Genomic DNA, 288,358 nt, shown 5'->3' on the forward strand with positions numbered 1-288,358 from the left:
TAAGAATTTTAGAAATGTATCATGCAGTTGGAGAGAGCACTGTGGATCTGGGGAAGGATCAGGTGGCGAGCTGTGTACTTTGAGGAGTGTGGGTAGGAGAAGGTTCCAAGTAAGCGAGGTCGGGGAGGCTGGAAGCCCTCAGGAGAAGTGGCTGATCTTTCTGTGTAGGCCTTTCAAGCGTGAGGAGATTTTGTTTATGACTGCAAGTGTTTCAAAGTGCGGGGTTTTCACAACATCACGCCTTGCAAGGCTTTCTGCAGCTGGATGCGTTCTGGAATGCGGCCTTGAGCCAGTGGCCCTGTTCGGTTCTCAGCTGCAGGGCTACCACCCACAGCTCTTCTGATAGCCTTGTTCTTAATTGCCATGGCCTGTTGGATCAAAGCCTCTGAGTTTGATGCAAGTTCAAACTCATTTCCTTCAAGGATTAACTCATCTTTCTGGGCTTGGGGTGCTGCGCAAGCAACATCTGGTGGGGCCTGCAGAGGGATTTTTCACCCAAGGAGTTTCAGATTTCGACATGTGAGCCATCCCGCTGGATAGCATCCTCTGCCAGAACCAGCACACTCTTGGAGACCTTATCTCGGAATGAGAGTGCCGCGGAACACCCCTGTGGTCATGTTTTGCCCTTGACTGTAATAAATGGTGCACACTGTAACAGGTTCCTCATCACTTCCTTCTCTGCCAGGGACTGAATTCCAGCCCCCAGGGTTGAGATCCTCTGGGGATTTTTTTTTTTCTGGGGCTGATCCACGGCCCATCTTGCGTGCTAATAGCACCCTCTCCAGGCAGGAGCCAGCCCTGAAGCTGACATTTGAATGTAGACTCAGATCCATCTGCCACTTCCCTGTCTGCCTAAGCCTCCTGGAAAATCCTCGGAATCATCTCTGTGCCTCTTGGTAAGTCCTGCTTTATTTCTCCATGCGGTATCTTGGGTATTCTCAGCTCTGCCCTCTGCATTCTATGGTTGAATCCCACCACACTTAGATCTTTCTGGGGTCAAGATTTTACCATGTTTTTAAAAGCCAATATGCTAGGAAATCATAACAGCATTATGACTATCACCTGTGATTTATTGGTAAGAAAAATGAGGCCTGGAGTTTAAGTGAACTGCTCAAATACAAGATAAACTCATGGCTGTTTCTCTCCCAAGACTGTGCTCATTTAAAGGGTTAAGTCTAGAGACCCTAGTGGTTGAAGTCCTCACCTTGCACACACTGGGATCCTATATGGGTGCTGGTTCTAATCTCAGCAGCCCCACTTCCCATCCAGCTCCCTGCTTGTGGCCTGGGAAAGCAGTTGAGGACGGCCCAAGGCCTAGGGACCCTGCACCTGTGTGGGAGACCCAGAGTAAACCCTAGGCTCCTGGTTTTGGATTGGCTCAGCTCCGGCCATTCTGGCCACTTGGGGAATGAATTAATGGATGGAAGATCTTCCTCTTTGTCTTTTTTTCTCTGCATATATGACTTTCCAATAAAAATAAAATAGATCTTTAAAAAAAAGTATGGAGACCCGACTTTATGACTCAGCAGGTTAAGTCTGCCTGAGACACCAGCATCCCACATGAGCCCCCAGTTCAAGTCCTGGCTGCTCCACTTCCAATCCAGCTCCCTGCTAATATGTCTGCGAAAGTAATGGAAAGATGGTCCAAATTCTTGGGTCCTTGTGCCCACATGGGGGAAGCAAATACCATTCCAGACTCCTGATTTTGGCCTGGTCTAGTCATGGTCATTATGCCCATTGGGATCCCAGTCATTGGTTAAAGAGAGAGAGAGAGAGAGAAGGGAATAGAAACAAGAAGTGAGGAAAACCCAGAGCAATAATTCTGAATTTCAAAGAGAATTAAGAGACATGGTCAGCTGTGGCTAAAGCCAGAAAAGCTTAAATATTAAAGTGATGGCATGAAGGAGGCCTTAGCTAAGTGTTTCAAAGGGAAACTTCATTAGGGGATCTGGAAGCAGTTGTTAGGAAGTGACTGAAGAATACTTAAAAGGAAAGAGCGCTGGACAGATGGAGGAATAAAGTAGGAGGGCTGTTCTGTGTCCACTAAACTTGAAACTCTGGATGGGCCCGGGAATGGTGTCTGACCAAGCTCGCCCATGGATTCCCACATGCCTGCAGTTCGTGGACCTTTGCTTTGACACGTTTAGGGGTCACCAGGTTTGTCTCCAGGATTCTACTGTACAGCCATGCTTGAAAACCACTATTCCGGAGAGCAAACCCAGGCGAGGGTGTGACACTGAGCAGGACCGGAAGGCACAGAGAGAGTGATTCAATGCAGAGCCCTGGCTGTGACAGGCACAGTGCTGGGGCCAAGTTCCACAAGTGTAGTGGGCATAAGGCTCCCCCAGCAAGCTCTACAGTGCTTTGACCACTCTCTAGAGCAAATGCCATCATTATCCCCATTATACAGATGAGGAGACTGAGGCTCCGAGAAGTTAGCCGAATTGCCAGAGGCATCATAGCAAGGAAGTAATGGTGCTGACAAGCAGGTCTTATTTATGTACAAAGTTCTTTTTCCATGTGGCAAAATGCAGATATCATAAAATGCACCACTTCAATCATTTTTATCTGTATGTTTCAGTGGCATTCATAATGTTGTGCAAGGATCACCACTGTCCATTTCAAGAGCTTCTCATCACTCCAAACAGAAATCCTTCCCTTAAACAATAACTCCATTTCCCTCCTCCTAGTCCTTGGCCTCTTGTATTGTGCATTATGTTTCTATCAATCCAAGTGCTCATTCTCTTCTTAAAGTTATTTATTTATTCAAGAGATAGAGACATAGAAAGACCTCCTGTCCACTGGCCCATCTTCCAGATGCCTTCTAACAGTTAGGGGACTGGAGCCTAGAACCAAGAACTCAATCCATGTCTCCCATGTGAATGGCTGAAACCCAATTTCTGGAGCTTTCGCTGTTGCCTCCAGGGGTCCACATGACCAGGCAGCTGGAATCAAGAGACAGCGCCAAGGCCCACCCCATGTTCTCTGACATAGGATGAAGGGTCCCTATCACTGTCTTAATTGATAGAACACTTGTTCCAGAAGCATTTGTTCTGAATCACTACATTTTAAGATGGATTCCAAGAAGAAACAGAGGTGCTGAGCTTGATCTAACCAGTTGGTATGAGTTGATGATACCTACTGATCAAAACCAGCCCTGCCCGACCTGTGAGGCTAAAACACAGAAGATGTGTCATTCCCCCAGACAGCATCTGCCTTTGCTTCTGTGCCAGCCCCTGCCAGCCCTTCCAAAAGGTGTATCTTTTCCCATCGGACCTTATTCAGCAAATTCCCTCTACCCTGAGTCTCCCACCAGACGTAAAATCATCCATGGCGATGTGAATCAAATGGTTCAGCTAGTGTGGTCGCCACAGATCTGGGCTTCAAATAGACTTCATTTCTGATCCCTTAGGCATTTTGTTATAAATCTGGGGATACAGATTCAGTAAGTCTGGTTCTGGGCCTGCCACTAAGCTCTGCATTTCTTTTTCTTTAAGAAGAAATGTTTGTTTACTTATGTGAAAGGCAAGGTTACAGAGAGGGATGAAGGAAGGGACAGCTGCGTATCTGTTGGGTCATTCTGCGAATGGTGGCAGTTGCAGAGCCTGGAACTCTCAGGGGGTGGCAGGCACTCATGCGCTTGGGCCCATCTTGTTGCTTTCCCAGGTGCATCAGCAGGGAGCTGGAGAGGAAGTGCAGCAGTCAGGGTTTGAACCGGTGCTCATCTAGGATGTCAGCATTGCAGGCAGTGGTTAAACCCACTCTACTACAAAGCATGCCCCAGATTCTGAATTTTTAGAAAGCTCCCAGGGGACACCTATGTGGTTAGCGAGGTCACACAGTACAATGCTTGTTCCATGAGACCTTACACTACAGTGATTCCTTGGTGGGGGGAAGGGGCTGCATAGTTGTGTCTCAGTGGGTTAAGCCACTAACAGCATCACAGGTGAGTGCTGGTGTTCGAGTCCCAACTGCTTTGCTTCCATTCCAGCTCTTTGCTAATGTGCCTTGGAAAGCAGAAGAGGATGGCCCGAGTCCTGGGGAGCCATGCCATTTATGTGAGAGAACGTAGTGGGGTTCCAGGCTCCTGGCCTCAGTCTGGTTCAGCCTTGGCCATTGTGGCCATTTAGGGAGTGGTTTACAAGATCTCTATTTCCTTCTCTGTGGAGAAGGCCTTTCAAAGAAATAAATCTTAAAAAAGAAAAAAAATTCCTTGACTGTTTTTCCACTCCACTGTAGATATCTGAAGGGCAGAAATCCATCTCAGCCATCAATACCTTTCCAGAAGCTAGCACTGAGCATCATCCTGAGTAATACTCAATAAATGCTGAATGGAAAAATAGGCAGATAAGCCTCCAGACCGGAGAGAGAACAGGCAGCAGACCATGGATGATCTCTTAACCCATGCTAAGACATCTGAAATTTCTTACGGAATTGTGGGCAGCCCTTGAAGGATCTTTGGGGAAAGGGTGATCCGCCAAAGGGGTGTGTGTGTGTGTGTGTGTGTGTACACGTGTGTAGCAAAGTACCAAGACGGCAGGCAAGGACAGTTACGCGCTGCTACACAAGTCCAGCCAGCCCTGGGGAAAGGCAGCACTGAGCCTCGAGGGTGGGAGCTGGGAAAGAGAAAGGAGGTGTGTGTGTACACGTGTGTAGCAAAGTACCAAGACGGCAGGCAAGGACAGTTACGCGCTGCTACACAAGTCCAGCCAGCACTGGGGAAAGGCAGCACTGAGCCTCGAGGGTGGGAGCTGGGAAAGAGAAAGGAGGTGTGTGTGTACACGTGTGTAGCAAAGTACCAAGACGGCAGGCAAGGACAGTTACACGCTGCTACACAAGTCCAGCCAGCCCTGGGGAAAGGCAGCACTGAGCCTCGAAGGTGGGAGCTGGGAAAGAGAAAGGAGGTGTTGAAACCCACACTTCCATCGGCATCGGACAGTGCAGGCCGAGTGTCACTCTTCGGAATGTACCTTTCTCTGCACCGTCCGCGCATCCACCCAACCCCGGCGGGGCTGTCCAAAAGGCACCTGGTCTGAGCCTTGCTTCTCGCCGTTTTCTCAGCTTCAGATCGCTGCTCTGACTGCTGCAAACCACCAAACCCTTGTGATTCATTGGATCACAGTCGACAGTGGTCACTTCGAGTCACTCCAGAAATGGAGCACATCAAGGGTTGGATCATTGAGAACGAAGAAGGAATGCCAGAATGTTCTACCTCATTTGTAAACCTGGTGACCAAAGATCCACCCCCCCAGCATGTCAACAGCCAGGTAATTATTTAATAAACCTGCAGACCTACCTTCGCTGTCTCTGTTGGCCGGAGACCCAGGTTTTTCCCAGTTTCACCTTCAAGGTGGTTCATGTGGAAGAGTTCCACATGCGGTCAAGTGGAAGGAGAAACTCACTCGCCAGAGCCACTTGAGGGGGCTTTCAAACAAAACTGTGTGTGTGGTTTTTTTCTAAGTATTAAGAGGAAATGAAAGGTTGAGCTAAGCCCAGCATCCATGTTAATATATGTGTTAAAGGTTATGTTAGCAGCTGTCAAAAGGCTGGCCAATTCTGAAAACATCACTCCTCACCTTCTATTGGATGGCTCGGGAGGTGCCTGGAACTTGTGACTCCAGGCTGACCCTACCCAAAGGATCCTTACAGAAGGTGTCGTTTGTCTGTGAGGCTTTCTAATTACGTGTACTAATATTAGCTTGATGAGCAAGAGACTAGGAGAGCTGGGCTCCAGGGTGCCAAGTCCTCCACCTCTTTCTTCCGCCTGCTCCCTCAGGCTCCGAGAAGACTAAATTTTATCCTGGGGCAGTCTGCTCTCAACCTCATGCTCTGACAGGTGTAAACGTTGAAAAAAACAGTCGTCCCAAGTCAAAGATGAGCAAAGGATTTCAAAAGATATTTCAAAAGACACTCAAAGGGCCAGTAAGAAAAAAAAATGCCTCAAAATCACCAAGTATTAAGGGACTGCAAATAAAATTACAAAACCAAAGTAAGATACAACCTCCTAGCCAATAGTATGGCAATTATCAAGAAGAAATGAAAGGGGCAGGGAGGGGGGGCCCGGCCCTGTAGCACAGCAGGTGAAGCCATGGCAGGCAGTGCTGGCAATTTCATATGGACCCACCTGCTGCACTGACCCAGCGCCTTGCTAATGCACTTGGGAAAGCAGGGAAAAATGGCTCAAGTCCCCGGGTCTCTGCATTCACATGAGACACCTTACAGAAACTACTGGCTCCTGGCCTCGGCCTGGACAAGCCCAAGCCCAGGCTAGTGAGGCCCTCTGGGGAGTGAACCAACAGATCAAAGATCTTTCCTGCCATCTCTGTTGCTGGCTCTGTAATTTTACCTTTCAAATAAATTTTTTTTTAATTTAATGCTTAAAATAATATCTTGTGCATGTTTTTAACCACAATTTAAACAGGTAAAATACATTGTTATAAAAGCAAACTCTTGTTTTCCCCAGATCCAGGGGCAGCTAAAATAATCTCTCCCAGATTGCACTGGGACTTCTCCCTGGGGAGGCCCAGCACAGGGAAGTCTTTTCAAGGCCAAGGCAGCGCCCAGCTTTCTCACCACACTAACCAGCAACAATGTGAGAGCCCTCAGACACCAAACCTCACACACTCCAGAGCCTTAGCAGTCCTGAAGTCCCCAGCCCCTGTCCTCCAGCTCCACTGGCCTGCGGGATCCTTGCTGTTTCAGGGCTCCTTCTTAGGGCCCAAGGGTGCAGGAGAACAACTTTCAAACCCCCATGGGGAGAAGGAAGGATTGTGTCACTCAAAATCACTGTTTCTACTCTCTCCTATTACTTGCTCCCTAAGTCTTAGCTGTCCAGTGTGTGCAACCAAGACCTGTCCTTACGGAGGCACAACCAGATATTTCTTTTTTTTTAAGGTCTAATTTATTTTTATTGAAAGGCAGATTTGCAGAGAGAAGGACAGACAGAGATCATCCCTGCACTGGTTCACTCCTCCACAATGGCCGGAGCTGAGCCCATCTGAACCTAGGAGCCAGGAGCTCTTTTCAGGAGGTGCAGGGTCCCCCAAGGCTTTGGGCCATCCTCTACTTCTTCCCAGGCCATAAGCAGGGAGGTGGATGGGGAAGTGGAGCAGCCGGGATACAAACTGGTGCTTGGAGGTGAAGGATTGCCCAGCTGAGTCATTGCACCAGCCGCACTACCCAGATGTTTCACATATTTTCTAGTGGGCAGTAACAGGCCTGCAAAGAGGCACCAGAGAGAGAACATACAGACTCATCATTAACTCTGTTTGCTCCGTACTTACTCTCACTTCCTCTACCTCTTGTCCTTTTTCACCCCTTTTAAGGATTATGCTAGCGAATCTTAACTTGACATATATAAATATATACAGTATATGACATGATACACATTATATATACACACACATACATATATATGTATATAGTTCCTTGAGTAACAAAGCGATAGAGAGAGGCAAAACAGACCTCCCGCCTGCTGATTTATTCCTCAAATGTCTGTGATGACTGGAGCTGGGTTAGGTCTCTCCTGTGAATGGCAGGACCACAGTGGCTTGAGCCATCACTCCCACCTCTCAGCACACGCTTTAGCTGGAAGCTGGAGTCATGGACCCGAGGCTGGTACTGAAGCGGATGTCCCCACGTGGGATGCAGGCATCTCCCGCGGCGCGTTACCAGCTCCCCACTCAGAAGCCCATGTGTGATGTTTTGGTTTCTGCAGACAACAGGTTAAGGTTACAGAAATAGCCATAAGGACGTTTATGTAACTGTATCTCTGTACTCACACTGGTAAAAACTGAAAAACAAGTGTAGTATTTTCTCAGCTAGCGCTAGCACACTGACGTCAATAATTTTGAGAGCTATGACTCAAATTTTACTTTTTAGCTGGAATATCAAAGTGTTACCCAAAAGGTTTTCTATGCAGAAGCTTCCCTAAAACCTCAACCACTTGGCTCACATTAACCTTTGTGTTTAAAAAAAAATTAAATCTTTTTTTCAGGTAGGTGATAGTGGCAGCAAGCGTGTAGTCTAGGACTGAGACCTGCAGCCTTGATCCTTGCGCCTACACATGGTTCCAGGTAGCTGCTGATGCAGATGCTGTAAGGCAGAGGTGAGGACTCAGGTGCCTGCATCTCTGTCACCCACGGGAGATCCGGATGGAGTCCCTGGGTCCCCGCTTCCGCATAGCCCAGACCTAGTGGGAAGTGAACCAGTGGAGGGAACACTCTCAAATGGAAAATCTTTTTTTTTTTTTTTTCCAGAAAAAATTATGCTTAAGTTGGCGATGAGAAAGGAGGAAGTGGGTAGAAAAGGGAAAAGATTACAAGAGCTGTGCTGACAGGGCCAGGTCACAAAGGGAAACCCAAGTGTACTCAAGACACTCTGAAGTGGAAGTCGGGGACAGGAGGTAGGGCAGTCAAGAGCTGGGCTGTCCCCAGAGAGGAGGGCCAACAGCCTTTCCCACCTGCCCTCTTATGCTAGTGAACCCTAAGTGTAGGGGCTTAAAGGTGATGGAAAACAGAGGGGGCTGTTAGTAGAGGGCTGGTGGTCAGGTTCACAGGCCTCTGTCCCATACCACACTCCACAGAACCCACAGCCCTGCCCGACCTAGACCTCAGGTACTCTGGTGCAGTGTCCAGAGTTGAGTGGATGTGCAGTGTCCCTGGTTGGAAAGGAAGTGTGTACAGCTCATTGGGTGATTTCCAGAAGGAGCGTTCACGTGAAAAGGTTGTAATGGCAAGATGACCACATCTGTCACGTTCCAGCTGCCACGTGCCCCACATCCCACCCACAGAATTCCTCGGAGAGCTATCTATCCCTGCACATGTGCAAAACAATGGCTGCACGCACCAGTTACCTGGAATTGTAGAAGTTTGGAGATAGAAGTTTTGGAGTAGAAGTTTGGAGAAGACTTTCTGAAGTATATGATGACATAGCCATACAGTGAAATATGGGTACTGGCGTAAGACTTAATGTGAAAGAAAAGAATCTATGAGCCTGGAAAGGAAGGAAGGAATGCGGGAAGGAAGGGAGGGAGGGAGAGAGAGGCAGATAAGAAAGGGTGAGACATCTCCAAGACATGTAGCTGAACTTTACAATCATATAGGGTAATACTTAAAAGGAAAACATTTAAAAATATTTGTCTTATCTTCTCATAAAAATGGGTATGTATAAGGGTATGAGTGGGGCAAATGGCAGAAGGAAACAAAGAGTCTTTTCATTGTATGCCTTTTAGTTATTTTAACTTTTGAATGGGGATTACTCATTCAAACATTTTAAAACAACAGTAAATGGTTCAGGCAGCACAGGCTGTGAGGGAGGCAGCTGAGTCCCATTTACCTGGAGATTATCTTCCTGCCCTGAACCAGGACTGCAGCTGATAGCAATTCACTGTTTTTACCTTTTGGGAAAATAGGTGTCCAGTTTGTGGGGAGGGGGAACGGGACAGAGGAGGAGGAGGGAGAAGTTGTGGCACAGCAGATAGGCCCAGGCATGTGGGGTGCCTGGTTTCAGTCCTGGCTGCTTGACTTCTCTGGCCCAGCTTCTTGCTGCTGCATTTAGGGAGGCACTGGAAGATGACCTGAGCTATGGGCTCCTACCACCCAAACGGGAGACCCTCCCCTCCCCTCCCCTCCCCTCCCCTCCTCCCTCCTCTCTTCCTCTCCTTTCCCCTTGCCTCCCCTCCCTTCCTCTCTGCTTCGCCCTCCCCTCCCCTCCCCTCGCCTCCCTTCCCTTTCTCCCTCCCCTCTCCTCCCTTTCCACTACTGAAACTTTAGGCTCTCCAGGCTCTGACACCAAGTGCCTGTCCTTTTCCAAGCACAGACTTTGGAGGCCGCCAGCACCACCCTGAAAGGAGCGCAGCTGCTGCCCTTCCCTGCGGGAGACAGGCCTGCTGGGGAGGCGGGGAGCAGTGCCAGAAGCTTCTCCCCAGGGCTGGATGCTGTGGTTGTTCTCTTGTGCAACAGCCACAACACAGACGCATGACATTCTGGCCTTGAGAATGCCGGGCATCCGGAGCCAGACCAAGAGTATGTGAGTGGGGAGCCGGCTGGGCTTGCTGGCGTGCCAGGAGGAGGGGGTGGGAGAGCATGGGAGACCACTTACGCCCTCCCACTCCCCTTTCCCCATTCCAGGCCCAAACACCACGCCAAGATGTCTCCAACTGAGTCAAATAATGGGAACATGGGACCACGCCACATGTAAGAGATGTTAGGAAACCCAAACACACACAACACTGATGTACTTAATTTGGTTTATGAAATGCAGTTTGCAATTTCTGTGGGATACTTTCTGTTAGTGTTAAAAAAAAAAAAAAACAGAAGAAGGAAAAAAAGGCTATTTGATGAGGAATCAAGCAAAGAGCCCCCCAGGCTGGAACCCGAGCCTGCTGGCGGGAAAGTGCTTGCAGGTCGCTGAAGCTCTCAGACCAGTGTCTCACCCGAGATAGCCAGCTGTTTGACCAGCCCTGGGAGGTTCAGTAAAACACAAGAACCTCAAAAAACGTGAACAGAACTTGGAGGTTAGCAGAAGGCATCTGTGTTAGCTAAAAGGTTTACCTCTGCTTTTCGATCTGAAAGAACTGTAAGTGCAAGGAATTTCCTCAGGTGAGGAAGGTGCAGACTGGGTTCCTGGGGGATGGGCGCCTGTTCGGTTGGTCCAAGCTCCAGTGCATTCCCCCCTTTTTCCCGAAACCCAACTTTCACCTGCCACCAGCCCAGGAGTTTGGGTGCCGTTGACCCCTGCTTGCTCCTGAGGTGGACATGTTACTTGGGTCTGACCAATCGGAACAACACTCCTCCCTAGGCACGTGACTCAAGCCAACCCATCAGAGACAGGGATTTTCAAAGCTGAGTTTTTGCTGGAAACATTGAGGAGCTTTCTCTTTTCACTGAATGGATTGTGGGCTGGAAGGTTCCAGGAGCCCTCTCACTCTCACTTCAGGCCTGCGAATGCGCCAGCGCCAGCGGAAAGCAGAACTGAGCCTAGAGGGGGCGTGCAGGGAGGCTGTGCTCACACTCTCTGATTCAGGTGTCCCGACGCCAGCCCTGGGTGGACTTCTCAGGGACTTGAATCAATGAGCTGCCTTTTTCCTCCTTCGGCAGTTGCATTTCAGACACTCATAACTCTAAGGGTCTTGAAGGACAGGAACTTCTGAAACTCATGTTTGAGAATCTGCACAAAGGCAACCCAGTCAGGCCCGCGTGCAGGACCACGGTAGACAGGAGGCTAAAAGGAACCTTTACGCCGCCTCTCAGATGTGTACACTGTAGTAACCCCCAGGCGGCATTTTAAAATTTCACAGAGACACAAATTACTAAAATAAATATTTCCTTTTATTTTACTCTTCCACCCATGAGGTCCAAGGAAATACAAATTCATGGGAAGCAAAAATAATACCAAAAGGTGATTTTTGGCCAGCTTTACAAGTTGCATGGAGTGAGCAGAATGAGACAGTCTGGCTTTTGCCCTTCTCAGTTCGCCCAGGCAGGTGTGCCGTCCAGTCCATGTAACTCTGTGTAACTTGTCCACACTGACGAGAGTTGTCATTGGAGCGCGAGGAGGCCCAAACAGATGCAATGTTCAGTATACAAAAACAAAACGGTCAGCAGGGCTCACACACAGACCGCTGATCATCCAACTGGTCAACCCCGGTAAGCCTCACAGGCAGTACTCCTGACAGTCGTTCAGAGGTTTATGCATGTGTTCACACACGTAGGCAATGAATATTTATTAAGCACCTATGGGATGCAAGGAGGCACTGTGTGAAACACTGGGTTTACAAAGGTCACTTCGTCTGCCCACAGGGGCTTCCGGTCTAACTACAGCAAGGGATGTGCAAACATGGTCACGTGACAGTTTAATGCTGACAGGTAACATCTGCTCCAGGCCAGACACACGCATGAACTCACTCCACTGCAGGTTCCACGGACAAGGGACGTGGCATTTTCTCTTTCGGCGGATCAAGGCTTGACACAGCATCGGTCAGTGTCTTTGGGTTTCACTGTGACAACGGGGAACTGCAGCATCACGAGTCACAGCGCACCAGGGTGTGTTTAGTGGCTTCCCACCATGCGACACTCAGGGGAGGCCGGGCGGGCCATGGCACAAGTGGCTGAGCAGCCAGTCTCATCCCTGCGCTCTTTCAGCACCAATGTGCCCCGCACGGGTTTGTGGTCTGGGGTGGTGTTTGGCTTTTCCACCTGTCGCTGGTGACTTGGGTGAACAGTGTGGTCTGGAGGCTGGGCTGGTCCCAAGGGCCTGGCTCGGAGGTCCCACGCTGCTCCGGGGCGTGCAGCCACAGGCACTCAGCGGAGGAGCGAATCCGTTGCACCTGCTCCCAGAAGTTCTGGCCACGGCTCTCAGGGGCGTGCGCACTGGCCTGGCGTGGCAGCCGTACACCAGGAACCAGAGAGGAAGGACCTGCGGCTCCCAGTCCGCCTTGCCAGGTGACTCAGCTGGACTTGCCTCCACCACGCACTGCCAACTCGTGGTCCTGGGCACACTGAGCAACGAGGCGGCGGGACGTGAAGACGTGGCCTCCCACGGTGCCAGAGAGAGAAGGTGCGTGGGCAGTGGTGCAGGAAGGCCTCCGCGTGGGCCTCTGTTGCTCAGCTCAACTAAAAGCCAGCATAGTGTTCCGTTATTGAAAAAAATCTGTGTGATTTGGCTGTATGACCGCTCTAAGTAGAATTTTACAAATGCTCTCGTGATTAAAAAAAAAAATCCTATACTACATTTTCTATAAATACAATGTAAAAATAAGCCATCAACACTACGTAAGCACCTTAGAGTACTCAGAGACAAAAGCCTGTAAACTCAGTACAAAAAGAGGATCTTTGCATTTCCTGTAACATCTTCTCTCTCGTGTGTACAAATGTCGATATCAAAGAGTGTCTACCTAGAAAGGCATCCATACATTGCTCCAAGTGTCAGGTGCATCCTGCCTTCTCCAGGGAAACGTACCTTTGGGGACAGAACCACTACGGGGAATTCTTAATGGCATTCAAGTCCTGGACCAGCCTCAGGGCGGAGTCCAAACCCTGCCGTCTTCTGCACCACTTCTCAAACTTGTCTGGGACATTCCCTCAGGGAGACAGAACTCTTCTTTCTTCAAACATCACCATTGATCTCTGTAGATATCTTTAGGGTGACACTCTATTTAAAAGGGGAAGGGAAGAAAAAAAAAAAAAAAAAGATTAGGGGAGATTCCAGTCCAGGGCTGCCGGATGACAGCTCCAACAGCTTTGTGCCAGCGCAGGAACCACCCCACCGTGCCTTGGGTCCACCTGAGCCAGGCCCTACAGGACTGTCCCGGCTTCCTAGAACCTGGCAAGCTTTTCTCCAAATGTAGGATTTTTTCTTTTGTAGTCAAATCTGGTAGGTCCCACTTTCTCTGTGCCTTGGGAATATTTTTCAAGTTTTTTTATGTTTTTTTTCAGTTGTTTTAGAAGACACATTTTCGATGATTTGGAATTAGTGAAGACTTCCCCAGCAGGAAAACAACGAGGATGACACGTGACAATTAGCATCAAAGGGCAGAGGACAAATGAGCATTTCATTGCTTGGCAAAGCTGTTAAGATGCTTCCCTTTGGGAACAAGCTAATAAACTAAGTTGCACAACACACATTTTTACCCCCAAGCAAATTAAGAGTAAAAAGAAAGCGCTCTTTTTAAAACAGTTGTTTTTTGTTTTTTTACTTATTCTAGTTGTTGACAAATACTAACATTTGAATGAATAAATACTTACCTGGAAATCTTGGATGAATGTGAGGAAGTAAAAGATAAAACCGAAGGCCACGGTCCACTCGCAGATGGCACTAACCACATGGTACATATAATCCTGACAGCAACGACAAAGAAATAGGATTTAGCCTAAAACTCACTCTAGCCTACACCTCAAGCATGGCTTTGAGCAATACCAGGGCACTTTCAGAAGTTCATGGAAAACGAAGTTAAAAGATTCATTTATGGAGCTGAAAAACAATTGAAATCCATGAATACTGTTCATAACATGCATTTTCATTAATCTTTGCAGCCCGTCCTTTCCCCTGTGTGCATGAATTTTTAAAAAATTGCACCAAAATAAACTCATCTATCAATCCCTTTTTCCTATAAGCTTTTGGAAGAGCCCTCCTCTAGTAAGGCAGGCCGTGGACAGAACAGAAATGCAATTATTTCGAAGCTTTTTCTGGATCATAGCCTGGTTCTAAAACTTAGTCTACTAGTTTCAAAAAGCAGGATAAGGCCCACACAAGAGCTGAGTGCATGAAGCAAAGAATCTTCCATGCAAGCGAGTTCTGAAGTTGAAGCACAGGCCCAACAGGCAACTGTTCCCAGGGCAGACAGAGAGCTCGCACAGTGAGCACGGGGCTCGGGATGCAACGGGCTGCGTGGATTCCCCGATGAGGACTCGCAGCCCCTGTGACTACAGAAGACATCAGGGCCACGAAGGAGCGGGAACTAGTCCCTCCTGGCACGATGGGGTGGGGGGTGGGGGGCGGGCAGCACAGGAAAGGCCGGCAAGGAACAAATGCCAACCTTGCGGCCTTTTGCTGACAGCAACGTGACAATGGAAGTCAAGGATCGAATGGCCCTAACCAGAGGTTCACAACCCAGTTGCCTAAGAAGGCAAGAACATCCTTTAAAATAAATGGAATTGATGGTTGCCAAAGCAGAGAGAGAGGGGACCAGGGAACTTTGCCTCATCAACTCAATTCTGTGTTCAGAAAGGAAACAATGAAAACACCACTCGGGGTGTGTGTGTGTGTGTGTGTGAGAGAGAGAGAGACAGAAAATATGTATAGGAAAGCTATGTAAAAGCATCTTTAAATTCCAAGTCCCAAATGCACACCTACATTCTGACTGGTGCACATCTCAAATTTGGCCTGAAGACTCAGTCTCCTCCTTCCCCTCCACCACACTCTTCCTCTTTCTGCTCTGCCATGGGTGACAAAGAATGAGCACGCCAATGTTCTATTGCAAGTTTTGGGGTTCCGTTTTTTCATCCAAAAAGACACAAAGGAGGGATGTCCCAATCCCATATCCAACGCTCTTCACTCTCCCCGGGACCGTCACTTCGGCCTGTTGTTCTCATCCCAAGTCATCCTGGGGAGACGCCGAGCAGCCCATACCAGAGCGAACAGCACAGCTTCCTTGTTTTGGTGCCAGCAACAGAATGCCTGCCTTATTACAGGTCGTGCCTGGACAACGAAGGCAGGACAACTGGGGGCAGGTGGCAGGTAGCCTACTATTAATGAAGTTGCTTTGAACCAGGATTCCTGACAACTTGGACGCACCTGTGTGCAGGCTGGCGCAGCTCCAGCTCTCTGCTGTGTGAATTGAGACCCTGAGAGTGTCTCACCCTCCCTAACAAGCCAGCCAGTGCACAGACAGCAACATGCTGCGCAGAAAGTTGGGGGAGGCCTTACACCATTGCCTGAGGAACTCACATCAGGGGTTTTGCTTGCAGACACTGATCCCAGGGATGGAGGGTAAGACAAGAATAGTGTCAGTTATGGAGTAAATAAGAGACCATGTACTGTACTTTTCACACTTTCAGGATAGAAAGTGGAATGTAACATTTTAACTGCCTGGGAAAATACACTGATTTGTATTCGATTCGCGGTAGAGGCCCTCCCCCTTGTGGTAACAGAGTGAACTACACGCGGCACGGCGCTGAAAAGTCTCAGATAAAGGTTATCACCCAAGGCAAGAAGAGACTGATACCAAGAGCGGGAGAGACCACACAGGACGCAAGTGTAGGGTGGGAGCAGGAGTCTGTATTAGGCTAGCTCGACGATGGCAGCTCTCGCTACACTCCCGGAGCCACCGAACTGCACGAGAAAGGCAGGGGGCTTTTAAGCTACCATTGGTGCACAACAGCCACTGATTCCCCCCCCGCCCCCAGACCATTTAATAATTTTAGGTGATCCAACCCATTTAGATCCAGGCCACACCTTAAGCCAATCAGCTAGCAAGCGTGTTTACAGCAGCAGATGGCTGCGGTTTTGTTTAGCTATGCTTGAAACTAAGTTAAGGAGAAGCGAAGTCTTCCTACTGGTATGGGGTGGCATCACCTGGCTGTACCCCATCATAAAACCAGCCCCTACAAATGGGGCTAATTTCCCAAACTTCAGATAAAAAAAAATACTTTCTTCCTGTGTCTGACCTATTCACCAACTTGTTCATTTTAAAGTTACCTTCAAAGGAAACACTTTTCAAATTCTCGGCTGGATCCTCGCTCACATTACGGCCCAGCTCCCCCTCTGTCCAGTCCCCACCACCTTCCTGTCTCAAGAACCCTTTGATGCCCATCCCATCTCCAAGCTCTTTCTCCCTCCCTCTCATCTCCGGCCCAGACGTGTGGCCGACAGGTGACTGACTAAGCCATTTCTCCAAACCCAGCCTGATGACCAGCCGTGGCTCCCTTCTGCCCACCCTCAGCGCTCTCTGTCCTACACACTGTGTGGCTGCATTTGCCACAGCTAATCCCTTCCCTTCCCTTGGCTTCCGGGGTGCCTCCTCAGGTCCCACAGTGAGCTTCCGGTGTGAACGCACTGGCGTCTTCACAACATGCTATGTACACTTCAATTCAGCATTTCTTTTATCTTTTAAAGTGTTACACTTAGCACTCAACAAATGGAGGCACATTCCGCTAGCAATGACTGCAAGCTACCACCTTCCTTGGCCACCCTTCCTCTGGGGCCCAAGGGCTCAGAAGCTCCATCTGGGTTTCCGTAGGGCCGGACTCAGATCTGGCTGCTGCTCTGTTGGAGTATTCTGCTTTTGTACTTCTTCATGACCCCACTGTTGATGTTAAATATAACATCATGACAGTGGCACGTGCGAGCCATAGGCTGGACAGTCCCCGGGATCTCTTTAATGGTTCCAGAAAGTCCCGTGACTGAAGACGGCTCGTCCATTTGTGAAGCAGTGTTGACAATCTCTTCAGCTGTGAATGCTCCCCTGTGCTCAGGGTTTTTGCAGCTTTCTCTGGGTGGCTCCTGGGAGACGGTGATGGCCAGGGCTGGGACAGCTCGCACGACCTCTGTGTATGCCTGTGTGTTCTCAGCGCTCGCTTTGCGATCCTCATTCCTCTCCAGCCACCAGCTGCCCCAGCGATGTCATCACCAAGCTTTCTGCAGACACACCATGGGGCTGATATTGGGGGCTAGAGCCCCTGATATGCCAACCCTGCCACGGCTTAGGGACACGACTTGCATCTCATTCGGGTCAAACGTGGGTGGGAGTGGTGGAGGCTGCTGGGGTCAGACGAACCCCGACTTGAGACAACCAAAGGAGCATTGTGACCTTGGCCACCTCCAAGCTGAGAACGGAGAGGATGGAAGCCCAGTCCACGTCACAGCTCTCACCGGACGGTCCACCTTGACGTCTTAACGAGGGACTTGGCATCAGTAATGCAAAGACCACACTTGTCCATGTCTGCCTGTGAAATCACTTGGCCCTGTTGCAGGCACTCTTTCTCTGGTCCCCGGCAACACGCTGTCTGGCTCACCCAAGATGAAATCTTGGCAGTCATCTTGGACTCAACTTGTGCCTTCTTGCTTGTCTGTGTCACTTGTCAGTGCCCATCAAACACGTCTCCCCTGTCACTTCCAATCTTAGCTCCTCTGGATTGGAAATCTGAAGCGACAGAACTAGCCTCTTCCTGTGGCCTAACGCTGAGTTCTCTTCACGCCACACCACGTGTCGCTTCTGCCTCATGCTTATCCCGCAATTCTTGCAGTTTTCTTGCTGGGCGGAAGTCTCCGGAGGCGTGCTCTGATCACCTCAGTCAAGCTCGAGCCTCCCTGCCTGCCTTGAAAGGCCACTCCTCCCCGGGGGAGCGGTGCCTGGCCACAGTTGTCTTTGCTCTCCATCTCCTCCTCCGCTGTCCTTGGCATTCACACCCTCCCCTTCCCATACACACTTTCACATACTTCATTCACCTGCCCTGAAATGCCCACGTTCTTACCAAGCTTAGTTTTAAAAAGAATCCACATTGAAAAGAGTCCCTGAAACCAGTTGGGATCAGGCTGTGCTGGGAGCTCAGAAAACCACACTGCTAAGACTGGTGTTGAGACCTGCGTGTGGCCTTGGAACCATCACATCCCTTTGGCCTGCCTACGGGTCTCCCCTTCCCAGAGCAAGGCGAGGGCTCCTGCAAGGTGCCCTCATCCTCTGGAGACTGCGCCCGCTGAAGCAGCCACCAGCTCGGGCCCCTTCCCTGCGCTCTCATCCACTGAATTCACTGCAGGAGGAAAAGTGACAACCATGAATACACCAGGACTTCTTCTGGTCACTGTCCTCCCCTTCAGCCCCACAGGAAGCCATTGCCAAGCCACCGTCCATTGCACGGGCCATGGAGATGTCCCCCAGCCATCTGTACATCCTGCAAGCCCAACAGGTTCTAAATCTCACTCACTCGTCCCTCGATAATCTGTATTCTCCTTGTCCCCGTTTCCTGTAGGGAAAGCGGGCATGTAGGTTTCTGGATAATTTTGTATCAATGGGAATCTCATTCCTGTGTCTCCCTGTGCTGTGATTTCCCTGTCCCCATATGCATGTTAACAAATTCCTATATCTGCTCCCTTGTTTAATCTTTGCCAGGGTATTCCAACAAACATTCAGGGAGTGAACGGGAAATATCCCTTCGCCTGACATCTGGTAGCGAATTGCAACACACGCAATACAAAATAGCCAAACAGCAAACTGATAATATAAGAGACAAAGATCCTTCAAACGCCTCAGGGGAAAAACCTGTCATGAAAAACCTTTGCATGGATTTCATACTTTTGCACCCAAAGAAGCCCATCTTTTCATTCCATTTCCCAGGAATTTGTTGGAGCACGGGACTTTCTCTAGGAAACGCCAGAGCTGTTGCACGGGCTCTGCCAGCAGCGGGCTCGTGCGGGCAGGCTTGCCAGTCGCCCTATGAACAACCGGAAGGTTATTACCTTTTCTTTCGGGTTCCATTCCAGCTTGGTTATGGAAATTAGTGAGGCACAGGCAATCACTGAGGAAAAGAACATGATTAAGGAAACTAGGGCAGAAAACAGGTCCTCGTAGGCGCGGACTAGGTGGTTCTACTACAAGCGCCATCAAGACAGGTTAACACTATTAACGAACATTTCTATGGTCCAGTTAGTTGCCTTCACTTCTGGCAATGTTAAACCTTAACACTCAATTACGAAAATGGTTTGAATCATGACAGGAAAACATCATCATGCCTCGGATATGTTATTTTTTTTTTAATTCTTTTCTTTAAATATTTCTTTTTTAAAAAGTAGAATGATACATACGGAGAAGTCTCCTATCTACTCATTCATTCCTCAAATGTCCTTAATAGCCAGAACTGGGCCCAGCCAAAGCCAGGAGCCCAGAGCCCCAGCTGGGTCTCCCTCAGGGGTGGCAGAGGCCCACGTAGTTGAGCAAGATGTCTTTGCTGCTTCCCAGGATGCTGGGTCAGGACCACAGGAGTCAGAGCTCAAACTGACTCTTCGTATGGATGCAGGCGCTGCGCACGTTGGCTCACCTGGCTGCACCACAACGCTGGCGTGACCTGGCAGGACCTAGTCCCAGCTTCACTGCTTGTTCAAGCCAGCTTCCTGCTACTGCGCCTGGGAAGGCAGCAGCACATGGCCTCAGTATTTGGGCCTCTGCCACTCACGTGGCAAACCTGGATGAAGCGTCTGTCATCTGACTTCAGCCTCGCCAAACCTGCTTGCTACGAGCATACAGGGAGTGAATCAGCAGACGGAAGATCTCTTTCCCTCCGTATGTTTCAAATAAAATTCACAATATAAATAAAATTTCTAATAGCCACGTTTCTAAAACTTGAAAGGAACTAAGTGAAATAAAATGACAGGTGGGGGACGTGACCGCTCAGGGGCTACATCTTTGCCTTGCATGCACCAGAATCCCAGACGAGTGCAAGTTTCTGTCCTGGCTGCTCCACTTCCCATCCAGCTGCCTGCTTGCAGCCTGAGAAAACAGCAGAGGATGGCCCAAAGCCTTCGGAGACCTGGAAGAAGCTCCTGGCTCCTGGTTCCTGGCTCCTGGCTTTGGATCAGCTCAGCTCCAGCTGTTGTGGCCACTAGGGGAGTGAACCAGCAGATGGAAGATCTTTTTCCCTGCATCTTCTTCTCTCTGTAAATCTGCCTCTCCAATAGAAATGAAAATAAATCTCAGGAAACAAGTGGGGATGGGGAAGGTCAAAACACTTCAATGAAGACTTGGAGGGAGTGACAGTAGCTGAGTCTATGTTGAGACTGAACAGAATTCCCCATCCTCGGCCCAGCTCCTCTCACTGTCTCCCAAAGTGTGAGATGAATTCTGATCGCATATCTTATTTAACCAAAGAATTATTGTCAATCTAATAACAGCAACATTGTATCTTTTATATTGATAACTATAATTAATCAAATGGTATTATCATTGGTAATATTGTTCCAGTGTATAATAATATAACTATTCATGAGATATTTTTTTTAAAAAGTTTTTCTTTACTACATCTTTGAGACTGGGATTCTGTGTGAGAGTTGCGACAAGCACATTTCAAGTGTGCAGAGTTCAGGCAGGGCTACTGCATTGGACCAGCACTACAGCTCTAGAGAGGCCAAGGGGAGGAGGCACAGCCACAGGGAACAGTAAGGACGCAAAGAAACAAGCCCAGGGCTGGAAGGACTGGGTCTCGGCTCAGGCAGCTCATGCCAAGCAACCTGGTAGTGATGCTAGCCATGGCTTTGGGTGAGCTTTGGAAGCCAGAGTAACAAGTATGTTAAAAGCAAAGGTGGGAAGCACCCCTGCTTCACCCAGTGTCCGTGTTTTTTTTTTTAACGATCAGATGACACCATTTCACAGAAGCATGACAGTAAGGAAAAAGAAGGCTGTGATAAAGATGCTTTAAACGCCTTTTAAAGGGGCCTGGCGTGATGGCTTGATTGGCTGATCCTCCTCCTTCAAGCCACGGAGTGGGGGGCTGGGGGATCCTGTACGGATGCTGGTTCGTGTCCCGGCTGCTCCACTTCCATCCAATTCCCTCCTTGGGACCTGCACCCATGTGGGAGACCCGGAAGAGGCTCCTGGCTCCAGATCAGCTCTGCTTCTGCCATTGTGGTCATTTGGGAGAAATGAACCAGTGGGTGAAGATCTTTCTCTTTGTCTTTCCTTCTTTCTGGAAAACTGTCTTTCCAATAAAAGTAAATGAATCTTTAAAATAAATAAATTCCTTTTAAGGAAACGGTAATACTGTGCTCAAGTTAAAGTCTAGTGATCTGTTCACATGGATAAATCAATTCAGGCTAATTTGATATGGGGCATAATCCATGTTTGGGGCTGTCACCTCTTATCCTGGCTCAAAGTAAGAATCTTCTGGAAACAGAAATTATTACTATGTGAAATCCTGCTTCCCTCAAAGACCACAGTTCTCCTCTGTGTTGATAACTTATTCAAAGAGAAGACAAAGGCAGAGAGGAAATAAAGAACTTTCTTTGGGGTGGATGTTGTGGTAGTTCCCGCTTGGACACCTGAGCCCCATGGTGGAGTACCTGGTTTAAGTCTCAGTTTCCAGCCCATCCTGGAAGGTAGAAGAAGGTGACCCAAGTACTGAGGCCCTTGCCACCCAAATAGGAAACCCAGCTGGAGTTCCAGGCTCCTGGCTTCAGTTAGTCCTAGGCTCAGCTGTTGAAAACTTTCGGGCAATGGAGATGTTGATCCATCTCTCTTCCTCTGCCTTTCAAATCCATAAATCTTTGTCCTTTTCTGTGAATCAAAATATACAAACATAAGTAATCTTTTTCCTTCTGACACTGTTGAGTTAGAAAATGAAGTGAATTTCATTTTGAAAATCAATGATTGTAAGAAGAAAGGCTAAATGCATTTTAATGGCCTTGTTGGTATTAAGTGATGTAGAGCTTTTTAAAACCTCTTAATATGGTTAAGTGGACCAAACTGTCTTGCCACCGATATGCAGAGGAGAGTCGAGCCCCTCGGGACATCATGGTCCCATTGCGTTAAGAACAATATCAATATTTGGCATCTTTAGACGAGCACTAGAAAGAAAACTAAATATTTTCACGTGGCTCGTGAAACTGAACTTGAGGGAAGGAAAGTAAACAGAGACTCAAGCGTTCCTACATTTTTCCTTCCTCCTCCTTTCCTATCATTCTTTCCCCCGATGACTCTTTTGATGTGACCAAGCCAGGCTGAGATATTTCTTTATTAAAGATTTATTTTTTTGTGTTATTATTTGAAAAGTAGAGATAAAGAGAGGAAGAAGAGGAGTGGGGGAGAAAGAGATGGATCTTCCACCTGCTGGTTCATTGCCCAAATGACTGCAACAGTCAGACTGGACCAGGCCAAAGCCACGAGCCAGGAGCTTCATCGGGTTTCCCATATGGGTAGTGGGGGTCCAAGGACTTGGGTCATCTTCTCTTGCTTCTTCCAGGCCATTATCAGGGAGTTGGATCAGAAAAGGAGCAGCTGCAACTCAAAACAGTATCTATATAGGATGCCAGCGCTGCGGGAAGAAGCTTAATTCACTATGCCACAGCATCAGCCCTGTGATACAGTCTTCATAATTGACATTTTTGCCCTCGCTGTACTTCTGAAAAATGTGGAAACTTTACTTTCATCACATCTTTCTGTTTACCTGGACACTGCAACAGAGTCTTTGCTTCGCCAAACTTGAGTCAGAATCCTCAATCCTTAGTCCGTCTGTGCCCTTTTTATAAAGCCCAGTTTTAGCAAGAAACCCCTCATCCTCAAAAGCTGATGAGCCTTCCTCGCTCATCGGATTCCTCATCTTCCACATCCTCCAGCTGACGTCTTATCACCCTGCCGCGTGTTCAGCTAGAATCCTACTGGGTCGGTTTTGCTAAAACATTCTCCTACCCCTGATGTTTCCTCTGAGTAATTTTCCACCCTCTGGTCCCCGCCCCGGTCCTTGGCTGTAGTGCCTGCTTGACTGGGCTGTGTTTGGAGTTGAGCCCCCAGCCCTGCTCCTCACTGCAAGCCTCTGCAGTAGTCCCACACCTGCCCCTCACGGCCCTAAATTTAGTCTTCCTTTTCAGGCTTTGATGAGGTCATTGACATTCCCCCCATCCCCCGCCCTCAACAACTGACCGATGTGAAAAGGATACTGGGGATGACAGCTACGCAGGAAACAGCAGAGATGACCATCCGTACGTGGCAGGTCCAGAGGCTGTTCCACTGTGGACACGATTTGTAAGAGATGATGGACTGCAAAACTGTGTAGATGACACCGCAGACAAAAGCCAGGAGGGCGCCCCCATCGTGGACCACTGGCACAGCCAGCTCCTGCAAAGAATGTCACAAATGCGCCGTGAGGCCTCTGCCAATGTCAAGGGAAGCACGTGCACACACCGTGCGGCTCCATGCCCTTGGTCCTCTCAGGGGCACCTGCCTTGAAACGTGAGGCTGCATACAGAAGACCAACGCAGCCTTCCACTGCTGGAAAAGACACTGCCAGGAGAGGGCTTTGTTCTGCTGCAAATTTGCATACGTGGGATAAGCAAAGAATGAGACATCTGCCTTAGTGTCTGGCACGCTTGGCTCAGAAATCCCATCATTGAGGGATCAGCGTGATGACTCAACTGTATAATTCTTCACCTGCAAGAATGTGCTTTTAGTGCTTTTCAGGTCTCTGCTCTCTATGGAGTTGGTTAGTCCCTGCAGAGCTGTCCCACCTGAACACCCCATCTAAGTTAAAATCCCTGCTCTCACCATGCAAAGGCAGCTCCCAGACTGACGCCCCAGACCCCTACTTTCCCACGAGCCAATGTTCTTAATCAGTCCTCTCAAGAGTAATCTGAGGGGCTTGGCGGTGTGGCCTAGTGGCTAAGGTCCTCGCCTTGATCCCATATGGCCGCTGGTTCTAATCCCGGCAGCTCCACTTCCTCTCTGTCTCTCCTCTCAGTATATCTGACTTTGTAATAAAAATAAAATAAATCTTTAAAAAAAAAAAAAAGAGTAATCTGAGTATTCCAGTATTTTCCACTTTCTTCTCATGCTAAGAGTTTACATATCTTCCACTGATCAAGGAATTTGCTGCCTCAGTCCCGGCCATTTCAATGATCCTTTATCCTTTGGGATGCTCATGTGTGAACTGCATGAGCCAGGCTGAGAACTCTGACAGCAGTAGACTTACAGAGCCCCGCTTTCCACGCCAGGGGCTTATACTGTGGCTTGCAGTGTGGAGTGCATCCTGTGCTGATCGAAACATACTATCCTTACAAAAGACACAAGTCTCCAATCTGACCAGGGCTTGGGATGTTGGAGAACATGAACTCCTGGCACATCAGCCCCGCCCCTTTTCAGAAATCTACCCCCTCTTTGGTCTGTTAGTTAGGACTCCCACATTCCATGTTGGAGTGCCTGGCCTGGGTGCCTGGCTCAGCCCCAGAGTCCAGCTGTTGGTTTATGCAGAGTTTGTTTATGCTTGGTTATATGTTGACATTGTAGAATGATTAAATCAAGATCACTTGTATATGGGCCTGGTGCGATAGCATAATGGTTAAGGTCCTCGCCTTGCACGCCCGGGATTCCATATGGGCGCCAGTTCTAATCCCGGCAGCTCCACTTCCCATCCAGCTCCCTGCTTGCGGCCTGGGAGAGCAGTCAAGGATGGCCCAAAGTCCTGGGACCCTGCACCCGCATGGGAGACCTGGAAAGAAGTTCCTGGCTCCTGGCTTCGGATCAGCGCAGCACCGGCTGTTGCAGCCACTTGAGGAGTGAATCATCAGATGGAAGATCTTCCTCTCTGTCTCTCCTCCTCTCTGTACATCTCCCTTTCCGATAAAATAAATAAAATCTTAAAAAAACAAACTAAATGCATTGCTTGATTGTTATTATTACTCATACCGAGTATTAATAAGAATGAGTCATCCATCATCGTGCCGCACAGCAGCTCCCCAGTTCTTCATCCTAACTTGGCCTTTGGACAGCATCTCCCGCTCCCCTGCTCCCTGCCCTCCACCTCACGCTCACTCCAGCAGCCCTCAGTGTGGTCTCGACTGTAAGTTGAATTTCTTTAGATTCTAGGTATTACGTGATGATTAGACGGCGTGTGTCTTTCTCTTATCTGCCTTATTGTACTTAACATAATGTCCCCAGGTCCAACCTGCGATGTCTCAGTAGCAGGATTTGAACAGAAAACTTTTTGAGGGGAAACAGAACATGCACAGAAATTCATGAAGGCACACCAAAATGTGGTCGTCCCACCCCCTCATGAGGAGAAGACAGCTGTCCGTGAACTTCTCATAAATGTCATGTTTGTGACTAAGAAAACCACCAGATACCGTCACGCCCCCTTCTTGACCCTTCAAGCTGGCTGGCTCGGGCCATGTTGAAAATGAATTACAGGATATCAAACAAGGAAGTTGTAAAGATATGCTTATGGGAACAGTGCGAAAGTAAGCACTTGGCTCCCAGGGAAGTTAAAGAGGGTTCCCCTTGGCGGTGTCTGTAAAGCTTCCACTGCTTCATGAAAGGTTTATAGAACACCAAGCAGCCACTTCTCCAACCGTCTGCTTTCTTCCTGAAGTTAAAGGCAGGCTTCCGGGGCTTAGAACAATGACATCTGTATGCTGGGTGGACCAGAGGACCCAGTGTTAGATACAGTATCTGCTAGTCCCACTGAACCACTCGTAGCCATACTGTTCTGGATAAATCCATCATGATGCCCGTATTGTCCGTGTTCTCATGACAGGTCGTAACTGTAGAGCTGTCAGCTGGAGTTACTCCTTGGTATCTCTAGGGAGGAAGGGGTATCGGGCTTTGCACACATTTCTTATATAAAAATGGCTTTGCAGCTGCATCTAACCCACACACATCCTCCAATGATGTAAGTGCTATGCTACATAGTCACTACATTGTGTTGTTCAGGGAACAATGATGAGAGTGTGCACACTCAGCACGGCAGCCATCGCTTTCCCTACCGTCCCCCGCTGTGCCAGTGGCATGCAGGCCTGTGGACCCCGCGCTGGCAGAGCGCCCAGATTGGCTCCCTCCTGGCATTGAGGATGTCTCTCTCCTGCAGGACCAACACAGCCTATCTCACCTCGAAGCCCACCCTCACTGTGCACCAACAATCTCCCTAAGGTGGGAGAAATGGCTGTCCTTGTGTTATAAGGATTTTATTAGAGCGAAATCTCTAAACATATTGTCACATAGAAAAACGCAAATGGATGTTTGCTGTTATGGAAAATAGAATGCATATTGTTGTGCCATACAAAGAAATGCCCGTGGGAGCCCCGGCCACCTGGCAAAGGGCTCGGCTCACTGCGACTCTCTATGGTTGTCCTGTTTCTCAGTTTGGGGACTAGGAAGACAGGAAAGTAAACTGGAGCCAGCAGCAAATGTAGCTCACAAAATCTACCCCCAACACACACACACACACACACACACACACACACACTCAGGAGAAACACAAAGCCCTGGACACCAGCTACAGGAGGCCACAGATTTGGTTCTCATCTCTCTGGCTTCTGTTGCTAACAGGGAAACAGGAATAATCACAGCATTTATCACACTAAGACTGGTTGGCTCTTAGACGTAAGAGTTCATCTTTGGGGTATGGTACAGTAGCCTAGTGGCTAATGTTCTCACTTTGCATGCGCCAGGGTCCCCTATAGGCACTGGTTTGTATCCTGGCTACTCCACTCTCCACTTCCAATTCAGTTCCCTGCTTGTGGCCTGGGAAAGCAGTTGAGGACAGCCCAAAGCCGTGGGACCCTGCACCCGCGTGGGAGACCCAGAAGACACTCCTGGCTCCTAGCTTCAGATTGGTTCAGCTCCAGCTATTGTGACCACTTGGGGAGTGAAACAGTGGACAGAAGATCTTTCTCTCTGTCTCTTCTTCTCTCTGTAGATTTGCTTTTCCAATAAAAAGATATAAATCTTTTTTAAAAAAAGAATTCATCTTTATTGCTTCTCAGCCTTTTGGCTAAGATCAAATGTAAAAAAGAGTTCATCTTTGCCCTGTGAATCTTCTTGTTGATGCTATAAAAAATAAGGAAGTGTGCTTTCCCTTGATCAGCATGAGCATTCTGGGGCCCTTCATTATAGTATCCTCCCACCCTCATCAGCAGAGAGCAGGCCCAAGGCCACATGGTGTAGACCAGGCAGAGGGCTCTGACAATGCTCAGCTTCATGCTCGAGCTAGAGAATGGAGAGATGACAGATTCTCCGAGCGGAGGGCTGCGGTTCTTCACATATGGACATGAGTCCATAGCAGTGAAAGCTGCTCTCTGCGAGAATAAACAACACACAAAACCATCCCACCTCACATGGGAGGCAAGCCAAAGAAATACCTCTGGGCAGATGTGAAAGATACCCTGAGCCAACTGTTCTGTTGTCACATGGAGACAGGAGGAGGCACAGCAGGGCTCCTTCTAGCCCATAGTGATGAACTGACAATGACGTGACAGTGACGCAGTACAGAGTTCTGGCTGCTGCCCGTCACCTCACTGAATTATTTCAACACTCCCATAAGGTGGACATTGTGTTTGTTAGCATTACTCTGAAATTCAGCAGCTAGGATGTTTTCCTGAAAGAGATCTAGAACTGAACAGGAATCCACAAACTAGAATGATGCTTTTCTTAAACATCTGACACAGAATGAATTTATACAACAGTTTCTGCAATGGTCACTAGATGAGTTGGTTTACTCTAGCGGTCATATAGTTTAGCTCTGTAATGAGTTAGATGAATAACCCCAACAACTTACTTAGCCTCCATAAACCTCTAGTCTCACCTTGAAAAGGAAGAGGGAAGATGCCACTAGTTAAACCCCAGAGGACCAAAGGGCAGAAATGGTAAGAATCAACACACACACACACATGTTCTCACACTCAAAGCAAAATAATTACAAGGGCTGAAGAAAACTACCCCCAACAAATCACACAACATCAGTAACAGCACACAATAACAAGGTCCAAGGCATCTTACGAAGCACGCAGCCCTTCCAACTTGGGCAAACATACACCCATCTCTCCCAAATACCATGCAATGCTGACATTCAAATAGGAAAGGTTTAAACCCATCAGTCATCTGAAGGCAGCCTGGGCACAAGTAGCTGAGTTCTCAGACACGTGGATATCATCGTGGTAGTCCCAAAGCTGCTCATGCCGTACCTGGAAATTGGCTACAATGCCCATTCCAATACATCCCACCAGTCCGACGGCTAACGACACCAAGTTAAAAACAGGTGTGCTGAAGTAGGAAGTTTGGTTTTGCTTCTCTACGATTTTATATCGTGTGTACATCGTGGCTGCACCTGAAAGAGAAAGGTACATTGATATACCTTCACTGTATGATTTTCCTTTAAAAGGACATAGATTCATGCTGCTTTCTAAAAATGTCCTGACCGGGGACTGCCAAAGTGGCACAGTGAGTTAATCCTCTGCCTGCGGTGCCTGCATCCTATATGGATGCTAGTTCATGTCTAGGTCGCTCCACTTCCAATCTAGTTCCCTGCACGTGGCCTGGGAAAGCAGCAGAGGATGGCCCAAAGCCTTGGCCGCTGCACCCATGGGGGGATCTGGAGTTTCTTCTTTTGACTCCTGGCTTAGAACTGGCTCAGCTCTAGTCACTGTGGGCATTTGTGGAATGAACCAGCGCATGGAAGATCTCTCTGTTCCTCCTCTCTGTAAGTCTGCCTTTCAAATAAATACAAAATACTCCCACGTAGGCATTGCTGTCCTTCCCTACTACCTCCTCCCCTCTGTCCAGTTTAGACCCACATATACCCACCCATTCACATACAGAGACATTATCTAGGCTGTTATCATCATGTGTTTATAATAATGTATGCTTACCAAGAAATGCAGAGAAGTTGATCATAAATCCAAAAATTCCACTCTCTGGAGGTGTTGTTCCTGTATCACTGAGAAAGAGACATAGCCCAATTACTAAACAGAAATTCAGACCTCTGCCTGGAAGAGTTACAAAGAAAGGAGAGAGAGAGAGAGAGAGAGAGAGAGAGAGAGAGAGAACGCAAGCTCTTCCATCTATTGGAACAGATGGCTGCAACAGCCAGAGTTTGACAGTCTAAAACAGGTACCAGGTGCTTCTTCCAGGCCTCCCACATGGATGCAGGGACCCAAGGACTTGAGCCACCTTCTACTGCTTTCCCGTTACAGGAAGCTGGATGGGCACTGCAGCAGCCTGGGTTAGAACTGGTGCCCATAGTGCATGCTAGTGCCTGCAGGTGGAGGGTTAGCATGTTGAACCACAGTGCCAGCTCCAAACCTAAAAAAACTTTATTATATGTTCACTCTCAATGAATTAAGCCTGACTGCTTTGGGAAAAAACAGCCTGATCTAAAGCCACATTTGAAAATTGTATAATTGAAATATTAAATACATAAAAATATGTTACTTTAATTTTAAAATAATTGGATGGTTGTACAAGATTTTAGACTGCCCAAAACATAGTGATAAGAGGCTGGGCATTATAGCAAATAGTACACCTCATAGAAAGATGGCATATTAATTGTAGCAAATTATTGTAATAAAAATATATGAAAGCATTTTTCAAGTATAGCCATTTACTTAAATGGATTGGAAAAGAGTCAGCTTAAAATTATTACTTGTTCACATAGCAACTTTTCCAGTTTAGAACCAATGGCAGGGTGTGGTAGCCTTGTGGGTAAAGTCCTTGCCTTGCATGCATGGGGATCCCATACGGGCACTGGTTCTAATCCCAGCAGCCCCACATCCCATTCAGCTCCCTGCTTGTGGCCAGGAGAGCAGTAGAGGACGACCCAAAGCCTTGGGACCCTGCACCTGAGTAGAAGCCTCTGGGCTCCTAGCTACAGATCAGCTCAGCTCCAGACATTGAGGCCGCTTGGGGAGTAAACCAATGGATGGAAGCTCTTCCTCTCTGTCTCTTCTCCTCTCTGTATATCTGACTTTCCAATAAAAATAAAATAAATCTTAAAAAAAAATGGCAAAAGACGTTTCCAACGTGAAACAACTTGTACCCAGTTAGAGTACTTCCACATTGAAAGCAGCATCTCAACTCAAATATTGAAAAACTGATGCAAAAACCAGACATTAAAGTATGAAGAATTCCACAAGAAATCTGTGTGCATGTGCAGAGCAGGAGCACTGACGTCTCATGGACACTCAATGCTGAAACATGGCCTCTTTGTGCTGCGCATGTCTTTATTGTCAATTACTTCCACTGTCAGATCCTGAAAGGATATGAAATCCAACAAGGGCAGCTTTTCTACAACATCCATTTTCACACTAAAGGAAGACTGCAATGAGGAAGGTTACTTAATGTGTGAAATCCCCTTTTGGCACCTGATGCTGAGTAGACAACAAGAACTGGGTGGGAACCAGCAAGAGAAAAAAGGCAGAGCTATTTCACAACCGTGGCCAGCACTTCTGCCAGACGATGAGAAGGAAGGAAATGGAAGAGTTAGGGAGATACTTAGGAAGACAGGAGTTGGGGGCATGAAGCTTCTCTAAGACAGGACGGGCATCACGGCTCAGTTGGCTGATTCTCCGTATGGACACTGGTTTGTGTCCCCGCTGTTCCACTTCCCATCCAGCTCTCTGCTTGTGGACTGAGAAAGCAGCAGAGGATGACCCAAAGCCTCAGGATCCGGCACTCGCATAGGAGGCCTGGAAGAAGCTCCTGGCTCCTGGCTTCGGATGAGTCTGTTCCAGCCATTGTGTCCATTTGAGGAGTGAACCAGCAGATGGAAGATCTTTGTGTCTCTCCTCTCTATAAATCTAACTTTCCAATAAAAATAAATAAATGTATTTTTTAAAAACCATAAATAAATCTTTTTTTTTTTTTCAGTTCTCTAACAGGAGATGAGAGGACAACCAAACTCAGGGGTTGACTCTGTTGCTGGCCAACCAAGACCTACATCAAAAGCCCAGACTTACATGTGACATCAAAGATGGAATCTGAAAACTCAGAATTTCAGGGTGGTGTTTTGTTCTTGTCACTTTGGATATCGAGAAACTATACAGGGAGAACCACAAGCGTTTTTCAAATAGTCATTCCATGTGTATGTGTTGGACGAGCAAGTGACTATCAGTAAGTACTGGGGGAAAACTGACCTAACGGGTCCCACTTACTAAGCATGAACAAAGTTCCAGGCCCTGTTACATGCTTACTGTGCATGAACTCATTTCATCTTCAGAGCTTTGGGGGAAGGGGCCCTAGGCTGGGTACTAGCAAGGTCACATAATATATTCAAAGTCCCATGACTACATAGAGGACTCTGTACCCTAATCCAGAAATCTAACTCCAGACTTCTTTGCCTCTAAGCTCCAACAGCAGACAAAGTGCAGAGTGATGAGGAGAATGGTTGGGGGCAGGGAGCAAACACGGACACTCTGGTCAATATTTAAGAGCCAGGTCTTGGAGCCACCTGAAGTGCAAACATTTGTCTGTTTGCATGGTGAAAATACTTCTGACACATCGCAATTCAGACTGTCAAATTACAGGTCAGGAGAAATGGGGTTGGGAACAAGGACTGCTCACAGTGGACTCTTGGCTGCACACAGCAGGTGGCTCTAGGCACCCACACGAGCCATCGTGGTACAGAGAAGGGATCCCATGGCTTGCTTGGATACCAGGAATTTGTAAACTAGGCAAGACCTTACAGCTTCTCAAATACCATGTTTTAATTGTAAAACTTCCATGACAAATATTACCATGGTAAATCTGAATTTCTTTCAGGATTACTGAGTTGATAAAATGGACCTGTATTCCGCACACTTTGTCACCGCAAACACAGGGAATTTCACTACAACAATCATTAGGGGAGACGGCAATGTACTGAATTCAGAATCGGTTGTTGGATTCAGCCACCACCATTCCAAAATTTGAGATTCAGCTCTACAATTAAGGACAAGATTTATTCACTTACCAACAAAATATCTGTGAAACACAATCATCATTCATTAACAAAATATTTATTAGTCACAAATTCTCAAATCATGTAGGAAGTGTTGGAGTTTGTGATTTAGATGCACTAAGTAGCAAAATGGTACCTAATTAAAACAGCTGAAATTTCTAAAAAATATTTCATGAGGAATACCCAAACAAAAATGAAAACATGGACACTTCCAAGAATGATCAAGAACATGGGCTGGTGTCCTGGTGTAAGAGGCTCATCCTCCACCGGTAATACTAGAATCCCACCTGGGCACTGGTTGGTGTCCCAGCTGCTTCACTTCCCATCCAGTTCTTTGCCTATGGCTTGGGAAAGTGATGGAGAATGATTTAAGTCCTGGGGTCCCAGCACCCACATGCGGGTCCTAGAGGGAACTCCTGGCTCTGGATTGGCTCACCTCCAGCCATTGTAGTCATTTGGGTAATGAACCAGTGGATGGAAGAGCTTTTTCTTTGTCTTTCCTTCTCTCTGTGAATCTATCTTTCCAATAAAAACAAATAAGCCACTTTAAAAAAAAAGTGAACTCAAGTTCACTCTTTCACATTTTGTTTATTTATTTGAGAGGCGGAGAGAAAGAAAGAGATTGCTCGATCCGTCGGCTCAATTCCTAACAGCAACATGAATGGAACCCTAGCTTGGTTCAAAGCCATGGGCCTGGACACAAGCGTAGAAACACAATCACTTCCAGTACCACTGCTGCTTCTCAGGAACTGCGTGACCCAGAACCTGGAGATAGAGTTGGGTATTGAACCCATGCTTCCCAACAGGTTATGTGGGCATCTCAACTCATGTACCAACTGCCAGACCTACAGATGATTTAAAAGTATGAGAGAGAATGGGAATAAATTATATACAAACACTATGTCACATTATTCAAGGAACTTAAGCAACTACTGATTTCTATATCTGTAGGCGATCCTAGAATCAATCATGTGGACTGTATTCAAACATTGGAGAAGGAGTGAGAGGCAGAACACTTGCTTCCCAGCCTGACAGTTGTCGTCTCTTCACCCAACTTCCACCACACATTTGTGCACAGGTGGTTTCGGCAGGGTGCTTGACTTCACCCAAGTCCTGGTCATGACCTTCCAAGACCTCCTTGTGCAGGTGGCATTTCCTGGAAACTGACAGCTATGTGTTCATTTGCATGTGGTTTAGAAGCTATTGAGGCTGTTGGATTTCCATAGTTGTTTTAAACCATGTTGTGCTTAGGAAATCGATTTGTGTCCACATTTCCATATTTCCATTTCCTTTTCCAACCTAATTTGAAATGAGAAGCCAATGCATAATGACTTGATGCCCAGGGAATGAAAACAGGACCAAAAAACGTCCAGGATAACAAAATACTTCCCCAACCTTGGTCAACTGCAGTTCTTTAGATCATTCTATATCTGTGAGTCTATTACCCTCCAAGGATTGGAGTTAGTTTTTTTGGAGGATTTAGATGCTAAGAGTATGCAACATAATCTGTGTCTGACCTGGGGCTTATTAAGATTGCCCTGAAATGGTTGATCTGTACTCAGAAGATAGAAGAGGACTTGAAACATAAAGTCACATAGTACCAGTAAAAGGAGACCATTATTGTCTATACATTATTTGAAAGGAGTAATGCGGTAATAAAGTAATTCTACATTTTATTAGATGGTTTTAATGATTAGGGTTAACTTTGTAGGGGATGATATTCTATAGCCTGAAGCACCAGAGTATAGTCACATTGACCCAGTTTTCCTTCTTTTCATCAATTAGAGTTCCCTTTTTTTTTATTCACCCAACGACAGCAACAATAATTATTTAAGTTAGAGTTACAAAGAAAAGGGGGAGAGACAGAGTGCGTGACAGACAGAAATATTCTCCATCTGCTGGTTCACTGCCCAGATAATTGTAGCAGCCAGGGGTGAGCCAGGTCAAAACCGGAAGTTTCATCCTGATCTCCCACACAGTGGCCCAATCTCCTGTTGTTTTTCCGAGGCCATTAGCAGGGAGTTAGATGGGCAGTGGAACAACCAGGACATGAAGTGGGGCCAGTATTGTGGCACAGCGAGTTAAGACACTGCCTGTGATGCCAGCATCTCATTTAAGCGCCAGTGTTGGACATAGCTCCCTACTAATCATCTGGGGAAAACAATGAAAGATGCCCCATATCACTCCTTCATCTTCTGGCTCTGGCCTGTCCTATCTCCAGCCATTGTAGCCATTTGAGAAGAGAACCAATAGATGGAAGATTCTCTCTCCCCCTTCTTTTTTCCCTCCCTTTCTTGAGTCAGACTTTTAAAAAATTAATAATTCATCCAAAAAAATCATAAAAATTAAGAACTTGTTAAGTGCCTCCAATGTGTCAGAAACTGTGCTAGGTGATGGGATATCTTCAAAAAGCTTAGGATGTAGCAGAAATCAAAGCTTTTTTGTTCGGCCCATGAACACTGACTTCCTTGCCTCTTATAAAATGGACAATTTTGCAAGAACGATGAGTGTAGAGGTGAAAACAGAAAAACCCCCTCCTCTCTGGAATTTATTTTTATAGAGGCAATAAAGATTAATAATCCAGGAATGATGAATGCTGTGAGGGAAGGGAAAGATGGATGAGAAGTCAGAGAAAGGTGAGCTGCCTAATTGTGACAGGGTAATCGGAGAGGGTGACACTGAAGACGGCAAGCATTCAAGCATCTAGGCCATAAATATTCCAATCACAGGGAACAGCCATGTGCCAAGGCCCTGGGGTGGCAGCGTGTTAGGGAAATTGCAGCTAAGTGGTTCTGGCTGCAGGTCCATTACAATGAGGACATGTGGCTGCATGTGTCACGTGGAGCAGGGGTGTCAAGATCATGGCCAGGACTTGGGGGCTCTACCTTAAACATGATGGGAAGCCGTAGAGAGCTGAGAGCAGCCAAGTGACGTGTTCAGTGATGTTTTTAAAGGACCTTGTCCAGGGCAGGTGCGCTCAGTGAGCCTTCAGAAGGTCCTTCAGTAGATTACCAAGAGAAGACAATAGCTCACACCAGCACCATGAGAGAGGCACAGGTGACAAGCGGGCAGGCCAGAAACCCTTAGTTGAGGGAAGACACTAGAAATCTTCCCTGCTTTGGGCCACAATATTACCACAGACAAAGAAAAAAAAGCAATGAACATTTTCTCAGCACTTGGACTCTGCCAGGCACATCTTTTTTTATCTTCATAACATCATAAGCAAAATACTTAACAGTGAGGGAACAGTCGCACGCAAGTAAAGGCAAGGACCTTGCTGGGGGGTCACTCACACAATGAGAAAGTCCAAGTGGGCATCTAAAATTCATTTCAAAGGTCACGATTTAGAAACTCTGCCATGCTGTTTTGCATTTCTTTAAATGTGCTAGCACGCGCAGGTGAGCTTACAAAACCAAGTCAGGTGGCACCCACTATCCCTTCGGGATCCATCAGTAAGGTGTTCTTAGTCTGCAAAAACTCTTCAGTGCAGGTTCTTAATGGACTGCAACGCAATCACTGTCAGGTAAACTGGAGGACCGTAACATGCAGCACTGTAAAGTTTAGACTGAAAACAAGTCCAATAGTTGCCAGCCTTGTAGCAACTGAAATTTGAACAATATCCTAATGCCTTTAAAAACAGATTTATTTGAAAGTTATGGAGAGAGAATAAGACAGAAGAATAAGCACAGAAACAGAAAAAAAAAAAAGTAATCCACTCGCTGGTTCACTCCCCATATGGCTACAATGGCCTGGGCTGGACCAGGCTGGACAGGAGCTGAATACTTCCTCCAGGTCTCCTACATGAGTGGCAGTGGCACAAACACTTGAGCCACCCTTTGCTGCTTTTCCCAGGTGTATTAGCAGGGAGTTGGATTGGACATGGAGCATTCAGGACACGAACCGGTGCTCAGATGGGATGCTGCTGTTGAAGGCCGCAACATTATCCAGTACACTAAAATGCTGCCTCCAATACTTTTTTAAAAGTGGGAAGAAGGAAAAAAAAGTGGGAAAAATGACAAAAATATTCACATTTTTATACTCGGTGTGTTCAATGTCTTGAAATGAAAGTGGAAAATTTCAACCAAACAGAAGAGGAAGCACGTATTTATAATTGACTCAGAGGTCAAACGACATTGCATGCCAGCACCTTGATTAATTTTCAGGAAGTGAAGGTTTGGGGTCTCCAGTTTTCTTATTACATTTTTGTTAGAATTGAATACACTGGGTCATGTTTCCTTGAATAAAGTAGTCAATTATGAATTACCATTTCAAGGCTGACACTTCTCTATCTAGACATTTTAGATGGCGAGCCTGTGTTTTCATCCTTATTAAACTATGGTTGAGACCTTCTATGGGATAATAGTCCCAGCAGAGTAGATGGAAGTTCTATTACCACCATGTCAGAAAAGCGGATTCTGTGCACAGACCGCATTACCCGGTCCCTACTGGGATGGCTGGAAAGGGAAGGAAGTCACAACTTCCTGAAATTCTACGTAATCTTTGTAATTAAAAAAAAAAAAAAAGCCTTGGATTTTTGGGCTCCAGCTTTCACACTGTCCTGGTCCCAGACTGCAATGGGCTTTTGGAAAGTAAACCAGTGGATGGAAGGACTCTTTCTTTGTCTTCCTGCCTCTCAATTTTTAAATTTAGTTTTTATGAAAGCTTATTTAAGCAAAAGTCATCAAAAACGGCATGGGCATACATACATTGTTTTTTATCTAAGAGCACTGAAGGATATATGGACGAAGGCCACTGGAGTTTAGGCTTAGCCCCTCCTGGCACGCAGCTCCCGCTGGTGAGCATGGCAGCCAGTGTTGGGGGCTGGCCAGACTGGTCAAGGTGGCAGCACCTGTCAGCATACATGTGGGCCAGGTCTGCAGGTGGAGCGGGCTGAGCTAAGCTGCTGCACCAATGGGTATACACGAGAGCCAGAGATGCAAGACAGATCAGGTTAGGCCACAGCACACGCTGGCACACAAAAACCAGAGCTAGGGGTGGGCCTGGTGGGAGTTATGTGCGGTTGTCTCAACCGGGCTGTGGTACACACTGGTGTGCATGAAGACAGGGCCTGTGGTGTCCTGGGTTAGGTCGCAGCACCCATCACTTCATGTGAGGGATGGGGCTGGTGGTAGAACTGACCAGGCAGGTGCACCAACTGTATGTGCATCGCCTGATTCAGGTAACAGACTGCACCTAATCCTGCACTGGCTGGTGCACACAAGAGTCAAGTCTGAGGTCACCCCAGGTGAGGTTTTTAGGGAACTCCTCAGCTAGACTGTTGAACTCAAACCCTAGCCACAAGCAAAATCATAATACATGTGGTCCAACCTTAGAGTCCATGTATCAGGACTGAGTTTCCTCAGTTGTTATTGCCTGTGCAGTGGACAACATGCCCAGATACACATAAAAGACATGATGGCCAGCTCAGCTAGACCAGCAGAGGACACTGAGTGCCTCAACATATGATGTGAAACAGAAGTTGGACAACTCTCCTTGCAAAGATTTGTAACATGTTCCTGGGCCTGGGGATACAGTAAGGTAGACCTGGTCAACCAATAGGCCTTGGAAAGATATTCTCAACCCTGGAGCAGTGAAACAAACAACTTCTCAGAACGAACCAAAACTATTCAAGTAACACCCTTAGAACACTTATCCCCACATCAGAATCTCAGGAATAATCTAAAGACCGTTCTCTGTCCCCAGTGCTGATGTAGTTTGACAGCAAGGAGTGGCTCCTCCCCTCCGCTCCCTGCAGATACAGGAGAAAAAAAAACATGGAAACATTTGTCCCACCCACCTTCCTCCATACCTTGGCCCTCCCTACCCTAAAAGAAGACCCACAAGGGCGTGCATCTCTCTCAACTATGTAATAATATTAAAAGTAAAATAAAACATTTTTTAAAAATCTACTCTGAATCACCCCATTTTCAGTTTCATTTTCTTTAAAGTGGAAGGAAGTCCTGGAGACACTTTAGCAGTCATTTGAGTACAGAATCAATTTTCTCTTCTGTAATTTCTGAGTTTTCACAGTAGTCTTCATTACCAAATGGACTGTTTTTTTTTTTTTTTTCAATCTGGCATTTTTGAACCCAAAGCATCCAACCAGATTGTTTCAGAAACTCCTTCTCTTTCGTGTTCATGGGTCAACACTTGAAATACAACAGCTCCCACGATCATAAAGAATGGGATGACATAAATGTAAATACCACTTGAAAATAAAAATAATGGGCATTTCACAAGAATACAAAGGAATAGGGGAGCAAGCAGCCAGAGGGGCCACCACTGGGTGAGGCCCTCCAGAGAAGGAAGTGGTCAATTAACTCAGAAAGTTCATTAAGACAATGTTGGAGGAGAGTTCCTGACATCACAACTACAAATAAACAGATGGCTTCTAAGTTAGTCCCTAATTTCACATCCTGTCCTGTTAATACCAGTATCTATCCAGAAAATGTAGAGTGGTCTCTTGGTATCAGGAAACTCACTATGTTCTTGGGCTAAGGTGTCAATGAGCTCTGAGAGTGTTATCTATTAGTCTATGAAACAGGTGCAGGTGTTAAGCCATCAGAAGCAGAGGAAGTCAAGCAACTTGCCCAGACTCCTAGAGCTCAACTGCCTAGCAGAGGTCTTCAAAAAAGTTCTGGAAAAATGCATACGATGAAAATAAGTGAGGCATGTTTGCAGCAAAATAAGCCATTTAATTCTGTTTTTCCCATTAACTTTGTAAAGTAACTGAATTATATAGCCTGGCCTATCTTCTCTAAAGCTGTTGATCTTAGCCTCCGCTCTGTTCCTTCCCAAGAGGATTAGCAAATTGTGAGAATACCGAGTAATACAAGGTGAAATGACTACTGAGTGAGGTCACAAGTCTTAACAGAACCTGGGGGATTTCATGAAGGTAGCAGTGATGATGGATAACCTAGGAAATCATACTCAAGCCACTGAATGATGAGGTGCTTGCACAACCAGTTAACAACTGAACTGACAGTAGAATAAAATCAGCCCATCTGGCATGAATTATCTCTGTCTTCATTCAACCAATATCTACCTACAACATGTCAGGACCTGTCGTAAATGCCAGAGGTGAGCATACGCCACGTCTGCCCTCTTGGAAGGGCAGATGTCTCTCACATTGTGTGAGAGACAGTTATTCAGGCCCAGAACGATAGCATAGCAGCTAAAGTCCTCACCTTGAATGCGCCAGGATCCCATATGGGCACCGGTTCTAACCCCAGCAGCCCCACTTCCCATCCAGCTCCCTGCTTGTGGCCTGGGAAAGCAGTTGAGGATGGCCCAAAGCTTTGGGACCCTGCACCCGCGTGGGAGACCCGGAAGAGGTTCCTGGTTCCCGGCATCGGATCGGCGCGCACCGGCCTGTTGCGGCTCACTTGGGGAGTGAAACATCGGATGGAAGATCTTCCTCTCTGTCTCTCCTCCTCTCTGTATATCCAGCTTTCCAATAATAATAAAATCTTCAAAAAAAAAATACCTACGGACCACCAAGCTGAACTGTAGACCCCGGTCTCCCAAGGGTTAACTCCACAGCTTAGCTTGTTTCTAAGGGATAACAGGATGGGCAATCTTGGCCTGATACATTTAGCCCCTGGCTTGACAGCAAATTCCCTCTTCCCTGCTTCCCCTTTCTTAAGATGCCCCCAGGGGAGCTTAGGAGTTGCTTGAGCATTGGGATAATACTGGGAGGAACTAGGAAGACTATAAAAGAGGCAGGCCAGCTTCCAATAAATGGCATTCTCTTTACAAGAATGACCCATTGTGTGTTGTCTTTTTTGTAACCCTAGTCCCTCCACTAGGCTCGGGGTACGTGGTGATGGTGACACGGAGGTTACTGAATGGCCTCACCATGCTTTCCCCAGGGGATCCACCCTGCCCTGGGGAGAACAGAAAGTGTCCAAGAAATATTCACTCAGCAACTATCCCCGAGGGGCTTCATGGAGCTGGCACTGCAGTGGAAGAAGACGGATACAACATGTAAGCAAAGTCACTTAATCTGGGAGGAGGTGGTAGGTACTGTGGAGGGACAGAAAGACTGGGAATGGGGCATCACCAGGTACAGTAGGGTCTGACTTGAAACAGAGCGATCAGGGCAAGTCTTACCCAAGCGGTAACACATCAACACAGGAGTAAAGGACAAAGTGAAGCTGAATTTGGCAGAAGGAACTTCTTCTGGCACTTCTTCCATCACTTCCTGAGTGGATCTAGTTCTTATCTACCTCTGGTTTCCAGAAGGATAAGGGGAAATCCAGTGTTCCTGCTCCTCGCATAAGCTGAGTGCAAACAACTGGCAAGTGCATGCCTCCAACAGCATGCATGGGCTGTATGCCAGCCAACGGCTCCCAGCAACAGGCAGACTAGTCTCATAACTTCTCCTGTAATTCCACTTCTCCTGAACACTTTTCTTTGTCTAACTTTAATAGTTTATCTATTTTAACACTATTTGAAAGATGGAGAAAGAGAGAGATAGCAAGAGAGACAGAGTTTCTACCTGCTGGTCCACTTCCAAAATACCCTACATAGCCAAGGTTGGGCCAGACAGAAGCTCAAAGCTGGAAACTCAATGCAGGTTTCCTGAATGGGTGGGGGGACCACAGCCCATGAGCCATCCTCTGCTGCCTGCTGGGGTGTGCAGTTAGCTGGAAGCTGGAGACAGCAGCAAAGCCAGAACTGGAGCCCAAGTGCTCTGAGAAGGGCTGCCAGTGTTCCAAGCAGCATCTTAACCTCTGAGTGAACGCCTGGCTCTCCTTGGAGTGTGCCTTGAATATCCCACAGGTGGTGCACCCTACCGAGGCTTATTGGTGCAAGGCTCTATCTACCATCTCAGGTTCACTGTGAAGGTTAGGTGAGTCACAACTCCACAAGACACTGTGGCAGAAATTCCAGTCTTGTCCCTATCAACCAGTGCCTACGGCTTCCTATCCAACTCTGACCTTCAATCTGGAACACAGCACTACTTTTCCAAGAAAAAGTGATGCAGGAAGAGCAGTTCTTTCTCTTCATCCAGGTCGAGGATCGATCTCGCTTTGGAAACCAGAGAACCAAACCAGTGCCACTTGGGACAGAGATGTGTCGTGAGAAGCCAAGCCCAGGGGCATTGGACCAGAGGGGAAACTAGAGAATACCCCTTCTTGCATGGGCAAACCCACCACTGCCAATGCCCATTTGCTTCTAGGCATTACCACATCGGTTGCGCTCTTCATTGCCTCTTGGGAATTTAGCCTCCTCTTGCCTCCCTTTCCTTTCCATTTCCTCCTCTCCCCCACTCCAACGCCCCCCCCCCCCAGAACTCTAGAGAATGAATGCTGGAAGCCACACACAAAGGACCAAGCCATTTGTCCCTGGCACTGATGACATGACTTTCACTCAGAAAGGTGGGGTCCAAACACGTGACAAACGAAGCAAGGATGATATGTCACAAGTTGGGGACAAGTTTAGGGCTCTGAATTGGGGTGCCCAGTGCCCTCAGTTCTCCAAGAGAACTTGGGCTAGACTCCCAGGGACCTGGAGGTGACACGCCATGCATCACTTTTGGCACGGGGCAGATTTGGGTGCGAATTCTGCTTCTCCCGTTTACTTGCACTGCCAAGCCCTCCATGACAGCGGATCATTGGTATTGCTCCCCGTTCCCTCCCCCCGCCCCCGCAGACAGCATGAGCCTGCACAGCTACTTCTAGAGGGGGACGGGGAGGGGGTTTCATATGGCCTCTGCTCCTTGGCCCATACCTGGAATCATCCCCCCACACCCTGCCACCTCCCAGGGCAAGTGACCCTGACCCACGCCCGCTCCGTCAAAGTTATTCCTCCCTCCTGACCTCCTGCTTGGGTTCTGGGATCCAGGCAGAAGAACACCGACCGAGGCTGTGAGGACCCCCTCCCTCCCCTCTCCCCGTCCCGCGGGCTCTCACCTGATGTAGGGGAGGAAGGGGTTGACGTGCCCAGACAGCACGGCCACCACGTAGGAGATGATGAAGGCGGCAGACGACCAGGTAACCAGCAGGAAGGGGACGAAAGCCATTCCCTTTAGGAAGCAAAACATCTCGCTAATGCCGCCGAGAGGGCGCTGCGTGCGGTCGGATCGGACGCCGGCTAGCTGCGGGCTGCCTGGAGGCGGCGGCAACCCCGGCGCGGACAGACACGGAGGGACGGAGCGGCGCGGGAGGAAGGGCGAGCGCGAAGAGCCAAGCGAGACGGCGAGCGGCTGGGCGGCTGGGCCGGGGTGGGTGGGGCGCGGGCGGCCCCGGCTTGTTGCGAAACCCGTGAAGTCACAAAGCGGTGGCCGGACCGAAGCCGGAGCGCGTGGCCACCTCTTCTTCACCCCCCACCCCACCCCGCCCACAGACGCGGAGGACGCGGACCCTCGGCCCGGCCCGGTGCTCAAGTCACTCTCTCCAGGGGATGTGACTTCTGTCCCTTCCCCCTCTAGACTTCCGGAGTCCCGGCCTCGCGCTCCTGCCCACCTCCCGCTGTGGCTGTCCTTTCGTGATGCCGGGACCCAGGAAGAGGTATGCGCTGCGACTTTGGCCAGGTCGTGCGCAGGACACCGCAGTGTTTCCATCTGCCTGGTGCTCACCTGGAACCCAGGAGGAGCAGCGGGGGCAGGTGCCCTGGGGCTGGGCGCCGCCCACCGCTCTGAGCTTGCCAAGCACGACTGAAAGCATTCGCTTGCTCCATGCCCCATTCTCTCTCACACGGATCTGAGCCTAGGGATGAATACTTTCCCTAAATGAGTCATGGTGACTGTTTCAAACCCCACGGAAGAGCTGTGAGCTTGCAAGGTCGGTGATGTCGATTCTGAGCCCTCGGATGTGGCCCAGGTCACCAGGTCATCGTGAGCGTGGATTCATTTTGGTCACAGATACTGTCTGCGGTGGCACATTGTGGTAGGAAATGGGCTACGAAGTTTAAACAAAGTGTAGTTATTAGGACATCAAAAGAACAAGTTATATCGAAAGAAACAGAAAGAAAGAGAAAGAAAAGAAAGGAAAAGAAAAGAAAAAAGAAAGGAAAGAGGAAGAAAGAGAGAAAAAAAGAACAACGAGAGAAAGAACAGTGAGACAGACCAGGGCTGGCGGTGCACCCGGCCAGGGTCACACTAAGGCCCAGGCAAATTTGCTGCTGATCGACATCAGAGGTTTCTAAAGGAAACCTTAGCCCACGAGGAACAGAAAAGGGATCAGAGCATTCCAAGGAAACAACAGGTGGGAATGCTGAGCCAGAAGGGGCTTGTTTGGCTGGAACTGGGAAAGCCCTTAAGTGTGGGGCAGGCCGTGGAGAGGGGTGCAGAGGCCAAGTCCTCAGAGCCCTCCAGACACTCTCGGATGGACTGAGTGGTAAGAACACATGTGAGAGACCACGTGGCTGTGGGGTGAATGCCCTTCACACCAAACAGAACAGAAGCTCTCAACCAAGACTTTCAGAATCACAAACTCTGTGCTCCAAGGTCCTCTCTCTGCGTACCTTTCCTGAGGTTTCTCTGTTCTGAAAACCCCCATACTCTGTCTCCTTCCCCAATTCCGGTCCCTTGTTTTTCTCCTTTTCTGCTCTACCACTTACAGATTCATTGGTTTTCCTAAAAGAAAGGGGAGAAAAAGTAAAACTCTGCCTCAGGCAGAGGAATTGTCACATCAAAAGGAAGTCACCTGGTCGTGATAGCCTTTTGTTGCTTACCTGACTCGAATCCACTAGTCCCTTTTCGTGCAAAGAGGAATCCAGTTGTCCAAGGACAGTAGTAACATATTTTGCCGTTTAAAATGATTCTGTATGTGGTGAGGTGTTGTGCTACCACGGGGGGTGGGGGTGGGGAGCTGCTGCTTGAGACCCCCTGCCCGTCCTATACCAGAGCGCCTGGCTTCAGTACTGGGTACCCGACTTCTGATCCAGCTTCCTGCTGATATGCCTGAGAGGCAGTGCCTGGTGGGCCAAGTGCTGGGTTCTCTCCGTCCATGTGGGAGATCTGGGCCAAGTTCCTGGCTGCTAGTGTTCAGTCTGGCCGAGGCCTGGCTATTGTAAGCATTTGAGAAGTGAACTAGCAAGTGGAAGATTCTTTAATAAATAAATGTTCCAAAAATGAAAATAAATTGGCAAGGGCGAACAGTAGTTGACCTAACAGCTAAGATACTGCTTGGGATACTGGGTTCCAGTCCCAGTTTCATGCCTGTGTTTAGCTTCCTGCTGAAGCACGCCCTGGAAGGCAGCAGGTGGGAGCTCCGTCACAGGGTCCCTGACACCTGCATGGGAGAGCCGGATTGGATTCCAAGCTCCCAGCTTCAGTCTGGCCCAGATGCAGCTGTTGCGAGCATTCGGGGAGTGAACCAGTGACTAGGAAGTATCTTTCTTTCCTCTCCCTGTTTCTTTCTCTCTGCCTTCCAAAGACATTACAACGATTTTTTAAAGTGAAGGTTATTTTCATGCAAGGATTTTTGAAATTCATTCATAGTTCTTATTAGTAGGCATTTTCCATAGACATGTTGAAGTACACTCCTAAGTGTACATATGGGTGGCATCAAGTTTCCCTGAGGAGCACAACACTACGTTCCCCTGTAAAAGCTCCCAGCTCCACCGACCCAGAAACACCCTCTCCTTGAACAGTGAAGCACACGACGGTAAGAAAAATGTGAGTCCTGGGAAACCACCTGGCTGGGTACCTTTAGGATACATAACAATAATAAAAAATAATGTCTCTCTGCCTGACTCCTGACTTTCTCTCTGGCCAAAGAGCAAAACTGACTCAGGGGAAGGATAGGATGGAATGGCTTTTTCCGAGGTGGCCCCCATTTACTGAGAGGCTGGGTGCTCCCTGCTCCACGTAACCCTCACAGTAGCTCTGTGTCATTAAACGGAGCCTCAGGGCCACACAGATGTCAAGTCCAGGTCCATGTGACTCTGAAGCCCACGGCCCATGCTGGAGGAGCAGGCCCATGCCTCCCATTCTTCAAGCTCCAGAACTGCAGAAAGGAAGCATCCCAAAGCATACAGAGTCCTCTCTGCAAATCTGATATGCTTTTCCAATCAAAATAAATTAGTCTTAAAAATAAAAGTCTGCTGTTAGCTGTCCTACAGTGATGTGCTTGGTGCACGGAGACAATAATGACACACGTGGACGGAGACTGATGGTCAACAGTCGAAGTTTATTAGTGGCATCAGACTTTTATAGACGGAAGGTTACATAGGATAAGTGAGGAGGTATTGAACTTATCTACGGAACCATTGTTTCCACACCCTTGTTTGGAGCTCTTTTATTTTGTATATCCCACCAAGTGTTCTCAATCACATGCTGTCCACAGTTGTTCTCATACAAATGATATCTAATCAGTTGTAATCCTGTGCTCGCTGACCTTCTAGGTCACAATGTCCTTCTACAGTCTCTTCTTTTTATCAGGTCCCCCAATTTTCGCAAACTCAAACTGCATTCCATCTATTTCCTTATTGTATTTTTGCTTTTCTCATTACTGGAATTTCCACTTTAAGGTACCATGTTATTGTTGATTGAATGCCAACATCCTTTTTCAAAAATTAATTTCCGGGGCCTGGCAGCGTGGCCTAGCGGCTAAAGTCCTCGCCTTGAACGCCCCAGGATCCCATATGGGCGCCGGTTCTAATCCTGGCTGCTCCACTTCCCATCCAGCTCCCTGCTTGTGGCCTGGGAAAGCAGTCGAGGACGGCCCAAAGCCTTGGGACCCTGCACCGATGTGGGAGACCTGGAGGAGGTTCCTGGATCCTGATCGGTTCAGCTCTAGCCATGGCAGCCACTTGGGGAGTGAATCAGTGCATGGAAGATCTCCTCTCTGTCTCTCCTCCTCTCTGTATATCTGACTTTCCAGTAAAAATAAATCGTTAAAAAAAAAAAGAATGCTTTTATAGTTCCCCAGATTTCTCAGTTGTGTGAATCTGGTTCACTATTACTAGAAACAGAGTGAAGTCACTCAGCTGCTAACACCAGATGACTGGCAATTCTACCTCCCCCAGCAAGCCTGCACGTGCGATGTTTTTATTCACAGGAAGGAAGATGGCAAACTAGTTCTCCATTTTAAAAGTTGCAGTATTCTTTCCCCGGAGAGCCAACTAGACTCAGTGACTTGGCTTCTGAAGACTAGAGTATGCAAAATGGAAAAAAAAACTTATCTTCACAGAGGAGAAATCTGCCAGACACCCTCTTGCCAGCCAGTTAGAGCTAACAGCACACACACAAATTCTCTTGGTTAGATGAGATACAATCAAACGGCATGATAAACAGCTCCTTTCTCTTTGATACTTCTCCAAACCCACAACCTCCGTCTAATCATAAGAAAACATCAGAGAAATCTAACTTGAGGATGATTCTACCTTCACAAGTGTCAGGGTGATGGAAAACAAAGACTGGGAAATTGTCACAGCCTGCAATGGGCTCTGGAGACACAATGACCACGCAGTGTGGTATCCCAGCTTGTATCCTGGAACACGAAGAGGGCATAGTGGGGAAAACGGTAAAATCTGAATTAAATGTGTCAGTTAGTGGCAATGTGTGAGGTTAAATGTCTGAGATTCGAGAAACACATTCGTCGTCGTGTTTGAGGAAGCTGGGTGCAAAAGGGCTCTGCGTTTTTTCAACTTTTCTAAAAATCGAAAATATTCTAAAATTAAAAGTTTCTTTAAAAAAAGTGCTACTGTTATTTCTTCACCACAAACTCAATGTTAAGTTCTCATGTTTAAAATCTCATACTTGGGCTGAATGTTGGGCACGGCGGTTCAGCTGCTGCGTGGCTGCACCCAGCTTCCTCCGCTTGCAATGCCAGCTTCCTGCTGATGGGCAAACGTGGGGGCAGCACATGAGGCTCAAGAACTTGGGTCCCTGCTACCCATGTGAGAAATTCGAATTCCCAGGTTTCTGGCTTCATCCTGATCCAGTCCCAACTACTTCAAACATCTGGAAAATCTATCAGCACTGCCATATGCAGGCTTTCTTGCATCTGACTCTCTGTCTTTTACATAAAATGAAAATAAATAAATGAACATAAAATTTTACACATATAAACAAATACTTATTCCCAACCAGTGTTCCAAACAAAAGGGTATACATGGGCCCGGCGGCGTGGCCTGGCGGCTGGGGTCCTCGCCTTGAAAGCCCCGGGATCCCATGTGGGCGCCGGTTCTGGTCCCGGCGGCTCCACTTCCCATCCAGCTCCCTGCTTGTGGCCTGGGAGAGCAGTTGAGGACGGCCCAATGCATTGGGACCCTGCACCCGTGTGGGAGACCCGGAAGAGGTTCCAGGTTCCCGGCTTCGGATCGGCGCGCACCGGCCTGTTGCGGCTCACTTGGGGAGTGAATCATCGGACGGAGGTTCTTCCTCTCTGTCTCTCCTCCTGTGTATATCTGGCTGTAATAAAATGAATAAATCTTTAAAAAAAAAAAAAAAAAAAAAAAAGGGTATACATGTAAGTGTGAACCATCTCTGTAAAACATACCACACTTGCCCACAGGGGCCTGTGTTGCGCCGATCCAGAGCCAGGAGCCAGGAACTTCCTCCAGGTCTCCCACATCGGTGCAGGGTCCCAAGGCTTTGGGCCATTCTTGACTGCTTCCCAGGCCACAAGCAGGGAGCTGGATGGGAAGTGGGGCTGCCAGGATTATAACCAGTGCCCATATGGGATCCAGGCGCATTCAGGCCGAGGACTTTAGCTGCTAGGCCACGCTGCCAGGCCCTAAAATTCTTGGAGGAAGGGATTGAGTTGAGTCTACGGCTTGCAGCCTTGAAACAATGGGGAAGCCAAGACTAGGACCAGGCAGAGCAGTGTCAATAATCACCGTGTAAATGGCTCATGGTGTGTGTGTGTACCCATGTGCACATGTGTGTCTTTCTCATGTCAGGGCCCCTGAGCTGTGAATGGATTCTGAGCCCTATTCCCAGCGAAGAAGGGCAGTCACTTGTCTTTATTCACAAAGTCAGGAAATGTCAACACATTCTCAACATGCTTTAAATAAAGACTATACTATGAGATCCACTCATGGTGTAGCTCCATCTGCTTTTCTGGTATCTAAGCCTTGCTGCCTATCATTAACCTCTAAATATATGCTGTGTGCTTCTTTTTAAGCTGTTCGTCTAGCAAACTGCTCTTTCTGCGATTCATTCTCCTAGAAGGTAGATGTCACACACGCAGCAGTATTTTTCCACTTTGTTCACTCCTGGTGTCCCAGACTTGCTTGACAGAGGAACTTGACATTTGTTAAATGTATTCCTTCCACCAGGCTCCTCTTCAAGAAGTCTTCTCCGACACACCCCACCCCCAACGTCTGCCATTCTGGGGACACTTCCATTATACATTTCACAATTGCTGCTCATTAGCCTAGCCACTAGACTGAGTCTTTTGTAAGCAGGAAGTCAGCCTCTTCTGATCGAACCTCCAGTGTCAAGTGCTGGCACAACATGGGTGGTTAGTTTAAGTCTATCATGGGAATATGCACAAATGAATACTTGGCACTGGTTTAATTTCATTACTTAAAGAACTGAGTACTGTACAAGTGCACACACAAGCAGCACACAGAATCTCATAAGAGGTATTCAGTCAGTCACATGTGAGTACAGAAATTGGAAAGCAGCAGTGATAAGTCTGGAAAGTTCAGTTACTCCAAGGGAATAAAATGACTGTCATGAAGATAAGCTGACTCTCACAAGTTATGACACATTTGGGAGACAGCATCAGATACTTCATTTTCATAATTTTCAGCAATTGCATTCATACTGTGAGAAGGGAGAAAAAACTTTTGAGAAATTTGGGAATTTCCATTATGACAAGTGTATTTCTTGTAAGTTTTAAGAGGTCAGTTTTTTTCCATTCCTTTTATGAAGTTTCCAGACTAACTCACAAATATAGGAATTCACATGATCTGACTTTTTCAGTTCAGCTAATCTTAAATCTCTCTTCATTTCAACAATCATTTCCTGCAGGGAACAATTCATGCCTTACTTGTCGTATCTATGAAATAACTGGAGGATGATGTACTCTTTGGCCAAGATCTCATGAATGCATTTCTGCACCTACTAAAGACATCACAGAATGGGAGTACCGCTTGGTCGACTGTTCCTCTTTTGATAGTTTGAACCTGATTTGGATAAGATTTGAAAATGGTTTGAATAATAAATGTCAGGATGTTAGGCAATTTCCTTGCCTTTCCTCTCCAAAACAAACAAACAAACAAACAAAAACAAAAAACACCACGAACTTGACAGGGAGTCCATTCTTGGGAGTGTGTGCCTGCTTTCAGTTAGACTTTGCGCATGAATCTTTTCCTATGCTGGTTTTGGTATCCTTGTAGAATAGAACCAGTTCTGCTTCCCGGGAGTCCTCTCAATGATTAAGCCCAGGGACACACTTGGACACCTCTACAGAGCCCGCTCTCCCTACAAGGCTCCTCTGTTATCTCCACGTCCGATGGGAAACATCTGCTGCACCAGGCTGCCCAATCCTCTTCCTTATGCTTCACCCTCAGAGGAAGGTCCCACCCCACAAGATCAAAATCCTAAGATTCTTCCACGTCACCTAATTTAGCCACTCCAGTGTGCTACGACAGGTGTCTCCTGCATGTGTTAAAGTGCTCCGGATCCTTGTCCAAGTGATTATTTATCATTTAAAAATATTTATTCATCACTTATTTGAAAGAGGTATAGAGATAGAGCTGGGTAAGAACTGGAACAGCAGAACATGAACACGCCATAAGGATGCTGGCATTGCAGGCAGAAGTTTTATCACCTGTGCCACAATGTCAGCCTCCCCCCCAGATGACTGATTCTAAGTCTATCACATATTTTCCAATATGCACTGGGTATACCTTGGTCAATACTATTCTCTAGGAATGATGCGTAAGATCCCATCTCGTTTATTTTTATAGTCAATTTATATTGTCTAATTACTGATCAATAAGATAATGGAAAAACATTTTTCTAAGGGGGGAATTGTGGGATTTATTGCATAATTATTCTACTTAATGTTTTATTGAGAAAGCAACAATCTAGTTTGGGTAATTCATTCAACAAACATGTATTTAGGATTTACAATACGCTGACATTAAACTTTGCAAAAAGGGTATAAAAAAAGAACATTTCAGCATCTGACATCAGGGTCACAGGGTCAGCTGAACCTAATCTGTCCAAGAGATGATAAGTGGCCCAGTGTGGCTGGAAAACATGAAGGTAAAGTTGAGGAGATTGGTGGTGATGATGCTGTAGAGGCTCTGGTATTACATGCCAAGGAAGCAACAATGGATGTTCACAATGTGGTATAATCATCATGAGACATCTGTGCCCTTTATGTATGAACTGAGAGTTAACATCAGGGTGTGATCTGGTGGGTTCTTTGAAGAGATGCTAAAGGGGCCAGGCATGATGACCTACCAGCTAAAGTCCTCGCCTTGAATGCACCAGGATCCCATACAGGCGTAGTTTTAATCCTGGCAGCCCCACTTCCCATCCAGCTCCCTGCTTGTGGCCTGGGAAAGCAGTCAAGAACGGCCCAAAGCCTTGGGACCCTGCACCCGCATGGGAGACCTGGAGGAAGTTCCTGGTTCCTGGCTCTGGATCGGCGCAGCACCGGCCCTTGTGGCCACTTGGGGAGTGAATCATCGCAGGAAGATCTTCCTCTCTGTCTCTCTACCTCTCTATATACATCTGACTTTGCAATAAAAATAAATCTTTCAAAAAAAAGAGAGATGCTAAAGGCCTAATCTAAGGCAATGGAAGAAAAGTTTTTGGCGGCAAATTTGAGAAGTGGAGTAAGAAAATAGGATAGAATAAGAGGCCAAGCTGGTATGTAGCTTGAGAGGCTTGGGGGACACTGCTCATTATCTGAGCCAGGTCACAGGAGTACGGAAGATCAGGAGTTTGGTTTTAGAGAAACAACATTTGGGAGAATCTGCAGTACACCTAGGTGACTACGACAGCTAGGGTGCTGGCCATGGACGTGAAGAGCATCAGTTGAGAGAGTCCGGTGCTTCATCAGAACTGGGGAGCTCACTGAGGGACAAAGGCTGCCATGAAATGAAGCACGGGGCAGTAACACAGCCTTGGCCAACCTTTACAAGCATTTCTGTGGAGTGACACAAACAGAAGCTGTGTTGCATTGAACCGAGGTATGAGGCAGTAAGCTCTCTATATGAGAGCGGTTGCAGAACAGCAGTGCAGGAAAACAAAATGGGGAAATACAGATGTGGTTTGGACAGAATCCCATCTGAGGGAGAATGTGAAGGCTCAGCAGAGGAAGTAAGTGATTAAGTGAGGTCAGAGAAGCAGGAATGAAGAGAAAGAGGTGCGTGGTTTTCAGAATTTTTCACATTTATCCATCTCTGCCAGGTCAGTTGTATACCTGGGCTTAGAATCGGCCTATGGTGCAGAGGTTCTTGCCATTCTGGCTCACTTTAATGAAGTCTGAAAGCCCAGAGTGTTGCATAACAGCACGGTGGTAAACTCCAATTTCAGCAATGGCTGAACATGTGACCTGTGACTAACGTCCTGCTGCCACATGTATGGACAAGATACCGTATGAATATTTCCAGGAAAACCATAGATCTACAGGGCAGTTCTAGAGGTTGTTGGGTCCTTTGCATTAACACCAAAAGAAACTATAACACAAAAGGAGTAATTGTCCAAACACAAATAATACACAGTGGCAGAGCCACTGAAGTGAAAGTCAAAGCTGAGCTTCCATGGTTGTGTCCAGTACCTTTGGCTTTATGTTAGTTCGGTCGAAACACTGAAAGAAGAGATAGCTTTTGAAGACTGACTCGAAGTACTCATCAGCAGACCAAAATAGGAGGTAGTATGTAGGGTAGATATCTGGCTTGAAAGAAATCATTTGAGACACTCGTTTTCAACATCAGAGTGCCTTCTTCCTGACTATGCAACCCTGAGAGGCACAACAGCAAATGTGACCCCAAGAGTGATGGTTCAAGTGGTTGTGCCAAATCACCCATATGGGACACCTGGGTGCTGTTGTGGGCATTTGGGAATAAACCAGTGGGTGGAGGAGCATTCTCTTAAATTACTTTAAATATTTATATATTATATCTTATTACAAACATAATAGTGAAAATTATAGCTTTACAATTTTCTATATATATGTATTAAAGATTTATTTTTATTGATAAGTCAGATATACAGAGAGGAGATACAGAGAGGAAGATCTTACATCTACTGATTCACTCCCCAAGTGATTGCAATGGCCAGAGCTGAGCCAATCCAAAGCCAAGAGCCTGGAGCTTCTTCTGGGTCTCCCATGTGGGTGCAGGGTCCCAAAGCTTTGACCATCCTCGACTGCTTTCCCAGGCCACAAGCAGGGAGCTGGATGGGAAGTGGGGCTGTAAGGATACGAACTAGCAACCATATGGGATCCCAATGCGTGCAAGATATGGAATTAGCCACTAGGCCACAGCGTTGGGCCCCCTGGAAAGAATTTCCAAAGCCCAATGACAGTATGCTCCAAGGTTTAGGGGCTGCGTCTCTTTCACTCCTGTGCTGGTGCCTAGCAGAGTCCCTGGGTCATGGCAAACTCCCAGTCCACCAGGACTGAGTGAGTCAGTGACGCTACATCTACAGAGCTCATTGCAGAACAGTACATATAATACGCCTTTCAAAAGGCAAAGGAATGATCTCTGCAAGCTGGTTAATAACACACACTTAGAAAGCACGGACTGACAAATGGCAGTTGGTATAGACCGGATTTATGTGAGAAGACAAATGAGGCAAAGTGGTGGGTACAGGAGTGCGTCACTGTACAATGCACGCACAAGAGGCTGTGTGTGTGTGTGTGTGTGTGTGTGTGTGTGTGTGTGGTTAGGATGGGAGAGATTTTACAGGATTTCTCAGCAGGGGGCTCTACTGTCATTCCGCGTGGAACTAAGTTCAGTCACGTGAGAATGTATTGGGCATTCCGAAGCGGTCATTCCGTGAATCTTTGCTCTCAAGGACTGGCAGATTGTTCTGTCTGGTGTGACAACCAAAAATGCCAACCCACACACCCGATGCCCAAGTGTGAGCTGGCATTCACAGGACACTGGCAATAATGCTTACCTCTTTGGGGTTTTTTGGTAGGCATGGGGTGTGGTGTGGTGGGTGAAGTAAGAGACAAGAATATCGCCTGTATTGCAATTTTACTAAAAAATTAAAACATTATTTACACAATTAAATCTCTTGAAAATAACTAGCTAGAAGAGTATCAGCTTTTTGGAAGATTTACTCCTCAGAAATGAGAGTTCTTAACATTCTGCTATACACACCTTTTAGCACTTTTATTCTTATGAGCATGAACTATATTGAGAGAACAAAAATTTTAAGACCATTTTGCAAAAGGAAAACAGCAAAGTGAAATACTTTTCCTCAAGAGGAGTTTCAGAAAACTTGGTGTCTTATTACCTGCTCAATACTAAGAAAATGCTGCTTTCATAATAATAAAATGAAATGAAACCTTATTTTTAGAATTAAAAGACAGAAGAAAATCCAAAACATAAGGAAAAGAATAGTAAAATTCATATCAATATTGAATTAGAATAAACATTGACTATTAGCATTTGGGCTCTTTTGTTTTATAGGCCTATATATACTTCGGCATAAAGCATTCTGAACAAATAGTAATGGTAATTTTCACTGGGAAGAGAAGAGCTTGACCAACTGGTTCCCAGCATACGCCCATCACTATGTTCAGTGAGGTCCCGGTGATGGCTTTGCTAGTCCTGGACCATCTGAGAGTCATCATTGTGGATGCTGCCACTTAGTGGTGAAAGCTGTTAACTATTTGCTGCAAAATTCTGTGGTTTGGACAGTGTGTTCAGGCAAGTTTTAGTTTATTTACTTCTTTTTGAAATGTTTGCTGAGTCCCTAGTTTAATAGAGCACCTTTGGGTACCACAAGGATCTACAGAAACATGAAGCATAAATCACATTTAAAAGATAAGTACTTTCATGTTAAGTACCAATAAAGCTGTGGATTCTTGGGGCCTTACAGTGTGGCACAGTGGGTGAAGCTACTGCTTGACCCATGGGTGGTTTTACTTGGCTTCTGCCCGGCCTCTGGTTTTAACCAATGGATGGCACTAGCGGGAGACTGAGAAGAGGGCGACAGGTGAAGTGCGGGGGACTTCTCTCCCTACCTCGCTGCAGCTGCTTCACAGCCCCCGCATCCCTCTGCAGCTGCAGCCCCTCTCGGATGAGCTCCCCAGGCTCAGCTAACACTAATCCCTTGGAGAAATGAGCAAATATCTCACGGCCTTCTAGAAATTCCCTCACCGACATCATAGTATTCCACGCAATAAAAGAGGAGTAAAGCAGAGGGCCAGGTCCACTCCGTGTGGCCTGGATCACCAAGACAGGTCAGGAGGATGGGCTGGCATTCTGGCACAGCAGGTGAGGGCACCACCTACACCGCCAGCATCCCATACGAGTGCTGGTTCAAGTCCTGGCTATTCCATTTCCAATCCAGCTCCCTGATAACGGCTTGGGAAATCACGAGAGGATGGCCCAAGTGTTTGAACCCCTTTTGCAGCCATTGCAAATGGAAGATTCCCTCCTCCACTCCCAACTCTGTGTTTTAAATAAACAACAACAAAAAAATTTAAATGTTTAAGAGCAGAAGCAGGACTGCGATTCAAAGCTGTTATTGAGAAGAATTAGGAAGTACTCAGTCCCAGGCAGTTGAGTAAGATGACATTTCAACAAGGGGTTACTGAAGGCATGATCAAGTACTGTGCAGTAGGCTAAGCTGCCGCTTGCAATGCTGGCATCCCTACAGAAGTTCGAGTTCATACAGAACAGGCCTCACAAAAACCATCAGCAGTGGATGGATACACAGAACATGTTAAATATACAATGTTCCTTGACAATGACAAGGCATGCGCTAAGGACATAAGCAACAACACAGATGATCTCAAAAGCACTATGCTAAGTGCAACGATAGAATCACAAAAGACTAGCTACTGTAGCTGTTCTCTAATTTCATTTAGATAAAATGTCTGGAAAAAAAACCAAATCTAGAGACAGGAGTTAGATCTGTGTGTAGTTGGTAGGAAGGGTGGTGAGTGTTAGAAATACTATAAAACCGGGCTGGGATGACTCAGCAACAACTGAGTGCTGAGTCAACTGCTCCACTTCTTTTTTTATTTTAAAGATTTATTTTATATTTTTATTGCAAAGTCAGATAAACAGAGAGGAAAGGAGACAGAGAAGGAATTTTTTCCGTCCGATGATTCACTCCCCAAGTGGCTGCAACGGCCAGAACTGTGCTGATCCGAAACCAGGAACCTGGAACCTCTTCCAGGACTCTCATGTGGGTGCAGGGTCCCAAGGCTTTGTGCTGTCTTCGACTGCCTTCCCAGGCCACAAGCAGGGAGCTGGATGGGAAGCAGGGCTGCCAGGATTAGAACTGGTGCCCACATGGGATCCTGGTGCGACAAGGCAAGAACTTTAGCCACTAGGCCACTGCACCGGTCAGGAATATTATTAAAGTCAGAAACCTGCCACAGTAGCAAGGAGGGAGACTCCAAGGAGGCCAACCCCCAAAATCTGATCTAAGTGGAGTCTTTAAAGTAGAATGTTTGAGGAAAACTAGAGCAGTGGCTAACAATGCAGGGGTGGTGGAAAACTCATCAAGTTGTAATTTGATTACAGAATTGTAATCCGGTATATTTTGCTCAACACAGAAAGTCAGCAGAACGGTGTGATTGGTAATCTTTTTTTCTCATGATAAGTCAAGTTTCAGAAAGGCGGAACCGCTGCCTCCTTGCTTGTCCCACGGTAAGAGACTCGGGAGTGGACTGCTTCTGGGCAGAGGCGAGCAGCTCGTACACTTGTGAAGATCCCAACAGCGACCTGATCCTAACTGCCCGTCCTTCTGACGGTCACGACCGGCCCACGCGGGGAAGACCCACGCGGAGTTCCAGCCTCCTGCCTTCCACTTGGCTTCTCATCCGGAGAGTGAACCAGGAGATGGAAGAGTTCTCTCCTGCCTTGCCTCTTTCTCTGCCTCTGAAATGGACATATGAGCCTGAGGGAAGGCAGGACGGCCTCCGGCTTGGCGGTGAGCCCGTCTGGGGGGCTCGCATGCCACCGCAGAGTACCGGACTCGGTGTCTCATGGCAACTCCCTGCTCACGGCGACGCTGGAGGACCCTGACTGTGCTTCCGGCTGGGCCTCTGCCGTCCAAGGGGGAGACTGGGTTGGAGTCCCCGGATCCGATCACCCTGATTGTCGTGGGCAGTTGGGCAGCACGCCAGCAGGAGGAGACACCTCTGGTCACTCTCCTTCATCCGACCTCCTTGCTTCTCAAAAGACTAGATAATTAATCTTACTTGACAGGAATTTGTTTTAATATAAGAATATGCTTCCAGGGGATGGCATAATGGCGCAGTTGGCTAAATCCTCACCTTGCATGTGCCAAGATCCCATATGGCATCGGTTTGTATCCCGGCTGCTCCACTTCCCATCCAGCTCCCTGCTTGTGGCCTGGGAAAGCAGTTGAGGGCGGCCCAAAGCCTTGGGACCCTGCACCCACAGAGAAGACTCAGGATAAGCCCCTGGCTCCTGGCTTCGGATTGGCCCAGCTCTGGCCTTTGAGGCCATTTGGGGAGTAAATTAATGAAGATCTTTCCCTCTGACTTTCTCTCTGTAAATCTGCCTTTTCAATTAAAAGAAATCCTTTTTCTTTTTTAAAAAAAGAATGTGCTTGCAGAGAACTACTAAATTAATTAGCAGTAAGTTTGTCCATTGTAAAGTGAAAATAAACCTAAGGAGAAGGGCTTTCCGTACTGAACCGACTTCAATATGAACTGAGATGCGGAACAAGGGAACAACTTCTACCTTGGCGTAACTGCAGTTTTAATGCTGTCACTTTAAATAAAGAACTCCGACGGTCCCTACGGACTGTCCACGCTGGGGAGAACACACAAGGCAGCTCTTAGCATCTTCCTGTTTCCCATGCACTTCACATATGGGATCCCGGCGCGTGCAAGGTGAGGACTTTGACCACTATGCTATCATGTTGGGCCCACTTCTGATTTTCTAATAAAAAATAAAACATCTCAAAAAAACCCAACATATTCTGTTTCTCTCCTCCTTCCCTTTCTCTGTTTTCTCATAAATAAGAAACTATCAACTCAAGTTCTTTTAAGAGACTCATTAAAAATATAACCCGTGCGCCACTTTAAGCAGAAAAGACTTTAAGTTGGTTTACCAATGGTAGGCTAAGGTTGAATTTGTAGGATCAGTTCCTTTTAAAAACCTCACCCGACGGTAGCCAGCTGGGCTCAGGGCCTGGTTCCGGTTCTGCCTCCAGCTTCCTGCTCTTCTGGCATATCCAGGGGGGACAGCACGGACAGCTTTGACACTCTGTCTCTCTGCCTTTGGGACAAATAAAAATAAATTAAAAAAAAAAAGTATGAAAGAGCCCCACCACCTCTGCCTCAACTTCCTCTGCCTCAACTTTCCGTGGTGAAGCTAGGTACTCTGTACTGCCCTCCTCTCTCGCTTTCTCTCTCTCCAAGTGTGTGTGGACGTGGAGGTGTGTAACTCATGCTCAGGAGCAAACCTGTGGACGCATCTCACTTGGAGACCCCACTCACACGTGGGCGCTTATTCCGAAGGAAGTACCGTGTCCAGGTCGGCCTCTGCACACGCATCCTCCCCCAGCCCGGCAACGATGAACTGGGCTCTGCAGTTCCCCTTTTCCACGAGTGTGATGCCAGGAGTCACCAGCAGAGGGAGGCAGAGGGCCACGGCGGGAGGCAGGGAGCGCTCATCCCAGTTGCAGCGCGTGGTTTTTGCTTTCATTTCTCCTGCCGCACAGTGGATCAGCACAGCACCCAGGGAGGACAGCAAGGGTGCTGCACCCCAGCCCTGCACGGCCGGACAGCGTGGTGCCTGGCTCTGACGACCCCTTTGGCATAGCTTCCTGTGATGGGGACACTGGCACCCCCAGCAGCACCCCAGCTTCCTGGTACACACCTGCATTCCGTGTCAATGTTTATAGGGTGCAAAAAATAGTCGTTGAAGGTAAAATAATAGTTGAACAGATTTACAAGTAACAGAGTTAGGGCAAGGACTGTGCTGCGGCCATGTCGCTGGGATTCTGCCATCCCACGGCATCCTCCAGACTTCTGATTCGGCCTCCTGCTAGTGTGCCTGGGAGGCAACAGATAAGGCTTCAGTGCTTAGGGTCCTGCCACCATGTGGGAGACCCCAGACGGAGTTTCTGGCTCCAATGTGGCTAGCCCTGGCTGAGGCGAATCTTTGGGACTGGAACTAGCAGATGGAAGATATTCTCTTCCTCTGCTCAGCGGCACCCTCTCTCTTGGTTACTGTGCCTTGAAAAAGAATGAGGGCCCGGTGCAGTAGCCTAGTGGCTAAAGTCCTCGCCTTGCACGCCCGGGATCCCGTATGGGTGCTGGTTTGCATCCCAGCTGCTCCACTTTCCCATGAGCTCCCTGCTTGTGGCCTGGGAAAGCAGTCAAGGACAGCTTAACACGATGAGCCACAATGACCCCCCAAAGTGCTACCTTTTGCCCCAAAGAAATTTTTACCTTAATGGTGGCTATATTTCAGCATATGAAACATACAAAAATAATTATTAAAATAAAATATGATCACACTTATGTGAAAATTATGTATCTAAACACTTACACATGATGTAGCCAAACTGTCAAAAAAAATTAGCAGTCAGCATGTTCAATTGTTCTATTTGGGCTCTAAAATTTTTTTTTCCTGTGTTGTTTTGTTTCTTTTTGTTTTTTGGGGGGGCTCTGAAATTCTATCAGAAACAATTGCTTAATAATTTGTCTTATTCACATTTTTCAAAACTTAGAAGCTAGAGGGCCCGGCAGCGTGGCCTAGCGGCTAAAGTCCTCGCCTTGAGAGCCCCGGGATCCCATATGGGCGCCGGTTCTAGTCCCGGCAGCTCCACTTCCCATCCAGCTCCCTGCTTGTGGCCTGGGAAAGCAGTTGAGGACGGCCCAGTGCATTGGGACCCTGCACCCACGTGGGAGACCCGGAAGAGGTTCCAGGTTCCCGGCTTCGGATTGGTGCGCACCGGCCCGTTGCGGCTCACTTGGGGAGTGAATCATCGGACGGAAGATCTTCCTCTCTGTCTCTCCTCCTCTGTGTATATCTGGCTGTAATAAAATGAATAAATCTTTATTAAAAAAAAAAAGAATAAAGAGCCGAGGTCACTTGAAACAACTTAGATGTGGACTAAGTACACAATCTTGGGACGGAGATAAAAGCAAAAAGCGCTTCCTGGAAGACAGCAGTGTTCAAGCAGCAAAGCACTGCACGACATGAACATCTTATCTGCTTCCCTTGAGTAAAAAGCAAGGACTGAGCTGCACACAGGCTTAGCAGGAGTTATTTCAACTTTGACTACGCAGATGGTTAAAGCTGTTTAAGGTCAATATTCTTATCAGCTCGAGGCAAGGCCTTGCATACACACTATCTTTATATGCGAAATCTATGTGGATTCTTCTTTGTACAGGCTTGTTTACTTTGGTTATTCATTTTTCATCAAGGCTGAACAAGAGATGCAGGAATGGTGGCTGTTTCAGGGCCTAAAACAAGATGCCTGCGGGTTCCTGAAATTTGAACCATTGGAAAGAATCATGCAGCAGAGAGAAGCATGGTGGTCGGCTTCCGTTAGTTACTCACGTTTTTAAAGATTTGTTTAGTTTTATTGGAAAGGCAGATTTACATTGAGACGGAGAGAAAGAAAGATCTTCCATTGTTAATTTACTCCCCACATGGCCGCCATGGCAGGGGATGAGCAGATTAAAGCCAGGAGCCAGGAGCTTCCTCTGGGTCTTCCATGTGTGTGCAGGGTCCCAAGGCTTTGGGCCGTCCTCAACTGCTTTCCCAGAACACAAGCAGGGAGCTGGATGGGAAGTGGGGCTGCCGGGATTAGAACTGGCCCCCATATGGGATCCAGCGCTTGCCCGCAAGGGTTAGCCAGTGAAGCCATCATGCTGGCCTCAGTTTCAGTTTTTATAAAATTCATTGGAGAGCACTACTTTACCTCTGTTGACAAGAGGGACATCAATAATTCATTCCCAACTAAAATAGACTTCGCAGGCCCTGGCTCAGACCCAGGGGTAGGTACTCTCAGGCATAGCCAAGAGTGGCTCAGATCATCCGCAGCAAATAAATAAAGAGGAGGCTCCCTAAACGGGGACTTCATAAAAAAAAATTATTTTTAGCATAGTATAATTATGTTCCAAATATTGAAGAGAATATACTTATGCTAAAAATATTGGGCAGTGTTTATTCAAAATCCAAATTTCATGGCAGGTGTTTCGAACACTATTTGGCAACTGCAATACTTCTGATTTCACATCCAACACCCTTTTTCACACCACAGATACGGTGTTGCTTAAAAGCCGTTAACTGTGTCATTTCTTGGATTTCATTAAAATGTGTCACTGCCTGTTGGATAAAGTCCCTTATTTTCGAGATGGCCTTCCGAGCTGTGCCAACCCTTCCCACGCCTTCTCCTTGGACCCCTTGAATGAGGGGCCAGCCCTGCCTGGAATATTCTCTGCCCTGGTTTCCAGCACCACTTTCTCCAGGAAGTCATCCAGGACTACTTCGATATTTATTTGTGCTTCAGGGAAGCAGGTGCCTGGGGGGATCACTCGAAGGGCTGTGCTAAAATGCCGGAGGCTCCACTGAACTGCTGAATGGACAGACACCAAACAGGTCCTGAACTCCCTGGGACACAGGATCCTACAGGGCTGGGAGCCTCTCCCGTGCTCACTGCAGCTGTCTGCTCTTGCTCTCACCCTAGTTTGAAGAAGTTACTTGTTTCTAAAGCAGCGGCAGTTTAAATTCCTGCTGAAGTTTTCCCCTCTTCAAGATCAAGGTGTTAACGGTCACTTCTTGCCTGCGGGGAGGGCAGGGAAAGGAGTTCCTTGTTCTTATCTAGTGAGGACTGGAAATCCAGACAGGTGTGTCTTCTTTTTTATTTTCCTACAATTTGAGAGCAAAGGGAGAGATCCTTCTAGAAGCAAAAGCTTGGCATTTTCCTGAGTTCCTGGAAGACTTTCTCCATTTTTTTTTTCATTTTAGGAACTCCTTCAGATTGTTAGATTAAAATTATGAGGTAAGTGAAATCATGTTTCTTCCACTGCTCAGACACTGATAGTCTAACATCATTTCCACCACTTATATACTATTAGATTCATATTCTCGGTGTGCATACTTAGCTCATTCTTCTGCTCAAACGCCTTGGGGCTAAACAACAAAGCCAGATATTACTTTCTTAGCTTTTTTCCAACTCTTAAAATATCTAGGCATTCGAGCATTTTCATGAATTATTCAGCCCTCTTAATAATTCCACAAGGCCGCTGTAACAGGCATTATACTATCCCCACATTCGTTTTTGCTCAAGGTCAACCACCCTGGCTTAGAAGCAAAGGAGAAAGTGAACAAGAGGTTGTTTTCTAGAAAGGAGGACTTAGACTGCTCCTGATACATTAGGCTCTCCTTGAGGACACATTAAAGATAGCAATTTTACAGGCAACCTGAACTACAATGCGGGGTTGTGTAAAACACACACACACAAATATATATATATATATATATTCCTTTTTTTAGAAGCCCACGTTCTAACTAGAGTCCAGATTAAAGTGGGAAGAGTGAAAATTGAAAAAAACTCACTAATTAAACTTTCACTGTAATATTTTACGATGAAAATTCTTGCCCAAGGGGTTGGTGTTACGGTGTAAAGGATAGCCCACCTCCTGCCATGTTGGCATCCCCTGAGGCTGCTGGTTGAATCCTGGTTGCTCTGCTCCCCATCCAGCTCCCTGCCAGTGTGCCTGGGAAAGCAGCCAAGGGTGGGCGAGGCGCAGGGCCCCAGTAGCCACCTGCTCTGGCCTGGCCTAGGCCTAACCCCAGTCATTGCAGCCTTTGGGTAGTGAATCAATAGGCAGATCTTCGTTCCCTTGTCTCTGTAACTCTTTCGAATAAATAAATAAATGTGAAACAAAGAAAAGGCAAAATAAGGGCTACCAAGCTGGTGGTGGGGGAACCTCTCAGAATTAACTTGGTGGTGGGTGGGGCTAAGGGGTCATTGGCTCCCTGGCACCTGCAGAGGGCTTCACAGCATGGTGGCCTTACGTTTTTGTCCTCAGCGGTTTACACAACTAATTGCCTCGATACACTCTCCGGAAACTATAGCCAAATCCCCGGCCCCGAGGACTCTTACCAAGCACTCGGGTATGAAAATAGCACTTAACGAGTACATGAATGAAGAAAAATTCAGTTTCTAGACGCAGGACCCAGAGCTGGACGCAGCAGCCTCTCTACAGCACGTCCTCTCAGCACCGCGAAAAGCCGACCCTTCCAAGTTCTTGTAGGTGACGAAAAAGGCTTTGTGTACCACCACCCTCACAGAATATTCCACAGTCCGGGCCACGCAGGTTGGCCGCGCACGCGCACGCGCACGGCGTGAGGCCGCGCGCCGTGCCCTCTGCCCCCGCCGTCCTCCAGGTGGCGCTGGCGACCTCCGCGCCGCGGCCGCTGCCTCCGCCTCCCGCCGGGAGCGACCCGGGCGGCGCCGGCCGCCTCGAGCGGGCCGCGGGTCCGCCTCCGCCGCGCCGAGGGCGTGGGCTCCGGGCTCCCGGAAGCGGCGGGCCGCGGCGTGGAGCCGAGCGGGCGCCCGTCCCCGGAGTGGCAATGCGCGGCGGCTGGCGGCGGTGACCTGAGCGCGGCGGCCCGGGCCGGGGCCTCTCCATGGCGGCTCGCTGAGGCTGAGGCTGAGGCTGAGGCGGCGGCGGCGGCTGTTAGCGTGGCGGCGGCCGAGGGGATGCTGCTCAAGCTTTTGCAGAGACAGACCTATACCTGCCTGTCCCACAGGTATGGGCTCTACGTCTGCTTCGTGGGCGTCGTGGTCACCATCGTCTCCGCCTTCCAGTTCGGAGAGGTGAGTAGCGGCGCGGGAGAGCCACCGGGCGTCCTCTCGGGGTCCCCAGCCCTTGCCCCGGCGGTGCCCCGCAGAGCCCCGAGCCCCGGAGCGCCTCTCGCTTGCCCGCCCGCCCTCCCTGCAGCTCCTGGACGCGTCGCCAAAGCCTGTCGTTTCCCCCTTCCCCGGGGCGCCGGCATCTCCACTCCACTCCCCCGGCTCCGGTTTGAGCGTCTGGAGGCGAGGAGAGGACGGGTCTCCTCCCGTGGGCTGCGAGGGACGAGGGCAGGAGGGGGCGTCCGCGCGTCCCTGCAGGTGCAGCCTTCAGGGTCCCCGAGCACTGACTTTCCCAGGCCCGTCCTCCCCTCCCGCACCCCGTTTGTTCGCAATATTCCTAAGCCTTTCCCGCTGCCCCTCCTCCAATGTCACCCTTCTAATCTTGTCTCCTTTTACCCATTCACCTTATCTTAATCCCATTTCTTCTCACATTTGCGAAACTTCTGGCCCAGAGGGGTGTCTGTGTTTTTTTTTTTTTTTCTTGTAAATAAAGCCCAACATTCCAGGCGCTGGAGTGGAGAGGCTTTTAGCTTTGGCCGTTCGCCCCGTGATCTTGGACCACTGTCCTTCAGTGAGCGCGGGGAGGCTTTTCTGGGGGGCAGCGGGGTGTAGACACGCTCCAAGCGTCTGTCCCCATCCCATGATCAGCCGAGACTGTCATATGACCCGGGACTGTCTTGGATTCCAGCGCTTGACTTGGGGGGAGCCGGCACAAGCACTGGGTCACGGGGACAAGCTTATAATTAAGATGTGACATCGGAGCCCTGCCCTGTGCGATCTGCTCTCTGTTAATGTGCAGCAAAGGCGGGTGAGACTGTAAACCCTTCACAGGCTCCAACTCCCAAGGTGCGGGAGGTGGAAGCGCCCGGGATGAATGGATGCTGGGCCCCACTTGACTGGACGGTTGTGTGGCCAGAACTAATCCTTTTGATTTAGTGTGAGGGCCGCTGCATCAGTGTAGTGTTGCATTCTTGAACCATCAGTCTAGAGAGGCTATGAGTACTTAAGAACTGGAAGAGTGTTTACGTGATTTTAAAGCAACGTACAGCAACTGGGTGAGAATCTGTATTTGCCAAAAGTTTGAACTCTGTTTTACTTTTTTGGAGTTAGAGGGTGGACAGGAGGTTGCAAAAGGTTGTACAGTGAACAAAATGAGCCTTAGAAATGCCACCGTGTACAGTGTAGTCGCCACTGTAATCTTTGAGAGAAGTTGATGTTTGTTTAAATGCTGTTAATTCTGGCCCCAGCTCAGTGCCAGGTACTGCCAGGATATGCAGGCTAAATATTAGTAAAAGGATGGTTTCCCAGTGTGTACTTATTTATTTATTTATTTATTTTTTTTTATTGGAAAGACGGATATACAGAGAGGAGGAGAGACAGAGAGGAAGATCTTCCATCCGATGGTTCACTCCCCAAGTGACTGCAACGGCCGGAGCTGCACCAGTCCAAAGCCAGGAGCCAGGAGCTCTTCGTGGTCTCCCATGCTGGTGCAGGGTCCCAAGGCTTTGGGCCGTCCTCGACTGCTTTCCCAGGCCACAAGCAGGGAGCTGGATGGGAAGTGGAGCTGCCGGGATCACAACCAGCGCCCATATGGGATCCTAGGCATGTGAGGCGAGGACCTTAACCATTACACTATCGCACTGGGGCCCATCCAGTGTGTGCTTTTAATAGTTCCTGATTCTAGAAGCTAGGAAAAAATTCTTGCTGGTAAGGATGAGAAAACCACGCACGTGTGAGGTATGGATTATGTACTTGGAGGACACCACCTGCTATTTTGTCTGTTACAGTTAATGTCTCTGTGCAGTTAAGTGCCTTATAGCTTTTCCAAGATATTTCTTTTTACCCTAATGAATTTCAAGTTAGTTTTTAATTGAATTCGATGCAGTCAGAAGGTGGGTTAAAGATGTCAGTTCTTAGAAGTTTTTCGCTTCCTTTCAGTCCATGCCTGCTTATTCATTTACCAAAAGAAAGATATTGATAATCCTGGTGTGATCTCAGATCTTCAGGTTGGAACGCATTGGAGTGGTGAGAGGTGAAGAAAGTCAGGGTGTGGCGCGAGGTGGAGGGTGGTTGGCCTGTTGTACACTTGCCTCCCACCGTGGAAGGGGAGCTGGCTGCAGGACTGGGCAGGTCTGGAGTGGATTGCTGGCCGAGCTTTGGTTAATGCAGCTGTGCAGTGATAGGCAATGTATTTGTAGGCTTTACCAGGTGTCAGGCAGATTTTACAGAGCGAGAAGCAGAGACAGAGAAAGAGGGTTTTCCATTTGCTGGTTCACTCCCCAAATGACCACAATGGTCAGAGCTGAGTCGATCTGAAGCGGGGGGCCAGGAGAATCTTTCAGGTCTCCCATATGGGTGTAGGGACCCAAGGACTTGATCCACCTTGAGCCATCTTGACGCCGTCACAGGAAACTGGATCAGAAGTAGAGCATCTGGAACACGATGCTGCCAGGGAGCACATTACTGTGCTATGCCACCTTTCCAGCTGCTTACCAAGTGTGAGCTAATGTAACCCTCCCATCATCGCCCTTGTGAGGAGGGTGCTGTTATTACACCTGCTATTACCAGTAATGGAACTGAAATACTTAATGCAGATTAATCCAGCTAGTTTGTCTCAAAGTTGGGCTTTGCACCACTTTGCTGTGGCACCACTTGTGCATGGTTTGTTTGACAGCGGGAGAGGCTCCTGGGCTGGTCTCTGACAGAATACTTTAACCTTTCTGACCTTATCTTTTAAAAAGGAGGTGAGAATGCGGGGTTGGTGGTGAGGTCTGAGTAAGCCCTGTATCTGACGCACTTCACACAGTTTCTGGCCCATGACACTCATTAAGTGGTAATGGCTGTTACTGTAATTACGTTATTATCGTCAACTCGTCTGTGCCTTTGATCTTTATTTTGAAATAAGTGCTTGAAGCAGTATTTTCATCTTATATTAATAGTACCAACTTGTCAGTTGTTGCTGTAGTTTTTTTTTTTTTTTTTGATTGATTGATTTTCATTGGAAAGGTAGATTTACAGAGAGTACAGATCTTCCATGTATGGTTCACTTCCCAAGTGATTGCAACAGCCATAGCTGAGCCAATCTGAAGCTGGAAGGCAGGCCCTTCATCCGGATCTCCCATGTGGTGCAGGGTCCCGAGGCTTTGGGCCATTCTCTACTTTCCCAAGCCACAAGCAGGGAGCTGGATGGGAAGTGGAGCTGCCAGAACATGAACCGGCGCCCATATGGGATGCTAGTGTTTGCTCGTGGAGAATTAGCCTGTTGAGCCATGGTGCTGGTCTGACTTTATAGTTGTAATGGATCAAAGGACTACAGTCACTATTAACTGTGAATTCATTTCCCAGCTCCCTCCTCTCAGTATAAGAGGTATTGCATTTTTTAAAAGATAGTTATTCATTTGAAAATGTTACAGAGTTATAGAGAAACAGAGAGGCAGAGAGGAGGAGGAGAGGCCCAGAGAAGAAGAGATCTTTTGGTTCATTCCACAAATGACCACAACTGCCAGGAGTGGTCCAGGCTGAAGCCAGGAGCAGGAGACTCCTCCAATCTCCCATGTAGGTACAGGGGCCCAAGCACTCGGGTCATCTGCTGCTGCTTTCCAAGGCACATGAGCAGGGAGTTGGATTGGAAGTGGAACAGCTGGGACTCGAACCAGCACCCGTTTTGGATATTGAAGCTGCAGGTAGTGGCTTAATGCACTGTGCCACAGCCCAGAGCCCTTACTGATAAGCCATTTGAATACTTATGTAAATTTTGAGGGCAAAAGTAGACTTGAAGAAGTACAAGGGTTTTGTTTTTTGTTTTGTTGTCCTATTTTTTTTTTTAAGATGTCTTTATTTGAAAGAGTTACAGAGATAGGAGACAGAAAGCTCTGGCTGCTGGTTCGCTCTCCAGCTGGCCACACCTGCCACAGCTGGCCCAGGAGCTGCACTCAGGTCTTCCACATGGGTGGCAGGGGCACAAACATCTGGACCCTCCCGGGCTGCCTTGTTGCCAGGCTGGTGGCAGGGAGCTGGATTGGAGGCAGGACAGTCAGGGCACACACCAGTGCCTTTTGGGGTGCTGGCATCACAGGCAGCGGAGTTACCCATCTCACCATTGTACCTGCCCCGGCAAAGTGTTTTTAAGGAATTGGTTTTTGTTTTCCCCGTCCCTCCCACCCCCCCCGAAGTGCAGCCCATGCGTTTCTGGAGAACTCTTGGGCACTCTGATCAAACCGAAGCACAGCTGGCTTTAAAGGTGACGCTGGCCTAGACAGGGCCCTTGGTGTGGGGACTGATGGTCACCCAAGTGCGTCGCCTTGTGCAGCGATGGCCTCTCAGGGAAAGCAGAGCTGGAAGAGCTGGTCTGTTGTAAACAGAGGTGGGAAGTCCTGTGGCCTCTGGGTGGCTCAGCTGCTTCTCTGCAAATGAAGGCGTTAGACTGGCGGTGCTCTTGACAGCAGGTTTACCTTGGAAACTTCTGATGCTGATTGCTTCTCTCTGTTTGTTGTTGTTGCATCATTTTTATTTTATTTTATTTTATTTTTTAAAGATTTATTCATTTTATTACAGCCAGATATAAACAGAGGAGGAGAGACAGAGAGGAAGATCTTCCGTCCGATGATTCACTCCCCAGGTGAGCCGCAACGGGCTGATGCGCGCCGATCCGAAGCCGAGAACCTGGAACCTCTTCCGGGTCTCCCACACGGGTGCAGGGTCCCAAGGCATTGGGCCGTCCTCAACTGCTTCCCAGGCCACAAGCAGGGAGCTGGATGGGAAGTGGAGCTGCCGGGATTAGAACCGGCGCCCATATGAGATCCCGGGGCGTTCAAGGCGAGGACTTTAGCCGCTAGGCCACGCTGCCGGGCCCTGGATCATTTTTAAAAGTGTGTTTTTGTTCAGGGCCATCGTTGTCTATCTGAATCATCATGCATATGCAAGTCACAGGTTTTTTTATCTGTAACTTATGAAGCTGTTGTATCACCTTATAATTACATGTCAGTTTTTTTTAAGATTTATTTATTTTTATTTTAAATGCAGATTTACAGAGAGACGTATTATCAGAGAGAAAGATCTTCCATCTACTGGTTTACTCCCCAAATGGCCTCAAGGGCTGGAGCTGAATTGATCTGAAGCCAGGAGCCAGGAACTTTTTCCAGGTCATCCAAGTTGGCATAGAGTTCCAAGGACCTGGGCCATCCTCTGCTGCTTTCTGTAAGCAGGGAGCGGGATCAGAGGTGGAGCACTGGGAAGTGAGCCGGAGCACATAGATAGAGGACGCTTGCAGATGGAGGATGAGCCTGTTAGTTTTCACATTGAGTTGTAGGACTGTTCATCGGCAGTGCGGAGGCTACAGGCTATAAATAGCCGTAAGTCAGTTAGGGTCAAGTATTGTTGCCAAGTAAGGTACAGAAGGATCTCTGGTGTTCAGAGGTTTTTGAATTTCTGGATTGTGAGCAGAGGACTGTAAATCATCTGTGTGTATTTGTATGCCAAAATGTGTATTTAAATATATCAGTTACAATAATGTGCGCTCACTTAAATAACAGACTGATGGAATTATGACTCCTTATGAAGGACTATAGTAATACTATATTACTATTGTAATAATATGGGGAAAATCAGTTGGGGTGGCTATCTGGGGGCAGGGAGTCCCAGACCCTATGGAATTGTAGCATAAAATTCAAAAATTAAAAAAATACTGTGTACTAAATATGGAAACAAATACCCGTTATTATCTAAAAAAAACCAAATTGTGCAAGTTAATCCAATAGCCTCACATAGAATCTACTCAGTTAATCCGACAGCTTCCCATAGAATCTACTCATAACCAACAGTGATTCTTCCCTGTGCTGTGCTCCCTTTTGCTTACTTGAGTTTTTTGTTGCCATTTTGGATTAATGAGATACTATTGTTCAGTGAAAGATTGGAAAATGGGTCCAGCTTAAGTGAACTTCAGCTTTAGTGACCAGTTTCTGTTTTAGCCCAGTCTCAAGAAATAAATTACTTACTGTGGGAAACAAGCCCACCTGCGACCACCTAGCTCCCAAAGGATGGACTCAGGACTACGGAGGAAGTGGGGAGCCAGGCATGTAGTGATGGCTGGGGTGGCCAGCAGGTGGAAACCGATGCTGCCTTCAGGCATTCAGCTGTTGTAATTCCTGAGCCTCAGAGCTCCCTTCTGTCAGTCTGTCACTGGCTGAGTAGTGTGGGAGCTGGCTCAAGGAGGGCAGAGGGAAGAGTGTTGGGTTGAGCAGCTCCAAGAGCTAATATGCCAGAGCACTTTTAAGAGCATCCTGTGGCTATATAGATGAAACTGTTAGGAAGTTAGAAGTTAACTGTGTATGAATGAGGACCTCAGAAAAATAAGTTTCTTCAAAAATAAAGCGCACCTTGGAGGCAGCCCAGTGTTTTATACTACTAAGTCCTGCCCGTATTCCAGTAGCTGTGCAAGCTGGTCCCGGCTTTCCCCCAAAGAAAGCCTTCTCAGGGGATTTGCTTTCTGCCCTGCCTGGCACCAGGTGGGCTACCTAGCCTGGTAGCATTGAACAATAAGACTTTCACAGCCTTCTCCATTCACTTCTGCCTGGTGCCCAGTGGGTAATGGCCCGGTCTGAAAACTCTGGGTATTAAAGCCTCAGGATGGAATTTGACCTCATTCACACACAACAAAGCCTTTGTCCAGGACGGGGGAGCAGGGGAAGGATGGACGGCAGGAAGGACTGGCCCCCATCCCCTTAGAAGCCCGGCCTAGGTGTAAACTAGGGAGTGATCATCCGTTCTTGCTGCCTTGCCTACCCTGTCTGTCTCACACGAAGACATGAACCTGTTCCACTCATCTCCGCTAAGCTCTCTCCCTTTCTTTACTTAGCCCCATTTGTAGCTGGGTACCAGGCTTTGGTTGGCATCATGGCTGTGCTTAGGCTAAGTTCCTATGAAAATGTACCATGGTGCTTCCAACAGTGGTGTTTGTATTCAGTTAGTTCATACATTAAGTATATTTAGTGGAAACAGACAGGTGGACTAGGAGATGTGGTCGAGGGCCGGGGGCAGTCTGGCCTGCTCTAGCTGATTCTCAGTGGTTCCCAACTGGAGCTCCTCTCAGCGGCCTTGTGGATTGGGACCACCACCATTATCCATTCTGTGTAGATTCTTTTGAGAGGAAGAGGTTTTGTTGTTTAAAGACAACTTTTAAAACTGCTAAATTAGGGGCCAGCACCATGGCTCAACAGGCTAGTTCTTGGCCTTCAAGCAGCAGCATCCCATATGGGTGCCGGTTCATGTTCTGGCTGCTCCACTTCGCATCCAGCTTCCTGTTTGTGGCCTGGGAAGGCAGCGGAGGATGGCACACAGCCATGGGACCCTGCCCCTAGGGGGGCCCGGCGTCTCTGCCTGGCGGGGGGACCACTGTCACACAGTGCAGCTACCTGTGGACATCTCTGGTCTCCCACTCCTAGTGCTTCATGCCGTGGTTTAGATTCATGTTCAGCCACTTGGAAATTTTGCATCTTCAAACAATACTTACTGTAAGGTGTGAGAACTTGTGTTTTGGTGCCTCACAAGCAACGTCCTCTTCCACGCATAGCTCCTCGGTGAAGCTCCTGGGCTTGTCCAGGGGGTGGAACTGGTTTGTGCTTCTGTTCTCAGCATCCTGAGCACAGCCGTGGGATCTCTTTTCTCTCAGGCCTGGGCCCCCAGCAGTGTCTGGTCCATCCACTCAGGCAGTGAGTGAGTGTTGGGCCCCCAACAGTGTCTGGTCCATCCACTCAGGCAGTGAGTGAGTGTTGAGCACCATTCCAGTCCCCTGGGGATGCAGCAATGACCGAGGGCGCACGGTTCCTGTTGACTGGGAGCTTGCCTTCTGCTTGTGCAGTCAGCCGTTAAATGCTACTGGGTTACAGCAGGGAGGAGTGCTGCAGAGGAGAGGGGGGTGTGGGAGAGACTGGCAGTGAGTGCCAGTCTTGGCCAGTGGCAGGGATGCAGGAGAGGTGTGCTTCAGTGCTGTGTGAGCTGAGCTGCAAGGGTAAGCATTACAAAGTCACAAGGCAGAGCACAGTGGTTCTAAGCCATGGGTGGATTTGCTCCCCAGGGACCATTGAACAATACTTAGAGGCAGTTCCAGTTGTCACGGCTGGGGCATGGGGGGTAGGAGGGTGGATGCTGCTGGCATGTAGTGGGTAGAAGCGGGGGTACTATGCTCAGGGTGGCCCTTCACAACAAAGGATTGTCCAGCCCACACTGTCAGTGGTGTTGAGGTTGAGAACCGATGTTTGCAGCTTAGAGACCTGTGTGAGGGGCTGGAAATCTGGGCATCTGGGAGAAGGGTACTGCAGGCTCCTGTGACTTGAGGGCAGAAAATTAAACATCTTCTAGGGAAGGTGGGTGCAGCTGTTGGTGTCCTTCCTCAGGCACCTGGTAAATGAGGCAGTCAGTACTTTGTCCTGAAAATAATGAGGGTACCAGTAGAACCAGTAGAGGTTATCATGTCCTGGCATCACACAACCTTCACAAGGAGTTTTTAGGCCCCTAATAGTAATAGAGCACAAGTCAAGAAACGCTGATTTAGAGGGAGGTAGAATTGGGACAGGGAAGTTAGCCTGTGTGAGCCTTGGCCTACGCTGGCGGAAGGGCATAGAGAGGATTGTACAGGGGCTGATTCTGTGGTGTAGTAGGCAAAGCCTCTGACTGCAGTGTGAGCATCCCATGTGGGTCCCGGTTTTTGTCCCGGATGCTCTACTTCTGATCCAACTCCCTGCTTATGACCTGGAGAAGCAGTGGAGCATGGCTCAAGTCCTTGGACTCCTGCACCCACACGGGAGACCTGGCAGAAGCTGGCTTCGATCTGGTCACCTCTGGCTGTTCTGGCCATATGGAGAGTCTGGTAGATGGAAGACCTCTGTGTGTCCTTCTCCTTTGTAACTCTGCCTTTCAAATAAAAGTTAAAAAAAAAAAAAAAAAAGAAAAAAAACATACAGATGACAGACGCTTAGGAGGCAAAATCATGTGGTCCCTGTGTTCCTTTATGTGTCATATACTCCAGCAACATCTTGGGACACAGAAGGAAGCAACATAGACCATTCAGGTGCTCTCCCAGACTATTAGTGTTCAGTGAATATTTATGAATAATTGTTTTGGCTCTCTGTTGTGATTGAGCCCAGTGAGGGGAGGTGGTTTTGATAAGTTGCCTCGTGTATGAGGCGACTTGCTTGGTGTTTGGTGCAGAGCACCGGTGAGTGCTAATGCAGCCGTCCCAGCTCAGAACTGCTCTGCATCTGGCCATGAGGTGCAGGCATGACAGGAACAGAGAGCCCCCTCCCCACCCCCCCCACCCCCCCGCCTCGGGCAGGTGCCAGCGGGTCTTTCTTTGGAAGACGCAGAACAACTGACAATGATCTCTTTGTCTCAGGGTGCTTTTTTTATGGCTGTGAAAACAGAGGAAGCAAGGGTTTTATTGACAGTGCAGCTCACACTGTAACAACAGAATAAGCTGCTCTAGTTCCTTCCAAAATGCAATGAACTAGTCTAGCTGTGTGTTATACATCAATGTTGTATCTTTATGTTTCTCTTGTTCTTTACTTTTCTTTGTTTTTAAGATTTATTTGCTTGAAATACAGTTACAGAAGCAGAGGAGTAAGCAGAGAGAGAGAGAGAGAGAGAGAGAGAGAGAGAGAGAGAGAGAGAGGTTTTCTACCCATTGGTTCACTCCCCAAATGGTCACAGTGACTGGGGCCTAGACAGGCCAAAGCCAAGAGCTTCTTCTGGGTCTCCTGTATGGGTGCAGCGGCCCAGGAACTTGCAACATCCTCTGTTGCTTTCCCAGGCACATTAGTAGGGTGCTGGGTCAGAAGTGGAATAAACTAGTCCCCATCTGCAATGCTGGAGCTGCAGGCTTAACACTCTGGGCCACAGCACTGACCCGTTGCGTTGTGCATCCCATCTTGTCATCAAGTTAGAGCAGGTAATTAGCTTGTGATTCATGCATGCATTAAATTAAGACAGAAAAAATGAAATGTCATAGAATTAAGTCACGGTCATACAGAGAGTGAAATATATTCAGACCTAATTGTATCACCCACAAATATTTCTTTTTTTTTTCACAAATATTTCTTAATATTGCTCATGCTTTTTGAATTCTGATTAACTTTCATACTTGAAGATCTTTTATAGAAACTATTACATCATTCTCTTGATTCATTTCTGTCTGTCATCAGTTCCAAGTTGGGTAAGGCCCTTTCTTTTTCTTTTTTAAATATTTATTTATTTTTATTGGAAAGGCGGATACAGAGAGGGAAAGAGACAGAGAGGAAGATCTTCCGTCCGATGATTCACCCCCCAAGTGACCACAGCGGTTAAAGCTGAGCCAGTCTGAAGCCAGGAGCCAGGAGCTTATGCTGAGTCTTCTCTGTAGGTGCAGGGTCCCAAGGCTTTGGGCCGTCTCGACTGCTTCCCCAGGACACAAGCAGGGAGCTGGATGGGAAGTGGGGCTGCCGGGATTAGAACTGACGTCCATATGGGATCCAGGCACGTTGAAGGGGAGGACTTAAGCCACTATGCTATCATGCCAGGTCCCAGCCCATTCTTTTTTTAAGGTTTATTGTTTTTTTTACTGGAAAGTCAGATTTACAGAGAGAAATTTTTTCTGTCCACTGGTTCACTCTCCAAATGACTGCGATAGCTGGAGCTGGGTTGATCTGAAGCCAGGAGCCAGGAGCTTCTTCTGGGTTTTCCACATAGGTGCAGGAGCCCAAGAACTGAGCTGCTCTCTGCTTCCATCTCAGACCACAAGCAAGGAACTGGATGGGAAGTGGAGCAGCTGGGACATGCATAAACTGGCACCCACATGGGATGCTGGCACTGCAAAGCAGTGGGTTAGGCTGTTGAGGCATCATGTGGCAGAGGTAATGAGTTGCAGATGGAGTTGAACCTGCACTAGGCAGCTGCAAGCTGTGGCAGGAATCCAGGTTAAAGTCCACTGTGACTAGTGCTGCAGAATCACCAAGCATTGAATATAATTGTACCGAAGCTTGAAAGTTTGGTGTCTAGTTTTTGGAAATAGGCCTTATTCATTACTGCTTTATGGTTTGACTTTGAGCACGTCTATTTTAAAATTGTTCTTGCTGTATAGTGTGTAAGGTAGATTTGGGGTAAGTATTGTGGCACCACAGGTTAAACTGCCACTTAATCTTGCATCTCTTTGGCTCCTCTGGTTTCTGTCCAGCTCCCGGTTAGTGTGCCAATGAGGCAGCAGATGATGGCGCAAGTACTTGGGTTCCTGCCAACCTTGTAGGAAACCCAGGTGGAGTTTCTGACTCCTGACTGTGGTCTTGACCCAGCCCTGGCTGCTGCAGCCATCTGGGGAGTGAGCTGGTAGGTTGAATCTCTTCCCCCACTTCCCCTTCTCTCCTTCTGTAACTCTGCCTTTCCAATAGATAACTAAGGTTTTTAAAAATGACAGTTATGTGCTCTCTGGGTATGTAGGTCAGGTGGAGGCGACCGACTGGGGTTGGAGGGGTGGCTTTGTTCAGTGTGCACCTTTCATCCTCCTGGGACTCGTGGGCCAGCCAGACATGTCTGCTCAAGGACAAGGGTAGAGGCACAGGAGCTCAAGTGGTGCTTGCAAACCCTCGTGAGGGTCAATGCTAGAACTGGTGCAGTCACCTTGTTGTCTCCCGGACACACTCAGCTAACTGTTGTGGCCTTTCCAGCTTGATGCTGGCTGCTCCGTCAGCCTGGAGAGCACTGCCCCACGTCTCCTGTGCCCGCTCATCGTCACGCAGCTCTTAGCTGTGGCACACCTTCCTGGTGTGGCTTTCTACACCGCCCCCCAGCCCCTTTCCCCAGGGTTATCTCTGGCCACATCTCTAGCTTTGCTCTGATTTTCTTCTGTCTTTTCTTCTCTTTTCTTGCTCCCTCTGTCCTTCCCTCCCTTCCTCTTTACCTTCCTCCCCCTCTTTCTTTTTTAAAGGATACTTCTAATATCTGAAACTGTACCTCCATCATCTTACTTCATGTCTTATCTGCTTCCATCACACTGTAAGCTCTGGCAGCAGGGGCCTTTCTGTCTTACTATTTGTTGTGGTGTCTACAGCGCCTAGAAGCCTGGCATCTTACAAGTAAGCTGTGTGCAGGGTTATTATTTTTTTTCTGCTAATTATGGAAAGGTCACCTTTGATGAGCAGTTTCTAAATTTGATCTTAAGAAAGTATGTGAGCTTAGTTGGCATATAAATCGACTACATACATATGCACGTATTAAAGTACGGAGCATTCCTAAATACTCCCTTCTCTGCCAGCACCATTTCCCCTATTCTTAGTATTTTATATCATGTATTTGGTGCATTTGTTATAATTAATGAAATGATACTGATACATTTTTATTAATCAATATGTATAGATTACAGTAGGATTCATTTTTTTTGTGTTGTGAAATTCCATGGTTTTTATTGTTTTAAAAGGTATAAGAACTTCTTTGTTCATTTTTTTTTCCCCATTGGGAAGTCAGATTTACAGAGAGGAGAGACAGAAAGATCTTCCATCCGCTGGTTCACTTTCCAAATGGCCACAGTGGGTGGAGCTGAGCCAGTCTAAAGCCAGGAGCCAGGTGCTGGGTCCCTCTGCTGCTTTCTCAGGCCATAAATAGGCAGCTGGATGGGATGCTGGCGCTTAGGGGTGGAAGATTGGGCAGGAGAGCCATCACACTGGCCCCTAAGATTTATTTATTTTAAAGATTTATTTATTTATTTGAAAGAGAGAGAATGATTTATCCTCCTTCCACTAAATCACTCCACAGATGGCCACAAAAGGCAAGTCAAGGCCAGTTCAAAGCCAGGACGGGTCTCCCACAAGAATCCATCGTTTACTTCCCTCCTGGGTACATCAGTGGGAAGCTGGATCAGAAACTGGGCAGCTGGCACTGGAGGTGGAATTTTTAATTTTAGTGGACTCCTACTGGCTATTTTTTTTTAATCTCATAGTTTGTGCTCTTGTTATTATCTAAAAAGTCACCAACTCCTATAAACTGTATAATTTTGTGTTTGTCCTTTAGTTTTTGTTTTTGTTTTCAAAAGCTATATGGTTTGTGTCTGCTGATTTAGTAGTGAGTATGTGATGATTTGTTGAAACTAATGTTTATTATTTTTCTTTTGCTTCTCTGTTGAAGATTCCGTTATAAGTCTGTAGGTCTGTCTTTGGACTTTCCGTTGATCCATTCGTGTATTTTGCATTAATTCCATACTTTTTTTTTTTCTAGTCATATAGCTTTATAGAAAATCTTGCAGTCAGGTGGCAACAGTATTTTGACATTGTTCTTTAGTACTTTGCTAACCATCCCAGAATGGAATGGCCACTGTCCTTTATGATTAACTTTAGAGTCAGTTTTTGTTTGTTTGTTTTTTAATTGGAAAGGCAGATATACAGAGAGGAGGAGAGACAGAGATGGTTCATTCCCCAAGTGGCTGCAACGACTGGATCTGACCCAATCCAAAGCCAGGAGTCACGAGCTTCTTCTGGGTCTCCCACGCGGGTGCAGGGTCCCAATGCATTGGGCTGTCCTCGACTGCTTTCCCAGGCCACAAGCAGGGAGCTGGATGGGAAGTGGAGCTGCCTGGATTAGAACCAGCTCCCATATGGGATCCTGGCGCATCCTATGCTATCGTGCTGGGGCCCTTTTTCTCCACCCCCCTTTTATGTCCACAAAATACCTTGTGAAAATTGTAATAGGAATTACTGTTGTTTTTCTCCACCTGCCCCTCTCTAGGAGTTTTTTTGACTGTATAGATGGGGTTGGGTAGAAATGATTTCCTGTCCATGGACATGGAATTTTATTTGGACCTTTTTTCTTTTCATTAGTGTTTCATGGTTTTTCTCAAATGAATTTCACAAATGGAGACTTCATGATGGACCATATCAATCAGTGGACCACCTCATCGAGCGAAACTGGCAGTGACTCATAACTGGAGAACTATTAACTCCACTTGAGCACATATCTCAGAGCATGCCCCACATCCGGGACTTGGGGTGGGCGGGAAACCGGGTGGGGCTTCTCCCTCAATATCCCCTTTTACCTCAGATACATGATGGAAACAATATGGACATAATAGCATTGCCCACCTCCCTATCCCCCTGAACCTTTTTTTTTTTTTCTTCTCTTTCTTGATTTTCCTTCAACTATAGTTAACTATGTAAAGATTGTCAACAACAATACAATAAAATGGATTATTAAAAAAAAAAAAATCAAATGAATTTCACACATTTTGTTAGGTTTATGCTTGAGTGTCATATTTTCTTTGCCAGTAGGGGAGGGTACTACCAGAAACGAAGTTTTATTTAATCGTTTTAGGAGACTTACTTATTTATTTGAAGGCAGAGTGGCATAGAGCATTCCCTACCCAGATTGCCGCAGCAGCCAGATCTGAGCCAGGAACTCCATCCTGGTGCTGCTACTTGTGGGGTAGGAGAAAGCTTGGGTCATTTTGATCTGCCTTCCCGGACACATTGGTAGGAAGTTGGATTGGAAGCAGCCTTTCTAGGAGGCAAATTGGCACTCTAATGCGGCATGTTGACAAAGGAGGTGGTGGCTTAACCCACTATGGCTCAACACATTCCTCGATGTTTTTATTTTGAATTTCACATGTTGATTTCAGGCAGCTGCTTAAGCTGCTGTGTTCCAGTACTGTTGAGTCTCTGGGATTTTCTGTATAAACAATTGTGTCATGTCAGCAAACAGTTCCATTTCTTCCTTTTCTCAGTAAAATTCTTGCATATGTTTTTGAATTTCATCAGATAATATTGAGGGTTTTCTATGAGGTTTGTTGGTCTTCAGCTTTACTTTCTTGCAACGCCTTTGCCTTTTGGCATTAGGGCAGTCCATAAGCGTTCCCTCTGCTTATGTTTTCTGGAAGAGATGGCAGAGAATCTCTCTCTCTCTTTTTTTCCTTAAGTATGTGATAAAATTAACAAGTGAGACCACCTGAGTGCCTAAGAAGGTTAATTGTTGGTCCAAATTGTTCAGTAGGTATGGCTGATCTGTTTATCTTACCTGTTTCTTCTTGGTTGAGTTTTAGAGAATTATCTCTGAGGACACTGGTCCATTTCACCTAACCTGTCAAATACGTGGGTGGAGTTGTACATCACGCCCCTATTCTTTTAGCAGTGGGTCTTGGTGCAATTTCCTTTTAAATTATTGTAATAAAATGTATATAACATAAAATTTGCCATATTACCCATTTTGGAGCATATAACTCATTGACCTTAAGGTCAATTAATTGTTTTCCAATCCTGTGCAACTATCACTGGTATTTCATCTATTGAAATCATTAGTAAGTATCATCTTATTGATGGTATGACATTGCCTGCTTATGTTTTTTTTTAAGATTTATTTAATTTTATTGCAAAGTCAGTTATATACAGAGAGGAGGAGAGACAGAAGAAATATCTTCCGTCCAATGATTCACTCCCCAAGTGACCGCAATGGCCAGTGCTGCGCCGATCCAAAGCCAGGATCCCAGATCCTGTTCCGGGTCTCCCTCGCGGTGCAGGGTCCCAAGGCCTTGGGCCATCCTCGACTACTTTCCCAGGCCACAGCCTGCATATGTTTTGATGTTTCTGTGGAGAATAAAAAATTGGAGTGACGCCATCTTTGTTTTAGTGACATCATCCTGGCTGAGTTACATTTTTAATGATCACAGCTTGTAAGATTCTGGGCATATGGGAAAGACATCATGATCTTGGCTTTGAGTTCCACACAGAGATGTAGACAAGTATTTCCACAGGTAAGCTACACTGCAGTATTATAAGTACTGTCTTTAAAAGTCATATGAACAGTTTACATCTAACTGTACAGTCTGACATGATCTGCATATTTTTATTTTTTTCAAAAAGATTTATTTATGTATTTTAAAGTCAGAGCTCCAGAGAGAGACAAGGAAAGAAGAATCTTCCATCCTCTGGTTCATTTTCCATATGGACTCAACATCCAGGACTGAGTAAGGCAGAAGCCAGGGGCTTCTTCCAGATCTCTCCTGTGGGTGCAGGGCACAGACACTTGGCCACACTTGCTGCTTTTTCCAGGCCGTTAGCAAGGAGATGGATTAGAAGCAGAGCAGCTGGGACACGAACCAGTGACCACCTGGGCTGTTGGTGTTGCAGCTCTACCTGCTCTGCTGCAGTGCCAGCCTCACGATTTGCCCCCTTAATTTACTCAGCAAAACAGCCTTGGGTAACAAATATGTCAACATCCTCTTTCTACCACAGAGGAACCTAAGGATGCCAAAGTACCTTGGATTTTTACTACTACTAAATACCAGATTTAAACTCACATCTTCTGGTTGTAAATCTTTTTAATCCTTGTACTGCATATCAGCTCTCTTTCTCATTGCCTTCCTCATCGCCTTCCTTGGAGAATTCCTCTGATAGGAAGGATTTTGGGGCTCTGTCTCTTTGAAAGTTAAGTCTTTTATCAGAACTGTCTTGTTTTTATGATTTAAAAATGTTAACCATGTGAGCATGTTAGCAAGTGTATGTACAAGCCTTTAAAGGACCGTTAGACATCCTACAAAGTGCTGAGGAAAAGCCTGCTTGTGGCATGTGGCATGTGGCATTCATCAGCGTGCCAGGGAAGCAATTCTGGATCAGCGAAGCAGGCTAGCAGCACACCAGTTTCAGAACTGCTTGAATGACCACGTTCATCATGGTGGCTTTGAGCAAGCTAACGCTGGTAAGAAGCGTCACAGGACACAGCCTGGTGCAGTGAAGGGAGCCTGGTGCTGGAGCCTGACCTGTTCAGTGCTGCTCAGTACAAAATGGCCTCTCTGTGGGAAATGAGCCATCTCTGTCTGCCTCACAGTTTTCACCTTGTTATGGGAATTTGATGGGTGGAGCACCTGGCTTGAGGGTGTGGGGTGGGTGGGGTAAGGTAAGGGTTTGTGTGTGTATTGCGTATGCCATGGGGTAGGGTGTGTGGGGGGTCAGGTAAAGAGGGGGTGTGTGTGTGTGGTGCGTATGACCTATTCAGTGAGCAAATGAACAGACTTGGCTGCCCTTTTGTGAGTACTGCCCAGCTCTTGAGTACTTTGAATGTCATGGTTATAAAGGTGCAGTCCTAGAAGTGACAGACACTTTTCCTGATAGAATAATCTACCTTCAATTAATATTTACAGTTCTTTGTCAGTAATACTTTGGGCAGATACATCAGAGCTAATGTAATATTTTCATAGCTGGTGTCTTAATTTTCAAGTTAAGTCCCACATTTTCAACAATAGGCTGTCCCTAATACCAGGGTGAAGTGGATACTTATGAGAATGGTATACAAAGGAGGCAGTTGGAGTAAGAGCTCAAAATGGCAAGTAGGAGGGTTTTTGAGGGCCAGTATTTTGTCTGTGAAATATCATATCAGATTTTCATGTTTTAAAAAGATGCACTGTTTATTCAAAAGAGTGACAGAGAAAAGAGGAGACACACAGAGAGAAGTCTTCCATCCTCTGATTCCCTCCAGAAATGGCTGCACCAGCTGAGGGTAGGCCAGGCTGGAGGCAGAAACCAGGAACTCTCATCAGGGTCACCCACTTGAGTGGCAGAAACCCAATTACCTGAACCATCACGTGTTGCCTTCCGAGGTGGGTGTTAGCAGGAAGCCTCATGGGCAGCTGCAGAGCCAGGACTCACTGGCACTCAGATGGAGGATGCAGGAGCCTAAGATAGTAGCTTACCCAGTGCCACAGTGCCTACCACCCGGTGTTCCTGTCCTTGCCATACGAAATTTACAACAATGTGACTGCCGGTAAATGTTTGAGATGTCTTTTCTTTGTGATGACTGTGATTCAGGCATGCTTGCTCTGCTTATCCACCTCTTCTAGTGTGCCTGTCTTGTTCCTCCTTATTTACCCACTTTGTGTGAGCACCACCAACTTGGCAAACTAATGAAATCAGTGCTGTTCCTGCCTTATGCTTGAGAAAGTGGAAGCTTGCATGTCCTGTGACCTGTCTGTGGTTGCATGGCTAATGGGTGGTGGAACTGGAAGGGTCTCCCCTGAACGGTCCCAGCTTCCTAAATCCAACCTTTTCTTACGTGGCTTCACCTTTTCTTTTTTTTTAAGATTTATTTATTTATTTATTTACTATTGGAATGTAAGATTTAAGAGAGAAATAAAGACAGCGAGAGAGAGCTGCCATCCGCTGGTTCACTCCCCAAGTGGCCGCAAAGACTGGAGTTGAGCTGATCTGAAGCCCGGAGCCAGCAGCCAGGAGCTTCTTCCGGGTCTCCCATGCAGATACAGGGTCCTAAGGCTTTGGTCCGTCTTTGACTGCTTTCCCAGGCCACAGGCAGGAAGCTGGAAGGGAAGTGGAGCAGCCAGGATATGAACTGGCACTGATGTGGGATACCAGTGCATGCAACATGAGGACACTTTAGCCACTAGGCTACCATGCTGGGCCTGTGGCTGGTTGTAGACAATTCTCTATCCTTAGGTTATAACCTGGTGAATCTGACAAAAGGTTAATGTGGTGGGAAAATAACAACAGCAAATAAAATCAAAATTTAAAAATAGCAATTAAAATGAAAGAGTTAATGTAAGAATGTACAAGATAACACCCAAATGGACAGAGTTCAGAGAAGAGAAGCAAGTGGCTTGGAGATGGTAAGATGCATTTATCTGACTGAGGAAGCGACTTTGTGGGAGCAGACTGCACGTCTCCATTTCTTGGCCATTGATGAAATGCGCCCTGTCTGAGGCTCTGTACATATCTTCTGGGGACCCAGCAACTAAGAACAATTTGGTAAGGTTTATTTTTTTGTGATTTGTCTCACAAAAATAATAGACATTTTGGCAAATTCATCAAGGTGTCAATACCTTGTTGAATCCATTTCTGTTTGTAAATGGATGTGAATCAGTACAATTGTATTATTGAAAATAGGTACATGAATTATACCCGTTTAGCCAGGTGGACAGCATCTTACAGCTCTGTGCACGCACGCACATGTGATACTAGGCTGTGGTAAAAGTTAATGCTGTTCATTCAGAGAAACCTCTCCTGGTACCAACCTGGAAGGGTTAGATGCTCCTTCACTGCTGTAGCAAATGATAAACTGTTACATTGACCTTAGGGGAATGGAAGGTCGAGTTCTAGAGGTTGCTTGGTATTTCACAGCCATGGTGACTCTGGTGAAGAATAATGTATACTTGAGAGTTGCTAAGAGAGTAAGTGTTCTTACCAGGGAGGAGCAGGCATTTAGCTCAGAGTTTAAGACACTTGTGTTCTGCGTCAGAATGCTTGGGTTCGGGCCTGGCGCTGTGACCTAGTGGCTAAAGTCCTTGCCTTGAATGCACTAGGATCATATGGGTGCCAGTTCTAATCCTGGCAGCCCTGCTTCCCATCCAGCTCCCTGCTTGTGGCCTGGGGAAGCAGTCGAGGACATCCCGAAGTTTTGGGATCCTGCACCTGCATGGGAGACCCAGAAGAGCTCCTGGCTCCTGGCTTCAGATCATCTCAGCTCCAGCCGTTACGGTCACTTGGGGAGTGACTCATCAGATGGAAGATCTTCCTCTCTGTCTCTCCTCCTCTCTATATATCTGACTTTGCAATATAAATAAATAAATATAAATAAGAATGCCTGGATTCGACTCCTAATTCCAGCTTTTTGCAAGTGCAGACACTGTGACGTGGTAATGATGACTCAAATGATTGGGTTCCTGCCAGTCATGTGGAAAATCTAGATTGAGTTCCCAGCTCTTGGCTTTGCTCTAGCCTGACCTTGACTGTTGTGGATATTTAGGGAGTGTACCTGTTGGTGTGTGTGCCTACTATCTTTCTGCCTCATTCAAAATAAAGAAAATCCTAAACATATACAGAAAAAAAGTATGAGAGGTGATGGGTATGTTGATTAGCCAAGATGTGAGCTTTTGTGGCAAGATGGCGGAGATCCACATGGCCTCCTCTGCAGCTGGCCATGTGCGTATGTCTGAGTTCTGGCCAGTTAAAAACAAGTGGCAGGTGCAACCTTCAAGGTCTCCTGAAAGGAAGTTCATGTCCACTTGCTTCCTGCTGGCTGGCATGGAATCTGAGTAACTGGAGCTTCCACAGCCTTCTGAATACAGCAGGGCCCTATGCTCGAGCTGGAAGCAGCCCTGACAGCGTGGGAGGCATCCTGGGAAGAGAAACTGAATGAAAGACATTTTTAATAATCAGATAGAAGAGGGATGAGCTGGCAAGGAGTCACCTAAATGACAGAGCGCAAAGCCAACAAGTGTTTCAAGAAAGAGCAACTAGACTACCACTGTACATTGAGTAAAGTTGGGAAAATATCATTGGTCTGACAAAATAGAGGCCTTGGCAAGGCCAGTGGGGAGGGTGACCTACCAATAGAATTTGGGGGTGAAGTGACTTGCTGAATGATGGAGAGACTAGAGTTAAGATCTCCATAACATCATAATCGATGAGATCCAGAGCAAAAGAATAGCTGTGAGATGTTTGCAAGGAGGGCGACGCTTCTACAATGAAAGGAATAAGGACGGAAGTGGGCCTGGGGGTGGGGCTTATAGATCTGGGATGCAGACATGAGGGAGCTTGTGTCTAAAGCTTCCTATTTTCTCCTGAAATATTTAGCAAAGTCATCAGCTTTCATCTTATGGCTACGAATGTCATTATTCCTCGTATCTTGTCAGTCTTTTGGATGGTGTTTACCATGCTGTGGTAAGTCTTCCCCAAGCCTGAGATGAATTGTGTGTTTTAAAATCCTGTAGTACCTTGCTTCCAAGGCACATGAAGTGTGTCACAGTCAGAGCCCGGGTTCCTCTCCCAGCCCCATTTGCAGGTATCTAGCCAGGTTGTGCTGTAGACAGGAGGAAAAACACAGCTGCCCGCAGAACACCTGCCCTTACTGTGTGTCAGCCCGCTCTTCCAACCAGCTGGCACTGTCTTTTCCCCTGCCTAGGGAACTCCTGCATCATGACCCCACTGGACTGTGACACCTTTTTAGACCTCTCTGATTGTCCCACCTTATCCCAAGCACATTGAGAAACTAGGTTGTCTGGACCAGAAACCATAGCTTACTAGCCTGGATCTAGTGCTGTGTCTACTGTATGCTAGGTACCAGGTAAATGAATTCTTTTTGGTTCCTGTACCTGTTCTTTTAGTAATTTCTAATGAAACGAAATGAAAAGTGCTTTTTTTAAAAAAAGATTTATTTTATTTTTGTTGCAAAGTCAGATATACAGAGAGGAGGAGAGACAGAGAGAAAGATCTTCCATCTGATGATTCACTCCCCAAGTGACTGCAACGGCTGGAGCTGCACCAATCCGAAGCCAGGAGCCAGGAGCTTTTTCTGGGTCACCCAGGCAGGTGCAGGGTCCCAAGGCTTTGGGCCGTCTTCGACTGCTTTCTTAGGCCACAAGCAGGGAGCTGGATGGGAAGTGGAGCTGCTGGGATTAGAACCGACACCCATGTGGGATCCTGGCGCATTCAAGGCGAGGACGTTAGCCTTCAGGCCACGGCGCTGGGCCCATGAAAAGTGCTCTTTTTCTTGCAAAGAAATCATTGTTTCTTCTTCTTTTTTTCCCTTTCTAGGTGGTTCTGGAATGGAGCAGGGATCAATACCATGTTTTGTTTGATTCCTACAGAGACAATATTGCTGGGAAATCCTTTCAGAATCGGTAAGAAGAAATCTTAAAATAGTGTCTGTTATTCGGACTAATGCGATGAGTCATGAGAGCCTCTGTCTTAAATGTGACCATGAAGGGTCTTTCCAGATTGCAGATAACAGTTTAGATGTGCAAGAGTTCACCTTCTGTAGAAACCTTGTAATTTACTCATAATGAATGAAAAAAAATCTGATTCCCAGAGACTAGCCCCTCCCCCTCTTGCAGTGCATTGAGTTCTTTACATTGCATAATCGCATTCATTTTCCCCCAGTTCTGTGAATGGAACTTTGTGTCCCTTGTAGCTTCAGTAAACCAGGTAACTGTTGGCAGTGCTCTATTAGTTCTAGGTAACTAGCAGATCGGGACTCCACCCAGATGGGCGCCTGATTCTGTTGCCTCTTTGGGTGGGAAGAGCAGCAGCCTGGCGGGTGGGTGTCTGACTGCGGCCACCCTGGACTGCTGCTGCTTCACCCCTTCTTGGCCCCCCTCGTGAGATAGGGCTCAGAATGGAAGCAATTTTTTCCAACATCCTGCTTCTTTTGGTGGTAAGGTGAATGAATCACACAGGTCCTTTTTTTACAATGCCACTTAAAGCTCTTGCTGTTTTGTGTATGTCTGTGGTTGGAGACAGGGGTTCTTCGGTCCTCGTCATTCTAACTTTAAAAAAGTGAACTTGAGTTGCCCTCTGTTTTATTTATTTGTTCATTTTTATGCATTATCTATTCTCATTTTTATTATGTTGACCTACAGCTGATCGGTACAGGCTAAGGAGCAGGAAGAGACTGGAGTGAATGTGGGTGGCTATACCCTCATCTACATGTCTGAGGCCTTAACTGGAGACCTGTCTGGAATCTGTTCATTTTTCCAATAGATTTTTCCTTTTTTAACTGAACCAGAAAAACTAACTGGTGTCGGTTCATGTGCATTCATAATAGCGTGTGAATTTCCTGGGTACCTCTAGACTGCATCACCATCTGAACCCATGCTCCTGCCCTGCCTAGCGGCACTTCCTTGTCCCTCTGTTTAAGTAAGTGCCTAAGTGGTTTCTGTCCAAGTAGATTTAAAAATACATGCACTAATTATACCGTATGGTACCAAACACCAGTATGGTCTTGAATGACTCAGTGAAAAAAGGCTGACAGTGTTTGAGTTAACCTAAAACTTTATTATTACTTAGTTCCTTTTTTTTTTAGATTTATTTATTTTTATTGGAAAGTTAGATTTTTACAGAGTGAAGGAGGACAGAGAGAAAGATCTTCCATCTGCTGATTCACTTCCCAAGCAGCTGCAATGGCTGGAGCTGAGCTGATCTGAAGCCAGGAGCCAGGAGCTTCTTCCATGTCTCCTACAAGGTCTTCCACGCGGGTGCAGGGTCCCAAGGTTTTGGGCCGTCCGTGACTGTGTTCCTAGGCCACAAGCAGGGAACTGGATGGGAAGTGGAGCTGCCGGGATTTCCACTGGTGCCCATATGGGATCTCAGGTGTGCAAGGCGAGGACTTTAGCCACTAGGCTATCACACCGGGCTTCTCTTACTTTGTTCTTTCAAGTGCCCTAGGTAAGAATGATGTCCCTTCAGTATAGAGTGAATTCTTGGGCCTTACCCTGTTGTAGACAATGAGCTATGATTATCTCCTCTAATAGGGAGAGTCGATAAGTAGCAAAGCAGGGGAATTCTACATCTTAGAATGCCTTACAGTAGCAGTGTTCAAAGATCTTGACACCCTTCAGGGGTTTGTGAAATCAAAACTCTTTAACAAATACTAAAATTATATGTTCTTGCTATGTTGACATTTGAAGGTGTGAAAACAGTAGAGGATAAATTACGTATACGTTGTTTGAGACATAGTATTCTTCACCATCAGGTATTTATAGGGAAATGAAAACTAATTATACTTAAAATATTCATGATGAAAGAAAAATTCAAATAAAAAGAAAGAAGGAAAGAAAATGTTCATGATGAAGCAGTAAAAATTCCTCATGTACTGGGGTGGTTGGGAAACTGTGTGTGGCCTACCTGCCTGTCTCCCTGCTCCTCCCAGAAATGGGAAGAAGAAATGCAAAGCTTGGAAACAATGATTACACCCACTTCTCCCCAAGCCTAGATCCTTCCTACTCTGATCGACAACACAAACATCATATATATATATAAAGAAAAAGGAAACAGAAACAGTAAAAATTATTAGTTTGATTGCGACTTTTGAATGACGAAATGGAAAGTGCACAAAAAAATGTTAGACTTGTGTGGTTGAGTGGCAAGCTTAACCATGGTTCTTTCCATAGGTCACCATTGTGACTCGAAAGGACAGATGACAAAGGATGATTAGATCTGGTTAGTTAGCGGGTTTTTCCTTGACAATGAACAAAGCAACACTGTTATGTGGAGGAAAATAAACAATATTGTTTAATGCGTATCAGAATTTTCTAAAACTTGCTGTTCAGAATTATCAAGACTTTCCTGATTAGATTTGCAGTGTCATCTCTACAATCCACATTTGTGCATTATTATGTAGAGAAATAGTGAACGGTGTTGACATTTGGCATGTCTATAGCTCAGTAATCTAGATAATTAGTCCCTTTTGTAACAGAATCTTGCATGAATAAAACAACCATTCAGAATACAGGAAAGATCAATGCATTTTAATGTAAAAGTAAAAAAACACTAATTAGTATGGCTTCATATTATACATTGTAACTGATATTTGAGAAACTTGTTTTGAATGCAGGTTGGATATCCCTATTCCAAAAATCACAAGTGTTCCAAAATCTAAGATTTTCTGAAGACTTTTTGAAATGATACTGCAAAGAGTTTAAATTTTGGACCATTTTGGATTTTGGATTAGGGATGGTCAACAAGTGAAGACTAAGCAAATGTTGTAAAATATGAAAAACTCCAAAATCTCAGCCCCACACATTTTGCATGAAGGGTAAAGAGTGATTCCCTTGGTCAGGTTTTCTTTGAACTTGGGTTTTCTCCATATACTTCAATCAAGGCAAAATGTAAGGACCGGCATGGTGGCATAGCAAGCTAATCCTGTGCCTGCATCCCATATGGATGCCTGTCCATGTCCTAACTGCTCCACTTCCCATACAGCTTCCCGCTAATAGCCTGGGAAAAAGGTGTAGGATGGCTGCAGTCTCTAGGCCCCTACACCCGCATGGAAGACTCAGAAGCAGCTCCTGGTTCCTGGTTTTGGATCAGCTCGGCTCTGGCTGTTGAAGCCATTTGAGGAGTGAGTCTGTGGATGAAAGACCTCTGTTCCTCTCCCTGCTCTCTCTGTAACTCTGACTTTAAAAACAAAACAAAACAAGCAAAAAAACCATGTAGGGAACATACTGAATGCAGAATATTTGCTTTCTTCAGTTTAGCCAGTCTTTGCAAAGGTTTTCAGAAGTGTAATGCCTCTCTTATCGCTTAATTTTTTTGTTATTTTAGAAAATATATTTACCTTTATTATAGAAGTTATTCTTGTTAGTGTGAAGGTTAATGTTACCTTGAAATGAATTAATAAGTGTTATTTATGGATTTCTTTATTTGTTTAAAAGTCAAAATTACAGAGTAAGGGGGGGGGGAAGGACAGAAACCTCTATGCATTGGCCGCTTGATTTGGGGTGTAGCCAGGCTGCAGCCTGGAGCCCGCATCAGTTCAGGTCTTCTGTATGGGTAGCAGGGACCCCAGAACTTGGGCCGCCATCTGCGCTGTCCCCAAGCACTCAGCAGGAAGATGGATTGAAAGCAGAGCAGCCTACACTTGATCTGACACTCTGGTATCGCTTCTACTTCCTTACTTTTGGTGATGATTAAAGAGTGGGTTATATGAAGTATATGTCGAATACCATAGTGTGCATAGGACATTTTCATTTTATAATGACTTTACCTGAATAAAGAAAAACAATATTTCAGTAATGAGTGAGCATGTCAATACCCAGAGCCAGTGACTTGATTTAATAATCTGCAGGTATGGATGATAGATTAAGTGTGAAAACTCTTCCTGCTGTTTAGTTTTGGGATACTATTTAAATTCTGTATTTTTGTACCTGTTCATAGAGAGTAGAACCAAGGAACTACAGGAGCACTTCCAAAAGTGTGTGGGAAAGTGTCATTAAAAGATGCTTATTTGGCGCAACAAATCTTTGAAATCCATGCCTAGTTTTTGCACAATATGTATCTCCCCATGAACTTTTTGAAATCCGCTTCTATTCAATGGCTTTAATTTATTTAAAAGCAACTAGTGATTAAAATAAGTAGTATCAGTGTCACTTCTGCTTTGGTGATGAGTCAGGCTGAGCTAGTCTTTGAGTCTGAGACGAAGCCTTCCTTCTCACTTAGTGGCCGCATGGTGGTCTGTGGTTGGAATGAAAGCTCAGCCTGTCGCCTGTCAGCGGTCATGTTCAAGATGAGCAACTGACTCACTGCCCTTGTGGAGATCACACAATCTCCATCAGTTTTACAAGAGAGTTAAATTGATCATATAATGTGGCCTTATTAGAGCCACTGTCTATAATACGCTCACATTGCTTTTCTGAATTCAATGTGTCTATGGGTGTCTCTTGATTCTGTTAAAAAGACTTTAGCAGCAAATAATTTCCTTTACAGGAGAACTTCAGAAGATGCAATCCCCCCCACATCCCAAGCTTCTTAAACTTTTTTCTTTTTAAAGTCACTTGGGCAGTATTTTTAAAAATCTAGTTTTAGTCTGAGTGTAGACTCCCTAGGAAAAGGTTGGGAAGGAGATGACCTTGGGTAATTTATATGTTGGCATATGAGATAGGTAGTTTTGCTTGTTTGTTTGTTTGTTTAGTGGAAGATAATGATATACATATATATATATTCTGAAGGAGGGACCAAGTTATTTGCACAACAAACATGTATTAAACCTGTGAGGCAGGCACTGTTTTAGGTCTTTAGGCACAAGGGGAGTGAATAAGGTAGACTGATGGGCCTTGTATAGAGCTGACATTTAGTGAGGCAAGAAAAGTTCAGCCTACATACCAGGAGTCTTCGGAAAGTATATGGAAAAACTTTGTGTGGACTTCAAAAATTTTTGCACAAAAATAAATTTCTCTTCTATGTTCATTTTCCCTTACACATTTGGAAGTACCTTATGTGAATCAGGAGCTTTAGACTTACTGAACAGATATTTTAGGGGGGAAGGCCTAGATGGGGAAGGGTTTGTATACGATCAGAGAAGAGGAAGCATGAACGAAAGAACCTTCTAGGCCAAGAGAAATGTGTGTTCAAAATCATGCAGTTCTGCAGGTTTGTTCACATTCAGGCACAGATACACAATTGAAAGGCTCAGAGTATAAGGTACAGATTTTAAAGTTTAGACTTTGTTCTCCAGATTATAGTGACCACTTGACGAGAGAGTTGGCAGGTGCACAGCCCTTACACCTAAGGTGCATAGAGATGCCTCATTTCCCTGGTGAAGCTCTGCACCCCCTGCTTCCTCATTAACCTTTGTCTCTTCTTGTGCCCATCTCTGCTCCCTTCCTGCCTGGCGGATGTAGTTGCTGGTTTCTTGGATAAGCCAGATGTGTGTGTGCCTCCATGTATTCGCATGTGGTGTTCCCTCTCTCTGGGCTATTCGTCTCCAGTTACCCACCTGGTTCATTGCTCCACTTCCTGCACGCCTTTGCTGAAATGCCACCTCGATAAGGCCATCTCTGATGTCCTTACTCTGTTTAAAACTGACTCTGCAGTAGACACGTCTTATCCCTATTTTCTACTTTTTTCCTTCATAACGTTTAATATCATTTGACTGTAAATATTTATTTGGTTTATTTCTTATTTTCACTCTTGCAGAATGCAAGCTCTGTGAAGGCACATCTTTGAATTTTGTTGTGTTTTTGCTGTGTTTCCAATACCCACAGCAATGCCTACCACATTTTGAGTGCTCAGTAAATACTGATTCGCTGAGTGGAAAAATTCCCCTGTGTTTGGTCATCTCAGTCATGTTTAATAAAGCTAGAGGTGGTTGTCACTTCCATTTATTTTTCCACCACACTACATTTACTTTTCCCCATGAGATGATTAGTCTTGCATTGAGTAATATGGTTGCAGCGAAAAGGTCAACCGTTTGACTCAGTTGTGAGTATAAAATGTGGCTAAACTTTGATTCTTGGCTAAAAACAAAACAGAAAGCTGCACAGCTTCTTGCTAAGTATCAAACTCAAACTGCTCCAAATTAATAGGAGAATCCAAGTGTATACTTGACCTCTGGTATCATAGGGCATTAGGTGACACTAGGTGACATTCGGTCCAGCCAGAGCAAGCCCCACAGACAGGTAGATTTCTGGTAAGTCAGTGAGGGAAGAGAAGAATGCTGTTGGTGGAGGTAAAACCTGAATAAAAATGCTGTTGTGAGACTTAAATGGCAAACTTAAGAGTTGACTATATATTCTGAAGATAAGATATAAAAGAGATCCTATACATAGCATGTGTAGGATTTTGTTCATAATGTCTTGCATACATTATATACTCTTCAGCAACTATTTCCTGGGCACCCAGTAGGTGCTCTAGCATTCTGCTAATTATACAGGGAACAAAGTGGAGGAGCTACTTGCTTTGGAGCTTGCAGTCTAGGCAAGGGGCACTGTGACAGTGTAGGCAACAAGTTGTGAATTATTTTCTATGTTGGGTGATAAAGGCTATGAAGAAAGGGAAAAGCAGAATCAAGAGGACGAGGAGGGCCTGGGTTGGGGAGGCAGGACGTAAGCAGGCTGCAGCTTCATCATGGTAACTTGTTCTCTAACCTTCTAATTTATTTTTTATGTTTGGTTGCTGTGTTTCCCGCAATTTGTATAGTTTTACCAAGCTTGCAGACCCCTGCCCATAGAGTTTTCTAAATGGAGCAATCAGCTTCGTTATAGGTTGGTTATGAGGATCAGATTATATGGAGTGTCTGGATTATTACAGCTCATAGTGAAGGTACTTCACACGTATTAGTTCCTTCCACCAGCTCTGGTTTGAAACTGTGCATTCTGTGATATATGCAATGGTCAGGTTATCCTTTCATTGATTTTCCATAACCTCTGCATTTAAAGCCTGCTTTTATTTGGAAAAATGTATTTGAGCCGGAGGATTTGTGGGTTTCCCGTAGGCTCTGTCTGCCCATGCCAATCGATGTGGTTTATACCTGGGTGAATGGCACAGATGTTGAACTACTGAAGGAACTGCAGCAGGTCAGAGAACAGATGGAAGAAGAGCAGAAAGCGATGAGGTAAAACTGAATTTTTCAAAAATGAACTACACACACATACTGTGAAGGCAAGTGTACTTCGAAAAGCATGGGTGATTTTAACAGTGCTGTCGTGACAAAACTCCACCTCAGATCCATGCCGTTATGAGACTGAGGCAGTCTGACCATCTGATTCTTGTATCTTGGTGCTCAAGAAGGACTCAGCCGCTCAAGCCAGCTGTGGGCCTCATTTTCTTGTAGGCTGTTTTACGCACCTGCTGCTCTACTGATGGCTTGGTCTCCAAATGGTCTAAAAGTGGGGGAGCTGCCTGATGGGGCCCCAGGCTTCATGCTCACTCTGTCTGAGTCCCAGATTTAATCTCTTTTGAGTTAAGCTTTATTATATAAAATAGCTTCATAGTTTTCCTTCGAAAACTAAAATTGGCATACACAGTTGTTACAATAAGTATTCTCTTTACTGCTTTCTGTGTCAGATCATAGATTATGAAGTTAGAAACTTAGACACTTCTTCCTTGATGTATGATCTTAGTCATGGTATTTGCTTTGTCTGGTATAGTGAACTTATGGGTCCCTGACCAGTCGCTACAGGTGTTTTCCAGCTGACGCTGTAACAAGTGATTAGGACCCTGTTAGATCAAACAGCCTGGCACATGTTTTATCAACTTGGTTGCAGTGGGTACAGTGTCGCTGACAGTATTTCTTTGGAATGTGATTTATTATGTACTTTAGCTATTATAAGCATCTACCACTCTGGTAATTACAATGGGGTAACCAACAACATTGAAAAATTGGTTTTGGCACTAGATCATACATATGATATGAATGCTATTTCTTTTTTGTTAGAGAAATCCTTGGAAGGAATACAACAGAACCCACTAAAAAGAGGTAAGTATTTTGATGTCCTCTCAACAAAAATGGAAGTGCTCAAGTGAAAATTTCAAATTACTGCTATTTTTGTTTTGTTGTAGTTTGCATTTATTCTGTTGCCTGTATTTATTTCTATTCTGCTAGTTTAAAAAAAATTTTTTTTTAAATATTTATTTTTATTGGAAAGTCAGATATACAGAGAGGAGGAAAGACAGAGAGAAAGATCTTCCGTCTGATGATTCACTCCCTAAGTGGCTGCAACGGCCAGAGATGAGGTGATCTGAAGCCAGGAGCCAGGAACTTCTTCTGGGTCTCCTTCACGGGTGCAGGGTCCCAAGGCTTTGGGCCATCCTCGACTGCTTCCCCAGGTCACAAGCAGGGAGCTAGATGGGAAGTGGGGCTGCCGGGGTTAGAACTGGCGCCCATATGGGATCCAGGCATGTTCAAGGCGAGGACTTTAGCTGCTAGGCCATGCCGCCGGGCCCTGTGTTACATAAATTTTTAAATTATACTGATGTTAATGCTGTTTTTTAAAAATGATTTCTAAATTATTTAAATAAAATAATATTATAGCTTTACAGGAAAGGTTGCTTGGCAAGTGAAAAGGAAAAGCTTTCATACTCCTGTAACCCCCATTCAACTGTTATTATCATCAGTTTTGTCATTACATGCATATTTTCACCATCATAGTATATAATCATTGTATTATAATTTTATATAATCATAAATATTTCAGCTCTGATACCTAAGCTTCATGCTTCATACCTTTCCATCTTTTTTTTTTTTTTAATTTACTTATTTTTACTTGAAAGTCAAATTTACAGAGAGGGAGAGGCAGGCAGAAAGATCTTCCATCTGCTGCTTTGCTGCCTAATTGGCTGCCATGGCCAGAGCTGGCCTGGTCTGAAGCTGGGAGCAAGAAGCTAGCAGCTTCCTCTGGGTCTCCCAGGTGGGTACGGGAGCTCAAGGACTTTCCTGGGTCATTAGCAAGAAGCTGAATTCAAGTGTAGCAGCCAGAATATGAACCAGTTCCCGTATGGAATGCTAGTGCTGTTGGTGGAGGATTAATTTGCTATGCCACCGTGCCAGCCCCAGTACTTTCCTATCTTAGTAGTTTGGTAATCTGTAAAGTGGCTGTGCTTGATTGCTTAATTGACCGAGTGTTGAGCATTTCAGTATTTTCACTATTGTAAATATTTTGTGATATTTTATTTGAGCCTGTAAGCATTTTCTGTATGTGGGTTTGTTTTTCCTGCTTCTTTTTCCTACTTGGACTAGATACCTGAAAGTAAGATTACAGAGGAAGGAACATATGTATGTTTTTGTGAGTCAGAATAAGTAGATTTGGGTCATACATGTAATATGTGTCTTACCAGATTGCTCCGTGAAGGAGTTCGACAGCAGCAGAGTTTGTAAGGAATAGGTTAGTTGCACCTGACAGTCATTTCTCGAGGGGTGGTGATGTAGTAACCACAAGTTGCTGCTGTGTTGTCTGCTTTTGCATTCCTTTCATTCTTAAGGAAGCTGAACAATGTTGTATAATTAGACCAGTTGTACTTCGCACTTTGTGAACATTTTAGCTGTGTCCTCTGCCCATGAATTTGTCCAAGGAATGCTCATTCTAGGTATTTTTATATTCAGAAAGAAATATTTCATTTAAGTGTAGCAAATACTTTGCTCAGAGTCTACCTTTATTGACGTTCTGAGTAATCTTTTAAAATGTTGGTAGTGAACTGCTTAATTTCTTGGGTACTTTTGAGTTATTAGTTTTTGGCAGCAATGTTTATTTATTAAAATGAGTTTGAAAGGTCTGTCGTCAATAATTTTATACCATACTTGCCCAGTTTACTAAATCTTTAATAGGGAGATAAAATTTCTCAAATTACTGTGATTTTTTTAATAGGCTGTAGAAAAGGATCTGTGGTATCCACTTTAGTGTTATCAATAGACTTTTCATTGTTGATTGGATTTCAAGAATGCGGCTGTGAGCGTGTTGGTGCTTCTTTCCAGTGAGAAGCAGTTGGAATGCCTGCTGACACACTGCATCAAGGTGCCGATGCTGGTCCTGGACCCGGCCCTGCCAGCCAACAGCACCCTCAAGGACCTGCCATCGCTTCATCCTTCTTTCCATTCTGCCAGTGACGTGTTTAATGTTGCAAAACCCAAAAACCCTTCTACTAATGTCTCAGTTATTGTTTTCGACAGTGCTAAGGATGGTAAGATATTCTTATGAATATTTAAAATAAAATTGGGGGGGTTGAATAACACAGTTGTAAATGAAATGGAGATGATTCACTTTGAAAGAATTGTGTGGACCTCTGGTGTAGCAGTTTGGATGCTGCGGGAGGCACCTGTACCCCATGTTGGAGTACCTGGGTTTAACTCCCATTTTGACTTCTGATCATGGAAGGCAGTGATGATGGCTTACACTGTTGGCTCCCTACCACCCCCGTGGGGGTCTTAGGGAAGTTCTCAGTCCTGGCTTTGGCCTGACCCAGTCCTGGTTGTTGCACACATTTGGGGACTAAACCAGTGGATGGGAGATCAGTGTCTTCGAATCTCTCTCTCACTCTGTTTTTCAAGTAAAAACAGTTGATTCCTGCCCTGAAAAACATGAAGAGATATCTGATGAGTTAAAAACACGCAGGAAGACAAACGGCTGTCCTGGTATGCTCTCACTTTCGGCAAGGATGGCATGTATTTTACTCCGTGTAATACACAGCTACGCCTTCCTGTGCTGTGGAGAGGACCTTGGCTCCGCGATATTCTGCAAGCTCTTTTTCTGTCGTAGCACTCTTCAACAAGGTCGTTTCCTGGTTCAGGCAGATCATCCCTTGAACATTCTCGCTTTGTTTTCAGAATCATCTGTTTGATACTGCTGTTGTAGACTCAGTGTTTTTGTTGCCCTAATCCAAGTGTTGAAATCCTAACTGCAGTGGTGGTGTGAGGAGGTAGGGCCTTTGGGAGGAGTTGGACTGTGAAGGCAGCGCCCTCGTGAATGGGGCTAGTGCCCGATCAGAGGGGCCCTGGTAGATCTGCTCTGCACCGGGGAGAAGAGCCCCTCCCCGGGCTGGCTGGCTGGCACCCTCATCTTCATGACAGCCTCCAGACATGTCGGAAATGTCTGTACACACTAGGACTTCTAGTGTTTATAAGATAAATGATTTCTGTGTCTATGCATGTGTAGCAAATGATTTGGCCAGATAGTGAAATTAAAGTTTTAATTCCTGGTATAAAACTGCCTCCCTGTCCTGAGGGTAGCTGTGAGCCTGTGTCTTTGCTCTGGCCTCTTGTCTTTTTCACTCCTTCTTGGTACAGAACAGCTCCACATGGAGGCTACGTGGCATTTACTTGTGGAACATGAAAGCTGTCACGTGGCTTTCACATCCCTGAGTTCGGTTCCCAGGCTTGCATTCTGACAGGGCCATACCGCTCATCTGAAATCTCTGACCCCTTCTTATTTTTTTTTTTTTTTACCGCCTTCACTAATAATTAACCTCATCCCGTTACCTGCTTTGGTTTCTGGCAAATAATTCTTAGAATCTTTCCTTACTCATCCCTTTCTTCTCCAGCAGTCCAAATTCCTCCAAGCAGACTCCAGTAATACAGTCCTGCCTGTCTGTTTGCCTGTGAAGTTCTGCTCAGTCTGTTTAACACACAGCTCTCAACTATGAGTCTGAAACCTCTCATCTTGTTGGCTTATTCCCTACTGGAAGAGACTGAAAGTGGTAGTGTGCTTTCGACAGGGCCACAGACCCCTTCTCCTGGTGTTGCAGCTGCAATGGCCTGAGCTTTGCCAGTTGACCCCACCGCCCTGCACACGGCTCTTCTGCAGCCGCGCATGTCTCCACACACGCATGGCCGAGCCTTGGTCAGTGCCATGCGTCTCCTTACCTCCTCCATTCTTGCCAGCCAAGCTCAGATTCTTTCTCCTGCCTGAATCTCCCGCAGCCTGTACATTCCCTGGAGCTTTATTTTGTTTTCCTGCATTTCTGTACTACTTGCCGTCTAACTCATCACTAAAGTTTTGATTGCGTAGGATCTTATGGTGTTCTTTTATAATTATTTTGTTGAGCAAAACCCTTGTCACTCAGTAGTTTCTATTATGGACATAGTGCTGGCTCCCTGGTTGTTGTTTTTAGCTTGGAAGGAAGCTCTAACCTTCTGAGTCTGGAGACCTCTCACTTCACGTTGTCGGTCTGTTCCTGAACTGCTTGGTACTTCAGCGGTGAACAAGGCAACCCGCACAGTCTAGGCCTGTCACTTCTCAGTGGAGTGGTTGCTCTGGTCTACCTTATAAACCCCTCGATTTATAGGAAATGATTTCCTCCTGTGGTCATTTATCTTCCCTCTGGACTAAATTGACTTACAGAAGGAGGTACACACTGCCTCCTTGTGACTGTCTCACACTGGTCAAGGCCGCACCCCTCTGCTGGTGTAGAGTTAATGGGTTCCCTCTTCCTGATGGCATTTCTTTTCCATTCTTGCTCCTTTAGCTGTTTCTCTGGGGCTTGTCTGTGTCCTGGGTTGCCTTTGTCACATTTCTCTCCACGTGTGTGTGCTGGGAGTGAGCATACTCTTTTGGTGTATGGTTCTGTCTCCAGGGAGAACAGCACTAAGTGCCAGTCATGCAGCAAGTGTTTGTAAGGGGCCACTGTGAATGAGAATACTGCAGCGGGCAGACTGGCAGACAGCTCTGCCCTCGTCAAGACATGCAGCACTACAAACAGCCAAGTTACACAGCTTGTTGAAGTCCATTGGGGACAAGCTGAGGGGGGGGAACAGGAGGGCGTAAAGGAGACACCAGCATGAATATTTTGGGAAGGCGTGACTGGGCACGTAGAACGGCTGGTACAGAGTTCCTGAGGCTGCAGTGCGGCTGGCGTGTTTGAAGGAGGTCAAGGAGATTGGTACATCTGGAACGGAGTGAACAGAGCAGTGAGAGGCCAGGGATGAGCCTGGGAGATTACGGGGCACCAGAGGTAGAGGTTCGGTAGCCAAGACAAGGACTGTGACTTCAGAGTGTAATGAGAAGTCACGTGACCTGATTTGTGTTCCTAAGGATCAGCCTGCCTGCTACGGTGGGAACAGACCAGGAAAGTCCAGAGTCAAAGCCGGCTAGGTAAGAGGGAAGGGGACTGAGCATAGGGGCGTGCAGTGAAACGGTAAGTATTTGGAGTCCTAGCGTTTTGAAGGTCAGCCCAACAGTGTTCACTGATAAGTTGATGCTTGGGAACAATCAGTTTTCTTATTATAAATACCCCATCTCTGCTTGTTTTCAAAATTTAATTAATTTTTATTGGAAAGTCAGATTTACAGAGAGAAGAAGAGGCAGGGAGGAAGATCTTCTATTCGCTGTTTCACTCCCAAAGTGGCTGCAACGTCCAGAACTGAGCTAATCTAAAGCCAGGAGCCAGGAACTTCTTCCAGGTCTCCCATGCAGGTGCAGGGTCCCAAGACTTTGAGCTGTCCTTGACTGCTTTCCCAGGCCACAAGCAGGGAGATGAATGGGGAGTGGAGCTGCCGGGATTAGAACCGGTGGACATATGGGATCCTGGCACTTGCAGCGTGAGGACTGTAGCCACTAAGCTGCTGCGCTGGGCCCCGGCATTTATGTCTAAAAGCACACACACACACACACACACACACACACACACACACACACAAAAACAGTGGAAATTTAGCACTCTGTTACCTCACTGAACTCATGGTCAACTGAAGCTAAGACTTTTTTTTTTTAATAAAGTACATACTGCTAGTAATTAAATTTCTCTTTAAAATAAATATTTAGGGCCAAACATATCAGTATTTCTGTGATTTCTGTCATCCTGTCATTTCCTTCTTGGAGACTAGCTTCAATTTGACTCCTTCCACAAAGCATCCCGTGTTTCTGCTACCTGCACAAAGCTCTCTTTCGCCACTGCAAAACGTACTGTTTAATTGTGCCCTGGTTTATATTGTTTCCCCTTTATTGCATGGGTTAATTTTGTCTCTCACAGCTTCCTTTCTTTTGAGACTTTGTGCATAGCTGAATGACTCTAAATATCCTGCTAAGTATGTATTTAAAATCTGCTTGTTGACTGCGTGTTTTTCTTGTAGTTGAAGATGCCTACACTGGACTGTTGAAACGAAACAGCAGACAGGCAGTTTGGAGGGGCCACTTGGTAAATCATTTTACATTTAACTTTTTCTGCATAGGTCTAGAGTAAATGTATGAAGGATAAAGGTTTTCCCATGAAGCTCATTTTAAAGCACTCTATGTATTTCTAATTAAGAAATTATATGTGTTTGTGGGAAACCATGTGATGTGTTAATATATGTGAATATTGTGTCATGTTAAAGTGTGCCTATCTGTCTCCTCAAATATGTACGTTTTTCTTTTTTTTTTTTTTTTTTTTTTTTTTTTTTTTTTAATATTCATTTATTCATTAATTACATTGCATTACATGACACAATTTCATAGGTACTGGGATTCCCCCCCTTCACCCCAAACCCTTCCCCCATCATGAATTCCTTCACCTTGATGCATAACCACAGCTCAAGTTCCATTGAGATTCCCTAATTAAAAGTTTACACCATACAGAGTCCAGCATCCCACTTGTCCAGTTCAAGTTCAACCGCCTCTTAGGGAGGCCCTCTCAGGTTTGTAGGCAAAGCCAGCAGAGCGTCACCTCGATCAATTAGAAGCACCAACATATCATCAGCAACAGTCCAGGTATGATGAGGCTGGTGCAGAGTCCACTGATTGACATAGTCCGTCTTAGGGTTTCCCCTTGTCCAGTTTTCCGCTGCAAGCATAAAGCTGAGGTGGTTGATTCATCTACTCCATTTTCCATCTTTTTTTGATTAATGCTTTGATTCCTCCATTTTGTTCAGGGGAATCCCCCTAAAAAAAACTTTGAGGCATTCCCAGTCCAGGATCCTACATGTACTACTAGTAAGCACAGTGCCCGCCACCGTCCATCACTCCGATCAGCTGATGGTTTTAACCCCTGGGTTGGTTCTCTTCTGAGCCCCGACCTCTATTGGAACCAATGAGTATCGCATCTCTCCCCTGCTCTGCCCATCACACTCTTGTCCCTCACCTAAACCAGTGGGAGGAGTGCTGGTCGGGTGTTGCATTCCCTGCTAGCACAGGCCATTTCACCTTGGCATTTTGTGTTTTGTACTGTTTTTTTGTTTTTTTGTTTTTTTTTTTTTATCGCAACCAAACACGGCCAGGCCCCCACACAGTTTCAGCACTTGGGCTTGCCAGTGGATGACGTGAACCGACTCAGCCTGGTCTGCCCCAACCCGAGCCAAGTGTATTCCAGTGGGTCACATTCCAAAGCCTCTTCTGGGTTATTTACCTCCATGCTTCTTGCGTTTATTTGTAGAGTCAGTGTCCTGTCAGAGGATCTGTTCAGGTTCCTCCCTCCGACTCCTTCATGGTGTCGGGCTTCACGCATTCCAGCAGGTCCTTCGGCCAGCACCACTCTTCAATCCGTTCTGGTTCCTGCTGCGCAGGTGGTGGAAAGCTTGGCTGTGTTAGGCTGGAATCGTGGCAGGGACCCTCGCACCTGGGCCGCATGGCGGCCCGGGGCCTATGTACGTTTTTCTTGTGGTGGAGAGATTGCTTCAATGTTTACTTGTTCCTGTAAGATGAAGTTATTAACTTTAACGATTGTTGAGTCATCGTGGCCTCCTTACTTGGAAGCTTGTATGGTGTGGTGCGGCTTGTTTTCTCAGCTGGAAGTTCTCGCTGCTTTTGCGATGTGGGACATGACTTGGGCTTTTTCCTCCCTCGCTTATAGACGACAGATAAAGAAGTCCCCGGCTTAGTACTAATGCAAGATCTGGCTTTCCTAAGTGGATTTCCTCCAACATTCAAGGAAACAAGTCAACTGAGAACAAAACTGCCAGAAAATCTTTCTTCTAAAATTAAGCTGGTAAGAACATAGAAGCACCAGTGTGGCGTGTTCCAGGGAATGCGTGGCCCACTCGTGTGGCTGACCTTGTTCAAGGAATAGCTGAGAGGCAAAGGGTGACTCATCTGTCATGATAGGTTATCACAAAGGTGGCTCTTTATAGAATGGCCTTATTGCTTACTCCTAATTTGGGTAAAACTCATAAGAGTCTTACTTGATGTGCTGGCTTTTTAGAGCAGAGTTCATTTGTTTAACAAATCAATTCTTGTGAAGTGAATCTTTTATTCACTGCTAATTGAAGTTGATGTATTTAGAATTTATACTTACTAACCTTTCAGGGATGATCGTGGGTGCCATCTGTTAGAGTTGCCTTTTGAGGTTTCTGTTTCAGTTAACGGTTTCTGCCCGCTGGTTTGCTCCTCAAATAGCTGCCGTGCCTAGGCTGTGCCATGCCAAAACCATGAGGCTGGGATGCATCCTGATCTCGTCCGTGGGTGGCAGGGCCCAGGCATTTGGCTCATCTTCTGCTCAGACATTAAGGTGTGTTTCCAGACATTCACAGGGCACTGGATTGGAAGTGGTGCATCTGGGACTTAAACCAGCACTCAAGGGATGCATCCACAGGCAGCAGTTGAACTCACTGTGCCACAATGCCAACCTGTTTTCTTGAGTTTATAGTGAAATGGTCTTTGCATCTGCCACCGAGTCAGGTCATCTGGAACCTTTTCCCTCCTGTTGTGCTTTACTAAATAACTTGAGGGATGGGAGGAGGAGACGGGATGGTAGTGGGTGAGCTGCCAGAAAGGGAGTTCTTATCAGCTCCTGCTTCAGTTGTATGCTGTGCAAAAGTTCCTTTTAATGTGTTTCTTTTTTTTTTTTTTAAGATTTATTTTATTTTCATCACAAAGTCAGATACACAGAGAGGAGGAGAGGCAGAGAGGAAAATCTTCTGTCTAATGATTCACTCCCAAAGTGACCACAACGGCCAGAGCTGTGCCGATCCGAAGCCAGGAGCCAAACTTCTTCCTGGTTTCCCACGCGGGTACAGAGTCTCAAGACGTTGGGCTGTTCTTGACTGCTTTCCCAGGCCACAAGCAGGGAGCTGGATGGGAAGTGGGGCTGCCGGAATAAGAACCAGCACCCATATGGGATCCCGGGGCATTCAAGGCGAGGGCTTTAGCCTCTAGGCCACGGCACTGGGACCTTAATGTGTTTCTTTTCCACCATGAGTATTTTCACTTTGTAACACAGTGGTAATGCTAATGACAGTTTGTATTTTCCTCCTTTATTTTATTTTGAAGTAGTATTAGGGTAAATATTTTTCTTACTCTTCATTTGTTTTAAAATAAATATCTCCTCTCTTTCCGTAAGTTATTTTCAGTATTTAGTAGCGCAGATAAAACCATGGATTAGTCTCTGTTTCAGCCAAAGTTTGTTAGGCTCTGGGTTTTGAATATTACGCCAAGAATTATACCCTCGGGTTTGTCTGTATTCAGCTCAACTTTCTTACACAGAACGAACAGCAGTCTTGACTCTGTTCATGTCATTTTCTTTTTTTTTTTTTTTTTAAGATTTATTCATTTTATTACAGCCAGATATACACAAAGGAGGAGAGACAGAGAGGAAGATCTTCCGTCCGATGATTCACTCCCCAAGTGAGCCGCAACGGGCCGATGCGCGCCGATCGGACGCTGGGAACCTGGAACCTCTTCCGGGTCTCCCACGCGGGTGCAGTGTCCCAATGCATTGGGCTGTCCTCGACTGCTTTCCCAGGCCACAAGCAGGGAGCTAGATGGGAAGTGGAGCTGCCGGGATTAGAACCGGCGCCCATATGAGATCCCGGGGCTTTCAAGGCGAGGACTTTAGCCGCTAGGCCATGCCGCCGGGCCCTAGAATATATTTTTAAAAGAAGGAAAGTTCATTCCACTTCCCAGTTCTCTATACTTTGGGAATATCGCACGTTTCTTGGGCCTGCTACAGTTGTTCACTAGCGCTGTCTGCTGTTGATGTGCTAGTGGCAGACTGGTGTGAGCTGCCGGAAAATGCCAGTTTCATGTAGCAGTCTGCTGTAAACTCCTTTTGGGTAGCGTGGTGTGCAGTGTTTGTAGTCCTGGTAGAATGGGTGTTAGCTTGATCTGACAAGGAGCCCAGGCAGGCCCCAGCCATGGTAATACACCTTCCCACAGTTCCTTCACCCACGAGGTTGATTTGGATTTCCAGGCTCATCTTTGTGACACCCTCCCAGGTGTCAAGGTCATCGTCCATTTATTGCAGGTTGTTTTCACATTCAGAGAGCAGGATTCGTGATTTGATGAAAACACAAAAAGAGGAGGAGCAGCTGTCAGCATGTGACTCTCCTGCCTTAGGCTTTACTTCCTGGATCTAATGAGTGGAAGCTTCCTACCACTAGGTTCCTGATTCATTTAGATAATGAGCACTTATTAAATATTTCCTATGTGCCAGGGTTTGTGTCAGCAACAACTGAGTGGATAAAAGCACTTTAAATTATTTTGACCCAAGACCAGCTCCAAATAAGGGTTTGCACAAAGTGTACAGGAACATTCAGACTCTTAAGTGTGCTGATGGACATGGCAGGCTTATGCAGAATAGCAAGACTTTTAGCACGGTCCCAAACGGAACTACCCGTCTTTCAGCCCCAAAGTGAGTAAGATCATTTCAAGCAGATGAAACAGCCTGAGCAAGGGGCTGGAGGCTTAAAGTAATTGTTGGGCCCAGTGTGGTAGCCTAGTGGCTAAAGTCCTCACTTTGTAAGTGCCAGGATCCCGTATGGGCGCTGGTTAGCACCCGGATTCTCTGCTTCCCATCCAGCTCCCTCTTGTGGCCTGGGAAAGCAGTTGAGGACGGCCCAAAGCCTTGGGACCCTGCACCAGCACAAGAGACCAGGAGGAAGCTCCTGTGTTCAGATTGGTTCAGCTCTGGCCATTGTGGCCAGATGGAAGATCTCCTCTCTGTAAATCTGATTTTCCAATAAAAATAAATATATATTAAAAAAAACCAAATGAATTGTCGTTTGCAGAGAGCCAAGGCAACAGTTCCTATTATCCAGAACACAAGTAGGGGTTCAGGCAAGTTGGATTGAGAAGGTTTCCATCGAGGAGGCACTTTATGGCGGAGGCAGGTGAGGAGACAGGAGGACCCAGTGTGATCTGTGCCGATGGTCATGTAGTAGATGTTAGAAAAGAGGCTGGAGATAGGAGAGCCAGTTCAGCCTTCACTGCCACAGCCCAGAAAGATGACCATTCCAGTAGTGCCTTGCAAGCAGAATGGTTCCAGAAACATCTGAAAGAGAGACTCAACCTCACTTGGCGACATATATGGGAAGAGGGACGGGGGAATGAAAGAGGAAGTAGATGCTTCCAGTGAAGATGGGGGTGGTGACATTGGCCACACTCACAGCTTTAGCGCAAAAAGCAGGTCTCGGAGGAAGGAAGCTGGCAGATCCCTGGGGGGTGTGTTGCGTGGCGTGGGGGAGGAGGCCGTTGGTCAGGCACTGACCTGAGCAGCTGGGAAGACCTGAAGAGCCAACTTGTTCTGCCCTCCCAGGTTCCCAGAGAGGCCTGGGTGAAGCCTGCCACCCTGCAGGGCTCAGCTATGGCCCACAGGCAAGAATATCTCAGAGCAGGTCCCTTCGGGCCCTATCAGTTACTGGTATTTCAGGAACTACTCTGCTGTGGCAAGGGGCAAGGGAACTGTGCCTGACAATGGACAGTACCTTCCTTAGCAGGTAAAGGGAAACGCCCTCAGTAGTGGGCTTATTCAGGTGACTCACTCGAGACTTTTGGTACCTGGGGTTTTCCTTCTTTCTTTCTTCTTCTTCTTCTTCTTTTTTTTAATACCTGAGAAGGGACTTAGGATTTGGAAAAATGGTTCATTGGTAAGGCAGTGGGTTTGAATTCATAAACACCCACATGTTGACTTTAATCTTATAAATCAGTTTTTATTGTGACATGCCTGATTAGTTCATTGCCCTCTAATATATCTGTCGGTAGGATTTTTGTGTAGGACACAGAATTTAATCTTTTGATAAATTTATCTATTCGTTTGTATTTTCAGGTCATTCCAAATCATTGTTTATGCTTAGCTATTCTGTTCAAATAGTTTTTAAATTGCTGTTTGGGTTTGTGTTCCCGTTCGCTTCTTTAACGTATGTTAGTGCAGGTGGCCCTCAGTCAGGTCTGACCCTAGGTTAATTGGGTGGCAGTACCGGCCACGTGGCTGTGCTAACGCAGGGAGCCACAGCTGCTCTCCTTGTTACTGACGGGCACATCCTGGAAGCTGGCTGTGTGCCATGTCAGGTGTTCAGGGGTAGCTCCTGAAGACAGCATCCAGACTTCAGACTTGGCATCTAGCGACCGGAAAGGTCTGTGTGCCCCAGAGGTGTGCGTGCAGTTTCCAAAAGAAAGAGTGCATTGTGCCTGGAAGGTCTAAAGGCTTTATTGAGACAGGAAGGATAGTGCAGGATGAGAATAGCGTATTGTCCTTTTAAAACATTTTATTTATTTACTTATTTATTTTATTTTTATTGGAAAGTCAGATATACAGAGAGGAGGAGAGACAGAGAAGAATATCTTCTGTCCAATGGTTCACTCCCCAAGTGACCGCAATGGCCGGTGCTGTGCCGATCTGAAGCCAGGAGTTCTTCTGGGTCTCCTACGCGAGTGCAGGGTCCCAAGGCCTTGGGCCCTCCTCGACTGCTTTCCCAGGCCACAAGCAGGGAGCTGGATGGGAAGTGGAGCTGCTGGGATTAGAACCGGCGCCCATGTAGGATCCCGGGTGTGTTCAAGGTGAGGACTTTAGCTGCTAGGCCACGCCGCCAGGCCCTACACTGCCTTTTTAATAAAGGTTTATTTATTTGTTTATCTGCTTGAAACGCAGAGTGAGAAAGAGAGATCCCTCCCATTTCGTGGTTTATTCCCCCAGAGCCTACAACAATCAGGACATGTAGGTTCAAGTCAGGAGCCTGTTACCCCACTGCATGCCTTAGAATCCCAGAATGCACAGCAGTGTGAGAGTGGGGCAGCCAGAGCTGGAACTACACTCCAACATGGCATGTGGGTGTGCCAAGTGATCGTTTAACCGGCTACCCCATAACCACCCACTTCTTCTTGGGGTTGCTAATGTGTAGAGGTGTGTCCTAGGTGAGAAATCTAGATTATGTTCTTAGTGACTGCAAAACAGTTTTTCACTCAAGCTACATGTCTGTTGTGGGTTAGCCGAGAGTAGGTACAATTCGGAGAATTCAGATGAAGAATACAGGAGTGCGCTGCCACCTGGTGGCTAACAGAGGGCATGTCCTCACCCTTCTAACCACTCAGAATTTGGTTGATTTGGGGAAGAAAATCTGTCTCATACATATAAATATTCCCTTAAATTCCTTTAATCTCCCTTTCAGTTATTGAATAGCTACTGTGGAAAACATCTTCTTGCTTTTTAATGCATATGTAATTAGAAATCAGCCCCAGACATGACTACTAATATAACAGTTCAAGTGATAGACCTTATTTATTTATTTATTTATTTATTTATTATCATTCTGGCTTAAATTTTGTTAATTATCTTTTTGCTTCATAGTAAACCAAGCTAAATATTAGTGGTCTGCATTTTTCCTGCTAACAATTTTGTTTGTTTGTTTGTTTACATGGTTGAGAGGGCTGCATGCCCATGTGGGCCTCTGATTAGGGTGGGGAGGGTCAAGTGTGGAAGAAGGTGGGTTTTTCAGTAATTTTTTTCTCCTTGTCACAGGGGAGGAGAGGGAATGGGCCACTCGTGACTGTTGGACTGCATCAGCACGTGGGGGGGATGCATGATGGTCCTGACGCCCTAGACATCCAGTGAGGGGAGGAAAGTTCCAAGGATGCCGCTTGAGTAGTTCCATAGCCCTAAAGAGTTGTTGGTTTTGTTGCTCTAGAACTTGAGTAAATTTCCCCAAGCTTTACTGGTAGCAAAGTCTGCGTTAGTGCCCCCGCAGACGCAGGAACACGCTGCCAAGCTTGGCCAGGAGAACTGCCCAGCCTGTTCTGCTTTCTGTCCTCTGATGAGGCAGTTGACAGCCCCCGCTGGTTAGAGGAGCTGGCTGGCATGTCCCCTGTGTGCATCCGGGCATGCTGTCCGCCGCCCCGGCAGCAGCACCTGAGGAGGCCCAGCCCCGGTGCGTGCGCTCCAAGGTCGGACCGCGCATCCTGTGACCAGCGGCCGAGTCCTGTGGAAGTGATGCACCTTTTTATCAAAGGATTGATAAAAGTTACAGACTACAATGATATAATTTTAAAAGAATGCTTATGAACTTCAGATTATTTTGTTGGGACCCTGATGTCTCCTTCCCAGTCTCCTAAGCATCTGGTCTACTTTCCATTTTGTAATTTTTTTTTTACTCTAATGTCAGGAACTGAAAAATTAATTTTGTAGAAAATGTTTTTTATACCTCAATGACTAATTTTGAAACAAGATCATATTTTTTTTTTAAAGATTTTATTGTTATTGGAAAGCCGGATATACAGAGAGGAGGAGAGACAGAGAGGAAGATCTGCCATCCGATGTTTCACTCCCCAAGTGAGCCGCAACGGGCCGGTGCGCGCCAATCCGATGCCGGGACCAGGAACCTCTTCCGGGTCTCCCACATGGGTGCAGTGTCCCAATGCATTGGGCCGTCCTCGACTGCTTTCCCAGGCCACAAGCAGGGAGCTGGATGGGAAGTGGAGCTGCCGGGATTAGAACCGGCGCCCATATGGGATCCCGGGGCTTTCAAGGCGAGGACTTTAGCTGCTAGGCCACACCGCCGGGCCCAAGATCATATTTTTTTAAAGATTTATTTATTTTCATTGGAAAGTCAGATATACAGAGAGGAAGATCTTCCGTCCAATGATTCACTCCCCAAGTGGCCACAATGGCCGGAACTGAGCCGATCTGAAGCCAGGAGCCAGGAGCTTCTTCCAGTTCTCCCACACGGGTACAGGGTTCCAAGGTTTGGGGCCGTCCTTGACTGCATTTCCCAGGCCACAAGCAGGGAACTGGATGGGAAGTGGGGCTGCCGGGATTTGAACCAGCACCCATATGGGATCCTGGCACATTCAAGGCGAGGACTTTAACTGCTAGGCTATTGTGCTGGGCCCATAGATCATATTATTTTTGTCTTGGCATGGAAACCCTCAGCATTTCCGTTATGGTGACATAGGCTCTTAAGGTGCCGCCTGGGAGCTGTCCGGAGGAGAGTGCTGGAACACGTGGCTCACACCAGCTGCTGGAGTCCTGGCTCCCCAGCCAGTGTGTGTGGTTTCTTCCCAGACCCTGGTTGGAGAAACCTGTTTACTCGAGTAATTGGAACTGAGAACGTCACTTGGTATTCAGGTGGTCGTGTTTTTATTCCCCTAGCTTAGGTCAGCTAGGACTTCCTTGGGCAAGGCTTTCCTGACCGCTCACCTACACAGTTCTTTTCTTGCCTCATAGCTCCAATAGCACCCACCACCCTCTGCTGGCAAGTGCTGGGTTGACTGTCTGCCAGCTGGGGCTGTTGGGTTGCCACTGTGCATTGCAGTGTATCCCAGCACAGCCCTGTGATGTGATGCCAAGGACAGGCTCAAGCATGCAAGTAGTCCGTTGTAGAAAATGAGGTGCAAATGGTACTGTGTTAAGAAGTTAAAATGTAAATCTGTCAAGGCATGGACTTGAGTATTTTAGTGTGTTTTGCCCTTAACATACTTTAAATTTTTATATGTGTGTTTACTTGAGAGAGGAGGAGGGAGGAGCTGCTACCCACTCTTCCATTCCCAAATGCTGCAACCGCTGGGTGGAAGCCAGGTCCTGGAACTCCATCCAGGTCTGGCATGTGGGAGTTAGGAACCCTGCTTCTTCTTCTTCTTCTTCTTCTTCTTCTTTTTTTTTAGTTATTATTTTATTTTGGTAATCTGTATATAGTTGATTAGGGCACAAAGGATCAAGGGCTACAGGAAAGTGGGTAAGAGAGAAAGACCGTTGTTTTCACATTCATTCTCTCTCTCTCTCTCTCTCTTTCCTGTATCTGAGGTAAGGGCGGAGATAAACGGAAAAGCCTCACCCAGCCTCCCCACGGTCCCCGATGTAGGGCATGCTCCGAGGACACTGCTCAAGTGTTTTTGATAGTTCAACAGTTCTGAATTGCTGCCAATCTTGCCATTCCAAGCACGATGAAATCTCTCCAGAATCCACTGGCTGACATAGTCCACCTTAGAGTCTCTGTTTGCCCAGATATTCACTGCCAACACATGGCTGGACTAGTTGATTGATTTGTTCTGTCCTCTGTCCTCGATTGTGGTACCAGGTGTCCTCTGCAGGTTCCGATGGACTGCCATATCCTCCATGTGTACCTGGGTATGCTGTCCACTGCTCTGTCTAAGCCACTGAGAAAGTTCAGCTTTGACACATGCACTCCATAGTCAGACCATGGAACCTGCACTTCTCTTCATGATTGGGGTTCTGAGTTCAGCAGTTCAGTTGGAGGGATTCCCAAAGAAACTTTGTCTGAGGTGATCCCAGACCTGATTCTTGTGTGTGTTTGCCAGTACAGGGTCCGGCACAGTCCATCGCCCCAATCAACTTATGCATATGCTGGTAGTTGCAGTTGCTGGGTCAGTTCTGTTTCCAGTCCTTTCTTCCACACGGACCAATTGGTGTTGCAATCCACTTCGATCCTGCCCACCGCGTGCGTGGCCTTCACCTATGCCAGTGGAAGCTACAGCCCAGTTGGAGAGATTCACAGTAACCCCCACCAGACCTAGTCGGAGTGACCACAATAATCCCCCCAGTCACACACCCTGCCCTGGTTCCCGTGCTTGCCAGTATGTACAACAGACTGGTCCAGTCTGTCCCACATCCCATTCAGCTCTCCTACATGTCAGTGGGCATTGAAGCCTCGTTCAACCCAACCAGCCTCACTATCCAGCCCACACATGCTGGTGGATGCCGTTCTGTCCAAGGGACCCTGCTTTTTGAGCCATCACCACTGCCTCTCAAGGTCTGCATTAGTGGAAAGCTGGAGTCAGGAGCTGGAGTCAGGAGCTGGTGCTGGGTCTCAAACCCGGGCATTCGCATGTGGGATGTGGGCGTCTTAACCACTAAGCCCAACAACAGCCCCTGCAACAGCATGTATTTTCTGTTCAGCTCTGTGAAGGTTCCTCCTAACCAACAGTGCCTGTGCAAACAAAGTAAGAACTGTTATAAATCCATTTCCAACAGCAGATTACCTATGCTCTGAGTAGAAATCAAGGATCAGGGTTGGATGTTGTTACATTTTAGGATTGCGTTAGTCTCTGATCCGATCCTTCTTTAGATTTTACATTTATCTAAAATAAGCTTAAAAATCAATGGGAAAAATGTAAAGTTTCAAAACCATTTTGTAAAGTGAAAGCAATTTGAGTAGAAGAGATTAGATAAAGGTATTTACCTATAAAATTCAAAATTAGTATATGTACTTGTTATTACGTACACTAGTAGTATATACTCATAGATTACTAGAATTGTTTATTCTAGGGTATGACATTGTTCATTCTAGAAGCCCTAGGAGGTAGTGCAGGAGCCACTGGGAACAGGAGGAGAGGGGCAGGGAAGGCTGGAAGATAGGCAGGTGTCCAGGTCGATGGGCAGCTGCGCTGCAGGACCTGCGTCCTGGCTCCCACTGCACACTGAGGCAGAGGGGTGACAGTGGTGAGGGGTGAGTGCAGTGTGTGCTTGCCGTATGCCAGTCACTGGCACAGTAAAGGCAAATCATGACCAGGAAGGAATTACATGCACCTGAGAATCAGTAACCTACCTAATAAAAGAAGGAAGATGATATAAATTAAATTCTAACTCTAGCCTCTTGTGTTTTAACCTAGATAAACTTGGGAAATTGCTTTAAAAAATTAATTAGGTATAGTCATGTACCAGTGACAAGGGCCCAGAATCAGCCCATTACAAGGTGTTTGTTGTATAAAAAAAAAAAAAAAAAAAAAGGAGCCAGCATTGTGATGCAGTGGGTGAAGCTAAGGTTGGCAATGCCAGCATCCCATATCCTGGTTGAGTGCCAGTTTGTATCCTGGCTGCTGCATGTCTGATCCAGTTCTCTGCTAATATGCCTTGGAAAGCAGCAAAATATGGCTCAAGTCCTTGGGCTGCTGTCCCCATTTAGGGGACTGGGAAGAGGTTGCAGGTTCCTGGCTTTGGACCAGCCCACCTTCAGCTGTTGCAGCTATTTGAGGAATTAGCCAACAGATGGAAGACCTCTGTCTGTCTTTCCCTCTCTCACTGTAACTCTACCTTTCAAGTAAATAAATATCTTTTTAAAAATACAGAAATTAGGAGAGAAGGTCATTAGCTCCGTTAGAAGGGTCAGTTTAGCCAAAGAGTGGCTGTCCCAGATGCGTGATGTTCAGTCCTCCTCCCGTTTTCTGATGGGCAAACCCTCTTTTCATGGGAAGTGGTGTGACACAGACTTAGAACAGCAAAGGGGATGGGAGCTGCAGCAGAGTGGAGGCTGTCAGTCTTGTGGATGTAATGAGCCAACATAAAGGACTGGAGTGACTTCATGTGAGAAGGTGAGTTCCTGGTGTTTCTGGAGATCTGGCAGCCACTGGCAGGAAAGAGCAATGGTGCGGCTCTCACATGATCCTGCACAAGTTTCCTCTGGGTCTGTCATCTGGTTGCAGCGGGCCAAGGTTTGGGCCAGCCTCCGCTATTCTCCCTGGCACACTAGTACGGAGCTGGATCAGAAGTGGAACTGCTGGGACTCAAACTGGCGTTCATACAGGATGCTGGTACTGCTGGTGGTAGCTAACCCTTTTTGCCACAGTGAGGGTCCCACAGTGCTGCCATTTCAGAATTGAAGTCAAAAGTGGGAATTTGATTGTGTTTCTTCCTTTGTGTAATTCTTTTGTTATTTGATAGTTGCAGTTGTATTCAGAAGCCAGTGTGGCACTTCTAAAATTGAATAGCCCTAAGGATTTCCAAGAACTGAATAAGCAAACTAAGAAGAACATGACCATTGATGGAAAAGAATTGACCATAAGTCCTGCATATCTGTTATGGGATCTGAGCGCCATCAGCCAGGTATGTGGTGTGGAAATTCTATCACAGCTTCAGGGGTTTAGAGCTGTGTTAAGGCAAGGTGTTAGGAGAAAGACAAGGACTTGAAGTTGGGTTGACTAGAACTTCTAATTATTCAGTCAGTACTATTGCTCTGATATTAATTAAGTGACGCAGAACTGGATGCAAGCACCTTTTTTTTTTTTTTTTTTTAATTTTATTATTATTATTTTTTTAAACTACTTCTTTTTTTTTTTTTTTTTATTTAACTTCATTAATTACATTGTATTATGTGACACAGTTACATAGATACTTGGGTTCTCCCACCCCTGCCCAAACCCTCCCACCATGGTGGATTCCTCCACCTTGTTGCATAACCACAGCTCAAGTTCAGTTGAGATTCCCCCATTGCAAGCATACACCAAACATAGAGTCCAGCATCTTATTGTCCAGTCAAGTTCAGCGTCTTCTTAGGTATACCCTCTCTGGTCTGAAGACAGAGCTAGCAGAGTATTATCCCAAGCACCTTTTTATAAATGTATTTTTAAGAATGCTGCATTTGAGCTGGGCACTTGTTACGATAGACTTTGTATTTCACATGTTTGTAATGTTTAAGTTAGGACTCTGGAAATCTGCCAGAGCACTAGGGGCGGAGGAGGAGGAGGAGGATGTGCTTGTGTGGTGTTGCACCTGCTTGACCGTGCATCCCTCAGTCCAAGCAGGATGAAGACGTGTCTGCCAGCCGATTTGAAGACAACGAGGAGCTGAGGTACTCGCTGCGGTCTATCGAGAAACATGCGCCGTGGGTTCGGAATATTTTCATTGTCACCAACGGACAGATCCCATCCTGGCTGAACCTTGACAATCCCCGAGTGACGATCGTAACACACCAGGTGCTTGACTTTGCAAAGCTCACCAGGCTGTGGTTTCCTGTTCTGTTCTTTCAGTGTGGTACAGGGGTCACTGTAATTTTGTTCCCCTTACTCTTCTCTTTTGTATGTCTGCCTTTAACTCTTTCACCTCCCATCCTACCTCCCTCATCCCTTCCTTCGAACAAATGAAAGTACCTCTCATTCACTCTTTTTTTTCTCTTTTTTTTTTCCCCGTTGAAGGATGTTTTTCGAAATTTGAGTCACTTGCCTACCTTTAGCTCACCTGCAATCGAAAGTCACATCCATCGTATCGAAGGCCTGTCCCAGAAGTTCATTTACCTGAATGATGATGTTATGTTTGGGAAGGATGTCTGGCCAGATGATTTTTACAGTCACTCCAAGGGCCAGAAGGTGAGTGCTTGAGAGAAGGACTTACCAGGCTTGAGAATGTGCAAATCAGTTGATACACTGCTGGAATCAAATGTGATCAGATGGATGTTTCTAGTGCCAAGTCAGCAGAGTCAGTAGCTGGAGAATAAGAAAGCCTGCAGTAGGAAATGCCTGTCTCTAAGTTGTCAAGCAGGTAGAACTCACATCTTTGTCTCTGACCCTTGAAATTTTATACTACAATAGCAGCAGTAAAAGCAGAAGAATCACAAACACAAATTATTGTTCGACCATCAACAGAATGATGAAGCTGTGAATCTAGCTTAAATCCGTGTGTTAAAGATATACATAACACTGCAGTAGCGACAGCCTGTCTCACGCTGGCTGTGTTGAGAAGCAGGATGGAGAAGCAGCTTCGAGCCCAGCTGCATTAGCCGACTGTTCGGGAAGCTCCATCCAGGACTGTGACTTCCCCTGTGTGTTTCCTAGCTGCAAGGCAGGGGAAGTGCAAATACTCTTGTGTGTTGAAAGGAACTGGGGAGGAGTGAGGTGTTTGTCGCTGCAAGTTTTTAAGTTACAAGACCGCAGCTGGGTGCTAATAGCACTAAGCTCCTCGGCCTGTTGCTTCTGTGCCACGCCACTGGGTTCATTCCCCTGTTGTTCACTGGCCTCGTCTGTGTTAGATCGCTGCTCTGTGGCTTCCTGGGGAACCATGTGCAGAGTCAGTGGCTGCATACGGTGTTTCTTATGCTGCCAGGAGTGCCCTAGTGCCATGGAGTGGCAGCACAGCATTGTTCAGTCGAATTGGCAAGTGTTTCTGAAGAGCAGGTGAGCTGGTTCAGGTGATGAAGGACATTCCACAAAGACGGAACATGCAGACAGACGTTTATATGGGAATGGATTTTCTTTAAAGATGATTTAAATTTTATAAGTGCTCCGTCCCTCACTTTGTGAGTTGAGGACACTGTGTCCCTTTGTTTCTCACAGGGCCTCCCAGGTGGAGATAAAGGGTCCTGCGAGTTTGTTTTTTCCTCTCAACCTTGAGACATGATTATGCACAAACTGACAGTTGTTGGAGAAGCAGTGGCTGGCACTGTATTTCCCACCGGCCTTAACACGTGTTTATACTCACATGTTGCTAATTTATATTGAAGATTATAAAACCACATTGTGAAAACCTAATGTGTGAGTTGAGTTCTTCTCAACGCTCCACAAGTAATGGGAAAGAGTACATGGACCCCTAACCATCAGGAGGGCAGGATTTAGAAGATACTGTAGGCATGGGCAGTTTAAAGGGAATGTAAATATGGACAACCTTAGGCAATTTTAACTGTTCAAGCTTCATCAACAAGTGTTAGAAACCAGAAGTCAGTTTCTGTTTGATTTCTTTGTAGGTTTACTTGACATGGCCTGTGCCCAACTGTGCCGAGGGCTGCCCGGGGTCCTGGATCAAAGATGGCTATTGTGACAAGGCTTGTAATAATTCAGCCTGTGACTGGGACGGTGGTGATTGCTCGGGTAAGCCTGGGTTCAGATGTGACTCACTTATGTTTTGAGATCTTTTTCATTCGGATTCGTCACTGGGCGTGTGCTGTGAACTCCAGCGTTCTTCACGTGTTGAAGCACTCAGCAAGGTGTAGACGCTTCAGCGGTGCTGCTCAGTGTTCCCGTGCTCCCAGTTGGTATCAGCCACAGCCGAGGGCATTTTCTCATGTTGTTTCTGCACTTGAAAACAGACTTGAGAGTAAGAGTAGCCTAGTGCCAAAATGTGGAACACACATAATTATGTAAACTCCAGCAAGAATCACGGTTACTCTTATAAGAACTCATAGCTAGTAGTTTTCAGTGGCAAAGTACAATAGGCCACAGAATAATAAAAGAAATGCCAAAGAAATAAGCTTTTTCTGTCCATAGCAACTCTTCTCCCTGGCTCATATATTTTTATTTGTACTTCTTGGAAATAGCTTCCCCTCCCCCCCATACTGCTTTTGGCTTATAAAGCATTCCATTCATTGAGCACCATTGGTCATTAACTTGGATATTTTGACCACCCGAGAGAGAGTCAGTGCACTGATGTTGTCTACCATCCATGTTCCCTCATGGATTTGGAGATGTGAAAATGAGAGGAAGCGAAGCTCCTAACTGTGTTTCAGTCATGCCTGTAACCTGCCCTTTGGGAAAGTATAAACAGCTGCAGGCAGAGGATGCAAATCATGCCGAGTTGAGAATCCAGCCCCTAGTGGGCATTACCGTTGGTGCCCAGCGCTCAGTACCCAGGCACACACATTCAGCCACGGCTTTCCCCGGCTCTACATGCATGGCTGCACGGGCCTCCTCAGAGCCAGTTGGAGGCATGTGTGTTTGGGTTTTTGGCTGCCAAGAACCAAGTCCTGGCCATCCTGCTCCTTCAGGTGATGCTCCCTTCTTAAGCTGCCTGACATTTTCTCCTGAAGATGAAGTATACTGTTTCTAACTGAAATTAAGTGTCAGTCTTGAAGGTGTTAGTAAGAAATAAGGAGCTGAGTTTCCTAAAAATTGTAAGCTCAACAAGATTCTGCCTTACTCTTTTTCTCCACAGGCAACAGTGCAGGGCATCGGTACGCTGCCGGAGGTGGGGGTACCGGGAACCTGGGGGTTGGACAGCCCTGGCAGTTTGGTGGAGGACTAAACAGCGTCTCATACTGTAACCAAGGATGTGCAAATTCCTGGCTTGCCGATAAATTCTGCGACCAAGCCTGCAACGTGTTGTCCTGTGGGTTTGATGCTGGAGACTGTGGGCAAGGTATCTTTATTGCCATAAAAACATTTAAGGATAGGGGATGAAAATCCTTGACGAGTTGAGGGGACTTGGGATGAATTTTATTGTTTTAAAGTTATCGTTCACTGTGTGACCCCTTTCCAGGTTTGTTTCCAAAATAGTTGTTAAGTTGCAAGTAAAAAAAGGAAGCATATTTAGAAGACAGTAGACAATAAAGATGTACGTTTTCTGTTAGTTTCATTCTCATTTCTTCAGACTAAGCAGGCTTCTCTTAACCAGAAACATGTGGAGAGAGCTTAATTTGTAAATACTGAAAGGAAATCAATAATTAATAAGAATGGTTTGAATACTGAGTCTTGTTGGTAGCTTGTTCATGGAAGTTGGTAGAAAGGGTTATTTTTTTTTTCAAGTAATGATGATAGCTGATTATGAGGATTTAATTAGGATGGTCCATGTATCTATAGCAAGTCAGGGTAAACATTTCCTGTTAATTATTATGATTGCTTCAATGTATTGGGATTTCTGCTTATTTTTAAATCAATTTGAAGTCACTGGTAGGAAGTCAAAATTGAAACCCAAAGGATTAAAGGACAAGGAATAAAATGCCTAGCTTTGTTTTTTAAAGTCATGTTTCTGTTTTTTCCCTCTAGAACATTTTCATGAATTGTATAAAGTAACTCTTCTCCCAAACCAGACTCACTATGTTCTTCCAAAAGGTGAATGCCTGCCTTATTTCAGCTTTGCAGAAATAGCCAAAAGAGGAGTTGAAGGGGCCTACAGTGACAACCCAATCATTCGACATGCTTCTATTGCCAATAAGTGGAAAACCATCCATCTCATAATGCACAAAGGGATGAATGCAACCACGATACATTTTAATCTCACGTTTCAGAATTCACGTGATGAAGAGTTCAAAACCCAGATAACAGTAGAGGTGGATACAAGAGAGGGACCAAAAGCGAACACTACGACCCAGAAGTCTTATGAAAATCCAGTTAGCCCCGTAACACCTCTAACAGAGATGGAGGTCCTTTTTGAAGATATCCCAGAAGAAAAACGTTTCCCAAAGGTCAGGAGATCTGATGGAAACACAACAGGGCGAGCCCAAGAGCAGGTGGAAATCCCTCTGGTAAACACTTCTCTCCTTCCCAAAGAGATCCAGCTGAAGCTCCACTACCTGGATTTGCAGCTGGAACAAGGAGACATCACCGTGAAAGGCTACAATTTATCCAAGGCAGCCTTGCTGACATCCTTTCTGATGAGTTCACAAGATGCCAACGTCAAAGTAAGTCCAGCTGTAAGAACAGACGTGACAAACGACAGCATGGAAGCCCCACCACTGGAGAAACAGGGCTACGAAAGTATCTCACCAAGCAGCCCGGGGGCATCCCGAGGACAGTGGTCAGCTTTTCCAGCAGGCACAGTGAAAGCAAATGGGCACTACCAGACTCAGAATCCCCCCTTGGTGTTGGGGGCCAAAAGGAGATTTAGGTCAGAAGCTCAGACTCACAGAGTAGCAGGTGCGTCGAAAGAAAAGCTGTCTTCTCTTGTTGTTCCGTTGGAAAACCATGAGGCCGAAGGAAAAATCACAGGGGGAGAAGAGGAAGCAAACAGAATGAACCCCATTCCTACAGATCACAATGAAGTGATACCTGGAAGGAGACTGCAGCATTATATAGAAAGCTACCGGGGCTTTTTGCCATGGGAGAAGAAAAAATTTTTCCAAGATCTTCTTGATGTAAGTTACATTCAGCCTTATTCTCTCTCACTCAAGAAAAGTAACTTTAAAGTTATACTGTGATAACAGCTCCTGTTTATTCAGCATTTCCCTGTGCCAGCTGCTAAACTAAGTGCTTTTCTGATATGATTTCACTTATTAGGTTTTCTAATAAGCCAAGTAACAAAAACATCATAGAAGGGAATATACTGTTGTTATCCCTGTTTCCTAGCTTGGGAAACAGCTAGTGTGGCTGAGTCAGGGGAAGCAGAACAGGACTGACACTTGTCCCCATGTAACGCGTCTGAGCTGGGCTTCTTCCAGCTGTGCAGGTGTGGAAAAGGCCCGAGGTTCAGCTGAGCTCATTAGCTTCCCCGTCCTCAGTGTGAGCTGACCCACGGAGTCTCAGCTTCCCCGTCCTCAGTGTGAGCTGACCCACGGAGTCTCAGCTTCCCCGTCCTCAGTGTGAGCTGACCCACGGAGTCTCAGCTTCCCCGTCCTCAGTGTGAGCTGACCCACAGAGTCTCAGCTCTTACAGCTGCCACCTTGCTGTGCTGTCACATCAGGTGTGTGTCTCCCAAATGCTACCCCAGCATGAACTTCCAGGGAACGCAATGACTGCTCCTGGAAACTCAGACCATTGAAGCAATGAGGTAACTATTTCCATGGAGGTATAAGCAAGGAGTTGAAAGGGAGAAGTCCTTAGCTCTGCCCAGAGATGCTGGGAAGGCCTCCAAGAGGAAGTGGCTTGTGAGCTGACTTTTGAACAGGTGGTAGTTGAGACCAAGCGGTCATGTGATACAAGCTGGAGAAGCAGTGGCTGTTGTGCTGGCAGAGCAAGGAGGTGAAGGGGCGACTGTCTTGTTCCTCTAAGGGCTCTGAAAATCACCTGTTGCCTGGCGCGCTAGGCGTTCACTAATTGCTAAGAGTGCAGAATTTCCATAATTTCTCCTTTTTAAAAAAAGTATATTTGCAAAATCAGTATTATTGGCTAGTGGTAAAAAAAAAATTGCAAGCAATAGAGAAACATATAGAATAAAAAGGAAAGATCTTTCTTCCCTAACTTCCCTCCTTGAAGTAATGACTGTTAACAGGTGAGTATCTTTCTATGGATTTAAAAAACACTTTTGAAGTCTGTTCAGTTTCCTCATATTACACTTTTTCTGTGAACTTAGTGAAGACCATCCTCCTGTGCAGACGTGTGTCATTGCGGCTGTTCTTGCCAGGAACTGCACATTATTTTCCCATGTTTTGCACTTAGACATAATATTATGGTGTTTTTGAACGTGTGTCTTACCCTGGACTAAGTCTTTACCTTGGTGGGTAGAACTACGTGATTCACAAATCTGGTGCGTGCAAACTTTAAATTCTTGTAAGTTCTTTGAAAATGTTGCACCATTTGCTTCTCCTGTAGAGTGCTTGTTTCTTTGCAGGTTCAACAACGTTGTTAATATCAATTCCTACATTTTCATCAATTAAATAAAACTACTTTCTCTTTTGTAAAGTGTGTTTGAATTTTTTCTTTAATTTTTTAAACATTTATTTATTTATTTGAAAGGCAGAGTTACAGAGAGAGAAACATAGCAAGAGAGATTCCATCTGCTGGTTCACCCCCCAGAGGGCAGCAGCACCAGAGGTGTGCTGGTCCAAAGCTGAGACTAGGAGCTTTGTGGGGGGGTCTCCCACATGGGTGTAGGGGCCCAAGTATCTGGACCATCTTTTGTTGCTTTCTCAGGCACATTAACAGGGAGCTGGATTGGAAGCAGAGCAGCCAGGGCTCAAACCAGCACCCATATGGATGCCAGCACCACAGCTAGAAGATTGGCTTGCTATATCATATTCCTGGCCCATGTACTTGAACTCTAACTATTTTCTTTGCCTATTTAATTTTGTCTGTTAATGGTTTTGATTTTTATAATGTTAACGGTACTGCATGATGAAACCAAATTTGTTTCTAGTCCTTGTGTTCAAAACTTAAGTACTAGGGTCCGGTGCAGTAGCCAAGTAGCTGAAGTCTTTGCCTTGCATGCACTGGGATCCCACATGGGTGCTGGTTCGTGTCCTGGCTGCTCCACTTCCCATTCAGCTCCCTGCTTGTGGCCTGGAAAGGTATTCAAGGACGGCCCAGAACTTTGGGACCCTGCGCCCGTGTGAGAGACCTGGAAAAAGCTCCTGACTCCTGGCTTTGGATTGGCTCATCTCTGATTGTTGCAGCCACTTGGGGAGTGAACCAACGGACAGAAGATCTTTTTGTCTCTCCTTCACTCTGTGAACCTGACTTTCCAATAACAATAAATAAATCTTTAAAAAACCCACTTAATTACTAGATGCTAAGCCATCACCTATGACACCAGGAGGCTGTATAAGTACCCATTCAAGTCTTGACAGCTTCACTTCTTATCCAGCTCCCTGCTAACGCACATGGGAGAGCAGTGGATGATGGCTCAAGAGCTTGGGCACCTGTTGCTCATGTGGGAGACGCTTATAGAATTGCAGGTCCCCGGCTTTGAGCTGCCCTAGTCCTGTCCTTTGTGGTCATTTGCGGAGTGAACCAGCACATGTAAGATCAATCTGTTGAGTATTTCTTTCTCTCTCTTTCTCTTTCTCTCTCCACCCCCCCTCCTTCCCTCCCTTTTATTGCTCTGCCTTCCCCCGTCTCCATCTCTAATTCTCTGCTTTTCAAATGAGTAAATCCTTTTAAATATTTCTGTGTAGATATGTTTCCTAAACATTGCATTGAAAAAGTTTTGAAATCTCCTAGTCCATCACCAGTCCTTGCAGATCATCATTCAGCTGTCGCTGTCAAGGCAACATTTGCCCATCCCGGACAGTGACTGTTTCGTGACGCATGATTAATGCTGCCTCTCTCTGTGTTGATGAAGTACACTGAGCATAACGCTGAGGTCCAGGGAATTCTGTTTTCAGGAAGAAGAGTCGTTGAAGACACAATTGGCCTACTTTACTGATAGCAGACGAACTGGGAGGCAACTACAAGACACGTTTGCAGATTCTCTCCGATATGTAAATAAAATTCTAAATAGCAAGTTTGGGTTCACATCCCGGAAAGTCCCTGCACACATGCCTCACATGATCGACCGGCTCGTTATGCAGGAGCTGCAAGATATGTGAGTTTTACTTGTATTTGAGTTGCGTGGATGTGTTCAGAACTAAGGTGACTTGAAATTTGCATGTTCACCAGTCTCGATTTATGGCTCTAATATTTGATGACTAATGACTTGAAGACACTGTATAAATAAGTAATAAGAAGGAAAAGTTTCTATTTCTGTAAGTCTTCTATATCTTGCGTTCTTTGAATACAGCTGATTCTGTGTCGTATTTGGACAGGTTCCCTGAAGAATTTGACAAGACATCATTTCACAAAGTGCGCCATTCGGAGGATATGCAGTTTGCCTTCTCTTATTTTTATTATCTCATGAGTGCTGTTCAGCCTCTGAATATTTCTCAAGTCTTTGATGAAATTGATACAGATCACTCTGGTGTCTTGTCTGACAGAGAGATCCGAACTCTGGCCACCCGGATTCATGACCTCCCCTTAAGTTTGCAGGTGTTGTACTGTTCTGTTCTAACCTTTGTGACACTTGAAATGAAAATTGTGGTTCTAGTTCTTTCTCCCTCCACACACACATATTTCAATTTAATGTGAGTAAAAGTAATTCTTAATGTAGATGTTTATCATCTTAATGTGGATGTCCGTTTGTAGTATTAGAATCAAAACCAAATTGGGAGTCAGCATCATGTGAGGTCATCTTCTTAGGCTTTTAGCAGGAATCCACCTTGTATTTGTGATCACTGGAGAAGAGGCACATTGTACCTGCTAAAATTCTTGTGGCAAGTTCACTGGTGAGGCTTCCAATGTAACTGACGGACATCACAGCCAGACCTTTGCATCTTATTATTTTTTTTAAGATTTATTTCTTTTTATTGGAAAGCCAGGTATATCTGTAGAAAAGGAGAGACAGAGGAAGATTTTCCATCCACTGATTCACTCCCCAAGTGCCTGCAACTGCCAGAGCTAAGCTTACCCGAAGCCAGGAGCCAGGAGCTTCTTCTGGGTCTCCCACTTGGATGCAGAGTCCCAAGACTTTGGGCTGTCCTTGACTGCTTTCCCAGGCCACAAGCAGGGAGCTGGATGGGAAATGGGCTGCCCAGATCTTGTTTGGGGTTGGGTTTTGGCCCAGTGATGAGGACACCAGTTGCGATGCTGCACATCCAGTGTTGGAGTGTTTGGTTCAAGTCCCGGCTCCGCTTCCCATCCAGCTTCCCACTGCCGCTGTCCCATTAGCGGGCAGTAGCCCTTGGGTTCTCCTTTACCTCTGTGGAACTACAGATTGAGTTCCTGGCTCTTGGTCTTAGCCTGGCCCAGCCTTAGCTGTGGCATTTGGGAAGTGGAACCGTCTGCCTACCCACCCGACACCCACTCTCAGTTTAAGTTCTCTATCTCTACCTTTCATAGGGGGAAAAAAAGAAAAGTTATATAGTTAAGCTTTCCTTAAAGGTAGCATTTAAACTAGTTTTTGATGTTATATAATATTTTTAAGGCAGTCATATTTATAAGATTGTGACTCATTTCTTCCAATTTTTGCTTTGTTAGGATTTAACAAGTTTGGAACACATGCTGATAAATTGCTCCAAAATGCTTCCTGCTAATATCACACAACTAAGCAATATTGCACCAACTCAAGAAGCTTACTACGATCCCAACCTGGTACGTGAACTGCAGACAGTGTGTTCTGCTCTGGTGCAGAGCACTCCAGGGTTTCACACAAGCTCTGTGCTTATGTGTTTGTGATGCAAAGGTGTAACAGATAACCCAGAATCATCATTATCTTGCTCCCCCACAAAGACACCTGAACTGATGTTCAGATTGATTGCGTATGTTCCGTTAGCAGATCTCCTCCTCATCAAGGGTGATAGAAATACAGCCTCAGAGCACTCTTGTCTCGAGAGTGAGCCCCAGCCGAGGGAGTGTTGCTCTACTCCGCTTTGACACTGGCCGATTTTCATTTTCACTCGTGCGGTTAGTGAGTGATTTGCACATAGCTCCGTTCAAACGTCCCTTGGCTGAAATGCCCTGAACATCATACAGGACACCCAGATTTCCAAGACGTTAAAAATGTGCATCTTAGAATTGATGAAACGGGGTCTCAGACAGCCGTTAACATGATGATTACTGATTTGTGGGAAAATGGTGAGAAGTGGGTCATATCATGTGCATTGTATTGCTTAGGTGGTGGGAAACTCCCAAGTCTGCCCCCCAAGCGCATGCGTGAGGTATCTACTCCCAAAGAACCACAGAAAGAGCAGAAGAGAAAACCAGGGCGAGTTTTTAGTATTCTTGTTTACGCGAGGGGTTTTTTTTTGTGTGTGTACTGAATAATAATGTTTGCTCTCATAATCAGAAGAAAATATTATTTTTAAAAACTTACTCTCTTGTAAATCTTCAGGCCATATATAAACAATATTGTAATAATTGTGGAGGAACATTTTAAAATCAGTGAAGAATCTGATTGCTGAAGGAAGAAATGCATTCAGTTAGCACTCAGGTGGATATCAGAGATTGAGTCTCCCACCCATGTTCTCAGAGAGCCTGCTGATGGCTCACTCATGAGGAGACACAGTGTGACAGGGGACAGCCGTTAGAACAGGTGAACCAAGTAAGTACAAGTGTTGCCAAACACTTATAGCTTCGTTGAGTGTTTGGCACAAGGTGGTATACGCCTATGTGCCACTTCATAGCTAATTCTCTGTTTTTGTAATTTAAACTGCAAATGAAGTTAAACCTACAGCAGAGGGCTAAGCCAATATGAATCAGCAGAGAGAAGGAGAATGGTTCTGGGCTATGGTTCGCAGGGTTGCTTGCACTGGGCTGGCGTGCAGTCAGGCTGGAAGAGAGTTGCAGCACGTGGGTGTGCCCCAGCGGTCTCTCCTGAGTTTGCCATAACCCAGTAGGACAGAGCACTGTAGCTTTGTGAAAAACGTCTTTGCAAACTCTAGACCACTGTGTAAATGTTCTTGCTTGCCCTTGTGTTCTTGATGATTGAAAAGACGTGTATATAATCAGGTGTTTTGCCTGCCTCTACACAGAGTAAAATAAAAAGTTAAAAAATATAAATTGGATTGTAGAATTAAACAACATTTTTAGGGCCTGACACTGTAGCCTAGTGGCTAAAGTCCTAGTCTTGGGCACACCGGGATCCCATATGGGTGCTGATTCTAATGCCAGCAACCCCGCTTCCCATCCAGCTCCCTGCTTGTGGCCTGGGAAAGTAGTGCAGCATGGCCCAAAGCCTTGGGACCCTGCACCCATGTAGGAGACCCAGAAGAAGCTTCTAGCTTCTGGCTTCAGATGGACTCAGCTCCGGCAATTGAGGCCACTTGGGGAGTGAATCAGCGGATGCAAGATCTTTCTCTGTTTCTCCTTTACTCTGTAAAAATCTGACTTTCCAATAAAAATAAATAAATCTTTGGGGAAAAAAGAATTAACATTTTCAGTTATAGGATGTCTTATCCTTTTCCAAAATCTGGGGCCAGCCCCAACACCCAATAATTGATACAATCAACTTAAGTCATCCAGGGGTCAGTAATCTACTTTAAAGAAATGTACGTGTCTGTATTGGTCAGGGTCACTGAGGCTGCTGTTTGTGAGGAGGAGATGCAGGCGTCTGAAGACCGAGCGCTTCCCATCTGCTTTGTGTAGGTTTGTGATGGCAACCCCAGACCATGGCTAGGATAGAGGAGGAGCCAGGGAAGAAGTGGGTGAAGCTTAGACCAGTTCCTGCTTGACCAGCTTCCCCTTCTCCTGGGCCTGCAGGTTCTTTGGGAGGCCATGGGAGGCCTCAGGGATATGACAGGAGGTTGCTGAGAGTCCATTGACCTTGGCCGAAGCATCAGCCTATTTTGCTCTCAAGGATTCACGGTTGCCCACAGCTGTGTCCACATCTCTCTCTTTTTTTTTGTATGCGTAAGCATCTCTTTAAAGATTTATTTATTTTATTACAAAGTCAGATATACAGAGAGGAGGAGAGACAGAGAGGAAGATCTTCTGTCTGATGATTCACTCCCCAAGTGAGCGCAACGGCCGGTTCGCGCCAATCCGAAGCTGGGAACCAGGAACCTCCTCCAGGTCTCCCACGCGGGTGCAGTGTCCCAATGCATTGGGCTGTCCTCGTCTGCTTTCCCAGGCCACAAGCAGGGAGCTGGATGGGAAGTGAAGCTGCTGGGATTAGAACCGGCGCCCATATGGGATCCCGGGGCTTTCAAGGCGAGGACTTTAGCCGCTAGGCCACGCCGCCGGGCCCTCTTTTTTTTTTTTTTTTTAAGATATATTTTATTATTTTATTGGAAAGATGAACAGAGAGGAGGAGAGACAAAGAGGAAGATCTGCCATCTGCTGATTCACTCCCCAAGTGGCCACAGTGGCCGGAACTGAGCCGATCTGAAGCCAGGAGCCAGGAGCTTCTTCCGGGTCTCCCATGCAGGTGCAGGGTACCAGGTCTTTGGACCTTTTTCTACTGCCTTCCCAGACCACAAGCAGGGAGTGGATAGGAAGTGGAGCAGCTGGGACATGAACTAGCACCCATATGGGATCCCAGATGTGAAAGGCAAGGATTTAGCCACTAGGCCATCATGCCGGGCCGGGTTGGGCCTGAGACATTGCTTTCAAAAAGTATGTACAATTTTATTTATTATCCCAATAATAGTGTTTGTCAAATTTCAAGCACAGAATTTAGACTCAGCATATATTTTTTGAGAGTTAGTAAGTAAGGTTGTTTTTCCTGTTCTTGTAATTTAGCCTTGATATTCATGCAGATAAACGAACATAAGCATTCGTCACACTGGCAGCATTAATTCGCAGTCCTTGAGGAAACACTAAGGTCAAGGTTTAGGCTGCATCAGTGTAATTGACTGTGATTACATATTGATGAACAAAATGCTTTCTAATTAGAATATAAGAATCTCATGTGGAGAAAGGTGTGATGAAATAAAACTTTATTTATAAAGTCAGTTTATAACCACTGACCTGTAGTATGCAATTTAATTTTGAAAATATTGCATGTAAATGTTCATGTTGACTGCTGAGCCTTTTTGCGCCCCCTGCTGTTTGGCATCCAAGCCGAGCGCTCCCTTCAGGCCAGTGTGCGAGCACCTGTTCTTGTATTTTCTCGCAGCCGCCAGTCACTAAAAGTCTGGTAACCAGCTGTAAACCAGTAACTGACAAAATCCACAAAGCGTATAATGACAAAAACAAATACAGGTAAGGAGAACCTCTCCTTCTTCTTTATTTATTTTAAGAATAATTATAGAGGTCAGAAGCTGACAACAATTAGTCTGTTAAGTATTCTTTTAATGTTTATATGAAACTGCTTTCTTTAGTAATATTAAAATATTAAATCATTGTGTGGATGTGAAGTCCACTAAGGTTTTTAAAAATGTTTTGCTATTGAAATTAAACTCTTAAATTGTGTTTTGATAATTAGGTTTGAAATCATGGGAGAAGAAGAAATTGCTTTTAAAATGATTCGTACCAATGTTTCTCATGTCGTTGGCCAGTTGGATGACATAAGGAAAAACCCCAGGTACTGATTTTTAAAATGCTTCCCAGGGATGGTTGGTTATTAGCTCAGCCATTACCTGGGATGCCTGTGTCCTGTGTCGGAGTGTCTGTTGACTCCGGGTGTTCCGTGCTTCCCATCCGGACTGCTGCCCAAGTTCCTGGGCTCCTGGCTCGCAGTTTTGACCCGGGCCAGCCGTTGCTGCTGCAGGCATTTAGGGAGTGAGCCAGCAGTGCATGCCTCTGTCTGTCTCTTCTCTGTCACTTTGCCTTTCAAATAAACTTAAAACATTACTTCTGATTATGTAAATATGTGTGAATCAAAGGCAACAGGAACAGAAAGAGGAAAACTACTTATTTCTTTATGCAGCATACAGAAGGGCGTACTGGTGGAGGGAGTATTTGAGTGTGGGGTTGTTGCATGGTCGTTGGTGGCTGGGGTGGGGCCCTCTGCGGAGGCCTAGCCTGGACCTGTGAGAGAAGGCGGGGACTGGTGGTCAGTGAGATAAGAGGGAGGCTGCCTGTGGGGAAGGCCGGAGAGCGGGGCTATCTCCACAGTGTTCCAGTCCTCGCGGCCGCCTCTGGATCTGAACAGCTGTCGTCGTTTTAAATTTGTTTGATTTTACTTTTATGAGGGCTCATGTTAGGTCAGTCAAGCCTCATCACTGACTTCAACTTCCAGGTTATGTTTATCCCCTGCACGGGGAGAGGGGAAGTGGCTTTATTCTCACCACGGCTTGGTGAGGCTTGCTCCTCACACCACTAGACTGTTACGGCACACCCCAGAACTTTAACATTGATCAAACAATACCAATTAAGAGCTTAAACTCACATTTCCCTAGCTGCCTCCAAATGTCCCTGCCAGCTGTTGTCAGCTTTCTGTTTGTTTTTCAGTTCAGGATTGCAGTCCAGGCCATATGTTGCATTTGATTGACACCACTCTTAGTATCCTTTTGTTTAAAACAGCCCTCAAGTTTTGAGATGAAATAATCCAGTCATGTGCCATACAACAATGGAGAGACATTTTCAGAACTACATCGTCAGCGTTTCTTTAAGCAGACATCACAGAATGTATACAAGCTAAGATGGCTATGGTATTAGTAGATGGTACAATCTTAAGAATGACACACTGATTATGGATAGTGTGTCATTGGCCAAAATGTCATCAAGCATACATGACTATTGAATGAATTTAAATATACCCATCGCTTGTCTTCACGAAAGTCAATTTGTATTTGACCCTATTTCATTTAAGTACTCTATTCCTTCACCACTACTTCCAGATTAAGTTTAGGTGGATCTCAGACATTTTGTGATTTTTTTGCCCAAAAAAACAACAACAAAAAAGATTTGTATATTGATTTGAAGGGAAGAGTTACAGAGCGAAAAAGGAGAGAGAGAGAGAGAGACCGGTCTTCCATCTGCTGATTCACTCCCTAAGTGACTGCACCAGCCGAAATGGAAGCAGTCCAAAGCCAGAAGCCAGGAGCTGCTTCTGGATCTCCCGTGTGAATGCAGGGGCAAACACTTGAGCTCCACTGCTGTTCCAGGCACTTTTATGTTTGAAGAAATCAGATTTTACATGTACTGTAATTTTTATACTTCTGTGATCTTATTTCAGTTATTTAATTTGCTTATGTGACCCTTGTAATTCCCATAATCTGGAAGTTAGATCCAGAGATTTTATTTCATTTGAGTTTTTGTTTTTAATTTTGGCAAGTATACTTGAAAAATGTGGTCAGCCTTACCTACCACTTTAATGGACCTTCAGTTCAGTAACTGAAGTAAGTGTAGAAACACAGTTGTGGTCTGCTTTTTGCCAGAAGTCTATAGTTCTGTATTTAAAGGAGCGAAGGGGAGAGAGAATCTTTCATTGACCTGGTCATTCCCCACATGGCCACAGTGGCTCCAGCCGAAACCCAGTGCTTCGTCTGGGTCTCCCATGTGGGTGCGAGGGCCCAAACACCTGAGCCATCTGCTGCTGCCTTCCCGGGCACGTTAACAGGGGTTTGGATTGAAGTAGAGCAGCCTGGGTCTCCAGCCAGCATCCAAGTGTGAAGCTGGCGTTGCAGAGCGTGGCTTTACATGGTCTGACCCTACCACGCTGGCCCCAGAAGTCTAGAATGTTAGTGTTTCATTGGAGAGACATCAAAAAGAATCTGTATAAAACATCACTTCTTTCTTAATTATCTGTGTGCCCAGTCTTCAGAGTGTAGCTATCAGTTCAGAGAATTTCATTTTAGCTACTTACTTTTTTCCCTGATAACAATATATTCCAGTCAATTAATGACATTTTTAAATACTGTCTACACTGTAAATGAAAATCATTAAAGTTACTTCATAGTTAGTAGCTTCTTTAAGGTGTAATCTGCCCTAGTTCCCTTATTTTGTAGGTTAAGATATCTAATAAAACATTTTCTGGACTTTAATTCCCCTAGAGAGAAAAAGAGAGACGAAGCCCATTTAAAATACGTTCAGCGCCTTGTTCTGTTTTTGTTAGCTCAGGACCATGCTATGATAACCAGTAACTCTGGCTTTCTGTTGGTTTAGGAAGTTTGTTTGCCTGAATGACAACATTGACCACAATCATAAAGACGCCCAGACGGTGAAGGCTGTTCTCAGGGACTTCTATGAATCCATGTTTCCCATTCCTTCCCAGTTCGAGCTGCCGAGAGAGTATCGAAACCGCTTCCTTCACATGCATGAGCTACAGGAATGGTAAAATATGATATTTCTCGTATATACATATATACACACACATGCATGTATCTGTGCACATATATTTTAGAGGGATGAAATTTCTTTAATGTGCCATTTGCTGTGTAATTTCATTGTAAAAATAATTGTCATTTTTCTTCAGGTTAATATTTGAAAGATACTTGCCGGTATTTTCAGGATATTTGGAAGAATATGCTCTGCTTGATTTCAGTCCTAGCATTTGCTCGGTCGTCTTACTTTCATTAGGTGTGTGCTGTGGTGTTGATCCCTGCCAGTAGTGAGTGTTTAAGCAGTGAGTACATGCCAAGAGCTTCCGGCAGCTCTGTCATGGGTCCAGTCCATCCTCATTCCATAAAAAGGAGCTAAGGCACATGTCAGAAGTAACGTGCACAAGCTTCTCGGCTTGTGACGGGGGACGCCAGATAAGAACCTGGGTGTCACCTCGCCAGCCTGTCTGAGCGTGCTGGCTGAGCCGTAGTCGTCATTGTCGATGCCAGCAGAGTAGCCACCCTCTTGTCCCCGTGCCTGCTGTGTGCTGGGCAGTCGTGAAAACCGCCTGATCTGCTAACGCCGTAGTGGTGGAGCAGCAGATCCGACCCGGCTCCCAAGCCCTCTGCACATTCTCCTGTATCCCAAAGCTGCTCCTTTTCTTTTTTTTTTTTTTTTAAGATTTATTTATTTTTATTGGAAAGTCAGACATATGGAGAGGAGGAGAGACAAAGAAAATCCTCTGTCCACTGGTTTACTCCCCAGGTGACTGCAGTGGCCGGTGCTGCGGCGATCTGAAGCCGGGAGCCTCTTCGTGGTCTCCCACTCAGGTGCAGGGTCCCAAGGCCTTGGGCCGTCCTCGACTGCTTTCCCAGGCCACAAGCAGGGAGCTGGATGGGAAGCGGGGCTGCCGGGATTAGAACTGGTGCCGCTGTGGGATCCCGGCATGTGCAAGGCGAGGACTTTAGCCACTAGGCTACAGTGTTGGGCCCATAAAGCTGTTTTCTAAGCGTTTCATCTTTTTTTTTTTTAAATACATTTTTATTTTGAATTTTGAATCATGTGGTACAATTTTGTACAGACTGGGATTCACCCCCAAACTCCCACCCCCCCCGACAGTTTTCCCATTTTACTACAATGGTGTAGTCCTTCATAAGAAATCCTAATTCTGTACTGCCTCCATCACCAAAATTTAATTATGATGGTAATTTAATCTTTAGGAATTTGTTTTCCCTCTATCTGCTTCCATGTGCTGCATGCTGGAAATACAGAAGTGAAAGGGGTGTGACACCTCACTTTCAGAGGGAGGCCTGGATCAGGGTTGACATGTGGTACACTGTGTGCGGAAGGAGGGGTCAGTGCTCCTGGTATGTAGAGGAGGAGAGAGCTGATTCAGTTGAGCAAGGAAGACACTTGGACTTGGTTTGGAATGAATTGTGCAAAGAAAGTTCCCAGGTAGGAAAGAGCACGCCTGATGGGAGTACCGCGCACCAAGACACGGAGGTCTAAGGGCCTTGTTAAAGAAGAGGAGTGAAGGGCTGCATCCGTATTAGACTTTTCTTTAGAAAAGAAGCCTCCCCGGGATAGGTTTTATAGGGTGCTTGCCGTGAGCAGATGTCATGGTTTGAAATGGTAACTAATAGTCATGCAGAGGTGGTTCGGGGTGGGACAGAGCTGTGTGGGAGCTGTCAGCACGGAGACGTGTGCTGAACATGTGACTAGGACCAGAAGCAGACCGGGAAGGCGTGGAGCAAGCGGACAGTGGGGCATCCAGGGAGAGCCCTGGCCCGAGAAGGGAAGCTCAGAGGGAACTGGTGAGGCTCGCTGGGACTCTGCATGTGACATAGAGTAAGCATGTTTATTGCCAACACCTACACGGTTCCTGGGACAATGTGTATTACGGAAAAATGCATGGATTTCAAAACTGTTTTGCACCCAGGCAAACTTTACATTTTAATTCTGTTATCTACAAACTTTTTCAAGTACCCTTGTATATATTTTTCTTTGTTACTGAGCCAAAGTTTCAAGACATGCTTCTGTCTGTCCCTTCTCGCTTTCCTTTGGTTGAGGTGTTCCTGTGTGTTAACACTCCAAATCCAGTTTGTGACTAAATTTACCTGCAGGGGCCCTAGGGAATAGGAAAGGAGTGGGTGTGAGGCTCACTCGAGAGGACTTTGGTTTCTGTGTTGTACAGATGCCGTGACTATGGACTAGGCTGTTCTCTGGAGCCCCCTCTGGGCGGGGAGGTTGAGGGCTTTGCTCTTCCCCCTCAGTGGGTTGTGTTGTTCCTGCTAACCCAACAGAGCAGCCCCACCCGCTAGAAGGTACCCTTTTTCTTGTGTCCCTCTTGCATGCGGGTCTGCACTAACTCCTCTGGCCACACTGCAGCAGTCTGGTTGTCCATGAACCCTCGCAGACTGCGTTTCACCTCTGAGTCCACAGTCCCTCCTTGGACTGTAGGAGGTGCTCAGCTGGTGGTCTCTCCATTCTGCTGGGGAAACATGTTCACTGTTGCACAGCCTGTGGCTTCCTGGCTGTTGAAACTGTAACCAGAGGATAAATGCAGTGTGGACCTGCGAGCTGACCGTGTTGATTGTGATCCTCTAAGTAGATGTCGGCAAGTCAGAAGGACATGTGACCTGAGACAGACAGTCACTCCCAGAGAGTCGTGGAATTAGCACAGAGGTCCAAACTGCTGATCATATCTTCTAAACCTTAGAGTTTCAGATTTTCAATCCTCATAATAAATTATAGTTCCCAAATTACAGATGAGGAAACTGTTAAATCCCCTATCTTTATCCCCAGTATCCTGTCATCCACAGGTCCAGAACGACCCTTTTCTTGGATCCTTTCACTCTCACAGCCTAGGACAGCCTCTCGGCTACTTTTTACGACTGGAACAGTCTGGAGTCTGCCTTGCTTGTCCATCCGTCACTCTGATGACCCCTGTGTTGTGTGTACTTGTCCCCTGCCACTTCATCCACCTTCCCTCTGAAGCATTATGTCCCAGCCCCCGGCAGGGTTTCCCAGAGCACTTATAGTTCCTTCCCGGTCCCCTTTGGCACGGCTCCTGTCTGAGGCCCTTGGTCCTGGCTCGAGCAGGTTCTGCAGATCAGCCCCGACTCCTCCCTTCTTCTCAGTTCCTTTCTCAGCTGCACGCTCCTTCCCGCCCCCATAGGCTCAAGGAGGTGGCATCAGCTCTGCACCACTGCCCTCATTGCCTCTGGGTTCCCTCAAGGCTTTCCTTTTGACAGTACGTGTTCCTGTGCGTGTTAAGTGATGTCATGTCACTGCCTAGATAGCTGAACACGTTTCAGAGGGGACTTTATGTTTTTCATCCTGCTCGGTTCACAGGAAGTATTTATCAAGTGGCTGAGTATGCAGATACTCCTGAATAGTTAGAGCTGAAAGCATGGGTGTAAGTGTTAGAAGTGGTTTCCTTTTGAAGTGCTCTATCTTCCCTAGATAACTTCAACTGATTGAAGTCTGACATTTACTGTGGATGTTGTATTAGCATGTTGAAAGTTGGCCAACAGTGCCTGGTATTCGCAGTGCTGTTTTTGTGAAGGCAGGTGTGGAGCATGCGCAGTCCTGAGTGCACACTGAGGCACGTGTCTGTCTTCTCTGAGCAGGAGAGCCTATCGGGACAGGTTGAAGTTCTGGACCCACTGTGTGCTGGCAACACTCATTATATTTACTGTATTCTCCTTTTTTGCTGAACAGGTAAGTTTTCTTATGTTTTGTTTGTTGAAACAGTGTTTTGAGTGCAACCTAATCTAGCCTCGGAACTCATTTTAAAAATGATGTAGATTTGTGATCAGAAAGTTTTGTTTTCTCCTTCTGGCTTTGTAGCTTGATCATGTGTCAGTGTAGCAGCTGCCCTTCATAATATTCAGGCAGCCAACACAATAGCCTCCAGATTAAAATGAAAACTCTGTAAATTAAAAAAAAACTCTAATTTTTTTTAATTACTTATTTTTATTTGAGAGGGAGATTACTGAGTCACTCCCCAAGGCCACGACGGCCAGAGCTGAGCTGAATCGAAGCTGGGAGCCAGAAGCTGCTTCAGGGTCTCCCATATGGGCGCATCCTCTGCTGCTTTCCCAGGCCCTAAACAGGAACCTGGATCAGAAGTGGCGCAGCCAGGACACAAACAGGTGTGCGTATGGAATGCTGGCGCCACAGGGTGAAGGAGTAGTCTGTTGAGCAATTGCATGAGCCTGCCCCAAATCTCTAAATATTTTTAACTAAAAAAAGCTTTCCTAGAATTCTCATCTGATAGTAATTTTTAAATGAGTCTTCCTTTTGCTTAGCATTCTTTGAGTGACTTCAGGGTGTTAACCTAAGACAGCCCACGGTGCTGTGTATAGCTCTACTCCTACTGGTAGTGTCCCAGTTACAATGCCTTTGAATTCCTGAGCTTTCTTCATTCCACTCCCCTTTCTCCTCTCATTGTCAGCCCTCTGCACCTGGGCTTACCTGTACACATGCTACAAATAGTATCCTTCAGGTGAGAGCTCAGAAGTAGCAAGGAGATTTGTGTGGTTAAAAGAAAGGGATCAAGTATCCAGGCATGAAATACTCAGAGGAGAAGGGACTGAAGGAGGGGAACAAGCATCTGGGCCCGCGGGACTTCGGCCAGGCGAGAGACGCCGCTTCTGCCTCTGACTCGAGAGTGGAACTTTCCCAGCTGTCAGAGGAAACAGACAAGGAGTGTACTTGTACCAAGAAGGGACATGGCATGTGTGTGCTGAGCACTTTGGGCTCGTGCCTGGGCTTCCTGCCATAGGCTGGGGGAGATGCGGCCCATGCAGTCAGTGGGTGAAGTCGGATGGCAGCTTCCCGGCATCTTGCCCAGGGATTGCACCCCTTATTCTTGCTAGTGATTGTCATTGGTCTTGGCAGGAAAACAACCTCAAGGAGACAGCGCCTGGATGGAGAACCAGGCTCTTGGGGGTGCTTTGTGGCTCAGTGTCCCGGAGCCTTTGCAAAGGAAGAGGGTGTTAAGCATGGGAGAAAATGTAGCTAGGATTTTTTTTTCTTTGTAGCTAGGATGTTTACCCATAGGTAAACATTTTTTTTGTTTGTTTTTTTGTTTGTATTTTACTTGAGAGAATTAAATAGAGATCTTCCATTTGCTGGTTCATTTTCCACATGGCCACAATGGCCAGAACTGAGAGCCAGAAACTTCTGGTCTCCCACATGGGTACAGAGGTCCAGAAGGCCTTTGGCCATCCTCCACTGCTTTTCAGGCCAGAAGCGTGGATGTAAATTGTAAGTGGAGCATCCAGGCCTGGCACCGTAGCCCAGTGGCTAAGATCCTGGCCTTGCACATGCCAGGATCCCACTGGGCGCCAGTTAGTGTCCCGACAGCCCCACTTCCCATCCAGCCCCATGCTTGTGGCCTGGGAAAGCAGTCGAGGACGGCCGAAGACCCTGGGATCCTCCACCCTCTTGGGAGACCTGAAAGAAATTCCTGGCTCCTGGCTTCGGATCAGCTCAGGTCTGGCCATTGTGGTCACTTGGGGAGTGAATCAACGGATGGAAGAGCTTCCTGTCTCTTCTCCTCATTGTATATCTGACTTTTTTTTTTTTTTAAGATTTATTCATTTTATTACAGCCAGATATACACAGAGGAGGAGAGACAGAGAGGAAGATCTTCCGTCTGATGATTCACTCCCCAAGTGAGCCGCAACGGGCCGGTGCGCGCCGATCCGAAGCCGGGAACCTGGAACCTCTTCCGGGTCTCCCATGCGGGTGCAGTGTCCCAATGCATTGGGCCGTCCTCAACTGCTTTCCCAGGCCACAAGCAGGGAGCTGGATGGGAAGTGGAGCTGCTGGGATTAGAACTGGCGCCCATATGGGATCCCGGGGCTTTCAAGGCGAGGACTTTAGCCTCTAGGCCACGCCGCCGGGCCCTGTATATCTGACTTTGCAATAAAAATAAATAAATTAAAAACAAACTGGACCCAAACTGGTGCCTATATGATATGCGAGCATTGCAGGTTGCTATGCCACCACTCCAAACCCCTTTTTTTGTATTCTTAAAAATTTTATCTTATAAGTATAGACGTTATCGAACCTAGAGATGATATATTAATGGCTAAACAGAGCCAGTATCCTTCAATTTAAAAAATGATGAAAGGACATCTTGAATATATTTGATGATGTCCATGTAAAAATCTTTTGTCATAGGTCTTACAACAATGATGCATGAACCAAAATAATTTTAATCCTCTTGGATGTCTTTGCAGGCATACGTATAGACATTTTGATGTAAAAAAATTTAGTGGTTGGCTTCATCTTGGGGAAGGAAGAATGGTGGGGACTTTTTATCTGCTTCTTACCATGAAAGTCATGGCTGTCAGAAAGAAGTTTGACATATTTACACTCTTTTCATCCACACAGGGAATTGAATTTTATTTTCTGTCTTTCATTGTTTAGCTAATTGCACTTAAGCGGAAGATATTTCCCAGAAGGCGGACACACAAAGAAACTAGTCCTGATCGAATCAGGGTATAGGAGGTCTTCGTTGGAAAATCATCTACCTCAGCATTTACTGAGTATTTTAAAACTTAGCATCACCAAGTTGTCTTCGTGATGTGCGGCTCGGCCAGCTTGGCCTGAAGAAGGAAGAACATCCAGGAGCCTGCCGTCTAGCGGCGCGCGCAGCGCCCACTGCCCAGGAACCCGGCATCCGCCTGCCGCCAGCGCACGCGCTGAGCGACCCGAAGTGGTTTTCCTTTTACAGCGTTTACTCTGGCCCTTTCATCCTTGTGACAAAGAGGTTCCCTGGTGAGCAGTTCTCCTTTCCCACAGCCTCTTGGAAGCTGACTGTGACATGAGAGGCCAGCTTGGGAAGGGTTGTCGGGAAACCCAATCTTTGTATTCCAAAGTTTTTTCCGCTGTAGTTTTGCATTGTTTTTATTTTCTTTCCATTTCCTATTTTTCAAATAAGTAGCTACTAAGTTAACTACATATTCTTGTTTCTGAACAGGGGCTCTAAACGCGTTTTTTTTTTAAGATGTTATTTAAATGATACAATAATATCAGCTGTTGGCAATATCTAAATCAGATTTAATTAAATTTGAGACAGTAATTAGTTTTATACTACTGGCAACTACTGAAGAGCTTGATGACTCTCCTCCAAAATCTTTGTGTTGATTTTCTTCAGCCCCTGTGATACTGTGATTTCGCGTGCAAGCCTAATTTCAAAGGGCTAGAATTAAGTAGCAGTGCTACTTACCAGTTGTAATTATGCTTTGGAAATGTACATATTCTAACAGAAGTGCCTCATTTTACAAATGAGTAGTGCTGATGGTGTTGGCACATTCCAGTGGTGTCTTATTAAATACGTGTCGATTCCAGTAGCTTTCTCTTGCAGTTTCCGGTAGAGCATGGGCCCACAAACTGTTTCTGTAAAAAAAAAGAAGAAAAAAAAAACCAGCCAGTAAATGACGGCAGGTCCAGATGTCTCAGTCACATCTTCTTTTCTGTCGTTCAGTTCGTTGTTTTTGAAAGAACTCTTCAAAAGGTGTAAAAATCCTGTCTGGCTTACAGCTCTGTACAAAAGCAGACCACCGGCCGGATTTGACCCACAGGCCATCACTGGAGGACCGCTGAGAGTGTTTTCACGTGCGGGTGAACCCTCACATCAGCCATCTTTTGTTGTATCATTCTACAGCCGATTTGTGGACATGAGAGTCCTTTTTGAACTCTTGATAGATACTTTAGATCATGATCTCAACAGTATTCTCTCAAAATGGCACACATGTTTTATAAAAAGATACTGAGATGTGAATATTGTGTTTGTGCTGTGACAGTTATGTATTTGAAGAAACTGAAGTCTCATAAAAGTTTTGTCTGATGTTTTCATTTTTAATCTCTAAGTGTTGAATGAATTGAGTCTAGAGTCAGCAGTGTGTCAGGTTCTATAGTGAACACTACTAAAATTAAGTAGAAGGTAAACTTAGGAGAGATGAGTGTTAAATCACGCCAATGAATGTTGCTTGATGGAGGTAGGAGATTGATTCTAGATCGAATTTATATTATAAAAACGTAGGGGCAGATCTAGGTATCCTTGTAAAAGTGAAAAATTTATTCCATCACGATTTAGAGAACTGCATAGTTAGATGTATGATAATTTCTATGATTAGACTCTGCACACTCCTAGAAAGTTTTTACTGTGAATAAAGAAGAGAAATGATAGATAATATCTAATGATGATACAGTGAGTGATGTGTCCCAGGAGGGAGTTTAAGAGGCATCATCCATCATTCTGCACCTGCTAATGTTGGGGCGTTTCATGACCCAGTGAAATGGTGAGTGTCCCAGGGGAGACGGTTCAAAGCGAAACGGGCCAAGGGCACATTTGAACCTACTGCATGAAGTTGGGAGTCTAGAAGTAATTGTTCGAAAAAATCCTAAAGTCTTTGCTTGTCAGATCGTACATGAAAGAGGTAAAATATAGGAATGATTGTGGAGCTGTTGCACAGTTAAGTTGAAGTGTATTTTATTTTCAAATTACCTGGGAGGGGGGTAATGTATGCACAGCAAAAAGGAGTACCCTCAGTCTAAGAGACTATACTCTCTCAGTGATAAGATTATGAGTGTGTTTGATCTCTTTCATGTTCTAACTTCAAAAATCATTTTACTGTGAATATGTTAGTTTTATATCTGGACATGTTGTTAAATTTGAGTTTTAGGTAAACTTATAATGACTTATTAATTAGCCAACCTTGATTCCATTGTAAGAAACTTCATGATGAATTCATTATCCCAAGTCTTGTGATTTTACTTAATTGAATGATTAAAATTTGAAACTCAAGAAATTTCGTTTCAAGTCAGGATGTTGGAAGATGACGTAATCCAATCTTAGATGCTGATGGAGAATAACCCATTTATATCCTTTTTCCTTATTCATTTCTAATCATTTCCTGAGATTTCAAAAAATAATGAAGTGATGTTGGTAGGCCACCAGGTGGAGATATTCAGCTATTCCAAACTGGAGAACTTGAACTTTTCCCAGTCCCCTTAGTCTGGTACACCTTGGATACAATTCCTTTGTTTTGACAAGTGGAGTTAGAGGTGGGAATACAACAGAGAATGAGAAAGCTGTTCTTATAGTACCAGGTGATACTGACCCTGAAGGAAAGGCTCAGGGCAGTGGAGGGGGCTGGCGAGGAAAATGAAGACCTGTAGTGGTCAGGACAGCATTAGCGAGTAGCAGAAAACTGGCAGCTACATGACGCTCTCCTACAGCGACTTAGGGGTAAGAAGCGCTGGTGAAAGGGGGTATTGATGACCTATGCAGTGTCACCTCACCAAGCCATTACTAAAAGTCCTGCTGCTTGCCAAATACTTGGAACTGAATGAGACACCATATGGAAGACAGTGTCTCGGGATAGTGTAGGGGAATGGCCACCAGAAGATCCTATGAAACCAGTCTTTGCCAGCAACTGGCCTTTGGATTAGCAGTCAGCTTTTTCAATCGTTTTTAAGAAATTCTTCCTTAAAAGCCCAACAGTGTCTTACAATATTTGATATATTTTCAGTTCCTACTGTTCAAACTAATAACTGTCTCCAAATCTATGTTTGGTAATGAAATATTCTAATTTTAGTTAAAACATGTATTTTTTGTTATTAAAAATGTCTGACACTGGCTGGCATTCGTGTGTTTGATATTGAGGAAATTGTGTACCAGTGACACAATAAGTACCCATCATACTATAATATTGATAGCTTGTATTTATTGAGTAGCTGCTATTTGCTGTTTAATGCTTTTAAAGAGTTGTTATGCGTTATTTCACTCTTTAAAATTCAGAATACTGTAAGTCTTAAAAAGCTCATTTTGATAGCAGAAAACAAACTGAAGCTTGGAGAAATCAGCTGATTTAACCAAGATCTCACAGTTTGTAAGGAATAGCCCAATTAAATTTTGTATTGAATTTTTAAGTCATCTTTTAAACCATTTTTTAGTTTTTCCTTGAGCATAATACTTCTTTAATTCTTCCTGGAATTCCTTTGTGTAAGTTGTTCACCTAAATCCTGATTCTCTTCTTTCTCGGCCTTTAGTTACACAATATTTCCCAGTTTTCCTTGTTAGAAGGTGTAACTGATTATATGCAATAAGATGTAAACAGAAATGATGTGTGATGCTTCCAGAATGAGCCGTAAAATTCTGGTGCTGTTCCATACACTTTTAAATGTTTAGTTTGTGGGCTAGAGATTGCCTAAGGGCAACCTTGGACACCACCCAGTGAAGATTGTGGAGTAGTTTCCAATAGTTTGAGTCCCTGATTAACTACCTAAATGAAGGCTACCCTTAGGACCTGCTCATTCCCCCAGTGCTGTTGGAGGAGAAATGGCTTCTAAAAAACAAACAAAAACATATCATACGTGCTGGACTTTATTTATTGTAGTAATAGTCTGTCCTAGCTAACTCAAGCTGAATTTTTAAAAAAGTGTATCCAGTTATGTTTAACACATTCTGATTTGCATTTTAAAAGTATATTCAGTTATGAGAGAATCAAGATGGCAGAATAGGATAAGGACATGTTTAAACATGACAGAGAAAGATTAGCCGGTGTGAAGCAGAGACCATGGTGGAAATCTAACATAAGAACCCAGACCTGGAACTTGCTGGAGGGAGTGGCCCAAGTGACTACAAACAAAGAGCCATGTACCAGCCACAATGAGTAAAATCAAACTGTAGACCTGTGGGTGACACAGCTTAGAAACCTGCCCTACAGGGAAGGCTGCTAACCAGAAGTACAATGATCAAGAGAAAAAGAAGAGACAGAGGCACAATGACTATTACTGAAGACTCTCCCGCAAAGGAGCAAAAGCCTTTGCCAACCTCAGAGTTAACTGAGGAAGACATCGAGAAAATGAGGGACACAGAATTCGAAACACTTGTTATGAAACTTCAGTAACAGGAAGCATGTAAAGCAGGAATTCAAGAAATGTGTTACACTGGAAATGAATCAAATGAGAGCTGATGAATCAGAAATGAAGAATACAGTGGAGCAAATGAAAAGTACAGTGGAGAGTCTCCAAAATAGAATGAAGGAAGCAGAAGAAAGAATCTCAAAATGGAAGATATTTCCTGTCACCAGGGGAAACAGACAAAAGCTGGAAAGCAGAGTTGAGTAAAGCTGAAGTGTTTAAGAATTAAAAGATACTGGGCCCAGCATGGTGGCCTAGCAGCTAAAGTCCTTGGTTTGCATGCGCTGGGATCCCATATGGATACCAGTTCTAATCCTGGCTCCACCTCCCATCCAGCTCCCTGCTTGTGGCCTGGAAAAGCAGTTGAGGACAGCCCAAAACCTTGAGACCCTGCACCCATGTGGGAAACCTGGCAGAGGTTCCTGGTTCCTGGCTTTAGATTGGCGCAGCACCAGCCATTGCAGTCACTTGAGAAGTGAATCATTGGACAGAAGATCTTCCTCTCTTGTTTCTCCTCCTCTATATATATCTGACTTTGCAATAAAAATAAATAAATCTCAAAGAAACAAAAGAATTAAGAGATACTATTAAAAGGCCAAGTATAAGAGTTTTGGGAGTCCCAGAAGGTGCAGAGAGAGAAACTGGGTTTAAAAATGCATTTAATGAAATAATAAAGGAAATTTTCCCCAATCTGGAGAAAGAATTGAGAAACAGCATCCAGGAGGGGCACAGAACTCCCAACAGGTTCGACCAAAAGTGATGGGCACCATGACTGGTTCATTCCCCAAGTGGCCACAACAGCCGTAGTTGAGCTGATCCAAAGCCAGGAGCTAGGAGCTTTTTCCGGGTCTCCTACATGGGTGCAGGGTCCCAAGGCTTTTGGCCATCCTTGACTGCTTTCCCAGGCCACAAGCAGGAAGCTAGACGGGAAGTGGAGCATCTGGGACAGGAAACGGGACCAGAATCAACGTGGGATCCCAATGCATGCAAAGGCAAGGATTTATCCACTAGGCTGTTGCACTGGATCCTGCGTGGACTTTTTAGTGGCTTTCTTGTGTCATACTTTTAGTTGTAATCCCAAAGGCAATTCTTTCCTTCACTAACTTGTTTTGAAACATACATTGAAAACAACCTCTTTGCAATGTAATTTCATGCATGCAGTTCTCTACAAAGCATTTTCTGTGCTGTTGAAGCAAAACTACTTAGAAATAAATATAATAAGAAACATCCCAAAAGGAACAAAAGTAACAAAATAAACTACATAGGCACGAAAGTATACTTGACCTCATGGAAGACTCACGTGCCTTTTCCCTTGTTAGGAAAGTTCAATATCACCAAACAATACATTAATTCAGCCTGTATCTTGTCTCTCCCATATTCTTGGAGAGAGACAAAATGACACTCAACATTTGCTCTAAAAGTGTACAAAAAGGAAACTCTGGAACAGCTGTTTGGGGGCAGGGAGCTCAAACTACCTTTGCAGATAGACTCCTGAGCCGCTGTAAGTCAGCGTCGTGGAGTGCATGAGTAGGCATGTAGAAAATGCAGACGCTGACGTAACTTCACATGGAAATCCAGGATATCATACAGGTAGTGCTTCGGATCAATAGGACAAGCACAGAGTTACCTAACAAAGCTAATTTGAGCAAGAAATAAAGGTTTTGAATCACACTGCATTTCAGATCGAAGACAGTTCAGAATACATCATCATTTAAAATTTGGCAACTTTAAAATCAAGTTGGGAGATGACATAGGGAAATTACCAGACAGGTGCAGTGTGGCCAATACCTTATTTGGGCATGGTTTGGGAGCCTTTGGCTTCTGGTTGCCTGGAAATTTGAGCTGGTGTGCTTGGCTGAGACTCAGCTGCCTAACTGCAGGCTATGGCTTTAGGTTACACTACTTGCCAATCAAGCTAGGTTGTAGTGCAAACTAAGTGCCCAAAACTTTGAATCAAACAGTATGAAAACTGGTATAGATCAAGTTTACTTTGGTTTTCATAACTAGGATAAAAAAAAACTTAGAAATCAATCTCCATCTTAAAATGCTAAAATGGACATGAAATGCTCAACAACTATATGCTGCAAAGTTAAAGTTGATCAGCTCAGGTTTGTAACAGGTATATAAGTGATCTAACATTTTAAAAACATGAATCTTATTACCACACTAGCAAAGTGCATGATTCTTTGCAGATAGAATTTAATTAATTGCAATATCCATGATTTAAAATAATATAAAACGTGAGAGCAAAATCAAGTGCTTAACAAACGTAGAACATCAGCTTTCAAACAGGACAACTACCAAAAACCTATAGAAGCATCGTTTTTTATATAAACCAGAAAGAATATCCTTTAAGATGGGGAAGCGAGGCAAGGAAATCTAGCATTGATGTTTCTATTCATGTTTGAACACACTGTTTAAGTAGCGCAGTCAGAAAAGAAATCTAAAAATTGGAAGGACAATTATTCAGAGATGATAAGATTGTAACATCCCAAACTGCATCACATCACTAGAAATAATAAATTTATCAAGTTGCCTGATATAAGAATAATCAAAAATTACAGTTAGATACTAGCAACAATTGGAATGAAGCTACAACAAAATGTTATTTTTAATTAGGTCTTAAATACAAAACCTGCCTAGGCATTTTAACCTAACTGTAATAGTAAGCCCTACATTAAGTGGAAAAGACGTTATGTTCATTAATAGGAAGTTATTTTTCTCCAAATTTATTCGGTGCAATTTCAATGAAAATCCAGCATGTTTTTGACATAGAGCTTGTAAAACCTCACAATTCCTTGAAAAGCAAAAGCTAAATACTAAGGATACCCATGAGGAAAAGTGAGGTGTGAGACTTGTCCTAATAGTTAACAAGCTTTAATAAAGCTGGAGTGAAAAAAAAAATGAAAAGAAAGCTGGAGTAATCAAAACCATGGCAAAGCAAACTGACCAGTGGAAGTTGCTAAAATAGGATTGAGAAGCAAATGGAAATTTGACGAAAGACATGGCTCATCCAGAGGAAGCATTCTCAACTCAGTAAATGCAAATGAGACAGTTGAGTTCCCCCTAAGGGAGAATATGTAGTTAGATATTTATATAATACCAGGCACAAAAAATAAATTTTTGAGAAGGGAAGACCAATTTAAAGTAAAACCTTAATATCTATTTAGAAACCAGAGGGGAATATTTTTGTGATTTCTGGGCAAAATTTTTTTAAAATATAGTCATAATACTTAGCATTTGTAAAGACTACAATAAGAAACACACCCACTTGAGAAGTGAACGAGAAATCCAAATGGATGTTTTATGGAAACGGAAAAGCAAACAGCCAACAGCGTTAAAAGAGGTTACTCTTGTTCATGATTACAAAAGATCTCAAATAATTTACGCTCACTAAAATGGCAAATTGATACATATATATATTGAATTTTTTTTTTAAAGATTTATTTTTATTACAAAGTCAGAAACACTGAGAGGAGGAGAGACAGAGAGGAAGTGGAGATGCCGGGATTAGAACCAGCGGCCATATGGGATCAAGGCAAGGACCTTAGCCACTAGGCCACGCCGCCGAGCCCTATATTGAATTTTTTAATTATATTTTTGACAATCCTTACATAGTTAATTAGGGTAAAAAGGTTCAAGGGCTATAGGAAAGTGGGTAAGACTATTATTTCCATATTATTTCCTTCATGTATCTGAGGTAAAGGGGGATATTGAGGGAGAAGCCTCACCCAGTTTCCCACCCACCCCAGGTCCCGGATGTGGGGTTTTGATAGTTCACTAGTTATGAATCACTGCCAATCTCGCCACTCCAAGCACGATGAGGTCTTTGAAGAATCCACTGATTGACATAGTCCATCATAGAGTCTCCATTTGCCCAGTATTTTGCTGTCAAATGGCAAATTGAAAAGCGACAATTCCATGAGATCATGTGTACACGTAACAAAGGGAATTCACTGTGCTGGGGACGGTATAATTGGAAAACAAGATGGACTGCTGAGTATCACATGATACCTGAATTTTTTTTTAAGATTTTTTTTGTTTGAAAGGCAGATTTTTGTTTAAGCTATTTTTACTATGGTTTTATGATACAGTTCCATAGGCTCTGAGATTTCCCTCCCTCCACTGATCTCCCCTTTGAGGTATTACAGTGGGTGGTTCTTATGAACAGTCGTTAAGTCCATCATGCAGTTATAGAGGTGTTCCCGACCGACATCGTGGGCATAGGCGATTGAATCAACGAAATCACTGTGGAATAGCCTCACAGCAGAATGTTATTCAGCTATGGAAGTGAAAGAATGCAGATGCGCAGAGCAACACTTGGGCTGCAGAACGCTGAGGAACCAGTGGGCCACCGAATACTGCTGTGTCATGGTGCCATTGTGTGTAATGCCCAAGTACGAACAAAACCGAGTCCTGCTGCTTAAGGGCACGTATATGTAGATGTGGTAACGAAACCTAGAGACACAAATTGGGCAACATTTTGACACTTCTGAATTGGTGGGGGGAAAAGACAGGGGAGGGCGTGGAAAGGATTTTCTGAGGAGATTCAGTATTAGTAACATTCTACCGAAGGTGGTGTATTAGTCATAATTTGATCACATACATTGTGATTTTTCAATACTTCGAAAACGCCCAAGCAACCGGCGGTTGTCTAAAAATAGCAGCACCCAACGTTTTTAACTAGCGAACTTCCTGCGTGTGGAGGCTCGGCCCTCCAGCACGCATGCGCGCGGTTCCCAGCCAATCAGGGGCAAGCCTGACTGAGGAGGCACCACGTGAATCACAATTTGCCTCAGAAGCTTCGAGGCGTCGAAACGAAGCGAATCGGCAGGTGAGGAGCCGGGCGGAGGGAAGTCGAGCTGTGCGGTGTTCCTGGAGGGAGACCGTGAACTGCCGGCTCGCGTGGGAGGGCGAGGGCTGAGGAGGAGTCCTTGGAGGGAGACCGTGGGCTGGTGGCCCAAGTGGGAGGGCGAGGGCTGAGGAGGGGTCCCTGGGGGAGACCGTGGGCTGATGACCCGAGTGGGAGGGCGAGGGCTGAGGAGGGGTCCTTGGGGGAGACCGTGGGCTGATGACCCGAGTGGGAGGGCGAGGGCTGAGGAGCGGTCCCTGGGGGAGACCGTGGGCTGGTGACCCGGATGGGAGGGCGAGGGCTGAGGAGGGGTCCCTGGAGGGAGGTCGTGGGCTGGTGACCCGAGTGGGAGGGCGAGGGCTGAGGAGGGGTCCCTGGGGGAGACCGTGGGCTGATGGCCCGAGTGGGAGGGCGAGGGCTGAGGAGGGGTCCCTGGAGGGAGGCCGTGGGCTGGTGACCCGGATGGGAGGGCGAGGGCTGAGGAGCGGTCCCTGGGGGAGACCGTGGGCTGATGACCCGAGTGGGAGGGCGAGGGCTGAGGAGGGGTCCCTGGAGGGAGGCCGTGGGCTGGTGGCCCGAGTGGGAGGGCGAGGGCTGAGGAGGGGTCCCAGCGCGCAGGTCCAGGGCACTGGAGTGGCAGGGCGCGACTCTGTCTCCAGCCTCCTCAAACTCCTGAGAAACAGGTTAACCAGTGATCTGAGGGGCGCCTCTTGCTTCTTTCTCGTTCTGTAAGGTTGAGGAAATCTTAAGAATGTTCATTTACCCAGATTCTGATGCGGCCAGCGTGTGGCCTTTGTTTCTATTGATCTTTCTGCCTTTCTCCTTTTGCTTTCTCTTTTCTTTCCCCTCTCTCCCGCTGTTTCATTCTCCTTCTTGTCTCTCTTCCGGTCTTTTTACAGCTGTCAGTATCATCTTTTCTGATGTTTTGGCCCAATAAAAGAAATCGGGAAACTGTTTAAATTTTAACTAAGGTAATTTTGACTTTTAAGAAAACATCGAAATGATGCCTTTGGATTCAAGTTTGAGAGTTTTTGTTTTGTTTTGTTTTGTTTTTTAAATCTAAGAACATGAATATGGCGCCTGCTGGCAGAAAGCATTCCGGAAAGTTACGGAAGGTATCAATGGATGATCCTGAGAGAGCCTATGACTTCCAGAAAGAAGTGGAAGATTGCAGTGAGTCAGAGGAGGACATTCTAGAAGGTACAATACCGCTAACCTTGGGCAGTGACCCACAGAGCGTTTGTTTTAAACCTGTGACATTTAAAACTATAATAAAGCTTCAACTATTTTCATTAACTTTCTCATTTACTAATGAGCCATTGTCTCAGTTTCAGAAGCTTCTATGATCCTGAGTCCTGATACACTTTGATCCAACCTGCACAGAGTGTTATGTTTATAAATCTACTGAAAAACCTAAAAGCCTCAAAAGCCTGGTTTTAAAAAAATTACTAAAATACCATATCTAATTTTTAAAATGCTTTTCTTTACAGGAAGAATTCCAGTAGTTAACAAACGTGGGAAGAAAAGATCTTCAAGATTATTTGAAGATGTGGGGTAATATGTTCAAATTAATTTTTGCTTGATAAAGTAGTTCAAGGAAGTCTATTTTACCTTGCAAGTATTGTGTATAAAAGTACTTTGCATGTAACATTTCTTCCAAAGTAGGCATGATAATTTGTGGATCTTTAATTAAAAAGTTTTTTTTTTAATGTTATTTCTTCCACAGGGGTGAAGTACAGAGTATGCTGGAACGATTTGGAGGTAATTTTTATTTTTTATTTTGAAATTCTAAATTACATTAAGCTTGTACAGTGAGGAGTGCTAGTGTATATGACTGTTATGTAATGCCGTGTTCTCATGCAGAGAACACCAGTGTTTGTGAGTTAGTAGCATAGGTTTTCCTATCTTTTCCATGATATGAAAGGGAATGGTGCTTTTATACAAGATTTATTGATTTTTATTGGAAAGGCAGATATACAGAGAGACAGAAAGATCTTCCGCCTGCTGGTTCACTCCCCAAGTGGCCGCAATGGCTAGAGCTGAGCCAATCTGAAACCAAAAGCCAGGAGCCTCTTCTGGGTCTCCCACAGGGGTGCAGGGTCCCAAGGGTTTAGGCCATCTCATCTTCTATTGCTTTCCCAGGCCACAAGCAGGGAGCTGGATGGGAAATGGAGTATCAGGATAAAATTGTTGCCCATATGGGATCCTGGCACATGCAAGGCAAGGATTTAGCCACTAGGCTATCACACTGGGCCTGGGGTATGGAATTTTCAAAGAAAAACAGATGGAAGGCTAGCATTACTTCTACCTGCAAGTGCTACATCCCATCGAAGCACCTGTTTGAGTCCTGGCTGCTCCACTTCTGATCCAGCTTGCCGTTAAGGCACCTGTGAAAGCACGAGAGGATGGCTCAGTGTCTGTCCACTGTGCCCACGTGGGAGCAGCAGAGGAGGCTCCTGATTTGGGCTTGGCCTAGCCCTGGCCGTCACAGCCATTTGAGGAGTGAGCCAGCAGATGTTAAATTCTCTCTCTGTCTCTCCTCCAACTCTGCCTTTCAAATAAAAATAAAAAGATGGGGAAAGGTTTTATCCTTGTTTGAATTTGTAGTTTTTTCTGTATTTAAGTACCTTCTATGATTTTTCCCATGTTCTTTTGAGAGGACTGCAAATGGCAATCTGTAAAGTAACTCATTTTAAATTAAGAAACTCATGCTCATATACAAGCATAAGTAAACTAAGAACAACTCTGCCAGCCAGATAGATCTTTATAATGAAGTCCAAAAATACTTAATGCTTTTATATTTTTTTCAAGTGACAACTACTTCTTCTTCTCCTCCTTGAGTATTTGTGGTTTTGGTTGGCTCTTTTTACTGCCCCTAAATTAAAAAATTGTCTTGAGAGGACCGGACTTGTTAGTATATACGTTGAGTATACTTTGTCTAAATGCTTAGGTGAGAAGTTTCAGATTTCAGGGTTTTTGGATTTTGGAATATTTGCATAACCTTCACTGGTTGAGCATCACTGGTACAAAACCCCAGTTCTGTAGTGGGGCATTTTTTTTGTGTGTGTCGGGGGGGGCATTTTTAGGAGTTGGGTTTTCCAATTAGGGATATTCATCTTGTGCTCACAACAAAGTTTTCTCAAACAAAAGGCAAACAAACCTGTCTTTTAAAGTCATACCTATTTTTTTTAACTGTAGTTTTAAATGTTTTGATATTTTAAAATCAACTTCACCCTTACTTACCTAAATATGTGAAAAACAATAATTTTCTGCAATATTGAATTGTGATTGGTATTTGTTTTCTATGTAGCGGACATTCATAAGGCTCTTCTTGCCAAAAGAAAGAGACTAGAAAATTACACCAAGGCTTCCTTCAAAAACAGTAATCAGATAATTGAACATTTTTGGAGAGCACAACAAGAGAAAAGGTAGGAGGTGTAACATTTGCATGATGCTTTAGCAGTTACTGGAGCAAAGTCATTCATTAGAAATACTTTGCAGCTCCTAGTAAAAGCATGTAAAAGTAGATTTTTCTCTACACAAGTAAATATTTTAGTCCCATGATAACATTCATTCTTAGAAATGAATTGCCTTTTCCTGAGAATAGATAAAGGTTATTTTTTTTCCTTTAATAACAGTTGTTTTTTTTTTTTAATTGTAAAAGTGATTTCTGTTCATTCTGGATAAGTTTAAAAAAGTAAATGTCAGGCCCGGCGGCGTGGCTTAGCCTAGTGGCTAAAGTCCTCGCCTTGAGAGCCCCGGGATCCCAGATGGGCTCCGGTTCTAATCCTGGCAGCTCCACTTCCCATCCAGCTCCCTGCTTGTGGCCTGGGAGGGCAGTCGAGGATGGCCCAAAGCTTTGGGACCCTGTACCCGTGTGGGAGACCCGGAAGAGGTTCCTGGTTCCTGGCTTCGGATCAGCGCACACCGACCGTTGTGGCTCACTTGGGGAGTGAATCATCGGACAGAAGATCTTCCTCTCTGTATATCTGACTTTGTAATAAAATAAATAAATCTTTTTTTTAAAAAAAGTAAATGTCATAGAAATAGTACTATAGTTAAAAATGTTCAACAATGTACAAAAACACCAACCTTCCATTGTAAAAAATTAGTTTTAACTTAATTGTCTATTTGTGGAAATCTTTGTTGTACCAAAATGGGGGGAAATTAAGTTAAATACTTAAATTTGGAAATAGTGTAAGATAAATACAAAGTGTTATAGTCTATCAGAGCTTGTGTTCAGAAGGAAAAAAAATCAATTTGAAAATGAGTGAATTTTTCCCTAACTTCTACAATAATGTTTTTTCAATTTTTTTTGTTTGTTTTGTTTTCAAGAGCTAAAGTACACGAGAAGGCTTTTCTGTTAGCTTGTTTGGGAAAAAAAAAATTTCTGAAATCAGCATAAACCATAATTTTACTTCTTGGTTTCCTATGAGAATATTGAAGCTATTACTTCCTTAGTATAAATGTCAGTATGAAATCTGATAATATTCATTCTGTGTTTTGCAGGCGGGAGCTTCACCAAGAGTTTTCTCAGCAGTTTCAAACTTTGTTTCAGCAATGGGATTTAGATCTGCAGAACTCTGTGGAACAAGAAGAAAAGCTAACTGTTGGTATCATGAGTAATTGTATTAATCTGTTATAACCAAGTATCAAGGAGGCATGGAGAGCCTTGCCTTCCATTAGACCCCAGAACTGAGCCAGTTCTGCATTTTAGCTTGGCTGTATTTTAGCTCTGGTACATGCCAAACTCTGATTGGGATTCTGTTGCTTCTAAGTGACAAAATTATGTTCAAGTATAAAAGAAGAATTACTGGTTTACGTAAAAGGCATGGGGGGAGGGTCGTTCAGCTTCAGGTATAGCTGAATGAGGAAACAAGGATTGTTTATGTAGTGTCACCTGAGCTCTGTTGCCAATTCTTGGCAGGCTGACAGTTCTGGTACTTCTAGGAAGCCAGTGGACTGAAACAACCTTTCTTAATACTTCAAGAAAATTCTTCTGGGCAAATATCACCGATGTAGTTTGCATCATTTGCCATCAGAAGGCAGATTGCTTTTAATGGGCAGACTTGTGGCCTGACCGTACTTACGGGAGAAGGACGTCAGCTCCACTAATAGTGGATAACTACCTTTCACTTCATCCTTTGTTTGTCACTATCAAACATTCTTTAAGACCTGATCCAGTGTTCATGTCAAATAATTTGGGGTAGGTTGATTGGCTTGATTTTGGAAATGCTAAGTTTGACATGAACATAGTCTTTGGCAACCAGTTGTTAGCCACAGAGCTGGATAGGCTGTTCATGGTTACGCTTCAGGTTCCTCACCTATGAAAGGGGAATGATAAACACTTGAAAGTTGGGGGATTAGATGAGTGCATTTGTAAGCTTATTTAAAAGGATATAGAATAGTATCTGACACATTTTTAATATACATTTGGCGTTATCAATAGCTTATAAAACTAACTATTGGTAATCACAAAATATAGGTTATGGATATATAAGTGTGTGGCCGAAGCAGGGTGGAAGAAAAAATAACTGGTGGAAAATAGACTAGCTAAGGAGAAGACCATCACTACCAAGATCACCTGTGTGAACAGTCAAATTACCAAGAATTAAAACATGTCTTAAAATTTCCTACTCAGTAACTTATAGGATTAATAAATTGTCGCATGTTAGTGGTAGACACAAATTATATAAACTTGCCATAACAATCAAGACAAAATGTTAATAGATTCAACTTAAAAACTATTGTTTTTAAGTTTAGGATTTTTTTTGCTAATTTAAAAAAATTTTTTATCCAAACTATTACCTAACTTTTCTCTTTGTATTTATAGAATTTGTTTCGACAGCAACAAAAGGCTTTTCAACAATGTAGAAATCTTCAAAGCCAGAGACTGAAAACAATCAGACAGCTTTGTGAGCAGTTAATAAAGGTCTTGTATAAGAATAACACAGGACATTCTTTTAAACAATGTATTTCCAGCGCATAATTGTTTCTATTTCCAAATTTACTGCAAAAACATTTTGCCTGTAGGTTTAAAAATTTGAACTACTTTCCATTTTGAATAATTTTTTAAAATTTAACTTGGCCAGTGTCTTTACTTATGTCCTGTTTTGTGGGTATTATTCAAAACAATGATAAATCGAACAGTTTTACTAGAAATGAATTTAATGTGCATCAGATTCATATGTCACTAATACTTAAATGAGTTTTCTTTAACCAAAAAGTCTGTAAATAATTTCTACGAGTAGTCTTGTACTTGTCTTTAGATCTTATGAAGTTTTTGAAGTACCCAATGAAATTACTCTTTTGTTTTCTAATGTATTAAAAGTATTTCATAGCATATTTGCTTTTATAGTTATCACAGTTAAGTAAAAATGGCTTTATGTACCAATTTATGAAATAGCCAAGGAGTCAACATGTATGGGTGGAGAATTACCTGCTGACACATATGCATAATTATAACTGGGTACCATTTTTTAAAGATTTTTTATTTTTATTGGAAAGGTGGATTTATAGAGAGAAAAGGACAGAGAGAGGAGAGAGACAGCTTCCATCCACTGGCTTACTCCCTAAACAGTCACAACAGCTGAAGCTGGCCCAGTCTAAAGCCAGCAGCTTCTTCTGGCCATTAGCAGAGAACCGCGTGGAAAGGAAAGCAGCTGAGACTCAAGCTGGTATCCATAGGGGATGCTGGTACGCAGGTCGAGGCTTAGCTCGCTTGCCACAGCACCAGCCCCCAACACTGACCTCTTTATGTAGAAATATACTTAGTTTTTAGTAAGTATTCATAGGAGTTCAATGGATTCCTGAAGATGCTTTTTTTTAAAATTAGGGATGGTTCTTTTAATTAATTGCCACTGCTACTACCACAATTCAGTACCTAATTAGTCTGGTTTTGTGCTATTAAAACTCTTGGAGCCATGTTTGTAGCATAGCAAGTTAATCTGCTGCTTCTGCCACTGACATCCCATGTGAAAGTGCTGGTCAAGTCCTGGAAGCCTGTTTCTGACCCAGCTTCCGGCTGAAGATGATGGCTAAGCGCTCAGGCTCTTGTACTTAGTCCTCCTGGGGCTGGGGGACTGGACGCCCTTTAGGGAGTGATCCGGCAGACGGAGGAATGATCTCAGGCTCGCTCTCTGTCCCACGACGTACTGTGCCTTTCAGCCCCCGTAGCTCTGTTCTCTAATCTGACCTTCCTAGTCTGCCTTACTGTATTTCTAAAGCACACCTGTTCTCAGAGTAGCTTTCCCTTCTTCGGTGTCTGTAATGTTCGCCCTCCCCATGATGAGCCCACTTTCCAAGTTCTGTTTTCTAACCTCATTGCTCCCCACTTTGCACATAACTGCCTTCTCTGAACCCATTATGTACACACACTTCCCCGAGGAGACTTTTAACTCTTTGGAACTACTGAAATATTAGCCTCTTGCCAGGTACATTGGAGATGATGCCATTTTCTTCCACATAGCCACAGCAAGTTGTGTTTCTGTTTGTACTGTGAAGTTGTGTTTGGTTTTTACGTTCTCATCGGAGTCAGGGAGAACCGTCACCTGTTTGTAAGTTTCTCCACAGCACTTAGTACTTTTTAAATAGGAGCCACTAGGATAACTATCTCTGAATCAACAGTAAAGACTCAAAATATGTTTTTGTTCTTCATAATTTGATAAACGAGGTCTTAACACAGATCATTTTATTCTTCTAGTGAATTCATATTACATTTATAACCCTAATTAATTACCTGATGTTTGAAAAGCTTCTTGGAGAACTTTCTGAACTACAGTGTTTTATTAATGTATTGGTCCGACTCTTTTTGGTTGGCTTGTTCCATCGTGACCTTAGTAGTTACTAACACAATGTTTTGAGCAAACTACACTACTTTTGCAGCTCCTAGATTATTCTTCATGTCTGATACTTTAGTTCCTTTATACATTCTGGTCTTCAGATATGAGGCTATTTTAAAATTTGGAACAAATATTAAGAAGTTGTTACTTTTAAACATTAATTGTACAAGTTTAGAAGCTGAGATGAAAAGTTGAGGTTTGTAAATGAGCTTTTTATGTTTTAGAATATGGAGGACTTGGAAAAGAATGATGAAAATCTATTTAATGGTACACAAACTGAATTTAAGAAAGAAATGGCCATGTTGCAGAAAAAAATTATGATGGAAACGGTGAGTCATGATTCAGTCATGATTAAAATGGAGAAAAGAAGGTTAATATAAGCACTGAAATATTTTATTTGCTGAAATATGTTAACACGTAAATAAAAACCAAATGTTTAATTTCTCTTCATGAAACAGCAGCAGCAAGAGATGGCAAGTGTTCGCAAGTCTCTTCAGTCCGTGTTATTCTGATGACTCTTTGAAGAAAGAACTTGAACCTAAATGACAGAATTGAGTGAGACATTAGCTTATGTTAACACTTCAGAACAGTTTAGCAATTTTAGTTTAAGTGGTAATATTCATCTTTAATTACTAGCTTAGTTAAATATAAGTTACCTCCTCTCTGTTAACTTCAAATAAAATCCAAATAGTTACGTATCAAAATTTCCTTAGACCTTTAAGTTGTAATAAAGAATTTTCTTAAGACCTGTCAATTGCTTTGTCAATAAAGATTTAAATGCGGGCTTTGGCTTTTGTGTATCTGTATTAGTCCCAAAAAGTACAGAGCACAAGATAGATGGTTGACTGAAGGTTAGGTACCTCAAAAAACAAGGTATACAAAATGCACTTTACATGTGCATCCTTCTCTGTATACTTACTCAGTTACATTCTGGTGAAAATATTTTTAAAGAAAAATGTATTAACTTATATTGCAAGGAACTAAACTAGAATTTGTGTTCTGGAAAAAAAAACTGATTAAAATCAGATACCAGTTTTAAGACACATACTTCTAAATATGTCTACAGACATCAAAACATGTTTCAGCAATGATTGATAGCATGTCATTAATTTATTCAATTACCTACAGTCTAAGTACTTCCCATCTGTCTTTAAAGAATATCTACAATAGGGGCTGGCACTGTGGCATAGTAGGTCAAGCCTCTGACTGTGGTAATGCCATATGGCTGCTGGTTCAAGTCCCAGCTGTTCCACTTCTGAACCAGCTCCCTGCTAATGTACTTTTCAAAGCACCAGAAGGTGGCCTAAGTCCTTGGGTCCCTGCACCCATGAGGGGAGACTCAGAATATGCTCCCGAGTCCGTCCTTAAGACTTGCTAGCTCCAGCATGTGGAGACATGTGGGGAGGAAGCCAACCAGTAGAAAACTCTCTCTGTAAATCTGGACTTCCCAATAAAAATAAGAAAGTTTCAAAGAAAGATACCTACACAAATTTTCAGCCTTAATAATAAATATGTGGAAATATTTCTAAACTTAAATTTTATACTTTTTAAATTTTGCATTTTTAAAAGATTTTATTTATTTTTATTGGAAAGAGAGAAGGAGAGACAGAGAGGAAGATCTTCCATCTGTTGATTCACTCCCCAAGTATCCACAACAACCGAAGCTGAGCCCATCCGAAGCCAGAATCCAGGAGCCTCTTCAGTCAGCCACGCGGGCGCGGGGTCCTAAGGTTTTGTGCCGTCCTCGACTGCTTTCCCAGGCCACAAGCAAGGGAGCTGGATGGAAAGTGGGGCTGCCGGGATTAGAACCGGCGTCCATGCATGCAAGGCAAGGATTTTAGCCACTAGGCTACTGCGCTGGGCCCTAAAATTTGCATTTCTACAAAAATACATGCCAATTTGTTAGTACGTTGCTTTAACATTTGATGAGTCAGTCCTGACATTGTTTCCCATAACTTATTCAAAATAAAAATATGGTTGTTAGGAGAAGAAAAATGAGTGGTTTTCATCTTTTTTCCCTGTTTTTTCATGCTTGAAGTTCAGATTTTTTTTTCTCTAAAACCTGTTCTTTTGAGGTTTCTCTGGTTTTTAAAGACATGTCCACACAAACTCTTTTTAAAACCGTGATGATATACAAGAAGGAATTAATCCTTCATCATTAACAAATATTTGGTTTGAAGAGGGTACTTTTTTCCCACAATTTCCAAGCATTAGAGGAGATTGTGCTTTTATGCCAATGTAAATCTTGGAAATAAATTACATATGCTGTGTAAACTCCTAATGGGACTGTGAAGTTTTACCAAATGCGTAACTCGAACTGTGGCTTGTATGCTAATCCACATAAGTATTTGTGCTTTTTTCTTGCTTATGTAGAGGTAATATTTATTATTCCTTTATTTCCTTATAACTGTAGTATTAAAATTCAAGGTGGTATAATGGGAATCTGAAGATTGAGATTACCAAGATCTTTTTGATAGTGTTCATACTGAGCAATCTAAATATGAGAACGCGAAGCTAAAAACCAGATAAAAATGAACAATTATTTCACCCCCTGGCCACCTCATACAAGATGTGCTGCAATTAGCTCGCCGGTTTTTCAAGGGAAGGTTTTTTGCCTTGTTTTCATGAATTCTTACGTGTCAACTATTTCAGATATTTTTATGTTTCGTAATAAGGGACGCTTTCACATTCTGTGACAATAAAAATTTGACTCAGCATCAAGAACCAAGGTGCTCTCAATGTAAAGATTCTTATGCTTTTCTTTTTACTAAATATAAATGATTAGAAATCCCGGAGGTCTTTAAAATTCTAGTTGATATTTGCAAGTACTTTTTTTACACCATAGTAAACACAATTTTGAATTGGTCTAATATTGAAACTTAACAAAGGGACTATCACCTCAAGAAGAAGAAAACCTTTTCAGTTCTGAACTTTCACATGATCTTTTGGCAGTAAAATACCTGAGTATTTCTCCCAGATTCTGAAGAGACCGTGCAGAAGCAGAGGGGTCTACTGGCTTACATTTAGTGTTCAAATTGCTTTTTGTTTGGTTTTGTTTTGTTTCAACATTACAGATTTTACTATCGCAATAATATCCATGATTGAAACATTGCTATACAATGAGGGCTTCATAACTGAAATAGACAGACTCTTCAGGATTTCTATTTTCTATTCAAATAGACCTTATTTGATGGTATACTGGCCTCCTGCATAGGGAGATTTGCTTCACTCCCAGGCTCCCCTAACTGCTTCTCCTCTTTTCCTTGGGCTATTAGTCAGTCAGTATGCTTGTAAACCTGTTCCGGTGCTTGATGACATGAGGTCTTGAAGATACTTAGATGAAGGTGTCTTGAGATTTGCAGGCACAAAGCACTAAAATACCTCAGCATATCAAATGCAGAAATGACCTTCAGAAGCAAAAAAAGAAATACAAAATGTGTTATGATCTTTTTTGAACTTGCAGTACTATTTCCTTGCCAATCTCAAATGTCCTTAATGAAAAGCACCATATATAGAATAATATTTCATATTCGGTCTTCATTATAGTCCCCTGGAATATTCAGGAACCTTCACAGTTGTAGAAACGGAGGCATATAGAAGTAAAAGGATTAGATTAAAACACAGAAGCTCAAAGCTCTCTTCTGACTCTAGTTCTCTCAACTTACTGAAGGAGCTATCAGCCATTGTCTTACATTGAACCCATTCTATCACATACTTTAGTCTTTTGAGATTAAAAAAGACAGGTCTGGAAAACACACCATAGCTGAAGCACCATGTACAAAATCTTGTTCCATGCAAAATTAAGCAAAGAGGTCTCTACTAAAGAGATACTGCCCAGAGACCAGCCAAAGGCTTCCCTTCAGAAGCCAGAAGAAAAAGCAGTCCCACAGCTGTGCCCTTGGAGAAGAAACCGTACTCATGAGGGGGAACTCTCTCATTTACCTGGAAAGCCTTATCAAACCCCTTTTCAAGCAGAATGCCATATGATACACATATTTTTGTTTGGTCCGCATTGTGTGTGTCTGTGACTTTAAATGGTCATGAAACTGATGGAGTGTTTTACAGAAGTGTTGGGGAACGTGGGTTTTTGGTGCAGCAAGGAAATTGTGGCTTGGGATGACCACAAACCACATCCAACTTCTCTACTTCCAGTCCAGATTCCTGCTAACGCAGACTCCGAGAGGCATGAGATGATACAACTGGCTGGATTCCTGCCATCCACAGGCCCAGAATCTAGGCTCCAGGCTCCTGACTGGCCCAGCCCTATTACATTTAGGCGATAGACCAGTGGGTAAAAGAAACCCTCTCTCTTTCTCTCTCTCCTTCCCTCACAATACTGTAAATGAAATGAAAGAAAAAGAAAAACTGAATTGGACTCTTCAGTTCACAATAAACCAAGCCTATTACTCATTACAAAATATATGCTTAACACCAATTGTGTGAAATAATTCCAGTTGGTAATACATAAACTTAAATTCACTAAAAATCCTCAAAAAGATTACAGTTAATTTTCAGATATATTTAATAATCACTCTTGTTTCTTAATCTGGATTGTTTATAAGCCCTAAAGACATTTATAGTGGATAGCAAAATACCTTAAAGCAGTAAGACAGAATTTTTAGCTGGAAGTTCTGGAAGACTTCTGAATGAACTGTGAATGAACATTTAAGCTATTAATTTAGCCCATCAAAAGTGTGGTACTCCATAGCCCAGTGAAGGGCCATTGGACGCATCCCAGCGTCCAGGGACAGGACACACACAAGTTTTTAAAATAACTAAAATCTGACCTAACGGGTGAGATTCCTTGAATTATCAAAATATTCACGGTGGCATATATTTTTAAGAACATGTCAGTGTGTTTATATTACTAACAATGTGGTGATGGCTGCCAAGATCAAGAGACAGGGAAACAACAGCAGCCAAACTGTCCAAAAGCACCATTAGCTGAAGGTGCACAAAGATGCATCTCAATAGTATTTTAAAAATGTAATAATGCTCCAATTACCCCGCTTTGACAATGTGACCAGTAAATCTCCTCGGATGACTAAAGTGCCTCTATTTTTAATCATTCTGAATGCAAACATATGTATTATTTACATCTCTTTCATAACTAGGACATAATGAGAATTAATTACCCTTTCCTGATGATTGAGTCATTATTAATACAACTCATACAGTAATAAGTCATATAGACTTGCTTCCAGTATAACACAGTCTCAGCATTCAGTAATCTCATCTGATTTGCTTGTGACCTATCAGAAGCTGCGAGTAATTCCCCAGACGATGGCTAGTGCAGAAAGTCCCTTGGGCTGCACAAGAGGGTTTTGATTATGGGAGACGGAAGAAATGGTTCTCAGGTGCACCCCTGTATTTTCAAGGACCTAGGTTATTGGAAGCCTGACCTCCAGGGACATCAGCCGTTTCCACAGGTAATATGAAATGAACCATCTCAGGAGACGTAAGTTGAAATATGCAAAAACATTTACTTTAGAGAGTAGATCTTGAGGCTACTGATACCTCACTTCAAGTGCTTATTAAACATCACCTGATCTGACATCTAGTTAGCAAACAGCAAAAAATCACTTACCATGGCTATCCACAGAACAATATACTCGTCTACAAAATTATTAAAATACTGGTCTAAAAACAAAAGACCGGGCCCAGCAAAGACGGAGTCTTGAAGATAGAGTTCACTTTTGGTCATGTGAGCTATCTATAAAAGAAGTAAAAGAATTTCACTACTAAAATGTAAATGGTTGTCCTTCAGATGGAATTATACTCTAAAATCTATAGTAGTAATATTATTAAAGACTGAGACCATTTAAGCTCACATTTCATTAGGGAACAATTGTATATACTTCAAATTCATAAGTAGCTCACTAAAATTTCCAATATTGAAATTCCTTTGACATCAGGAAACTGTTACTGATAGTTAAACATGATATATGCTTGTCATCATTAAGCATGAAAAACAAAAGAACCGGCAGTAGGGAGTCACAGTCTGACTTGGGGCACACATGGCTATTTTTGGATGACGTTGGCACCCCGTAGAAAAATGGCATACACATCCAGCTTTGTGTCTGAGGACTGAACACATTATTTAGACCGTACACCATGGGAGAATCTCTTACCACTAATTTCTGTGAGACTTTAGCAAAGACACATCCAAACATCAGGGTGTAAAGACAAGGGTGCTTTTCAAACACACTGGTTGCTGACTTTTTATAGATCATTATGGCCAGTACAATAATTAGTCCTATGTGGAGTCCAGGTGATAAGACACTGGTGCCCTAGGGAATGAAGCAGAACATCAGCATGTCACTTTAACAGTGCGTTTATGACAATGCAGACTTGCTGAGCAGCTCTTTTCATACAATCAGATCTCAAGGGATGTAGTGTATAGCCTAGAGGACTATGGAAGCCTTACTTAGGCTTCCCAAAGTTTCCCAGAACCCTAGTATTACATGGACATTTGGTTCCAAAGTTTAGAGATTTATTTATCTGAAAGAGCATCAGAGAGAGTGCAAGACAGAGCAGTTTCTTCTGCTAGTTCAATTCCCTGATGGCAACAGCCAGGACTGGGCCAGGCCAGGCCTGAAGCTAAGAACTCCATTGTGGTGTGATCACCTGGGTGTCTTGAATCACAGCCCACTGCGTTCCCACACACATCAGCAGTACGCTGAAGCTGCAACACGAAGCAGCTTTCCTGCCATCCGGGCAGGAACTCATTGCCTCCTTTTCCTCTTCTCACAGTAGTTCAAGTTCAAATGACCACCCTTACTTTACGAATACATAAAACAGCAGGTGACTACATGAAATGCCCGAAAAGTCTACATTGAGGAAGCATATAAAAAGAGGAAAAATGACTCATTATCAACCTTAAGTCTTTTAAAAATCATGTTTGTTAATATGTGCCTGAAACATTTCTGTAAGATACTTGATTTCCTTCCCCAGTCTTCAACTTTGGCATATTTTAAAGCACACTTTTATAATGGATGAAGGCATTTCTCATAGAAAGTAATACTGGGTGATGAAGAAATCAATCAATTCCTTACGGCTATTGTGGATCCATTCTTGCCGACGCCACCATGGAGAATAACGTGGAAGTAATTTGAGCAGGAAAATATTGCTCCACCTACTACTCCAAGAACTGGAAGGACCTTCAGTTTTATTTCTAGAACGGGTATCTTTAGGGATAGGGCAAAGAAATAAATCATTAAGCAAATAGACATTTTCTCCTCTTAAATAGTACAGAAACGCCATGATATGGCCCTATACATGATATGGCCCTATCCTTTTTTTTTTTTTTTTAATTTTTTTGTAATCAAACCTTCACTTTTGGAAGGTAGCCAGAAATTTTTTTTATTGCTTAATCCATTAAGAGAAAAAAAAAAAAAAAAAACGAATCCACCAAATCATCTCAGTCTATTGATGTAATAATTATTAAATATTTAATGTCACAAGCCTTCCCCTTCCTTAAACATGCAAAAACAGTCCACTGGAATTTTAGAAGTCTTTTAAAGGCATCCTCCCTGGAAAGGCAGCCAGCATGATCTGTAACAGATTTGACAAATACCATGATGTGTGTGCATGCAAAAATGTTGCGTAATTAATATCCAGAATTTACCTGCTGGTCAGTTGCTGTTCAAGATAACTTCCAAAGGCAGCAAAGGATTTAAAAAAACAGTAACAATGAATTGCCAGAAGTTACAGGCAATAGACTTTGAAACATTTTACCAAAATGTGTGGAAGCTACAGGTTAACAACCAAATTTTGAAAACTTACATTAAAAATGAATTTCTTTTTGGATGAGATGAGCAAGTGTGTTTCTTTCCTGCCAAAACACTGAACTTTATAATTGTAAGATTCCAATTCCAAGCTTGAGTCACCCACATCTGACTTAATGATCGATATTGCCCAACTATTTCTATCTAGGTCCACATCCAACATCTGAGGGGTACTAGATAAGCAGCTCCCACAAGACATACTGTATGGACCTGTGGTAATATAGTCTTAATTCTACTGTTTTATTCTTACATGAGGAGAAGGGACAAGCATATCTTATGGAATGTACCACTATTTAAGAATATGCTCAAAAATCTATTCGCGAGCTCACTGGCATTAATGGTGACTAGCACTTCTGACATTAAATACCAAGGGAACCTTATACTACATTTTGATCAACTTTTTAAAGAGAGGTTTTAGGTTCATAGCCAAACAACAGAAAATACAGTGTCCCTCCCTGTTTCCTGCTTCCCAGCCCAGCCTTGACCACTGTCAACATCCCTCACCGCAGTGCTACATGTGTCACAGCTGATGAACCTGTGTTGACTGGTCTCTGGCAGCCCCAAGTTCACAGCTTACAGGAGGGTTTCACCTGGTAGTGCCCTTCTTCCTGAGTGTTAAGATAAACACATGACCTGTATCCAGAAAGAGTTCCATGGCCCTGGAACTTGTCTGTGCCCCATCTGGCCCTCTCTCCCCTGTCCCAGCTCCTACCAGTTACTGATCATCTTACTGTCTCCACGGCTCTGCCTGCCTCAGAGTGCCAGCAGTTGGAGTCACACCGTGCGTAGCCTTCCCAGATTGTCTTCTTGCTCTTTACAGTAAGCATTTAAGGTTCCTCCATCTCTTTTCATGGCTTGCTAGCTTTTTTTTTCTTGAATTCTGATTAAAACCCCTTTATCTAGATGTACCACAGTTCGATCGTTTACCTACTGATGAACATCTCATGGCTTCCCAGATTTGACAATCATGAATGATAAGGTTGCTGGCTGAACCTCTCTTGATTGATCACTGTCAACCCAAAGCTCAGGGTTTGCAGGAGAGTCTCACCTGGTGGATCTGTGTGCAGATTTTCATGTGGGCTTAAGTATTCATTTCAATGAAATCCAAGGAGCGTGACTGCTAGATCACACGGTATGCACAGGCTTAGTTTTGCATCCCTTCCTCTGTTTATTGGAGATGATTGTAAGCACAGAGTCTGAAATCAGTCCCTGTAACTCCTAGTCCCTGTACTTAATCATTCTAAGACTTCTTTATAAAACAGAATAAGACAGTATCTATTTCATAGTATTGCTCTGACAGAAGGGTGAAACAGACGGCAGAATGACAGAATGGTCGTTATTGCCCACTGTCTCCTTAACACTCAGCACCAAGTTCTGAGGAGGCCAGAGTTGCGGACTTCCGTTGTGGCGACACGAGAATTTGCGAAATGGTTCTTAATTTGAGAATCTTGACTCAGAGAAAACTGTAAAATGCCAATAGTCCCTTCTATTTCCTGATATTGAAGAATAAGTTTCAGATATTGAGGAATAAGTTTCAGATTTTTTAAAAAGGATTTATCTTTGAAATAAATTTGACCTAGGAAAAGTAACCCCAGTGTGTGTTGCTTGTGCTTTGTATTAGGGAAGGCAAGAGTCATTTTCTTCTACACGGTGAAGTCTTCATGTACAGGGGGAAAAATGGCACAAGGTATACAAGATGTTAAGATATAAAATGAAACAAAAAGGTCAAAAGGGGGATGAACGTTAAATACCAAGAATTAAGAAAAACTAACATTTTCCCTAAATATTTTTTTTTAAAAAACACTTAAATAGAAACATTCAGATTTACCGTATAGTCCCACATTGTTGCTCCTCCGAATGTAGACAACACAAAGATGATCACTAAAGCGATCTGAATTTCCGTTACATCCACTCTAAGGAGGAAGTACGAACAACAGATCAGGTGTTTGCAGGCAAAATTCCCCAAGGCCCAAGTCAGTGGCTCACATACTCAAATGTCAAACAAGTGAAAACCTCCATCAGCTTCTTTTTACCTTTACTTCCATCGGTGCAGGCTCACACTGCCAAGTGACACGGTCTGCGGGACAACAGTCTCTCACGTGGGTGATGTTAAGACACACAGAGGAAGACATGTACAGCAGGGTTCAAACGCCTAAGCCATCGCTGACATGACAGAAGACTTATTTCCTACTTCATATACATCTGTGAAGTTGGAAGTTTTTACTGTTTTGTTTTTCTTTTATGCCAGAGGGGGAAATATCATAATACAAAACCAGCCACAGGATTTCAGGCAAATTCTTAACACTCTCACGTGGATTTCACTGGAAGGCTAGGGAGCACTCCAACAACCTTCTTTATTAAGTTCCTGTCACTACAACTTTTGTCACCACAAACATTCTTCTCCTTACACATAAATAGGCTAAATTGTCTCTCCACGTCAACCTACAAATCAAAGCATGAATGGCAACATCTACTATTTATAAGGTCAGTGGCAGGCAGACCAGGGCCTCCAGGCTGCTTGGAGAAATGACTGAGCTAGTTCTAGAATGTGACTGTGCTCAATAATGGTATTTGTGGAGGAAATGGAGAGGGGAGAGCTAGCATCAGCTGAGCTTCCGTGATGTGCTGTGTGACCTGGAAGCTGTTCCCTGCATTCAGGAGCAGGAGCAGGAGCAGGGAATGACTTCCCAATGCCTGAACTGCAATAGCTGACCATCGCTACAGGAAAATGCCTTCAGAACCAACACTCTTCCTACCCCACGTACGACTCATGGCCAATGTCAGTCTTCTTTCGGTAATAACCATAGAATTACGTTGTCCTCCCTGTTCGCTGGTTATTACTAGTGGCCAGAAACAACCAGGAAAGTAGACAGGGATTTGAGAACAAACTTCCTCAGATGAGACTGAATGACGCATAATGGAATTCACTTACACATCTGGTTTCACGCAGGTACCAATTGTACCACAGATTTTGCTTTTTATTTACGTTTATGTGATGGGGAAGGCACCTGGTTCCTGCTCTCTCCATGAGAGACCCAGGCTGAGTTCTGGTCCCCTGGCTGTCCTGGATGTCGCAGGCACGAGAGAGTGAGCCAGCGACTGAAGGCTCACTCTCTCCATCTTCATCTCCGTCTCTGACTCTGACTCTTGCTCATCTTTCAAACGAGAGATGAAAACCAATCATTTTTTTCCTTCCTTACTCTCTCTTCATCCAGTCAGGAGAGGCAAACCAGCATGGATGCTGAGCATCCCTGCACACCTGTTGGATGTGCCAAGGAGCAAGGTCCCAGATACTCTGGACCTGGACCAGGGGTCAGGGTCACACATGCAGTGAGCAACGCTCAAGAATGAGTCCACATCCTCCGCAGAAAAGAAGGTTCTGATTACTGTGAGACCCTCAGTCCCTCGCTGTCCCTCTCCCAGGTACAACTGCGTGTTCAGGTGTTCACCTCAGCTCACCTGAGTGCCTGCGTATGATTCTAGGGGCCGCGGGAGAGTGGGCAGGAGTAAGGAAGGCGACCTCTGGTGGCTACTGCTGCTGTTGGCCTGAGGCCTAAATTCAGCCTTTTCCTCTGATCAGGAGCTCTGTGTCTGCTGCCAGCATCCCAGTTTGGGAACCTCTAAAGTGGGTCAAGTCCTTGGGCCGTGATGTGCCTTCACATACAGTGCTGAGCCCTCCTGTCTTGTTTGCAGTACTTACTGGCTTAGTCTTGTGACAGATTTGTTGCAAGTCCCCAGGAGCAGAACGTAACCTCTCAGGGGCACAGAGGTTTAAGCTGTTTGCTTTACTCATTTACTTAAGTACCTAGAACAGGGCCTGGCATTCACTGTGTAACTCTCGCACTGGTATTCCATAAGATCACTCACTAAATTACGTTGACTTTCCAGTTATGAAGATCATCCCCATTCTACAGATGAAGAAACTGACAGAAGTAAGGTTAGTGTTTCTGGTCCGATATCTCCATCTGCTCCTATCCTATCTGACTTTGGAGCCTGCATTCTAAACTATTATACATGAATTGGAATCACTACAGATGAGTACATGAGACATAGGGCATGAAAAGGAGAAAAAAAAAGGACAGCAACAACGTAATCTTGTTAGGAAAACCTTCAGTTCTTCAGCCCCAAAACTCCATGTGTCAGGCTCTGTTCCTCTTCACCCTCTCACTGAAGAGGGACACCACACCAATCAGATTTTAATGAAGTTCCACAGTACGTTCCATGATCGTTTGGCCTGGTTGCATACAGCCATGCTCAAACACCACAGAAATAAAACTCAAGAAATGGACAGGTTTTCAGGAACTCCAGTCTGGCTCTGACAGGTGCCCCTGGCTCCATTTGCAAGCGTTTCCAGCGCCTGGGTTGACAGCTCTCACCTGGGTCCTCCTTGTAGTTACAGGAAGCAGGACCATCACTCTGTCCTTTACTGCCCTCCATGACATTCACGTCATGACCTCCATGAGTTCACGGTGACATGGCTGAGACCCCTGGACTGCAGCAGGAGCTCGAGTTCACCTTTGTCCAGCTCCACCATAACCCTAGTTCTTTCCTTCCATTGCTGCCTCAGCCCATCTGGCAGCTTCTTCCACACAGGAGACTCATTCCCTTAGTGCCCTGTCCGGGCTCCTCCTGAGTAGCAAAGATGCGCAACATGGACCACTGGGCCAGAAACACGAGCTGATTCACTCCAGAGACATTTTCGGTGAAGTGAGGAATCCGAACGGTTAAGTCTCACAACCAATGGCCATCGCCCAGCACAGCATTATTGCTCCAGTTTGCCAGAGCAAGTTCAACAAGTTAATTAAAAAGCATTTGTGACAGGGCACAGCTGCCTTTCTCTGTCAGTGTAGCTAGGAAGAGGTACAGGGTCCTAATTCCCATGGCTACCTTCAACGTTTAGCAAGCCTTGTTGACCCTTGGGCCCTTGACCAGCAAACAAGCAATCAAACACTCACATTCACTATGAAAGCGTTCCAGGGCTAGCTCCACCCACAGCCTCCTTCCGCTTACTTAGGGCTTCTTCAACTACATGTGGAAAGCTAAAGCAGGTCACCCCACACTTCGTGTAGACGACATCAACAGTGTCACAACGATCGCACCTCTTTCACACAATGGTGTCCAGAGCTGCTCAAACCAGGGCTGTGTCTCCAAGGTGCCTTGCATCCTTCCAAGCATCCGCCCATAGCATCTAAGCTGTTAGACGGGTCTAGGTCAGGAGCTGCAGTCATTAAACGTGTGGGGTTTTGGAGCCAAATAGACTTCAACATCAATCCCAGTTCTGCCGCATTTGGGCAGTGGATGTAACACCCACCTTACGGAGTTAATGTGAGGAATATGGGGCAGTTCACATACAGCACTTGGTACTGTGCCTGAAACATGCAGGTGTGTGGCCACAGGTATGCCAAAATTTAGAACTGGTCTAAAAGCTGCCCTAACACCTTGCCTCCACTACATGATGCAGGGGGCTAAGCTTCTCCTCTCATTTATTTTCACTAGGGATTTTTTTTTCCCCCAGAGCTATGCAACAATAAAGTGTGGTTTAAAAGAACCAGGAGCCAAAGCTGGGAGTGAGTTCTTAGAGCCTGGCGGGGACACAGGACTAGAGAGCCGTGCTCCTGCCTGGTGTGCTGCAGGGACACAAATATAATTTCGCGTTTCACTCTAGCAGCTTCGAGACGTTTCGATGTGACCTCACCAAGTGTCTGCCACAGCTAAGTGTGCCACAATGGCCTGTGGCTGCTGGTGACCACAGTTAGGGACCACATTCCCTTTGTTACGCTTAGGAACATTTTATCAAAAGGATCTTATAGCCCAATTCACCTTATTTTATTTTATGGGAATCAAACATTGCCTCTGGAAGGACTGACAGCGTATCTTTTTCTATACCGTGTTTCTTTGTCTAACTGTCCACTAATGGGCTAGGGAGGAAACTTGAGAAAGGGAGGAGGAAAATGAATTATTATCAAATAATATAACTATGACATGTGGATTAGTAAAAGATTTCAAGGCACAGCATTTATGGAAGTACCAATTTAAACACGCATATTATTTAAATTAGATTGAAGCTTTGGCCCCTTATAGAAAAATGACAAAGAGACTGTAAAAAAAAAAAAAATCCAATGATACTTTTAATGCACAATGGAAGAAACGTACTTACTTTCCAAATCTCAACACGCCAGAGACATAAGTCTGCCAGTGAGCACAATAAAACATGAACATCCCAATGAAAGAGCAGAAGAACAGCCAGTCGGGATGAGTGCCCAAGCGAACGGCAATGGAGGCGCCGACTGCCATGAACACTGAAAGAAACACGGTGCAGGGCCACTAAATATTCCAAGCAACTGATGAAACAATGGCTCGGTGCTATTCCAAAACAGATTTAAGTGACATAAAATGGCATTAAAATAATCATTGTGGCCAGGAAGACTCTCTCTCTCTCTCTCTCTCTCTCTCTCTCTCTCTCTCTGACATTTAAACACACAAATAAACTTTAAAAAATGAAAATAGGGATTGAGCTTGTGGCATAGTGAGTAAGATCCCTGCCTGAGACACCAGCCTCCCATATGGGTAACCAGTTCGAGTCATGACTGTTGTACATTTGATCAGGTCCCTGTTAATGCTCCTAGGAACGCAGTGGAAGATGGCCCAGAGATCCCTTGTAGGAGATGTGGAAGAGGCTGCTGGCTCTTGGTTTTGCCCTGACTGCTCCGTGGCCATTGTAGCCATTTGTGGAGTACATCAGCAGGTGGAAAAACTGTCTTTCTCTTTTTCTCTCTTCCTTTGCATAATGCTGTCTCTTAAATAAAGCTTTAAAAAAATAAGAAACATGGGGCCTGACATGATGGTTCAGTGACTAAATCCTGGGATCCCATAAGAGTGCTGGATTGTATCCTGGCTTCTCCATTTCCCATCCAGCTCCTGAAAAAGCAGCAGAGGATGGCCCAAGCCTTGGGACCTGCACCTGTGTGGGAGACCCGGAAGAAGCTCCTAGCTTCGGATCAGCTCAGCTCAGGCCATTGAAGCCATTTAGGGAGAGTACCAGTGGATAGAAGATCTTTCTCTCTGCCTCTCCTTTTCTCTGTAAATCTTTCTAATAAAAATAAATAAATCTTAAAATTTGTTTAATAAAAAAGAAACATTTAACATAATGAATTCTTAAACATTGTACAAAACTGTTCCCAACTATCCATAAGACTGACCAAACAGCTCAACAATAGTTTTGAAGTCATCAAGACAAAATGAAACACACACACACACACACTCACACACACACAGAGAACACAAAACTATAATGGGAAAAATAACCCTATTCACTTACCTGTTGAAAGAGAATCACAACCATGATCAAAAAGCTCCCCTAAAGGAGAACAAGAATTTGTTCTTCTGGCTTGTTTCCCATCAATAGCATCCAGGGACTGGTAGATAAAGAGCCCCAGTGCACACAGAAGGTATGTCCAGTAGGGCGCCTGAAAACAAAGGAAAATCACAGACTGTTAAGACCAAGCCAGCTTGTGTTTTAAAATAGTTCAGCCTAAGCTATCTCTTCTCATATTTGTGCTTTGTGTCACTTCGGTGCGTTATGCAGAACAATCAGAACCCTCCTTCCTCACATACGTAATAAACAGAAGAAGCAAGTGAATTTCGCTAGGTTGTCATGGCAATTTGTGTGAGCAGCACAAAGTGAAATGGCTGAGCAAGGATTGGGATCTTGGCCTTGATTCCCCAGATGACACATCTTTTTTTCCATCAAGTACCATTCGTAGTCACACAGGCACAGGTGTTCCACATGTACCAGGGCTGCCCCGTAAGATTAGCTGAAAATCCCCATCACCTTTTCTGTTTAGAACCACAAATACTCACCCTTGTGTTTTACTTGTCTGTGGCATTCATTACAGTAACGTGCAAACAGGTCTGCAGCCCAGGACTAACAGTGCTGCTGGTATCACATGGCCAGTGAAGTAGGCTACCCCACTGAGGTCTGTGTAAGTCCATTGTACGGTGTTCACACGGTGATAAAATCGCCCAACTAGGCATTTCTCAGAATGTGTCACCATTAGAAAGTGATGTGTGAATGGAGATAGCACAAAACTGAAGTTGTTCAGTAAGACTGTTACGAAAGCAGACCTAAGACTAGCATGAAAACAGGCCTTGGGGCCAGAATGATGGCTCAATTGGTTAGTCCTCCCCCTGCAAACCCTGAGATCTCATACGGGCAGTGGTTCATGTCCCGGCCTGCTCCCCTTTCCATCCAGCTCCCTGCTTGTGGCCTGGGAAAACAGCAGAGGATGGTTCAAAGCCTTAGGACCCTGTACCCACGTGGAAGACCCGGAAGAAACTCCTGGCTCCTAACTTTGGATCGGCTCAGCTCCAGCTGTTGTGGCCAGTTGGGGAGTGAACCAGCAGATGGAAAATCTTTCTGTCTCTGCTTCTCTCTGTAAATCTGCCTTTCCAACGAAAATAAATCTTAAAAAAAGAAGAAGAAGAAGAAGAAGAAGAAGAAGAAGGAAGGAAAGAAAGAAGAAAACAGACCTTATTGCAGACCTGGGCTTTCATTCACACTAGAGTCCTAGGCACTGACTTCACTTCCCCACCTTACTTCAATAGAAAGGCAAGCAAATCCATGAACAGCAGTGGGCAGACACTGCATCCAGCCGAGGCTTGGAATACGCAAAAGAAGAGGAAGCAAGTGAGTTGGGTCCAAGGACTGCACCAGCTAACTGTGCACAGGCCCTACCCAGGCCACAGTGCAAGGATGTGGATCCAAACTGAGCCCAGCGGTGTTGCTGTGTGGAGAGAAAGCGCACAGGTCAAGCCAGCTGGGATTTGGGAAGTGGAGGATGAGAGAGAAGGAAGCTGCGCAGAGAAAGAGTTGAGTAGTGGAACTCTACACAAGCTACTTTCACATTCTAGAGAACCAACCTTTGCCTGAGTGAGACAAAACTACTAACCAGGGCCAGGGCAGCACAGCTGTGAATCGGAAGGCTGGGGACAACAGTCTGTGCTCCCTCAGGCAGTGCAGAAAGACTGTAACACCAGCGCATGGGGCAATATTGTCAGGAGTGCATCGCCTTGGCGGCGGGCAAAGATAGCCCTAGTATAACGCCTCCTCTAGAAAGCACAAACAGAGCTTCCAATCTAGCCTGCAAAGGGGCTAGCTAATTTCACATAATTTATCTGCAGCCAGCATATATTTTAAGAGATGGGTGGAGGGGAAATCCAGCAGCCCCAAAATGTAGAACTCACAACCTTTTACTCTGTTGTTTCTCTAATGACACAAGGCAGAAGAGAGTCAACTCGGTGACCACTGCTGTGGTCACATGGGTCCCTGGGGCAGTGGAATACATGGATGGAGGTCACCACAATAGAACTGCCAATCTTCTGTTGTTCACATTGGATCGTTTCTGTTGATCTATTTTCAAGTATATGGACTCTTTGCTGTTCACTTTTCTCAAGTGGTTTTGTATGTGTATGCATCTTTTATTACTGATTTTCAGTAATTTGATTATAATACACCTTGGTAGGTTTTTGAAAAAAAAAACTTAATTGGGGTTTGTTAAGCTGTTTGGGAATATAAATCCATAATTTCACCCAGTCTGGAAATTCTTCAGTCATGATTTCTTCTTATGTTTTTCATGTCCTACCCTCTCTCTTGCTCACCACAACTCCTTAAATCAAGTACTATTCATAGTCACACAGGGAGCGACTGTTTCACATGCACTGGGGCTGTCAGGCAGGCTGCTTTCTGCTTCCACATAGATCACTGGCGCTCAGTTCCATGACTCTCGGTCTCTTTATTCCATGCATTATTTTTGGGGGCAGTTTTCATTGTCAGCCTTCCAATGTGCTAATCTTTTCTTCTGCAGTATCTAATGTGCTACTCATCTCTCTCTGTAGCCTGCAACTCAAATACTGTCTCGTGTCATTTCTATAGAGTTCACTTGAGTCTTCTTTTCTGTTTTACTTTCTTGAGCATGAACAGCACAATCACAATAACTATTTTTGGATTTTTGACTACTAACTCGATTCCTTCTGTCATTCCTGGATCCAATGATACCAGTTCATTTTACTCCTGAATTGTAGATCATATTTTCCTGTTTCTTTGCATCATTGGTAATTTATTACAAGCCCAAGCTTGTGGATTTTATATATTGGGGTGCTGATTTCTTTTCCCTAAAATACATGATATGTTGACTACAATTAAGGTACTAGGAATTAACTGGATCCTTTTGGGGCTGAATTGTAAGTTGTGATAAGATTTTTCCGGAAGGGTCTTCAGAGTGGGGTATTTTGTGCCCATTACTAATGCAATACAGGTCTGAGAACTCTACCCAATGCTCCAGGTATTACTAAGTCTTTCTGGGACTAATGGTTGGCCCAGAATTATGCATCTTGGAAAGAAAGGAAAGCAAAACCTCTAAGAACTAGAATTTTGAAGTTGGAGCTCTTTGAGTACACGGTCCTGTCATTTACCAGCCCTGACACTTGGACAAGCAGCGTAAGCTCTCGAAGCCCAGTGACCTCATCTCAAAGACAGGATTAATGTTGAGTGCTGTATCTGATGCAATTACTCGTGAACTGCTCTTTACACAAAGCCTGGCATAAAGCAAGCCCTCAGAGAAGGTCAGCTATTGTCATTTGACTGTTTTTGCACACTTCTACTGGAAAATATAGGGTTTTCTTATCTATCAACTTATGTGTGATTTATGTGGCTATTCTACAAATAGCCAACTGATCCAACCTATCCCATTCCTCAATTTTTAAAGTATCTACAAGTTTGTGGTGAACCAGATTTATTAAAAAATATAGCATAGTGGCTAAAGTCCTTGCCTTGAATGCTCTGGGATCCCATGTGGGCACCGGTTATAATCCCAGTGGCCCCGCTTCTCATCCAGCTCCCTGCTTGTAGCCTGGGAAAACAGCAGAAGATGGCCCAAAGCCTTGAGACCCTGCACCCGCATGGGAGACCCGGAAGAAGCTCTGGGCTTCTGGCTTCGGATCAGTTCAGCTCCAGCCATTGCAGCCACCTGGGGAGTGAATCAGTGAACAGAAGATCTTCCTCTCTGTCTCTGTTTCTCTCTGTATATCTGCCTTTCCAATAAATATAAATAAATCTTTAAAAAAAATGTTACTTATCAGGGCCTGGTGGTTCAGTGGCTAAATCCTTACCTTGTATGCACCGGGAACCCCAATAGGTGCCAGTTTGTGCCCCGGCTGCTCTGCTTCCCATCCAGCTCCCTGCTTGTGGCCTGGGAAAGCAGTCAAGGACGGACCAAAGCCTTGGGACCCTGCATCCATGTGGCCGACCCGGTAGAAGCTCCTGGTTCTTGGCTTCGAATTGGCTCAGCTCCGGCTGTTGCGCTCACTTGGGGAGTGAACCAGCAGACAGAATATCCTTCTCTCTGTCTCTCCTCTCTGTCAACCTGCCTTTCCAATAAAAATAAGTAAATCTTTAAAAAAAAGATTTGCTAACATGCGATCCCAAGCACTAATGCCTGCACTAGTCATTACATAATAGAACTTACTAAGGTGGTCTTTCACAGAAAAGCAACATAAGTTGAAACTGCTTAATACCTGAAGCCACCCGAATTATGAAAATGCACATCAAAACATCACATTCGGTTTTGAATGTTTCAAGGCTTATCTGGAAATGAAGAAACAGTTCACAGGCAGTTAAAAACCAGAATTGAGAAACTGTCACGACAGAATAAAATGAAAAAACAAAAACACACAAGAAAATACCACACTACCACCTAGAAGCTTGTGTGAAGAATCCCAGAGCATTTTGGTAGGGGTCAGTCCTGCTGACTCTTTCCAAACCAGCAAATTTTCACCTGATTTTTTCTTCTTTTTTTTTAACTCTGACACGTCATATTGCTTCAATCAGGAGAGCAAAGCTGTGCCACTGGAAGCACGGTTGTAAAAATTCGTGAGATAATATAAAATGCCACTTTTCCTCGCATCACCTATTTCTATCAAACACTCTTCCCTTAATGGACACATTTTAGAGAGTAAATTCTCCAACAGAGGGATCTTCCGCTGCAGGGGGCTCTGCCCCCCAAGTCACATTCTGCCCCTCGTGCAGATCAAAGAAGTCATTAGGATGCAAGAGGAGTTAATGACTCAGACTTCAACAAAGGGAAAGACAGGGTGAAGTGGCAGAGCCTGAAAGTGAAAGGTTTATTCACGACAGGGTTCCCAGATCATGTTCCTCATCCACATTCAGTTATTACTGTGTCTTTGTGATCAAAGACGCAAGTGATAGGTAGGGCGGGGATCATTTCCACCCAGGCCCGCAGCTGGACTGGGCGCAGAGCTCGAAGCACGTCTTCCGACTTGTCCTGCCACGGATCTATCAGGCTGCGGATTGGACGCAGCGGCTCACCTGAACGCTTCTTCACAATCTCTCTCTTCCTTACTGACCTGTTGAGCGGCCGGCACGCCTCCAGCGGCTCTGGCCTCCTTCCCCTTACAGCTGGAAAGGCATGCTGGTCTGCCCAGGCCTGTTCTCCCTCTCTGGTGCCCAGGAGCCAGCCCCACTTCCTTTAAGGGATGGAGGCTCTACGTAGTTTGCATTTTGCAACCTCTCTAATCTGCTACCTTGGCAAACAGGCTCCTAGTTGGGGATCCGGTGGGCCAGGCCCAGCAGCCTCTCTCCTTTCCAGTCTTCAAACAGGATGGTTACTAATGAGTCTCCTGAAGGATGCACGTTTACAGAGCTACCTCAACCCAACTCCAGTTTTCATGGGAAATTATGATCAAAGTTGTAATAGAAAGATATTCTAATGCAAGGACTGGGTGTGACTTGTGCACATTTTTACAATATATAGTTATATTGTAAATTTACAATATATAATTATAACGCCCAGCAATACATCAGACTACTGCCATGGGTGCAGCCGACTCCAACAGCTCGAGTTTTCCAGCAAGTCAGATGCGCCCCACTTTAAGTTCTAACTATACGGTGTTTACAACATCTCCAGGATCAAAACGTCACAGTATGCCATGGGAGTCTTTCCGGAGCATACACACCAGCCCATGTCATTCTTCCAAGGTCTACACGGCAGTCACATGGCTATGTGAAAATCTAAGAAGAACCTTCCCGAACGCTGACTCATGTGGCATGTCCTGAAATGCTATTATAAACTTATTCTAGAAAACTAAATAAGGACTAAGAATTGTAATTCTAAATCATTTTTTTAAAGTTCCACTAATAAACTGTTTGTCAGCCACACCACTAGAAAATCATTGCCTAAAAGTAACTACCAAAGAAAGCATACCTGTTCAAGTTACTTGAATTGGATACAGCATGCTGCCAGGCAAAATATGATTAGAGAAAAGCACATTTTGGTTTGAAATGTCCCTAGTGTTTCTGGAGAATGAAAACAAAACACTGTCACGGTTTTTAAAGAAGCCTAAGCAAAATAAACTGACTTTCTGCAAGGAACTCATACCTTTTTACCTTAGTGTCCAAGGCACAAAGTTCACCCTGGAAGAAGGAAGATTGAATGCCCAAGACTCCTTTCTTTCATTGCACTCTCACATCTGGTTTCTGTTTCCAGAAAGCACCCTGACCAAATCCTACACACCCTTTCTTGGAAAAGAACCCCACAAGGATAAGAAGGGAGTTTCTGGCACCCCCGTGGGTGGCTTGGGTGGAGTTCTGGGCTCCTGGATTCAACGTGGTCCCATTCTGCGTGTAGTGGCCGTTGAGGATAAGCCAGCAGACAGGACCTCTCCTTTGCCCCCTTCAAAGAAGTGAAGACAAAACAAAACAAAAACAAAAAAAACCCAAACAATTCACATTAATCTAAGGAGACTTCAGGTTTCCAGGTTAAAGCCAGAAGAGTCGGGGCTGGGCAGAGCTGAAGATTAGAGATGTGGACGAGAGGCGCCATGGACGTTCCTGTCCCTTGCCCCCAGCCCGGCAGCTCCCCACCTCCTCCCCAAGCAGCGAGAAAGACAGCTTCAGCTTACCCCTCGTTACTCACGGCCCACTTCAGACCAAGACTCCGAATTCCCTCTCTTCCCTTTTCTCACTCCTCAACCTTTCTAGGGCTGAGCTGATGGGAGCCGAGTGAGTGTGTCTTTCTCATTCACTGCTACATTTTTAGTTCCCTGGCACAGTTACTGGCACAGAATAAGTGGGCAACAAAGACCCCACGTTAAGGAACCAAGTGTGACCCAAAAGGTCTCTGTGCAAAAAGTGAATGTTCCTGTGTTTCAGAGCCTTTGGAGGGGGGGCTATCCTAAGCCCTGTGCTCTTCCCACCACCCTCCCGCCCCACCCACAGGCTGATCAGGGCAGAAGTTCACAGCCATGGACACAAGCTCTTACACCCACAGACCAGTTTCAGCGCAGCCAAGTTCTCCCGACCTTGGATCCAGTCTCTCTCTGACTGCAGACATTTCCCGGTGAATAGATATGGCTGTTCCCTTCCTCAACACTCCTCCCACTCAAAACTCAGCGAAGCCCTCCTGTGCCCTGCCTGGGGAGCCTCCTGCTCCGCCTCTGTTTCCTCATGGTCAGTATCTCCCCAAGGCTGTCTCAGCGTGAAAGCAGGCTTGCCAATAAAGAAGGTTTCTGTTGAGTAAGGTGTGATCCCAACAGAGGAACTCGCGGTCCTCTGACAAGGCACGGCCTCTGTGGTCACCTCCTGGGCTTCACAGTATTCCACAGGTGGCAGCGATACATTTAAAATGCAAAGTTTTATGCAGTTAATGAAGTTAAGGACCAGATTTAGTCAAGGGTCTTAGATACCCAAGTCTTAAGGTTCACAAATGTGTAGGCCCCTATTTTATTTTTCTTAAAATGACCCTGGTCCTTTCTCTTTTCCCGGTAAACAAGGATTCAATAATAATAACCATTTTACTTAAAAAAAAAAAAAAAGATAATCTGACAACAGACGAGAATACGAAAAACACAACACCTCTCAGTTACAGGATTTAAAAATTGTTCAGGAAAGCGAGTTTTCCTTCGCTTGATACCTTTTTTTCCCTCCTTCCTTTATTTTATTTGTTTGTAGAGGTCTCAGCGGAAAAGATGATGGAACCATTTCTACCTGGACAATCAAAGCCAAGACATTTTAACACTCAAATAAGGAGAGGGAGGGGGTCTTCAAAGAGTTTGTGGAAACATATAGCATTGAAAAAAATCAGTCATGTATTTAAAAAAATTTTTTGCATTCAAACAACCTTATCTTTTAATCTTTTGTATTCTCAGAAAGACCCCCTCTTTTAAGTTCCTTCCTGTTTGGGAGAAACTTACTTCTAATTACCAAGAAAGCCAGCAGACGCCAGGTTAGTGGTCTAAGTGTAACAGGGCTCCCACGAAGAAAGAAACCTCAGAGATCCACATGCTAACCTGTGAGGGTCCGGGGAAGGAGGGAAGGAGATCGCCGCCCCGTCCAGCAGGAAGACCCCGGGGGAGTACAGGTGTCCAGCCCAACAGCTGCTCAGTTTAAGCCAAGGTCAAGTTCCTGACCTGGCCCTAAGCTAGGAGCCTGTGTGCTACAGACTCCTATCAGAGACATCCATACTGATGTTTAGACACCACGATGAGGAAAGCAGGGCAGAAACGTTGGATAACATGTCCGAGACGATGGAGTCCGCTGCTACCAATTCACAAGTGTTCGGGGTCAGTGTTTATAGTCTCCGCTATCTGGAGCAGAGAATGTTGCTGTATGAACCACCACGAGTTCGTTTGCCAGCGCATTCCACCCTGCGCATTCCACCCTGCGCATGCCAAACCCTCAGTCTCGTGCAAAGCAGAGTTTAACACAAGAGGCCCAGGTTAGGAGACCCCAACCAGGGGCCTGAACTCCGCGCAACAGAGCCCTGGGGTGGTCTAGGCAATTCTCCTAGGAAAGCAGAAACTTATAATGTGTGTGTGTTTGTGTATGAAAGAGAGAGAATGAGATCAAGAGAGAAAGATTAAGATTAAACTTGTCAATAAAGCACAAAACAGGAGAACCTGCAGGAGAAACTGAGGCACTATAAGCGATTTTTGACTTCAAGGCCTGAGGGAGAACTGGAGTGCGGTGAATGTGCAGCCCAAGCTAACCTGACTACTAGGGCTGGAGCTGGAAGCACATCACCACGGGGACTACAAAAGTAAATCCTCCGCACCCCTACGAAGCTCTGATGATGTTTTAGGAATTGTGCAGGGACTCCTTGCCCAGAGCCATGTGCATAGAAAGCTTTGTCAGGGCCCAGCGCGATGGCTCAGTGGCTACATCTTCCCCTTGCACCTGCTGGGATCCCCTATAGGTGCCAGTTTGTGTCCTGGTTGCTCCATTTCCCATCCAGCTCCTTGCCTGTGGCCTGGGAAAGCAGTCAAGGACGGCCCAAAGCCTTGGGACCCTGCACCCGCGTGAGAGACCTGGAAGAAGCTCCTGGCTCCTAGCTTCAGATCGGCTCAGTTTTGGCCACGGCTGCCATTTGGGGAGTGAACCAGAGGATAGATTTTGGTCTCTCCTTTTCTCTTTGTACATTTGCCTTTCCAATAAAAACAAACAAATCTTTAAAAAGAATTGATCAGTGCTCGACCAATGTTCTTAATAATAACAAGCGTGAGTTCACAACTTTATTGGCCAACTTGGGAAACATTCAAACTCTGTAAGCCCAGCTGAGCCCAACTAAAGCTTAGTTTTATTATGCGTTTTCAGGACGTTGGTTTAATAACAGTGATACTTTAAACGTGCTGAATAACATTTTTAATATATTGAGTAAATCCCAGCATATGTCATTTGTTTCTCACCACCTCCGGGTGAAATTGACTGGGCAGGCACTGTTTTCTCTTTCTCCCATGGGAAAACAGACCCAGCAGGTCTGGTGTGGCCCAGCCCTCTGCTTCTGTGCCTCCAATCTCATTCGGATGCTCTCCTTCTGGGAAAGCTCAGTGCAAAACTAAAACCGAACTGGTTTACTGTTTTCAAATAACATGGCCATGAATCACAAAGAGAATGCTTGCCAAATAATGGATAATTAACTATCAGCCCGTGGGCAAGGTATTCTCAAATGCGATCTGCATCATATAATACACACATGGATGGGAGACAAGACTGCTTTTCATTGCATCCCCAGAACCCAATGCAATCCTCCCCCCTCCCCCCAGTCCTCCCCAGCACCTACAGTCAAAGGAAATGCACTATTTGGAGAGCAAAGAAAACGCATGCTAAAGAATATGCCATTTCACACCTATTCTATCAGCGGCACAGGCTAGAGACAGCAGGGGAGTCCCACCCCCTCCCATCCTGTCCCACCCTCCACCCAAGAGGGCCCTGCGATGACCCGCTGCCCAAAGCCCAATTCCTTTACTCTTCTGACATAGATCAAACATAATGGCTGGTAATAAAACGTTGCCTTTTATGATCTCTGTGTGGTTATGATAAGGATGCACGCCTTGTGAATATCTACTTTGTTTTTCATCAAAAGCTCAAACCAGACAAGCAGGAAGTTGCCTCTAAAAAGTAACTTAACATCTGATCGGTGCTACCAGCAATCTCGGGTTCACTCGGATACCTTTTGGGAAAGTGATTATACAAGTGTCCAAAGGGCATCTTGGTCAACCTGGCCACAAAGTCCCTGCTCCAGGCAGGAAGGCGGGCATGGAGGAGGGGGTGTTCCCTGGGCCCCTGTGCTACAGGTACCCCTGCCAAGCTCGGCCCGGCCCCTGTGCCAATATTCACAGGTTGGCTCAGGAGGGGCCAGGGCCTGAGGTGGTGACCTTGCCACCCCCTCCACTGCCAGGGGGAAGGCTCAGGATGGTCATGGGACTGGGGCTGTGGTGTAAACAGCCTCTAGGGAACCCGGGGAGGATCGGGACAGACGCTGCACAGGGCGGGGGGCCGTGCCGCAGCCATGGCCATGGTTGTCCCCCGGAAAGGCTGAGCGGGCGCGCGCGAGGGTCTCACCTCCTTCCCGGCGCCGCTGGGGGCCGGGCTCGGGCGGGGAACGAGGGGCAGTTGGAGGCTCCGGTCGGGGGGCGCGAGCCGGGCGGCTAGCTCTTACCTCCTCGGTGGCCGTGGGGCAGTAGGCGATGAGCACGAGCGTGGTGAGCAAGTTGATGGCGAGGCCGAGCAGGGTGATGGAGTTGGGCGCCAGCCAGAGCGGGATCCACTGCAGCAGCCAGGTCCAGTAGAGCTGCAGCGGCGGCTCGAGCAGCGACACGCCCGTGGCGCTGTAGCGGTGCTCCTCCAGCCGCCGCAGCTGCGCCGCGCTCAGCGGCTCGCCCAGCGCCTTGAGCCAGCGCGGCGCCGGCCTGGCCCCGGGGCCCGCCGCCATGGCCGCCTGCGGGCCGCCGGGGGCGGGGAGCGGGGAGCGGCGCGCGGTGGTGCGCGCGGCCGGGGCCTGCGCCGATCGGGCCTGGGGGTTGGCGGTGTCCCCCTGCTCCCCCACGCCCACTAACCGCGTGGCCTCGGGGGCGGGGACCTGGGCTGGGAGGTGTGCGGGGAACCGTGCGAGGTGTGCAGAGGCCTGGGCCCGCCCCACACGCCCGCGGGCCGCCCCCAGGGATCGCGCATAGTTCACTTTCCCTCTGCCCAGTGGCCTCCTGCACCTGTTCCTAGAGTCTGATTTCTTGCCCTTGGCGTCTGATTGTGTGTCCTTTTAAAAAAGAGCCCGCTGGACGGCTGGACGGTTAGTGCTGGTTCCTCTACCTGGAGGAGGTGGGCTACCTACGCCCTGGCCTTTGCCAACCTTTTCAGGACAAGCCTGCCTGCAGAGTCGCGGTATTAGGTTCGTTTATTCATTATTAATGAACACACGATTTTGCAGGTCTTGGGGCGCGGTCATGATCCTCCCCCTCCCCTTGTCCCCATCCCTTGTCTGTGTCAACTGGAAAACTCAAAAGCACACTTCTCCCTTCCAACATAGAAGCAGCAGTGCCTGGCTTAGAAACACTAACGAAGGGACTGATTCATGCCTGGTTTTCAGAGCCCTTAAGACTAACCAGGGCAGGTCTTCTATACACCTTTCCCTGGAATAGAGCAGGACTCCGCCAGCCTCTTGTCCTGCAGCAGGGATCTGGGATACTTGCCACTCAGCAGGAGTTCCCCCTGTGTTATAAACAAGGACTTGCTGCACAACCAGAGACAGGCCTGTCCCTTACCTAGCTTTTGCCTTCCTATTTCTGATCTAGATGCATTTCTGTAAGGACAAGTTTAAAACTGTGTGTTGAGCAGCATCTATCAGCAGGTGCATACCTCACAGGCTCGTCATGGCACGGTGGAGGGCGGCAGGCTACACTCAACTCTCCACAGACAGCTAATCGGCTTCGTGTGATTTTTTTTTTTTTGACATTTTTTAAATGATTGGAAGAAAAATCAAAAGGATGCTATTTTGTAATGTGAAATTACAATGTCAGTGCTGTGAATAAAGCCGTGGTTATTCCTTACACGTTGCTGTTGCCCTCCCAGGGCACCCAAGTTCGGTGACAGACGGTCTTCATAGATCATTTATTGAATACATGACATGTTTAACGTGATCAATAGTGACAAATTCGGGGGAGGAACCAACATACTACAGATCACGTTTATCCCTGCTGGCTTTATGCGCACTGAACTTGGATAATCTACTGTTTAATATACCGATGGCAGGAATGATTTAAGATAGAATCCTTCCCCAGACTAATTGACTCAATTACATTGAAGATAAGTTCTTAGGTTCTCCAAAAAGCACCCAGAAAATGAAAAGCCATAAACTGAGGTATTTCCCCTAAAGTCCTCATTGAATAGTGCCTTGATTATATAAAGAATAAGAAACAAAAATAATCAGTTAGGCTTGTGCTGAAACACCAATAGCAAAAACCTAAAGCATGGTTTTACATAAAACAGAAGTCCATTTTCTCCACCTAAAACAAGCCCAGAGCTGGCCATCCAGGGGCGATAGGGGTGCTTTCGTGGTCACCAGGAACCCTCTGTCTTTCTACTCTAACATCTTTGACTTGTACCTGTCACATGGCCGTATTACATACAATATGGGGAAATAAACCACTTCAAAGCCCACTGAATGTGGGAAGATGTTGTGGTGTGGTAAATTAAGCCACTGTCTGGCATGCAGGCATCCCATAGGGAAGTGTTGATGGAAGTCCCGGCTGCTGCACTTCTGAACCAGCGCCTTGCTAAATGTGCCTGGGCAAACAACAGAAGATGGCTTAAGTACTTGGGCCCCTGCAACCCAAATGGGATGGAGTTCCTGACGCCTGTCTTCAGCCTGGCCCACTTCTAACTGTTGCATCAATTTTGGGGGAGTGAACCAAAGCATGGCAGACCTCTATCACTGTATCTAAAGCTCTGCCTTTCAAATAATAAAGAAAATACATGCTTGAAAAAAGACCTCACTGACTGACATGGGAATTGGACACTCTTTAAGAAGAGTGTCTCTTCTTCAGACATTTGTCAGAACATCAACATTTCCTGTCAAAGTGTCTGGGTTCCTGTCTTGGTTTTGGCTCCTGGCTCCAGCTTTATGCAGACCCTGGGAAGCGCAGATAATGGCTTAAAAACTCGATCCCTGCCACCTGCATGAGAGATCTGGATTAAATTCCCAGCACTCAGCTTCAGTGTGACCCAACCCTGGCTGTTTCAGCCCTTTGGGGGGGTGAACCAGCAGATTGGGGGGAGCGGCACTGTTTCTCTCTCTCTCTCTCTCTCTCTCTCTCTCTCTCTCTCTCAAATAAGTAAAATAAATGGGCAAAAGACTTTTACAAATTCACTGACTTTTCTTGGTTTGGAAGAAGGCATAGGTTGTAAGCAAGAAGCCTCCTGGATGTACTTGCAGTGTAGAATTCAGAAGTCAAGCTGTGTTAAGGGTTTTCAATTCTGTATTTTAGAGCTACAGACTGGAGTGACTGTGATTGTTTTCATTCTGTAGTGTAAATTCTTGGTTTGTTTCATTTACTTTTATTTTAACAGTTTTGAGACTCTGAAGTCTGAGTTTAATGGGACTGTGGCAACTTACTAAACATGTAGGTAGATACGCAGTCTGTCCCACAACAAACTGACTGAAGCCTCTGCTCTTCTCATTAGAAATGTCTAAGTTCCTGGACAAAGTCAGAACATAGAATTTCACAACAAAATCTCCAAGATTTTGTAATCATGTTGCTTTCTGAAATTGCAAAAGCAATATTGGGTTAGGGAAACCAGTTTCCCTCAGAGACACAGTTCTTAGTTCTCAGTCTTGTTTATATCCTTGAGTCTTTTTTTATTTAATATCTTTCTCTGAGTTTACATCCTATTGCTTTAGTATGTTTTCCATTATGTGATTTGAGGAACATAGAAGAAAACTTCTTGCTTGAAAAAAAATTTTTTCAGGGCCTGGCAGAACAGCTCAATAGTTAGATTCCTCACCTTGAACCCATAAGGATCCTGTATGGGGTCCAGTACATCCCAGCTGCTTTACTTCCCATCCAGGTCGTGCTTGTGGCCTGGGAAAGCAGTAGAGGATGGCTCAAAGCCTTGGGATCCTGCACTCACATGGAAGACCTGAAGGAAGCTCCTGGCTCCTGGCTTTGGATCGGCTCAACACCAGCTATTGTACCCACTTGGGGAGTGAACCAACAGGCAGAAAATCTGTCTCTGTAAATCTGATCTACCTTTCCGATAAAAATAAATAAATCTTAATAAAAAGAGAGAGGAATTTCTTTTTCAGCAGCCTGGGTTGCCTGAATCCCATATTGCATAAGTCATTCCTGCATGTGAGTTAGGATTTTGAGGAGTATCAGGTTAAGTCACATGAGCTTTAGGTGGGACATTACCGGGAATGACTGGATCAGAACATCTTCTGTTGGAACAGCTAAAAAAGAAAGGCCACTGCTAACTACCCAGATAAGGAGCAGAGTTTGGCTTTGTGGTTTTTTTAATTTTTAAAAAAGATGTATTTATTACTTATTTGAAAGGCAGGAGAGGAGAGAAGAAGACAGGGCGAGATCTTCCATCCACTGTTTCATTCCCCAAATGGTTACAGTAGCCCAGGGTGAGGGGTGGGGTTTGGTCTCTGCCAGGCTGAAGCCAGGAGCCTGGAATTCCTTCAGGTCTCCCATGTGGATGTGGGAGACTCAAGCGTCCGGGCCATCTTCTGCTACTTTCCAAGATGCACTAGCAGGGAGGTAGAGCAAAGTAGAGTAGCCAGGACTTGAACTGGCACCTATATAAGATGATGGCATTGCAAGTTGAGGCTTAACTTACTACATCACAGTAGCAGCCTTGAAGTTCTTGTGATCAAGCCTTGGCATCCAGCCCCAGCTCTGCTTCTGCGTCCAGCTGCCTGCTAATACACCACCCGTGGCATGGCAGGTGATGACTCCTGGCTTTGGATCAGCTCAGCTCTTGGCACTGTGACCATTTCGGGTGTAAACCAGCAGATGGAGGACCTCTCTTTCTGTTTCTCATTCTCTCTCTCTTTCTGTAATTTTTGCCTTCCAAATAAAAATAAATGATTGAAAATGTTTGTATATTAAAAAGTTGTTTCATGCCAATTATGTGGTATCCACAATGTGCTTGAGGCAAGCTGTTTGGTCTTAGGGGAGAGGTGTTTTTTTTTTTTTTTTTTTTGTTATCATTTGAGAGGAAGAAAGAGAATGAGAGAGAGAATGAGAGAGAGAGAGAGAGAGAGAGAGAGAGAGAGAGAGAGAGAGAGACGGGACGCATAGAGGGCACTCCCATCCACTGTTCTTTTCCCAGAAGCCTGTGACGCACCTAGCTGAGGCTGCAGCTGGAAACCAGCAACTCAGATCAGGTCTCCTGCATGGGTGACAGGGACCCAGCTACTCCAGCCATCATTGCTGCTTTTCTGGATAGCATGAGCAGGAAGTTTGAGTCAGGATCTGGATATTGAACCCGGGTACTCAGACATGGGCATCTTCACAGACGTCGTCACCACTAAGCCAAATATCTGCTCTGGGTGACAAAGCTTCTCTAAGATAATCCTGTGTTTTCCAGACCGGGAAACCTTTAGCTCCTTGGCAATACAGTTGGAGAAACAAATATGCTTTTGGATATCTGGGAGCAGAAAATATTTTTATATCAAAATAAACCCGTTTGTCACAGAATAGGATAAACCACAGATTAAAGTTCATGAATGAGCATGTGGGGAGGCTTGGCAGGTGGTCCAGGTGGTCCAGGTGGTCCATCTCACCCTCCCCTTCTCCCTGGTTTTCTTGTCTTCTGCAAAGCCAAATGCAGAAGCACAGGGAAGGATAAGAAGCTGGCACTGAGACAATGCATCTGAAGCAGATAAAGAGAGCTTTGCTTTCTATTGTTCATTTTCTCCTCGCTATTTCCTCTTTCTTTAGTTTCTTAACTGGTAAGGTTTTTCTGGCTTCCTTTCTCTCTGGCTGCTCTTGACTGCCCTTCCGCCTGTGCGAATAATAGCCTGTTAATCTGTCCTGGATCCTCTCGGCTGCTTGATGTTGATTGTTGGTCTTGGCCTTTACCAAGCTTTCTCCTGTCACACCCTCCCAACCTCTGGCTGTTCTTAACAGAGTGGAGTCCAAACTTGTCGTTAGGACAAGCACAGGAAAGACCCAGGGAACAACTATGAACTTGTACTTGTACTACCAACTAATGTGGCTGGAGCCCTGACTACAAACCATTACAAAGTTCACAGAACTCAAACTCTTGCAGGGGCTCTGTTGAGTGGTAACCACCTACTGTTGCCCCAAGTTCCTTCAGCTGGTGGGTACCTCCCAATGTGAAACTGTAGACAACCAAGAATCCCTCTCTGGCTTGCTTCACAACCAGCTTTCTGAGCCTCCTTAACATACTAACAGTTTGTCACAGCCATTAGCCTATCTGTCACACAACAACTTTAATCTCATAATAGCTATCTTTGCTGCAAGAAAGAAAAAAACCTGCTGAGTTGCCTTTCCAGGATCCTTGGTAAAACTGGGAAGAACTGGTTGCAGCCAACCTTTTAACTGGAGCCTGCTTGACTCACGCTGCTGTTTTCCTACGGGTTAAACGACACACCTTGGAGGACATTTCACATGACACATGTGTGAACGCATGATCTGCCAAGGACAACGTTCAGAGGAGTTTGCATGCCCTTTTCCTCTATGTCTGTTATGTTCTTTCATTTGGGTTCACCCAGTTGGCCCCCAATTTGCCCTACGTTTTCAAACCCCTTTCTGAACATAGAGCTTGCACTGGACTTTGATGCGACCTGCCCCCTTCTCCTATAGGCTTGAGATAAATAATTACTGTGCTCCTCCCCAGAAGGTGAATCCAGTGTTTCTCCAATGGTCAGAGTACACAGGGGAGCAGGAGAACCTGCTGTCTGACAGCCAGTGCAGGGAGGGAAGCTAAATTCAGCAAGATCTCCGGCGGACACCCAGGAGTAAGCTGGGATGATGAACCTGACGCCACTTCAGCCTACAGTCTTCCGGGGTTACTTACTTGGCTCTTCAGCACTTGGAATTTTCCACATGACCACATGATCACAAATCAGTTTTAGTTTATTTTAAAACACGGCTATATTCCAAGAGCCCTTGTTACCACTGTCCAGAAAGGATGCCTCCCCAACTCTGTTAAGTGGTTCCTCTCGTCACAGCCTGGTTAGTGACAAGTAGGACTTTTTAAAGATTAACTTTAAAGAATTTAAGCCAAGTTTTAAAACATTGACTTTTAATACCTTTAAGATGTTTTCTTGGATTCCAAGACGACGATGAAGGTATGAGTGGAGTTTTTCCTTGCATAAGACTGCATCTTTTGCTTGTGGGTAGCTTTGTAAGTGTTTGTCTTTAGAAATCAGAAACGGTTTCTAAAGTTAATGCCTACCGATAAACAAACAGGTATAGTTGATCACAGACTTCTGTGCAAAGATTTCTTCTTTAATGATTTGAAGTTGAATCAGCCAGTTCCCCCTTGTCACTCCCCCAGGTCGCCCTCTAGAGTGCTTAACTGCCCTTGTCACCTCCCTGGTATTTTGCACTTGGAAATCTACTCCAGATAGAAGAAAAATATTGTGCTAAGTCAGAGACTGTTCAGACCAGTGCATTTGAGGACAGAGATAGATCATCACGTGACTTTAAGAAGCTGATGACAGCCCTTAGTGCCAGGAGAACTGGTTATCTCACCAACAGGATTGTTTCTCTAGTATATTCTACCTTATCAAAGTTTAACTGTAAAGCATTGTATAAATATCTATATATAGCAGTAACACGAGTCTTTGACATTAGAATGATAATGAAGTGAACCCACTAACGACATAAAATAAATGTACAGAATTTAATTTAAAATCAATTAATGATAAAAAGGAGAGTTGATATGAAGACTGTATGGTCTTATTAGTCCTATTGAGATTCTTACTCTTTTTTTTTTTTTTTAAATTATTTATTTTTTTATGTCTTTTTTTTTCTTTAATATTCATTTATTCATTAATTACATTGCATTACATGACTGGGATTCCCCCCCCTTCACCCCAAACCCTTCCCCCATCATGAATTCCTTCACCTTGATGCATAACCACAGCTCAAGTTCCGTTGAGATTCCCTAATTAAAAGTTTACACCATACAGAGTCCAGCATCCCACTTGTCCAGTTCAAGTTCAACGGCCTCTTAGGGAGGCCCTCTCAGGTTTGTAGGCAGAGCCAGCAGAGCGTCACCTCGATCAATTAGAAGCTCCAACATATCATCAGCAACAGTCCAGGTATGATGAGGCTGGTGCAGAGTCCACTGATTGACATAGTCCGTCTTAGGGTTTCCCCTTGTCCAGTTTTCCGCTGCAAGCATAAAGCTGAGGTGGTTGATTCATCTACTCCATTTTCCATCTTTTTTGATTAATGCTTTGATTCCTCCATTTTGTTCAGGGGAATCCCCCTAAGAAAAACTTTGAGGCATTCCCAGTCCAGGCTCCTACATGTACTACTAGTAAGCACAGTGCTCGCCACCGTCCATCACTCCGATCAGCTGATGGTTTTAACCCCTGGGTTGGTTCTCTTCTGAGCCCCGACCTCTATTGGAACCAATGAGTATCGCATCTCTCCCCGGCTCTGCCCATCACACTCTCGTCCCTCACCTAAACCAGTGGGAGGTGTGCTGGTCGGGTGTTGCATTCCCTGCTAGCACAGGCCATTTCACCTTGGCATTTTGTGTTTTATACTGTTTTTTTTTTTTTTTTTTTTTTTTTTTTTTTTTTTTTATCGCAACCAAACCCGGCCAGGCCCCCACACAGTTTCAGCACTTGGGCTTGCCAGTGGATGACGTGAACCGACTCAGCCTGGTCTGCCCCAACCCGAGCCAAGTGTATTCCAGTGGGTCACATTCCAAAGCCTCTTCTGGGTTATTTACCTCCATGCTTCTTGCGTTTATTTGTAGAGTCAGTGTCCTGTCAGAGGATCTGTTCAGGTTCCTCCCTCCGACTCCTTCATGGTGTCGGGCTTCACGCATTCCAGCAGGTCCTTCAGCCAGCTCCGCTCTTCAATCCATTCTGGTTCCTGTTGTTGAGAGTTTCAGCCCAGCCACGGCTCGTCCATACCCACGCATATCTCATATATGGCTCAGATGGGGTTGAGGCCTAGCCGAGCCCGTCCAACGTCTATCCTGGTCCTCCGGAGCACCAAACTGTGCTGTGGTCTAATCCGGCATGGTGCGTCAAAGCCGAATTGATATTTGTGCCAAGGGATTACAACTGTGACCCGACCAGAACTCAGCCTCCCTCCAGTTCCTGTGCCCCTTAGTAGTAGGCTCCACGCAGCCAAGGTCTCCACCACGCTCTCCAACCAGGCCTGTTGCCAGCCAGTGTTAACTATGCCAGAGGTTGCTCTGGTCAGCCCAGAGCGTCCTATAGACTGTCATGCCTCCTGCATAGACTCCACCGGCCCTTCTAAACCGTCCAATGGGGTCAGAGTGTCAGGGGATTGGTCCACGTATGCCTTACACATTCTAGCCCCGAGTATGGTTCTTGAATGCCAGTCAGTGTCATAGTAATGCCTTCTGTGACCCCTCTGCTGATCCCTCATCCTATCAGGTAATGGGGCATCCTGCTGGAAAAGCCCGGAATTTTGCCTTTTAAGTGAGCTGATGTTGGCGATCGGCACTATAAAGTGACTACAGGTTCTTCAGAGGAAGATTAAATGCCTTTGAAAAGCTTAAAAACTAATACATATTCTCAGAGTACTGTGGGTTCAGCACGGAGCGTCTCATGCAGCATATCAGAGAAACCAAATTCCAGAACTTCCTGGCCGGGCGGCCAGCAGGCAAAGCCTGGCGCCAAATGGCGCACTGGCCGCCCGAGAGCCTCGCACCCCATGTACCTGCGCAGGTGGTGGAAAGCTTGGCTGTGTTAGGCTGGAATCGTGGCAGGGACCCTCGCACCCGGGCCGCATGGCGGCCCGGGGCCAAGCTGCTTGGGCCCCCGCCTGGATCGTGCTAGCTAGCTCCTCCCCTACTCCAGCCCCTGGCATGAGAAAGGTCACAGATCTTGTGCCCACCTATGCAGTGGGCGCTGGGTCCATGAGTCCCCAGGGGTAGGGAATCTGCTGGGGGCCCAGGTTGCCTGGCGTATGCCATATTAGGACCCTGAGTTGATACTGGGTGGCCATTCTCCATCTCCTGGGGTGCTGGGGTGGGTGGGAGGCTGGGTGAGGCTTCTCCTCTTGACTCAGTCCTCAGTATCACCTACAGGTGATACATCTCACCAACAAAGATCAGTGGAAACCATATCGCATGGATTTTGATAGTTTTGTTTTTAGTTTCATTTCTTCAAAACACTCTTTTCCTCATTTTCTTCAAGAAGGTTCTTGATTTCCTTTTCTATTTCTTCAGTGACACATTAGTCATTCAGTAGCATGTTATTTAACTTCATGGCATTGTAAATTTCTATTTTTTATTTCCAATGTTGATTTTGTTTTGTGGTTTTTCATTTAAGGGGATGTATAGTAACTATGTAGTGGAGACTATCATATCCAGTGGTATGTTGTTTAACTTCATGACATTGTGAATTTCTGTTTTTCTTCCTTTTGTTGATTTTGTTTTGTGACTTTTCGCTTGGGGGGATTTATTGTGACTGTGCAGTGGGGACTGTCATGTCCAGATGTGAGGATACGGTGCAGTGTACATCTATACTTCTGGATTGAGGATGGACTCCCAGTGAAACTGTTAGATGTGTCTTGATAATGGGATGCTGATCTCTCTGCCATTGTCCATGCCCACAATGATGGACTTATGACTATTTATGAGGAACTATGCTGTTGTAATGATATTGGAGAACTCAGTGGGTGAGGGGGTGGGGAGTTCGGACAGTGGGGTGGGGATATCTCAGGGCCTATGGAACTGTATCATAAACTGATAAAAATAATAATAAATGAAAAAATGCATGGTATTAAAATATACAAGATGTAGGAAAAAAGCCTTATTTAGTACAAAATACTCACATGATTAGTGAGACTCACCAGTAGCAAACTAAAACGTTACAAGGGTACTTTAAAGTTACTTTTAGGCCATGTTCTTAAAAGCTTAACAGACTTGATCATGATTTAGCAAAACTGATCCATGAGTATTTAAATTAGCCAACTGACCCAAAAACCAGGCTGTAAGGTCTGATAACACATATTCCCACACTATCATTTGGCTTGTATGTAGAGATATGGTCTTCGTGTCTTTACAGTTAAGCCAGGCATCCTTTGACAAAAATATCTTAGCCAATAATGTGTAAATAGATTTCCTGTTTAAAACAGGGAATGCACACACTTTTGACATTTTGTCATATTAGAGGTAGCTAATATTCTTAACATACAAAAGTAAAGATCAGGAGCTGGCATGGTGGAGTCACAAGCTAATCCTCTGTGTGCGGCATCAGTATCCCATGGGGGCACTGCCTTGAGCCCCAGACTCTACCTCCAATCCAGTTCCCTGCTAATGGCTTGGGAAAGCAGCAGAGCAAGCACTTGGCTTCCATCTTTGGAATGGCCCAGCTCTGGCCGTAGCAGAGTGAGCCAGAGGATGGAAAATCCCTCTTTGTATTTCTGACTTTCAAGTAAAAATAAATAAATCTTTAAAAAAAAGTCAAGATCATCAACCAATCAGGATAGAAAAACAGGGAGTTGCTGTAGCTTATGTAGACACACCAGACTTTCTTGTGCTGTTCCCAAATGCAACCTGGAACGTCTACCGCTTCTCCGGTGAACCTAAGGCAGTCCGGAACGTGACCACTGTCACAACCACCAGCACTGATCAGGAAAGAAAGGCTAGCAGGTATTTTTAAATGTCATCCTGAGATGATAGGGCCCTTCCTTCAAGTCACCTTATATTCTACCCCCAGAATGAAGACCAACAAGAACGAAGATGAAGGATCAATCAATGCTGTGGTCTCTTGTCTTTCAGCTCTTTGAGTAAAATGTTATAGTGTCATAATCCAAGAAGGAAGTTGCTGAAAAGATAATGGGCTCATACCTATAACTGTAATTTCTTGGGTTTTTCAAAAGGCTTTCACTGAATTGAATGGGTACCTTTAGCAATCCCTGTTTGTAACATCTCTGTAACACTATCTCACCCACTATGTTTTGGGTGAGAGCTCTGGTGGATTTGGCCATGATGCTGTGCCAAGAGCATGATGGAGGTCACAGATGAGTTTGATAGCATCATGGCTCCAGCCTTTTGTCTTCAACTCTGTGACTTTGCAACCCCAGACACATAAACGAATATTGTGTTATCTCATCATAGACATGTTAGATTTATTGCACTACTCACTAAATACATTTTCCCTTTTCCTTTCTTGTGAAGTTAGGCTTTAAGAAATGCTTTAATAAATTCAAATGGGAAAAGGATAGACAACTGGTGTTAGGCAGCCCTGTGTGAAATAAGCAACTGCTTTGCTTAGAAAAGGCATTTTGACCCAGAGAAAGGGAGATTTTTCAAGATGCTACTATTGGATACTCTATTATGTTTCTTATTCCTACTAAATGCAAGAAAGCATTTATATGTTACTGTTTTAGGTCAAAATACTACTTAATCTATAGCTGGCATTTTTTAAAAGCATGGTGACCAAGAACAGACAATAATGACCAACGTGCTGGCTTCAAAGTGAGATTTCATTTGCAATTTTTAATTAAGCAATCCGTGCATAATTTTTTTCTTCAACACTGGGAGGAAAAAAAATATGACCACACTGGGGGCCGAGTGAAGAAACAGAAAATGCTTTCTCATTTCAACCAGATTTCAACACTGCAGAGTACAAAGAAGCAGTTGCCCAGGCCTCAATACTCCTCGGGATTGCTCGACTGTAAATCTCGCAAGTAGGAATCAATTATGTTTGGAGGTACACCTTGCAAGAGGAGCCTGCAGAAGGAGAGTCCACCTAGAGAGGACAAAAGGGAAAAGGGAAAAGTCAAAACTCCACGTGAAAAGTTTCTGATGTAATAATTTTTTTTTCACTACTCCTGGAAATGTGACTACTTGCATTCCCCTTAGTTGCAAAGATTGATTCTAGCCCCACTTGGAAACCTTCTCTTGGTTTTAGTACATTTAGAATCTAAAGCACTTGACCTCTAGAAAGAAAAGCAAGCTTCCGGCAGACCTATAGTAGTTCTTCCTGTCTCCCCACCGCCCCTCACTATTGTTCAGTAGTAATTTAAATTTCTACATGGTTTGGAAGTGTTGTATTTTGAAATATTTTTGATTCCTCTATAGATGATGGACTCAAGGGCAAAACCAGTGCATCCCATGCTATGGGTCAGCCGGAAGATCTGTTTCTAGTTGGTTAATGTTCTTTTAATTAAGCACAACAAGTTCTGATTCAAGCACATCAGAGAAAACCATTACATTTCACTTTGGCTGTGTACACACTGACACAGGTGCACAACTTACACTTTTTAAAAAAAAAAACATAAGAGTTGTCCAATATCTTCTGAAAGTCAAATGCCTATTAATATTTCATACCTACCTTTCTGAGTTTCTGAATTATATTTGGAAATAAAAATACTCTTCAAGAGAGAACCATGAAACTAAGAAAATTCATGGTCTTCTGCTAAAATGCTTTACTACTTGCTAATAAATTCACGTCCAGACAAAGCAGCATGCCATTTGAGCATTCTTAAAAAGACTTAATGCAAATTTGAGGACAGTCATTCTCCTTTAAAAAAAAAAACTCAAATCACATATCGGTAGAAATGATGCCACTTATGTGCACGTCCATTCCTTGATGCAAAGAATTCATAATGCTTGGGTGTCATTCATTTTCATTGCATTAATGCTCTAAATCATGCCCCATCACATTCACCAACTTGCTTCATGTCAACAGGAGGTTGCTGCGGTGAGTAAGTACTAGCTGTTAACTTTAAGATATTGAAATACAAATTAAAACCATAAAGTTAGCAATTTTAGGAAATCTATTTTCATTGGGTTCCATAATGAAAATCATGCCATACTCCACAAGCTCAGTATGGCTTATGAGAGTCATAAGCTTCATATGCCAAAACCATATGAAAGCTTACCTTAGATGACCAATATACATTCAAAAATCCTTATTGTGCTACAACTAAGGGAAAGAGAGAGGGGGGGAGAAAGAGAGAGAGAGAGGAAGGTTATAAGCATTAATAAAGTGCTATCACCAAAGTTGAGTATTTGTTGGATAAAATTATGGCCATGATTACGATGAGAGGATTTCATTAAACCTTAGTCATGTGAAAGGTGTAGGAAAGGAGGGGTGGAATAAAGGAGGGGGATCCAGTCACTTCAAATGATCATTAATATGGAAAATATTAATATGCACAACCATTTTGCTGGAATAGGTGGTAAGGCCAATCTGAATATTTATGCTAAGAGCTTCCAAACCATTAGCTTTTTTTTTTTAAAAAAATATCCTACAACATATATATATCGTGTTTTTCAACAAAAGAAAAACTTTGACAATACACAAAGTGTTAGTGTACATATATATATGTTGAAATTCTAAAAGGCAAAATTATCAAGTATACATATTAGACTAACATTCTACAATATTGCATTCTGAACTAAACACATAGAGTGATTTAAATGAACATAATATTTAAGCATATAATCTTTAAAGAAAGAAACTTAATGTTTCCCTCTTTTGGAAGTTGATATTGTTCAGAAATGCATATTTAGAAAGCAAATACTGTAAACTCAAACATGATTTACATCATTTGAGTTTACAACAGGTTGCTTCTGCAGCCCCAAAGAACTTTTCATTAGCTTTCCCAAATGGGAGAAAACATGCATATATAACAGGATTCAATCATGACTTAATACATTTGGTCATGGGGTCTAGAATTTTCTTCCTTTTAAGTCCCATAGCATAAAAAATTGGGCCCAATGAAAATGTCCAATATTTATGCATAGCTACTGATGAATTGTAATGGAAAAACCTTAAATGTGGAAGTTTTACAATGTCCAGCTATTTCTGCATTCTTTCTCCATCAAAAAATATCCAGAACAGTTTTTTTTCTTATAACTTAAACTGTTGCTTCATGAATTTTATCATGAAAGAATTTTCATCATGAATCTCAGGAAACTGCAGTAACTAACTTAAGAGCATATCTTTCTACATTTGAAAAATGAAAATATGAAATAATAATGTCATCGAGACTCAAGCTTGAAGTCTCATTTTATAAAATAAAGTCATTTTCCAACATAGCTTTTTGGCTTGATGTATGGGAACACATGATACAGAATTTGATTTTTAGATAGCAGGTAGTTTCTACATTACTTAATATCCTTGAATAATTTGGCCTTCCTTGTTCATGGCATAAACACTGTATGCCATGAGCTGCTAAAAATACAATTAAAAGCAAAAATGTTTAAAAATCAAGCTTTTACATGCAAAGTGCATTTTCATGTAAGAGGAATGGAACGGAAAGTAGAAATATCCGGTGGGATATGAACTTTTTAAACCTGTTGCTGCCCCTCCAGGAAGACTGGTTGTCCAGGGGTATTTACTCCTTGATATATCACTGCAGAATTAGAATATTTGGACCAGTATTTATTTATTCTCAGTTGACATTCTTACCTTTTTCATGTTTCACAGCTTAACTTGATTCAAGTTACCTATCATCAAATAACAACTTGATGATAAACAATCTCACCTTTACTAGTAGTACCAAGAACTTTTAACAATGTATCAGAAGTATTATTATGAACCTATGGACCAGTATACATTATTGTCGTTATTGAATTCAGTGACTCCACAATCTACCATGCAACTGTTGAAAATAACACATCATCTATAGGCATAACAATATTCACTTTTATGGAGGGCCTCAAATATTCAAGCATTTATGAAAGTACTCTTTTATATCCTAAGCAACATTCATATATTTTCATAGCATGAACAAATAAATGGTAGTAACTTCTTTTCATTTGTTTTCCTGTAGACTGTTGGAGCACAAATATCAACAATACTTTGGAACAAATCAAGCTAGGAGTTTAGGAACCAGATCTTAATTATTTAAAGCTCAAAATAATATTCATATTTAAGAGAGTAATATCAATAGTAAAGGTTTGAAATTTTCTACGAATGTTACTTTATACTTATGATGAAAAAAACTGAACGTGTTCCTATTATTCAATTACAAATCTACCATATTGTATACCTGAGGAGAGATAGAAATCATAAAAGACAGAATACCAGTTACAATAAGTTGTAAAAGGAAGCTATTTTGTTCAAGAAATTTCTCCGCCATATTTACTATAAATTCTGGACTAAAAGATGCATTTACTGAGTTTTTTTTACAACAAATATTTATAATCATTTTCTGATTTTTATATCATGATTTTTTTTCACAATAAGGAGAGAAGAAAAATAAAGCTTTTCGTTATCACAGAATAAAAACACACAGCTAAGAACAAGAGGAAACAGCACATCAGGATTGCATCATCTATAATCACATCATGGGTACTATTTATAAGAGCTTTCAGTGTCTCAAAGTAGGGCCTGGTTGTGAAAAAGCTTCAGCATAGAATTTAAAGTCAGTGAACATCAAAATTGAGATGGCTTATGCTGAGACTGCAGATCACAAAAATCTTTTTGTATTTTCTTAGGTTACATCAGTTCCCACACTCCTGAAAACTAGAATAAGTGAGATGTACTCCTGTAAGTGAAAATTCTCCAGAGATTTATAAACAGGTCAGTTATAATATGTGCAAGCTACATTCTAAGTGAATAATATCAAACATGATATTACCAAACATATACAAATACTCAGAATAGTAAGCTAGTTTAAAATAGTGCAAATCCTTTAATTGCCAACTCTTTAGATGAGTTTTTGCAGGAGGTTCTATTTTTACATGGATTGTATCACAGACTCAACAGTCCCCTGACCTTATACAATCTCACTGTGCTGTACACAAACTAACACTTCACTGAAATGAATATTCCTTTAGTTAACAGCAAATCACAAGAAATAAAACATGTTGGCATAAGTAATCAGCCAGTCCCAACAAATAAAGCAGGGTAAATGCAGAATGTAATGATGTCTTCCTCCCTAGCTTGCCTGTCTAAACCTCTTTTCCCTCCATCATCCTAGCCAGAGCATTGATTATGTGTTTGGAATTTTGCATTAAAGACAATGATGAAATGCTATTCTTTAACTTTAGTCTACCCATGAGCTCTTGCAAGACATACCTTTCACCTCCAGCTTGCATTCGATCTCCACTGTCCCGAGGTCATTGACTGCCTTACAGCAGTATGTACCTCCATCATAGGGACTCGGCTTGCGAATCTCCAGAGTACACACTCCCTGGTTGCTGAACATCCTGTATCTTGGATCATCCACAATGGCAACTTTGTTTTTCATCCAGGTTATTTTGGGCTGCAATCAGCATGGAAGAAAGTTAAGTTAAAACTTGCCTGTACTTGGTTTATTAATAGACCACAAAGCCAGTGACAGAATTTTAAAGCAGGGCTTGGACAGAAATCACCTCTCAAGAGAGTAGACATTGGCTTAAGCACTGTTTATGTCAAATTACATTCCACTTAGTACTTGCCAAGAAAGCTAAAGATTAGTTCTGAAGAAGAAAGTCAGATTTATTCAGGGGGCAGTTCCCGGGCAGATTTTTCAAATGGATTCTGTTGCATTTCAGTTTGATCCATACAGGTACAAATCACAAGATAACAGGTTCTGAGGAGCTAAAATATACAGCATGCATGGTGACAGATGTGTTCATCAATGTGGTTGTTCATTGTACAACATCTGTGTGTGTGTGAGTGTGAGTGTGTGTATCATCATGTTGTGTATACTTCAAACCTATACAATACTTGTCAGAAATTTTTAAAAAGTGGTCTATTAGTTCATGCTGTTAATTCATCCCAGAAGCATGTATATTGCTGGGCACATTCTAGAAAGTCCACATGAAGTGTCATGACCATCTTATTTTTCCACTTCTTTTTCCTGACATTCTCCTCATCACTTGGCTTCTGCGTTAATCACCCAGGGGCAAAGAATCGAACTACGAAAGGTCAGTGATGTCCCCCATCTCCCAGGAACCTGATTCCATTCTCTTTGGCCTCTGAACTATGCTCAACATCATTAGCCTTCCATGACCTTCCTCATTTTTCATGTCTCTTTCTTCTTTCATTACTCTATCTCTTATTGTGTCTTACTCAGAACCCAGAGATGGCAACTTTTCTTCTATCTTCTTCCTTTCAAATGGGAGTGTTCCCTAAAGCTCACCCCTTTACATCCCCCTCCTCAATGACATTCCTTTCCAAGCTTTGGCTCCAAGGTACGGAAGGCAGCGCCTTTGTATCTGGGACTCCCAGACTGACGCCGGCAGCCTGGCTGTTGAACTCCTCCATCTGCAAACTCATCCTTCCCACTTGAGTGGATCAGTATTGCTTCCATTTAAATGTTAACCTCTGGCTTCTCTTCCCCACTGTTTGCAATTTTTCCAACGTCTAGGGCACTTTCCCTCAGCGTGTCTCTATTGGCAGCATTCATCTAATCATTGTTCTGTTAAAATATCAGCAACATGAGACCTTCAAAGCTGTCTAACCCTCTTTAAATACACGCAGTCTCTCCCTTCTAAGCACTCTGTGTCCTAGGGAACACACATTTTCTATTTCAGGCTTTGGAACAATGTTGTGGCACAGCATGTTAAACTGCCATTCACAACAATGACATCCCATGTCAGACTGCTGGTTCAAGACCAAGTCTTTCTACTACCAATCGAGCTCCTTGCTAGTGTACATGGGAAGGCAGCAGAAGATGGCTCCAGTACTTCAGCCCCTAGCACCAATGTGTGACCCCAGGGGGGAGTTCATGGCTCCTACTTTAAGTGTGGATCAGACCCTGTCATTGTGGCCATCAGAAGAGTGAACAAGTGGATGCAAACTCTCCCTTTTCTCTCCCTCTGGGCCTCCCTAGTTGCTCTGTCTGTCATATAAACAAATCTTTTTTAAAAAGTATATTTTGCATTATGGTTGCTTTACAGTATAATTCCTACTTAACCTCTTCTAAAGCCCTTGAATCAACATTGAAATGTAATTTTCCAAGTGAAATAATCTGTATTAGTTAGATCTTACTTCTTACCTCTTAGTTGTTTTAAAAACACAAGCGTTTCTTGGTATCAAAGAGAGACTGGTCCCAGGATTCCCACAGATGCCGAAATCAATGGACACTCAAGTCCCTTACATAGAAAAGGTGTAGCATTTGCGTCTACCCTATGTTACCTCTCACTATACACTTCAAATCACCTCTAGGTTATTTATAATATCCAATGCAATGTAAGTGTGATGTAGCTAGTTATTATACTGTATTGTTTCAGGACTAACGATAAGAAGTCTATACAATAATGGACCATTTTTGTTTTCACTTCAATCCACAGGAACAGAATCCATGATAGAGAGGGTTGATTGTAGGCAATTTGCTTATTCTTTAGAAGGTATGCCACAGTTACTAAATGAAGCATAAGTTTTTTTTTTTAATCACTGCATCTGAATACTGGACCTAACTATCCAACACCAGTGACACTCTCCAATCCGCCTATCCCAGAAAGACACACATAGCACTGAAAAGTTTGTGTTGCTTCCAACTGGGACATGATAATATTAAAAAAAAAAAAAGCCCTTTGGAATCAATTCTTAAGTGTAATGAATGTGGTAGTGAGGCCTCACCTTAGGATTTCCTCTAACGCTGCAGTTCAAGGTGGCATTGTAACCAGCGATGGCATAAGTGTTAACCAAAGGCTGAGTAAACATAGGTGCCTCCGTGAAATCAAAGTCTTCATACACTGGGTTTTTGTAGATTTTACCTTAAAAAATTAAAATATGTTAAAATACACATATTTTGCTTGAAAGCGTATGTTTTCTGGCATAATTTACTCATGATTAGAGCTCCCCTGAGTGGGGCAGGCATTTGGCCTTATGGTTAAGCCACTAGTGGATGTGCCCCAATTCCTATCCAAGTGCCTGAGTTTGGTCTCTGCCATTCATGTGGGAAACCTGCATTGAATTTTTGGCTCTGAGCTTCAACCTGGTCCAACCCTATTTGGGGGGAACTGAACCAGTTGGTTCTATCTGTCTGCTTCTCTTCTTTGCTTCTCAAATAAATAAGTATTTTTTAAAAACCTCAGAGCTTAGTAAACAGTATAAAAGCATGAGTGAATGCCACATGGCATACAGTGTCAAGAGAACAAATGCATAGCCAATCACACAGGCAACAGAAAGCCAGAGTAGTCATCTGACACTAAAACAAATATTAGGAATACTTTGTTATCATCTTGAGTGTTTTGTTGTGAAATATGTTCTGAGGTGAATATCACAAGGAAGAACTTTAAGTGTGTGATTTATGTTGAAATGGAAAAATACAGGTAGAATCAACCACTCACTTCCTTTGCAAAGTGGTTCTTGTGTGTGGCTACATGGAAGGTATCCAAGAAAGAAAGCAATTAAAACTCAAGAAGCAAAGGTCCAATTTATCCTATCCTTGTGACTTTAGCCATTTACAGATCCATAGCCCAAAAGTTGGAATGAAATAAAGTGAAAACTTCTAGAACATATAATTTCACTTGCATCATTTTACCTGTAAAATTAAAGTTCTACTTGAATACTGTTACCACAGTTTTGCAATGTGTGGCCATCATGTTCCTGCTGCTTTGACATGCCTCTTCGGTCTTCTCTGTTGAGTCACGGAGGTTCCCAAACGTCAGTCCCTTTCCAACTCACCGTCCTTGGCAATCACCGCACTCTCCTTCGTCATTGTCGCATCTTCACTGAGGCCACACATATTTTCAGCAAAGACCCGGAAGTAATACTCATTCCCTATGACCAGTTCAGTAATGGTGGCATTTGTTCGGTGATAATGTTCAATGACAGTGAACCACTCCTGAAAGAAAACAAACAAACAAAAAAATAGGTGCTTCACAAAAATTACCTGAAAACACACATCTTTTCCAACTGCGGAGCTGCCCAAAGAAGGCTAGTTCATTAACATAAAGAAAAACCAACCTTCATGTTTATTTATGGAGAGTGACAATAATGTGTACTTAATGCGATATTTTACAATTTACTTATCTTGGCTATGTAATCAAATCTTTTCAACTAAAGGAACTAGAAATGAGTGCTGCCAAGTTGTTTTCTACTGGTTGTGAGCCACTTTGAATCCGCTGCAAGGTTGTAGGAAAGACTTTGTTAAGAACGGTGCACCCCTGGATTCGTGTCCCACGTCTGACCCAAGTTCCAGTGAAGGGTGCTGGTTGCTTAGGAAGTCCAACAGGCTCACATCCTTTCCTTGCAAAGTTGTCAGTTGGTCTTGCCCTCAAGCGCTGCAGCTTGGGCGAAAGATGTCAGCGCCAGACCTCATTTGGCCCTTAATACCCACTCAGACGGGAAAAGCCATGATAGAAACAGCTCACAGGAGGAAGAGGCTCAAATGCCTTCCTGCTACTTTAGATGCTCATTTCAGGTCATTTTCTTTTACAATGTTGGGGACTGATCCATTATCTTTACATTTGATTTAAAAAAGTTCTCTGCAGGGCCACTGTGTCCATTTTTTTGCTCCTAAAAAGGCAGTTAATGGTGATTGAGATGTCCCAAATACCCAATGATGAATCCAGGGATGGTCAGGCTTCTAATTTACTGGCAAATAGGTCTTTGACTACGAAAATGAGCTTTAGGAACAATTTCCAAGGGCTTTTCTTTTTCTTTTCTGTATTATCGATTTACTGTTTTGTGGAGATTATGGAGTAAATAGAAATTGGTGTTTGATCAAATAGGAAATTAAAAAATACTTGCCTTCTCAATTTCTCATCTTTTTCCACGAATCTGACTAATTTCATGAATGACCTAAGTGTAATTGTGTGAAGACCTCCATGAGTACATTTAGAATGATGTTTTACCTTTCCTAAGAGAACAGAAAACAGTTCTGTGCCACTGTATGCCCAATCATTTACTTGTTCACTCACTTTGGATGATTGTGACTTTGCAACTTAAATTTGGTGAAGCTCCAGAAAGTTATTTTTCCATTCTGAGCCTTGACTTATTAATTCATAAATACAAGTTACAGTAACCGGTACCACAGCTGGGTCACTTCTGGGACACTCTCTCAGCTCTTCTTCTTCCCAGGACTTTTGTATATACTAACATTTTTTAGGATCTTTCTTTTCTAATTATTGTCTTTGAAAAATTATTTGAAAGGAAGAATTTGAGAAAGAGAAAGAAAGATCTTCTATCCACTGATTCACACCCCAAATGGCCATAATGGTCAGGGCGGGGTTAGACCAAAGCCAGAAGTCAGGAGCTTCTTCCGCTTCTCCCTTGTGGATACAGGGCCACAAGCACTTGGGACATCCTCTGCTGCTTTCCTGGGCATATTAGCAGGGGGCTGGATCAGAAGTGGAGCAGCCAGAACTCAAACCGATGCACCTATGGGATGCTGGTGTTCTAGGCAGTGGCTTTTCCTATTACACCACTTTACCTAACCCTGTATCTGTCCTTATCTTTTTAAAGATATATTAGACATAAGTCTATCCGTTTATTATACAAGGATCAAAAATTGCTTTGATGAGAATCTTCGAATCTAGACTGACTGAACATTGGTTGAATTAATGCAGTTATTTAATGTTATTAAATATGCTTTCTGCGCTATGTCACTTTTTAGCTTTCTCATAACGGAACTAAGTATATGTGTCCCTATTTTGCAGAAGAGGATAATGCAGATCGAAGAGCTTAATGACTGGCAACATGAGAATAGTCTAAGTGACAATGCCGGGATTCAAGACCAATCCTACCCTGTTTGTTACACCACCTCACTTCCTCATGTCCTTGACAAAAACGTGAAGATGGAGTGGACTTCATGCTGCCCCATTACATCACCTTGGTGAATGTGAGGGACAGACCATACCATGCTCTTCTTGTCAGCCTTCTGGATCGTGTACCCCGTGATGGCAGCATTTCCATCATCCTTCGGTGGTGTCCATGTGAGAGCAACATTCTCTCCCCAGACATCCTCGATCTTCACAAGCTGGGGTGGACCTGGACGGTCTACAGGATAAATTCATGGTGTCAAGGTGAGGCCATTTTCCCTCCCAGGCTCTACCCTGTTACAGCATGACATGAAAATTGCCCTTCCCTGAGTTACAGAAGATGGCTCTCTCCTACCCTCTTCGCCCACCTTCTGAAATCCTGAAATTTCCAATAGAACAAAGCCAGGCCAGATCCAAGGGCCCTGACTAGCCTCAACACTTCCTTTGCTTTAACAAAAAAAAAAGTTTTGTTTTAAAGTTTAACCAGCAAGAAAAAGAATACTTTACTTTAAAGGCGAAAAGGGGAAGGTAGTTATAGGAAATTACTCTTTTAGTTAGAACCTCAAGTTTCAGTACATTTGCTGAAATAAAATAATAAAAATGATTGGAAATAAGACTTCTCCGAGTCTGTTCTTAAATTTCTTTCTTGACACTGCAAACACTACACGACCATCCAAGAAAGAAGGACCTACATGTGAGGGAGTTTCCTTTTACTCCCCTAAGGACAAAACTAAGAATTGAGTTTATTTACTCCTCATATGTTTCTAGTCAGCCTTGAAGAATCAGCCAATCCAGTGTCAGTTACTTGACTTTGTTCAGGTTTATGTTCACAAGATTTAATAAAAATTCTTTATGCTCCACTATAACTTAGCTATTAGCAAATTTCATGTGTAATGAGAAATGTGTTAAGCTCTAGCTAGAATTTACTATGTCTTTTTTTAATGCAAGAATTCACAGTGGGAAACAGTTTTATCATTGGGGAGTTGAGAAACTAAGAAAAAGAGAACTGCATTTTAAATAATACAGATGGGTTTCACTAAAAAGTACTTGCATTAATTTTCACGAACATATGTGCTTTAAATCTCTCATGATGAGCCCCTTCGGTCAGTGAGAATTTATCTTAAAATGCTAACAAATACAAACAACCTAATAAAAACCTTTTAAAAAATGATTTTTCCAAGGGTCTGCTTAACAAAAATTCCTACTCCTATATTCATGACAAGCATAGTCAGTCCCCACAGGGCTTTGACAGAATGTTCCAGCTCCTTCCTCCAAACCTACCAACAATCTGGATGTCGATGGATGCGCTTTCCACGTATTTGTCCACTTTGACCTGCAGGTCATATTTGCCAGAGTGACTCCTCTCTGCTTTTCGGATAAATATAATTGTATCAGTCTCAGAATTGCGAATGTTGATTTGATTCTTATCAATCTCTGCACCGTCCTTCTTCCAAGTTAGTTCTGGTCTTGGTTTTCCCTAAAAAGAGAAAGGCAGACAAAAAGCATGGAGGAGAAATCAGATTGTCTCAAGATATGTTTTCTTTTCAATATTACAAGAATGTCAATGGCTTAACCCACTCAAGGCAAAGCTGGATATCATCACTGATCTAGTCTCCGGGGGCTGGGGTGACTGCAGTAGTAGAGCAAGACATGTTGATTGCATTCTGTGTGCAAGTACTACATTCGGTCCGACATGGTTATTAGCCCTTTAAACCTTCACATCAAAGCGAGTAGCATGAATTTTTTTAGGTAGAAAAGTTAAAACAATTTACCCAAGATCATGCAACTAAGTACTGGAATTCAAGATTTCATAACTGAGTCTATCTACTCCAAAATCTCCATAACACATGATCATAACATGGGCTCACGGAGTCATGGAAGCTAGACTTCACCTGACCACTTACTAGCTGTGTGACGCAGGGCAAGTTACTTAAACTCTCGGGGCCTTGGTTTCCCACTCTGGAAATCAGAACAATGGCAGTACCCCATTCACTGGCTACAGTCTTAAGAAAGTTGCTACACAATACCTAAGTCATGTAATGCCAGAGGTTATTTCCATTGCACTGTGGTACTCATTCTAGACTTATCTAGAATTCTCTCTTTGCTTTCTCAAGCTGCTGTCACTATTCTTAATGAGAAGACTTTCAAAAATGATAACCTCATTTACAGACATGATTTCTATTTCTGCTACAAACGAACCTTTTAGAATTCCTAGGCAACCAGGCTCACACCCACCTCTTCCCCCGCCTCAGCCTGAGACAGGAACCAAGCATTAGTTCAGCAACTCAATAGGTTATTCCTTACTCATACTCTCCCAGTGTGACTTGTGCCTAAGCTGTGATGAGGTATGTGGACAAAGATATTAGACCCCTGTTCACAGAGCTTGAAGAATTGTTGCACGTACTCAGACTTGCACATTGGAAGCAGAGCATAATATTGTTACAGATGTGGAAAAATAGTTCCAGGTCTTTAAGTGTACAACTTCATTAGATATTGACTGTATGTGTGTTTTGGGGGCTGAGGGATGGGCAACAAACACATTCTATAGGAGCATGGAGAGAAAGTATTGCTTTAATAGCAACAGGTGGCTAGTGGCTACCATTTTGGACAGTATGCATAAAGAACAGTCTCATCATTTTGGAAATTTCTATTGAGCAGAGGAATAAGAGGAGTTACATGACTAACAGCAGGATGTGTTGATGCGTGCACATGAGACCAAAACCAATTACTCTGGTACTTAGTTAATCCTGTGAACAAGAGACTCTTGCTAGAGTAATAACAATGTTCACACATCTGTTAGTGGCTTCTAAATTTCAAATTTTATATAACTCTCTTAAGGGAATTTTGTTTAGCCTAGGGTCATTTTGTGCACCAATCACATATTATTTCATTGGCAAAATGCCATAGTATCTGTTCTTCAGGCAAGACTAGATTTCATTCATGTCATGCAGAAGGGAAATCAATAGTCTGTTTAGCCATTCCTGAAATCCCTGCTGCTGGTCACCTACTTCCTCTATGGGGAACCTTTGTACTATGATGAACTTGAATGCTAGAGGCCCTTCCTCTGCTCTTGAAACACCCAGCCCTGCAGAGAGAATGAGAGGCCCCTGAAGTATTACCTGGAAAGGGATAACCAGATTGACAGCTTCTCCAACTCTGCGGATGTAGGTTTGCTTCAGGTGCCTTGGGATGCGAATCTTCGGAGGCTCTGTGTGAGGGGAGAGTGCATAATTTATATGACCAGTATTGTATTGTGGAAAAAAATCTTCCCTTAGCCTGAAGATATCTATGCTCACTGGTGTGTACCTGTGGTTATGTCTCTACAATAGCAATCATACAGGATCCACTAATGGATACCTATGGCAACTTTGGTTCATTTTTTTTTTTTTTTGCCAGAAGAGCTGTTATGATGCAGCAAAAAATTATCCTTGACCCTCTTGCCTTTATTACAACTTTATAAAAAAGCACCAGATTTTTCTCTTAGGAGCTTCTACATATTCACCAAAGTTTTTGGCAGCAAGTATATTCCCCAAAGAGCATTCCAAAACAATCAAAAGGCACCACTTTTCCTGGGAGGACTGCCAGGTAGATGATTCTGTTGGAGTTTGACAGGCACTTTCTCCCGGTATGGCTGCGGGAAAGCATACACTGGGTAGTGCTAGCCCACTGTGTATTAACACTGATTAATGAAACTCCGTGAGGATGCTAGAGCACAGTGCTGCAAAGCCGTCAGGTCACAGGGTTCACTGGCTCACGGGGATGAAATGAATCTTATTGCTGAGGAGTTCATTTGGGGTAGAAGTATCTAAATACTTCTGGGCTAAATACTTGCCACAAATAATGTAAACGTCTCACTCTCTGCAGGAAGTAGGTCCTGTTTTTACATCATGAGGAAGCTGCAGCATGGGAGGAGTCAGGCTGCAGTGCATTGGTTAGAAGCACAGACATGAACAAGAGATGTGACATTAAACACTTAACAGAAGGGATCCCAGTCTCCTTTTGGGTAAAAGCTAGTAACCTCTTGATGCTGTATAATTATTTAACTTCTTTTGCAGCAGAAGACATTAAAACTTGAGAAGAGTAAATCTCTTACCCAAGGTCATATGGCTAATAAACTATAAATACAGGATTAAGCTGACAATTTCTCCAGAAAATACTAAGAAAATATGCATTCTACAAACTCTTTTTTTTTGCCTGATTTTTTCCATTTTTTTCCATTTTTCAGTTTTTAAATTTTTAATGATGTTTATATAATTGATCAGGGTAGAAAGGGTGAAGGATGACACCATTGTTTTCAAATTTTCTTTTTCTTCCTCCTGTATCTGGGGGAAGAGGAAAGAAAAGTGGAGAAGCCACACCCAGTCCCCCAACCATCTCAGTACCGAGGGATGGGGCATGGCCACCTGATGTCATCTTAGGGTTCATTTTTTTAAAAAGGTATACTCATTTTTCATTGAAAAGGCAGATATACAGAAAGAAGAAGATACAGAAAGATACTCTCCATGTGCTGGTTCACTCCCCAAGTGGTTGCAATGGCCGGAGCTGAGCCAATCTGAAGGCAGGAGCCAGGAGCCAGCCCTGGGTCTCCCATGTGGGTGCAGGGTCCCAAGGCCCTGGGCCATTCTTGACTGCTTTCCCAGGATACAAACAGGGAGCTGGATGGGAAGTGGAGCAGCCAGAACTTGAACTGGCACCAATATGAGACCCCAGAGCATACAAGGCAAGGATTTCAGCCACTAGGCTACTGTACTGGGCCCCCTTCATTTCTTTTATACATTCATATTTCTATCCCATGTCACTATCAGTACCTGTGTATCTATCTATCTATCTATCTATCTATCTATCTATCTATCATCTATACTCCCACCCATATTTCTATATTCCTACCCATTCTGTAATTCATTTAATCTGATGTTCATTTATTTTTATTGGAAATATAGAATTACAGAGAAAGAAAAGGAGGGAAAGTGAGAGGAAGAACGAGAGTGAGAGGCAATGTCAGTTTCAGCCTTGGCTTTTCTGTTTCTGACTCAGCTTCCAGCTAACGTGCCTGGGAAGGCAGTGAAACACTCTCCAGCCCCCAGGTGAATACCTGAATGGCGTTTTTAGCTGCTGACTTTAACCTGGCCAAGATCTGGTTGTTGTGGTCATTTGGGCAGATGGAAGATCAAAACTGTACTCATATATTCAACATGTACAAAACATATACCCAAGAAACAAGATTTAGTAAAACAAGAGGCTCTTATTTTACCTCTGAGGACCTGGTGATGAGAACTGTAAGGAAGGCTAGTACTGTTAAGGGCACTGATTTGATTTGTTCTAAGATACCAGCAGTTTTACCCATCTTTGCTTTTACACTATCAATACAGAGGTCCAAACACTTAGAAGGACAGTGGTATTTGGTGCAGGGGTTGAGATGCTGCACCTACATCCCGTTTAGGACTGTCTGAGTTTGAGTTTGCGTCTTACTCCTTACAGATCCTGGCCCCTGGCTTCAGTCTGGCCCATTCCTGGGTGCTGCAGGCATTTGAGGGAGTGAACCAGTAGATGGGACAATATCTGTCACTCTGTGTTTTTCAAATAAAATGAAAATAAATAAATGCTTCTTAAGAATGAAAGAAAAACACTAAAAAGGATCATATTATCATCAGATCATTTTGAAGATGATTTTGACTTTGAAATCCTTTTGAGCCATATTGCTGCCTAGGCATTGCTTGCTCTGCTGTGGGTCCACACCCTCCCTGGTGTGACTTGGCCACCCAGCCAGAATTAGCTTTTGGAACTGATTGAACTTAACTATCTGGTCCTTAAAGCATCAAGCTAAAAACTCAAAGTTGACTTCCCACATTGCCTGGAAAGAATTGCTTTGTACATTTCTGACATCTAGAAAGTATGAACACAATCTCAAAGGAGTGACAACAACAATCATTTTGAGAAAGATCAGGTTAGGAAAATATCAAAACAGTGTTAACGTGGAGACCAACTTCAGCAAGCCTTGCCACAAACCTATGATTTCCTTCACGAGAATGGGCTGAGAATAGTACTTGGGCTCGCTGGCACCAGCCGCATTCACAGCCTTCACACGCACAAAGATCTTCGCATCCGTGGGCAGACCCGTGATGGTGAACTTGGTCTTGTCGATCAGATCTGTGTTTGCCACGATCCAGTCCTCAGCTAAAATTGGTAAAAGAAACAGAAAAGAAGATCGATGTTGAGTGATCAAATACATCTGAATCATCACAGTCAACTCAACGTGAGTATTATACTCGTTTTGATATAGAATCAGATTATCTGTGTGGGCCCTTTTCATACTCTTAAACAAAAAAAATGTCCTAAAATGAGTAGTATAAACAGCCAGAAGAATAAGCAGATCCCATTGTTTCTGGGGGAAAAAAAAATCTTATTCAAAACGAGAGTATCCCAAAGAATAATAACTGTCCCAACGATTCTGTAGTAATTTTATTCCAATGTTGTTTTATAATGATTAATGTCATTATGGTTGTTAGCGATTTTTTAAAGTTTAGAAAAACAAGAAATACTGCTGTGAAGGAGAGACATTGACCTCTATAGTCACATGGCCTTTGGGTTTTATTGTGGGTGATTTCTTAGTGAGGAGCAAAGAGAATGTAACGAGGTCCCCTTGTATTTATGAAGAAGTTTACAGCTCATGAGCTGATATTTCATAATGACTTGGAATACTTGTTTTTTCTCAATCAAAAATCTGCTTAAAGATTTGGGGCCAGTTGTGGCAGAGTATTTAAACTGCCACTCACAACATTTGGCATCCCATATTTGGTCTATCAGTTTGAGTACTGAGCACTCCACTTCTGGTCCAGCTGTTTGGTAATGTGCTGGAAAATCAGCAGAATATACCCAAATACTTAAGTCCCTGCCACCTATACGGGAGATTAAGATAAAGTTGTGGATTCTTAACTTTCACCTGACTCAGCCCAGGCTATTACAGCCATTGGGGAGTGAGCCAGTGGATGGAAGATTTCTCCCTCTCTCTGTCTTTCCCTCTATTACTCTGCCTTTCAGGTAAATAAATGAAACTGAATGCTACAAACAAATAAGCTTTGGTAGTTTGGTCTACAATATTGAGAACATTAAAATCCAGCACTTGGGCCTTACATGATTCAGCTTCTAAAAGCTAACATGCATTATACTCACAGCACCCAATATCACTAACTCCCCAGCCTCCCCCAACTCTAGGTTTCCATCATGTATAAGAGCATAGGTGTGCTTCATCTGCCATCAGCAACAGACCCAGAATTGTCATCATATAGTGAGAAAGTCCAAGAGCTTCACAGAATACTTTACCTGGCAGATCATACGCAGCCTCCCCATTTTCATCAGACTGTTTTGCTGATGCACCTTTGAGAATCCATCATTAAGATTAATTAAAGACACCCACTTTCACACAAGAAGAATATGGTATCAGCAGTCAGCATTCTCTGTTAGTAACGTATGCAAAGTATGCAAAGAAATTTGTCTTCAGAGCAGTGGTGAAAGAGACCAAGCAAGTTGGGGCTGTGGGCAGAGGAGCTCCTCAGGGAGGCATACCCTGCTCTGGGCAGCCTGTGGGTTTTGTCTGATGACACATGCCACAGAGAAGAGGAGAAGAAGGGAGGCCTGGGAACCCCCAGCTGTGGGAAGAAACAGATGGGGAGCAAACCAAGAGCCCGGAGGAAAGGGAGGGACAGATCTTGGAGTTCACAGGGGAGTAACACACAGGTGGACAGTTCACCTTTGACCCTGTCTCTGCCAGCCCAGCCTGGGGTGCCCACCCCAGAATCCAGGAGCACACGCATTGTGATCAGGTCAGCCCTGTCTTAAATAAGCTCTTGCTAGGAGTAAAAATGGAGACTGCCTCAACGGCTCACGATTCAGCCCTGGCTACTAAGCCCAAGAAGCCCAGTTGAACCTGCCCAAGTGCCACACTGCATGTGGCTGCCTTGGAGAGTGGTCTTGGGTATACAGCACTGTTCTGAGAGGGTGACTTTCCTGGTGTCAGGAGAGGAGCAGGGGAGCAGGACATGCCAGAGGCTCCTCTTTAGAATGTTTGACTTCCATCTTCCAGCCCTACCCCAGTATCAAGAAGGTACAAGAAGCCAGAATATTGGGGCAGCTGGGCCAGCATGCAGGTGATAAAAAAAAATTACATGAGACTTTGAAAAAGAGATGCAGATGACCCATTCAGGAACCACTGTGTTGGTACTTTCATAATCAAGAGACTAGGGATGAGAGAACAAAACAAAAACAAAAACAAAAAACCAGGAGATAAGAAAACACATATGAAAGAATGAAGAAAATTGGAAATGATGAAAACTCCAAGAGAAAACAGGACAAAACAAGATTGGGGAGAATCAAAAATAGTGCACATGCTCACATTTTAATCACTTTTCATCGAGAGAAATGGAGAAAGAAAATGGTGTCGTGGAGATGGGGCAGGAATCATGGCAGATATTTAACAGATGAGGACAACTTTGAAGAGAGAAAGAACGAACTGGAGTGAAGGAAGAAAACAAAGAGAGTAAAATGCTGCAGGCATTAACAAAAAGAGAGAAAGAGTCAAAACCAACACACAATCTTATCAGAGAATTTTCTCACAGAGTAAAACCTGACGTACCTCAAAAGCATCAAACACCACAGAAGATTAGTCTGGAGGACACAGCCATTAAAAAGAGAATGAAGAGTAAGCAGCCACAGAAGCAAAACAGGAAAAGACCGCCAGAAGATAGACACAGTATCAAAGAGCTTCCAAAGAAAGCTAATTCCAAAAACATGACGTGGCAAAAATATACATAATGATGACTGTGTACATATACATATGTATATCCGCACATACATATGTATCTACACAGATCACACACAGAATTATGTAAAATACACTTCGTTGTATTTTATCTAAGGTGGGTAACATCAAAATGACAGCCATCTATCATTTTGCTGTATCTTCTTACTTTTTAAACCTATCAGAAAAAAAAGAGTAAAGAATTTGCTCTGTGTCATACATACACAAAAGGTAGGTGCTCAGTAGCCACATTACACACAAGACCGTTGACTGTGCAATATAAAACAGCAGTGTGGTCGTGATATTCATAGAGGGGAAACAGGAAACAGAATATGCTGTCCTCGTATTCTGAAGTGATCAAGAATTTACTCGTCCCATTACTGACCTTACCCGGCCCATTCCCCACCACCTCTGTTGCATTAACTCTGGCAAGTTGCTTTCAATATCCTCATTGGCTTTTGGTTAATGGCTTTCTAAACCCTGGAAAAATCAAGTGCAGCAGTGTGCGCAGCACGTGTCAAAGGAATCCAGGGAGTCTAGGGTGTGTCGTCCTTTCTTTCTTCTTCCCTCCCAACCAGTGATCATCATTTCCATGGGTGGCCCAATCCAGGGTTCTAGAGTTTCTTCTTCCATTTTTTCTTCATTAGAAGTTTCTTCAGTGGTTTTCCTCCTGGAAGGTGCGTTTGCAGTCATGCGTCTGATTGCCCAAATGTAGTCTGTACCTTTCCTTCCTTCACTTGGAGCACTCAGCTTAAAGGCTGGGGTCCAAAGAGATTCCTTTGAGCCTAAATCCTGGGCTCCTCTTTGTGGAATAACAACAATCTTCTCCAGTGAGTTGCTCACTTACTGCTCACAGGAGGACAATTTCATTCACACATTCTCAAAAGCTATCCTCTTTCAGTCATGGCAAAAAGGAAACTGAGAAACACAGTGAGTTTACCCTAATTTGGGGGCTTTAGCTACATTATGGACCACATTCTCTTGTGTTCTTTTTTCTTTTTTTTTTTTTTCTATTCTATCAGTGGTCCTGGGGGACAGTGCTCTTATTTCTCTTCCTAAATTTAAGTGGTCACATTGTTATATTTCTAACCCTGAGATCAATTGTGGTCACATGTTGGTCCTATTTCCTATGCTTCCTGGGATTTACTGCGGCTTCCTTTAAGACTGAGATACTCTCAGTTTTCCTTTTTTCCCTTGCCTTTAAGAAGGCAGGAAATAATCACCAGATAGCCAGACAAGTCATGTCTCATTATCTCCAAAATAGACTGCTATTTTGATTGCTAACTTCTGCTTAGTAGAGTTTGTAGGATTCCCAACTTCTTCAACCTAAATAGTTTCCTTTTGCTGTGGAACAATGCATTTGCACCAAATCAAGAAGTGAAAGTCCCCAAAGCATGGTCAGAGCCCCTTCCTCAACCATGTCTTAGTTCGCTTGCTCAATCTGGCAGCCTTGCTAGAACATTTTTGAGATCTCAATTCATTAACATCAAGTGCCAAGGAAGGACCACACTTCTATTCATCTCAGAAGGATGGCATTTGTCTCGGCATCATTTTCAATAGAAAGATGATGAGTTTCCAAGAGAGACAAAAGATAAAGAGGACATATCTCACCTATTGATGATGGTATTCATTGCAATTACTGGTTGTACTTACTTCCTTCAAAGCAATACTCTAGCACATAGCCATCTAAACCTGCTGCACCAATCTGGTCTGGGGGACGCCACTTCATTGTGACACTTGTGTCGGTGACGGAGTCAACAGCCAGAAGGGTAGGAGGGCTAGTTACAGCTTAAAAGAGAGAAAGAAGAAACATCAGCTACATAGAACTGTGATAAAATGGCCTTTGATACAAAGATAGACACGGAAACCCCACATCATCACAAAATTCAACTGAGACTCTAAGAATAACTGTGTGAGACACAGATCTGGTCATTATGAGATATGCTATCACACTTTCTCCAATTTAGGAAGTTTGGAAGGGGGTGCTGGAAGGCCCATGGAAGTTGAAGAACTCAAGTTTTGTGATCGTTAATAACCTTGAGTAAATTTCCCACAATTTTCTAATTTTAAATTCTTTCTCTTGAAAGACATCTCAGCACTGTAAAATAGTAGTGACATCTTCTGTTGGTTGCCTTCACTGATTTGACTGTTTTGGATCAATACATAACATTGAAGGTGCAGCTGTAAAACAAAGAGACTAATTTCCAGATGTGCTTTATGAAATTGATCTTAATCTATTTTAGTTACACAATAATATTTACGCTATGGTCAAGGTTATCACTCAGAATGGCAAATGAAAGAAGCCATGTACCGATGGAGTAGGCAACATGTTTTCTGTGGGGCATTTGTAACAGCTGACACTGGAACTTTGGTAATGAAATCAGGCTCTACTATGTAGACAAATACCCAAATGCTCACAGCAATTGGGGGATAGATCAGGCAGGAACCAGGAACCTGGAATTCAATCTAGGTCTCCCATGTAGGTTGGAGGTCCCAAGTACTATTGACATCACCTGTTGCCTCCCAGGATTTCACTACCAGGAGATGATACTAGAAGTGGGGCCAGCACTTGAAACCAGGCACTCTGACAAAGCAGTGTCTTTACAGCCACCCAGCATTTTACTGGTCAGACAGAAAAGTATTGCCAAATACATCCAACCACTCCAAGAAACCCCCCCCATTCTGCCCCAGTTAGAGGCTAGCAGGAAAGCAGTCGTATGACACTGATTCCCATCACACATTTCTCTTTACTCACCCAAAGGCACGAACGGCTTGGAGGGCATACTGGGCTTGGAGATGCCAATGGCATTGACTGCAAAGATGCGGACCTCGTAGGCCACCCCTTCAATCATCTTCTTAGGCTCAAACGTGGTTTCTTTGCAGAGATCAAAATTCAGTCTCATCCACCTGGAACTTTGCTTTTTTTTCCTCTCAATAAAGTATCCTGCAGGAATACAATACAGAAACGGGGTTTTTTTTTTCCTTGGTGTCCACCATTAAGCTTTGTCAGATATTAGAAGCTTTGCCTATAATCAATATTTTAAGTGAAATAGGTATATATGTATGTATTTTTAACCCATTTCATTTCATCTGGTATTTGAGAGAAGAATTCAACTATTAACATAATAAAAATTATGACAAAAATCAAATTAAATAATAGAAATAGGAAATTGCAAAACTGTGCTAGAAAGGGGAAAAACATAGGTCAGAGATATGTAGGTGGTGGTGACTGAGTCACGATGGTTGAGCAATAAAGTTGGTGCCAAGGTTCTCAGCTCTGAGTCTCAGAAATGAAGATAATGAGGAAATGCTGAGTTTCCTGTGTCAGTAACAGAGAGAAAAGGTTTATGTACCATGAGGGAAGCAAACTGTTGTTTTCCTTTTCTTTTTTTCTTAAAAAAAAAAGATTTATTTATTTTAATTGCAAAGGCATATTTACAGAGAGAAGGAGAGGCAGAGAGAAAGATCTTCTGTCCACTGGCTCAATCCCTAAGTGGCCACCACAGCCAGGGCTGAGCTGATTCAAAACCAGGAGCCAGGGGCTTCTTCTGGGTCTGCCATGTGAGTATAGCATCCCAAGGCTCTGGGCCATCCTTGACTGCTTTCCCAGGCCACAAGCAGGGAGCTGGATGGGAACTGGAGCAGCTGGGTCTGAAACAAATTCTTTTACGCATTTAACTCTGAAAGAAATGTTCTCAAAGACATAATTCTATGCAACTGGACATTTGGTAACTGGAACAATGGAAGTTAAACTTACAGTTTGTTTCGAAATTAGATTATGGAGTATAAAAGTAATAACAAGACAGTCTCAGGTCATTATAGAACATTCCAAAGCACGAGTATACTTCTCTTTGAATTTTATAAGTCATAGTATAAAAGATTCCATTTAAACACAGTATGATTTCCATGCACCCTGCACTTATTTGCACAAAGAGGACATGACCAACACTGGTAGTTACACAGTCATCAAAAGGCCGTCACCTAAGATTGGAGAGCCTCCATCGTAGACAGGAGGTTCCCAGTTCATGATACACCAGTCATCACCCACTTCTGTGACATTTGGAGCCACTGGAGGATCAGGGATGTCTATAGCAGAAAAAAGGTGGGATAAAATGAAAACAAAGTGAAGAAGAAAGGGTACAATGAAAAACATTCATAGGGAAATCTGCTCAGAAACTGTTATTGAATTCTCCATGTTTACTGAAGCTCATTTATTAACTGGTTTGAGTAAAAGTGTCTTGTGCAAAATTGGATAAAAGAGTGTAAACTACACTAAAAATAATGTCTTCAAATCCCTTAAACCCATGTCAGGTTAGAATAAGCTCCACACGGAACCCAACACTCTTGTTCTTTGAAAATAGTAACTAAGAAATTGTTGCTAACACGTCAGATATGGTCATTGCTGAATGACCTTCCAGCAGAACTGAGTGGAGGACTAATTAATGATGAGAATTTTACAAGGGTAGGAAGGTTCAAGATGTTGATCATTAGAAATCCAAGTCAGAAATGCTAAACCATCTTGTTTTGTAACGACACTTCAGTTCTTGATGACTTTGGTGTTGGGTTAATTTGAACTATATCTGTTAAAGTAAAACTCAGGTGAGCAGAGGAGACTATGGGACCTTGGGACATCAGTCTACAAGACTCATTTTACGTGGTTCTAGCCTAAGCAAAAATGCGCTTATATAGTTAGTTGTCTACGGACCAAGGCAGGTCTTACATTTCAACAGTGATTGTGATGTGTGATATTATTTAACATTTAACTTTCAGAAGGTAATTTCTGAGAGCTAATGGTCAGTGACCAAAATGTTTCAAAGAGATGTCCTCTAAGCAAGAAAAGAGAGAGAGAGAGAGAGATCAGGAGGAAAGGAAAGGGGAAAGGGAAAGGAAGGGAAGAGAAAGGGGAGGAAGAGGAGGGAAGGGAAGACAATGTCAGGTAAGTTCCAAAGGGAGAAAGGGAAGTGGTACTGTCGGACACACAGCTATGGTGTGGGGTTTTGTTTTGTTGGGTGGTTTGGTACAGTTGTCTGCCCAGAAAAAAAAAACCAAGGCAACTAAACCCTGAGGGAATCTCCTCAGTGTGTGGACATGTCCACTCGGACACCAAAGCTTGTCCCCTGGAGGACTTACCCACAACTTTAATCTTGATGCTGGCATGTGCCTCTCCGGCTTCATTTTTCAGATTTATGTGGTAAACACCAGAATCTTCTCTTTCAGCCACATCAATGATCAGAGAGCTGCTATCGGGATAAGATTCTGCCCTTATCCGCCCGCTGCCCTCCATAATAGCCTAAAAAGGTTAAAACAAAAACAAAAACATGGCATAGGGCCCGGTGCGATAGCGTAATGGTTAAGGTCCTCGCCTTGAACGTGCCAGGATCCCATATGGGCGCCTGTTCTAATCCTGACAGCTCGACTTCCTATCCAGCTCCCTGCTTGTGGCCAGAGAAAGCAGCCAAGGGCAGCCCAAAGCCTTGGGACCCTGCACCCACGTGGGAGACCCAGAAAGAAGTTCCTAGCTCCTGGCTTCAGATTGGCTCAGCTCCAGCCGTTGCGGCCAGTTGGGGAGTGAATCATCGAACAGGAGATCCTCCTCTCTGTACATCTGCCTTTCCAATAAATCTTTAAAAAAAAGAAAACACCCCAAAACATGGCATAACCAAATCAAGCAAGAGCTGCCTTGGGAACAGCCATTGTTGCACTAGGTGGGATGTTAATGCCTAAAACACATTGCCTTCTGTGATTCTACCACGGCCAAAGACAAAGGCATTCCTATCTATTCTACTTAGGAGAAAGTTGAAATTCAACTTGCTCCAGGCCACAAAGCTTGAAGTTAGCAATTCTGTCCCCTGGCTTGACAATTCATTAAGAGAAAATTGGATTGAGAACACGGGCACTGGGGTATCTTTCCAGGAGACAAGTGTTTGTGTGTGAAATTAGAAAACTTCAAATCAGAAATTAAAGAATAATAATTTGTTCATTTCCTTAGATGTCTTCAAATTTTCTATTAAATGAAAAAGTTGAAGGAGCTGAAGGTCAATTATTCATTCAGGTTAATTCCATGAGATCAGAAAATATACCTGGCATGATTTGAATTCTGTAGATATCAATCGGTTCAAGATGGCTAATAGTATTTTTGAAATTTTCTATATTCTTACTGTTTTTCTGCCTCTCTGTTGTATTTCTCTGTATTTCTCTATTGAGAAAAGAGCACTGAACTCTGACATTTACCTATTTCTCTTTGCATTTCCATCCTACTGTTATTTGTTTGTAACTCATCCCATTTGTTCTTTGTGCTTCTTTTTCTATCTCCTTTTGGATTAATTAAATGTTCTATGGTTTTATTTCCTTCGCTGAGTTATTGTTATTTCTTTGTTTCACTATTTTAGTGGCTTCTTTGAGGTTTATGATAAGCGTCTTCAATATTGCATGATCTACTACCAAGTGCCATTTTATTATTTCATGTATAATAACAGAAACTTACAACAAAATGCTTCATTTCACCCTCATATTTCTTATGTCTATTTGTCTCCTCTTGACTTTGTTTTATTGTCATAAATTTTTCTTATAAGTCATACACTGCGTTGTCATGTGTGATTAGACAGTCAATTGTCTATAAGCATATAAATAGAAAAAATAACAAGAAATATTTTAAACATTTTTTTACTTTGAAAGAGAGAGAGAGAGAGAATATGTCCCACATGCTGATTTATCGCCACGGCTGCAATGCTCAGTGCTGAGCCTGCCCAAAGCCGGGAGCCTGGAGTTTCATCTGAGTCTCCCACATGGGTGCAGGGGCTATTCCAGATGTTTGGGCCACCTTCTGCTGCTTTTCCCAGGACATTAACAGGGAGCTGGATCAGAAGCGGACCAGCCAGGATTTGAACTAGTGCCCATATGGAATGCTAGGATCACAGGTGATAGTTTTACCCCATGTTCCATAACGCTGATACCCAGAAGGAATTTTACATGTTTATGTGGTCACTGCTTCTGGTGCTCTTTGCTCTTTGTGAAAATATTTCCATCTGGAATCATTTTACTTCTGACTGAGGACTTGACATTTTTCACCATATAGGTCTGCTGGTAATGAATTCTTTCCACTCTTGTGTATCTCAAAATCATTTTTATTTGCCTTTATTTCTTAAAATTATCCCTAATGTGTGCATCTGGAGACCGACATTTTCCTTCAATGCTAAAGATGCTAGCACACTGCCTCACAGAGAAATTCACTGGCATCCTTGTTTTCTTCTCTGTACTGGATGCGACTCTTTCCTCCATCTGCTTTTATTACTTTTTATCTCTTGTTTTGAGAAACTGAATTATTACGAGCCCTGGTGTAGTTTTCTTAGTGTTTCTTGTATTTAGGTTTATTGAGGGGTCTTTTAAAAATATCCATGAGTTTAGAGCTTTTATCAGATTTAGAAAATATGAGGGGTGTTACTATTTAAATATTTATTGCTGTCTCACTCTTTGGGCACCCTAATTCTATATCTTCTTTGGGAACACGTACTAGTATTTAACTGAATTTCTCCATGGCTAAAGGATATTTTTGAGGGGATACTAATCCCATATCTATCTACTCCCAGAAAACGGAAGCGAAGGAAACACTCATTCCCTATTTAAAAAAAAAAGAATAAAAATTACTTTTTAGTAAAATGAAGTGGTAGATGCAGAGTTCCCACATATCACCCACCTCTCCCACATGCTAACTTCCCCTGGCACTGTGGGCACCCCTCATTATTGCAGTCCATTTGTCACAACTCATGAAAAGGTATTGATCCATCATTATCCTTTTCCAGTCCACCCTGCGGGTCTCACACTCTCTGGATTTTGCCAAATGTCTAATGACATGTATGCATGCCACAGTACCAAGCAGAACAGCCTGACCGCCCTAGGACCCTTCTGTTCATCCCTCATGGATCTCATTCACGGTCTCTAGAGTTCTGCCTTTTCCAGAATGTTTAACTAACTAGGATTGGACAGTACATGACCTGTTCAGATTGACTTCTTTCACACTGTCACATACATTAAGGTTCCTTCCTGTTTTTCCTTGGCTTTGCAGCTCATTTCCTTCCAGTGCTGAAGAATAGTCTGCTGTTTGGATATCAGTTTACAGATTCATTTACTGAAGGGCATCTTGATTGCTTCTAAACATTGGCAATTATGAAAAAGAGGCTATGAACATTAATTTTCAACTCATCTGGTAAATACTGAGGAGGATTATTCTTTGATCATACGGTGGCAGTATGCTTTTGTAAGAAACTGCTGAACAGTTTCAAAGCGGCCATGGTGTTTTGTATTCCAGCACTGTCTTGCTGTTCCCCAGCCTTTTTAGCTTTTAGCGTTGTCAGTTTCCTGTATTTTGACCATTCTAATAGGTAGGCGGCAGTGTTTCACTGCTTTAACTTGTAATACTCTCATAGTATATGATGCCAACCGTCTTTTCACACACTTGGTTGCCATCCGCACATTACTTGGGTGAGGCGTGTGTCTGGGAGTTTTGCTCAGTTCTGAATGAGACTGGATCTCAACCTGTTGATGAGCCTGTGCTCCTGGTCTGTGACCTTCATCAGAGCTTCTCCGTCCAGCTCCTCCTCCTTTAGATGGACGAATGGCTTGAGGGGGTTGGAATTGGGTCTTTCCCTTTCTCCACGGAACAGGAAATACTTTCTCCAAAGGCAAGCTGTGTTAAGAACAGAGGCTTTTGCAAATTGCAAAAATGGTTCCTTCACTCTGCCCTCTGCTGGAAGCAGAAGGGGGTAGTTCTCTAATCTGTGAAGTCATTGTACAGCTGGTGGAAATTAGATTAATACAAGTGTGGGGGCCACAGATGACTGACTGCCTCTGGGGTTTTTATTTCAAGCTAATTCGCACATAGAGTCTCCAGAATTCTCCAACAGCAGTTTACATATTGCAGTCTTGACATCGGTTCTATGGAGATCTCTGTCTCAGGGTCCTCTTCCAGATTCCCTGGCTCTGCCTGTCTCTCCAGGTTGGGGTTCAGCAGTTCACTGATAGATCCAGAAGAGCTAGGCCTAAGATCCAAACTAGGCTTCTAGTTTGCTTGGTTTTTCACTTGTCCTTTGGAGGAAATGGTATCTTCCACATTCCTTACTTTCCAAAATTGTAGAAGTTCAATCAATGCCTTTTCAATGTTCTTGGATACTTTTTGTCTTGTGTTTTATTTTGAATAATTTCTGAGATTATTTTTTCAGATTCACCTAAAGTGTCTAATTCGTCATAACTTCAGTCTACACTTTATTTTTTGTATCTGAGACATTTTATAGTCTTCACCTCTAAGGTGGTTTGATGTGGGTTTTTAAAAGTATTTTTCCAATTTACTTCCTCTATTACATGGAGAACTTAACATTTCTCTTCCTTTTTTTTTTTAAATATATGCAATGCAGTAAAAAGTATCTACATTCAGGACCAGAGTTGCAGTGCCATAGGTTAAGCTGCTGTTTGGGATGATGGCAGTCCATATTGGAGTGCCAGCTCCAGCCCCCTGCTGTTCTGCTTACAAGCTAGCTCTCTGCTAATGCATCTGAGAAAACAGCAGCCAATGGTCCAAGAACTTGAGTCCCCGTCATCCATGCGGGAGATCTGGACCAAGTTCATGGCTCCTGATTTACGTCAGTCCCAGCCTTGGCCGCTGGAGCCATGTGGGGGGAGTAAATCAGCACATGAAAAATTTCTCCTTCTCTCTTTGTGTCATCTTTCCATCAAATAAATAAAATTAATTAAAAAAATCTTTTAACATCCTTGATTGTTCATTGTAATAACATGCGTGAGATGTGGGTTAGCTTTGATCGACTTTTCCCCTGGTTTAGGTTGTGTTTCTCTGCTTACTTCCCTGCCTTCATGGTTTGGATGGCAGCTAATGTAAATTTTATATACCTGAGTGCCTGATATCTTTGTTTTCTTTTCTATATAAAAGTTAAGCTTTGCATTACAACGCAATTAATTAACTCAGACACTGATGGGTCCCTGTAGGACTATGTTCACGATTTTTTTTCAGCTGGCCCACAGCAGGGTGCAGTGCAGCAGGGATTGCTCCCACACAGAAGGCAAGACCTTCCCAAGGACTCGGTGCACTCAGCGGTCTATGGATAATGAGGGTTTTCAAGCCTGGCCAGGAGGAAGCAACAACTTCTGGTCCACGGTCTGTGTGAACGCCGGTTCTCCTTCCTCCTCTGACATGTCCTTTGCCCAGTCTTCGGTAGTTTGCTCAGAAATGTCTGCTGAATGTTTGAGAGGGAGAGTCAGCAAGGTTGCAGGGCTCTCTCTGTGGGGCTGTCCGGTGTGTGTCCCACGAACCCCAACTACCATGGTCCTTGTACAAAGGGAATTCAAAAGTCAGTGAGTCCACAGGGCTCTGTCCAGGTTTCTCTTCCTTCTGCCACTGCCTGGGAGCTCTCTTATGTCTGTGAACTGGGGTCATGATAGGGTCTATCTCATTTGTTCACCACATTTCAGGCTCTCATGGCCTGATGTCTGGTGTCTTCAAAACCATAATTTATGTATTTTGTTGGTTTGTAGCGAGTTTCATGTGAGTGAGTCCACCCAGCTCCTGTAACTCAGTTCGGGTTGGAATACGAGTCCTGCTCTTCAAGTGTGGACCAGGGGAAGCCTGAGGATCACGCTTGCCCAGGTGCTGCTCTCCACATCAGCCCTTTAAAGGTTCTTTTTCCTCTTCACTTACTCTGGCCCAGTCACTGGGCTTTCTTTCTGTCCTTCCAACATATTAATCTTATTCTCTGTCCTGGGCCTGTGTACCTGACTATGACCAGAGGCTGTTACTGACTATGCGGCCACTTTCCATGATACTATTCTATACTTTTCTTCCTAGTGCTTGGTACTGTCCCAAGTGCTTTTGTTCCTTTATGTAATAATTCATTGCCTGCCATGACACCCATTAGAATGAAAGATGGGAAAATGTGCAAAAAGATAAGCCTGGCCACACAGTAGGTAATCAGAAATATGAAAGTAAATGACCAATGATCAGATGGGCCTGAAAACCAGTCATCTTGCCTTCTTAAAGGAATTACATCTGCACTGTGTCCTTTGATACGTAGTGGCCTTCTCCCTTCTGTTGACTCATGGCAGACACCACGATGAGCTGGATGTGTGTGTGTGAGAGGAGCTCACAAAGTCTGTAGGAAAATGGGATTAGAGGTCAATTTACTTTGCTGCAAAAAATGTTTTGCAATTTAAGCAGAATTTTAAAAAAATAATATGCATTTTACATGAACTTTTGAGTCCCTTGTGTGTGTGTGTGTGTGTGTGTATGTGACATGTACATTTGTGAATATCCGTGTACATGTGGAACCAACCTTATCCGCCCGGCTCCAAATGGCTTTAGGAGGTGGCTCTCCTGTGATAGGGATCTCAAGACGAAGCTTATTTCCTGCAATCACTGTAACTGTATTATCAGCATCCAGGCCATCCAGGATGATCTTAGGAGGATCTGGAATGTAAAGCATATCAATCATTTCCATGGGAATATTTCACCTAGCACTTAGTCTAAAATTTGGGGTGCCAATCAATGTTGTATCTGGCCAAAAAGAATTTAAGAAAGATGGACATAGCTGGTGACTGGGACCTTGCAAAGTTATTTTATTCTAAGATTTGAGAAGCAACTTTTTATGATTAGTGATTAATATCAATTAATATAATTTTTCTTTAAATGGCTTGAACATATTACAACCCCAGGATAAGAAAAGTGAACAAAATGCAACTCTGTAATGATCAATGATCAGTTGTATCTACTTACCAATAACATGAACTTTAGCAGGCAAAGTAATATTATAGGCATCTGGTGTAAATACATAATCACCTTCATCTTCAATGAGAGCGCTGGCTATGACTAACTTGTGGATTCTGGAGAAAGAAGAGAAAAATATCTCTAAGACTGTACAAAGATTTAGATCATCTAAGACTCAAACTGCAAAGACACCTGGTCTTGGTCTGGTTAACTTCTTTAGCTTAGTCTAGGAAGAAAGACAGGGGGAGGGGAGGGAAGGGAGAGAAATGTGAAGACTTCATTAGCTTCTTTCTTGACCCAAATTAGATCTCATGTTTGGATGATGCAGAAACTCCTCATAAACACAACTTGCAAATTATGCCATCTGAGGGGGGGGGAGTGGAAATGGACCCCACCTTCCCCCGTGGCCCACCCAGCTTGCTCACCTCCCTTTGTGAACAACCTTCAGCCGGTCACTCTCCTGAACAGGTAGACCATTTTTAGTCCATTTCCCGGTTATGTTTTCAGAGACTTCACATTTCAAGCAGATTTCTTTTCCAAGTTTTACAGTCTGATCAGTCAGAGGTGTCAAGATCTTCAGAGGTTTCACTAGAGAGGTAACAGACCGTCACAAATGCCAAACCCAGACTCCAAAAGAGCTGCAGTGTGGCATTTCGCAGTGGCACAAGCAGCTCAGCTGTAGCACCCGATTTCAAGGTGAGGATTTGTGAGGCTGACATTGGCATCTCCCATGGGCACCAGTTTGTGTGCTGGATGTTTCGCTTCCTGCTCCCTACTAATGATCCGGGGAAAAGCAGCAGGAGCTGGCCCAGGTGCTTGAGTCCCGGTCACCTATACGGGAGACCAAGAAGAAGCTCCTGGCGCCTGACTTCACATGGCCCAACCCCAGTCATTGTGGCCATCTATGAAGTGAACCAGTGGATGGAAGAGTTCTCTCTCTCTCTGTGTGTGTAACTCTTCCAAATAAAATAAAAATATTTAGTAAAAGTAAGAGTTTGTTCCAATGCAAATGGCTACAATAGAGAATAACTGAAGAGTAACACACATTTCTTGTTTGATGATCCATGGTCTCATTCCTGAGAAAAACTAAGTGCAAAGTGCCTCAGACTAAGCTGATCTAGGTATTAAGATGCAACTGCACACATGCACGCCTCAGACGCTGATCAACAAGTGCTAACAGTTCACCCATGAGATAGGAGCCACACTCAATCACATCAATTTTTCAAAGAAAAGTGAACATTTATTATAGTACTTCTTACATACAATGTGTGGAAACCTTTGCTCTTGTTTTTTAAATTAGGCTTTACTTTATTAGCGTGTTACTGATAAACTTCATGCATGTTATACCTATAATCCAATTTCTCCTATAAATCCTGTGGTTTTTATTGAATGACTTCGCACTGACTAATGATTTTAGAAATATGTTATCTGCATTATAGTAGAACTGACTGAAACTGTCTAAGTAGATAGAAATATAAGGAAAGGATCTGCCTATGGTTGAAAAATGTTTTGATATTAAACTAAAAGGATGACAATTCCATGAAATATGAGGAATGAAGCAAGAATGCCTTTGAATAATTCACTGATCACAGCAGCTACAACTGGACCGAAAAAAAAATCACCTGGGGATTTGCTCTTCAACTTTCATGGCAAACTGGGATCGATTCTGCCCCTGAGTACTGACCACCAGCAGAATGCATTTGGGTAAGTACATTCATTCTCTTCTACCTCAGGGGCCTAATAGCAAATGCCCTCGGACAGTGCTCTCCACTGTTCCCCCTGGGTTTGAAGGACTTCTTTTCCTACCCCTAAATGTAATTGCAGGATATTGAGTGTTTACTTAAGGACTAATTCTACTTTTGGGATCTAGCAAGCATGGCTAGGATTTAATGTGAATCTCAGTATGTGCCATCTGGATATATGGCCTCTGGTTACAACCACTTGGGTAAGTTTTCTAGCAGGTGGCTTTTGGGCTGTGTTCTCAGTAGTAGTGTTTTGGTGTTACTTCTTTCCCCTCAGCGAACCATCTCACACAGACACTCAGCTAGAATGGAATCCAGCTTTACGGTTTTCAAATTGATAACCAGTACAAAGGAAAAGACATTGACACTTTTCTAAGTCAGCTGACATAATAAGCAAGCATAACGAGTTAGCCAGTATAAAGACACCCGGAGTGTTACTTACAGTCAACACTGAGCTTAGCAGATGACTGGCCTCCGGTTGTCATGACCGAGTATTCTGCTGTATCAGCCTTCGTGGCTCCTTCAATGACCAGAATGTGTTTTTTACCCTCAACTCTAATTTTGTATCTTGACTTTGGACCAGGGAAGATTTCCTCACCATTCTTAAACCTGAGTTAAAATGGATTACAGAACAGTGTTAGAAAACATGCTTGAGGAAATAACATCCATTGGCCTTGTTGATGGCTGTAGTCCAGTACTTCTCAGAGTTTCTGGCACTTACCAGCCACACAAGAACAATATTTAAGTTAAAGAAAGTATGTTTTGCAATGTCAGCGGATTCATACTACAAAAAGGATTGCCTATAAAATTATTTGAAAAGAACTTGAATCTCCTCTTGTCATTCAAGACCACTCAGAAGCAGATACTCAGAGCGGACATCAGCAATATCTGAGCTCAGAATCCACTTTACAGACAGTTGTGATTTTAGATGAACTTGAACAACCTACCCCAGTGACTGAAGATTCCTGATGTGTAACTTACTATGCTTCTGAAAAGAGCATTGCACTTAAGAGTTTTAATCTTTTAGTTTTAAGGCTGATGTTACTCGCAAGAAACCCGAAAACACTCCCAATCTTACCAAACCAAACCAAAACAAAAACTCAGTTTGCATTTTTTTTTAAGGAATTGGTGATTCTGGTAATTTTCAATTTAACATGCTTTTGTGAGATACTGTAACTGTATTAGAAATGATGAGGATTGACCTGAAAACTTGTGTATGGGTTTTCCATGTTTTGCTTGTTTGGTGTAATGAGAATGTAAGAAGCATGGCAGGGAGAGAGACAGCTCTTGCGGGCTTTGGAGTTACACAGACAAGAAGAGCCTGCATTTCCTATTTATTAGAAAGTGCCTATCTCACTGCACCATGGCCAGTATAAGTTTTTGTATCATTTTTCAGTCGCACAGATTAAAAAAAATAAACAAATCAATGACAACAAAAAAATCAATATCTTAACATAGTTTTAGTTTCTCATCACCATGAGCACACGTGAGGCTGAGATTCTTACCAAAGTTTAAAAGCTGTGTTTGCTGTGCTGTCAACTGTAAAGGTACCTTCGTCTGTTAGAAGTGAACAAACCCCGGAAAGGTGACTTACCATTTGACATTGGCGTCATCTTCAGACACCTCGCATTCTAACTCTACTCTCTCCCCGCAGTACGCATTCGTGTCTTCCAGCTGTTTAGTCACCAGAATGGGAGGCTCTAGGATGAAAAAAGAGAGAATCAGAACCGTTAAATAGCCAAAGCCCACCTTACGAGCCCTGATTCATCACAGGTAAAAAGAGAACACTGTGGTTCAAGTGGTGGCAAACACTAGCCAAGTCTTTTCAAATGTTTCTTCTCAGAGAAACTAAAAGCTGACAATCCTGGGTTTCGCTTTTGAGATTCCGTTCAGCAAGTAGGAGACCTGGTGGTAGAGGTTTTGGATGGGAACTGACACAGAAAGTCTGATTGGTTCCAGCTGTGTCTCCACCCAGAGACTTTCAGAACAAAAATAAGTGATCATGACACCTGCCCCGCCCCCAGCTCCTTGGTAAATGATGTTCTTTGGTGCCACTTTTTGAAACGGTATGGTTTTGAGGAAAATTCCATGGTGATCAGTTGAGTGTGTGAGACAAGGCATACTCAGTAAATTGATGCGTTTCAGAAGCTACTCGTAGAACGGTTGCTTTGCAGAATACTGCTTGTCTTGAGTCAAAACCACAAGATCATTGTGCTAAGAAATCGTTTTGCTCCCTTTGGCTTCAGCAAACCTAGAGACTACAGGAGTTCAGTGGAGGGGATCCTGGGCTCATCCAGGCTAATGGGTCAGCCAGGTCATTTCCTCAGGTGTTATTAGCTCTGCTGGGACTGGCTGACCTCATCACTTAGGTTTCAATCATTACCCTGGAGCAGGGAAGCCCTTGGCGCTTGGCGACTGTGGTGAGACATCTCATTTACCTCTGACGAAGAGCTCAGTGGAACACTTCTCATCACCAGCTGTCACATAATATTCTGAGTCATCCGTAAGTGAACAGTTGTTGATAAACATGATTCTTTCACATCCTTTGTGTTCAAAGATGTATCTGTTTTAAACAGGAGGAAGATGACAAATGGAGTCCATGAATTTACTTTCTTTAAGAACCTCTGGAAGTCAGCAATGTAATTTTGATCTACTATGTATGTAGTAACCTTAAAATATCCACCCTTATAATTTGTAACACATATACATATTTACACACACTAGATAATTTCTGCTTTTTTCACATAAGGATTTTATTTCAAATATAATTCAGTGATTATGTAGCTTCCCCCTTAACTGTTTAACTACTGCTGGAAAACAGGGTTGGCTAAGGGTGTCAGAGAAATTTGATATCTGAATATACTTTAACTTATCAATTCATGTACCTCATAGGTGGGTACTTGATGCTACCCACTGGCATATATTCCACGTATTGTCCATCCCAAGGGCACAATAGGCTTCACTGAATGGGCAAAAACTCATGTAATATAAGTAACAATTTAGCCTTACTTACTAGTAAGTAATTCTATAGAATGTGATACTCTCTTAAGGGAACCTAAGAACTGGTTCTGCCATATCCCAGTTACCATCTAACAAAAAGAACTTAAGTATTTGGAAAAGAAAACTAGACGGCAAGAAAATAAGAAGAGTTTATTCTTTATGACCTGGAGGAGCACACAAAAGTATTAGAATAGACTAGGCTAGAAAACAAAAGAATCAGGTTTGGCAATTTGTCAAACTGAACACTTCAAAGACAAAACATTAAGCAGCATTTCTAGATAAAGATAACGGATTAAAATGGTGGATTGGAGAAACCGAGGCCCTCTTCAAGAGGTTTTTACACCAGGACTAAACATCAGTATCACAAAGTCACTCTGCTGGCCTGGTCACATGAAGAAACTGGAAACCATCTAATCGTATTCCAGAAGTGACAGATTTCCAGGATTAAAGTCTTTTATAAATGTACACGTGGCTTAAAAAAATAGAGTGGAGTTGAAAAGCTCTCTGATTGAGAAGGATTTCTGTAAAGTAGGTTCATAATAGCCTAGAGATAGCATCGGACACCCGGGATTAGTTGGTCTCTTTCATCTGGGAGAACGAACAAAACACAGGCTTAGATCCCTGTGACCTCAGACCTCAACAGCAACTAGTTCTGCTCAGATGCGCTATTACAAGCACTCCAGAGAGTGCCTGAATTGAACACGAAAAGTATTTGCTTATTATGGATATAGACATTACTGTGGGGGTGGGGAAAAGTCATCTTATTAAAAGGTTTGAGTCCCAACCAGTATGTAAAAGACATATTTAAAAATCTTAGAAAATTTGATCTTTAAGAAATGAGAAGTTTGGCGATGCTCTGAAATTAGTACCTAAAACCTGTAGTGCCACAAAACCACCACTGGGAATCACTTGAAATGGTTTATAGAACGAAATATAAAACAAGTCTTAGTTTATATACCACTAAATTTAACGGCTCCAAAATACATAAAAAAGTGACTTAAATTCTCCCTCTCCCTCCAGGAGATATAAGTAAAAATAAAATGTTCAGAAACTTAAGTCGAATTATTGTTTAATTTATCACTGATTATTTACAAAGCCCACTTACTTTGTACTGGGTCGAATTTCTTGACCATTTTTATACCATTTCACCTCCAACTTTGGATCTGCCAATTCCACAACAAACCTCACTCTGCCTCCTTTATCAACCTGATATGCAGGATCCAGAATTTTTGCAAAAGCTGGTGTATAGAAGTAAAAGTGAAACATTAGTATGTGTCCATGTGCTATGAATTTAAATAGTGCATGGTTGAGAACCTAAAACAAATGGAAAAAACAAGTCTGAGAAAAAAAAAAAAGGTGGGATTTCAGAATTCCAGGGCCATTTATAAACAACAACATGATCTAAAAACTTAGAGAATCCACACATTTTTAAAAGAAGCATAAAAGTGTAAGAAACTTTTAAGTTGATCTAATTTTTAGAATCTGTATTAAAAGCACTTGAATGAAGCTGTATTTTAAGAATACTGCAGGTTGGCCTGGGGCGATAGCCTAGTGGCTAAAGTCCTCATCTTGCTTACCCGGGATCCCATATGGGCACCAGTTCATGTCCCGGCTGCTCCACTTCTCTTCCAGTTCCCTGCTTGTGGCTTGGAAAGCACTAAAGGAGAGTCCAAAGCCTTGGGACCCTGCACCCAAGTGGGAGATCTAGAAGAAACTCCTGTCTCCTGGCTTTGGATTGGTTCAGCTGCGGCCACTGTGGTCACTTGTGGAGTGAACCAGCAGATGGAAGACCTTTCCCTCTGTCTCTCCTTCTTTTTCATAATTCTGACTTTCCAATAAAAAATAAATAATCCTTTAAAAAGAGTAGTGCAAGCAGAAACGAAGTGTTTTGAGAATGTAACTCCTCCGAGGCGTTCTGAATGCAAGGCAGCAGTTGGCAAAGCGCTGCAGCCTGCAGAGGCAGCCACGGTTCTTAAAGTAGTAGGTTCAGATGCTGTGGAGGGCGCTAAAGAGAGACGAACCAGTGCCAAATGCTTGAAAATGAAGCAAAGTGCTTCCTTGCCAGGGGTCCCGGGGTGGAACAGCCAGACACACAGGCAGCGCACGTTCCTATGGCCATTGGCCACGCGCTTTGCTCCCCCAGACACAAGATGTCCATCTGAGGACCTCTTGGCAGAGATGGGGATGAGTCCGTCAGAGAAGGACCCACAAACTATTCAAACCAACATAAAGTATGACTCCCCAAATACATAATGGGCTTGGGACGGGATCCACTCTTACAGAAGGAATATTGCTCTGACTGCCCCGCTTTCAAACGACTTCTGTTTTCTTACTGTGTGCTCTCCCCTCTTCAGCCCTGGCGTGTGCTGTGCTGGTGGTGGCAAAGAACCTGCTCCTTGCTCAGGCACTGTGGTGCAACCGGTGAAGCCACAACCTGGGATGCCTTCGTGGGCTGTTGGGGGCATTTGGGGAGCGAACCAGGAGTTGAAAGACCGACCTCTCCCCGTTCTGTCACTCTGCCTTTCAAATAAATACATCTTTCAAAATAAAATGCTGGTTTCCCAGCACAACTACTATGCAGATCACTGACACTGTTTTGCACTTCCATATAATTTTTAAAATTCATGATATAGCAGATAAATCCAGTGCTTCATAAGGTTCCTTTTGATAGCTTCCACTATTTCAATAGTAGGTTTATCAAAACTTTTGTATTGTGGCAATTTGCCTAAATAGTGGTACTTTAAAAACACGTTTTACAAATAGGATTAGGAACTCAGGATTTGCAAATAAGTATTATATAGAACAGAGTAAATTTCAGAAATAGAGGTAAGTTTTAAGCTTTTAATGTTTGTTCTTAACTAAAGATAATTCTCACTTTGGAAAGTAAGCACAAGTGTGAAATGCAACATGCTGTTTTGGTTGTATTTTCTTCACACCAAGTTTATTCTAGCACTACGTAACCTATGTTTTCTCATAGGTTAACTGGCTTTGAAAAAACCATCCATCATCTACTGTGAGGCACATATTAGAACTAAATGATAAAAGTAAAAAAGACCAGCATGGGGGAAAGATACTGTCAGTGTAGGCTTCATGTGTTGGTGATTGTTCTTTTTATTTAAATTTTATTTTGAATGTTATGGTACAATTCCATAGTCGTGGCTGTTCTATTTCAGAAATACCGTTAGGACCCCTGGTGTACAGGGAAAAGCTGAACCACAGAAACAAAATAAAATCCCTTGTTTCTCTCTTAGGCCATTTTTCAACCAGTTTACAGGGTGATTTAGAAATCACGAACAGATTTTTAAAAACAAGCAGAGAGAGCCTTTAAGTTCTATCTGGACGCCAACACAATAAGCATCACCCTGATGTGTTATAAAACCAATAGTTGACAAGGACTGAATATGGAACCTCTGAAGAGCTACGGGTCCGGTTAAATTGCTTTCTCTCGCGCTCGCTCACTTCTCATCCAAAACCACAGCAAACTGCAACCCCCTCAGACCGCCAAGAATGAGCCACGGATGTTGGAAGTCAACTCGGCACTTGCCATCCGCGACCACGCCCCATCACGACCACGCCCCGCCTCGGCCCGGCCACGCCCCACGCCCCGGCCCGGTCACGCCCCCTCCGCCGGGCACGCTCACCGGCGCTCTTCTTCTCCACCCTGCGCATGCGCTTGAGCCGCTTGAGCATGCCCCGCAGGTCGGTGATACCGTACTGGAAGGCGATCTTCTCGTACTCGTTGGGGTTGGCGTTCTTGAGCAGCTCCCACACGTCCACCTCGGGCTCTTCCTCCTGCTGCTTCACTTCCCTGCGCGGGGAGAACCGTCGGCCAGTTCAGTCGCTGCCCCGACCCCGCGATCCCGGAGTTTGGGTTGGGTGTTAAAAGCTGTTTAAAGGCTGGATCAGCGTGCTGGACGTTTAGGGAAGCTTCCAGTTAGTGCGAGAAAAGATATGCGAACTTAGAGGAGCGCTTTCGTTTTTCTGGTTAAAAACCGTCTTTAGGATGAGCGAAGGGCACCGGGAAGGAGCCGTGAAAATATTTGCGTTCAACTTTAAGGGATTTTCAAAAGCTCAAGGACGGTTTCTATCAAGGATGTTTATATTCGTCTTGCCAAAAAGGATGGAAATGACCAAGAAAGAGGAATGCTCTTCCTTTCTTGGTGTACACGCCAGGGCATAGAGCTTCAAACGTTTGGATTTTGCAAACGGAATTTTCCCTACCAGTTTAGTAAATACATACATTACTCATTTTTCGTATTTTCACATAAAATATGAAACTGCCATGAAATTTTTTTCTTTCTTATTTTTATGAATTCAGGTATATTTTAAGATAACTTTTTTTGCAAGTACAAATCTTTTTGAAAAGAACAAAGTGGATTTGGCAGGCAAGAGTAAATTCAAAAATTCTCTTGTAGTTAAAGTACTGTCTCCTGTGCTGTTTGGAAACAGGTATGGTATGAATGATAAGAACACAAATGTTAAGCTGCAAGGCAGATGGTTTAGGGTTGCACGCACAAAGGGAAAATTAAGTTCTTAAATCATCACTAAGGAACTTATAAAGAACAAATATGATGCAAACAAGATTTAAAGTATGTATGTCTTATTTTAAAACCACAAAGTGAGAACAAAATTCAGGAATAAACACTCCTTAGGAAAAGAGGCTTCAAGTAAGTGTAAAATGTAACTGTGGTTCTCTGAGGTTCACTTGGGAATGTTAGAGTTGTGCTTCCCGTGGATGGTGCTGGTCTGGGTCTGACTTTCCAGAACACTAGTTCACACATGCTGTCATTGTAGGGACTGGGAGTTACCTGTGGTGAGCTACCTACGCTGACGCGGTCATCACACTTGCCGCACAGGGGTTTCTTTCTGTTCACGTGTTCTTGGAGAGGGAAATCCGGGGTTGTAAGGCATACCCGGGAGAGGAGAACTTGAATATTTGTACAACATTCAGAGTGCCATTAGACAAGGAGTACCTCTGGATGCCTGATTTCCATTTTACATTGTCAACTACATATTTTTTTTCCCAACAGGGTTAGGAACTTTGGGGTGAACAAAGATGATGGAAGGAAGAGAGGGGCCATTGGTGCATCAGGAGCCTTGACAGAAAGGGCTAGACAACACCATAAGGAGAGTGTGCCTCTCACAGACTCAGGACACGGGCATGGCCACGCCCCGCATGAAGATGGAGAACGTGGAAAAGCCAAAAACAGTCGTCCTGAAATTGGAATTTTGGTACAAATTATCAGACTCTACTAAATCTGCTCATTGAAAATAGCCTCCATTTCAAAAACATCCCTTTACATATTTCAACAGGAAGTCTTGGGGAACCGTAATTAAGGTGTGTATATAGGTACCTGGGTATATTTTCTCAGTAAGATGTGTATATAGGTACCTGGGTATATTTTCTCAGTAAGGTGTGTATATAGGTACCTGGATATATTTTCTCAGTAAGGTGCTTCACCTACTTTCTTAAATACTCTGGTTTCTGTTTGTTTAATCACATTCCAGCTAATGATGGCCCCTAAACTCAAATTATGCTACTCTAGATTGGGATCAAATTGTATTTCAAGCAGGGAGAACTTCACTCAGATGCATGTCAAGTAGCCTCCTGGCATTGGTGGAAAGATGTAGAGATTCAGACCAGATGAACAGCTAACAGGAGGCACAAATCCATCATACCTAGACCCGTCAGGTATGGAAAGCTGATGACAAAGAGCCTCATTTTGAGTGATTTCTTGCGTCAGTTTTGTTGATAGGATAAATCACCCTCACCATTTTTTCATTTAAACACCAAGATCTACACTACCCTACTGTCTTCCTAGTCTTACCGCAGTTTGTTCAACAACACCAGGGACCTCTCCCTTGTTTTCTCCCTTTTCTTTCCAATGCTTCACTATACCCCAAAGCACAAATAGAAGCTTTCCTGTTGTGCTGGAATATGAGGTGCAAGCTCTCCCCTATGGCATTTCCTTAACACATCTGCAGGATGTCTTCACCGACCGTGGTGGCTGCACAGGGCCCTGTCTGCACAGTCCTGTTAAGTTGCAGCAAGGACAAAAACCCAAACTTACAGGCATCTCTGAATCCTTCCCAAGCATTGGGGTAGACCTGTATAAGGCCGCAGTACTGTCATCTACATTAAAATTTCTATAACTTGGTGGTCTTAGAGAAGTATAAAGCATTTATAGAAATTTTATGTAGAACAAAACTTCTGAGTATTTATACAGGTCAAATCCCATAACAAGATGCTGCCCCAAAAATGTACTCCGATTTAGCTGATGCTTGTTTGAAGTAAGCTGGCTTTGTTCAGGACTGGCGGATCTTTTGTTATACAGAGATGCCCTCTGGCATGATCTGTTCATCTTATGGGGACTTCGCCACACACTCTTGGAGAAGTAAAAAATGGTAACCATGTGTCATGACCACAGAAAACACATGCAATTCACGAGTTAGTAGAAAAACACATGATTTCCAACATCATTTCACTGGTTGGTTAGTGTAATATACTAAATAAACAAGGTTTTTTGTGAACAGAATTTGATTATGAATCGAAATCAGAATAAGGGGATGTAAAGAAAATGAAAACTGGAGACATGTTGGCTGCCCATTTTATCTTTCTTAATGATTTTTCTTTCACTATTAGATTCCTTTTATTTTGCAAACTGGTAGAACTGGTCTGTTCTTTTCCTTTAACTAGTTCATGACACTTAATAATCTATTGTGTGATGTTTTTATCAATTTTTCAATGTATGTGTGTATATCTTGCATTCTATGAATATATACTTCTGAGGGGAAATGTCACATTTCCTTACTGGAAATGAATATATGTTTGGCACTTACTGTGAGCATGTAATTTTCTCAATAATTTTGTCAAGTAGGTTTTTTCCCCTTCATATTTGTAGATGTGAAACTAAGTCTCACGGAGGTCATATATTATAACCAAAGTCATGGAATTACTAAACGGTATAGTTGGGATTCCAATTTATGTTTTCACCACTAAATATCACTTCCCACATATATATATATATTATTCCCTTCCTCTAGGTCACACACTGAATTCTTTTCTTTATATCATCTGGCTTTAGAGTTTACACAGAGAAAACATTTGGTGTTTATAACTTTGAGTGTGTTTGGAGAATTAATAAATATAGGGAGACTAACGATTTTACCCAAAAAAAGGCAGCTGGATGCGCTATTGCTTTCAGCCTAACTGTTGAGGCTAGCAGTGAATTTTTCATTGACAGAGTCTTGAATAAAGCTGTCCAACAAAACTGAGAATAAATGTGAGCACCATTTATTGCAAGTATTTGTAATTTGTGGTGAAACATTTTACCTTAAATTTCTTTTGATAGCCATTGATAGCACTAAAAGTGATTTATAAATCTCAAGAAGCTAAATGAAAACTCCTGCCAGTGTTTCATAGTATTAATTTATAATTGTCAGTGTACCTTGTTCATTTACGAATTTGCTGGAAGAAAACTCAACCTCAGAAAATTTCCATTTATGCTGTTGGTTTTGCATGCTAATGAATATCCAGATGTGTATAGCTTTAAATATAATTTAAATATATGATTTTATGTGCATATGTATGGACAAAAATACCACAAAAATGATTATGTTAAATGTCCATATTCAAGTCCTTCAAATCCTACTGCAAGGCAGCATAATGTCAAGGAAATGTGAATAAATGTTAACACTAAGCATTTCCACTCGACTATCATATTTTATCACTTGTAAAATGTATTTTGGAGAGGATTTAAGCACAAAAGCATAAAGATGGCTCTTATATTCAATAGTATATTGTAGTAAACTATTTGAAACTATTTTTGTTGCTTAGTGACTTACAAAGTGTTAACATAGCTTCAAATCAGTGGTGTCTTAGGTTTGAATGTGACAGACCATGAATAAACCATCAATGTACATCCGCCTCTTAAAATGTGCATAGCTTTAGAGATTTCCACTAAAGTTGTGAAACTGATTGTTCAATCAAATATCAAAGGTTGAAGAATGAGGCTTTATTTGTTCAATCTCGCTGCAGGTTGGGTGCTTCCCTTGGCATTCAAGTCTCATGTCTCAGTTTTCATGCCTTCCCATCCTCAGTGAAGGACACATGCAAAGACCCATGAAACATTGAGGAAGAAAAGTTAGAAGCATCAGCTAAAGTCTGAAACAGACTAGTTGGCACTTGTGTATCTCTTTCTTAGTCAACTCTGTTATATTCTGTAAGCAAAACACATTTAAAAAAAATTCTTTGAAAAACAGCAATTTAAACTTGACTTCTTTGAATGGGTGTCTAGAACATTTCCAGGCCACAATGCCTCACTGCATTCTTGGTTCTCACCTACGTTTCAGGAGACCACTAAAGTCAAGTTCTCCTGCATCCTCTTGACCTTCTCCACTGTCATTAACAAAAGAAAAGCAGATCTGGGTTTAATGCAGGCACATACACAACAGTTTCCCCCAAACACTCTAAATACACTGTATATGCAATTTTATACCAGCAGGCAAGGACCGAATCAACACAAACCATTTCTTTTCGCACAAGTGCCATTTTAACTTGCTGGAGTATGTACTTGTGGAAAAGTCAACAAGGTGAGCTTGTGTGACTCTATGATTTCAGAAGACACAAATTTGAAGATTGCATATATAAAACTGCTTGGATTTGTGTTAAAACCAGGTAACACAAATGCACTTATGCCAAGCAACACAAAGTACTTTGTTTTTGCCAGTTGGGGGTTCTAGAAACATACCTGTGTAAAAAGCAAAGGACTTTTGCTGCTCTCTGTTATGTGTTTGACAGAGATTGGCTTGCTGGACAAAGTGTACCCATGTCAGATATATAAGTGCAAGGCCTTATATTCCACAGAAGGCAACCTCTGTGTGTCCACCAGTGGTGAATCAGATATCATGATACCAACATAGCATAACAATGGAGCCAGCACAGAACTTTCCACGGATGCATTCCTTGCTAGATGGCCATAAGTATGTCATTTGCTTGTATATATTCATACCTTTTAAAATGTAGTTTTCCATGTGTTTTTGAATTGTTAATGGTCTCTTTACTAGTGATTTTAAGGAATATTTTCCTATGGAGAAATGCATCTTAAGCATGCAGCCACCATTAAGACTTCATGTAAGCTCTAAGTAGTAACTATGGCACTACAGATTTACTTGCTTGATTTTTTAGCAATGAATGCGTTTCCTGCTCTTTATTGACATTAGTTATTGGCTCAAAGAAAAGAGTGGGTATTTAAAAATAGTATATGTGGCACGTAAGTTGTATGAATTAAGCTTAAAATGGTGTGCTTCCAGAATTCCTTTCACAGCAAGTGCGTGAAAGCCTTTGGAAGTAAACACATTTCTATTCTTTTAATGTATGAAATTGCTGGGTGATGTCTCCTTCTCCTAAAATCTTCTATAGGTAGAACAAGCCTAGTTTTAGACCTGCATGTGTGCTGAAAGCAGGGTAAAGGAGTGTGGAGGGGACTGGACGTATCTGAAAGTTAAGACATTAGAAAAAGCTAGAAAATACCAACTTGCCATTCACATATTATTAAATATCTTTTAAAAGGAATTCAAGTATTGGCTTATTTGTAGCTTCAAGGAAAACGTGCCTTCCCATTAATAGACTAAGTTATTGTTTGTAATAAATTGAGATGACTTTCCTCACCAATCTGCTGCATGTGGATTCAGTCTTAGTAAGAACAAGATGTTTCTCTCATTAAATAATTCATATTAGGGAATATTAAGTACTGTGGGTGGCATGATAACAAGTAGGGGTTGCTTTTTTTTTCTCAGAGACTAGAAAAATATTTTATTTTCCCCCTTGGACCCCTTGATTTTTCAGTCTTGGCAGCTGCAATATAAATAAATATCTAGTATTTTGCCTTCTACAGTATCCTTAATAGCAGCAAACACGGTATCCTTTCATTTAAGACAATCCAATATTATATGGTGCTAACTTCAGTACACAACTACTTAATTGTGGCTTTCTTGGGCATACATTTCAGGCTATACAAATGATTTCTAGTAAAAAAAAGAAGAAGAAAATAAAGAAAGAATGAAAATGAACAAGGAAAATGCAAAAAAAAATTTTTGATAATACTCAATTGCAGTCAAATTAAATATGTTTTTTTGTTCATTTCTTTTGGCCTTCTGTTGGGAAATACTGCAAGCAAGGACGAAATCGTATGGATAGATGGAAAGTATATATTTATAAAGCTACTGAAACCCATAAGAATGGGCATGTCACCATAGAAAGAATATTCTAGAAAGTGTCAGTATAACCTTGAGTAGGCCTTAAACCCAACTTTTAAGTATATGACATGTTTGATTACAGTGGACTGGGCAGTTCGCCATTGGAACATGGACTATGGAGGAAGGCAGGTGTTTTAAAAATCCTCCTTTTCCGTGTTATACAAAAGCTCTCTAGATTTCCCTCTTGAAGTTACCTTCTCTTGAAAGCAGATCGGATGTCAATGTTTGGAGTCATCCCTGTAGATTCTTAGAAAGGAAACAAAACAATGAAGTAAATATCTATTCAGAAAGCAGTTTTGTGCTTGATTTATTTAAGACTGTGGTGATTAGTCTTCAAACAGCCCTGTCAGCTAAAGAATTTGGGGGTGGAGATAACGGTTAAAATGACTTGAAGAGCTTGAAAAATATCCACTTCTTGATGTTTTCCCTGATGGAGATCTTGATCCACCAGATCACAGAAAGGCACCCACAAATCAATATTACAACAAATCAAAACAACTGCACGGCTGGTGCTGTGGCATAGTGTGTTAAGCTGTGGCCTGTACCAGCTTCACATATAGACACGGGTTTGGGTCCTGGTTACTCCACTTCTGACCCAGCTCCCTGTTAATGCTCCCAGGGATTCAGTGGAGGCTGGCCCCAGTATCTGTGCCTCTGCACTCATGGAGCTCCTGGTTGCTATCTCTGGCTTATTCCATCCCTGGCTGTTGTGGCTGTTTTAGGAAGTGGACCAGTGCTCCAGTGCATATGGAAATCCCTTTTTTCCCCTCTCTGCTACTGTCTCTCTGTTTCTCCTCCTTCTTTTTTTTCCTCCTCCTCCTCTCTCTCTTTCTCTCTCTCAATGCTCTGTCTTTCAAATCAATCCATCAATCAACCATTTTTTCAAATGTGCAGGCTATTCTCAGAGATGTCTGGCTATCGTCTAGGAGTTTAGGACTGGATTCGCAGAGAAATCTCAGCAGTAGCTGCATTAATGACCATCCATCTGTGTTGAATGGGAATCTCACAACTTCCTTTGGATGTCTGTAAAACATTGATGAAAGAGCTCATCCTAACCAAAAGACAAAATCCACCTGCTCATAATCTTGGCCATGTGATTCTGATCCACTTAAGTGCTTCTTAAGGACACAGAGAAGGATTTTTTCTTGTAGTTTCCAGCACCTTCCCCTCTTTGTAATTGTTCATGTATGCCTGCCTTCCTTCCTTATACCACACTCAAGCTGGATAGTGCGTGACTTCTGGATTCTTCATTCTTCTGGTTACTCTAATCCAGAAGAAATGCAGGTTAGGATGGCACCGTCTTATTCCAAATATGAAACAAATAGTGTGTTATAGAGAAAAGGATCATTTTCTCAAGTTTGATTCTATACTTCTTGGAAGAACCTGTGAACATTTGGAATTGCTTGTCCATTGCCACTTCCAATTTAGCCTGCCCTTTGTAACTCATAAAAGTGTTTTTTCCCATTTAAATGTGCACTTTTATACTGTGCCTTTTAAATTAACCCTGAACAGTACCCAGGACATATGAATGGAGAAAGTCCATATTTTAAATCAGATCATATAAGAGAAATTATCCATTCCACTTGGGTATTTTGACATTCTGATACCATGTTATACTATCCCTAAACCTAAGTGGGAAAATAACCCCAATGAAAAATAACATTTAATAGCAGAAAAAAAATGACACCATCTCCTATTGAATTTTAAGGAATAGAGCATAGAAAAATACTTAGCAATAAAATTTCACTTAATTTATCCCGTGATAATATGATTGAGCAGGCTTTTTGAACATACCATGTCACAAATAGTTTAAAAGGAAAAGTTTTCCCCAAATCTCATGGCATTAAATAACTTTTTCTATCCCCACACATACCCCCAGAAGATCACATTTATCTGGACAACAAAGCTTTCTTACCATGCACTTCAAGGTCAAACGAACAGCTGTCAAACTTATCCTTGTAGGTGACCTCGCATCTATAGTTTCCTGCATAATTTTCTTTGGCCTTGATGATCTGCATCTCAAATGTGTACACCTGCAAAGAAATGGATCCGGATTCACTGCGTTTCACCTTGCCAACAGCAAGGCTTTCAAGGACTTTCCACGTTTGTACAATGTTCTCTTTCTAGGAAGACTATAGGACCATCACAAGCAAGGGTAGACACTAGACTCAGTAACTCTCGCAGACCTTTCTGGGGCTGAAGTGGCTCAATTAAATGTGGATGCATTATCCTGGCCTTGGTGCCAGGGTTCAGGGCCATACCCGTGTTTGCCTTTCAAAGGTTTCCTTTAGTTGAAGATGCTTTCCAGCTTTGCTGGCCAGATCCATCCATTTCCCCTTGAACCATTTGACGGTGGGTTTCCTAAGAAGATCTTCAGCCTTGACTTTAGCTACAAAGGTGATATTTTCACCTAGAAAAAGCACATGCGATTCAGTTTGTGGTTTAGAAATGGTCATTTGTTTGCCTTTCCACTGGAGGGAGTTGAGAGTGCACTGCAGAGTGGACCGTGGTTGGTATCTCTGGAATCAGACAATGCGTTGGCTCTGGTGTTTGAGAAGTGTCCTAGAGATCCTTAGGATCTTCCACTTATTTGCTCTTGAGGTTTATGGAGCAGAAAAAGAGTAATGGGGGGGGGGGAATCAGTGGATATATTTTAAAATATATATGCTTGAATTTTTTTTAGCCTTTCTTATGAGTCGAAGAGGCGGAAATCCTGGTATTCTAGGAACATGAAAAATGAGACTGAACTGTTGTGTGCACTGATGAGATCCTCACGACGTCACAGCTCTAGCCTGGCTGCCCCATAGCATTTAAATGTCTTACAGGAAAGCCAGGGCAGCCAAAGTATCTTTCCATTCAGAACACTGGTGCATGCTGGACCTGGAATAAGTAATTTCGTTATGTGGTTATCTATGTGCTCATTTGCACAATTTAAAATTAATACCTAAACTACTTCTGATTATAATGAATTCCTGATAGAAATGTATTTAGTTAAAAATCTTTTAGCTCTCACATCCTGCCCTAGCTCACCTCCATGTCTCTTTCATGGTCGGCGGTTTTGATGAACTGTTTCCTGTATACTAAAAGTTACCGAGATCATAGCTGCCACTTGCCTTTCCAGGTTATAAAATGTAAGATTTAGTATAGATAGCTTAGATTACTTGAAAAAAGTTGGTGGGAAAAAAATGGAATCTAAAGCGAAGTTTATGTTGGTACCATAGCTTTTGTGGAATATGCATTTCCATGGAAAATTATTGAGCCACACAAAATGAGACAAGGACTGAGAAGCAACAGTGCGGATCTTGAAAACACTGCGGAACAGGTAAATCCAGAGAGAGAAAGGTGAGTGGGTGTCAGGACCTCTGGGGAGGAGCTGGTGTGGAATAATGACCATTTGGGATCCTTGGGTCGACAAAATGCTTTGAAACCAGATGGAAATCATCACACAATGCTGTCAATGTGCTGATGGCCACTGAATTTTCACCTTTACACGATTGATGTTATGTGGATTTCACTTCAACAAAAGCCAACCACAGGAACGATTGCCAGGGACTCACCCACTTTCACAGTTCCTGTTTGAGGTTTCTCAACAAACAGGAGGGATGGCTGAGAATTGGCATTCTGCTTGTCTTGTTCCTCACCAGCAGGTGCCTCACCAAGAGACCATTCTGAGGAACACAAAGGAAAAGAATTGTTTCAGGGGCAGCCTCTTCTCTGGCAGACTTACCTGGATTCGCTGTTCTCCACGGTGACGTTTGTCTTTGTCTAATAAACTGAGAAGAATACAGCATTGTTCTTCCCACCCCCAGCAGCTGTCAGGAGAAGGACAAAGCTCTACTCTCACTGGGATGTGTCTTCCACGATTGGGCAAAGGATCAGTTCCTAATTCCTAGCAACAATGAAACTTGAGGTCCGTTATTTCTTTGTCTTTGTTGGCAGTCACGGTTCCTTTGGTTCCCACCCTGCCTGTACCCCCAGTAGATGGATATTGGTGCTAAGGTTTTTCATATTTTTGAGTTAAGAAGTCACCTTAGTAGAACAGAAGTGGGAAAGATGAGCAAGCTGGGTCAGGTTGAGAGCACACTGACAGGAGCTAGACAGTCAAGACTGGCCAAGGGCTTTCAGATTCCTTGCTGTCCTACGATTAGACAACTTTATCAGGGCTTGTTAGATGAAACAGAACATGATCTGCACGTACCAATTGCAAGATTACCAGGAGTATAATGCAAGAAGGTGAGAAAAAAAAAAAGAAAAAGGAAGAAAGAAAAAGAAAAGCTTTGAGGCTTTCGCAATGAAGAGAGGCCACCTGAAAATGAAGTTCATTTTACAGTGTCTAAGTGCGGGTGCTTGTTTGGGATTTGACTGCAGTCAATTACAAGGCCAGCAGTAGAGAAAGAACTCTAGGAATTCCTTGGGTCTCTGGGCTAAATATACAGAAGTTCAGTTTCAGTGACTTCATAACTGGAAAAAAAAGACATGGGTCACCCACATTTTACCTGTTAATGTTCCTTGAAAAGAAGGAAAAAGCAGTTTGAGTTATTTTAGTTTTCATGTATCAGGCATGCTCGGGGCTGGGTGTTTTATCCACAAAGACCATTACTTTCACAGTGGAGTTCAAAGCTCTAGTCATGTGAGGACACATCTTTAAATACCCAAGCTGATGTTAACCTCTGATGCTGTGTGTGTTTCTGTTGTCCACAGTAACAATGACTAGGACCCATTCACACTTAGCACATGCGGACGAGTGTCTGTGCTATTTGTTCCCTTCTATGTCTGCTGTGCTTACGGCCCATGAAAGACCCGTATCAGGCTCCCAACCAAAATGTGTGGAATGACAGAGTGAATCAATGATCTCACACGATCAAAACTACAGCTGATAGGATGCATTTGGAAGTACTTTGCCAACTATTTGAATGTCAAATTTCATAAAAATGTGAGCAATTATCAAACATTAGCACATCCCAAACTTGCATTGTTTTCTGTGTATTTGTTATAAATGATAGATCAAAAGGGAGATTTATAATAAAACAAGTCAGCCTGTACTGTATGTGGCTGGAGTCTTAAATGTGCGTATATGTGTGTGTGCATGTACATTATCATGCAAAATTAATCATTTCTCAAGACATTAGTTTTCTTGTAAGAGAAAACGTGATGAAATACCACTTGTAAAAGCTACAAACTGAATAAAACCAAGATTAGAATCAAAACAGCTTCCACGAAGTGAAGTCATTAGTGGTGGTATTAGGAGTGGTCGGGGGCCTTGTCCGGGCTGTGCTCACCTGAGTCTTTTCTTTCCAGGGCCCGACTACCCAAACCTGAAAGGAAAGTGTGATTCGGGTGATGTTGTCGGGGAGGAGGTGGCAGGAGGAGTTCAGTGAAGAGAGGATTCTGATCCTCTTGGATTCCCCCAAACCCTCACTCCTCTGAGGATGGGAAGAGAAAAGCTAGAAGCTGGCTCACATGGGAAATCAGTAGAGCTCCATTTGAGAAAAATGGTCATAGAAATTACACATATTAAGGAGCATAAAAAGGAGCAAACTTTTGGCATGGCAGTTAAAATGTTACCTGGGACACCCACATCCCGTGTCACACTGCCTGAGTTTGAGTCCGGCCTCCACTTCCCGATCCACTTCCTGCCGCTGTGCACTGTGGGTGGCAGCAGGTGATGGCTCAAGGATGTGAATCCCTGCCACCTGCCTGAAAACCCGGTTGGAATTCCTAGCAGCTGGCTTCAACCTGGCCCAGTGGTGGCTGCTGCAAGCATTTGGGGGAGTGACTGAGGGAGATGTCTCTCTCTCTGCCTTTAAAATAAATAAAACCAATAATAAAATTTAAAATACGAAGATCTTTAAAGATCAGTAGAAAGGGTATTTAGATGAAAACAAAAGTATCAATTTAAAAACATTGGTTGATTTATTTACCAGTCAGAGTTATAAAGAGGGAGAGACAGAGGAATCTTCCAGCTGCTGGCTCACTCCACCAAATGGCTGCAACAGCCAGAAGTAAACCAAGTGGAAGCTAGGAGCCAGGAAGTTCACCTGAGTTTCCCATGTGGGTAACGGGCCCAACTACTTGGGCCTTCTTTCACTGCTTTTCTCAAGCCATTAACAGAGAGCTGGATTGGAAGTGAAGCGACTGGGACAGAAATTGGTATCCATATAAAACATCCACATTGCAAGTGGTAGCTTAATCCACTTTGCCACAATGTTGGTCCCAGTTGATATTTTTGCTCCCAAAATTTACAGTCAAGATTTATTTACTAATCGTATTTATTTCAAAAAGAGTGTCTCTTTTTTAAAATGCCTCTCATGAAAAACACCAATATTGTGCCCATTGGTGCTGGCAAACTTGATGCCTCTGCCCGGTTCACTTGCTCAACACAACACCCTACCATCCCTTCCCCCTACTGGCAGGGAGTGAGACCTCAACAAAAGCACAAGGGTCCTAACCTGGAGGCAAGGCGCTAGGCGGGGAAGCTTCCTCTTCCTCTGAAACAAGAAACAGGAGTGAAAAGTCAGGGAGAAAAGGACGTCAGCCCGGGAACCCGAGGAAAGAAAAACCTGAAAGAGAACACACTGCACAAACACTCGGAACGGCTGGTCCCGGAAGGGGAAAACTGGACTACTTCCGCCAAAAAAAAAAAAAAAAAAAAAAAGAGAGAGAGAGAGAGGAGAGAGAGGAAGCTAGCCAATAAAAGGCTGACACAGCAGGCTAACCCCAGTGAAAGTGTCAATTTAACCTGAGATTCTATGCAAGTGTTTCCGCAGATTGAAAGTCAGGAGAATAATTCGTGCTAGAAACAAACCAACCTTGATGAAATCAATGATGGAGATGGTTTGTGACTCTTTGGGCACGGAAGTTGAGGAATGACCTTATTGTGTGTGTCACAGACACCTGGACATGAGGGATGCCAGCCTTTTATGAGCTCATTTCCACACAGACAATTGTATGATTAACTCCACTTCTGTGTACCCAAGGCCAAAGCCAAGTTTAAGTAATATGAATCAACGTGTCTCACTGGATTTACTAGCAATTGTTTTATGACCTTGATAAGTAATTCCCCCAGATTATATTGGTGTTGATCAACATTGTATAATTTCATAACATTTACATATATACATTTGTAAATTCCAATGTGTACCAGAAGGTATGCACGAACACACCGAATGAGTCCTCTGTTCTAAAATATCTACAGCGAAGCTCGCCTTTTAGATGCTTATGGAGACATCAGCTGAAGCTTTACCCCTGCTTCCAAATCAGGAAACGTGTCTGTATAACTAACCTAAAATTATGAATTTTAAAATATAAACTTTTATGACTGCAGAAGATAGGATACAGACAATCTATGCCCTTTGAAAGCTTTAATAAACGTCTGAGACCAGGTAAATTAGCACTTTTTAGAGTATTCATGAAAAATGTTACTCATTGGGTTAAAAATTCCCTCCCCAAACTATCAACCAGGAATCGGTTTTCTTATGTTTTAACAAAATAGTCTGCGTAAGGGGTAGAGTCTTAACGTCACAGTTTCAAAAATCAACAGGATGACTCAGAGGGGACTGAGTGATTCAGGGAACCTCACTCCTCTCTCTGCTCTGTTAACAGAGGCCGCATTTTATCGCGGCCGTGCCTTAGCACTGACAGGTGAGGTGGAGCTAATTTTCCACAAAGTTCTTTAGGAACAAGTCCTGTTGTAGAATCCTGAGATAAACCAGGATACTTTTCAGAGGCTCACTCCGCACTCTCCTAAAGGTAAATCGCACGAAGGTGTTTCAACAAGCTAATAAAAGGCATTAAGACAGTGTTGTTTTAAAAAGGAACCTAAATGAAGACAACAAATTAGTCATTCTTCTCATAAAAAAAAAAAGGCAATTAGGAGAAAACACGGGAACGACTGCTGATTGACTTCCTCGTCTGCCAGCCCCAAAAGGGAAACGCTTGACGCCAAGTTATGGGGGACCCGGAGCAGGTGCGGGCTTCATCCACGGTACGTTATGTGGTGACGTTAGTGCCTGGGAACAGAAAATACGCTTTTATTCTCCTTGCAGATATTCACAGATGGTTTGCTCTGCAAGCAGTTGTTTTCCTGGAATAAACATCAAAAAATGCAGCCACCTTCTCAAATGGGCTTTCCATTTTTTTTAAAACTGGCTGTAAAGTAATAAAATAAGAATATAAAGAAAACTAAAACATAGAAAATTTTAGGCATCAAAATGAATACTAGTCCTCAAAGTAGTCTTTAAATCTAATGCTGCTGCCACATATGGGATCAGCCATAGAACCAGTTCCGGAGCTTCTAAAAGGTCCATTGTGAAGGCATGGAACAGAATCAGTCTTGCTATTCTGTGTTCACACAAAAGCTACTAGGGCTGGTAGACCAAAAAGAAGGAGAGAGAGAGATAATCCCAACTGATCACTGACATTACTTTCTACACATGGGATCTGTGCTTCTAATCTGTTTCCAAAACTGAAAATGGCCTTCCTCTGTGGCTGGCTGTTCTTCCCTGCAAAGCACAGGTGCACCCTGCAGGATAGGATGGGGCGCCTAGATCCGTGCCTGGCACACAGCCTTCACTCAGGGATAGTTGCTGAATGCCAGAGTACATGACAGATCTCTGGGGCCACCGAGAATGTAGATAACAGCTTCTACTTAGCATCTCTGTGATTTGTCACCTGGAATTAATCTTTCTGCAAGAATTCCAAGCCAGAGAAACATTATGTTTATAAGGATGTTGCCTTCCAATGTGATAATTCAAAAAGGGATTTGCACATCCAAAATTATGGTATTGCTGCGTCTTTAAAAATTACTGATTTCTCGTTGTCTCTGTTGCCTCAATCCCAGGAGATTGCCTGGGAGAAATTAGTCAGTATTGAGGGAGTAGGAGGGCTGCACAGACAAGTCCCAAGGCAAACATGCAAGCAAAGAGACAATAAAACACCTTCCTGGGAGACCAGTTGTTTCCCAGTGACTTTACAAGATGAGGAAGTTGGCAAATTTAACCATAAAATTTTCACAACATTTCCAAGATGTCAACGAGCAATTCAGTCAACCTGGGAAAGGTGTTAGGCTGCCTGGCTATGAGTAATATCCTTAATAGTGACAACCTTGAAGCTATTCATTGAATATACTTCAACTAATTAGCTAAGGTTCAAGTAAAACTGCTAGAAAATGCACTCGGATCCAGGCGTGCCCATTATTAGCAACTTGTCAGAGTTGGTCTTAGCGTAGGCAGCTTCTGCCTGTTCTGTCCTGGTGCTCCATTCTGAACCCTCACTGATCAAAAGTAGGCAGATGTTCACCCTGCCCAACAAACAGGTTGAATGGAAACAGAAATCTATCAGGACCTCTGTGATCTGTATGTAAATTCAGCTGTCCATTCACTCTCCAAGGATTTGTTAGGCCATTGCCGTATGTTGGTCTCTGCCAGGAGCTGGAGGGATGGAAATGAGGGCACAAACGAAGTGCTTAGACACGGCAGTGCCTGCTGCCTCTTAGGGAAAGGACTCATTGCAAACACACGATTAAGTGGAGAGTGATTGAATGATAGGGGCAATAGGTCCGGGAGAAATCAGAAGGAAGGAGATGAAAGTGAGCCAGGAAGATGAGGGGCAAGCAGTGCAGAGAGGTGAAGCCTGACGGTGATGGTTAGGGAAAAATTTAAACCATCTGAAAGTGGGAGAAGGAACGAGGGGCAGGGGAGGACCTTCTGGTTAATGTGAGATTGACAAGGTTGGCACCTGTCAATCAACTGATCACCTCTCTGTTTAGCTCCTGCAGGGTTTCTTTCTCACCTAGAAAATACACGCAGTAGTAATGACCGCATCTTCTTTGTATTTTCTTGGGAATTATCTTATCCCTTATGGAAAGGAGTACTAGTTGAAGAGGACTGTCTATTTACCTTGTTGGTTTAGGAATGTCATTGTCAGTCCTGAATTGCTTTGCTTCTTAAGCATGAAGGACAAATCTGTATATTTATATGACAGTGTATGTGCCTGGGCAAGTGAGAGCACATGGTTATGTGCTTGTTTATCTTCTACACATGTTAGTAAAACTCTATAAATTTCAGATGCCCTCATCCTCTGGACTTGCTGTTTGATCCTCTGTTTTCCAGGATGGTTGTTGACTGGTTCATTTTAACCTGTAGAAAGGAGTGCCTTCATTTAAGCATGTGAACATAATACAGTGACTTTTCAGATTAAGGATCAGGCCCAGGATTTGTATAAATGTTGACAGGTTGCCCTCTGGGCTTGCATCATCTGTTGAGCCTCAGCCAAGTACCTTTCCAAACTTGGAAATAGAGGTGTATGCCTTCAGCCTTGTGGAGAATAAGGTTACAACAACTTCAGTCAGTAACTCCTGTGGAAGGAGTTCTAGGAGTTTTCACTGTCTGCATTCTGTAGCAAATGTTCTTCCAACTGTGGTTCACATAGCTAGGATTAATACTCATGTTACTGTCTATGGGAACCACGAAGGTCAAGGACAAAGCGCATGTGCTCATATTAGATATGCATTTGTGAGAGCATTAAGTTCAACTTAGTAGAGGAAAAGTGATCCAATGTACTGAAAGAAAGAAAAAGAGTGATTTTATTAGTTCGTAGGAGACAACATTACCCTAGAACTTAGATGAGGAACTCTGACATACTAAGAAAAAAGATGCTTCATACACTCCTGAGAAATGTTCAGGAAAAAGCAGAAATGTCCTTTGTAGTTGGAAAACAGTCATCCCGATATTTAAATTGTTATTCGTTGTATTAATCAAAGGGCAACTTATAAAAATGATCACATGAATGATAACACTTACAAAGCAAAATCATAAAAACCCACTTTCACATTTTCCTCCCTGGAGAACTAATGCTCCTCAGGTTGAGACAGGTGGTTAGTAATGGCAATGACTTCTTCGCGAAAGATAAGGACTGTTAGAGCATCACAGTCACATGATGAGGGCTATTCATCTTTCTAAAACGAGACCATTCTGTACAAAATGAAAACATACAAGAATAAATGAGTTCTCACTTTAACATGGGGGAATACATGTGCTTAAAAATGGATTGTTGATCTGTGTAAATCATACAAGTCTACACCAATACAATGTGTTGTGTAGAGATGCTAACCAGCCTTCAGAACACGGTGACATAGTGACATTGGAGCAGTTCACACAATCAGATGGAAACATTTAGTGAAAAAGATCTGGATAATTACAATTGTTTTCTCAACTGCTGCAATCCCAAGAAGATCAAACAGCTCTGCTTCACATGCATTTTGAAACTTGGCAACTGCCAGTCAGTTTGCTGGCATCTTGACAAGTGCATGTGATGTTTTGATCACTGTTGTTTTCCTTTTAGCGATGCTTGTAATGGAAATTGAGCAAAGCACCATTTATCACCAGGCCAGTTAGGTCCTGCCCACAAGATGCAAAGGGAGCTCTCTCATCCCACTGATGCAGAAGAGGACGCCAGTTCCTTGGGGCCACTGGGCAGTCCTCATTGGCCTCTTCCTCCTTCTCATTTGGTTGGATTTACCCTCACTCTGCCTCCTCCCAACTCACCTTTTGCTGGAGCCGTTTCCGCCTGCTTCTCTTTTTTTGGTTCTGTGTGGAAAGTACAAGCACATTTTTTTAAAGTGTCTCAAAGCCTCTTATTGTTGGATGAGCAAAAAGAGGAAGGGAGAGAGGAGAAAACAAACAACAGAACAGAACAGAAATGATTCCACTTTCCAACCGATCATGGTGTATATGAGTTATTAATTTGGGAACTATAACTTAGAGGCACACAAAACTTTCAATGAAAACAATGAATACACCTCGTCTTTTTTAGTGTTTTTTTAAAAAGCATACACAAAAGCATGCAATATGGATGTTTATTAAAATATACTCAGCTGGACTAGGCACATTTTATATAACATGCTGCAGTAGAATTGAGTATGAATTAAGAGTCACTTCATTTCAGAAGTCCCAACAAGGGACACACTTACTAAAGATGTTTAACCTGTGCAGTGGTTTGGTTTGGATTTGTAGATATTTTTTGGAAAGGCTTAAAATTGTTAACTGTGCCATGTATGCAGTTCCAAACGGGATGGAATTATGTCACATGTAAATCTTGTTGGTTGGATGTAGTGGCAATATGTGTAGGATGAAAACAATAACAAGTTTTATCAGGCAAAACCATCTAACCTGCATTTCTGTATGTTCAGACTCAGTACTTGAACACCTGCTAACACATGTGACTTATGGTATACGCCAGGAAAGAACAATTTCCCACATGAGTTTGCACTCTGTCTTGGTCGCTGATGAATCCAGATCTCAACCCACTAACGGCAACTTGAGCAGAGTGTGGCAAGGTCTGTCTTGCACAAGGAATGTGAAATGAGACACAAGAAGGGGAACTTCATAGTGGCCCAAGGGCAGCAACTGATCAAACAGGAAGAAGGGAAGAGGTGAGTTCTTTGTAATAACCAGGAAGATCTCAGAGTCCTCGTTACAGGCCAACCCAAATCAGTGTGTGCATGAAGAGCCACACCAAGGAGGACCATCTGAAGAATGTCACACGTCTGCAGTGGTTTCACAGACTTAAGGAAAATGAAACCCAAGCTTGCCCTGCTTGAATTGATGGCAGTGAGGCTGTCTCACACATTTTTGACACATTTTTCATTTCTGAAAAACTAAATTTCTTGGCTGAAAAGAGGAACTTCTGTGATCCGTTAGATTTTCTCAAAACACTTTCCTGAAGAACCGACTCCTGGGCGGATGAGCTTATTGGTCGTGTCAATTTCCATGTGGATAGATGAGCAGAGACTGAAGTTTATTCGGTTCTTGCTTTAGTTTAGACCGGGCCAGTCCTAGGGGATCGCCCACCTCTTGGTTTCTTAGTATGTCGGCAATTCAAGTAACCATATTACTGGGGCACACACTGCCTCAGGTGAGGGGCTGAAGCCTAATGCACTCATTTAGTGGTTGTGTTTTATATAATTGTCCTCCAGATCCAGACCATATTATATTTCTTATTTTGCTAAAACAAAAAAAGCAACAACAACAGAAAACACACACACAACAAAATAAAATAATCCAAACACACTGATTTTGGCAAAATGATTTCTATCTAGAGTTTCTTGTTTTAACTTGCCCACAGTGTAAGCACCTAGCTGTTACAAAGATGTGGAAGAAAGTTCTGTCTCCTTCTTAGGGGTTAAAGTTGAGTTGTGTGCATGCGGTATATCGAGTGGCTAATGCTTGAAGGGACGCCAGTTTCTCGTCCTCTTCAAGCAAGAAGAGTGATGTACAAGAGTGAATGGGAATCTTCATGGGAAAACATGTTTGATTTGGGTAACCTCCACCATGGCGGATATTTGACAGGGCCGAGTTCAGCAGCCCAACTGGGTTTGTCCCTCTTCCAATCCTGCATTCTGCTTCAGGGGCATGTAGGTGGAAAAAACAGGCTTCTTGCAGTATGTCCCGCTGGGTGCTGGGTCTCCCTACCAGGCATGTCTTTATTGGCAGCTCATTGATGCCACCTGCTGGACAACAGAGTACCAATTGGTTGTGATGCTGAGCCCTGGGGGGCAAACACCATCAAACTGGAAAGTTCTCAAGAGTTTCTGGTGCTGCTTGATAGTTCACGCTGGGAAAGGTGGTGACATAATTCACGTTGGGAAAGGACTGCTGACCTTCAGGGTTGAGGTGGTATCCATTCCTAACTCTCATAAGGAAGAGCTAGGCTTTGCTGGAGTTTCACTCAATGGGAAAAATTTTCACCAACCCTTCAGTCCCTGGGTGGCTGAAAAACTTTTGCATGACAAGTGGAAAATCAGAACTTTTGAGCACAACAGCAATTTTTTTTTAATATAACTTGAGAGCTTTATAAGAATCATTCCACTCGTGGATATGAAGTGAAATCCAAATTGGTTTAACATGAGAGGGTTACATAAGCACAAATGTATTATTTTCATTAATAGCAACTAATCATGAGACTCATCCACCAGCTTGTCAGAGGGAGTTAGGGTAAGGCTCACGACATCACCGAAGGCCACATCATGCTGGGACAGAAGTTCTGTGTCTGCAGCCCAAACATGAGAGGCAGTGTTTTGACTCACCTTCCGGCGGTGGGGCTGGGGCTGGAGCTGGCACTTCATTTTCTAGAAATACAAAGAATAACGGAAGTATTAGCCTCAGTTATCTTTTAATTCAATTGTCCTTTTGCTTCCTTGAAGTGCCCTCTTCTTAGGGTTGCTGTGAGCATGGAACAAGACCCAGTAGGTGGCCAGCACATCCCATACAGCCTAAGGTTCTAAGTCACAGGAAGCCAAGCACCTGCTTTCCCCGGAGACCAAGGACATCACAATATCTCTGACATTGTCCCGCCCTCACTTCCTGAGAGATGGGGAGCTCCGAGTCCTCTGGCTTTGTAGCCTTGAGTTTTATGACCAGCAAGCTGCTGTTCGCTGACAAACCCAACTGCCTCTGCTCACAGTTGTTTCTGGATGTGTACATGCCTGGGGTAGATTTCCACCTACACTCCACAAACATTTTCAAAGCTCTGGCTTTGAGGTTTGTTTGACACCTGGCCTTGGGTATCCAGGATTATGAAGTAGTCTGGCTATGAAGTCTGTTTAAGAAGCATCTGCTGAAAAAAAAATATACTGTTTCCAAGTAGTGAAACTCATCCCCGTGACCAAAGAGCGTAGAATTTCCCCTGCTGACTCCCTGGACGTGCCCAGAACTGGGAGTTCCTGACATAAGGGAACAGCCTGCTTCAAATCCAAGGCAGGAAGTTTACCTCTCTCCTTAACAACAATTTTCCAGTGTATTGTTGAACACCATGTGAAGAGAAGCATTTGCAGGATAGGCACCCTGAGGGATTCTGGGAGCCAGGCTGGCATTTTCCATATTTTCCCCCTCAATTGAATAACATTCTCTGAGGAGGCAGAACAATGCCTAAGGACAAGCAGTCTGGCCCACGGTCGCTGCCATGCGTAGGCTGAGTGGACTGTTTCAGTTAGGTAGGCAGAAAATGAATGGATTGTGCCATAACTGAAATCTGGAAAAAAGCAAGGCAGGATTGCCAGGATGCCACAAGATTTTCTGCCATCACTAATTTTGGCATACCTGGTGTCATCTCTACTGAATCAGATGACCATAAATGAATATGTTACTTTAGTATAATATATCGCTATACTCTAGTATATATTACTATACCATGGTCTATATTATTATATCACTACATTTTATATACAGTATAGTATACATATAGTACATATTACTACTACTATACTATAGTTTATATTATTATACTATGCTGTGGAGCCCTTGGAAAATAAAATAGAACCAAAGGAGAAAAAAAGTTAAACTTGCAGGCTGGTAGAAGACAAGATGGCAAAATGTGATGATTCACAGATGAGTGAAAGCGCAGAGTCCTTTAGGCGGCTTTGACAGCCAAAAGGATCATTGGGACCATTGTTAGCCAGCAGACGGGCTTGTTGGTCAATGTGTTGCATTTTCAAAGATCTGTATATAGAAATGGAAATAAAATAGTGCTCTCTTGGCTTTGGCCAACACATTGCCACCCGCAGATATCAAAATACCAAGAGCATGTAGCCAGTTTCTTTGACATACTATCTTTTGGACGGGGTCCCTGCCGCCCAGTGCCTCAGGACATCTTCCTGGCTCGCTCCACAGACCAGCTTCTCTCTGCCCTACCGTCTTCTTTTCCCACTGTTGCGAAAGTTCTCTGCTCTACAGTGGTGTTTCCTCTTCTTATTCCCCAGAGGGTCTCCGTCCTCTAGTGGGATGAGTCCACTCTTCCCCAGGTTAGGATGCAAAGCCGTTGTCATGGGCACAGCCTCACATCATGCCCTGGGGACTCTGTATTCCAGACTCCTGTTCTCGCTTCACCCTGTCACTGTTCTTCTGTCAACAAGAGCTGAATTCTCCTCAAAAAACCCTGCTTTTGTTGTGATCGAGTCAGACAGACCTAGAGCTGCATCCCGTCTCTACAGATTATTACTTGGGAGATCTTGGGCAAGCCCTTACTCTCTGTCAGGCTCAACTGCTTCACGTGTGAAATAGGAAAAATAAGATAGGCAGCCTCTTAAGGTGCTGATGCTAAGTCAAGCGCACAGGAAGGTTCTGGCAGAAAGAGCGCTCTTGTCATTAACAGTGTCATGACCACCAGTAGACTTGGGCAATTTTTGTCTCCTCAACATTTGCATCAGAGATTCCCATGTTTCCATTCTGTTCCCCTTCCTCACTCCCCTGGCATTCTGGACCATATCCTAACACATTCTTTGTTCACCAAGTTCATTCTTCCTCAGTAGTGTTAGTATATATTTGTACTGATACTATACATATGTATACACACACATACTCACATACATATAATATGCACATCTTATATATATGTATATATTTTTTCTTTTCCTCCCCAACTGAAGAAAGATGGGGATAATTCATTCTTTTTGTGTCTCCTGACTTCTCACTTCATTGTTGCAAACATATTAAATGTGTACTAAATTCATTTTAAAAGAGCTGAAAAGGGTGCTAGAGTAATTGAGTAGGAGCTATCAAATCGCCCATGCTCTCTCTTGTCAATGCAACCAAGGCCCATTTTGTACAGGCAGCCGATCCAAGTAAGTCAAAGGGTGAATTTTAGTCAAATTGATAAAAGAACAGCATCCTGAGAACTGAAACCACAAATGTGCCCTGACTATGAATTTTCCTTTTTGACATGTCCATGGGCCCTATGGTGTCTAACAGGCTAGAGATCGCATCAAATGAAGGACAAGAAAGTTATTATTTTTACCTCCCATCAAATACACGAAACATTGGTCATTTCCAGCTGATGTATCAGATAGTTTGAACTACAGAAACAGGACAGGATAGCAATGCTTGAACATTTGTAGGATGGTTGTAGGAAGTGGAAATAAGAAAAATGTGTGTATATATATATATACATATATATATATATATCCACTATTAATAAGCAGAATTGAAACTAGAACTTTTTGTTTAAAAAAAGACATAGAACTTGCAGTATTTTACAGCTAGTGAAAGAGCAAATGCATAAATAATAATCACCTATTAGCATCCCCGGAGCAGGACTAGTACAAGGGAACCTTCACGGAGGGACAGTTGTTTGGCCTACCAAGGAACATGCCAGTTAGGACACCTGTGTCCCACATTCAAGTGTCCGCATTTGAATCCCAGCTCCAGCTCCTGACTCCATCTTCCTGCTAACGCAGACACTGGAGGGGTCAGAAGAGATGGCTCCGGTGGTTGGGTCCTTCCGCCATGTTCCTGGATTCCTGGACTACATTCCTGCCCCCCTTGATTCTTTCTTCCCCACCTCCATCCTTAGCCAGAAAATGAGAGGTGAGTATGCTCTCTCTGCCTCGGGGAAAAAATCTTGAAGGAAAAAAAACAACGCACTGAAATGCAGTTCTATTCAAGTGCTAACATAATTTGAAACCCATACATAGTTTTTCCACAGCAATTTTCCATGAACTTGTTGAAGACTCCCTGTTACTTGTGTGTTTAATTCTTACAATTCTGTGAAATCAGTGTTACAATTGTGACCATTTTGCAGTTGGGAACTGAGGTCCTGTGGGGTTTCACGGTTCACAAAGGGTGCATCCAAATCCTGTCCCAAGTTGGCCTGACTCCAAGTCGAGGTTTGTAACACAGACCAGGACCTTCCTTCCTAACTGTGCACTCTGACAGGCAGGGCTTCTCTGAGCTATTTCTGCATTTTCCCCCCACTGAGTTGCTCTGTCCTGTTCTCTCATAACTCTACACCCCCTATGTAGGAGACGGCCATGTGCCTCCATTTCCTTAAGTCTGAAATGGAAATCACAGCAGAACCTGCCACGGGTAAGGTTTTGTCTTCTTTCTAGGCCCGTGGGATGCACTCTGTTAGAACCTGTTTAGAATCGGGGTGGGGACTTGGGGAAGCACCTGGGAACTGGACGAAGGAGGTTAGCCTTTCCACCTCTGCTGCAAAATGGTGGCAACCGTTGGTTTCAATGAAAATTTCTATGCATTGTGTTTTGCATGATGTAAATGAATGGATCACTTAGTCCATTGTAGTGGGACAGGAAGGATAAGAGGAAGTGAACTCTGTCAGTTTTGTGGCATTTGAAGCAAAGGGTCCCAACTGGGGAAGCAGGAGTGGGGAAGGTAAAGCAGCACATGATGTAGACAGAACATGAACTGGCACAGACCTCTGGACCCCCAGGGGATCCCCTTTTACCTTGAAGGAACTGGTCACAATGCTCTCTTGCTCTGATTCATACCTTTGTCACCCACAGATTCTGCTGTGCCCAGATTTGCCCACTGCTCAAAAACTCACCAGCATATTCTTACATAGATGCATGCCTAGATCATGGCTTTCCATTGAGAGTCATTTTCACAGTATTCCACTGAACAAGGGTTATGGCTAGGAGAACTCATCAGCCGGAATCCATTGAGCTCCCACTGGAGATTTCACCAGGGCTAGGAGCTTCTAAAAATGGCTGAGATACAGTGTAACCGTGACTTTAAGAAACTCACGCATAAATCAGCTGGCCATTGGTCTCAATGCACTCGCAAGTCATTTTGTTGCCTGCCATCAGTCAAGACTCCCAAGGACCCTCTAGAGCCCTCCCCAAAACTGTAAAATGCACAGTGAGCTTAGGGACCCCCGCTGAGCTGCAGGTGCTCTAGCCACAGCCTTCAAAAGCCCACTTTGCTATCAGGCTCCCAAGTGGTGCTGATGATGCTGGTCCAGGCACCACACCCTGAGTAGCAGCCTCAGCCCTTGAGGGTTCGCAGGTTCTTGCGGGTTCCACTCCCATTTCAAGTGACATTGCGCGTGTGTTGGAGGGCATACAGTAGCTGGGGACTTCTTTCTTTCACCACAAGCATCCTGAGGACAAGGCCTTTCTCCTCCTCCTTTTCAAATTCGACGCAGCAGGTGCTCTATAAATAAAGTAGACTGGCAGATGGCTCCTGCCATCACAAAAGCCCCTTCCCCTTCCTGCCAAGAAATCAAGAACCATCCGCTGGCACTCAGTGGGCAGCTTTCTTCGTCTGTGTTACCCAGAGGGAACGCTATGTCTTGCATTGGTCTGCCTCCCGCTGGCTGAGAGCTCTGAGGCATTCGCCCAAGCCCTATCATTTAGATTTCTCCTTACTGTCAACACATATCTTCCATTTCTTAACAAGAGCAGGAGAGCAGTTGGGACTGGAGTAGTGGCTCTTGGGAATAACGCACCCCTGGCGTTTGTAAGGAATCCCCCCTCTTACCTCCCCGCTGCCTTTTAAAATCTGGCCTGGAAAAGCTGTGAAGCAGCATGACTCAAGGAAACTGTTTCACCAATTTCTTAGAAAATCACCCTCAATCAACCATGCCAGCTCTTGCCAGCTAGGTTAGCTATGCTGCAGTAAACAGGAGGCTCCTTCCTCTGACAAGCTTTCAAAGTCTTTAACCAGCAAGGAGGACGGTCGAAACGAGGTCCTGCTGTAGTTCTTCTTATTCAAGAACTGCAGGGCAAATTCTATGGAACTTTCTGGCAGTTTGCTTTCTGTGCTCGCTGACAATTCCACCTACTCCCTCTGTCAGAAAACATACTGAAGGATTGGGCAGATAAATTGCTGTGCGGAAACTTGTTTGAGTGAAAGGAAGAAAAACAGTATGCGCCTTCAAAAAAAAATTCGAAGGAAATAGTTTAATGGACAACTTGAAAATGAACTGGATTTGAAGCGGTGACTTGAGCCAGCCACTTCTTCCACAGGCAAGGGCGGCTGCTCTTTGATCGTTTATCACAGCTATAGACGGTCTTGACTTCTGCTCTCCTGAAACGCTCTCAAAGGGCCTGATCTATTTCTGGTGGCTTTTTCCTATGATCACCTACTGTAAAAAGCACAGGTATGCCGCCAGCGGCATGCCTGCACTGCCTGTGCCAGCGCCTTGTAATTGACGGGCACTGGTGGCAGCCCAGAGAGAGACAATCCCATATGTGGCATTTGGGCCAGGAACCCAGTAGCTCCATAAAAGGTTTGGCTCTCACCAATGGAGGCCATTTTTATTTTCAGGGATCCGGGGTGCATGATCAGTGACTTGAGGGGGGAAATAATCTGAAGTCTTGCGAGATGAACCTGCCTGTGTTTAGTGGAGAGCCATAAAGATGACGTAAGCAGCCGGCTGTCTTCTTCCCGTGGGCTCGCTGTCTCAACTAACATCTACTTGACCCACCTAAACACAACTTATCAGCCCTATGTGTGACTTCACTCAGCTTTTAGAGAGCATAAGTCTATCACATCAATATATGAGAAAGACATAGAAAGAAGAAAATGAACATCTAACCACAGCTGTCGGTCTCGAGTGTTAAGATTCTAGGGGTTTTGCAGCTTTCTTTGTGTCCCTTTTGGAGTACATGAAAACAATTCCGAAACTCTCCTTCTCGCTCTTCTGAGGTGGAGCAGAAAGTGATGTTAGGCCCACTCATTATTTCTTATTCGTGAAATAAATCCTAAGTTTGAGACAGAAGTACATAAATGCCTTCTGTGTTGTGAACATCATGATGAGGAAGGTGCAACCTGGCTTCTCCTGAGCTGTCATGGCGTGGTGATACAGCGGAGCATCTTCCTGTCTGGATGAAGCGTGTGAGGCACGCAGCCGTGTCTCCCCTGGGCTGCAGGGGCTTGGTCCTCAGCACGTGCCCCTGCCTGCAGCTCCTCGCCCAACAACAGCCCTGTGCAAACTGCCTTAGTGGGAGCTACTGCTGCCACCGGGACTGCTTGGAGAAACTCTGATTGTATAAATGTCATCGAAGAATTTGCAAATACTGTGGACAGTGTATTTTTTCTTAACCGTATTGCTTACAGATCAAAGACACAGATTTTGGATCTAAAGCAGTATTTAATTTGTTCATAATCGTATGCTTATTCCATCTCCCTCTCCTCTGGATATTTTATATTTTAGGATTTGAAAGAATTACAGAATTTTTTTTGGAGGCAGTTCAGCATTGATTTTCAATAGCAATTGTCAAAGTGTGGTCTGGAATGGCCACAATCCCTCAAGATTTTTTAGAGAGTCGACAAAACCAACTTGTTTTCATAATGATGTCAAAAACATTCTTTGCCTTTCTGTTCACATTTTCTCACACACATACATCAAATGATTTCTAGGGAATACTTATTATGCAATGACACCAGTGTTCTGAGAGCTCATGGAATGTGTGCGCATGTATTTTTTTTTTTTAAGATTTACTTATTTTACTTGAAAGCCAAAGTTAAAGAGAGAGGGGGAGAGATAATGAAATCTTCTATGTGCTGATTCACTCTCCCAAGGGAAGCAATGGCCAGAGCTAGCCTGGTCCAAAACTGGGAGCCAGAAACTTCTAGGTTTCCCTGGTGAATACAGAGTCAAGGCGTTGAGTCATTCTCCCATACTTTCCTAGGCCATTAGCAAGGAGTTGAATCAAAAGTGGAGGAGCCAGGACAAGAACCAATGCCCAAACGGGATGCCGGCACAGCAGGTAGAGAATTAACCAGCAATGTCATTTTGCTACTTCCATATATTCTTGTGTTTTAAACATCGTAGTTTTAAAGATTTATCAATTTTAATTCCCACTACAGTAAGTATTGAATTACATATAGTTTATGTTGATAATACAATATTATGTACATGTTACTATTACTGTATGTATTATTTATCCTCTAAGACAATTGTTCCTTAAATTCTTCAACAATTACTAAAAGTGCAAATGGGTCTGAGATTAAAAAAAAAATTGGGAACTATTCATTTGGAATTCATTGAAAAGCTTCATTAGAATAAGATTTGGGGCATTGTCTGTGCCTCTTGTTAAAAAACAAAAACAAAACAAAACAACAACAACAAAAAAAACGTTCATAGGGCCCTGCGCGGTAGCCTAGTGCCTCAAGTCCTCGCTTTGCATGCTCCGGGATTCCACATGGGCCCTGGTTCGTGTCTCGGCTGCTCCACTTCCCTTCCAGCTCCCTGCTTGAGGCCTGGGAAAGCACTGGAGGATGGCCCAAAACCTTGGGACCCTGCACCCACGTGGGAGACCCAGAAGAGCTTCTGGCTCCTGGCTTTGGATCGGCTCAGCTGTGGCCGTTGCTGCCGCTTGGGGAGTGAACCAGAGGATGGAAGATCTTTTTGTCTTTCCTCCTCTCTAAAAATCTGACTTTCCAATTAAAAAAATAAATCCTTTTTTAAAAGTTCATGGAGTAAATCACAGTTGAAAAAAATCTGTAGCCTTGATTAATAAATGAATCAAATAAAAAAACATAAACTGATTTTTAGGCCAATAACTTATTTTCATTTGTGCACAACAACAAGCACAAAAAGGCAATACAGTTTAAGACTGCTTCCTCTGTTTGGAGTTCAATAATCACACAATCTGACTTACCTAGGTAAGAGCTACTAAACAAATTAAAAGGGCCCTTTCATGGCAAATTGGTTTTCTCTCAAACTCCTGATTCTTCGTGCATTAATGGTCCCTGTCCTTCAATTGTGAGATAACTGCCCCTGGTCTTTGGTAAACCCAGGTCCTAGAACTAAAGGGAAGCAGACCTGAAGGGTTAGCATTTAAGAGATGTTTAAGCTTCAGTGCCAACATTCATTTGCATGGTCCAGAAAGTGAATGACTTCTTAGATGCTGTGTTTAAGCTCCTAGCTCAACAACAAGGTGGCCCTAAGCTCCGCCCAGCTGATTAGGGACAGTAAAAGGTTCAGCTTCAACTCCTGACAGCAAGATCCACAAAGGAAGACAGCAAACTTTCAACAAGGCAAGCGGTGAAACTGAGAGCCATGAGAAATCAGACGGAAATTCACATGAGGAATCTAACAAGCGACCATTTGCCACAAAAGCACAGCATTTGGGTTCTCAGGGCAATGCACAGTAATCAGTCCCTATAATTAGAGACAAAGTTAAATGGTAACCACTGCACTTTCTTACTAAAAGCAATGAGGGATATGCTACATTTTAGGAATGTTTCTGTCCAAATTGGTTGAAATAAAGCTCCGAGGTTCAAGAAAAACAACAACAGGTCTCAGCTATGCAGAGAATCCAATGATTCAGAATTATTCAATTGACGTAATCCATACTGATTCACTGTGACCAAAAGCTGCCAAAGACTAGACTAGTCTCTAACATTCTGGTGAGGAGGATCTTTGTGGAAGTTTGTGGGAAAATGGAATGAAAAGAGAAGTTTATGTTAAAGCAAAAAAAAAAAAATTTTTTTTAAATCAAACATGATTTTCTCATGACAAGCCTTTTCTAAGAACTTTTGAAGGCCCTCTTCTGTGCATGTATATCAAACCCTGATACACCAAAATCAACCTCTTTTTAGATTTCATTTTTCCACCGATTCTTTGGTAGCACCCTTGAAGATGCCGTCTAATTGTGCGCTGATTATGCAAATTTTTGGTGACTCATTGTTCAGCTTGATGGAATTTCCCTAAATTCACAGGGCTTTAATGTTTTCTCTCCTTCTCAGCTTGTTTTTTCTTTTCTTCTTTTTTTTCCTTCTAATTATGTGTGTTTGAACAAGCTGTCGTTCTACACAGGAAGAGGATTAATATATGGTTATTATTACATAGCAACAAGTAGCTTGTCAGTGTTAACATGAGGCCAGATGAAAACATGCTCATTTCCTAGGATTGGCCCACTTCTCTCTCAACAAGACTCAGATGTGGTTTGGTGTGGTACAGATGGGATGAAGGGAATGTTTTACTCAAACTGAACAAGTTGAAGATTTTAGCAAACGAAATGATTGCAGAAGGCCTTTGGATTTTTAACCATTTCCCCGTTCATTCCTCCTGGTGCCTTTCTCCGGAGCCTGCATCTCTTACATACGTGCTGGTAGGATAAGGCGTTCAAAGGCCTTGAACCCAGGCCTTGCTGGGCGTCTCACACCGACAGAGTGACCTTTTAAAAACGGAGGAAGGACTGTTGCCAGTGGGGCCATAAAGTTCCACGGCAGCAAACACAGTGGCACTCAAGCCATCACCCACCACATCCATTCGTGGTTGTGGAGCGTCCTACATGTGATTGTCTCAGAAACAAATAAACAAACAATCAGGCCAAGGAAGATTTCAGTGGCAAAAGCAGGAGGGGCAGACGTCTTAATGTCCCACAAACCTAAGCCTTATAACCCTGGTGACAGATACAGTTACACGCTCAACTGTGCAAGGTGACTCTTTCATCACTCCAGGCCACAGTGGACAGTGAAGAAGCAACCGTTTGTCATGCTGTGTGTGACCACTGAAGACCCGCTGCTGGCTCTGATACATCCAGAACTACATGGCGGAAGCCCTGGACTGTAGTTGGGTTTGTTTTTGTTTTTTTCTGATTTAAGCTTCCATGAGTGAAAGATGCTTTACTACAAATGTAAGAAGAAAATACACGTAATGATGACAATGGTAATGATGGTAATGGGGAAATGTATTGTGAACAAAAACACAACGAGGGCAGGTGCAGTGGTGTATCTTAGATTGACAGAAAGGCACTCAAAGGTGATATTAAATGTAAAGCATTCAACACTCCACGCCAGGCAAGATTTCTCTGAGTTTAGAGGGGACATGCTTGTGGTCTTGCTGGTGTTAAGTCCTGTTCTGAGTGTTTTGTCTGACTTTTTTTTTTTTCCCCGTTAATTCTTATGAAGACCCATGAGTTAGGTACCTCACATTTAACAGGTGAGGAAACTGAGACATGCCAAAGGTAAGTAACTCAGTATCTAGTACTGGAATTTGAGCTATATAGAGTGTTCAATGAATACTATATAGTCTTTTGTTTATGAAAATCTGTTTAATAATGACCATGGCCTAATATGCAAAAAAAAAAAAAAAGAAAGAAAGCAAAACAAACCCTATAAACACAGCAAAATCCTGAAGATCTTTACCTGTAAACATGAGAAATTAAAATGTAGAATATACAAATTTGTAAACTTTTAGCTGTGAGTAGAGCATTCTGTGCCAAGACGTATGAAATTTTAGAGACAGCAAAATTCCTGAAAATAGCAGAGATTGTTTGAGGAACTTAAAAATAAACTTGACATTAGTTAGGGAGTGTTTTGGATAATTTCAGAGAAGAAAAAGACATAGTCCATATAAGCACAAAAAACAGAAGTATAAGCTCTAATACCTGAGATTACCAAACATACTTCTAGATCCTGCAGCCATTTGCCGGGTTGGCCTATAAAAGGCTTCCGAAGGGAGTGCAACAGGCCAAAAGTCTTATCAAAGTGGATTTAGACTTGAAAGGCATAATAAAAGTCAGATTATGTTAGCTTTTTATGAACTCAGAGAGAAAGATAAACCCGTGCCCTAAAGTGCCTGGTCTTTCCCTCTGCCAAATCAATCAATTCACTCTCCCTGCCTAAGAGATCTAGAACTTGACCCTGGAAATACATGTAAAAGCCTGTTGTTGGGAACATCCTGAAATCTGGCCGGTGATTCCTGAGTGTGGCCACAAAGCGCCCTGTCCATGGAAACCAAGCCAATCATGTCAGAGCAGACTTGAGGGCGACAAGACAATGTCTTCATTTGGATTTCGGGGTCTGTCTCTGTAGGGCTGAGAGCCCGTTCTCCCCACCTGTAAAATGTGTTTCACCCAGCCGGAAGTTCAGTGCTAGTCATCATTCTTTTTCACAGCTCATCTCTTCACATTGCACTCTCAAATCTTAGAAATCTGCTCTTGAGTAACCAGCCTATCACAGAATACTATGATTTTGTAACTACCTTTTGGCATACTTAGTGAGTTTCCCAGGGAGCATTAATCTGATCCAACCAAGGTTTCCAGAAAAGAGGCTTTCCCATACAGAACTGACATGGAAGACAAAGGAAAAAGTTGCAGCCATGTCCTCTCAGGCACACACATACAGTTTGAATTTTTCTACTTATTTTTGGTTGCTAGAACTTTAGTCCTGCCCTTTACTATTGAGCACACTCAAGTGTGTCTAGAGACAAAATCTAAAATTACCACCGAAGTCATTGGCTGCCAGGAGTATTTTAAGTCTCTTAAGAATTAGGAGCAGTGCAGATTAAAAAGCAGTAATCAATAACAACAATTCTTATTATTCTCTGTGTGTCTATAGAAAGCCTAAAAACAGATTCTACAGTAAAAACTGATAAGCAAAAACGATGAAAATGCCTTCCCAAGCACACCACCAATAGTGATGCTTTCAAAGAAGCTTCCTCCTACAGGTCTCTAACATTTAAAAAGGGAGTGTGTACATTTATGGAAGTATTCTAAAACCTTCTTCAAGCTTTTAAAGAGACACTTACGTATTTACTTTTGTGCTCAAGCATGTATTTTTAAGTGACTTCAGTCCAGGCAGAATATACAAATGTGAATGTTAAATTCAGGAATATTTAGAACTTACTGCAAAATTAGAAAATTGTGTGAACTGTGTATTCATATAGAACACAAAGTAAAAATATTTCAAATCTATGTCTCATAGCCAAAATAAAATGAAATAAAATGAGCCACTGAGAGAATAAAAGTTTGCAAACACTTTAATTTTTTTCTCTCCTTTCTCTTGGGAGCCTCAGAGAAGCCCATGAGCCTTAGCACTACCTTTGATCATATCACAGACTCCCTTACCCTGACCTCACTGCTATGTGAAAAGCCTGGAACCTCTGCAGACTTACTGGATGAGAAGCAAGAATACAATTTGTTTTTCCAAAGTTTTTTTAAAGCGATATATTTAGGACGCTTGAGAGGAAAGAATTGGCTAGGCCTTTATTTATCTTCCTAACAGGTGCAGGACGAGCAATCATAAAAGCAGGCTACCGAAAAAAAGAATGATTCTGCCAAGTATTAAGCTCCTCAAGCATACATTTGCCCCCAGAGTACTCTTCTGATAAGGGATCACTCAGATCCGCACTACGCATGTCCAGTGTGGTGGGACGGCATCAGGGGGTTGCAAAAAAGACGTTAGCGTTCCTTCATACAATGTCTTTTTTTTTCATCCAGACCAGAGAAAAACTCTTAGAGAAAGGCCTCCTCCTCACCTTTCCTGTCCTTTTTTCTCGCTGCCCACTCACAATTTTCTTCTCTACCATTTGGAATAGAGGCAATGGTTTATGGAAAAGGTGACTCTCCAAAGACGAATTTATTTTGGTATTTGAAATCCAGTCTCATGCAGGTGGATACTGAAGGTCAAAAAGTAAACATGAGAGGGAGGCTTCCCATCATGGAGGCTCCTTTTGTGATGATGACTAAGCCCTGAGCGATGCTTGGAAGAAGGGCAGAGGTGATGGCCGCTGCTCTGCATTCAGGCACTACAGAACTTCGTAGTGTGCAGAAGCCTCTAGAAGGTTGAAGAAGACAGACCTAGAGAAAACCCCGGTGGTCTGGAAAAAGAAAAAGTAGCTTCCAACTGTTCCTATTGACAATGACCAAGTCAGAGACCATCTGCTGACACGGGAGGAGGACCTGTGGCAACAAGGCCATGGTGGTTGATTGCCGGTTATCAGAACGGCCCCTGAAAATTCTAATCACTAGTCAATATCTGGTTTGCTCAATGTTTGCATTTTCAAAGAAGCAGCTTGCATGGAAGATGAGAAAACTACAGTGCCTTTCCCAGGGGTTCTGGAAAGTTGAGCACCAAGGAGGAATCTTTGCCTTTTCCCAGCGAGTTAGGTTGGATGAGATATGATAAAACTTGCTACTTTATCAGCCAAAATAGCACTCCCCATAAGACCTTAACTTGATGTTTTAGAAGGGGTTGTTCTGCTTGAACTGTGGTAATGCAACAAGGTGGAGGAATCCACCACGGGGGGAGGGTTTGGGGAGGGGTGGGGGGAATCCCAGTACCTATAAAACTGTGTCACATAATGCAATGTAATTAATAAAATAAATTAAAAAAAAAAGAAGGGATTGTTCTATATTCTATAGAATCTGATGGTTCATTGTCTCAGGATGTTGAGTAAGAGCTGAGGTTTTCTGGCTTTAGTCCTCACATATTGCCAAGATAAATTTCTGATGTAATCATTTTGTGGTTTTAAGAGCTACTTGTACCAACTAACACAGTCTTCCATAAAGGAAACACTGTTGCAATTTTCTAATTTTCTGTCTATGAAGTCTCTCTTTTTTTATCCCCACTGAAAAAGAGAAAATCCCAGGGCAAGGTGGCCCACAGGAACCAGGAGCAATGGATATGCTCAGAAGTCCTGTTGCTCATGTCTCGGAAATCCCAGGAACTAACACAGTGACCACTCAATTCAGAGTTGAGACATACAGGAGTATGTGAATAAGGCATTCTATAACATCCCTCCAAACCTGGGGCTTCCTTCTGCATTCTATTTCACTCTTGTAGCAGCTGACTAGCCCTCAGTTTCTACCCTATTTCAAAGCATTAAGACAGACCTTCTATATGGTATTTAACAACATAAATAATGTAGTTCTGCAAAGAATGCATCCAGAGCTGATGGGAATGGAGAGCAGGCCAATGGAAGCAGGTTATTCCCTAGTGGGGAAGAATATTTAAAAGGTCTCATTGAGCCACCCAGGATGGTTTAAAGGCCCTAAATAAGGACTGTTGACTGATCACTTCTTTGGATTTCCTCCTTGAAGTTACACCTGTCCTTCCTGTTCCCCCTTAGAAGGACCAACTCTCTCAAGACCTAACATGAAACTCCCAGAATTAGGCCACTGCAGGTTGGGAAGCAACTGTGTGAGACATTCTTTACACCTTCAGGTGCTGAAAACTCAACCTCTGTTGAAGATGTGCCAGGACCTGCTGGATCCTTGGAAGGCCTGAGCAGCCCATGTAACCTATCAAGATTCACAACAAGTGGTCACCTCCTGGGCATGGCTCTGGCAACTGGGAAAGAGTGAAGAGCCACGGGGACTTGGGAAACCCTCTTTTGGGGAGGGTATCAACAGATAATCTCAAATGACTCCGAAGAATTGACTAAGTGGTGTGTTCTTTGCTTGGGCTGGCTCTCAGAGGGGCGCTTACACAGAAGAAAAGCAGCCCCAGGGAAAATCAAACCACAGCTCGAGGTGGCAGGACCACAGCAGTTCATGAACTGTCATAATCCTTACCCTTTTCATAGACACAGTATTGAAAGGCAACCATTTCATTAAGGAAAGTCCTTCAAGATGCAGTTCCTATAGCAATAAGTTCTACTGCTGAGGAAACAAAGAAAATCTCTGTACTTCCTCAATGGATTTTAAATATATCAGAAACTCTTTTTTTTTTCTCTCACTTCCCACCAGCCAAATTTAAACTAACCAAGAATCTCTGGGTATAAAATTACTGCCTTCGATGGGGGCGGGAGAGACTCCCACACAGAGTATGAACAGCCCTGTATAGTAGGAGAAGATTGTGCTGATTTTTGTATCCCTGCTGATTTATTTTTAAAATAGATATATATATATATATTATATATATATATATATAGAGAGAGGGGGGGGGTTAAGGATGAAGTTAAAAATATTTTTTTTCTTTTTACAGCTCTGAACTTCTGTCCACTTTCAAAGTGGAATGAATTAGACTGTGAAAAGGTAAAACACATCTGGCAATCTGAATAATGTAACCAGCTTCATAGGTGTAGCCTTACTCATTAGTGCAATTTTTAATCGAGCTTTAAAACTGCAAATGTTCATTCATCCACTAAGTTCAGGATAATTCAAGCAATATTCTGTCTATTGCAAGGAAACGTGGAATGCACTTCATCGATGTAAACCACGAGCAGGCTTACTAAGTGATAGATCAAATAAAAGGGACACTTCATACACACGTAAATCATTTGCATTACCAAGAAGACACTTAGCAGCGGTCGGACACGGAGCAGTGCCTGACCGTCAGGATTAAGTTCCCATATTAATGCATGCATTTGGTGTGGTTATTTTGGGTGGAAGACTTCATCCATCAATGCCCTCCACCACGGAGAGAGGCCAACCTGTAAACTGATCACCGTGGCCTGTCAACACTGGCTACTTAATTACATAAAGAAAAATATATCTAAAAGGCTTTTGATCATTTAGTTCGTGTTTCAACCTTGAACTCAACATGGAGCATCTTTTTCAAGATTCCCCAAAACAACAGATAAAAATGTTTTTAAAAATGAAAAAATTCAATACTATTTTTATGCTCCCTGTTAATCTGTGTGTGTGTGTGTGTGTGTGTGTGTGTGTGCGCGCGCACGCGCTTTTATTCATAGAAGCAAAAATAAAAGTCAGTAAGCTCTGGTGAAGACTGATATGAATGAAATATTTTTAAAAGATATTTCTGTTAAAAATGAATTTCAACGTACTGGTACTACTAGTTCTTTGTTATTTTTATAATTAATTCAAAGTTATTGATGCTATTAATAGTTTTAGCTATTGATTGTATCTTTTTTACACAGAAAAGAAAAAACTTATTAGAGGAAAATATTCTCATGAGGAATATGTTCATATTTCTAGTTTATTTGCTATTAAAAGGACCATATTCTGAAACTATCTGCAATAAAATTCACTAAGGAACAGAATCCTACTCAGTGTTTTATTTCCACTCAAGAATTTAGCAGCAAAGCTCCCCAAGCACTTACGGAAACAGAAAATATTCTAATATTGGGGAAAAGTACAACAAATCCAAAAAGAAATGTTACAAGCTCTTCTATGAAGTACTGACCAAATTTATCAATGGTTTAAGAAATTATTTCAAGCCTCCATCACCTGCAAATTGCAAACACATGGTGAAAAATTTGTGCTCAAGCTCAAGAAGCTATGCTTTAGAATGCAATCTGATCAACAGGAGCAAATAATGTCCTTAAGTTATACTTTAAGAATTTCTTGCAATTGTAAGAAAAAGAAAATCATCATTTCATACTATCAACCAACTATTGTATATTTTCCAAGTCATCATATTCTTGCTGTATTTTTTCCTCTGGTCTCTCTTAAAGGATCATTTCCTTAGATCACAGTGGATCTCTAATCTATAGAAGACATTGGATATCGGTTGAAAAGAAATACCAAATACCAAAAGAAACACGCATTAGTAAAAATTTTAAACAGAAATAATTTGTGGATGAGGCTTACCCTCTTGCTTAGTGGGTTCTGGCATGGCCACAATAAGATGTTGCTCTCCAAAGAGTTTTCTCGCCTTTGGTACCAGCTGACAGTAAGCCCACAAGCACTCGAAAGATGTGCGGGTCAGTGTGACAAGCCGTTGGGGAGAAATGCAGGGCTTTTATACTGCGTCTGGACACCAGTCTCGTTGGCTCCGCCCCTCTTCGGCACAAGGATGCTGGGACTGACGGCTCCGAGACCTTTCTCGCATCTGCTGTGTGCACTACACTCTCCGCCTCCTGGAAGGCATCACCTGTCCATCTCATGTGGCTGATGAACACCTCTAGTGTCTAAACTCAGCTGCAGCTTTGGGCTCCTTCTAGCTGATCTTTCGCCGTCTGACAAACGTGTGTGCCGCCTCAGGACTACGAAAACTTAAGTGGATAATCAAGAATTAAACTAAGTGAAAAAAAAAATCAAAATGCATCCACGCAATTTATAGCTTAATTCTCGCTAAAATTGGGAGAAAATTTTTTCTGCTTTGAGATGATAACTTGTATGTGACTGTGAGCTTTTGTTTTCATTAGTTTCTGATGATCACACTTGAAAACGTTTGTTTTTCCCCTGGGATGTCAATTGTAACTTGTCAAGCCAAATTTCTAAAGTGACTATCTTGGTTTTTTTTTTTTTTTCCAGGCACAGCAAAAGTTTCTGCTAAAGAATATGCAGTATTTGCATTTTTAAAAGGACAGTCTTTTGGAAAATTGACAGCGCACATCAGAAATGAAGTCACGAGACATGCGGCAACATGGATGGAACTTGAGCACATGAAGTGAAGCCGGACACCAAAAAGCACATGTCCTTCAATTCCATTGATGTGAAATATCCCGGACAGGCAAGCCCACAGCGTTAGAAAGATTACTCGCTGCCAGGGACTGAGGAGAGGTGGGAATGGGAGTGGATAAATACGTACGGAATTTCTTGTAGTGACAATAAAAATATTCTGAAATTAAGCACTGGGCATGAACATACCACATGAGAAATATATGAAAAACCACTGCATTGCACACTTAAAAATATGTTTCCCAAAGAAAGTGAAATAGACCCATCGCTGTGACTCAGGAGGGAAAGAGGGCATGCAAGTCTAACTAGAGATACTGGCAGAATGCATCAGGATTGACCGTGTTCTCCCCTGAATTTTATGGAGCCGTCGGAGGAACAGAAATCAACAAGCAAGCAAACCAGACAAGGTTTTTGGCTTTCTTTGCCCATGCGTGGCACTCCAGGGAACAGGACTAAAATTAGCCCATAGGGAAAGATGACTACCCACGTACCTTTATGGCCATGTGCTTTTGAGATAATTTTCAAGGGACTTTGATTGATTTGGACTGAACCAGCCATCCTGTCTCGTTTTTAATTTCCCTCGTGGCTGAGCGTGCAGCTGGTCAGACTTAGCTCTACCAAGCTCTGTGCCAAGCTAACTTTTCATATAAGGATGGAAACTCAACTTAGAACTCAATAGCATCATGCGTTAGCTATGTGGGGTGAGGGCGAGGCAAGCCAGCCAGGACAGTGAGCGAATGAATATCTCCTATAAAGAAAGCTTCCGGCCACATACACTCAGGAGCTCAGGGTTGACTTTTTTAGAAATATTCCTTCACTCTTAGAAGTCTTAGCATCCCTGTCGACCAAAAAACTCCAGCATATTTTGCAACACAAAGCTAGCAGCTTGAAAGAAAGAAAAGCAGCGTTCCTAAGCCCATTCTGAGAGCGCCCCGGTTAATAAACGAAATCAAGGAGAGAAAGCTAGAATCTGAAGTTAGACTCCCGGGCCGTGTGTCTGCATCCCTCTGGGAGCAGCTGGGTCACTCCCAGAAAGTCACAAGGATTTCCAGAGCCTCAGTTTCCTCTTGTGTAAGATGAGGGGTTTCCAGGATGACCTCTCAGTCACCTGCTCCTTCTCCCATTGTGATTCTCTCTGCGAAGTTCCTAAAAAGGAACTGTGGGTCGCCCAGCCTCCTCAGCACACTGGACACCCCCCAGGAGAGGGACATGGAGGCAGTGTCAGGTTGCAGAGGAATGTTTATAGTGCAAAGCAGATTTCACACATGCCACAATGGAGGTGCCTTGCCACCGCAGGCCTCTGCAGAGTCTCCATTGGGGTTTTAATGTGCTGATCACTTTACCAGAGTGAAGGCGTGCCAAGAAAATGATAACCCACGGGGAGAGTACATTATTTTCTTTGGGGAACTTTTTGGTAGTCAGAGACTTAAATACAAAAAGACAAGACATTATCGGAGGGGCTGAAGTCTGGGCAAACTGCAGTAGAAGTGATTATACAATACCTCTTGACATCTTAGAGTATTCAGTAGACAGGTGTCATTTTCCCAGTTCTTGGACTGTTTTTAGGAACATGCAGCTCCTATGAAAATACTTCAGAAAGTTCATGGGAAACTGGAATTGAAAAGGGTTTTGAAATCCATGCACAGATTTGTTCTTGTTGTTGTGATACATGTCTTCCATAAACTTTTTGAAGACCCTCATATTTAAGATCTTAAACATCCTTCTAGAAAACTCCTTGTTTACACTCTAGGGGAGGAGAATCTGTTTATAGAATTATTTTTTCTTCCTCTTATATTAAGTGCTTTATTAGAGTTTTTTCTTTCTCTATATTTGAGGATAAATTTTAGTTGAGTGTAATAAAAACAAGCAATTTTTAAAAAATTTATTGATTTTACTTTTTATAATGATTACATGGTTGATCAGGGTGGGAAGGAAAGAGGTTTAGGGAAAATTGGGTGAACTCATTGCTTCCAAATTTGCTATTTCTTCTTGTTCCTGGGGAAGGGGAGAAACAAAGGGGGAAACCACTCATGACTTTCCACACATTCCAGGACCCAGGGATGAGGAACTGCCACCTCATCTCAACCCAGACTCTCAATGTGTACATATTCCCAGGGTTCTGTCCAAGTGGTTTGGATAGTTCTGAAATGCTGCTGATTTCGGCGATCCGAGTGTGATGTCACCCTCCCAGTGTCCATTGGCTCCATTCACTGTGCCCTTTTTGTTGTCGATGTTTGTTTGGGGTAGTTGTCCAGTTAGTTCTGTTCTTCTGCTATAGCACCAAATGAGCTGCCATATTCTCCTTTTACAACAGGGCCTGTGTCCACTGCTCTACCTTTTTCATTAAGTAGGACATGTTCTTGCAGGTGAGTCAAAGGACCCAGGCAAGGCGTCCCAAGCATTGCTGGATCCCCAACCCCTAGGGATCACGAACCTGACACCTACCTGGTAGAACCCAACATCCACCTAGTAGGCGAGTCCCAGGACCTGGGCCAGGCGACCCAAGCCCCACTGGATCTCCCTACCCCGGGACTCATAAACCCTGCACCCACTTCGCCGGCAAGCCCCAAGACCTGGGCCAGGTGACTTGAACCCCACCAGGTACCCTACCCCTGAGGCACATGAACCTGACACCCACCTAAAAGGCAGGCCCCAGGATCTAGAGCAGGCGACCCAAACCCCACTGGTTCCCCATACCCAGGGCTCAGGAACCCAGCTCCCCCAAGCAGGTGGGCCCCAGGACCTGAGCCAAGCTACCCAATCCCTGTCATACACCCCCTCCCTGGGACTCATGGACCCAGCCCCAAATGGGCCCAGGCTGGCATGACCCAGCTCACTTCAGCATCCGCAATCTTATTGCTCAACTTGGCCTAGTCTAATCTGCCCCCTGTTCCAGCTCTTGTTGGTAGATGCTGCAGCCTAACCCAGTCCAGTCTAACCGCTGTCCTGGTCCTAATGTGAACTGGCTGGTGTTGCAGACCGACCTGGCTCTTCCTGCCCCCTACCCTTGTTCTTAGATCTGCCAGTGGGTGTTATGTGCTGGCCCAGACTAGTCTGCCCCTAGACCTGACCCACATGTATGCCAGTGGGTACTGCAACCTTGTGTTGTCTGGGCTGCTCCTTGCCTTGCTTCTTGCACTCACCTGCAGGGACTGCGTCCCAGTGAAGGAGTTTCCCAAGCTCCTCCATCAAGTCTCCTCGCAGTGGCAGTTCTTGCGCACAATGCCAGTGGATTGTTGGCCCAGGTTGACTTTGTCCACCTCCTGTCCTGGAGAAAAAGGTGGCCTTGCTCAACTGGCCACACCCATTCTGGTTCTTGTTTTTGAGTGTTACAGCCCAGCGCTACCTGGTGCACACCCAGACACAGCTTTCACATAGTTCAGCAGAAGTCAAGACCTAGCCCAGCCTGTGCTATACCCAACCTGGCTTTCACAAGCACCAATGGGGGCTGAAGTCTAGCCCAATCTGCCGCTCCACAGTCCCAGTGCACACTCGCACTGGTGCAGGCTGAAGCCATGTCCAGCCAAACCTGCTGCCCCCAATTCTACTCTCGTCCTCACCAGTGGGAACCTCAACCCAGCTGGGGTGCCCCCTTAGCTCTGCAGCAAGGCCTGACCCCATCTGCAGAAAAACAAAAAAAACACAATAAATTATAACAGGTGAATTAAGTTAGAAGTATGCCTTACATACAACAAGTCCAAAAGCAAATAGTTTAATTCTGTTGGCTCCACAATGTTGTGAGCAATCTGTCACCCTCCAACTGACCTCATCAGCTAAAATAGCTGCTGCTGCTCTATCCATTATATCCACATTGCAAGCAGCAAGAAAGAATTTCTCTATTTAAAGGAGCCTCCTTTTAAGTTCCTAGAATATGTTCACATGATCATGTCTGACTATAAAAATTTGGAACTTTAGACTTTAATTTCCGGTGGTAATGGACTCAGTTAAATTTTGGGATTTCATTTCTGAGGAGATCAAGGAGAATGAGTATAGAATAGGCTAGTGTCAATTCTCTGTTCCGTTTCTGAAAGGAATAAAGTTCTTTGCATCAACCAAAGAGGAGAAGTAATAAGCCAACAATCTCACCCTCTCCCCAATTTCATCCTTAGTCTAAGATGTGAATTGGGGTAGAGCTATCCTTGTGTTGAAACCAGTGTACCTAGTCAATACAGGAAGCTTACCGTTTTTTATGTGTGAGATCACACTGAGTTACAGTACTCTCCAACTTTTCCATGCACCGTCTCATAGACATTCCTCCATGTTAGTATGTATGCAGACCTACCTCAATCTTTTTAATAGTTAAGTAACTGTTCATGGAATATTACTATGTTCAGTCTTTTAAAGATTGCATTTGACGGGCAAAGAGAGAGAAAGGGGAGAGTGAGAGCAAGAGTGGAGGAGAGAGAATATAGAAATCCCATTGCTGGTTCACTCCCCAAATGCCTGCAAAGACTTGGAACAGGCTTAGCTGGAAATATCACCCTGATCTCCCATATCTCCCATGTGGGTGGCAGATACCCAATGACTACAACCACCATCATGGTCTTTTAGGGCCAGCATTAGCAGGAATCTGGAGTCAGGAACCAATGTCAGAGATAGAAGCCAGGTCCTCCAACATGGGATGCAGGTTGTCTTAGCCCACAGATTAAATGCCTCCCCCGTAATTACATTCCTTATGATGCACATTTGGTTTGCTGGCAGGATTGACCCCCTCAATCCACAGTGCACTCAGCCTTATGGTGCAGTAACGATTAGTGGTATCAGCATGATTCCTGTGAAGTTGAAAGGAAAAAAGAAACATTAGCTCCTACTTCATATGATATATAAAATTCATTCTAAAGAGATGAATGTTTACATTTTAAAAGTAAAACCATGAAAGCATTTGAAGAAGATTGATTAGAGCATTTGAAAACCAGTGTGGGCTTGTTTTGGTGATGGAGTCGCTGCTCAGGGCATTGCATCCCAGAAGGAATGCCGGGTTTGAGTTCTGGCTCCCCCACTGCTGATTCTGTTTCCTGCCACTGTGTGGGCTGGGAGGCAGCAAATGACGCTGTATGTATATTTCAGTATTATTTCCAACTCTTAAAATGTTTGCATACCTAACAGTGGACATGGGTCATACAGCAGTTTCATGTTTAAAGTTTTGAGGGATCACCAAACTGTTTATTTGTGATAGGTCTGCTTATGTTTTATGTTTTCTTTGGATTGTTTTGGAAACTTGAATATTCCTAGGATTGTACATTTTATCTGGGGCATTTGATCTGTTGGCATACAGTTGTTTATAATATTTCCAATCCTGTTTCTGTAAAATCAACAGTAATGCCTCAATCTTGATTTCTAGTTTTAGTCATTTGCATCTTTTTTTTCTTTTGCTCTACAAGTTCAGCAAAAGGTTTATTGATTTCATTGATCTTTTCAAAAAGGCAAGCACTGTTTTTTTTTAAGGTTTATTTAATTTGGGGGTAGACATGCAGAGAAAAGGAGAGAAGAAGGAAAAATCTTCCATCTGCTGTTTTACTCCTCAAATGGATGCAACAGCCGGAGAGAGGTGATCCGAAGCCAGGAGCCAGGAACCTCTTTTGGGTCTCACACATGGGTGCAAGATCCCATGGCTTTGGGTCATTCTTCATTGCTTTCTAAGGTCATAAGCAGGGAGTTGGATAGGAAGTGGGGCAGCCAGGATACGAACCAGCACCCAAATGGGATACCAACACTTGAAGATGGAGGATTAGCCTGTTGAGTGATAGCAGCGGTGCCCAAATGTTGGTATGATTATCTCTATTGTTTTTCCATTCTCTGCTTCATTTATAGCAGTTTTAATATTATTGCTATGTTTTTCTACTAATTTAGGATCTGTTTTACTCTTCTTTTTCTTGTGCCTTGAGTATACTGTTAGGTTACTGACTTGAGAGCTTCCTTTGTTAAGGAAGTTAAAATATAGCAGGTATTTATTGCTATAATTTCCCTCCTAGCACTGCCTTCCATGCAGCCTGTGATTTTGTACGCTGTATTTTATTTTTTTTTTTTGCTTTCCTTCACTTCTTCATTTGTTCTGATTTCCTTTCCTTCTATGACCTGTTGGTAAAGAGTTCAGTTTCTCCTGTCTGTGAACTTTCTACTAGTGCTTTGCGATGTCGAGCTCCGTGCTGCTGTATTCAGAGAAGACATGCGTGACTCAGATTTCAAACCTTTATAAGGCTTGCTCTCTGACTTGTCCTGTGTTGATCCTGAGGAGTGTTGCATGTGCTCCCGGGAAGTGTGTGTTTCACTGTTGTTGAGCGGAGCGCTCTGCACCTGTTGGTTAGGCCTGCTTGGTTTGTAATGCTGCTAGCTTCCTTTCTGATCTCTAGCCAGGTATTCTAGACATTGTTAAAAGCAGGGTTTGGGGACCCGGCGGTGTGGCCTAGTGGCTAAAGTCCTCGACTTGAATGTGCCTGGATCCCATATGGGCACTCACCCCACTTCCCATACAGCTCCCTGCTTGTGGCCTGGGAAAGCAGTTGAGGACAGCCCAAAGCCTTGGGACCCTGCACCCATGTGGGAGACCCAGAAGAAGCTCCTGGCTCCTGACTTCGGATCAGCTCAGCTCTGGTAGTTGCGGCCACTTGGGGAGTGAATCATCGCACGGAAGATCTTCCTCTCTGTCTCTCTTCCTCTCTGTATATCTGACTTTGTAATAAAATGAATAAATCTTTAAAAAAAAATTATTTCTTCTCATTGCAAAGTCAGATATACAGAGAGGAGAGACAGAGAGGAAGATCTTCCGTCTGATGATTCACTCCCCAAGTGAGCCGCAACGGGCCGGTGCGCGCCGATCCGAAGCCGGGAACCTGGAACCTCTTCCAGGTCTCCCACGCGGGTGCAGTGTCCCAATGCATTGGGCCGTCCTCAACTGCTTCCCCAGGCCACAAGCAGGGAGCTGGATGGGAAGTGGAGCTGCCGGGATTAGAACCGGCGCCCATATGGGATCCCGGGGCTTTCAAGGCGAGGACTCTAGCCGCTAGGCCATGCCGCTGGGCCCAATAAATAATTTTTTTTAAGGCAGGGTTATGAAGTTTTCAAGTATTTCAAACCAGGGCAAGGGGCGGGCCTGGTAGGGATGATTGCGGGTCACTGCGTCTAGGCTATAGTTCCCGCTGGTGTACATGAAGGCTGAGCGTGTGGTGGACAGGACTGGGCTGGACTGCAGCACCCATTGGTTTGTGTAGAAGACAGGGCTGGAAACAGAAATGACCCAACAATTGCAACCACCAGCATGTGCATAAGCTGATTTGGGCAACAGACTGTGCTGGGCCCTGTATTGGCAGGCACACACAAGAATCAGGTCTGGGATCACCTTAAATTTAATTTCTATGGGATCCCCCCAGCTGAATTGCTGTGCTCAGAACTCCAACCACAGAGAGAATTGCAGGTTCCATGGTCTGTCTGACTGTGGAGTCCATGTGTCAGAGCTGGGCTTCCTCAGTGGCTTAGACAGAGAAGTGGAGGCACATCTAGGAGCACATGGAGGATATGGCAGTACGTTGGAGTCTGCAGAGGACACCTGTACCACAACCGAGGACGGAGGACAGAACAAATCAATCAACTAGCCCAGCCAAGTGTTGGCAGTGAATATCTGGGCAAACAGAGACTCTAAGGTGGACTATGTCAGCCAGTGGATTCTGGAGAGATTTCATCGTGCTTGGAGTGGCGAGATTGGCAGCAATTCAGAACTGTTGAACTATCAAAACCTCTTGAGCAGGACCCTCGAAGTATGCCCCACATCGGGGATCCTGGGGTGGTGTCGGGTGGCTGTCCTCCACCTCAGGGTGCAGAGGTTTTGGGGAGGCTGGGTGGCTTCTCTCTTTGTCTCCTCTTTCCCGCAGATACAGTAAGGAAAAAAAAGAGAATATGGAAATAGCAATCTCACCCACTTTCCTGTAGCCCTTGACACTTATCACCCTAATCAACTATGTAAAAATCATCAAAAATAAAAATAATTAATAATAAAAAATTTGAAAAAGAGCATATGTTTTTACTACATTGAAGTGGGTATCATCACGATGGCATTTTGGTTCCATTTTGGATGTTTTATATGTTAATTATGTAACTGACTGGCAATAGCAGTGGCGAGAATTACTGCACTTCCTTCCAGGCTTTTTCTGTATATATCTTAGGGGAGGGTTTTGCATTGGGGAAGCAGCCATCTAGAATCCACAACGACAGTAGTCAAAACTATCAGGTAATTTAAAACTTGAAAAATGACTCCAGACTAGTGTTATTTTTTGTAAGATTTATTTATTTTTATTGGAAAGATGTACAGAGAGAAATAAAAACAGAAAGATTTTCTGTCTACTCCCTAAGTGATCACAATATCCAGGGCTAAGCCAATTTGAAGCCAGGAGCCAGGAACTTCCTCCAGGTCTCCCACACGGGCGCAGCGCCCCAGGATCTTGGGCTGTCCTTGACTGCTTTCCCAGGCCACAAGAAGGGAGCTGGATGGGAAGTGGGGCAGCTGGGACAAGAACTGGCACCCATATGGGATCCTGGCATGTGCAAGGTGAGGATTAATGCCTAAGTGAAAGATCATTCTCTCCCCTAATGTGTATCCCCTGTATGCAGGTGTGTGTGTGCAAAATCTGTTCTATGGGCACTTGTAGCTATCAAGACACTGGTGACTCTATCTACTACATCATAAATCGCTACCAAGAATATTTGATCTTTAACACTTAATATTTCCACATTCGCTCAGTAAATGGATGATGATAAAATAGAGAGGTCTCCCAAAGGCTATATAGAAATCCATTCCCCTCCTCAAAAACTTTGTTATACGTAATGTTACTGAGCACACCATTCTTGACTAAAAGTTCCTTCTTGAAATTCCTCATTGAGGCTTCAAGTTTTATTTCACACCCGGTACAAGTTCATACTGGAAGACTTGAGGGCTATCAATAGAACTCTGCTCACCGCCTTATTTGAAAGCTGAAGCATGTTAAGCCCTCTAAGCCGCTCCTCACAAGACATACCCTTCATCTCCCAAATTAGTCCTGGTGCCGGTGCTGGATGCCTTTCAGTACTTAGATGTTCTTTTAAGCTTCACGTCCTACCACACACCAAGAGGTAGGCCGTTCCTTTCCTGTAAAATCTCCTATAATTTATGGACCCTGACACATTTCAACCTCTCTTTCTTTGGGAAGACACACAATTGTTAAAAAAAATCTCATGAATGTTGCTCACATTATAATAAATGTATTTTTAATAAGAAACTAAAACAGAGAAGACACAAAAATCAAAAAGAGTGTAATTCAGTGGTCCATGCCCCCGCCTTTTTTTGTGGTCCATGACCTTGACCCGTGATTTCTCACCTGCAGGTCTTTGTGTGAACAACTTCCTGCTGCTGAGCCACAGCCCCCTCCCACTGCAATGGCTCAAAAGCTAATCCATTTTAGAAGAGTAAATGCAGAAGTGACTTTCTCCACAAAGCTTTCTCTGTTGCTCCAGTTGTACGTCATCTCTGGCTTGTCTGAACACTTTATTGTATTCTTTATTTGGTAATTACCATCTTGCTTACCTCTTATTGGCCTTATTCATGTGTATTCTTTATGATTTCAAGAAGAGATCTCAACCTGGCAGCCCATGGACTAACTCTACTTTCCAAATGAGTTTTCTTTAGCGCACACGGTTGTTGTCTTCCCCAAATGTGAAAATCATACAAAATAATAACTTCTACCTTCCTTGATAACAATGGATTCAGATAGAAGCAAAAAGCTATAATGCATTAAAGATCACTCCAATTGGTTTCCAGTGCCACTTTTTTTGTGTCAACTGCCTAGATCATGAACGTGTTGGAGTTTACAAGACCTCATCTAAGGGGAATCCTGAGCCTATGGAACTGTGTCATGAAAAATACATTAAAAAAAGACCTCATTTGGGCCCGGCGGTGTGGCCTGGCAGCTAAGGTCCTCACCTTGAAAGCCCCAGGATCCCATATGGGTGCCGGTTCTAGTCCCGGCAGCTCCACTTCCCATCCAGCTCCCTGCTTGTGGCCTGGGGAAGCAGTTGATGAAGGCCCAATGCATTGGGACACTGCACCCATGTGGGAGACCCGGAGGAGGTTCCAGGTTCCCGGCTTCGGATCGGCGCGCACCGGCCCGTTGCGGCTCACTTGGGGAGTGAATCATCAGACGGAAGATCTTCCTCTCTGTCTCTCCTCCTCTGTGTATATCTGGCTGTAATGAAATGAATAAATCTTAAAAAAAAAAAAAAAGACCTCATTTAAACTGTATTCTCAAGGCAAGATCTTGTCTTAATCATTTTCATAGTTCATAACTTACAGGAATTTATTGGAGGGAAAATGTCTATGGATCAGTAAGTTAGTCTATGATACAGTGGTTTGGAGACTATGCCATGAGTTCCAATCAATTCCTCCCACTCTCGTCCTAACACCACTCAGGATCTCTGAGTAGGTATCTACTCACCTTTGGCTACGTGCTGACAGCTGGGAGACACAAAACTAGCAAATGCTGGCGCCCTGCTTCTCCTCATAGAGAGGTAACAAGAGACAAGTACCCCAAACAGTTTGTGAACAAGATGTTATTGTCATTTCAAGATATCACTGGAGACAGACAAACCTGGGTTTATCCATTGGCTTTACGCTGACACTCTTGGACTACCCAGAAATTTAACTAACCTCTCTGGGCCTTAGATTTCTCATCTGTTATGGCCCCCTTTCCAAGATCTGGATTGGAACAATCATTGTATCTGTCTATATCTGTCCTGTAAAGACGTGAAACAATGAAAGGAACTGCCCCGTGTGAAGTCTTTGGCACAGTGGTGTGGACCTGGCAGGTTTTCCACAGATGGAAGAGCTTATTCTTTGGCAGCTTCATGCTCCAGAATCATCTATGGTACATTCAGGAACATCTAATGAATACACAAAACACACCATTATCCCCTTCCCACCCAGTCTGGGCCACCAGACAATTTGTTATCCTCTACCAAAAAGCTTTCCTTAGTGTGCAGAGTTTGCCCAGTGTGTGATCACTGAATCCGCGTGGGTGTGAGGAAAAAGATCAGTTTATCACCAGGAGTCCTTTTGCACTGTGGACATGTGAAGGCCAGCCTTCGGTCTACAGCTGCAGCTGCTATTTGTAGCCTGTGTGTTGAGATTCTGGAGCTCTGATTTATTTTCTGTCCACGCCTTTGTTTGAAAAGACCCTGGGTCGGCTCAGCTGCCCTGACCATGGCTGTGGGCGCACCTCCCCACTCCTCCCACCCCACCCTGTGCCCCCTGTGCCCTCGGCTTCTCTCCCTGGTTGAAGGTGTGCTTCTCCCTACAGATCTCTCCCAGAAAGATTCCAGAGAATCAGGACCCGTATTTAACAGTACTGTGCTCTCTCAGAGCCCAGCAATTCCAATTTATTAAAATGTATAGTTGATTAGTTCATCCAGACTTGAGGTTTTAAGTTGAAGTCTCATTGAGTTTATGGAAACATTGTGAAACCTCAGGCATGCGCACACAGGGCAGGTATGCACTTAAAAATTTCTCTAATTCAGAAAGGTAAAATATTTCAAAGAAAAAAATGTATAAAATCTAGCCTGTTAGAGCCATGTGCTGTTTTAGAAAGGTAAGTTAGCTATAGCTAACTAGATTTGTAAATAGCAAAATAGTATTATCCTAGCTCCCTAAAAACAATGCCTACATTTTGCCCCAGATAAAAATAGAGTTAGATTTTAAGTCTGAATTTAAAAGTATAAAAAGTAAGTTTTTGAATGTATAATTATAATAAGTTTAAACTTTTTGTTCCAAAGTTTGCTGTTTTCTGCATACAAAATTTTCCATAGTACCCTAAACCATCCATGCATAAGAAGCATTTCTAATTTGCATTAAAAAATTAGCTATTTGAAAGGCAGAGTGACAGAGAGAGAGGGAGCGGTGGAGAGAGGAGATCTTCCATATGCTGGTTCACTCCCCACATGTCCACAGCATCCAGATCAGAGCCAGGCAGAAGCCAAAGAGCCAGAAACTCTGACTTGGTATCCAAATGGACAGCAGGGGCTCAAACACCTGAGCCATCCTTTGCTGTCTTTTCCACACCCATTAGCAAAGAGTTGAAAGCCTGGAAGCCAGAGTGTACCAGGACTTGAATTGGTAAGTAGAGGCTTAAGCCACTGTGGCACACACCAGCCCTCTGGTTTGTCATTTGATCCTATTAAATAACCAAGAAAATGGCCAGTCCTTCTAGAGGGCTTGAGTCTTCTGCTACATAATAATCCCTTTTGAAGTTTATCTATTTATTTCCATTATATCTGAAAGGCAGAGAGAAAAGAATGATGTTCCACGCACTGTGTCACTCTCCAAGAGCCCACCAACAGCTGAGCTGGCCCAGCTCAAGCCGGAAGCCCTCGACTTCAGCGGGTCTCTTACACGATGGTAGCGATCTAAATGTTTAGCCATATCCGTTGCCTGCTAGTTCCCAGGGTGAAGACAGCAGGAAGCTGGGGCAGAAGCAGAGTGACCAGAACCTCAGTAGATGATGATGAGTCCAGTTCATGAGTGGGCTGCTGCATCACACACTTGCACTGCTTTGTAATCCGTTTTGTATATTCAAAATCCAGTATTTCTCAACATGGAGCCAAAACTTCATCATATTTAAATCGTCTGTGCTCACAATTCTTGATTTTTTATGTTTTTCTATATGTTACTGTCAGTTGTTTTACCCTATCAATATTGGCATTTTTCACCATATAAATCTATTTGTGGGCCTAGGGCAATAGCCTGGTAGCTAAATCCACACCTTGCATGTGCTGGGATCCCTTATGGACACCGGTTTGTGTCCCAGCTGCTCTACTTTCTGTACGGCTGCTTGCCTGTGACCTGGGAAAGCAGTAGAGGGCGAACCAAAGTCTTAAAACCCTGCACCTGCATGGGAGACCAGGTAGAGGTTCCTGGCTCCTGGCTTCAGATTGGCTTGGCTCTGTTTATTACAGCCATTGGGCAGTGAACCAGCAGATGGAAGATCTTGCTCTCTCTCTTTCCTTCTCTCTATATATCTGCCTTTCCAATAAAAATAAATAAATCTTAATTTAAAAATCTATTGTGCTTTCAACCTAGTTTTTATAGAAGCAATCTCTAACTTCATATTTCAGCTGTTTATTTAAGACTTAATTAAATTCCAGTGATAAGAATAATTGGCATAAATAGATTTGAGAACAAACAACGCTGTTGATAAGCCTATGACTCAACTGCTTGAAGTCCTTTAGTCCCGAGTGCCGGTCAGTAATTTTCTTTTAAAGAGAGGAGTTTAATTTTGCCAGTCAGTTAAGTAGAGGTGGATAAAGAAAGTTAAAATAGTAGTGGCTGTTATTTCATGACTGTTTCCTATGACCCAAGCACTCTGCTGAACATTTTGAATGCATTCTTTCATGTCAGCCTTACATTCTGCATGCTCCTCATTTCACAGAGGACAAAAACAATTGGCAGAGAAGTTGAGTCACTTAATCTAAATCTATAAATACTGAAGGGGCAGAACTTGAATCTGAATGGTCTTCCACTAAGGCCCTCTGCTTCCCCCTGTTGACACTACTTCTCGTGTTCCGCCAGCCACGAAAGTGGAAAGGGGTCAGGCTCTGCCCAAGCGTAGAAGGGGAGGACTCCCCTTGACCAACAGTGTACCCCACTAGGAAGTCTCAAAGCTGGACGCATCCACAGGACTGACCCAATGGATAATGGGCAAGAAACCAGAGGAACCAACAAACCCTCTTTCTTTTCTTTTCTTTTTCTCTTTCTTTTCTTTCTTTCTTTCCTTCCTTTTCTTTCTTCTCTTTCTTTCTTTCTTTCTTTCTTTCTTTCTTTCTTTCTTTCTTTCTTTCTTTCTTTCTCTTTCTCTACTTTTTTTTAAGTTTTATTTATCTTTATTACATTTACAGAGAGAAGGAGAGACAGAGAGAAGGATCTTCTGTCCATTGGGCCATTCCCCAAGTGACTGCAATAGCCATAGCTGAGCCGAGCTGAGGACAGGGACCAGGAGCCAGGAGCTTCTTCTGAGTCTCCCATATGGGTTCAGGGTCCCAAGGCTTTGGGCTATCCTTGACTGCTTTCCAAAGCCACAAGCAGGGAGCTGGATGGGAAGTAAAGTCAGAATACAACCAGCACCCATATGGGATCCGGTCATGTGTAAAGCAAGGATTTAGCCAAAGCGCTGGGCCCCAGCTTCATCCTTTTTCAGGAAACCGGCTCTGAAAGGAAAATGAAGCAAGGCCAATGTCACTAACAAGATCTGTGAGGTATATTCAGTTGAACAAGCTTACTTTCTTTGCATACTTTTTGTGAATATGTTCAAACCTTTATCTAAATTCCACTCTTTCCCCAACTAAAAATTGCCCCATCTGAGGGAGGGAGAAAAAAGACTTCTAATTTTAACAAGATGCTTGGAAGTTGTTTAGGAAATATAAAATGAAATATTTCTTTTTGAGGAAGATGGGTGGTTTGCAACTTGATAATACAGAGGCATCTCGAGAGAACTTTTATTTATCTGCTACAGCTTGCCCCCCTGCCACCACCCCCGGCCCCCGGGATTCACGTACAAAGCTGTGGACTCAGGCCTTGGCACCTGGAAGCAACAGAGCAGGATAACTAGACCACTGGGGTGCCTAATTGGGAAGGGACAAATACCCCTCTCATCTTGAGGGTCTAGCTGCATGTCAAGAGTAAGTTGCTGGGCCCAGCACGATAGTGTAGCGGTTAAAGTCCTCACCTTGAATGCGCCCCGGGATCCCGTATGGGCACTGGTTCTAATCCCAGAAGCTCTACTTCCCATCTAGCTCCCTTCTTATGGCCTGGGAAAGCAGTCGAGGATGGTCCAAAGCCTTGGGACCCTGTACCTGCTTGAGAGATCTGGAGGAACTTCCTCACTTCAGGATTTGGATCGGCTTAACACCGGCCATTGTGGTCACTTGGGGAGTGAATCATCAGATAGAAGATCTTCCTCTCTGTCTCTCCTTCTGTCTGTATATCTGACTTTGCAATAAAAATCGATAAATATCTTTAAAAACAGAAAGAAAGAAATATTTTTTTTAAAAAGCATGAGTTGTTGTTAAACAGATCTCTTAGCTCATTCTCTTTATTCCTTCCTCAGCAACATGGCCTCTTCCTTCTGTGCACACCATCAGTCATTCATGCACCTTCTACCAAATGATGCCAAGTGTTGTGAGCAGGTGCAGCTTGAGGTCCTCGCCAGATGTGGCTGCCTGATGTTGAGCTTTCAGCCTTGAAAACTGTGAGCTTAATGAGCTTTTTCTCTTTAGAATGGACCTGGACGTGGGGCTAACCCTCGCCTACAGTGGTGGCATCCAATATAGGCATTAGTTCGAGTCTCAGCTATTCTACTTCTAATCCTGCTCCCTACTAACATGCCTAGGAGAGCAGCTGCTGATGCCGTAAGTGTTTGGGCTCAGGGAAGGCCCAGAAGAAGCTCCTGGCTCCTAACTTTGAATTGGCCCAGCTCCTGCCATTGCGATCATTTGGGGAGAGGGGTGAATGGGTGGATGGAAGATCTCCATCTCTCTTTATCTCTCCTTTTCTTTCTGTAAGTCTGCCTTTCATATGAATAAATATATTTTTAAAAAATGCATGAAAGGATCTGGGCATGAATATTTGGTTGCAGCAAAACAGTGCAGACCAAGACACTACCCATCCTGGGGTGCCACTGCCTTGCCCAAGTCTCTTCTGATTTCATCCCAACGAAATGGGGTGGGAATCAGCACCTGCAGTTTTTGCTAGTGTTCCCCCAGGTAATAAAAATGTGCACCAGGGTTGTAACAGCAAATGTCAGGACCAGGTGATTGTAGCTAAAATCTAAAAAATCTAATCTAATAAAATCTAAAAAGAAAGAAAGAAAGAAATCCTATAGCAAATAGGTTTCTTTTAAAGATTTATTTTTTATTTTATTTTATTTTTTATTGGAAAATCAGATTTACGGAGAGAAAGAGAGACAGAAAGATCTTCCATCTGCTGGTTCACTCCCCCAAGTGGTCGCAACAGCTAGAGCTGAGCTGATCCAAAGCCAGGAGCCAAGAGCTTCTTCCAGGTCTCCCATGTGGGCACAGGGTCCAGATAACTTTGGGTCATTCTCTGCTGCTTTCCCAGGCCATCAGCAGGGAGTTGGATGGAAAGTGGAGCAGCTGGGACAGGAACCCAGGAACCAGTACCCATCTGGGTTCCTGGTGTATGCAAGGTGATGACTTTAGCCACTAGGCTATTGTGCTGGGACCAGCAAATAGGTTTATGACTATATTTTAATGCCCAATACTTGTAATAAGCTATATATATTATATGAAAATACATTTTCTTATTCATTTTGCACTAAAGTTATACATTTTTTTTTCAAATAAAATCTAGGGAATTTTGGTACTGTGTCAGACTGTGTGACAATTTTTTTTAAACACCATGCTGTAGCTAAAAGAGAAGAAAAGATGTATATAAATGCAGGAGCAAAGAGATCAACATTGTGCAACTTTTAAAACTGACAATTCATTACTTATTTTTTTGCCCCAGAATCCGCATCATGAGATTCTGGAAGGAGTTAACTTAATCCTGTGTACTGCAAAATAGGGAGAAAGCAGAATAGTCTGCATCTTATTGACCTGTAACATCTGTTTATAAAATGCTCCTCTTAAACATTATTTTTAAACATTTAAAATTTTCACTTTATTTGAAAGGTAGGGTTGTGGGGGAGGTGGGAAAGAGAGAGAGAGGTCCCACTTGCTGTTTCACTGCCCGGAGGCTAGCATCAGTTGGCTCTGATCTGGCCAAAGCCTGGAGCCAAGACTGCAATCCAGGTATTCCACATGGGTGGCGGGGATCCAAGGTCTTGAGCCATTGTCTGCTGGCTCCCAGGTTGTACGCTACAACAGGAAGGTGGAATTGGCATGGAGCTGGGACTTGAACACAGGCACCCCGATAGGCAAGGTAGGCATCCTGATGACAGCTGAATCCCTGTACCTAAATGACTACCCTTGTCTAGGAAGTGTTGTTACAGAAGATGCCAACATGATGTCCTCTGAGTTTAAGGAGAAAGGAGGAGACAGGAAGAACAGCTGGACTTTTATAAACTTCTTTAATGTATTTGAAAGGAAGGAAAACCAGGAGCCAGGAGCTTCATCAGGATCTCCCTCATGTACTCACAGACTCAAGCTCTTGGGCCATTCCCTGCTGCTTTCTCAGGCACATTGGTAGGAAGTTGGACAGAAAGCGGATCAGCCAGGTCTCATGAACTGGGGCTCATATGGGATGCTGGCATCACAGGAGGTGGCTATACCAGATATGCCGCAACACTGGCCCCATCTGGATGGTTTTTAAGATGATATTTTGGGGGCCTAGTGGTGTGGTCCCTGAACCCACATGGGAGACCCAGAAAAAAACTCCTCGCTCCCAGCTTTGGACTGATCTTTGCAGCCACCTGGGTGTGAACCAGTGGATTTTGGAAGATCTCTCGTGGTTTCTCTCCATCCGCCCCACCATCTCCATAACTCTGCATTGTAAATAAGATAAATAAATCTTAAAAGAATAAAAGATTATTTTTAATAGGCCAAGCATACGCTGTGTATCACAGCGTAATGTCTTCCTCCACAGCATTTAACAAGACTTTTTACAGTGCTACATGACACAGCTAAAAAGTATCAGAAAAAAAAATCCCTTTCCTACCAAATCCACAAGTTCGTCTTTCTTTTCTACTCTGAGAAAAATTGCACGCACTTGAGTTGCTCTTTAAAACAGACAAAAATTCTGAACATTGTCGTCTTCACAGAAAAAGCAAATCCTGGGATTTGTACCATGGCATGACAGGCTAAGCTTCTGCATTTGGGGCTGGTATCCCATATCAATGCCAGTTTGAGTCCTGGTTGCTCCACTTCCAATCTAACTCCCTGCTCCTGGCTGGGAAAGCAGCAGAGGACGGCTCAAGTCCTTGGGCCCTGCACCCACCCTACACCTGGCTCCAGATTGGCTTAGCTCCTGCCATAATGGCCATTTGGGGGTGAACCAGTAGATGGAAGATTCTCTCTTTCTGTTTCTCTCTTTCAGTTCTTTCTGTAACTCTGCCTTTCAAATAATTTTTTTAAAAGAAAAAAAGACAATCTTGATTTTCCAGTTCTTTCTCATCATTGAAGATTAATGTCTCTGTGGAAAAAACTATACTTATATCAAAATATAAAAAGTATCTTTAAAAAATCGTAATTCCTTCACTAAGCTTTTCAGATTTCTTTTTTAAAGAAATGTGATGCCAGCACATGGTGTTGTTGCCACAGAAAGCAAGATGATGTGTCATCACATTTTTAGTATTACAGTTTGCTGTCCCTTCCTTCCTCTTTGACTGTTTTAAATGTGTGTATTTATAGGTTTGGTGAAATGGATACCTCCCATACATTCTTCCTATCAATTCTACATACTTAAGGAGATTTATAGGGTCATTTTCCCCAAGTGTAACCGAGATCACTCCCCACATGACCCCTTGCCATCCCAGTAGCTTTGTTCTCCCTTCTACAAACTGGGTAAATTTAACCAACATGCGAATCTGCTCTTTTCCAAGAGGAAAGAGGCAGCTCTGCAGATCCCAACACCCTGTGCTCTCCTGCCGAGTTTCCCAGTTTCTAAAGAGACACTGGTTGAGAGGCCTTTCTATGGGGGAAGATTCTTCATCCCAAAATAAACTCTTCCTTCTCAAGTTAGAGCCTCAGGCTTAAAGTCTCAGAGTCCTGGAACCAGAACAATACAAACATGGGGTAAGATTAATGAGACGGGAGCATTTGTACATGATGTGGTCATCGCTGAGTTGGGACAGGCTCGCTGCCGTGGTGGGAGTGCACAGAAGTGAAGGGGGTTTTAGCAGACCATAAAGGAAGATGAGGTGCCATCTATCGGTGAGGAAATTGAAAATAAGTCACACATTTCCATTTTTTTCAAACAAAATTTAGCTTCCTTTCAGGCAACACAATCTCCAAGAGCTGATTTTATGTCACACAAATCAACATCCTGCAGTCAGGATAAATTGGAAGTGTTGCCTAATTCATCCTATAGCCTAATTCAGAGACTGATATTTTCATATCTAAAAATACACTCTATAAAACCTTACACATCAGGGGCAAAAGATTCCATAAAAGGAAGTTCACGATAGGTCTTTTTATGATTACTATGAATGTGAATCCCGTGTTCATAATAAGCAGGTGATTAAATTTTATCTCTCAGGTGATTACGCACCGTTTAGTTAACGCACAAAGAGATGGCACATACAAAAGAGATAGTAGTTATCAAAACAATTGAAGTACATTTGGCAGAAGAAATAAGCAAGTTCTAGAGCAGCATCATACTATGATCTTGTTTTAATTTAATTGTCATTATAATACAAAGGACTACTCATTAAATTAGCAAGTCTTAATTTTTTAATACCATGTGCCATTTGTAAGCATGATAAATTTAAAGCAATAATAATTTGAAAAGGAAAATGAAAGAGTTTCAGCTGATATTTTATTGTTTAAATGAATACATTCTTTAAAATTTTTACATATAATTTTAAACGTGGGCTTACTTAGTTGTGTCCTCTTCTAAGAATTTTATTCTACAAAAAGCACTTGCAAGGGATGAAAGAAAATTCTATAAAATCACGTGGGTATTCAGAAGCTGTGGGAGGGCTGCAGAAATGTTAAAATCCCATGTATGCTGGGCCCGGCGGCATGGCCTAGCGGCTAAAGTCCTCGCCTTGAAAGCCCCGGGATCCCACATGGGCGCCGATTCTAATCCCGGCAGCTCCACTTCCCATCCAGCTCCCTGCTTGTGGCCTGGGAAAGCAGTCGAGGACGGCCCAATGCATTGGGACACTGCACCCGCGTGGGAGACCCGGAAGAGGTTCCAGGTTCCCAGCATCGGATCAGCGCACCGGCCCGTTGCGGCTCACTTGGGGAGTGAATCATCGGATGGAAGATCTTCCTCTCTGTCTCTCCTCCTCTGTGTATATCTGGCTGTAATAAAATGAATAAAATCTTTAAAAAAAAAATCCCATGTATGCAAAATAAAATCAATCAAATAAAATCAATCACTTGAAATTCTGTTACCCGAGTATTCAAAGTTGTTGACACATTTCCCTTTCTCCTATGTCAATTTCATACTTTTCTAGACACAGTTTCATGTGCTGCTCTTCTGTGTTGTTATAATCATAGTAGAAACTGCCCAGCTCTAAAGAAATGCCCTCTTTTTCATCTCTCATCTTGTATCTTGATAGTATTTAACGAAACATTTTCAGTTTTTTCCCCTGTCTCAACCCTTTTTCTTTGTCAGCCTCGTTTAAATACTGTTTACAGGTTGCCACCAAGGAGAAAGCTCCAACATCTTCCAAAATAGAGACCAAGGAAACTATCAAATGTCTTTAATATTCAACTCAGCACAATAACGTGGCCTGATGGCTTGAGTCCACACTGAAGAGCAGCACATGTGGCCTTTTATGTGAATGCTTGGAAATAGTATGATTCCTGTGAAATCTGACAAACTACAAAAAGAAGATCCTTGGGTAAAAGGAAATCAACTGGGCCGACTGGCTGGAGCTGTTACAAATTTGAGAGAAGAACATACGCCAGTTGGAAAACTTATCTGGAAGAGAAGTCCTTGGTGAGTCCAGCTTACGCACGTCTCTCTGTAACTGACAGAAAAATCCCAGTGGATTTGGAAAAACAAAAATAAGGGGTTTGTGCAACTCTTGAGTGTTGACGGAAAAATTTATTCAAGTGCCTGGCTTGCCTTAGAAGACAGAAGGGAATGATTGAGGTGAAATGATGACAGATCCAAGGCTTGTGGGTAAGCTACGTG

At 44.1% G+C, this 288,358-nt stretch overlaps 5 protein-coding genes across 11 annotated transcripts; 2 read left to right on the plus strand and 3 right to left on the minus strand.

Moving 5' to 3' along the window:
* Positions 1-12,633: 12,633 nt before the first annotated feature.
* DRAM1 (DNA damage regulated autophagy modulator 1) lies at positions 12,634-42,511 on the minus strand. The gene is made up of 7 exons (XM_004589606.2): positions 41,819-42,511; positions 28,837-28,904; positions 28,153-28,295; positions 23,140-23,317; positions 18,955-19,013; positions 13,746-13,838; positions 12,634-13,152 (listed from the first exon to the last, which is right to left on the minus strand). The coding sequence occupies exons 1-7, from the start codon at positions 42,466-42,468 to the stop codon at positions 13,108-13,110; spliced, it is 1,236 nt and encodes a 411-aa protein (XP_004589663.2). The 5' UTR covers positions 42,469-42,511; the 3' UTR covers positions 12,634-13,107.
* A 19,894-nt stretch (positions 42,512-62,405) lies between these two features.
* On the plus strand, positions 62,406-135,144 carry GNPTAB (N-acetylglucosamine-1-phosphate transferase subunits alpha and beta). Of its 2 annotated transcripts, XM_058673345.1 has the most exons (21): positions 62,406-62,829; positions 84,405-84,490; positions 91,579-91,698; positions 92,521-92,562; positions 94,555-94,760; positions 98,644-98,708; positions 100,338-100,472; positions 111,366-111,527; positions 112,217-112,396; positions 112,616-112,786; positions 114,157-114,280; positions 115,341-115,544; positions 116,171-117,258; positions 120,163-120,362; positions 120,583-120,802; positions 121,850-121,963; positions 125,427-125,512; positions 125,736-125,834; positions 128,360-128,527; positions 132,148-132,238; positions 134,960-135,144. In XM_058673345.1, exons 1-21 carry the CDS (start codon positions 62,713-62,715, stop codon positions 135,035-135,037), a joined length of 3,756 nt encoding a protein of 1,251 aa, XP_058529328.1. In that variant the 5' UTR covers positions 62,406-62,712; the 3' UTR covers positions 135,038-135,144. The 2 variants fall into 2 exon arrangements, with proteins under 2 accessions (XP_058529328.1, XP_058529329.1); XM_058673346.1 differs by lacking the exons at positions 62,406-62,829; positions 84,405-84,490; positions 91,579-91,698; ... (6 more) ...; positions 112,616-112,786; positions 114,157-114,280 and having other exon boundaries at positions 115,409-115,544; positions 116,259-117,258.
* Positions 135,145-143,978: 8,834 nt separating this feature from the next.
* SYCP3 (synaptonemal complex protein 3) lies at positions 143,979-152,938 on the plus strand. Its single transcript, XM_004589608.3, has 9 exons — positions 143,979-144,296; positions 145,379-145,514; positions 145,805-145,868; positions 146,041-146,075; positions 147,625-147,742; positions 148,824-148,923; positions 150,148-150,246; positions 152,380-152,484; positions 152,614-152,938. The coding sequence occupies exons 1-9, from the start codon at positions 144,189-144,191 to the stop codon at positions 152,665-152,667; spliced, it is 819 nt and encodes a 272-aa protein (XP_004589665.3). The 5' UTR covers positions 143,979-144,188; the 3' UTR covers positions 152,668-152,938.
* Positions 152,527-178,267, minus strand: CHPT1 (choline phosphotransferase 1). 6 transcript variants are annotated; one of them, XR_009246695.1, is made up of 9 exons: positions 177,951-178,266; positions 167,261-167,408; positions 166,100-166,241; positions 161,771-161,855; positions 159,211-159,342; positions 158,287-158,445; positions 157,743-157,868; positions 155,359-155,527; positions 152,527-152,693 (listed from the first exon to the last, which is right to left on the minus strand). XR_009246695.1 is itself a non-coding variant. In XM_058673032.1 (9 exons), exons 1-9 carry the CDS (start codon positions 178,221-178,223, stop codon positions 152,659-152,661), a joined length of 1,176 nt encoding a protein of 391 aa, XP_058529015.1. In that variant the 5' UTR covers positions 178,224-178,266; the 3' UTR covers positions 152,527-152,658. The 6 variants fall into 6 exon arrangements, 3 of the variants coding, with proteins under 3 accessions (XP_058529015.1, XP_058529014.1, XP_058529016.1); XR_009246694.1 differs by having other exon boundaries at positions 155,359-155,562; XM_058673032.1 differs by having other exon boundaries at positions 155,452-155,527.
* Positions 178,268-189,959: 11,692 nt separating this feature from the next.
* MYBPC1 (myosin binding protein C1) lies at positions 189,960-279,961 on the minus strand. The gene is made up of 30 exons (XM_058673759.1): positions 279,932-279,961; positions 251,294-251,312; positions 249,775-249,816; positions 247,235-247,276; positions 242,141-242,179; positions 240,971-241,006; positions 239,249-239,359; positions 237,953-238,101; positions 237,607-237,724; positions 235,886-235,937; positions 229,076-229,242; positions 226,540-226,672; positions 224,873-224,997; positions 224,029-224,134; positions 222,877-223,043; positions 221,118-221,280; positions 220,702-220,808; positions 220,262-220,395; positions 214,059-214,218; positions 212,910-213,014; positions 211,684-211,872; positions 210,582-210,716; positions 206,141-206,308; positions 203,254-203,342; positions 201,416-201,611; positions 200,233-200,372; positions 198,057-198,216; positions 197,007-197,143; positions 194,517-194,703; positions 189,960-190,232 (listed from the first exon to the last, which is right to left on the minus strand). Exons 1-30 carry the CDS (start codon positions 279,959-279,961, stop codon positions 190,132-190,134), a joined length of 3,507 nt encoding a protein of 1,168 aa, XP_058529742.1. The 3' UTR covers positions 189,960-190,131.
* Between the last annotated feature and the right edge of the window lie 8,397 nt (positions 279,962-288,358).

The sequence above is a fragment of the Ochotona princeps genome, chromosome 15 (genome assembly GCF_030435755.1).
Source record: "Ochotona princeps isolate mOchPri1 chromosome 15, mOchPri1.hap1, whole genome shotgun sequence".
Taxonomy (NCBI): Eukaryota; Metazoa; Chordata; class Mammalia; order Lagomorpha; family Ochotonidae; genus Ochotona; species Ochotona princeps.

Coding starts and splice junctions, on each gene's coding strand:
- DRAM1 (XM_004589606.2), bottom strand. CDS start 42,468: ATGGAAACACTGCGGTGTCCTGCGCACGACCTGGCCAAAGTCGCAGCG. Junction 28,905..41,818: donor CCCTTCCTCCCCTACATCAG/GTGAGAGCCCGC, acceptor TCTCTTTCTCAG/TGATACAGGAACAACACCTC. Junction 13,153..13,745: donor CATTCATCCAAGATTTCCAG/GTAAGTATTTAT, acceptor CCTTTTAAATAG/AGTGTCACCCTAAAGATATC.
- GNPTAB (XM_058673345.1), top strand. CDS start 62,713: ATGCTGCTCAAGCTTTTGCAGAGACAGACCTATACCTGCCTGTCCCAC. Junction 84,491..91,578: donor GGGAAATCCTTTCAGAATCG/GTAAGAAGAAAT, acceptor GGTTTCCCGTAG/GCTCTGTCTGCCCATGCCAA. Junction 121,964..125,426: donor CTTACTACGATCCCAACCTG/GTACGTGAACTG, acceptor ATTTTCTCGCAG/CCGCCAGTCACTAAAAGTCT.
- SYCP3 (XM_004589608.3), top strand. CDS start 144,189: ATGCGCGCGGTTCCCAGCCAATCAGGGGCAAGCCTGACTGAGGAGGCA. Junction 145,515..145,804: donor AGAGGAGGACATTCTAGAAG/GTACAATACCGC, acceptor TTTTCTTTACAG/GAAGAATTCCAGTAGTTAAC. Junction 148,924..150,147: donor AACAAGAAGAAAAGCTAACT/GTTGGTATCATG, acceptor TTGTATTTATAG/AATTTGTTTCGACAGCAACA.
- CHPT1 (XM_058673031.1), bottom strand. CDS start 178,223: ATGGCGGCGGGCCCCGGGGCCAGGCCGGCGCCGCGCTGGCTCAAGGCG. Junction 158,446..159,210: donor AGAATGGATCCACAATAGCC/GTAAGGAATTGA, acceptor TTCATTCCCTAG/GGCACCAGTGTCTTATCACC. Junction 157,869..158,286: donor AAGTCTCACAGAAATTAGTG/GTAAGAGATTCT, acceptor CTTCTTTTATAG/ATAGCTCACATGACCAAAAG.
- MYBPC1 (XM_058673759.1), bottom strand. CDS start 279,961: ATGGCTAAACATTTAGATCGCTACCATCGT. Junction 239,360..240,970: donor CCTGGAAAGAAAAGACTCAG/GTGAGCACAGCC, acceptor TGTGTTCCTCAG/AATGGTCTCTTGGTGAGGCA. Junction 220,809..221,117: donor AAGGTTGTTCACAAAGGGAG/GTGAGCAAGCTG, acceptor TTCTTTCTCCAG/AATCCACAAGTTAGTCATAG.